The following is a 288,358-nucleotide window of genomic DNA, read 5'->3' as shown; positions in this document are numbered from 1 at the left end:
ACGAATAAATGTACGATGAATGAACTTTGTGTGCGTCGCCTCCTCTTCACAATTTGCACCCACACTCCACTCAACACTTGGGGGGGGGGGCATCTGTTCAGACAGTAATCGGGTTCTACGTACCCTATCGGGTATGTTGACACTACATCGCGAAGCAGCTGAACATTGCGCCCTCTTCGAACTGAAGTCGAGTGACAGTTTGAAATCGGGCCGAAGGCGCTCGCTCGCTCGAGCGAGCGAATGAATTAATTAAAAGGGCCGCGTTTGTGTGATAACTTATTACTTAGCCGAAAATCGTAACCGAACATCTGAAAGTTCGATGTAAGACGACCAAGCTACACCGAGTGACAAAATTATCGTTAATTTGTGATCTGCGCACTTAGTTGTGTTTTTAAAAATTATCGTTAAAATTGGACCGAACTGTCACCGTTTTCATTTTTGAATTTCAGATTTCACCGATTTTTTTTTCTCAATGGGAAAGTTGTTCGTCGTGCTCGGTTTGTTTTCTCACTTAAACGTAAATAAATTATTATTATCAGTTTATTCAACAAACACTCCCGTGTTTGTGGAAATCCAGTTAAACGAGTGGCATTTGAACGAAAATTTCACCCGAAGAAAAATATTTGCGGACCTTGGCCGACTTCCCTTGTAATAATGCTTCGTGAGCGTCCTTTGAGTTCAGAAGAAAAATAAGTGCGCAAATTATTGATTTCCGGATGCGAAATTTATAACTCTCCCTCGTATTGTGAATACGCCTAAGTTGGGTTCGATTAAAGAAAGTTTTTATTTATTTAAACTACAAAACGGCAAACAAACATGCTTTAGTGTGCATCAACTAAAATTAAATTCCACAGCTCAAAAGCAGACACTTCGAATACAAATTTCATCGGGTAAAAAATGGCAAAAGTACATAAATGAAGAAAAAAAAAAATTAAAGACTCAGGTAAGTGGTGCGGTTGGGGATTTTAGCTGCCTCTTGAAGTGTCCAGGGGTATCCAACATCTCCAAGCTTGCCGTGTTCATTGATCTTGTTACAACATATCCATAATTTGTTCTTGCGTGGGAATGGTTTCAGCAGTGGATTGTTTCTTAAACCTCTTTTCGGTGCGTTGAAGTTAATTTGGGAGACGAGGTGAGTGAGGGCAATTTATGGTACCATTTACCAGCTGGCTAAATAGGCTTTGTCTTTTCTTTCTTGCAGCGTTTCAAGGCCATACAGGATCAATGAACACGGCAAACAAATCTTGTAGAGAAAGATGAATTAGTACAATTGATTGAAGAGTCCGTTAACTCTTAAGAAATCCTAGTTTTTTGCTGGCTGCCCTCCCTCCTTCACAATGTTCGAGACGTGGGCATCAAAGGAAAGCGGTGTTTTGATGAAAATACCCAAATTTGTGGCAGAACTAACTTTTTTGATCACTTTGTTGTTGATGCAATAAAAGTTTTTTTTTTTTTTTCGTGTACATTGTCAAAACTCATCACTCACACTTATTTTTGTTGACAACCATTTATTCTCCTTCAGCCACCGAATTACTCGTTGCAGAGCTTCGTTAAGAATGGTACAGTCGTTGGTATTGCGAATGTCGTCTCCAAATATGTTCATTTGGGGGGTGTCCAAGAGTACTTGGCAGTTCGTTGAGGTAGATCAGAAATTAAAGGAAGCGGCAATAGAATTCAGGCTCGCACCCACCGTTTTGGACATTTTGCACTTCACCTCCTGCGCTTAGTCTTCCCTTCCCCCTTTCAAAATAACGGATGATTCCAGACAATGAATTCGCGCGCTGACCTACTTACTTTTCATAATGATAAAAGAAAGGCTGAAATCGAAGAAACCGGTTTTCGCTCATTTGTCAAAATATATATATCTCTAAAAGAATTAGTTTTCACATTAATAAGAATTTTCTGGATAAAGTAGAATATGATACGCTATCCCATAGATCATTGCGAGGAGGGTGATTGAGAGTCCATTAGCCCTTTTACCCATTGCATTCCTCGCAGTGATTTCCCCACCCCTCACCCTGAACTAAAGTCCAGTAATTAGCTGCCTATCAAAGCAACGCGTAGGAGGAGCTAAAAGGCGGACATTTAAGTAAAACGAAGCGAAATCACCCCTTCTATACGTGGCCGGAATTTATTCGAAATAATTTCAAGTGATATTTATTTGGACGAAATTTCCGTCCAACGAATGTTTCAGAATATCAATGAATTTTCTGTCTGCGAAACAAAAGACAACTAACCAGAGCACCAGACCCAACGCCATGAATCAGGTCCAGCACCCCAGCTGCTATGCAGAGGTAGAAACAAAGAGTGAAACTCCACGAAGACAATCCACTCACCAGGTTTGCCTCTCAAAGAAAGGCTCTGAGAACAGTTCTTGCAAAAACAGCAGCTGAAAACTCCTGAAATGAATTAAAACAGTCACGAGTTGCAAAAGTAAATGCGCTGTATCAAATGATAAGTGAGGAATATGTGCCATCAAAACTTCATACTTTTTTGCGTCCGGTCTGGTGCTCTAAAGGTTCTATTATCCATGGCGTATAGTTGGAGATTTGCTGGATAGTACCTTTAATGGTTTTCGAGGTTCCAGTGCATGTGGAACAGCAACTGAGGAAATATTCAGTTGAACTGTGATTTTTGAAGTTTATAGTTGTGCCATCCAGACTATTGAATATTATTGTTGTTTTATTTTACATATATATATATTTTTTTCTTTTCTTTTTTTTTTTCTGTGCTAGCTCCCAAGGAAGGGGCAACCCAGGGCGCGGGATTGCTGGCATTCACCGGTATTGCACTACCTCCAGTGGGTGCCGGATTTCATGCGCGAATTGCGCTACAGTAAAATCAGACTCGAGTAATTTAACATACTTTTCCAGGCCTGCTTTGTAAAGACTATATATTCCCAAGTTCTCAAGGTAGATTTGGGCTTATGCCTTGGAGCTACCCTGATTAAGAACACACACACACACACGAGAGTTTAATGTTATGTCAGATCATATAATTATATGTATATAAATCATGTATATACTTTTATGTACATAATCTTGAGACTGTATATTGTGTGTAATTAATAAATTAATGAAAAATGAATGTCTGCAAAACAGAAAATTTTTTTTGTGTCGTCCAGTGTGGATCTTGTGCAGTGAACGTGCTTCTCCTTTTTGAGATATTTAATGCGTTCATTGACAACCCCCTTATGTGTAAATATGCGTACCTAGAAGTTAAAGTTGAGTTGAGTTCATAGGTGATTTTTTGGTTGTTGGGACCGTGGGGTTGTGGAATTATTTGCGTGAGATTATATTACAAAGTGAGTAATTGATTTCATAGTCGTACATTGCATTGCATAGTGCTTATACAAATATCACGGAAATCTCCCATAGACTTTGTATGGGTGATAATGGCGACTTGAAATATTCAATTTTTTGAAGTTGCTCATGGAGACGGAAAACATTTACTAGCGCCATCTCAGTATTTTGACTTAAAACCGTATGTTCATTATTCTCCAAACAGGCCTCTGCGGTTGGGTATATCCATACTGTTTTTTTTGAGTCTTTTTCACCAACCTTGCGTAGAATTAAAACACCAGGGAAACTAAACTTTTGATAACTGATTTATAATAAGTCAAAATACCCGCATCTACAACAAATTTAACTTTATAAAAACTCTACATATAAATTATTAAAATCTGCTACATTACAATCAATAAAATGCATAAAATATACTGATTAAAACGATAAAAACCGTAGCTTTCAAAGGCTCAGCCTTCTTCTTCAGCGGTAAACCTTGCTATGCAGTACCACTTTAAATATCAGCAGGCTAACGGTACTCCTCACGTGTTTCCATTCTCGTGTGCTTCGTTCTCTCGCGTTGTGGAACTGGAAGTGGCTCGAGTGGAAGCCACACGGAATCGTTCATCCCTTTTGAGGATAGTGGTCTCAAAGATGGGATGAATCCGCGTGCCTCTATCCCTATTTATGTTAATGGTAGAACAAATCCGCAAACTCTCGAGCCACTTACGGTCCCAGAACTTATGCGCCCGATCGGTGATGATAGCATCGTCCGGGGAGATCTGGTGTTGCTTCTCCCAAAAATGCTCGGCCACGGCGGACTTGCCATATTCCGCATTTCTTATTGCCTTAGTGTGCTCCCCCAAACGATCTTTAAGACGGCGTTTTGTTTCCCCTACATAACACTCCCCACAATCCGGGCATCTAATGCTATATACGACCCCACTAGTGTTCTCTTTTTTAATGGGGTCTTTAACCTGAGACACGATTGTGCGCAGCCTCCGTCCTGGAAGCTGCACACAACGCGTCTGGTACTTTCTTAGTATTCTAGCTATATGATCAGTCAAACCCGGGTAGTAGGGAATGTATGCAGTGGCTATCGGTGTAAATGGCTCGCCTCTCCTCTGATTTCCTTTAACATATTTCTCTATAATCCTCCGGGGGTAACCACATTTTGCAAGATCCGTCGCGACCCGTTCATACTCTAATTTTCTATCATCGGAGGTACTGCAATGTGATTTTGCTCTTTCAACTAAAGCTCTTACCACACTGTTCCTATGATGGTTGGTTTGGGCTGAGCTGTAATGCGCATACTGCCCTTTACACATGGACTTCCTAAACACCCTAGTCCTCAGCTGTCGACCTTCTCTACAGACCAACACATCTAGGAACGGCAAAACTCCTCCTTCTTCCACCTCCGATGTAAATTGTATGAATGGGGAGAAGCCATTTAAGCTGTTCAACACTTGATCCTCACTCCCCTTCCGAATGATTGAAAACGTATCATCCACATACCTTTTCCAGGGGCGCATAGGGAGAACACTAGCATTAAATATTCTGGCCTCGAGCTCCTCCATAGCTAAATTAGCTATAATTGCGCTGATGGGGGAGCCCATGGCTGCACCATTAACCTGTTTATACATAGTATTATCAAATACCATAGTGGTACTTGAGAGGCATAACTCTATTCCTTTCTCAATATCCTCTAGCTTTAGCTGTGTTCTAGTACTTAGGGTGGTGTCCCTCTGTAATGCCAAGCGTGCACACCACACCCCATGATCAATCGGAATACATGTAAATAGCGATTTCACGTCGAAGGAAATCATGATCTCATTTTCTTCTATGGGTTGGCTTCTAATAAACTGCACAAAGTCTTTACTATCTTTAATACTGTATTCTGAAAGTCCCACTAGTGGGGATAACAATTTGGCTAAGAAACCAGAAAGTGCATAGGTTGGACTGCCTATAAATGAGACTATGGGTCTAAGTGGCACATCCACTTTGTGAATTTTAGGCAAGCCATAAAATCTTGGCATTTGGCTACCTGTAGCGCGCAACATCCAATACTGTTCCTTAGAAATTTTGTTGGACTTAAGCCAACCCTGTACCATACCGTTCACTTGGCGTTCCAAACTATGGGCGTGGAAAGGGCTATAAGCAAACTTCCCGAAGCTACAGCTAATGAAGTTCGAGTAAAAGTAGCAGCGATCCTGAGTCAAGCTAAGGATGCCCCCTCCAATCTTAATGTGAAGCAAAGAATTGCGCTAAGAAGCCTTAAACAGGATGATAGCATCGTAGTCCTACCCGCGGACAAGGGTAGAGCAACTGTGGTTCTTGATAAGGAAGCATATAGAAGTAAAGCGTTGTGTTTATTGGAAGATCAGATGACTTATAAAGTTATTCAGAAAAGTCCTCTTCTTAGTTTGGAACGCCAAGTGAACGGTATGGTACAGGGTTGGCTTAAGTCCAACAAAATTTCTAAGGAACAGTATTGGATGTTGCGCGCTACAGGTAGCCAAATGCCAAGATTTTATGGCTTGCCTAAAATTCACAAAGTGGATGTGCCACTTAGACCCATAGTCTCATTTATAGGCAGTCCAACCTATGCACTTTCTGGTTTCTTAGCCAAATTGTTATCCCCACTAGTGGGACTTTCAGAATACAGTATTAAAGATAGTAAAGACTTTGTGCAGTTTATTAGAAGCCAACCCATAGAAGAAAATGAGATCATGATTTCCTTCGACGTGAAATCGCTATTTACATGTATTCCGATTGATCATGGGGTGTGGTGTGCACGCTTGGCATTACAGAGGGACACCACCCTAAGTACTAGAACACAGCTAAAGCTAGAGGATATTGAGAAAGGAATAGAGTTATGCCTCTCAAGTACCACTATGGTATTTGATAATACTATGTATAAACAGGTTAATGGTGCAGCCATGGGCTCCCCCATCAGCGCAATTATAGCTAATTTAGCTATGGAGGAGCTCGAGGCCAGAATATTTAATGCTAGTGTTCTCCCTATGCGCCCCTGGAAAAGGTATGTGGATGATACGTTTTCAATCATTCGGAAGGGGAGTGAGGATCAAGTGTTGAACAGCTTAAATGGCTTCTCCCCATTCATACAATTTACATCGGAGGTGGAAGAAGGAGGAGTTTTGCCGTTCCTAGATGTGTTGGTCTGTAGAGAAGGTCGACAGCTGAGGACTAGGGTGTTTAGGAAGTCCATGTGTAAAGGGCAGTATACGCATTACAGCTCAGCCCAAACCAACCATCATAGGAACAGTGTGGTAAGAGCTTTAGTTGAAAGAGCAAAATCACATTGCAGTGCCTCCGATGATAGAAAATTAGAGTATGAACGGGTCGCGACGGATCTTGCAAAATGTGGTTACCCCCGGAGGATTATAGAGAAATATGTTAAAGGAAATCAGAGGAGAGGCGAGCCATTTACACCGATAGCCACTGCATACATTCCCTACTACCCGGGTTTGACTGATCATATTGCTAGAATACTAAGAAAGTACCAGACGCGTTGTGTGCAGCTTCCAGGACGGAGGCTGCGCACAATCGTGTCTCAGGTTAAAGACCCCATTAAAAAAGAGAACACTAGTGGGGTCGTATATAGCATTAGATGCCCGGATTGTGGGGAGTGTTATGTAGGGGAAACAAAACGCCGTCTTAAAGATCGTTTGGGGGAGCACACTAAGGCAATAAGAAATGCGGAATATGGCAAGTCCGCCGTGGCCGAGCATTTTTGGGAGAAGCAACACCAGATCTCCCCGGACGATGCTATCATCACCGATCGGGCGCATAAGTTCTGGGACCGTAAGTGGCTCGAGAGTTTGCGGATTTGTTCTACCATTAACATAAATAGGGATAGAGGCACGCGGATTCATCCCATCTTTGAGACCACTATCCTCAAAAGGGATGAACGATTCCGTGTGGCTTCCACTCGAGCCACTTCCAGTTCCACAACGCGAGAGAACGAAGCACACGAGAATGGAAACACGTGAGGAGTACCGTTAGCCTGCTGATATTTAAAGTGGTACTGCATAGCAAGGTTTACCGCTGAAGAAGAAGGCTGAGCCTTTGAAAGCTACGGTTTTTATCGTTTTAATCAGTATATTTTATGCATTTTATTGATTGTAATGTAGCAGATTTTAATAATTTATATGTAGAGTTTTTATAAAGTTAAATTTGTTGTAGATGCGGGTATTTTAACTTATTATAAATCAGTTATCAAAAGTTTAGTTTCCCTGGTGTTTTAATTCTACGCAAGGTTGGTGAAAAAGACTCAAAAAAAAAACAGTACGTATGTTCATTAGTTTACTTCAGCTTTATGTTGGATAACATTGTGGGCTTGTTTCGGCTATCATTTTTCAAACTTAAAGTTGATATTTCTCCTCATCCATTGGTCGTAGGGACCGTATTTTTGGTACGTGAGGATCTTAAGAAAATACTTAATTTCAAGAATTTTTCTGGCGCTCTCAGGCTATTAGGGACCGAGATCTAGACACTGCTTTTCGAAGATTTCAGAACTTCCCTTCCACTTTCCATCCAGCTGGAAAAGTGAGAATACATAGACATATTGACATAACTTTGTCTTTAGGGTACTAGTGAGTATTCTATTAGGATTGAGAAGACAAGTTTAGAACAAGAGGATTGACAGTTTCTTTTTTTTTTTTTTAAGTACTCCTATCTGACATGAATCCTGACATGGACCATGACCAAGTTAGGATACTGACACAAGATATTGACATTGAGAATTCTTCTGGATCAGAGTCTATGGATTCATCTAAGAAAAAGGAGGGGTGCAGGGGAGAAGAAAACTCCTAGAATTACTCAAGCTCGAGGAGATAAAAAACCTTGTGGTGGAGGAGAGTCCCTCTGTTTCGTTGGCTTCTGAGCCCCCGATGGTCATTGTCGAAAGTAACTCGGTTCCAACAGAATCATCTGAAGATCTTTCTCTAACAGAGGGATTGGATCTGGGTGAGTCTTTGAATGCTTCAATTGTATATGCTACAGTTGCCAAAATCAGGAAATCTCTGGGAGAGTTTTTATCAAAGGATTCTAGCATGTCTGCCTCTAACCCATTCATAGTCTGTGGGCGGATCTAGAGGCAGTTACCACCGCAATCTTAATTGATAATGAACGACTTAAGACCAAACATCTGAATTGGAAATCAGGGCAGATCTTTTGGACAAGTTGATAAGATCCAACGTGATCTATCTCCTCATAAGACTTTTGTGGAAGCTGTTCGTGATAGTTCAAGGCGAAATAGGCAGACTCCTGAAATAAGAGATTCCACTGCTGACTTCTTCAGTGGACGTGGCGGCTTCTTCGGGCAGATCAATTGCTGGTGGAGATGGGATGGATTCCAGAAGTCGGGTCTCTGATTCCGAAAACATACTGATACTTATATCCTCAGCAGAATACTTCCTAGCGTCTAGTCAGGATGTCAGGAAGGCAGTTACTGAAGTGATTAAAAAAGATCACAAGAACATGAAACTCAAAGGTGTACATCTTTTGTACCTTTGAGTTTATGTAAAAGGTGTACATCTTTTGTACACACCCTTGAGAAACAAGGGTGTGTTATTAGAGACAACAAATCCTGATAATGCCAAGAAGATCTCAAGTGCTTCTGCATTAAAAGGAGGATTGTCAATGGAAAAACCCAGATTGTCCGATCCTACAGGTTTGATCTACTGTGTCCCAAAGGACTACTCAAAGGAGGATATTTTGGAGGATTTCATTAATAAAAATTTAAAAGACTTTGGTGTTAGCCAGGAGGAAGTTAAGGATGAGATTACGTTCAGATTTAACTCTGGCACCAGGACCAGAGTGACCAATTGGGTTATTGGTTTGAGCCCATGCCTTATGGGATACGTGATTTAGAGAGACAAACTTTATCTAGGTTTTACGTCACATAGATTTCGAAAGTTTACAGTTGTAAGTAAATGCTTCAGATGTCTGGGATATGGGCGCAGTGCGCAGTTCTGTTCCCATAAAGCTGTATCTTGTAGCCACTGCGCAGGTGGAGGCCATGTTTTTGCTGACTGTATCCACAAGGAGGAACCACCTCAGTGCGTTAATTGTAATTGTAAATGTAAAGGTAGGGATTGTAATCACTCGGTTAGGGATAATAACTGCCCTAAGTATCTTAAAGCTGTTGAATTGACAGACCGAAGAACAAGACATGAATAATACAACGGTAATTGATTCAACAAGTGTTAACCTGCAATAAAGAGAAATAAAAATTCTTCAAATTAATGGGCAGAGATCTCGTGCTGCGGCGGACGAGATTAGGAACGCTGCTGATGATCTGGGGTTTTATATTGTATGCCTGCAAGAACCGCATTACTCTTCTCAGGTAGGGGGCTCAGCGTATAAAGTTATAGGATATCCAATTTCGGCAAGGATTACTGCCTCAAGTGACGATCGACCCAAGGCCGCCATAATTATCTTTAACAGTGAACTAGTAATAACAACTATCTCAAGTGAATGTTCTGCTACCACAGTTTGTATCCTGGTTTCCTCCAGAGACCAGTCGTTTTATCTGGTTCTCCAGTATTTTCCTCCCTCGGAAGATATTCAGCCAACCTTACACAGACTTGACATGTGTAAGGCTGGCTTGACAGGGTATATAGCAGATTTTCAGCTAACAACTTACTAATTACAGCTGATCTCAATGCTAAGTCTACACTTTGGAACAGCGGCTTTTCTGATGCTCGAGGTGAGCAGTTGGTTGAGCTGATCTTGGATCATAATCTCTGTGTAAAGAACTTACCTAATAAACTGTATACATTCTCGACGACAAATGGTGAATCTAATATAGATGCTACTTTAACCTCCATTAATCTGGTGGATAGGGTGCAAGATTGGGACGTCAACCCATATCTAATTAATAGTGACCATCGAGCAATCACTTTCACGGTTTTACCGGAGGATAGACAAGTAGATACAACAATAAGGGATTTAAGGCGCTTTCAGATGGACAGGGTGAACTGGACCAAGTTTTGTGAATATCTGAACACAATTTTTAATGGAGATGACAAAGTAATCATTAACATCTTAACAGCAAAAGAATATGTCTTTCTGGTTCAATATCATTTATATCAGGCGATGGCTTACTCGACGAAAATAAAATAGACAAAAAGAACTTCTGTCCCCTGGTGGTCTTCAGCACTAGCTGAATTGAGACAACAAACTCAACAAGCACGAAAAGCATACCAAAGGAATAGGCATCTATCGGACGCAGACAATCACGCTTTGAAAAATGATTACAGAGACTTGAGGAAGAGGTACCATAAAGCAATTGCTGATAGCAGGCAATGATTGTTGGCAATGTCTGGTGAAGGAAACAGGAAATGACCCTTGGGGTATAATCTATAAGCTTTCAAGAAATAAATTTTTGTGTGGTGAAATTTACAATACGGTAATTGGAGAGAATCAAGAAACTTCGGACTGGGAATCTACAGTAGAAGCGATAGTGAGTAGCCTCTTTCCGGAAGATTTGCTGTATATGGACAGCCCTGACCAAGCGGAAATTACACGCATTAATCGGGAATATAAGGGGAAGACTGAAATTGCCATTTTTAACATGCTTGAGCTAGGAGCTGCAGGAGCTAAACTGGACCATAAAAAATGTCCTGGCATTGACCTCATTGAGAATCAAGTGATTGAAAAATTTTATGAGTTCTTCCCTGAGACTGTATTAAACTTATTTAATAAATGCTTGCCAGAGAGGCTTTTCCATCTTGAATGGAAGCGTGCGCTCCTAAAAATCTTGCATAAACCGGGAAAGCTGAAAACAAACCCCAGAGCATACAGGCCAATCTAGGCAAATTATTTGAAAGGATGATTGCCCCAAGGATTTTAAAATTATTTACAGAACATCAACTCTCCTCTGATTGCCAATTCGGATTCAAAAAGGGACGATCTACTGAGGACGCAATCTCAACCTTGCTGACTTACATTCAGGAGACAAACAGCAAATATGTTCTTGCTGTTTTTATTGACTTTGAGGGCGCTTTTGATTCCCTCTGGTGGGAGAGTGCTCTCAAGTCACCGCAAATGGCAAAGTGTGATGACTACCTGTTCAAAGTCCTTAGATCTTACTTTAAGAACCGACAAATTAGAGTATGTGCAAAGCATTTATCATACACGACTACCGTTTCAAGAGGATGCCCTCAGGGTTCAGTCTTGAGACCTCTCTTCTGGAATGCAATGCTAGACCAGTGGCTCATGAAGGATAGCAACGAGTTCATCCAAGTTGCATATGCAGATCACTGGTGGTGGCAGTGCAGGGATGATCAAGACAAATACTCGAACAAAAAATTCAGTCAGTTTTCTGACTGAATTTACTGGCATGGGCGGGTTTAAATAAACAAAAGATTTCTGTCACCAAGACCAATTTCATGGTATTAAAACATCACTTCGATTATGGAAGGCCGCCAAAGGTAACCATATATGGCACACAAATTCAATATGTACAGAACACCAAGTCTTTGGGTTTAATTTTAGATGATCGTCTCAGGTTTCATGTACATGTCACTAAAATCAATGAAAAAATCAAAAAGTTCGTAGCTGCAGTTGTTAGAATTTCCCGCAAGGAATGGGGTTTATCCAAAAAACTCTGGTATTGTACTACAAGACGATATTTCTTCCCATTGTAGTTTATGGTGCTAGTATTTGGTTTGCGGCTGCTACCAAGGTTACAACTAAAGCCAAGCTTCTGTCCCTGCAACGTACAATGTTGCTTACAGTAATACGCGCTCCAAGGACAGTGTCGACAAATGCCTTACAGGTTATTGCAGGTACCATCCCCTTGGATTTACACATTATTTTCCGAGGTATTGTATATAACTTAAAGAAGGGAAAGGCGTTACAAATACTGAATATCACCTCTAATCCAAATAACAACATAAAGGAGGAAAAACGTAGAATTTGGGGTGAGCTTGTGAATCTCTGGCAGCAACGTTGGGATCTGAATGAGTATGGAACCATTACAAGAGGGTTCAATCCAGCCGTAAGCTTTGCAATGGACAAGAGGATGTCTTCTTGGTTTGCTCCCACCATGACCACGAGTTACTTAATCATTGGAGATGGCTTAAGGGCCAAACTATTTGAAAGAGGATTAGAACCTGACCCTACTGTGGGTGCGATGAGGTTGAATCTTGGAGGCATGTCATCCTTGAATGCGGACTGTATACTTCAGACAGGCAGGAATTATTAAAAAGGTTACCAAACCTCACGGAGAATAATTTACCTCTCTTGGTTCAGCGGTGGGACATCTTTGCTCTGCTTCAGGAATTCTCGGCCAAAGTTTTTAAAAGAAGACAGGAGTTAAGAAATCTATTGCAGGATACCAATTAAGGGAAGTGCTGCACATTTGACGACAGAACACTTCGTGTAATGTCATCTTTATAGGATGTTTCTTGTTTACAGTGCGAGATGATCTTCTGCTCCTGGATACCCAAATGTAGGCTTGCATTTGTGGATGGACTCTAAAGTGGAGATAATGTTAATCTAAGTGTTAATGTTAAGTTAATGTCATTCTAAGTGTATGTATGTATTTGCTATTTACATGTAAATAATTGTTCCTAGTTGGAATTTTTTATAATTTTTATTTATTGTTTTTTTTCGCTGGCCTCCAAGACTGGGCAGCCTTGGGGGCGGGATTGCTGACACCTACCAGTATAGCACTACATCCGATAGGTGCGGGATTTGTGCATTAACGCACACGCACAGAGAATGGTTGATCCAGGTGTTGGTTAGTCCCTGGTCGCGAAACGGCCTGACATAACACTCTTTTTTTCAGGCTTGTTTTGCAGGGGTTCTCAGCTATTACAGGAGTAATAGGTGGAGATGGGCTTATGTCTAGGATTCACCCTTCATATCAGGACACACACAAGCAAATGTACAGAAAGGCTACAGCATATATAAGAGTATGTTTATAAAATCTGTATATAAATCTTGTATATAAATTGATTAATATATCTTGAGAATGTATATACAGTTGTGTGTTAATAAATGGAAAAAAAAAATGTCTGCGAAAATTCGGTTTATCAGGTGGAGATAGACGGAAGTCTAGGTGCCACCTTAGACATAATAATAGCAATGTCCCCACCTCCAGTGATGTTTCCTCGAGGGAAAAATAAATTGATAGCAATATATGTAATTCTGCCCTCCTACCCACACCGGGTGGTGAAGATTGGAGCTCCCCCCACTTCCTTCCACAGTTCCCACGTTGTACAATACTGATTCTGTAAAGAAGTTAAAGAATTCTGTAACAATATACCTTCATCAATGATATTGATGAAGGTATATCAGGCTTAATGTCGAAGTTTGCAGATGACACAAAGGTTAGCAGGGTTGTTAATGACAGTAATGGCAGTGTGCTACTGCAACAGGATCTAGATAATTTGGGCAGATGGGCTAAGAAGTGGCAACTGAAGTTTAACCTTGACAAATGCAAAGTACTGCATATGGGTAGAAGTAACCCCAGAGAAACGTACCAACTGTGTGGTACTACACTTAAGGTGGTAGAAAATGAAAAAGACCTGGGAGTAATTGTGCAGTCAGATATGAAGTTTTCTGAGCAGTGCAGACAGGCTGCTAGGGCGGGTCATGGGGTTTTGTCAATGATATATAGGAATTTTGCTAGCAGGGAAAAGGAGGTGATTCTCCCTCTGTATAAGGCAATGGTCAGGCCATGCCTTGAGTACTGCGTACAGGTCTGGAGGCCTCATTTTAGGAAGGATGTAGATTTGCTTGAGCGTGTACAGAGAAGAGCAACACGATTGATGAGGGGAATGAAGGGATCCTCTTACCAAGAGAGGCTTAAGTTCTACAAATTTCAGTGGCTGGAGACTAGGCACCTACACAGTGATGTGATTGAGGTGTATAAGGCCTTGAATGGGTTGAGCACGCTGAAATCTGATGGGATCCTTCCACTTGTTCAGATTACGAACTTAAGGGGGCATAAATTCAAATTATGAAAGGACAGATGTAGAATAGATGTGCGGAAATTTGCCTTTAGCCAGCGGGTGGTTAATTGCTGGAACAAACTTCCATCTGTCGTTGTTGATAGGTTGATGGAAGTTGATAGGTTAAATAAATTTAAGGAGGAACTGGACAGGCATTTGGAGGGAATGGTGTGATTTTTTTTTTTTTTTTTTTTTGGCTGATGCTGCATAAGCTCATACACTTGCTTTCTTGCATCATGTGCCACTACTACTACTACTACTACTACCACTACTAAGGCTTCTGGGAAATCGTCTAAAGTTAAAAATATTAAAGCAAGTAGTGTTGTAAGTAGGGGTGCAATGAGTATAGCTAGTCTGGGACGTCTGGCAATGCTGATTCTCACATTCAGGTAGGTGGTGTGGAAAACGTAGTTAATGTTGGCTGCTCGGTTGAGAGGGGTGCAGTTTGAGGAAGATGATGTCGTAACAGATTTGTCAAATGTTAACATAACTGATTTTCCGGATGTTTCGCCTGATAATATGGTTTCTGATGGAGACAGTTTTTATTCGGAATCAGGGAGAAGTACAGGCACAAATGTGTGTGAGAGTAAAATAATTGTTGCTAACATACAGGATCAAAGGCCCTCAGGTACCCTGACGTGTCTACTATTTTTGAGCTAGATACAAAATTAAAAAAAAAAAAAATTAACTGACTACGTGACTAGTGAAAATAATAAAGTGACTAAAGCTGCAACTAATTTCTTACTTGACGTATGGATTGACACGGAAACTATACCAACTGAATTCGTCACTGACAATGAGCATCTTAAAACAAGGTTAGAGGAGATGGAGGTGCGTGCCTGTCTATTAGATGACACTGTAAGAGGGCAGCCTTTCCTATCTAATGTTGCAGAACAAAGGGGGACTTATGCGGACAAGGTTAGGGCTGGATTCAGCCAGCCTCAATTAGGTGAACAGGTAATATTAAATGATATCTGTGTGGTTGATAATAACAAGAAGCTGAGCAAAGTGGCAAGGTTAAATACTAAGGCTATTTTCAGGTCTGAGGAGTCCTCAGAACAGTATAAATCAAGTCAGGAAGTCAAAGAGGTTATTGTTAACACCTTAAAGGAAAAGTTTCGAGAAATAAAATTAGAAATCTAAGAGCTATACGAAATAGAGGAGTCTTAGTTGAGACAGATAATGATAAGGATTACGATAAACTCAGTAAGGCAGAGGTATTTTTTCAAAAGGGTATTAATCTGGATAAAGTAAAGTTGCAGAACCCTACCATCTTAGTGTATGATGTATCTAAAGAATTAACTCCGGAGTATATTATTATGGATTTATATAAGAAAAATCTTCAAGATTATGGATATGAGGAGCGAGAGGGCATTGTTTTTAGATTTAGTAACATTTCCCAGGCAAAGTTTAATAATTGGGTAATTGGGGTAGCTCCTCACATGTTGGAAAATTTGATGGGTAATGACAGGTTGTATTTCGGATATACGTCACACAAATTCAGACGTTTTACAGTTGTGTATAAGAAAACGTGTCGAGGCCACGTTATGTCAAGGATTTGAGTATATTCTTACCATGTGTACGCCATATCCAAAAATTTCATTACTTCTTACAGCATGTCCCCCCCCCCTTAATTTTTCTTACTATTGAATACACCATGCATTGTCAAGTTAATAGAGTAAGCTTATCTGCGAAAAGATCTAAACCTCCCAAGCACTTCCTAATTCATTTCACAAATATACGTGGTCTCAATTCTAATCTCAACGATGTCCATTTCCACTTGCAGTCTGCCAAATCCCATGTACTTTTTCTGACTGAATCTCAGTTATCGGTTGATTCAACTACTGCTCATCTCAGATGCCCAAATTATTCGCTGTATGATTCCTTTCGCCTCAAAGGTGGTACGTGTGCCTATGCCCGTTCTGATATTCCCTGTCAGAGACTTGGCAATTTGGAATCTCCTCTCTTTGATCTTCTCTGGCTTAAAATCTCTCTACCTCATTGTGTCAAATTCATCTGTTGTCTCTACCGTTCTCCCAACTCCACTAATCACTTGAGATCTTTGATTTTCTCTCTTTGCAACTTGACTTTCTCCAGTCCAACTTTCCTAACAGTGAGGTAATTTTTCTTGGTGATTTTAATGTTCACAACTCCAGCTGGCTTCCGTTTTCTAGTCACACCGATCCAGCTGGTCGAGATGCTGAGGCTTTTGCAATTACTAATGACCTTGCACAGATTGTTAATTTACCTACAGGAATACCGGACAACCTTAATCATACAGCCAATACGCTTGATCTTTTTCTCACAAACAACCCTTCTAAGTACACGGTCGAAGTGAGTGGTCCTTTAGGCACCTCAGATCACAACTTGGTAATTCTCTTCTCCAATGGAGCCTTTATCTCATGGCTATTCCCAACCTCGTGTTGTTTGGCATTACAAGGATGCAAAATGGGATGACCTGCGAGACTTCTTTTCTTCTTTTCCTTGGTCGGATTACTGTTTCAAAACTTCTGATGTCAACGTTTGCTCAGATCGTGTCAGCGAAATTATTCTTGTAGAAATGGAATCCTTTATCCCACACTCCCTATAAAATCTCGTGCGTTATCTAAACCTTGGGTTTCCTATAAATGTGCTAAGGCTGTTCAAGAGAAGAACGTTGCATATCGTAATTGGCTTGTTTCCAATTCTTCATTTTCTGCCTACACCAGAGCTCGCAACAATTGTAAAGCAGTTATTAATCAATCGAAACTAGATTTTGAACAGGCAAAGAGTATAAAACTTGTTTCTTGCCCTAATGGTAGCCGAGCATTTTGGTCTCTTGCCTAAGCTATTGGCCGCAACTTTTGCCCATCTTTGCTCCTACCTCTGTCCAAACCAGATGGTTCTGTTGTCACTTCAGCCAAGGATAAAGCTGATCTTCTAGCATCCCATTTTTCTTCCAATTCATGTATTAATAATCTTGGTAAAACACTTCCAACCATTCCCAACACGCTCCAGTCAATTCCCCCTGTGGTCTTCCGTCAAAAGGATGCCAGAAAGATTTTGACGAATCTTGATGTTAAGAAAGCTCCAGGACCTGATGGTATTTCTCCACTTGTTCTCAGAACTTGTTCTCCTGAACTTACTCCTGTTCTTTCTCGCCTTTTTTCACTTTTTATTCCAGAGGTGTTTTTCCTTCTGCTTGGAAATTTGCTGATATCCAGCCAGTTCCTAAAAAGTGTGACAAATCCCTCCCATCCAATTATCGTCCTATTGCAATTACTTCTACTCTTTCTAAAGTAATGGAGAAATCAATTAACCGCCAACTCTTAAACTACCTAGAACCTTCCGTCTGATCAACGAACGCCAGTATGGATTCCGTCAGTGTCGATTCACAGAATATCCACGGGTGATATTCTGGCTTATGTTATCCATTTTTGGACAAATTCAATGGAAAAGTTCGTTGAAATATAAGCAGTTGCTCTTGACATCTCAAAGGCTTTCGATCGTGTTTGGCATAAAGGTCTTCTTCTAAACAAGTTTCCATCTTATGGTTTGCCAACTGTTTTTTTGTAATTGGTTATCCAGTTTTCTCTCTGATCGCAAACTGAGGGTGATGGTAGATGGCTCTCTGTCTTCTAACTTCTCCACTAATGCCGGTGTCCCCCAAGGTTCAGTTCTTTCCCCCACTCTTTTCCTCTTGTATATCAACGACCTTCTTCCATTGACTGGAAATCCTATCCATAGTTTTGCCGATGAGAGCAGATTGCATTCCACTTTACAGTTTGAGAAAGCTCGACCTGCTCAATCAACTTCAACTTCTCGAATATCCGCTACCAATTGCTTAAATGCCGATCTCCATGTAATTTACAATGGGGGAAAACACAACTTAGTTGATTTCAATCCTTCTAAAACTCAGTCTTGTCTTATATCTCGCAAAAAGGATTCTTCTGCTCCTATGTTTATCTTTAGTGACACTCCGATTTCTAGGCAAAATGATATATCTCTTTTCGGGATTACCCTGACTTCTAATCTCTCTCTCTGCACAAGCACATTACAAATATTGCTTCCTCTGCATCTAAAAAACTTGGTTTTCTCTTTCGCTCTCGGCGTTACTTTTCTTCCAAACAGCTGTTCACTCTGTAGAAATTGCAAATCCGCCCTACCGCGGAATATTGTTCCCACGTCTGGGGTGATGACCCCAAAACCTCTCTCAGGCTTCTACATTCCATTCAGAAGAGAGCAGTGGGGTTAATTAATGATTCATCTCTAACAGAGTCTCTCCACTCGCTTTCTCATAGATGTACTGTTTCTGCTGCATGCCTCTTCTACAGATACTTCCACGGGCACTATTCTTCTGAATTGGCTTCTATAATTCCCGCTCTTTCTTTCAAAACAGTCCGAATACGTGCCGCCACCAGCCAACATCCATTTATTGTCCAACTTGAAACTCACAGAACTAACTTTTCATCTTTCTAGTTTATCCATTCAACTGCCGTTTCTCAGCACATCGGCCTAACATTTCTAGCTCCTGTTGCAGTAGCATACTGTCACTAACCACCCTAGCAACCTTTGTATCATCTGTAAGCTTGGACATTAAGCCTGATATCCTTCATCAATATCATTTATCAATATAAAAAAGAACATTGGACCCAACACCGAATTCTGGAGAACTGCACTGAAAACATTAGTCCATGAAGAGCAGTGATCATTGATTACCACACTGTGTCCTTCTACTCAATCATCCCTTTGTCGATAGCAGTAAGTTGCCTTTAATTCCACCCTGCTCCACTGTGTATAGCAATCTTTTTGTGCAACAGTATCAAAAGCCTTTCTGAGATCCAAGTATATAATATCAAAGTTATTCCCTGCATCCAGTTCTTTTGTGACTGCATCATAGTATCCAATCAAATTGGTCAGGCAAGACTTTCCCTTAACAAAACCATGCTCTGTCCGAGCTATAACTGAATTCTTGTCAAGATGATCCTGCAGTGCTTCTTTAACCAGTGCCTCCCTTAATTTTCCTGGAACAGAAGTTAAACTCACAGGTCTATAATTACTTGTGTCAGCCTTTGATCCTCCTTTGTGAATTGGAGTCACATTTGCACATCTACAGTCTGTGGGTACCTCCCCTGAGTCCAAGGAAGCTCTCATAATTATGGCTAAGGGTTTGCTTACTTCCTTTGCTGCCTCCTTTAACATAACTGGATAGATCCCATCCATCCCAGGTGCCTTTCTTGTGTTTATCTTCAACAATTTCTCCTCCACTTTATTCTCAGTTATTACAAGATTCTCTAGCTTACTGCCAGAGTTGAATACACCTTTGGCATTCCCCTTTCTGAATAACTCCTCATGTGTGAATGTAGATGCAAAATACTCGTTTAGTTTGTTAGCCACCTGAGCTGATCCTCAACTGTTGAACCATCAATATCAAGTGGACCAATCTGATTCATCCCCTTCCTTCTAGAGTTTGCATAAGTAAAGAACTCTTATGTTTTTCTTTGCATCCTTTGCCAAAGACTTCTCGTAAGCTGCCTAACCTCCTTTGTAACGTGGTTACAGACCAGCTTATATCTATCAGAGGCTTCTGTGTCACATGTTAATTTATATGTATTCCATGCATTTTTCTTCTCTGCCACGAGTCTCATTAGTTCATCTGACATCCATATGGGTTTAAACCTTGAATTTCTTAGTTGGTATGAAAAGATTAGTAGCTGTGCAGATTAATTCCTTGAATGCTTCCCATTTTGAATTTGCCATTGGTAACATCATATCATCAGTTGGTCCCACTGTACAGAATTTAAAAACTGTCTGGACCACTGTAGTCACCTTTACGAAAGCAAAAAAAAAAAGGTAATTTTACAAACGAAAACAAATTTTCGTTTTACTTTCTCTTTCCGAGGCGTTTTCCCCCAAGGAAGTTTTCGGTGTTTCCATTCTGAGCCAGGACTCGTCGGTAGCCGTGTCATCCGCCCCTCTGATACGTGGCGACTGTTCTTATATAGACGCGAAAACAAAGGCCCCTTATGACGACCTTTCTGTCGTCTTGTTTTCCACCTTTTGATGTTGCAGCAGAGGCTTTCACGTCCCTAAGTTAGGATCCGGGGTTGCTCGCTCCCTTTCATCTCTTTCATCCTTCTGTTTGCTCTGTACTGTTCACTACCAACTCGGCTATAAGGCGCTTACGTGGGAACATCTGGCCAAACAAAACCGCTATCGGTGTCATCTTTTCCTGGCACAGCGCAATTTCCTTTAAAAACGCTTACTTCTTCTCCAGCCAACGTTAAATCTAACCCTCCGTCCCCACACTTCTCCCCAAGCAGCCCGAGATGAATAGCTTTCTCATTTTCTTTAATTGTAGGGTTCCACTGATTGCTCCCTGATAAGCAATATTCTTTTTCATATCACTACAAATTCTGATCACTCTCTTGAAAAATTATATATATACGGTGTATATATACAGGGTGCCTCAAGAATACAGGGCATATTTTCAGGAACGAGTTCCTCATATGTAGACAATAAAAGTATTTTATATCAACATAGTTCCGGAAATGCTTGGTTTCTGAGTTATTAACCGGAATGTCTTATCTCCCGCAGGTGATTTCCTTCATCACGAGGTACTGACAGAATCTGATGGTTTTCCATTCCGACCATGTACTCAAATCAGGAGCAAGCGGATATGCACTTTATGCACAGTTTGGCGGACGGCAATGCTCTGGAGGCTCGTCGTTTGTACCACGAAAGGTTCCCAGAACGAAGATGTCCAGACAGGAAAACGTTTGAAGGTATCCATCGCCACCTTTGTGAACATGGGAACTTTACACCTCGTGCTGCCGACAGAGGACGACCAAGATCTACGACTCCTGAAGTAGAGGAGGAGATTTTGGATGTTGTGCTTGCCACTCTTGGAATCAGCACACGCAGAATAACAATGCAACTTGCTGTTCAACGTTCGACTATTTGGAGAGCGTTACGAGAACACCAACTGTATCCTTACCATCTGCAACGGCCTTGTCACCAGCAGATTACCCTGAGCAAGTAATGTTCTGCCAGTGGTTCTTGTAGCAGTGTGGTACAACTCCTCACTTTCCTGCCTTATATCACAGATGAACCACAGTTCACACGAGACGGAATCCAAAACTTTCACAATCAGCATGTATGGGCTAAGGAAAACCCACATGCAATTCTTCCATCACATCACCAACAGCGGTTCAGCCTAAACATCTGGGCGGGTGTTTTTGGTGATAAGTTATTTGGGCTACATGTACTTCCAAACAAACTCACAGGGCAGGCCTACAGAAACTTTCTGGAAAACAACATGCCTGATTTCTTGGACGACATGCCACTGATCATATGTCAACGAGCACACTTGATGCACATTTCAGCCACCTAGCCCCCAATTACCTGAATCGAAGGTTTCCTGGTCAGTGAATAGGTAGAGGTGGACCAACTGCCTGGCCTCCACACTCACTTGATTTAAATCCACTAGATTTCTTCTTGTGGGGCCATTTAAAGTCATTGGTGTATTCGACTCCGGTAGCTGATGTAGAAACTCTCCGCAATCGAATTGTGGCAGGTTTTGAGACAATACGAAACATGCCAGGAATTTGGCATGGTCTACGCGAGTCCATGAGACGTCGATGCGATTCCTGTATTCAGGCAGAAGGCGGACATTTTGAACAATTACTATCAGGTGATGTGAACAGTTAAGTGTCATAGTTACGTTAAGTTAAGTTAAGAACAGTTAAGTTAAGTGTCACAGACCTTCAAAACTCGGACACCAAGCATTTCCGGAACTATGTTGATATAAAATATTTTTATAGTCTACATATGAGGAACTCATTCCTGAAGTTATGCCGTGTATTTTTGAGACACCCTGTATATATATATATATACAGGGTGTTTATAAAAAACGTTTCCGTATTCAGGAGACCCTAGTGTCAAAACAGAGTTCGCGCTGTGAAAATCGGTGGGTATGTCATATAGGGTCACCATCATCATCATCAGCTGTTTTCAATCCACTTCAGGATGAACGCTTCTCCAGCAACTTTCCAGTTTCTTCTATTTTGTGCAATGGCCATCCATTTGCTAGCCACAAACTCATGAATTTCATCTTGAAATTCATGAGTTTGTGGCTAGTCGTCGTCCATCTCCGTAGTTGTCTTCCAGGTTTTCTTCTAGCTCCTCTTGGGTACCATTCTGTTATTTTCTTAGTCCATCTGTCATCATGTCTTCGAGCTATGTGTCCTGCCCAAGACCATTTTAGTTCTTTAGTTTTGATAAGAATGTCCTTTACTTGAGTTTGCTGCCTAATCCATGTGTTTCTCTTCTTATCTAACAGTCTGATTCCCAATATAATTCGTTCCATTCTTCGCTATGTAGTTCTCAGCTTCTCTTCCATTCTTTTGGTGAGTGCCTAAGTTTCACTTCCATAAGTCATGGTGGGGAGTACACAGTGGTTCATTATTTTACGTTTCAGACAAACTGGGATATTGCTCTTCAGTATGTGACTATATTTCCTGAATGCTATCCATCCAAAATTTATTCTTCTCTTGACTTCCAGCCATTTATCATTATTACAGCTAATAACTTGTCCCAGATAAGTACAGTATATGACTCCACCTTTTCAATTACTGCTCCTTCAATCATTATTTCCCTTTCCGTGGCATACTTGTTCATCATTACTTTTGTTTTAGCCATATTCATCTTTAGTCCAAAATCCTTACTAACTGTGCATAACTGATTAAGATTTTCCTCTAATTCTTTGGGATGGTGGCTTACGACCACAATGTCATCTGCAAATCGTAAATGGTTTAGGTACTCTCCATTGAGTCATTTAGGGTATGGGGAAGCGATTTGTAGAAGATAAAACATTAGTTCAAATTTCTGCCACCGGGGGAAAAAGGCGCTGCACATATTTAAAATTTGTCATTTACTGATGCTTATTCAAATGACATCCTGTTAGATAAAAGCAGAAAGGCCAACGCCACCGTCAATAATCATTATGGCTCTTACAAAAATGGAATTTTAGTAAAACTGTTCTACCAGAATAATAGAAATGCTAATGCAGCACTACGTCAATATCGGAAACTTAAAGGACCTTTGACCTAGTCAGTGGGGCTCCGAAAACTAATAAAGAAATTGGAAGCGTCCTCCTGGGGGGGTTCGGTGCAATTCCAGACAGGGGACCAGACGACCACGTATCGGAACGGAGGTAGTGGATGAAGTGGCCATTGCAATTGTCACAATACGAAACACTACCAATCAGTAGAGAACAGACACAACACTACCAATCAGCAGAGGTGTGTCAACAGACTTCAGCCTTCCTTAGTCTTCTGTACGTAAAGTGCGGCAGAAGTGTTTGTTGTTGAGATAATCGTGTTGTAGGGAGAAAATTTCCCTCTAACGGTTTTGTGTGTGCTTAATCGCATTATATTTTAACTTTTAAGTTATAATTCCCTTAACTAAGAGTATTATTTTGTGGTGCTTTTGCTCATTTTTCTGTTTATTACCAACTGATACAAAAAGCTTTGTCTACAATGCTTTGAAAACACCAAACTTTCCTCCTCTCTTCAGATCCTTTTTTTATAATAATAGAAGAAGAAGGAATAAGATATAATTTAAGAAATGAAGCGAACCTGAAGGTTCCGCTTTTCAGAAAAGCCATAGGCCAGAAAAACATAAAATACAGAGGCGCAAAAACCTGGAATAATCTTCCTAAAAACATCAAAAATGCCATTTCACTAAACAAGTTCAAGAAGCTCCTGACTGAACACATCACCAGGGATGTCTGATCTAAATCACCTTCCACTCAACTCCTGAACTTTTCACAATGCATACCAGTTTGGAAATTGTGTAAACAAGTTGAAGGAATAGTTGTCAAAAAGCTCGTAAAACTCTAGGGTTTAGGCAATTATTTCATATTTTGCTTTCATACTTCTTATTGTAAAAGTACATAGTCACAATGTAATTATAAGTACTGTTGTTAACCACGTGACATGTGTGGTTGGTTTACGAAGTCACTGTAATGGAATGTCGAAACATGTCCGATTCATGGTGTATCTGGGTTTATTGTTATCTTTTTCAAAGGGAACACCCCCCCCCCCCTAAAACGTCTCTGGCTTATGTGTTCTCCCTCCCTTCTTGCTGTTACCTCCCAACAATTGTAACACAAAATAGGGATAAATAAATTATCAGTTAACTACAGATTAATCATTGTGTTAGAGGCCTTTGATCGTCCATTTTGCTTAGGAATACTGTTGAGATTGCAATCATTGAACTGCCGCAGTTAATGAGTAGTCAGGTAACCGTGAGCTTTGGAATTTGCAGACTGATTACAGACTGCATTCGGTTTATCGAGGAGTTCATTGGATAATTGGAAGCTTCAGTCAGGAATAACTTAATAATATCAAGTATTTTGCAGAAGGTTTTTAACTTACGAAGTAATGTTAATGTGGATTATAGCTCTCACTTATACTTTAAAATACGGATAGATCGAATAGCAGAAACACAGGGAGGGAGGGAGGGGGGTTGGTGCCGTCCCCCCTTTACCCACGCGAGTTCGTAGACTGAATTCGGAGGCAACTAAGAAGATTAGTGACAGTAAGATTTTAAAAGGAAAAACGATTTACCATTTGGTCTCACCCCTATATCCAAACGAGGCAAATGAACCAGGATGTGGACAACTTTATATTTTCGATTCCCCTGAAGCAAAAACAACACGGCTTGAAAAACAATCAAACCAGGGGGTGTGTGGCTGAAGTGATGCAACAAGATGTTGCGACAAGTTAACCCATTTGCTGAGTTATACAAACAAATGCATCAAATAACCCAGGCCAATCCAACAACGAATGTGCGCGTGGCATTTATAGAAGACGATATAATGCACCTACATCCAAAACGAAGGTTGCTGCAATGTTTGTTGGAGATGACGGGGAACCACCTGCAAATAGAGATACAGAATTTGCTGTTAGTAACATTGTCAGTTGATCCCACTGTATGCGTACATCCCACAGGTGACTGCTGTGCAATTACATCGCCGCTAAACAAGAATGGTATTGAAGACTGAAGGATCTAGATTAAACTCTTTATGCCATGAGAAAGATGGCGTGTGTTACGCCGCGTACTAGTAAATATATAAAATAAATAATATTTAAGTCAAACTAAATGCAGCAAGGCATTATAAGTTCAAGAGTATAAATTATCTATATAATATCGGTGTAAATACACCGTAGATAACTCAAACGAAAAAACTACGATAGTAGTGTAAAAAGGGCATCATTTTATCTGTATCATATTGAGCTCCTCCTTCACAACGAGTTGCCATGTATTGCACTCAGTGGCGTAGGAACGCCTTGGCATTGTGGCAGGTGCCAAGAGCGCCACTGACAGGCCGCATCAGTACAGTGCCAAGCTATTTTGACACCCAAGGCTAGCTGAGGAAATGGCGCCCCCCGATGATGTCGAATGAAGATGACAGCGCAGGGAAGGTGAAAATTAATTTTCAAGCCTGCATACATCTGAGTACACTGCATAGCGTCAGATGAGAATGTAACTTTGAAGGGACTAATCAGGCGATCGCTTCATCAGCGCATGCTGGAATGCATAGTAGTTCGCAATTCACACATTGTGTGCAGACTGAATAAGTTATAGTGTTTTTGTGATTGCTATATAAAATGGTAATCGTGAATATTGCGATTTATAATTTAAATAAAACAATAAAGGCCAAATTAATTTTAGACATGCCACCAAAGAAAAAAAAAAAAAAGTAGAAAGACTGCATAAAGAGGAAATTAGAAAAAAACAATCCGCTAGTTTACAAAACTGGCTTACAATAAGCAACTCCAAACCTGAAAGTGACGAAGAAAACGAACACGATTCGAATGAAGATGAAACAAATGACGATGCCACTGAAATGGAAGTCCAAGAAAAAGCTCAAACAGTTGAAGTTATTTTAAAAGAATTAGAAAGTTCTTGTTTATACTCCGGCACGACTACCAGATCAGAGGAGTTTACAATAAATCAATCGATACAAATATTAATCGTATTTAGTAGTCACGGGCTTGAACCCCGGTCCACTCAAAGAGCGTGTGCTACGGAACTCGCGTTTGACCACTCGGCTACATCAGGCCTAAGCGTGGACAATAACCAACACCAATTGGCAGAAGAAAATGATGGCAGCGATAATATTAACACGGAACATGTAAGTCTGAATTTTAATGATCCGACCACATGGAACTTCAATACCCACAAAAACAGATTCCTTATGGTGCTACCAGCGGCGCGTTACGGCTTCATGGGGCTCCGGGCAATTTTGAATTTGGGGGCCCCATGTATAGTGTTGAATTTTTCTTCGGGGGGGAAATCCCACGCCTCCGGTATACTCTTACCCATGCAAAAAGCTAAATAATCAACCCCACTAATAATGTCATTTTAAATGCATAATATTGAAAGCTGCATAATTTTTCTTGGCCTAAAGAATTTCTAATGTAATTTTTAGTTCTTTTAAGTACATTGAAAGAACGCTCTGTCGATAGGTTAGAAACAGGTGTGGTTAAATATATTCTTAAAATTATGTCCACATTAGGAGACGTAGAAACTAGCCCTTCTTGAATCGCTTTATACATTAATAAAGGAGAATTTAAATTTTCATTTTTTGCAAAATGTACAAAGTGGGTAAGTTCTTCCTTAAAAATACTGACATCGTTTGAATACGTATTTATTAAATTTAATAAATCGTTGTCTGCCTGCCAATTGCACGTCCTCATCTCCATCCCTTAGAACAGATTTTAAAAGATTTATGGCATTGTGTAAATCAGAATTTTTATTTTGAAGACTAGTTGTATTCAATCTTTGTAGAATTGCATTCCATATGAAAAGTAAAAGTGTTGTTTCAAAGTTTTCGCATAGCTTTTTCGCTTCTAATTTTGTTACAGGTTTTTCATTACAATCTTCAAAAAATTTAAATAAAAGATTTTTTATGGCCAAAAAATTCATCTTAACAGCTAAAATTGCATCTGCTCTTGAGGACCATCTTCTAGAACAAATTTCTTTTAATGTTACATTTCCTTTTGTAGTCGCTTTCATTAAAATATCCAATCTCTTTGTGGAAGAAGAGAAAAAATACAAATAAATTTGGAATAAAATCGAAGAAATGGAGTGCTTTTGAACAACCTTCTGCAGCAGAATTTCCAACTGAATTTAGGCTATGAGCCGCACAAGGGACTTAAATGCAGTTTTACTATGGCTCTTAATCTTAGCTCTCCTTTACCACATTTACCATAAGTTTCTAAGTGGGTTTCAAAAACATATCAAAATTAGCTAAGTATTCTAAGCAACTCATAAAATTTCCTGCATTACTATGATACCCTCGAAATCCCAACCCTAATGAAGCTAACAGTTTCACAGTCGCAACAACTCTTTTTAGAACCTCACGCCAATAATTTGTTTGTTTTTATAAGCTTTTATCAACCCTAAATCAATTCTTCCTACACTTTTCAAGCGCTTTACGTACACACACACATATATTCCTAATGTTCTTTAGATTCATCGTGCCTTTTTAAAATATCAACAATATGTTTGCAATCATTACATCCAGTAACTACTGTTCCGGGTAAAATAATGGAGTCGCTGGTTAAAGATGCATTGCAGGATCATCTAGACAAGACTGCAGCAATAATTCAAACACAGCATGGGTTTGTTAAGAGAAAGTCTTGTCTGACAAATTTGATAGGATATTATGATGTGGTTACAAAGGAACTGAATGCAAAACATAATTTTGATATCATATATTTGAATTTCAGGAAAGCTTTTGACACTGTTGCGCATGGAAGACTATTGTACAAATTGGATAAAAGGATGGTTAAGTGGGAGAAGACAGAGGGTGGTAATCAATGGGTGCTGCTCTTCTTGGACTAATGTTATTAGTGGAGTCCCACAGGATTCGGTGTTGGGTCCACTGTTGTTTTGTATATTTATCAATGGTATTGATGAAGGTATATCAGGCTTAATGTAGAAGTTTGCAGATGATACAAAGGTTGGCAGGATTGTTAAGGATACTAATGACAGTACGTTGCTGCAACAGGATCTAGATTATTTGGGCAGATGGGCTAAGAAGTGGCAATTGAAGTTTAACCTTGACAAATGCAAAGTACTGCATATGGGTAGAAGTAACCCCAGAGAAACGTACCAACTGTGTAGTACTAAACTTAAGGTGGTCGAAAATAAAATGAAAAAGACCTGGGAGTAATTGTTCAGTCAGATATGAAGTTTTCTGAGCAATGCAGACAGGCTGCCAGGGCAGGTCATGGGGTTTTGTCAATGATATATAGGAATTTTGCTAGCAGGGAGGAGGAGGTGATTATCCCTCTGTATAAGGCAATGGTCAGGCCACACCTTGAGTACTGCGTACAGGTCTCGAGGCCTCATTTTAGGAAGGATGTAGATTTACTTGAGCGTGTACAGAGAAGGGCAACAAGATTGGTGACGGGAATGAAGGGATCCTCTTATCAAGAGAGGCTTAAGTTCTGCAAATTGCAGTGGCTGGAGACTAGGCACCTGCGCGGTGATCTGATTGAGGTGTATAAGGCCTTGAATGGGTTCAGCACGCTGAATTCTGATGGGATCCTTCCAGTTGTTCAGATTACCAACCTAAGGGGGCATAAATTCAAATTAAGAAAAGACAGATGTAGATTAGATGTGCTGCGGAAATTTGCCTTTAGCCAGTGGGGTGGTTAATTGCTGGAACAAACTTCCATCTGTCGTTGTGGAAGTTGATAGACTGAATAAATTTAAGGAGGAACTGGACAGGCATTTGGAGGGAATGGTGTGATTTTTTTTTTTTTTTTGGCTGATGCTGCATACGCTCATACATTTGCTTTCTTGCATCACATGCCACTACTACTATTACTACTGTAATACATTTTTTGATTTAACTGAAAACAATTTGCAAATAAAACAATACACAGATTTTGTGGTTTCTCAAAATATAAACCACTCTCTTTTTTCTGGGGTACCATTAGCTCTACTTAAATAGGAATGGGATTCGTTTAATTTTCTCGTAATGATTTTTCCATCACAATTAAAATTTCGATTTGAATTTTTAATGTTTCCAAAATTTTGCGGTTTTCCGCGAAGGCAAAACTCAATAAAATCATTTGTGATGGGGTTTGACCATAAAGCAATATCTTTAGTGTATGTTTTATGTTTGATATTATTTGTATGTATTGCTTTCGTATTTTTATCATTATTATCATTGATATTGAAAACAGTTGCGTTGTTGGTATTGTTTTCAGTTTGATCAATAATAACGCCGGCTGATACTTTAGAGTTGGACGGTTCATTTTCTATCCTATTTTCTTCTGTTTTGCTGCTGTCATCTTCTCGATTTTTTATTGCTACAAAATCCTGTAATGAGGTTTGTTTCTTTTTTAATTCCGCCTCTCTAATTTCCTGCTTCTTTCTTTTTTGAAACCCAGATTCGTACGTTCTTTTCATCGCCCTAAAATATTATTTTTATATTCGTATATTGTATAATTTATTATTTTTTTTACTTTATTCATCTAATCGTTTTTCTTAAATAAGTAAAATAATATTTGAATGTACAATGTAAAATAGAAATGCAGTATTCTACCCCAATTACAGAAAATAAAATGAAAAAAAATTTGTTTAAATTAATTGTACATTATCGCGGAAAAGAGCCCGCGCCAAATCATGTGTTAGAATTAGCATAAAATATAAAATAAACATTTAAAAAAAAAAAAAAACAAAATACTAGTATTAATACCTACCTCGAATTTTCTCTTTATTTATTAAATAAGTTGTTTATATTTCATATGTTGCCATATGCCGGCGTCGCACCTGCAATCTTGGATCCCCAGATATGGGACCGAAATTTAATTCCCGATTTTTTTTACTAGAAAAATCAGTTTATAGAATATTGATTTGGGGACTTTGGGGACCCCCGTTGATGGGGGCCCCAGGCAATTGCCTTTTCTGCCCATAGGATAACGCGCCGCTGGGTGCAACACTGTCGCGAACATAGTCTTAAATGTTCTGTCACTAATGGCCGATGTTTCAATAATTCGTTGAAATACAAAAATGGAGGTGTTGAAAAATAAAAGAGAGGAAATGGTTATTTTATTGCAAAAAGAAAGATGATTGTTTTCGTGCCTTTTATTTGTGTCTGGCACAAATAATGTTCCATTTTGCAGCTCAGATCGATTTAAGGATTGGAAACATCTAAATCCAAACGTTCTTTTTCATGAGAATTCATTACAACAACACATAAAACAATTTCACAAAATGGAAATTATTAGAAAAGGGTCTTGGACTTCAAAAAGGTGGACTAATTGACGAGGCTGCGCAAGAAGCGAAATTTCGAAGTGGCCTCATATATTGAAAATAATATTGAAATGTATATTGTTCTGCGCTAAAAATAATTTGGCATTTCGTGGAGGTGCTAGTAATATCGATACCGAATCAAAACATTGTGGCGTATTTTTAAACTTGATAAAATTTGTCAGCCAGTTTCACGTTGGTACGAAATATGTTCTGGAATCGCATATGAAACAGCACACTAATTATTTATCTCCAGAAATTCAGAATGAATTTATTAATTTGTTAGCAAAAAAAGTACGAAGTGGATACACCATAGAGAAAAAACTTAAGAAAAAACTACGATAGTAGCGTGGGAGGCATCATTTCCTCTGTATCTCATCTTGTGCTCGTCCTTACAGGAGCAGCAGTGCGTAGCACACGCTCTTGATTAAACCGGGGTTCGAGCCCGTGAGCCACCAAATATGGAGGATGCGGAAAGGTCAGGGAATGACCACCGCATATCCCCTGAGCAATATGGCCTTACTCGCTAATGCCCCTAAAAAAACAAATAACAAATGGCTCGTCCTTCAAACGAGTTGCCATGGTATTGCACTACTTCGAATAAGTAACGCTTCACTAATAGAGATGACTATTGTTACTTATACTTGGTGGACACCACCCAGGCGGCACCATTTCAAAGCTTGTTTGTATATGTATGGGATAATAACTCTACTATTCAATTGTCCCTATTAGACTTAAAAGAAAAAAGTAGAGGGAAAGTTATAGTACGAGTGGAAGAAGAAAAGAAATGGTGTAGAAGAATGAAAGGGACAGTAACTCCTTCTACTCACATCACTCAAAAACTCTTCGAATAATAGGCAACGTTTCTACAATAGAGAAGACTATTGTTACCTATTCTCGGAAACTCCGCGAATATCAGGCACCCCTCCCCCTGGTGACCGTTTTTGAAAATAGTATTGGATAAAGATGTCTGTTATCCTCAATATCCCTATTAGACTGAGCAAAGAAAAAAGAGGTAGGAAAGTGACAGAAGAGAGGGAGAGGAAAAGATGCCGTAGAAGAATGAAAGGGATTTTTTAGTTGTAATTCACCTGGACTCAAAACGCCATGTCCCGAATGGGCAATGCGTCTCCTAACGGGATTTTTGTAGTGCGCCCAGCTCCCTTCTGTCCAGTGATTGGGATTTCTCAAAAGCTGTGTTAGTCTTTTAATATCCTGCGGGTCACCTTGCAAGAGCACCGGTTTTAACCTCCAGGCGCCCTTCCCCTGTTCTACAGTTAGGCTAATGGAAAGTCCATTATAACTAATTTGTGATCTGTTATTGCGCGGGGTCCCGAAATGTTGATATGTCTTACTCGATTTATTTTGTCTGCTATCTTGCTTGGGACATAGAACCGGTCAATGAGGGTCCCTACCGTTCCCCTAGACCAGGTAGCTCCATGACATGTGGGATATTTCTTCCTCCATATATCTATCAGGTCGTGTTTTAAGCACAGACTATTTAGCTCCAAGGAGCCCCCTGTGCCTCTTGTTGGATCCCCCGTACCTGCCTTATCTTTAACTGGGTCTAACACGCAATTCCAGTCTCCTCCTAGTATAATGAATCGGGCTCCCGTCATAAAAAGATGTAAACTACTAAATATCCGCCTCCGCTCTGGAGCGGTGTTTGGTGCATATACATTCATCAGTCTTATTGTGTGCGACCCTATTCTCCAGTCAATGCAGACTATTCTCCCTTTTGTGTCCCTTTGAAGATTGCAGAAATTTCCTATAACTGGTGGTAAGACTATGATGCCTACTCCTTTGGTATTCCTTAAGCCAAAACTCCAGAAGCTTAGACATTTGTATCTGTTCTGGAATTTTCGCACTTGGACACTGTTAAAAAAGCGACTTTCTTGGATGAATAAAATCCTTACCCCTAGTAACACCATGCTTCTCCATACATGATGCTGAGCATGCCCTTGAGCAAAGCCCCTTATGTTCCAAATACCAATGATTACCATGTCGATACAATTCGTGTTCTCTTAGAAATCTGATCTATTGTGTCAGAGATATGCTAAGAGCATACAGGGTCCTGCCTAACTCTTGCCCGTGTCCTAATAACCAGGAAATTCGGGAATTGTTTAGCTGCTGCACTATTCCCAGTAACGTCTGTCCTACTAAGTTTCCAAAGAATGTCTCTCCACGTGAATTGGATGTTGTTTACTTTGCCTCCTTGAGCTGCTCTGACACTATTCTCGTCTTCTCCAGCCGCTGCTCCCATTCTTCTGATTTAACAGTTAATGTTTCCCATCCTACTGGCACGTATTGTTTTAAATGCTCCACCCCCAGTAATTTGTCACTACCCTCGCCTAATGTCCGTTCTGCTTCGGAGTCATCTGAACTTAGCTCATTCAGATCTTGTATTGTGTCCTTTCCTTTTTCTACAATTTGCCTCTTTCTGTTTCCTTCTCCCTCTAGACTTTCTTCGTCTTTGTTGTCCCCCCTCTTCATACCTCTTGCTATTTCCACCGTTTCCATTAAAGCGGGGGTGTCTTGATTTTTGTCTATAACCCCTTTTTCTTCCCCTGTTCCTGTAATTAGATTCACTGGTTCAGCTGACACTATCTTTTTATGACTCCCTGTGGCCTTACAATGTTTCCCTTTTCCGAATTTTCTTCGCCTTCTTTTCCTTCCCCTCTTTTGATGGCATCTGCATATGACCTAACTGAGCAGCGTCCCGCTTTGTGGCTTGTCTCCCCACATTTGTTGCATGCTTTGGGGCAGTCACTGCTGATATGCCCCACTTCTTCGCAATTGAAACAACGCCCTTTTGTGCAATTCGCGCCTAAATGATCCAAACTACCACATTTTAAGCACTTCTTCTCTACCCCCTCTGTAATTCAGAAGTAGTCGATTCCCCATTACATAAATGATGTTTGGAACTGGCTTTCTCATTTCCATTTGCACTGTTACTTTTCCCGTATACAACTCTGGAAAGCCCTCCCACGCGTGCATTTCTATTCTCGAGACTCTTCCATATGCTTCTAATGAAGTTTTTAGATACGTGTTCGGCATTTCAATTGGGTAACGCTCTATGGTGATATATTTCCTGATACTACCTCCCCCACCTCTAGGATTTTTCTTCTTATCCATAATTTAAACCAAATAATTGATCAACCCATTAACTCAGAAACACCAGAAATACAGTACCTATCAACAGGAAAACCTAATTACGTTTCCCGCCAAATTACGTGTCCTCCGACGACGATCGTTACCACATGGGAACCAAATTGGCTCTCAATTGAAATATCTAGGAATAATCCTGGATTCAGGACTTATATTCCTCCCACATTTCAAACACTTGCAGACGACCACGGCTCATCGATGCTCGAGGTGCACAAAGGCTCTCCGGTTGGTACGTGGCAACAGAAGGGCGACAGTGCGCCGGTAATTGGGACGCTGGTGACGGGAGTAATGTGTCACAACACACAGTACAACGAATCCTGCTGAAAATGGGACTGAGTGAGTGCCCGTGCTAACCACGGTTCGCCGGGGACAGCGCCTACAAGCGCACGCTAGCATCGAAACTGGACCTTCAGTAATTGGAAACAGGTCGTCTAGTCCGATGAATCACGTTTTCTGTTGCACCGTGTGGACGGCTGGGTATGAGTGCGTCGTTTACCTTGCCACCCTACAACAATGAGCTGACGAAAATAACCTGAAGATATCATCCACTAAGACAAGCTCGATCCTACGGGGAACCCTGACACCAGGAGACCCTCCCCCCAAATAAAAGTACAAGGAACCACCGTCAAGCTGATCACAGAAATGAAATTGGTAGTAGTAGTGGCATGTGATGCAAGAAAGCAAGCGTATGAACTTATGCAAAATCAGCCAAAAAAAAAAAAAAAAAAAAAATCGCGCAACCATTCCCTCTAAATGTTTGTCCAGTTGCTCCTTAAATTTATTTAAGCTATCAACTTCCACAACGACAGATGGAAGTTTGTTCCAGCAATTAACCACCTGCTGGCTAAGGCAAATTTCCGCACATCTCTTCTGCATCCTTCCTAAAATGAGGCCTCCAGACCTGTACGCAGTACTCAAGGCGTGGCCTGACCATTGCCTTATACAGAGGGACAATCACCTCCTTTTCCCTGCTAGCAGAATTCCTATATATCATTGACAAAACCCCATGACCTGCCCTAGCAGCCTGTCTGCATTGCTCACAAAACTTCATATCTGACTGCACAATTACTCCCAGGTCTTTTTCTACCACCTTAAGTGTAGTACCACACAGTTGGGGTTACTTCTACACATATGCAGTACTTTGCATTTGCCAAGGTTAAACTTCAGTTGCCACTTCTTAGCCCATCTGCCCAAATTATCTAGATCCTGTTGCAGTAGCACACTGCCATTACTGTCATTAACAACCCTGCCAACCTTTGTGTCATCTGCAAACTTCGACATTAAGCCCGATATATCTTCATCAATATCATTGATAAATACACAAAACAACAGTGGACCCAACACCGAACCCTGTGGGACTCCACTAATAACATTAGTCCACGAAGAGCAGCACCCATTGATTACCACTCTCTGTCTTCTCGCACTTAACCATCTTTTTATCCATTGTAGCAACTTACCCTTAATACCATTCTGTTCCAATTTGTACAACAGTCTTTCAGGCGCAACAGTGTCAAAAGCTTTCCTGAAATCCAAATATATGATATCAAAATTATTTTTTGCACCCACTTTGATTACGGAGTAGCTTATATCTGCCATATGCTTGTGAGTCGCCTGATAATTTATATGCATCCCGTGCATTTTTCTTCTCTGCAAAGAGTTTCATTAGTTCATTTGACAACCATTTAGGATTAAACTTTGAACACTATTTCTTAATAGGTATGAAACTTTTAGTAGCATCCACGATTAATTCCTTGAATGCTTCCCACTTAGAATTTGCTGTTGGTAACATCATCAGTTGGTCCCACTGTACAGAATTTAAAAACTTTCTGAGACCAATGTAGTCACCTATACGGAAGCAAAAACGCTTCCCTTTACCCCTGATGGTCCAAATACGGAAGATGCGGAAAGGTCAGGGAATGACCATCGCATATCCCGGAGCAATATCGCCTTAGTTGCTAATGCTCCTAAAAATCAAATAACAAACAATAACAAATAACCCCTGATGGTAATTGTAACTTTAAGTAAATCCCACTTCGCATACTGTGTGTGCCACCTAGGGATTGATTTATTTGCAAATTCTTAATACACGAATGATCACTACTGATAATCAGATCAAGAGTATTACTCTCTCTGTTGCCTGTCGAACATCCTACTGCAGAAAACAATCATCCAATAAATCCACAAAAGTCTTACTAGTGTGTGAGTGACCAACCCACAAGTTCCAGTCAATATCTGGGAAGTTAAAATCCCCCATTATAAGACATTCTGATTTACTGGCCCACTCTATTTCTCTGTACAATTGTTCATTGTACTCATTCGAGTCATTAGGCCTATAGCACACTCCTACTCTCAATTTTGATCTCCCAATGCTTATGTCACACCGAACTGACTGAATAGTGCACTGTTCGTCTATATTAACTGGGTGCACTTCTTTTGATTTTATGTTTTTCTTAATTAACAGCATAACACCTCTTCCCTTTCTATCCTGTCTGTACACATTGTACTCCCCATATTCCAGTTCAGCATTCCTTATATCTGTGTGACACCACGTCTCTGATGTCCCAACAATATTCGCCTTTGATATCTTGACCAACACCTCAAATTCATCAAATGTATTTACCAAACTCCTAGCATTGATATACATGCACCTGTTCCTATTCTTATTCTTAGTTACTCTAACACATCTCCTATACCCACCTATTTCACAATGACTGTCATCAGTCCCTGAAACCCCCAGCACCCCTCGCTCCAGGCTGTTGCTTATTCAAATAGAAGTAGTGCAAGAATCACCTTCACCTCTGCCTGCAGCTATATTTAACCTTTTAGTCTGTGAATTCCCCCTCCAAGCTAGCAGTTTTCCGACCCACCTAACACTGCCTCGATAGCATCAGCAAATATTCTTGCACCCTTTCTGTTTAAGTGTATCCCATCCCTGTAGAAGCAGTCTCTCCTGTTAACAAGTACAGTCCAGGCTGAAAAAAATTCTACCCCTTGAGCCTTGCACAATCTTTCCAGGGCCGAATTGATCTACAAGGCTCTGGTCATGCACTCCCTCCTATCGTGTCTGGGCAGAATTGCACACACTTTCGCATTCAACCCTAACTCACGACTTTTTTGCAACATTGACCTGTACTTGTTAAATAAATCAGCAGATCTCCTACTCTTAAAGTCATTGTTGCCAACGTGTACCACAATATCACCCTTTGTGCCCTTAAAAGATGATATATACTTCACAACATCATCAACTTTTGCCCCTGGTCCTGTTCCATCTATCCTTTTTACAAAATATATTCCCTGTCTCCCTGACAATAGTCACCAACAATAACTAGTTCCTTTGGGACCTGCGCATTCTGCCTTTGGGATTGGCGCTGTGTTGCCTGATGCCCAGGAGTGAGCTCTGGCGTTGAGTTGGGCAGCTGAGAGCTTCACGGGCCCCTCGTATTAATTTCTTCGAGGGCATCTGCCCTACACCTCAAGCTCTTATAGGCGCCCATTAGAACGTCGAGTTGACGCCTAATTTCTAGACACTCTCTGCACCTGGCACACAACGATATCCTCCTTGGCTAGATCATGTTCTGTTACAGAGAATTCGGCAAACATTTCACAAGTTGCACATATTTTTAGGCTGTGATGCGTTGGAGAATCGCCCCCCTCAGGTCTCCCCCGAGTCACAGCAGTCCTGCCACTTTGTGCCTGTTGCTTTGCTGCTCTAGTGTGAGGCATGATATTTTAAATTAATAAGATCAATAAATTTAATTAATTAGTTGTCAATACTACGCTATCTAATAGAATCCTAAATGCAATGATGCGCTCTAATAGAATCCTAAATGCAGCAAACACGGTGGCAAAATTCAACAATAGGGCAAATAACGGGAAAATTTCTCCCGACTGCCTTGGCCGTATATCCGAAATACCCCAGGATTTCTGACACGTACCTCCTAACTGGCATGGCACCATCAGATTTAAACTGATGACCTCTGGACTGAGCAACACTCCCCTCTCTCATCGTGGCTTAGTGGAAACGTTGGCGCATTTAATGCACCCCTGCAAGCTTTATGAAGCCCTCCGATGCCGACTAATTACAGAAATACATTATGTACCAGAGAATCAAGAGGAACGCTTACTGGAGGCGGAGCGCAACTACAAAGTCCTGGCAAACTTTGTACAAGATCTTTTTGACAGAAGGCATACTCTTCTGGCCCCACAGCCACAATAACGATTCCCAGGCCCACAATATATGACTTTGCAAACAACCATATAAGGTGCACGGACAGTCACCATCAAGACAATGCACAAAGGGAATGCGTTCCAGGAAGAAACAACGAACGGAACCTGTTAACTCAACAATAGGAATGGACAATCTGAATAGTAACACTGCTATAAACAGAAACCACGGATAGGAAAAACACCGGCAACTAAAAACTTCGACCCAAACATAAACTTAAGTAACACCAAACACTGGTAACCACAGACCTGACTAATGGATCTGTCCTGGTGCTAAGTGACAACTATGTACAGGATCGTACACCTGGACTTGACCAACTCGGATTCAACAAATGGACCCAGGATCTAACAACCAATGACCATGACTCCAGACAGAGACATAAGTAACCACGGACTGGACTAAATACTCACAACTACGGACCTGACTAAGGGACCTGTCCTGCTGCCAAGCGACAACCACAGACAGGAACCTACACCTAGTTTGGACACACTAGGATCCAATCAAGGACCTGATTCAAGCAGACATGCAGCTGCCAGGTCATACAGCGACCTGTGCTGGCAGAGGGGGGAGGCGACAGCCTTATTTCCCCCTGCTACCCGACATCTTTCTCTGTGGTGGGGCATGGGCATGCCCCACTGACACATTCTGAGATCGTCTACTCTATTGACCCGAATCCTTCCTAGTTATTCCTCCCACACAGCCTTCAGTCTCCTCCCCTTTCTATCTGTGCAAAATCCACACAAATTCTAGCTTCTCTAAATTATTTCGCTGGCTCCTCGACCATTAAATTCTCAAACGCAACCCCTTCAAACCGGGAAACAGGTGTGTGATCAACATGCAACGCGCAAAAATTATTTTATTTTTATTTTATTTTATTATTTTTTTTTATTATTATTATTATTTTTTAGATCTTCGGAAATGAAATCTCAGGAAAATAGGTGGCAGGACCTGCCAGAGTAAATGCAAACTACTAGGTACCTGGTCTGCCCCCACCGGGCTAAAGTGGGGCAACGTCGAGCCTCAACAGGGATCTGGCGGCTAAATGGCCAGAAGAACAACTGTACACGACACCACACATTTCAAGATCCAGATCCATATCCGTGCTGGACGCAGTAATGACAACCCCTACATACCGTTGCATTCTACACCATCCAATCTGTGCTGTCTGAAGAATTTCTTCCCAAACAACGCAGTGAACCTTTTCAATTCACTGGTCTGTGACCACTCTGTGAAATACTGTGAAGGCAAGCAGTACAGAGTGAAGAGCATCTCAGAAGCGCACTGCTTACTTCAACTACAATCTTGGCAATGAGTGAACTTGTAAACAATATTGTAAATATACGCACTTGTGTAAATATTGTAAATAATTGTATTCGTGCATTTTTGTACACTCTTCTTATATTGTAAATACTGTAAATAATTGTAATTTTTGCTTTTTGTACACCCTTCTTATATTGTATATAATTGCAATTCTTGCATTTTGTACACCCTTCTAGCCGGTCGGCTGTGTATAAGGGGTGAAAGCAAACACTCGCTATTTTTAATAAACGGATTTAATAAATAAATAAAAATATAGTTTTAAATCTGTGGCCTTTACATCGAACTGTATCACCACACAAAGGAAACTACGCGGAGATGGAGGAAACCCGTGGTGCCGTTTGACCCTAAACACACTTACACTTTACCTAAACATCATCGCTGACCAAGTACACCCTTTGATGGCAACGGTCTTCCCTTCTGGCGGTGCCATCTTTCAGCAGGATAATGCGCCAGGCCACACTGCCCGGATTGTTCGAGGCTGTTCGCGGAACACGAGGAAGACTTACAGATATTGCCCTGGCCTCCAAATTCTGCAGACATCAATCCCATCGAGCATCTGTGGTTTGTGTTGGAACAGCAACTCCGATCTGATCTGATGCGCGGCATCTTTTAAGGTCTCAACCACGGACCTTAAAGGAGTTGAATTACGTGTTGGTACCAGATATCACGAGACACATTTTTGAAATCTTGTAGCGTCTATACCTCGCCGGCACGAGCTGTTTTGGCTGCACGTGGAGGACCAACGTCACATTAGTAGGTGGTCCTAATGTTTTGGCTCATCGGTGTATATTTTTATCGCGATCGGTGAAAATCTCGCGTCTTACGGCCCAAATGGCAGCGAGAGTTTTTGTTGCGGAAGTGCTTTTGAAAGGTCGAAGCGCATTTTTAAGGTCACGATCAAATACGATTAAATAAAATGAAACAAATTGAAAACGAGGGCTTCACATTTACGGGCAAACTATCCACACCGACATTTTTAAGGTTGTAATTGGAGGGAGAATTTCAGATCGGTCACTGGGGGTCCACAACGAAACGCCATAGTGTCGGCGTGAGGTGGTTTTTGGGCGTTAAACGGCGTTCAAATTATCCTGTCATATTCCGGGTCGACACTCGTGTTTTTGTGAATGCGTCATCGAAAGTGCGGTGTAAGTCCAATTGTTCGAGAGATGCCAAAGCACATCCGAGGACCAAAATAGCGTTTGTTTGTTTCTGATGAGAGCGGCTTATCAGTGTGTGTGTGTGTGTGTGCGCGCGCGATTCACTTCGTGCCGTTTTAACATCTTTTGAAGTTCTTTTCTGCCGCAATCGACCGGTTGGCGACCTCCGCTTTAACGAGACGTGTGACCCGAATAACCTTGAAAAGCTGTTCGTGTTGTGACTACGGCGAAAGAAACACAATCTGTAGCGGAAGGGTAGGCGAAGAAACGGAACTTGCCAGCTTAAAGGTCACGCAACATCGTAAAAATTCTCCCGTAATACGCTCCACCCACACGGACCCACAAATTAGAGGCGCAACTTCGATTTCTGGGGTCCCCTCACAAAACTAAACGGCGCTCATTTCGCAGTTGTCGTAAATCGAACAGCGGTCATTGAAGGTCGGGATGGGTAGAAGACGACGAAGGCGAACGTCACTCACTCAGATTGTCGCGCTGTCCGTCTGGCGAAGCTCGCCGTGAGTCCCAAAGGGACGTTTACAGGAAACAAATTGAAATTTAGTAACGGTGCCGCAATTGCAACACAGACGCAGTTGTTTTTCATTGGCTTCGCTGCCGATCAGATCACGTGTCGTTTGTTTGTTCTCGTGATGACGGACGAACAGGAAATCACCGCCCCATTAGTTTGCGGTTTCACAGGGAACGGTGCACATTGAACAGTTTTTTTTTTGCTAAAAGTGAACCGAACACGCTTCTCATTGTTTGTGACATTCCGAAACCACGATTAATTCCGAATGTGCCCGAACGTGGTAATGTTTGGAGTTTTCTTTTATTCTTTTCCTTTTTTCCCTTTGTTTTCTTTTAACAATCGGGACGCTTTTGCTACTGTTTTTTTTTTTTTGGCGCGCACAAAACCGCCAGAATTGTAAAAGGGCCGTTCAAATGCCTTTGACAGATTCGATCGCGAAACGGTGGTACCCGCGTACGATACCACATTTCCGTCTTTTTTAACCCTCCCCGGTGAGTCATATCTGCCAAATGCGCGTGTGTTGGGGGGGGGGGGTTTCCTCGACATCGCCGATATCGTCTTCGAAGGAAGAAAATAACGAGACCCCTCGGCCACTTGTAAAGAAGGGAAACGAACGTAATTGGCATAAACCGTGAACATCGTTTGCGCGAATAGACGAGATGAACGCGAGATGTGCAGTTGTGTCCTGACAACCTTCCAATAGCGAATCACACGTTCGTGTTTGGCACCGTTCCTCAATCGCCACGTTATCGTCAACAACGGGACTTTATCTGTTGTTGGCGATGCCGTTTGGAGCCATTCACGAGTTACGTGACACAAAAAGGGGACGGGGTAAATCGTTACGAAGTGTCGTGGATGATCGAGGGGATGTTTCGTAACAGGTTTCCAAAAAAAAAAAAACTTCCCGAATCGGTGTATTTTGTTACGTAATAAGAGGACGGGGGTGGAGAATAAAGTGAGGAACAGATCGGTATCATCGTCATCAGCCATTTTCAATCCGCTGCAGGATGAAGGTCTCTCTAGCAACCTTCCCGTTTCTTCTGTTTTGTGCAATGGCCATCCATTTACTACCCACAAACTCATGAATTTCATCTATCCATCTCTACCTTTGTCTTCCAGGTTTTCTTCTAGCTCCTCTTGGGTACCATTCTGTTATTTTCTTAGTCCATCTGTCATCTTGTCTTCGAGCTATGTGTCCTGCCCAAGACCACTTTAGTTCTTTAGTTTTGATAAGAATGTCCTTATCAATATTCTAAATGTCATTTAGAATATTGTGTTGAGGTCTGGAGACGGAACCTGAAAAAGAACACAGAAGTTCTGGAGATGGTGTAAGGACCCAGCCTTACAATAATTTAATAAAGTTTGTTAAATATTGGAAGAATTAATTGTGGCGTATATAGTTAGTTTCAGTCATGTATCATTTGTTAAGAAACACTGAAATTCGAAGGTTAGTCCAAACACACCCAGTTAGTTAAATCTCGGTTGTATGGAAAAATTCCTTAAGCGAGTCAGTAAAAGCAATCATAATGGACCGAAACAAATCCCACTTAAGACAGGAGCATATACACTATAGAAAGGGCGCTGAGTGCGGAAGTGGCCCTATTAATAAATTTCACGGTTCGACCTCTAGCAGGTGTGGGCGACGTAGTAATGGGGGGTGAGGTCACAAAGAAAGCCTGAAACACTCTTAGCTGACCGGAACTTACGTTTAATTTCGAGAAATTACCAGTATTTTCCAGATTATCGGAAGTTCGGTCACACTAGGAAAAAGAAAGCACGCCCACGGAAATGAAGGGAGACGAATAGGAGCACGAATGAAAGGATGTGGAAGTCAACGATTGGCCAGGAAGAAAGCGGTGGGAAATTTGAGAGAAAGGAGAGAAGGGAAGAAAAAATTGATACTGATCATTCGGAGAGGAGTTTTTGTGGTGGAAGCAGTCCTGGGGAGATGGAAGCTGTAGTGGGAGAATTGATTATAAGAATTTACTTTGTGAAAGTCTAGAGTCGGAAGTATCGTTCCTTTGAAGAAGTAATGCAGTCTATGGAGGAAGAATGGTGAAACGCCCTAGAGGCAAATTTCTCGATTGAGCAGTTGAGTGACTAGTCGACCCGGAAGGTATCCCAGTCCTCGGACGCAACGCAGATGGAGGAAGAAAGGAGATAAGATCCGGTATTATCTTCAGCCGTGCAGTACCCGGTAGAGAAACCCAGGATAGATTACTGTGTTCCCCGGATGAGCAACCTTTCGCTTTCCAGTCCTCACCCCGAACAGATAGGAAGAGAGACCGAGCAGGGAGGAATACCAGACCATTGCGTAAGTGTTAGAATAAGTACTGAGAATATAATTTGTAAAAAAAAGGGGAACTAATTTAATAATGAAAAGGACTCTAGGAGGACGCTATAAGTTTAAGAGAGAATGTCAAAGTACTAAATATATATACATATATATTTGAACGAGTGTAATACTTAAGGAGTGATAATTTAATTTAGTATAGAGATCAGAGTAATGCAATTTAAGAGTAAGTTAATCTGTAGTAGGAAGTAAAAATTTTGTCCTTGAATTATTGTGAATGTTAAATTGCTGTGAGTATGACTTATTTGGAGAAAACTAAAAATGATTAAACAGGTAAACAATTAAATGAGCATCTAGCCCTAATTGTGAAATAGTGGATTAATTGAACGGAAAGGTAACTAAGTAAATTGGTTGGATATTGTTGACTGTTGACATGTTTGCAAGTAAGGATTCTGGAATGAATATACATGTATTTCCTAATAAGTTGGGAAACGAGCACTTATGAAATTATATTTTGTCTGTTCATTGGCTGATGGTGGTTTATTGACTTACATGGACTGTTAAGGAGCAAAGAGACAGATTGTGCATTGTGAGGGGTAATAAATGCCCGGACCTACTGAAATCTTTGTAGAGCAACATGAAGAGACACAGTGATATATATGTAGATATATATAAGTATTAGGATTTAGTAGTTCTTTTGATAACAAGGTTGACTGTAAATTACAAGATATATACACATTTAAAAATTAGTAAAATAACAAGTGTCAAACTAAATACTGTATTCTGTTAAAGGTTATTGTAATTTTCTTATATATAATATGACAATAAAAAACAAATTTGTATATTCTACATTCTTGTGTGTGTGTCTGTCATTTCTAAACTCAGCCAGTCCAGTGGAAGAATACCTTAATATATTAGGGGTCCCCGTGAGTCTGGGAATTTTCTGAAATCAATCAAGTCAGGTGTAAAAGTGGGAGGGGTAAAAATAAGGGGATATAAAAAAATATAACATAATATAATATAATTGTAGGCCTCTTTTAGGAATAGGATTTTAAGAAGTAATAAAAATAGTTTCTTACCCCGCCCCCCACAATTGGCGAGCGTAAGCCAGGATAATTCTGCACAACGGAAGGCTGAGTTCAGAACGACAGGAAAATATATATACATGTATATATATATATGTAATCCAGTTGCTGAAACTGATAGAAAAAATTCAGCTGGCGAGCCAGAAAGTGAAAAGTGAAAAAGTAAGTAGTTAAAGTGGGTACTGAAATAGAATTTCCTTGTGTTTAGAATTAGGTGAATTAAGTTATAGAATAAGAAAGGTATTGACAACAAATAACGAGTTAATTAGATTAAACCCCAACCTCGAAAGATAAGTCATGGCTACAAGGAGAGCGAACAGCAGCAGGGATAGAGAAAGGGAGGAAAATATCAACGGGCAGGAGACATCAGGAGAAACAATTGTTAGTATAGGGAATGATAATAGGGGCCCAATTAAGTTAAGCAAATTTTTAAAAGTATTTAAAGGGGAACCATCAGAAAATGTGGAACATTTTCTGAGAAAACTGAAAATGATTAAGGAAAAGGAAGAATTAACGGAACTAGAAATAGTCATGATGGCGGAATTCAAACTGGAAGGCAGGGCCCAGACTAGGTATTTAGAGGAAACCCAAGGGATGGAAATAGAAACATTAGATAATTTTGAAAAGATATTAAAGAAGTTATTTTCCCCAAAGATCACGTTTCTGGAAGGGATCGGGATATTAAATAATTACAGTCAAAATAATCGCGAAAGCATAGAGGACTATTACAAAAGATTTTTAACAGTAAAATTAAATACTGAAGTATCAGAAAAAGAAAAAAGTGCCTTTGACAAAATCCTGATGGGACAGTTTTTGATGGGGGTCAGAGATAAATATAAGCGAGAAATCCTTAGGAGAAAACCCAATTCATTAGCTGAGGCCATGAAACTAGCCACTGATGAGGAAAAGCTAGATCTCCAAGGTCGGGGGGCAACAAGAGGGGACATAAATATAGTATCAACTGGAGAAGGGACAAAACCGAAAGGTAATAAAGAAAGGGAAGGCGAAATTAAGCTAGAAGGGCTAGAGAAACAGATAGCGGGAATGGAAATAAAATTAAATAAATTATTAGAGCAATTAAACACGAAAAATAATGCACTAGATGAAAATAATAGGCAGGGGGGTGAAAGACCGCAAACGGGGCAGAGCACAAGAGGTAAGTACAACGACACAGAGGGGTGGAAAGGGGAAGTCAAAGAAGTTAGGCGAGAAAGATATGGAAAGAAATGCTATATATGCGGGCGAAGCAATCACTGGGCCAAAGACTGCTGGTATAGGGATAGATATCACGGGGACAGAAATGAACACTGCCAAGACAGGGGCACAAATCAAGGGCAGCATATAAGTATGAATGCTCTGCATCTTAGACACTGGGAAAATAATTCCTGTGAAAAAGGGAGGAATAAATCAGGCAGCACAAGGACGATGCCCCTCACACATAGAAGTAAGTTTATGAATAAAGAACCAATAGTTTTGGCCAATCGAGGACATAAATGGAATCATCAAGGTCAGGTGAAGTGTTATAGGTGCAGCAGATATGGGCATATAGCCAGATTCTGCCGGACTCAGATGGTGGATCAGGGAGTCAAGTATGGGAATACTGATCCCAGAAAGTCATGGAAGATCAAGAGAGGTCGATTTTATCCTTGGCGCTCAAGAAACCTCATATTTGGTCCAATAGAGTGCAAGGATAGGCCAGAAATGAGAGAGATGAATTATGGAAGTCCGGTAAGTGAGAGAAACGACAAGAGATCAAGCTCGGCAATTGAAAGGAAAGAAAAGAAGTGGAAAGAGACTGAAAAAATTGATGTGAAAGGGCGAAAGAAGGGACCCAGACGGCGGAATAGGACCAAAACACTACACGTGGGAACATTAGAAGTAAAGGAGAAAGATAAAGAGAAACATGAAGATAGCGAACTGTTAAATAAAGTGGAAGAAAGTGGAGGTGAAAAGAATGACAACTTGGTAAATGAATCAACAGAGCCGAAAAGAATCGAATGGCCATGGAACCACAGAACTGAAACTCCCTATGGGGAAAGGGCCCTCAAGTTGAAAGAGACAAACAGGCTACAACAAATGTATTTAGGAGCAGCATTTAATGAAAACATGGGATGGGAATAGTTTTAGTGACAGAAAAAAAAATATCCATTTAATTAATGTACATGTATAGAATTGTATATAGGAATACGAGGGATAGATTGTAGTTAATAAGTAGGCCCTGGAAGAAGGCACATCCGCCTGAGGACCTGTATAAAATTTATATATATGGGATATAAATTTTAGGGGGAGAGAGATGCAATGTAAGGACCCAGCCTTACAATAATTTAATAAAGTTTGTTAAATATTGGAAGAATTAATTGTGGCGTATATAGTTAGTTTCAGTCATGTATCATTTGTTAAGAAACACTGAAATTCGAAGGTTAGTCCAAACACACCCAGTTAGTTAAATCTCGGTTGTATGGAAAAATTCCTTAAGCGAGTCAGTAAAAGCAATCATAATGGACCGAAACAAATCCCACTTAAGACAGGAGCATATACACTATAGAAAGGGCGCTGAGTGCGGAAGTGGCCCTATTAATAAATTTCACGGTTCGACCTCTAGCAGGTGTGGGCGACGTAGTAATGGGGGGTGAGGTCACAAAGAAAGCCTGAAACACTCTTAGCTGACCGGAACTTACGTTTAATTTCGAGAAATTACCAGTATTTTCCAGATTATCGGAAGTTCGGTCACACTAGGAAAAAGAAAGCACGCCCACGGAAATGAAGGGAGACGAATAGGAGCACGAATGAAAGGATGTGGAAGTCAACGATTGGCCAGGAAGAAAGCGGTGGGAAATTTGAGAGAAAGGAGAGAAGGGAAGAAAAAATTGATACTGATCATTCGGAGAGGAGTTTTTGTGGTGGAAGCAGTCCTGGGGAGATGGAAGCTGTAGTGGGAGAATTGATTATAAGAATTTACTTTGTGAAAGTCTAGAGTCGGAAGTATCGTTCCTTTGAAGAAGTAATGCAGTCTATGGAGGAAGAATGGTGAAACGCCCTAGAGGCAAATTTCTCGATTGAGCAGTTGAGTGACTAGTCGACCCGGAAGGTATCCCAGTCCTCGGACGCAACGCAGATGGAGGAAGAAAGGAGATAAGATCCGGTATTATCTTCAGCCGTGCAGTACCCGGTAGAGAAACCCAGGATAGATTACTGTGTTCCCCGGATGAGCAACCTTTCGCTTTCCAGTCCTCACCCCGAACAGATAGGAAGAGAGACCGAGCAGGGAGGAATACCAGACCATTGCGTAAGTGTTAGAATAAGTACTGAGAATATAATTTGTAAAAAAAAGGGGAACTAATTTAATAATGAAAAGGACTCTAGGAGGACGCTATAAGTTTAAGAGAGAATGTCAAAGTACTAAATATATATACATATATATTTGAACGAGTGTAATACTTAAGGAGTGATAATTTAATTTAGTATAGAGATCAGAGTAATGCAATTTAAGAGTAAGTTAATCTGTAGTAGGAAGTAAAAATTTTGTCCTTGAATTATTGTGAATGTTAAATTGCTGTGAGTATGACTTATTTGGAGAAAACTAAAAATGATTAAACAGGTAAACAATTAAATGAGCATCTAGCCCTAATTGTGAAATAGTGGATTAATTGAACGGAAAGGTAACTAAGTAAATTGGTTGGATATTGTTGACTGTTGACATGTTTGCAAGTAAGGATTCTGGAATGAATATACATGTATTTCCTAATAAGTTGGGAAACGAGCACTTATGAAATTATATTTTGTCTGTTCATTGGCTGATGGTGGTTTATTGACTTACATGGACTGTTAAGGAGCAAAGAGACAGATTGTGCATTGTGAGGGGTAATAAATGCCCGGACCTACTGAAATCTTTGTAGAGCAACATGAAGAGACACAGTGATATATATGTAGATATATATAAGTATTAGGATTTAGTAGTTCTTTTGATAACAAGGTTGACTGTAAATTACAAGATATATACACATTTAAAAATTAGTAAAATAACAAGTGTCAAACTAAATACTGTATTCTGTTAAAGGTTATTGTAATTTTCTTATATATAATATGACAATAAAAAACAAATTTGTATATTCTACATTCTTGTGTGTGTGTCTGTCATTTCTAAACTCAGCCAGTCCAGTGGAAGAATACCTTAATATATTAGGGGTCCCCGTGAGTCTGGGAATTTTCTGAAATCAATCAAGTCAGGTGTAAAAGTGGGAGGGGTAAAAATAAGGGGATATAAAAAAATATAACATAATATAATATAATTGTAGGCCTCTTTTAGGAATAGGATTTTAAGAAGTAATAAAAATAGTTTCTTACCCCGCCCCCCACAATGGTTTACAGAAAGTAGGCGGTTTCAAAGAAAGACAACCAGATTGGTGGCGAGTGCAACTCGATGCACCTACGAAGGAGATGTAATTGAGGGGTAAGAGGCACTGAAGGGGCCGAGTAAAATGAATAGGGAAGAGCCTGTGTAAGGACCCAGCCTTACAATAAATTATAAAGTTTGTTAAATATTGGAAGAATTAATTGTGGCGTATATAGTTAGTTTCAGTCAAGTATCATTTGTTAAGAAACACTGAAATTCGAAGGTTAGTCCAAACACTCCCAGTTAGTTAAATCTCGGTTGTAAAGAATTCCTTAAGCGAGTCAGTAAAAGTAATTATAATGGACCGAAACAAATCCCACTTAAGACAGGAGCATATACTCTATAAAAAGGGAACTGAGTGCGGAAGTGGCCCTATTAATAAATTTCACGGTTCGACCTCTAGCAGGTGTGGGCGACGTAGTAATGGGGGGTGAGGTCACAAAGAAAGCCTGAAACTCTCTTAGCTGACCGGAACTTACGTTTAATTTCTAGAATGTGCCAGTAATTTCCAGACTAACGGAAGTTCAGTCACACTAGGAAAAAGAAAACACGCCCACGGAAATGATGGGAGACGAATAGGATCACGAAGGAAAGGATGGGGAAGTCAACGATTGGCCAGGAAGAAAGCAGTGGGAATTTTGAGAGAAAGGAGAGAAGGAAAGAAAAAATTGATACTGGGTTCATTCGGAGAGGAGTTTTTGTGGTGGAAGCAGTCCTGGGGAGATGGAAGCTGTAGTGGGAGAATTTATTATAAGAATTTATTTTGTGAAAGTCTAGAGTCGGAAGTATCGTTCCCTTGAAGAAGTTAATGCAGTCTATGGGGGAAGAATGGTGAAACGCCCTAGAGGCAAATTTCTCGATTGAGCAGTTGAGTGACTAGTCGACCCGGAAGGTATCCCAGTCCTCGGACGCAACGCAGATGGAGGAAGAAAGGAGATAAGATCCGGTATTATCTTCAGCCGTGCAGTACCCGGTAGAGAAACCCAGGATAGATTACTGTGTTACCCGGATGAGCAACCTTTCGCTTTCCAGTCCTCACCCCGAGCAGATAGGAAGGGAGACCGAGCAGGGAGGAATACCAGACCATTGCGTAAGTGCTAGAATAAGTACTGAGAATAAAAAAAAAAAGGGAAACTAATTTAATAATGAAAAGGACTCTAGGAGGACGCTATAAATTTTAAGAGAGAATGTCAAAGTACTAACTATATATATGTGTATTTGAACGAGTGTAATACTTAAGGAGTGATAATTCAATTTAGTATAGAGATCAGAGTAATGCAATCTAAGAGTAAGTTAATCTGTAGTAGGAAGTAAAAATTTTGTCCTTGAATTATTGTGAATGTTAAATTGCTGTGAGTATGACTTATTTGGGGTAGAAAATGATTAAACAAGTAAACAATTAAATGAGCATCTAGCCCTAATTATGAAATAGTGGATTAATTGAAAGGAAAGGTAACTAAGTAAATTGGTTGGATATTGTTGACTGTTGACATGTTTGCAAGGAAGGATTCTTGAATGAATATATATGTATTTCCTAATAAGTTGGGAAACGAGCATTTATGAAATTATAATTTTGTCTGTTCATTGGCTGATGGTGGTTTATGGACTTACATGGACTGTTAAGGAGCAAAGAGACAGATTGTGCGTTGTGAGGGGTAATAAATGGCCGGACCTACTGAAATCTTTGTGGAGCAACATGAAGAGACACAATGATATATATATATATGTAGATATATATAAGTATTAGGATTTAGTAGTTCTTTTGATAACAAGGTTGACTGTAAATTACAAGATATATACACATTTAAAAAATTAGTAAAATAACAAGTGTCAAACTAAATACTGTATTCTGTTAAAGGTTATTGTAATTATCTTATATATGATATGACAATAAAAAAAAAAAAATTTATATTCTACATTCTTGTGTGTGTGTCTGTCATTTCTAAACTCAGCCAGTCCAGTGGAAGAATACCTTAATATATTTGGGGTCCCCGTGAGTCTGGGAATTTTCTGAGATCAATCAAGTCAGGTGTCAAAGTGGGAGGGGTTAAAATAAGGGGATATAAAAAAATATAACATAATATAATATAATTGTAGGCCCCTTTCAGAATAGGACTTAAAAAAAAAAATAAAATAACACAAATCCCCCCCCCCCCCACACACACACCTGTTCTCCCTCGTAGATGAGACAAGATCCACGACACACAAAATATCGGGAATAACGGAAGACCGGATCTCGTCCAGTTCACCTGCGGGCAGCGAGTTGTCGAACACTGGTTAAGTTGTCGCTGGCCATCCAGTCCCGCTTCGAACTTAACCCATCCGGTGAGTCTGGTTACGTTCGAAGTGGGACTATTGGTTACTTGGCGTGAATGGGAATGGTTACGAACATCCTTTTATTCGAAATTTTGTTATCATTTTGGGGGACTGAGGAGGGAAAAGTTCGTTCTTTGCATCGTTGGCTTTACTAAAAAAGAAGCGGTAGAATTGTGCGCTGTCAGTACAATGAGGTTGAACGCAGGCTCTATCCCGCGAGTCAACTGAAACTACCGATTGGCCGATTACAGTATCTCGAGCAACTGCAAAGTAAAGTACGAATTAATAAACTTTTCTCGATGTTCAATGAGCTGCATCGAAAGCGTTAGAAGTTTAAACGATGTCTTATTCTTCCATTCCGTTCTGAATTTCTGAGAAATTCGTCTCTTTAGGAAATAAATGCCACAATGCGGTTGTTTGGGGGACGCTGCGCATTGGATCTTCATTTCGCACGTGATGTAGAAGAAGGGAACATCTCATTTTATTTCGCGTTTGGCTGTCGATGATATTTAGCGAAGAATTCGGTTCTTGTGAAAACGGCATCGGAACTTATTTGAACAGAGGGGTGGCCGCCATAAGGTGCGGACGGACGCCATTTAGGAACGTTCAGTGAAAAGTTTGGTTTTTCCCTCGAAATATTTGGGTAAAGGATAGGCCCACGTGCACTGCATCCGGTTTATTTCGATGTCGAAAGAGAGTCGAGACAAGAACCAGTTTAAAGCGGGTCTCCCGAATCATGCGTGGAATTCTACTGGAAAGGGTAAGCGTATTAATCCGTCATTTCACAGAATTTTAGTTTTATTTATTATTTTCTTTTTAGATTGAAATATTTTTTTGTATTAAGCCGTCGACTTCTTTGCTGTCAAAGCAAAATTTGAAAGCGACCTTGAATTGTTAGTGGAATAATAGTGCAGTTGGGGTTGACCCGATTTCGAATGTGCGTGTTAAAGATTCTCGTTTTTGTTTTATAGTTATTTTGGAGGAACTCTTTTTGATAAAATAACCAAGGAGCCTTCTGCTCCAGAGAATTCGTTATCCTGCAGATCGGCTCCAGTGCCAAAGAATGGTCGTCCAAAATTGCTCAATCCAACCTCGTATTTCACATAATAATGCTTTGTGGAAGTCCAGACGAAAACAAATCGCACTTTTAATTTGGGCAGTTCTTTAGACTTCAAATTTAACAATCTTCGCTTATGTTTCACGAACGCAATCGGCTTTTGAGAAGAAACTGTCCGAGTCTTTTGGTTACCGAAAACGGAATTGTTCATAAATAACTTGAAGGACATTGCAAAGCACTTTAATCTGCATAGCGGTCTTATTTAATGTCCACAACACTGAAGACCGAATTATGCGGTGCGATCAGAAAGATATTCTTTGAGCTTTGCCATCCGTGCTAAATAAAAGCAGTAACGAACCTGACAGAGAATTCGTAAAACGGACCCTTACTCTGTACCATAATTATTTTTCTATAATAAACACCCATTCATTTCGTCAAATTTTCCTTTATGCTAATTACGCAGCGTCAAGGGCAAACCACGCACTCAAAACTTGTTCCTTGCCATGATGACTTTCCTATTTAGCATTAGTACTAGCAAGTAAAGCAAGAAAACAAGTTTAGACATAATCATCCCCCCCCCCCAAAAAAAAACACGTTTCACCTGTCCATTCCCTTGAAATAGCTTGGATTTATTCACACCATCCACTTCTAAAATAACGGATGGAAGTGTTCCAGCAGTCAACCACACGTTGGTTAAAGCCAACATTTCTCACATCTATTCCACAAAGCATTCTTCTTCAGTTTGAATTTATGCCCCATCAGGTGCATACTCTGAGTAAGAAACCCAACAGCATTCAGCTTCATGAAGCAATTTAAAGTTTAAAACACCTCAATCAGGTCACCTCGCAGGTGTATAGTCCCCAGAAGCTGTAATTTGCAAAACTGAAGCCTTTCATGGTGAGACCACCCCTCTGTTCCCCTAACCAATCCCTTTTCCCTCTCTCTGTACTCGTTCCAGCAGTTCTACATCATTTTCTAAAATGAGGGCTCCAGACCTATACTGAAAATGTGGCCTGACCATTCCATTATACGCTCTCGTGGCTAACACAGTTGGTACCATAGCCGTTCTCCCTACGCCGGGTGCTAAAAGCCTGGGTTCGAGTCCTTCGATGAATTTGTAGGTGTCAGCCGAGGGTAACATGGTTTTTTCTCCCGGAAACTCCTGTTATCCGAAAATTTACGGATAGTATACAGAGTCGCTGATGCTCCTAAAATCCTCCTAACCTTAGTCGCTGATGCTCCTAAAATCCTACTCCAACAACGTTGCCTTACATAATGGAATAATCATTCTTATTCCTGCTAGAAAAATTCCTGTATATCATTGGCGAAACCCCATGAGCTGTCCTGGCAACCTGCCTGCAATGCTCAGGTAACTTCATATCTGATTGCGCATCCCCTTCGAGATGTTACCAGATACGATATTACGCAAAATCTCTGATACAAAAATTCCACGTGCGTTGTGGTAATTTACAAAATCTGCAGCTGAATTTAAAAGAAAGCTAACGAACGTGACTAAGACTATTTAGGTCATTTATTGAAGACAATTGCACTACCCAACATGATTTTTACCTCCAGCAAATCAATGGTTGTTTCTGGTCAAGTTTTATGCGTAGAATTTAAAATCGACCATAAAAAATTTCTTATCACGCCTCAGTTTTAAGTTATAGATAGATAACTGGATTCTGTACGAAGATATCATTACTGTTTTTGAATACAATTTTTAAACATTAAGTTTTGGTTGGTTTTGTTTATTGGGCTAAAAGTTAAGCAAGTACAACATTACTGTTCTTGCAATATTTTGATTTTGATGCACTTTTCCTGACAAGTCGGTATTTTTATTAATTTTATTACGCCATTCAACTGTTCAATATATAGTGGATGATAAACTACGCTACACGAATCCACCTTCTGTTCACATTTACCAATTGCTTTTACTGTTTTTAGGTTAATGCATCGTTAAAATGGAGAAGACAAAAGCGCAGAACTTGCGTCAATCACCCAGACAAATTCTGCTATGTTTGTGGACACTTAACCCCAAAAACTCAGAGGAAGAAAATATTCCATGTCACAAAAGTTGCATATTCATTGTACTTCGGCTGCAAGATCGGTGATTAAGAAAAAATTGGGCTTCATATATCTGTTGTATTACTTGTACGACGAACTTAAGGCTGTGGTTATATGGCAAGCTGAGAGCATTACCTTTTGCCGTCCCTATGGTGTGGCGCGAGCCCAAGGATCATTTCGACGACTGCTATTTCTGCGTGACAAAAATAAAAGGTATTTCCAAAACGAGCAAGCGCTGCATCAAATATCCAAATATCCCATCAGCAATTAGGCCAGTGCCACACAGTAAAGAACTGCCAGTACTTGTGCCACCAAAATCTTGGGATATTGGAAGTAGTGATGAAGGTACAGAAGAAATCGTTTTACCAGATATCGCGGAACCATGTACTTCACATGATTTGGACTACGAGCCAGAAAAAGAAAAGGCCCCACACTACATTAAATAAGAAGAATTAAGCGACTTGATCAGACTTGGTCTTACCCAAAGAGAAAAGGCTGAATTACTCGGATCCAGACTATAACAGTGGAACTTACTCGCCAAAGGCACAAACATTACAATATACCGTAAGCGAAATGAAGAGTTTTCAGGATATTTTGCAATGGAAAACAACATGTGTGTCTGCAAAGACGTCGTTGGTCTTATGCACGAACTGAACATTGATCACAATACCTCCTGAATGGCGTTTGTTCATTGATGCGTCAAAGCTAAGTTTGAAAGCAGTATTGCTTCATAATCGAAATACTTTACCATCAATTCCCCATGTTCATGCTGTTGGCCTGAAATAAACTTACGATAGTATGTCCCAGATTCTTGCTGCTATACGTCACAATGGCTGTGGTTGGAATATGTGTGATGATCTCAAAGTGATTGAACTGCTTGTTGGATTGCAAGGTGGTTTCACTAATTAGTATTTGGCTGTTGCACGACTATTCCACAAACACAGGCAACAACAGTATTTAGAGAGGATTCGCATATTTACTGAAAATGTTTCCAAATTTATCTCGTGAAAAGCTGAAGGAAGGAAATTTTCATAGGTCCTCAAATAAGAAAGCTGCTAAAAGATGAAGAATTTCAAAGAAACCTGAATGATGTTGAACTGGCTGCATGGAGATCTTTCAAGGATCCCTCGGAAAGAGAAAATAAGAGAACTATGAGCAACTGGTGACAAACTTGCTGAATGTTACAAGAACACAGCGTGACGAATGTCATTGAAAATGCATTTCCTTCATTCTCATCTGGATTTCTTTCCTGAAAACTTAGCAGACGTCAGTGATGAACAAGGAGAGCGCTTCCACCAGGAAGTATCTGCAATGGAAAAACAATACCAAAGTTTCTGGGACTCTGCCATAATGGGAGATTACTGTTTTAGTTCCTTAAACGGGAAAGCAATCTGGAGTGTAAAAGGAAATCATTGAGTGGGAAAATTGTCTAAAGAACATATATTGTGTGTAATAATTACAATCATTTTGAGACAAGGCATAATTCTTATGGGTTTTGGTATTTAACTATATAATATTGGTGTAAATATAAGTAGTCTTCTTTACCAGAGAAGCGTTATTCGTTTGAAGTAGTGCAATACCGGTATCACGTTGTGAAGGCAACCACAGTGTGAGATACTATTAAAACGATGTCTTCTATACTACTTATAGTTCAAATTTATGGGTTAACTATGGTGTATTTACACCAATATTATATAGTTAATTACAACCATGTACGCCGATATTGTATAAAAGCAAGGAATTTAAAAAATCCGAATATCTTTTGATGTAGACGTGACAGAAGTAAAAGATTGATATTTCATAATCAGAAGATTAATTTTGTTCAGAATAACCAACTTTCGTTCCAGAGGTATGAAAAAAAAATTGTCGGGTAGTGTAATTAAGACGCTAATTAGGTCAATAAACGGGCAAACGTTTTCAGAAAACTTATCGGTTCGCTGGAGCTCAAAATTCTTCGACTTTGCAGTTTGCGATCTCGACTAAAAACACTCCAACCTATTGCAACAAACAAAGGTGTAAGACAGGACTCCAATCCTTCTTACACCTTTGTCTTAGACACATTGAAACGATAAAATATATATATATATATATATATATATATATATATATATATACACACACACACACACACACAACTAAAGGAGCATATGTTGGCCTTGTTCAACGAGTCTAGCCGCAAAAGGTGTGCAACACTTTTTCACGAAGTGACGTGTAACAAACTGTTTTGGGGCATACAAGAACGTAGACTATTAAAATGATTAATACTTTCAATGAAGAATACATTTTTTTAATAAATTTTCCGATTCTCATATCCGAAAGCATTTCATCATTAAACGCTACTTAATAGGAGAAAATTGCGCAGTAAACGTGGAATTCATTTGAACAGAGGTGGTGGTGCGAGAGTTTTCGCTAGTGTCATTGAGGAAACTGAAAGGGTTTAGAGAAACTGTTAATTTGGAGAATGGTTAGGAGAGCCATTGGAATGACGCAGATAAGTGACACATGCAAAAGTCACACTGCCACCGTCCCCGTAAGCATTTGTGTGCGATCTGTAACTCCCCTGAAAAAAAATCAGCCGAAACTACCAGCAGCCATTACAGCCGGGAATTTCGTGTCACCATAAGGAATGCATCAGAAAAGACAAAACTTGATTAGTCTATGCAGTAAATAAATTAAACGCATTTCAGCTGCTCTTCATTAGGTCAGTCATTGCAAACGTGCTGAGACTAACGGGGGTACACGGCGCCGGCAAGAGGTAGGAAGAATTTAAGTATGGCGAGGACAGCTGTTCGCGGTGGATATGGAAGGTCATCCTTATGAAAATCTCTCTAAAAGCGATTAGCTTGCATCCACGGTCAGATCAATTTTAAGGCTGTATGGTGCAAGTGCAATAGAGGGAAGATGATAGTCAGGGCACGTTACAAGTCAAACGATTCTGAGGAATAGGACGAAAATCTCTAACGGCAACTTGAATGGATAGCCGAATGTGATTGTCTCATTACTGGAAACCAGTCAACCTCTATATATTGGAAATTAGGGACGGATTTCTGAGCAACCTGGATGATTCTACTTAGTCTAACATGTCAGAGGTAGTACAAGAATGGGGCTCTAATATCCACGAATTGGTTTTCATGAAGGATTCAAGCTGCATCCAAAACTGACAGAGCAGGAACCAATAGCGGGTAGTGAGCACAATGTCATAAAATGAGAGTATCCAAAGAGATTTCTGCGCTAAAAAGAAACGTAGAGGGCTTCAATTTCAAGAGAAGTGACTGCGATTGATTTCTTGTGATCAATAACTGGTTCTATTACGTGCGAACTTCAGAACTATATTCTGTTGGATACGAGTTCATTATGGAAGGTATTTCAAACGATTTATCCTGGAATCTGCAAGTGCATTTAATCCAGTGCAGAAGTTTCACAAAATAAGAATGCCAAAGTTTTTTTTTGCCCGTAACCAGAGAGGTTACGGGCAAAAGAAAACTTGTGGGTTAGTTACAGACCACCGCACGACACTAATTTCTTTGAATATTATAAACTTGTATGTAACAAAAACCACTGGTGCAGTAAGACTGGCGAAATTTTAGTACGATACATCACTAGCAAAGTGACCTAAAAACTGACACAGAGTTCTAGTCGTGAGAATACAAAAAAGGTAGGAAAGGAATCAGATAGACCCTGTTATTCAAGGAGGGACAGCGATACGGAGCAGAACTGCTGTTAATTAAATGATATAACGAAGTCTGAGAAGAGCCCATGGGGAGTGGGAGACTACTTAAAGTGAGCAAACATAAGGCTTCGGGAGTGGACGCTATATAAAAAACGTTGCGCGTGGTGAGTGGTTCATCCCATCGGATGCTAATGAGGTCATCAGACTACAGAACGAACCTTACTAGACTGGCGAATTTCTCCAATCCACAGAGGAGGATGTGATGGGCAACTACAGACCAGTGACTCCAGTAAGATCCTGCAGTTAAGTCTACGGTACAGGACAATCTCTTTAGGAACAGAATCCCAGAAAGATCACAGCATGGGTTTGTGAATGGGGAAAGTCTTTCATGACCAATCTAGTGAATTATTATAAAGAAGTCGTAAACTAATTGGATGAAAGAGACAACTTTGACATTGAAAGAGGTTGTTTATGCATGGGTACTGCACTTCCATCATTTCTACCACCCAGGTGGTATGAATGTATCGTTTATTCATATCTCATATTGTGATATTATTATCAATTTATTACCCAAAGAAACTATGGGCCACCCCGGGACGGCAATGTGCCAGGAAGATGCGAAGTTTACATACTAAATGCGACGAAACACACGTACAATGCACAAGAGTACATGCGTGCTCGGCCTGACATATTTAATGAGATGAACTTACAAGAGCTCGGTGAACGTCATAGATTCAATAGCTGCTGGTAACAGTTCTTCTGGTAACTCTAACAAGTTCCTTTCTGTAGAGCTGGTCCTCACATCATCATCAGGGTGGATGCCTAATTTATTGTAGATCTGAAGGCAATTGGCCGGGAACATGTCCCTAAGGGAATCGATGTTTGTAAGGTTAAGCAGCAGAGAGAGGCAGGAGTCGGGGTGTTCTCCTCTTGTCTTCTTTGGCCCAGAGATTAATGGAGATGGAGACGGAGCATCAATTCGACCTGTGATGAGCCGAGCTAGCGTGAGTGCATTTCTTTTCGTGATGAGAAGTCCCCAGGGAGTGGTGCCTAAATTAGTTTGGAGGATGGCTCTGGAGATAGTAAAAGGGTGGCCCACCACCCTGTTCATCTATCTGAACATCAGATATGAGATATGAATTGCACTGCTTTGAATAAGTAACGCTTCACCAGTGAAGAAGACTAATGTTACTTATTCTCGGGGAATATCACCACCACCCAGGCGGCACCGTTTCGAAGCTTGTTGGCTTACTCATCGGTGGGTGGGCAGGTGCCCTGTTGTTGCAATAGTGACAACCCAGTTATCAAGTATAACTTCCTAAGCGTTACTTATTCAAAGCAGTGCAATACCTCGGAAACTTGTTGTGAAGGTGATCACGATATGAGATATGAATAACGATGCATTCATACTATCAATTCATATAACGAGGCATGACCCCCTGGAAACTCACTGTTCTCAAAAAAAAAAAAAAAAAAAAATCTGTCTATTCTTGCAAAGCTGCTAACCCGCCAGATCGAATCCCCATCGATGGAAGACATTATCTCACTCCCAAAAGCGAGGAATAGAAACCACCAGAGCCGGCACACTCAACTTGGGATGAAGCTCCACTACCCTGGACTCCTTAAAAGGAATCTTCCCGTGTAACATGATCCAACACTTCAACATACTCTCCATAGATCCAAATAAGTTCAGAGAAAATGAAACTTACAGAAGCCAAATTATGGACCAAATCAGCAGAACTACTATAAAATCCGAGCTTTATTTATATAAAAACTAAGCAAATTTAATGGAAATGAGAGAAGAAATGAAATGTAGGTCGATACAACGTTAATTTAATATCAATTTTATTTTTAAGTTAATCGTTGCTTGCTATTAAATAAATAATTTTCTAATTAATGCCATTATTTTAGATATCGAAAATTGGTATAAAATTGTATGCTGTATATAAAAAAATATATATATATTTGTACACCCTCCTAGCCCACTGGCTGTTCAGGGGGTGAATCTAAGGTGAATAACAGATGATGATGATATTAATAATAATAAACAACCTCTTTCATACTCTTAGACATTTAGTCAAGATATTTAGATTAAACGACACGCACCATCAAGCATCTCGTATTTTGAAGTTATACTTCATAACTGAGTTGTCACTATTGCAACAACAGAGTTCCTGCCCACCCACCGATGAGTAAGCCAACAAGCTTCGAAACGATGCCGTTTGGGTGGTGGTGGTATCCGTCGAGAATAAATAACCCAGTGGAGACCACTGGGTGAAGCGTTACTTATTCAAAGCGATGCAATACCTCGGCCACTCGTTGTGAAGGTATTCACAATGATATATAATTAAAGGATGCCTTCATACTATTTGGGTAGTAGAAATGTGTACATGCAGTAATCACGCATAAACGAACTCTTTCATACTCTTAGGCATCTAGCCAAGAAATATTTTTAGAAATTTGATATTAACTTGAGTTCAGTAAAGCTTTGGCTACACAGTTCTCTGTGAAAGACTCATATAAACTGGAACAAGTTGGGATTTATGGAGATAGCCTTCGTTGGGTTCGCTGAGAGAGAGAGAGAGAGACAGTCACGAATGGGCCTTCCTCAAAGTGGAACAGTTGAGTCAGGAAGCAGTTGTGGGCCTCTCCTTGATGACTTTGAGCTTTGTCGAGGTTTGCTGATGATCTAAAGGAACAGTAGTGAAGACCAGAATCGGACCATTTTAATTTAAAATGACTGAGATCGGTTGCACAAATGGTCTGAAGAATGGCAACTGAAATGTTAATCTTGTAAATGTAAGGTTTTGCACCGAGGAAACAGAAATCCAGGACTTACTTGAAAGCTAGAGAGCGGTAGAATTAAAATTGGGCCAGAACGAAGAAGACTTAGTGAGGTTTCAGTTAGAAGTCGCCGACCGGGCTAGCCGGGTGGGTAAAGTGCCTGCCTGGCAACCGAAAGGTCGCAGGTTCGATTCCCGCCTCGGGCTTGGATCAAAGTACTGCAAAAACCTTGGGAGGTGCATTATGGCCACAGAAGCCTATGCGCCAACAACTACCAAAAAAAAAAAAAAAAAAGTTAGAAGTCAAATTTCAGGCAATGCAAATGGTAACGAGGAAGACGTAGGGTGTTTTGTTCACGATGCCTTCGAGAAGGATGTGATTTTCTCTTGTATGGGATGATGTTAGAGCGCATCCAGAATATTGGGTTCGGGCGTGGAGGCCTCACTCGAAGGACATGGATATTGTAGAGTGTGTTCAGAGAAGGAAATCAAGTAGGTGAGGGGTGGTAATCGGTGTCCATATAGAGAACGGCTTAGAAGAACGCTCGATTTGTGACTTTTTCTTTAGAGCAGCGTGTTGTAACCCCTTGCCTACCACTAGCAATAAAACAGATTGATAAATGTTCAAAGTCAAAATTGGTTCTCTCTCTCTCTCTCTCTCTCTCTCTCTCCCTCCGATTATTTCGATTACGCATATCAGTGACGTAAATGAAATTACTGTATACGTTAAGCTTCCAATGGGGGAAAAAATTAAAAAATATTTTTTATAAAATAAATTAATTTAACTTAACGAATAATTGTTTGTCCTTACAAAATTGATGTTACGAGGAATAGAATACGTGGAATTTGAGACTGTATGTTCCTTCATTCCTGATTTTTATGGTGCTTTAGTCTCTTCTGACATCAGCAGCAATCGCTTGGCTGTTGCTTGTACGTCATGAGCAAATGCTTTTTCGTTGTGCTAATTAATAAGGCGAATTATGAACGTGAGGCTCGCTGTGCTCCTGGGACAAGGTGACGGCTTGCACATTGTGAGATTGGGGTCCCAATTTCCTCAGAAAAATGCGCGCCCATTGGTAACTGCTGCCAATATATCGTAATTGCTTCATTCATCATCATCTGCCATTTTCAATCCATTTCCAGATGAAGGCCTCTCCAGCAACTTTCCAGTTCCTTCTGTTTTGTGCAATGGTTGTCCATTTATAGCCGACGAACTCTTGAATTTCATCTGTCCATCTCCATTGTTGTCTTTCGGGTTTTCTTTTAGCTCCTCTTGGGCACCATTGTGTTATTTTCTTAGTCCATCTGTCATCATGTCTTTGAGCTATGTGTCCTGTCCAAATCCGTTACAGAATGTAAGAATGTCCTTTACTTGAGTTTGCTGCCTAATCCATGGGTTTCTCTTCTTATCAAACAGTCTGATTCCTAATATAATTCGTTCCATTCTTCGCTGTGTAGTCCTCAGCTTCTCTTCCATTCTTTTGGTGAGTGTCCAAGTTTCACTTCCATAAGTCATGGGGTGGGGAGTATACATTGCTTAATTACAGCAAAAAAACCGCTGGTTATATCAGCTGTAATGAAGCACTTAGGATGACTCCTCTGGTTCAGCGGGGTCCTACTGGAGTACAAAAACTGCCATCCAAATCAGAACTCATTTGTCCATGCGCATTATATCCGTTAATTGCGCGTGTTTTCTGGTCTGTTTGCCTGTTTTGCTGGACTTAAAACCCGAGTTCCGGAGAGAGAACCTTTCCATCTAATCTACACTTGAGACCGGCTAACTTAGTGACTGAATGAAAAAAAAAACCACAAATTTTCCTGAAGCGATTCGAACCGGGGCCATTTCCACCCGATGCGGAGAATATGGTGTTTATAACCATCGCGCAGACCGTAATGTTCAGTTTCTTTGAATGACGACGCCATTTTATTCAAAGCAGACGCGCATTAGACAGAAACTGCACCCACGAAGCAATTTTAGTGGACGGGAAAGAGTGAAGAAAGGAGGTTGGGGTGAGCTGATGTAAACAGACTTGTTTCGCGAGTGAATAATCCGCTATCGGGAGGGAACATTGCCGGCAGTTATGCAACCGATAATACGAGCACAGATGGACGCGGACTGGAGAAAAGGGTCAACACTTGAACTGTTCGATATTATCGCGCTGATAAAGGCCGTGGGTACATTTCGTTCTCGATACAGCAGTCGTTGAATGTCACTCGAAGTTGCTTTCCCGAACGCGTGGCGGGTGTGCGAAGGCGTAGAAATTAAAGAAACCAACATCCTTTTACTGTGCAACTTCAAACTCACAGAACCAACTTCTCTTATTCTCCCTCATTTATCCCTTTGACTTCCGTTTTCTGGAACCTTCGCACCTATTTCCTGACAATTACAATGTGCGTAAGTTCGAGTCTAATGTCAACGAGTATCTTTTTGACCCGCATCCACGCATGGTACCAAGTGCTTTACTTTAAATCCTCGTACCTTTCGTGTTTGGGGTTTTCTTTAAAACAACAACAACAACAAAAAAAAAAAAAAAAAAAACGATTTTAGACAACCGGAGAGAATTATCTCACACGCTATGAACAGAGCTGGACCTCTGTCCTTCTCGCCTCTCCATATCAGTTAAGTGTTCAAACTATAAACAGAGCGACGCAAATGTCTGATTCGTGTTTAGTAATCGTGTTAAGTTTGATTCCCAAAAAATAAACACAAAAGTGGGTGTAATTTAATGGATATTTAAGAATTTCGTGACAACAACGACGCTACGATCAAGATGTAAAGTAAAAGACCGTCCAGTAAGTGGATGTTCCTCTTAATATGCAGCTGGCCAAGAAAAGGCGGTGGAAAGAATTCAAAGAAACTTTGTTCACCGATTGATTCTCGGGGTTTGCCATCGATTGAAACTTTCCGTCGTCAGAAAGACCGCCTCGTTGGATTTAAACGAAATATTTACGGAGCTGCGGTAGCACCGAAGCTGCTTCAATCGTCCAACTAGACCTTCGAGACAGCGCAAATGGAGGTTGAGCGATATTTTTTGGTGGGCCAAAATAAACAAAATATGCGGCTGCTGTTTTCGGTTTTGTGGTCCCAACTTGCGCTTCACTAGCAATGCATAACCTCAAATGTCACACAATTTTGACAGATTTCCTCTCCTAAAATAGAATTTTATTTCTAATTATTGTTTCTACCTTAACGATCTTGACATCGTTAAGGTAGAAACAATAATTATAAGGCGTATTTTCTTATATAAGTTTAGGATTTTTTCTTCTTCTTCCTTCACTTGAAACGATACCCACAAGGATTTCGAAACGTCGACAAAATTGGTCCTAAACGGTTAGATTTTTGGAAGGTTTTCAGTAAAGATTTCTTTCCAGCAAGGTTCGATAAATTTGCTAATTTCTTTGCCTTTAAAATTTAATCGGAGTGTTTAATCTCTTTCTTCTCCCTCTTCGCTGTGTCGATCAGGTAGGTAGTGTTTTCGTTCTCATCACTGAGGGTTATGTTTGGTTTGTTGGGCGGGTAGTCTTGTGCGTTCTTATGGCGCGGTACAACTTGTGAGCAGAGGCCTTTAATACAGCCCGGGGTTCATATTGTAATACTCTCCCTTTGATCAACTGGTATTTCCTCGCTAGCTTCTGATGTATTATCCTGGCGATTTGGTCGTGCCTATGAGGTCCTTCGTCCGAGTGATAACCCTGCATCCCGCGGTGATGTGCTATTTTGTTTATGGGATTAAATCGATCAAAGTGGCGTCGTCGACATGCATTATCTGTCACCCCCACCCCCCGGGGTCCTTGGCGATGTAGTTCCTGGTGTTGATTACGTGGTCTTGGATAGCAAGAATGAATCCTTCAGTCTCAGGAAAAAGCTTCCCATTAGGGGCCATACCTTGCGAATTAATTATGATGAATAATGCTAGTACGTATGATCATAGAGTAAATTATTTAAGAATTGTTCAATTGAATGGGCAAAAATCAAGAAATGTCATGGATGAAATTAAAGTTGGTATGATTGAAGGAGGTTATGATATTCTGTGTCTCCAAGAACCTTATGTAGGTACATTTGCAAACTCTTGTAAGGTCACTGGATTTCCAATAACTGCTCATGTTATACACACTACTGTAGTTAAACCTAAAACTGCTATTGTAATTTTTAATAAGAGTTTTAATATCACTGTTATATCTAGTCTTTGCTCTGAACATGCTACTTGTATTCATGTTTCAACTAATGTGATATCATTTTATTTAGTATCTCTATACTGTCCACCTTCATTTAATATTGATATTTCAGTGCAATACTTAGAAAATGTAATGAATTTTGTAGCTTCTAGTAATCTTATATTAGCAATGGATGCTAATGCAAAATCACATTTGTGGTATAGTGATATGGTTGATTATAGAGGTGTTCAATTAGAGGAATTCATTTTATGTCATAATTTAAGTGTTTTGAATGAACCTTTTAAACCATATACTTTTGATAACATTCATGGTGTTTCCAATATTGATATCACCTTAGTAAATAATCAATTAAATAGAAGTCAGTTCTTGGGATGTTGTTACAAATATGACTAACAGTGATCACAGAGCTATTGTAATAATTATAAATTTATCTGAAATTAGCAATACAGATATGTCAACAGATGATACTTTGAGATTTAATTATAAAAATATTAAGTGGGATAAATTTAAAGGTGCTGTGTTGGATAGTTTTTCAATTTATACTAGGGAAAATTTAAATTCGTTAACTGCTTCTGAATATGCATTTTTTGTTCAATCCTCTATTTTTAATGCTTTAAATTTGGCTGCTAAGAGAAGAAAACACAGAGGTCATAAAGTACCTTGGTGGTCTTTGGAGCTATCAGAATTAAGGAGGGAAGTGTTTAGAATGAGGAAGCTTTTTCAGAGGGTTAGGAGTAGAAGTAATAATGAAGCATTAAGGTATAAAGAAATGTATAAAATTAAGAGGAGAGAATACCATAAGGCAATCTCTGAACACAAATTTAATGCATGGAAAGAATTGGTTTGTACTACTGGAAATAGTGAGCCATGGGGATTGTTGTTTAAGTTAACTAGAAACAAGTTGAATGTTAATAATTTAATTAATACTGTGTATTCAAATGATACTGAGTCTACTGATTGGTATTCTACAATTGCTACTATTACTAGCACTTTATTTTTCAATGACAATTGTGGGGAAGATAGTGTACAGCAGCGACAAATTAGACAGGGGAATGAACAATACACTGGATCATCTGAGATGGAATTGTTTAATATTGATGAAGTGAAATTTGTATGTTCTAAGGTTGGGGATAATAAAACACCAGGTTTGGACTTGATTGAAAATAATTGTGTTAAAAAGTTTGTTGACTTGTGTCCAGAAATAATGGTTAATATGTATAATAAGTGTTTATTGAAAGGAGTTTTTCCAGGATTTTGGAAAATTGCTCTGTTAAAATTATTACAAAAACCTGGCAAATTGTTGACTGATCCTAGGGGTTATAGACCCATTTCTTTGTTAGCAAATTTGGGCAAAATATTGGAAAGATTGTTGTTGTTAAGGCTAGAGAAATTGTTCAACGAACAAAATCTTCATTTTAAATATCAATATGGTTTTAAGAGAAATAGTTCAACAGAGGATGCCCTACGCGATTTGATTAATTTTAGTGTAAATTCTGGTGAGAAATATGTGTTAGCATTATTTATAGATTTTGAAGGAGCATTTGATACTGTATGGTATCAAAGTGTGCTTTTTTCATTAAGAGAATTAAATTGTCCCAATTTGTTATACCAAATTATTAAAAGTTATTTAATGGATAGACAGATTATTATAAGATCCCAACATTTAACTTTTAATAGAATTATTGATCGCGGTTGTCCACAAGGATCTGTGTTGGGTCCTATTTTATGGAATCTGGTCTTAAACCAGTGGTTAAGTAGAACAGTCCCTAATTGTTATAAGGTGGCTTATGCTGATGATTTGGTTTTGTGCGTGACAGGAAGATCTAGAGCAGTATTAGAAAGTAGAATGGAGGTTATTGTTCAGGATTTGACTGATTGGGCTACATTAAATAAACTAAAAATTTCATCTTCTAAAACTGTCATGATGTTATTAAAAGGAAAATTAGACTACAACAGACCACCTCGATTATTAGTAAACAGTAAACAAATTCCTCTTGTTTCCCAGGTAAAATATTTAGGGGTTATCTTGGATGACAAGTTATTATTTTTCCAACATTTGAATTATTTAAGTAGGAAAATAAAAAAAATTACACTGCTTCTATAGTTAGGGTTACCAGAAAAGATTGGGGATTAGGTAAACGCATTTTGTATCTATATTATAAAGCTATTTTTCTTCCGATTGTGTCGTATGCTGCATCAATTTGGTATATTCGTACTGTCAATGTAAAATTTAAACAAAAACTATTATCAATCCAAAGAATAATGTTGTTAACTATTTTGCGTGTTTGTAAGACGGTTTCGACTAATGCTCTACAGGTGATTGCGGGGGTGGGGGTTGCCTTTGGATTTAACAGTCGTGTATAGAGCTTTTTGTTATTTTATAAGAAAAGGAATACAAATTACATTTCTGGGGATTACTAATGAAGTTTCTTCTGCAGTCAGCAAACAGAAGAAAGAAATTTTGGTGAAATTAATTAAATTATGGCAGGACCGTTGGGATTCCAGTAGTACTGGTAGAGTAACTTATTTATTTATACCTAGTGTTGAATTTAATTTTAATAACAAATTGCATCGCTGGTTTTATCCAAGTATGGAATGCTCATATTTGATTACGGGGGGAGGCATGGTTCCTTAAAAAGTAAGTTGCATCAGTTTAGTTTAGTGGAAGATCCTTACTGTGTTTGTGGAAGGTTGGAAACATGGGATCATATCTTATATGAATGCAATTTGTATGATGAATTTAGATTAGACTTATTTAATTTGGTACCTAATTTTATTAGGGGTTCTGAATTAATTTGGCTGTCTAATGAAAGGAATTTTGTAGAATTTCAACGGTTTTGCAGGTTGACATTTAATAAAAGGAGGAGTATACATGTTGTTACTAATACTGACTAAAGACCTGGTTTTTTTTTTTTTTTTTTTTTTTCCTTCCTCTGGATGGATAGGCATTCTGTCTTGGAGGCAGGGAAAAATTTTAATTTTTTTTTTTTTTTTTTTTTTTGGCTGGCCTTGTGGAATGACCATGAGGCGGGATTGTTGCACTCACTAGTAAGATGTATTCTCCTAGTTGGTGCATTTTTTTTTTTATTTATTTATTTTATTTTATTTTATTTTTTTTTTTTTTTGCTGGCTCTTGGGTGTGGGCACCCCAGGAGCGGGACTGCTGGCACCCACCAGTCTTGCACCCTTACTGGTGGGTGCGGGATTTAGGTGCAATATGCACAGCCAGAGTTAATAGATCCAGGCATAGCTCCTCGTGCCAGGGATGGGCACCAGGTGGTAATTCCCCAATGGACTATCACCTGGTGGCAGAGTAGCCAGTTTGACTGCCGACCGGGCTAGCCGAGTGGGTAAAGTACCTGCCCGGCAACCCAAAGGTCGCGGGTTCGATTCCCGCCTCGGGCTTGGATCAAAGTACTGCAAAAACCTTGGGAGGTGCAATATGGCCACAGAAGCCGATGCGCCAACAACTACCAAATCAAATCAAGCCAGTTTGACTTATAACACATTACACACACTTACACTAACAGGCCATTATGAGAATATGATATTATATGATAAATTGGTGGAGATGGATGTATGTCCGGGTGCCACCCTTCGACAGTTAAATACATACATACCTTGGAAGCGTCTGCGCGGGTAGCACAGTGGTATCGTCACCGTCCTCCCCACACCGGGTGGAAAAGGCCCGGGTTCGAAGAATCCCGTCGATGACGCGAGGAACTTTAGTGGGCTTTTTTCACTCCGTGGCTGAGTTAGTTGGTCTCTGGCGTAGATAGCAAGGTTTTTTCCCCTCAAAAACTGGGGTTTTTTCGTCCAGCAAAACAGGAAAATCGACCAGAGAACACACGCAATTTACAGACACGAATACGGGTTAATGTAATCATTTACGGGTAACCCTAATATAGTATACCTTGGAAGCTCTCTTATCTATGTAGTCTTGATGGTCAATGTAATGTGTGCTATGTAGTGCCTTCTTCGCCCATTTTTTTCTGTCTGTGTGAGTGGGGTCTCCTTGTTAAGATTGAGTGTTGTGTGCTGTTTGTTTATCTTTCTTATGGCTTGGTGCTGTATTTTCCTGGAAGTAATACCCCAGGTTCTTAATGGATTTCTTCTCTCATTCGATGAGGTCAGCCAATTCCCTTCTCTCCTGCTTTCTGGACCTTGTTTCTCTCGATGGCCAACTTTCAGGGCTATTGACGTCTCTTAGTCATCATTGTCCCGGTTGATCTCATAAGCTCCTCCAGCTCAGTTGGTTCACTGGTGTGGATAAACTCGGAGTCTGGGACTGCATAACTCCATGTTCATGCCATTCAGCTTTGACAGCAAGTTGAGTGCTAGAAAGAACCATAGTGGGCCCAGGGCATTGCCCTGGAAGATACCTCTCCTGACAGGAATTGGCCTGGTTGTAATTTTCACGACTTGATGGTTTATTTTGTAGTGGTTGCTTCTAGGAAGTTCGTCACTGTTCGATTGACTCGAAGGGCTTGCGGTAATCGATGTAGGCCATGTAAAGCTTGCTCTATAAGTGTGGAATCAATGGTGAATTGCTCCATACATCCTTTGCTCATCTGCTTACATCCCTTCTGCTGTTCGGCCATGAGATTCTGGCTTTCTGAGTGCTGTGATACCTTCTTAGTTAGGTATATAGTCAGGGTCTTGACATCGTTTGGAGACAGGCGATCGGCCTATATTTTGCCAGGTTTCTTGTATCTTGGTCCTTAGCCTTCAGCTATGCGATTCCTTGAGTCAGAATCTCTGGAACTGTATCTGGGTGACATCATCCTGGTGAACTGCTCTGCTAGGGGGCTTGTGTGTGTGTGTGTGTGTGTGCAAGTCAGCTTCTTGTATCAGTAGTTGTGGATGTTATCTATTCCTGGGGTTTGCCAGTTGTGGACTTCCTTATCAACTGTTGTCCTTTTTCCTCCCGAATCTCCTATTCTTTCATCTCCTGTACGTCTTTTGTCTTCTTCCGTTCTAGTTCTATCCAGAGGGAGCTCAGCTGTTGTGTCATACTCCACTGCTTTGTATATAACCCCAGGGGCTCTCATCTGGTGAGTATGGGCTTGGCACACCCAGAGTCCTGAGCTGGATATCTCTCTCTCTCTCTCTCTCTCTCTCTCTCCCTCCCTCACAGGGTAATTCAGATTTTTTTTTTTTTTTTTTTTTTTTGGCTGTTTCAGCATAAGCCTCAGGCTTCCTTGCACCATATGGCTAATAATAAAATAATAATATTGCCTCAGAACTCCTCGATCGTTTTCTGCTCAGGTTGTCCATTGCCATCTTTTCCATCTTGTCTGATACTCCTGTAGAAGGCTCTATGGTTTCATCGAAGACTGTTGTTTATTTTCCTCTGGGAGCTCTCTTTGTATCAGCATAGTCTCTTTTTGAGTGCGAGAAGGTTCTGTTTTAATGTGTCTAAGTATTCTCCTATCCTTTGATTTTTGGTTTCGTGTTTGCTGTGGACGTTCTCTCTTGATGATGCTCTTCACTTTTCCAATCAAATCCTTACTCCTATTTCCCCATTGATACTGGTCAATTGATCTTCTTTACTCTTAATTCTTCTGCTGAAGCCTTCTTTCCCAAGCGAGCGGTCCCTTGTATTTTCGTTTCTTCCGGTCTCTCGTTTCTCTTCTGTTTGATCTTAGTGGCTTTTCTGGAGGCCATTCACAGACATTTCATGTCTGTGAATGGCCTCCAGCGTTGCACCGTTGTTGTCGAGGTAATGTGGCATTATTTGTCGTCTGAGGTGGTCTGTGACTCACCACATGATTCTGTTAGGTCTGTGCTTCGGTATGGCGTGAGTCTTTGTGGGGGTCCAATCCCTCGAATTCTGTTAGGGACTTCTTCCACTCGTCTTCTATTCTCCATATCATGACCTCATCTGTTTTCACTTCAGCGGCTGTGGGTTGTTTCTTTCTGCTCTGGTTCCGTATTGTCCATATTCTTTACTCTTTGTAGGATGTGGTTGCTCACATCCTGCTTGGTTTTTTTTTTTTTTTTTTTTTTTTTCCAAGATTGCAGGAGCTATCAGGTTCTACTTGACGATTGTTCTTCTCTCATCCGCTGTTCACTGAACTGATAATATGGGAATCGTTCCAACCACTTGGTGTAGTCTCGTCCAATACGTTGTCATATCGGTTTCTAGCTTGGTTATTTCGTAGTGTGTTCGCATGATGTATGTATTCATTTTGATGCTCCACTTCATGCATTGGCATTTTCTTCCTTCCCGGGTGGTCATTATCGCAGTTGCCCAGGAACACTTCCATTTTGTTGGTCTGGATGGTCTTGTCCTTCTATTGTGGTAGCTATGCGGGGGATACCGCTGTTTGCTGTACTGTCTTCCTCGCGAGGACTGTCTCTGACTTTTCGAATGCCTGAACGTGAGTGACTTTATCTTGCACCACACTCGATGCAGTATGTTCACTACTTTTTTCTTTGATATCATCTATCTATCTGTCTATTATTATTAATATCATCGTCATCTGTTTATTCACCTTAGTTTTACCCCCTGAACAGCCTGTGGGCTAGGAGGGTGTGCAAATATATAGTTTTTTATATATATACAGCATACAATTTTATTCAAATTTTCAATATCTAAAATAATGGCATTAATTAGAAAATTATATTTATTTAATAGCGAGCAACGATTAACTTTAAAATAAAATTGATATTTAATTAAGATTGTAATTATATATGCACGCAGCTTGACCCACATCATTTCTTCTATCATTTTCATTACAATTTGCTTAGTTTCTATATAAATAAAGCTCAGATTTTATAGTAATTCTGGTGATTTGGTCCATAATTTGACTTCTATTTTCTCCGAACTTATTTGGATCTATGGAGGTGGACTTGTTGAGCTTCGGCTTGGGTCCAATGGTGGTGTTAGTTCTTCGGAGTGACGTCACTCCGAAGAACTAACACCACCACTTATGCCTCGGGCAGATAGGGTAACTTCGATCTTGAGGAGTTAAGTCCGTTGAAGCGACTATCGTTTTTTTTTTTTAATACTGTATTATTATAGTGAGTGGGCCAAGGCGGGACTCGAATCAGAGTCCATCAGGCTGCTAGCCCACTGGGCCATCGCGCCTACTATTATTATTTATAATTTTTCTTCCTGTCCCCGCATTATGCCTCGCAACATTCAGAAGAATATTTCTCACTTGGTACACGAACCATTTTAAAAATTAATTTTTATTAATTGTTTGATTGCGCGGAGCAATATCAATACCAAGAAAATAAAAATGCTCTCCAATAAATATTATATGAGTCAGTGGTTCTCAACGTGGGGTACGCAATAAAACTTTTGGGGGTACGCCGTGAGAGCTCAAAAGATCTTTAGTAACAAAGTCGCTAAGTTGGCAACACTGCTACTCATTAATTTCTGAGAACTGAGTGATGAAGCGCGGCGCTGTAGTTCGTGTCTGTACACGTTTGTCAATCTTCCCTCCCTACCTGAAAAGACTTAGAATGTCTTCTCAGACTACTACAAGACTTAGAATGGCTTCTACGGTTAGCATACTACTGTAAACCCGTGGCTTGTAGCCGTGAAGGGTATTGTGTACGCAATAAAGAGTTCTTCTTCGTATTTAGCTGACATTCTTGAAAAAGTGAATATTTGCAACTTATCATTGAAGGAGACAACGTTGATGTGTTCTATGTTGAGAAGGAAACAGAGGCCGTGGTAAAAATAAAAATTTCTCTCTGGAAAAATAGAATTAAAACGAACAGCTGTGACCAATTTCAGTAACTAGATTCATTTCTTAAAGAAAATGAGCAAACAATTGCAGACTTTGAAGACATCAGACAACAAATAATCGTTCACTTAAGCACTCTTAAATCTCTTATAAGGCAGTATTTTCCACCCCCTGATGAAACGTAAGAATGGATTCGAGACCCCTTCACATTTGATTTGGAAAAATGTAAGCTTCCATTGTCCAATAAAGAAGAGTTGATTGAAATATCTTGTGACAATAGTTTAAAAAACATTCGTTCCAAAAACCCATTGATTAGTTTTTGGTTTGGAGTGGAGAAGGAATATCCGACTTTGTCAAGAATTGCAGTCAGATATTTCTTACCTTTCGCAACAACTTATTTATATGAAACTGGTTTTTCGTCTTTAACTGCTTTAAAAAATTAAATATAGAAACAGGCTGGACGTTGAAGATGACTCGCGATCTACCCTAGCAAGATAACCCCAACCATCGATGAACCGCGCAAGCTTAAATAAGCGCAACCATCTCACTGATTACCCAGTAAAATGTTTATAATTTTATAAGATTTGTTAAATTGTTTATATTACTCTTTGTGTTTATCGGTAATGTAATTTATGAATACAAAATTGAATGTGTGTGTGTGTGTGTGTTTAATTCCCATTGTTATACTAGAACTATAGTTTTATCTATCTATCTATACAAGGGGTACGCCAGTTACATACACATTTCCAGGGGGTACGTGAAGCATGAAAGGTTGAGAACCACTGATATAGCACACGGGGCGAACAGATATTATGGCACAACTGGAAGATTCTTAATGTCGACTATCTTCTTTCATATTTTCGCCTTTCAATCCACCCAAGGTACTAAGAAGTACTATACGTTCTAATACCTTTTGCTTTGTAATAGTGAAAATTCCGCCTTCATTCATTTTACTAATCCCTCTGAGTGCCTTATAAACCTGAATGAGCCATAAAGTGCCTACATTTCAAGCGCCTTAGCTCACATAATCAGTCTTTTCTCGTACGGTCGCCGTTCTCACCATTCGGTGAGGGGAATGAAGGGATCCTCTTACGAAGAGAGGCTTAAGTTCTGCAAATTGCAGTGGCTGGAGACTAGGCACCTGCGATGGGATCTGATTGAGGTGTATAAGGCCTTGAATGAGTTGAGCACGCTGAATTCTGATAGGATCCTTCCACTTGTTCAGATTACGAACCTACGGGGACATAAGTTCAAATTAAGAAAGGACAGATGTAGAATAGATGTGTGGAAATTTGCCTTTAGCCAGAGGGTGGTTAATTGCTGGAACAAACTTCCATCTGTCGTTGTGGAAGTTGATAGGTTGAATAAATTTAAGGAGGAACTGGACAGGCATTTGGAGGGAATGGTGTGTTTTTTTTTTTTTTTTTTTTGGCTGATGCTGCATAAGCTCATACATTTGCTTTCTTGCATCACATGCCACTAATACTACTACTACTTTCAAGAAGCTCGATGTCTTCCTCAGATCCCCTCGACGTGGGCACCTGTACGTGGTGAGGGGACCTCCCAGTGACGCTGCTGGACTTCCAGACTAGCATCACTGGGATCCAACGCCCACAGCCTAGGTTCCGGGCTTACATCAATGGAATCCGGCGTGTTTGCCGTGCGCTGCGACCCGTGGAAATTCGGAAAGGGGGATCCTGGTGGTTGAGGGGCCCAGCTTCAATACACCACTTTGGCCCCTGCTTCGACAAGACGGGTGGTCCTGGAAGGCCCGGCTAGGATCAATCGGCTAGTAGGCTCGCCTGCGAGGGTCAACTGTGTCAATGCCACGCCCCTACGCTCATGGTCCGAGGGACAGGATTCAGGCTGGCGGCGGTGCGGGTATAGTGTCTGGGTAGCCCTGGCGTCCCACTCCCGAGCGCATTTATTGCATGCCGGGTAGTGGGCGTCCCTTTGGGCTCCGTGGTGGGTGGGGAGCACGGGCACTGAACCATTTAAAAACTCCCATGAATCCTGATAAACATATTCCTTCAGGGGCCCCAACCCGGTCCCTATCTAAAAACATAGACGGAGAGGCAGATAATATTATTGCGACAAAGAGGCAGCGAACTGAAACATCATCAAAAGGGCCTGTCCCAAGATTTCTCATTATGCATTCCACCAATGAAAAACCGATTGGCAAAATGTCGCCCTTTTTTATTCAAAAAGGGTTAGACGGGTTAGCAGGTTCTCCCAAATCAGTTAAGAGGCTCCGTTCTGGAGACCTCTTAATTGAAACTAAAAATGACAGGCAATCGGAACATCTACTCCGAGTAACAACAATCGGAGGTATCCCTATAACAGTGACACCACACAGAACACTCAATTCATCGAGAGGTGTCATTTCGGAGTGAGACCTTCTCGACGTAACCGAGGAGGAAATCTGCTCCTAATTAAAACCACAGGGAGTCACTGCCGTCAAGAGAATCACTGCGCGAAGGGATGGAAAAATTGTTAAAACCAGGAGCGTTATCCTAACTTTTAACTCTCCTAAACCTCCTGACGAGATACATCAACTGTTCAGTGCGTCCGTACGTTCCAAATCCTTTACGGCGTTTTAAATGCCAAAAGTACGGACATTCTCAAATGGTCTGCCGTGGAGTCCTTGCATGCGCTCGATGCGGTGCAAAGGACCACGAAACAACAGCATGTTCAGCCGCAAAACCCACCTGTATTAACTGTGAAGGCGAACACCCGGCCTATTCACGAGCATGCCAGAGGTGGAAAGAAGAAAAAGAAATTCAACGGCTGAAGGCAGAGCTAAATATATCATACCAGGAGGCAAGGAAATCGGTCAAACCCCTGAATATCAACAGACCTACCTACGCCCAGAAGGTAGCAGGGAGATGTTCAGTCGGAACTCAGACGGACATGACCATTCCTCCAAAGGAGTCTTTCACTCCCATCGCGCGTTATCTCATAAGTTCTCAAAAACCTGCACAGAAAAACCAATCAGCTGCCACTCCTATATCGGTACCTCCTAATGCTCCACAAATTACAAAGGTAGTTATGAAAGATAAGAATAAGAAAGGGGAAGTCCCCCCTATAACCCAAGAAAAGATGGATGTCGAGCAGAAGGAGGTACCCGAAGAGTCAGTCTTGGAACTCTTTGCGGAGGAGGAAATGGACACGGGACAGCGTCCTTTCTTCCCCAAAAAAGATAAATCCAAGACTGATAAAAGTAAGCCCTCAGCACCTCGGAAGCCGCCTGATGGACCCACCAAGCCAAAATAATGGCTAAATTCCTACAATGGAATTGTCGTGGATTCCGGCAAAATATGGATGACATCAAGGCCCTCCTGCAAAAGCACGAGCCAGTTTGCTTTTGCTTGCAGGAGACATATCTAAAGGCAAATGATGATCCCACCATGCACAACATCACATTTTTTCGAAAGGATAGAATTGCGGATGGCCCTGTACATGGGGGAGTGGCTATCATTGTGGGTAACCAGACCCCAGTGCAGCCTTTGCAAATTACAACCAGCATAGAGGCTGTTGCAATTCGCCTTTCAGTGGGATTTCTATTAACTGTGTGCTCCATTTATTTGCCACCTGGGACTGACATCCCCCAGGCAGACCTTGATGATCTCCTTACACAGCTGCCTCCCCCTTTCTTACTTCTCGGGGTTTTTAACGGACATAACACCCTGTGGGGTAGTGCTAACATCAACGGAAGGGGACGAGTCACTGAGCGTATGCTGAATGACAATGACCTTTCCCTTCTAAATACTGGAACAGACACCTTCTTCCACATGCCTACCCGTACCTTTTCTGCCATTGATCTCTCTATCTGCTCCCCTTCTCTACTCCCTTCACTCACTTGGGAAGTGGAGGAGAATCCATACGGAAGCGATCACTTCCCTGTGATAACCTTGTTACACAGTGGGAGACCATGTCTTCCTTTTAGGTTACCACGGTGGAAGATTGATCAGGCTGACTGGACTGCCTTCCAACAACAGGCAAATTTCGATCTTAGCACAGTCAGTCAAGAGCCGATCAATGACGCAGTAAAGTACATCACAGAAATCATCGTCCAAGCAGCTGCTAACGCTGTCCCAAAAACATCAGCCCGGTTTCCACCATTTCCCAAACCTTGGTGGAATTCACAATGCACAGCAGCAAAAAAGGCTCAAAACAAAGCGTGGGGGATATTTCGCCGATATCCTACCACGAACAACCTTATAGCCTTCAAACGTGCACGAGCCAAAGCACGCTACATCCGTCGTCAGAGTCAAAAGGAATCATGGATCCGTTTTACATCATCTATTAACCAGTCTACCAACTCTAAGGTAGTCTGGGATAAAATCCGGAAAATGAAGGGAAAATGTACCTCCCAACCTTCTGCAATCCTAGATTATAATGGATGCGCTATTGCAGATCCAACTGCAATAGCCAATGCTCTTGGGGAAACATTCTCTAACATCTCTGCAACATCTTCGTATTCCCCAGAGTTCCTGGTCCTGAAATATAAAATCGAAAAACAAGCACTTAACTTTAAAACTAAGGGCATTTATCCCTACAACGGGGATTTCACTATTCTGGAATTGAAAAGAGCCCTCGCTCTTTCCAAAGCAAGTGCCGTTGGACCAGATGGCATCCATTATGAAATGATTAAACATCTTTCACCAAAATCTATGGATTGTCTGCTCCTTCTGTATAACAGAATCTTCACTGAAGGGCAGTTTCCGGACTCCTGGCGAAAGGCAATCGTTCTTGCCTTTCCTAAGCCAGGAAAGGATCCAAAAGTCACCACCAATTATCGTCCTATTGCTCTGACTAGCTGTCTGTGCAAAATCCTGGAGAGAATGGTTAATTCTCGTTTAATTTGGTATCTCGAAACAAATGACCTTCTCTCCAACATCCAGTGCGGCTTCCGAAGGAACCGATGCACTTTGGACCATCTTATTAGACTGGAAGCATCCATCCGGGATGCTTTCCTAAAACGCGAACACTTGGTGTCGGTGTTCTTTGACATGGAGAAAGCGTATGACACAACTTGGAGATTTGGCATTTTAAAAGATTTACATAGTCTAGGCCTAAGAGGGCATCTGCCCTTTTTTATTCAAATTTTTTTAGCCAATCGATCTTTCCAAGTTCGTATGGGATCCTCACTCTCTCGCTCCTTTAGCCAAGAGGAGGGAGTACCACAAGGATCAGTATTAAGTGTCACGCTTTTTGCCATAAAAATAAATTCCATCACAGAACAACTTCCTCCAACTGTACACAGTGCCTTCTATGTTTATGACTTTAGCATTTTTTGCCAGTTGGGCAACATGAGGGTTATTGAAAGACAACTGCAGAAAGCCATTGATAGTCTGAATTCCTGGGCACTCGCTAATGGCTTCAGGTTCTCGCCGGAGAAGACCGTTTGCGTACACTTTTGTCGTAAGCGTAATCTTCATCCTGAGCCTGAATTAAGGCTCGGACAAAATGCTATTCCAGTAGCAGCGAACACAAAATTCTTGGGACTCATATTCGATAAAAAACTCACGTTTTTGGATCATATTCGTCAACTCTGCACAAAGTGCACAAGAGTCCTTATTATGCTCCGCTCGCTCTCCTCTTTATCTTGGGGTGCAGACCAATGCACCCTGCTACGGCTTTATCGTGCACTTGTGCGATCCAAATTAGATTATGGGTCCCAAATATATAGTTCAGCCAGAGACAGTGCCCTTCGATGGCTGGACCCTGTCCATCATCAGGCTCTACGTATCGCTACTGGAGCATTTCGAACATCCCCTGTCCTGAGCTTATACGTCGAAGCAAACGAACCACCGTTATCGCTTCGTCGTAAGCAGTTGTCTTTAAAGTACGCCTTAAAACTGAAATCCCTGCCAGACCATCCTACGTGGCCATTCGTTTTTGAGCCACGATGGGAAAATTTGTACAACACCCGTAAGACTGCCAATCGTCCTTTTGGTATTCGTCTCCAAGAGCTACTCAAAGAACTTAATATGAAGGTAGACAAGGTTGCCCAAACACCAAAGCAACCCTTTCCACCCTGGCATGCTCATTTCCCGGCATGTGACTTGTCCCTTAGAAACTGGGGAAAGTCGGACACTCCATCATCGGTCTACCTGCAGCTTTATTCAGCACACCGAGCTGAACATTCCGACTTCGCGCCAGTCTACACAGACGGTTCGAAGTCGGAATCATACGTGGGATCTGCTGCTGTCTTTACAGACAGCACTACATCGGAGCAGATTCCCTCTGAATGCAGTATCTTTACTGCAGAGCTGCATGCCATAGAGTTAGCCTTGGATCACATTAGTGAATGCCAACACCAACGGTTCATTTTATATTCCGACGCTCTCAGTGTGTTACAGGCTTTAATATCTGTGAGGTATAATCCCCATCCAGTCCTGTCTAGCATTCAGCAGAAGATTCACGTTCTCCATGATCGTGAATATGATATCCGCTTCTGCTGGATTCCCAGCCACATTGGGATTAGGGGAAATGATTTGGCTGACGCCGCAGCCAAATCAGCAATTCCCAATAATAACCGTTGCCTGTTAGTCCCCTATACAGACAACAGGCAAACAATACATCAAAACATACACTCCCAATGGCAGGACTCGTGGAATAGACGGACTGCGAATAAATTATATCGTATAAAGCCTGTAATTGAACCGTGGCAGTCTAGTCTGCGCAGGATTCGTAAGGAGGAAGTTGTTCTAGTTCGTCTCCGCATAGGACACAGACATCTTACACATTCTTTTCTGCTGAGGGCAGATGACTGTCCTATGTGCGAGCAATGCGACACCATTTTATCTATTCATCACATTTTAACCGTATGTCCGCGTTTTAGACACGAACGTGATTTATACTTTACCGTTTTTAGTCATCTGGCTGAGCCTTATACACTCAGTCAGATTTTATCTGACAATGACCATGTGTCTGCTGTTTTTAGCTTTTTAAAATCAATAAACATTTGTACTGCTATATAAAATTTACATTTTATTGTTTTTTTCTATTGATTTATCTTTTATACTTTTGTTATTGTTTATTTTGACATGGTGACCTAACTAGTTAGGTCACTGAAAGTTTAAATTTTTATTAATGACATGGTCTTGGCGCATTATAGCCTTAGTAGCTAATGCGCCAATAAAACCAAAACAAAACAAAAAACAATCTTCCTCAGATGAATCTCCGTACTCGGACAGAGCATTCCCGATGCGTTTTCCAGTTGTCCTTATACAGTGGGAAATTTTGTTCTTTCTATCCCTACAGGATATTGTCCAATTGGGCTTTCCTGGCCTCCCGTTTACACCGCTCACAAAACTTGACTTCACTAGTTGACTTTACAGATGATTAACGATTGTATTCGCGATTTATTGTAAATTATGAAAGATCGTCAAAGTTGTTTGTTTATTGTAGCAGTTGCCAGGTGGCGTGGAAGGTGCGATAACGGAAAGAAATCTCATTGGCAAAAGGTTATTGACGATTCGTCCGATTTAGCGAGCACACGTTTCGGCGTGCGCCGTTTGCTTCGCACGTCCAGCGATCGTCGAACGAAATTGGACTTCGATCCCGAACGCGGTTTGACCTTAATGGCTGCGTCAGCTGACTACGAGCGTTCGTTATCGTGGGCAACGCAAAACTGCCAGCGCTGGAAGAGTGCCCACCACGTGACATTCGGAGGAGCTTTATTTAATTTTCGGCGCATTCTTTCCCGGTGGCAACCGAAAACCATAGACGCGCCGTCAGTTGTGTGTTTTTTTTTTTTTTTTTTTTTATAATTGCGTCGCGTGTTTCCCGAAACAACGGCGTGGAAACCTCGCTACAAGTTATGCCGTCTTCCAAAACTGTTTCCCTTTTATTTCTTCTTCGGAAAGTGATCTCTGCAAAATTGCGCAACGTCCGCTGTTTCGGATGCGTTTACTTTAACTTCGGTACCGACCTCGTCCTCAAACTAGTCCGCGAGTGTTACTCATTTCGACCCGTCAGTCAAGTGCGGAAGTTCCCACAGTGTGTTCGGCGCACCCCTTTGGTTTTTAAAAGAAGAGCTCGTTTTCGCGAAGTACTTCTTAAACGAAATAGGGACAAACCATCCGGGTGTGAAGCGCTTTTTATTTCTTTCTATCATCGGTGTTTTATTCACGTTTCTTTAAGATTAAATGAATTGAAGTTTATAAAAGTATTCGTAACTAAATTTCATTTCAAATCTGGTTATTTGCACTCGTTCTCTAACTTGGGGGGAAACGTGAAATTTATGAATAATTTTAACGGGTTTCGAGGTATTAAAAGTTTGGGAACGTGCGGTCATCATCATCAGCCATTCTCAATCCACTGCATGATGAAGGCCTCTCCAGCAACTTTCCAGTTCCTTCGGTTTTGAGCACTGACCATCCATTTACTACTCAAAAACTCATGAATTTCATCTGTCCATCTCCGTTGTTGTCTTCCAGGTTTTCTCTTAGCTCCTCTTGGGTACCATTCTGTTATTTTCTTAGTCCATCTGTCATCATGTGTTCGAGCTATGTGTCCTGCCCAAGACCATTTTAGTTCTTTAGTTTTGATAACTAACTTTGATAAGTTTTGATAGCACGTTCCCAAACTGATAAGAATGTCCTTTACTTGAGTTTGCTGCCTAATCCATGTATTTCTTTTCTTATCTGACAGTCTGATTCCCAATATAATTCGTTTAATTCGTTTCATTCTTCGCTGTGTAGTTCTTAGCTTCTCTTCCATTCTTTTGGTGAGTGCCCAAGTTTCACTTCCCTAAGTCATGGTGGGGAGTATACATTGGTTCATTATTTTACGTTTCAGACAAACTGGGATATTGCTCTTCAGTATGTGACTATATTTCCTGAATGCTATCCATCCAAAATTTATTCTTCTCTTGACTTCCAGCCATTTATCATTATTACAGCTAATAACTTGTCCCAGATAAGTATATGACTCCACCTTTTCAATTACTGCTCCTTCAATCATTATTTCCCTTTCCGTGGCATACTTGTTCATCATTACTTTTGTTTTAGCCATATTCATCTTTAGTCCAAAATCCTTACTAACTGTGCATAAGTGATTAAGATTTTCCTCTAAATCTTTGGGATCGTGGCTTATGACCACAATGTCATCTGCAAATCGTAAATGGTTTAGGTACTCTCCGTTCACATTGACTCCTTCCTGCGACCAGTCTAATCTTCTGAAAGCTTCCTCAAGGGCAGCAGTAAACAGCTTCGGAGATATTGTGTCTCGTTGTCGAACTCCTTTCTCGATTTTAAATTTGCTACTGTCTTTGTCTAGTCTAATAAAGGAGGTAGCACTCTCGTATATTTTCTTCAAAATCATAATATATGGAGTATCTATGCCTTGTCTTTCCAGTGCCCGAAACATTGCCTTATGCTGTATGGAGTCAAATGCCTTTTCATAATCCACAAATGCCAGGCATAATGGTGTTTTATATTCATTTGTTTTCTCCATTAGCTGTGATATTACGTGAAGGTGATCCATAGTTGAGAATCCTGTCCTAAAGCCAGCTTGCTCTTTCGGTTGATTCTCATCAAGTATTCTTTCTAATCTGTTAGTAATGACCCTTGTGAACAACTTGTAGATATGGGATAACAAGCTAATTGGTCTATAATTTCCAATTTCTGATTTATCTCCTTTCTTATGCAGCAAAACTATGATTGCATTATTCCACTGCTTAGGCGTCACACCTTTTCTAATGCACTTTGTGAAGAGCCTTGCCAGTTTTTGTGTTATGTCTCTTCCTCCCAATTTTAACAACTCTACAGTAACTTCAACTTCCTCCGGGGCTTTCCGATTCTTCATTTTATTCAATGCATGTTCTACCTCATCAGGAAGAATATCGGGTATGTCGTATGTGTTGGTAATTTGCAATCCATCTTCCCCACTGCTGGTATCATTGCCTCGCTCCTTGTATAATTCTCTATAGTAGTCTTCTGCTATTTGAATTATGCCTTCTCTGCCGTTTATAAGTACACCATCGCTATTCTTCAGTTTCAGTATCATTTGTCTTTCTGTGTTACTGCTGATTTGAACGTGCGGTGTTTTGCCTAAAACAAAAACGTGCCGCGATACAACGTAGCCACGCAGCTTTTGTATTTTGACTATAGGTGGCAGGCGCGATACTTTCCATAATTGCCAATAAATTCATCTCGATGCACTTTCAAAAGTTTATTTAGGAATGTTTTATTTTAAATTATATTCTTAATTCAAAATTATATTTCAATTTATTTTAATTTTAAAATAAATCGGCGAAAATTAATCCCCCATTACCTCGGACTAAAACTCCGAGAAACGAATTAAGCCGATCAAATTTCGAAAATACTTCTGCGATGCTCACGTAGAATTCTTCTATTTCCGAAATTGTGCGTTTTGAATACCCCTTTGAGACAACCGATTATCTTTATCATTCAAACCAAAGCTAAAAATTTTTTTTTTTTTTTTTTGATAATTTCCCTCAAGGAAGCCGTACCAAAGTTCATTCTCTCTAGACCCATTCTTTTCAGCCGAATAAGAATGTAAATCGAAGTCCATTGAGGACGTTTGTGGCCCCAGTTTGAATTGAGTTCTTGTTGACTACGATTAATTATTTCCAGTTGTGGGGATGGAGTGTGTAGACTCTTTCCACGATTACTCAGACACTTCAGCAACATTTCCGATAGAATAAGGGATACTCGATGGAATTACCTGCGCTAACTCAGATTTATAATGGTTAATTAATTAGCCAGGGCTGGAAGGACACCACAGGATCATTACAAGATTAAGCGTGCAGACCTTTTTAAAATTCCTTTTGTGGAAAGGCAGTATCGAGTGAAAGCTCTTCCTTCGCAGGGTTGGCTTAACTCCAGGCGTCAACAACTTGCGAAAATGTCACCTCCGGAGGGGGAGGACTTGTCATTTCAGGTGAAGACACAATATGACCTACTCGACCCTTGTAGGTCGTGAGCAATGCAAAATGCATCCGCGTTAAACGTTGCTACCAAAATAGCCGGCAACATTTCAAATTTGTGGGCCTCGGCCATTTTGAAGACAGAACACGTTGGTATGTGACACTTAGAGATGGGTCTCTCTCTCTCTCTCTCTCTCTCTCTCTCTCTCTCTCTCTCTCTCTCTCTCTCTCTCTCTCTTTCTCTCTCACGGGGAGAGTTGCCAAAGAGATTCAGTAAAGAGAGTAGATCAACGAAGCTTAAATTTTGTTCGTTGTAGTCTGTAATTTGCAAACACGATATCGTTAATCGATCAACTTTACTCTCCAGGCGTTTGCGAATCATTTTTGTGCTTTGAGCAAACTGTTTAGAATTAGCAGGAAAAAAAAAAAAAAAAAAAGGCTTCGGCACAGTTTTTTGTTTCGGTTTTCTGTTAAAGCTACTGTATTTTCGTTAACGAAATATTGTAATTAATATATATATAAAATAAATTTTCTGTTTATACTCCGGGACGACCAAACGGTCAGAGGAGTTCACAAGATAGACAGCATACAAAAAACAGCACCGTATTTACCAGTCACGGGCTTGAACCCCGGTCACTCAAGGCACGCGTACTTATGCACCCGTGCGATTGACCACTCGGCTATGGCAGCTGTCAATAAATTAGAAAACACCTGATCGTCAAATTGCGGAGTCTTAATACCGCATCAATTGGTGTTCGTAGGCGTTAGGTGCTTGGGCTCTTCATTCCGAGCCCTCGTAATAACACCAAACATGTTAAAGTGGCCTTGTGTTCAGTTTAATATTTTGTTTTTAAATAAATTCGAAAACGTTTCTACAGACTTAGAATTGAAGTTCTTTGCGGAATAAGTAAACATCTTATTCCAGCACGCCAATGACGTTGATTTGGCTAAAATGCCGAAGAAAGAATTTATCTCAAAAATCTGCACTTAAAAATAGTTCGTAGAATAAACTATACATTTAACTCCATTTGAATTATTTTTTGTAGGCCCTAGGCACGGTGCTTAAACTGCCTAATGGGAAAAAAAAATCAAATTATTAGGTCTTCCGTAAATGATTACATATACCCGTTTAAGTCTGTAAATTGCGCGTATTCTGCGGTCGATTTGCCTGTTTTGTTGGACGAAAAACCCCAGTTTATTGGGGAAAAGCCTTGCTATCTACGCCTGAGACCGACTAACTCAGCCACGGTACAGTGACGATACCACTGTGCTACCCACGCAGACTGCCTAATGGGAAAAACTGCCCTACTTATCTCTGCTTATTAGCTTCGTACTATTTTTACTTGAGAGTTTCACGGTTTTGGGTATTAAACACACTACTACGCTGGAAACCTAAAAACTCTATGCGCATTGACGTTTGAGAATTAAAATATAAATTGTCGTCGTCTGAAGCAGGACTCGAAATGGAAGAGTGGCGTAGTGTTGAGGGTGAGGCGCCACCGGTGGTTTCCCACAACTGCGCCATCAGTACGCGTGTGAAGAAAACAGAACTGTGTGAATGCCAGAAGTGTGTGTAATGTGTGGTTTGTCTAGTATACTGCATTGTTCTTCTGGCTACTTGGACCCGAGTCAAGTAGCTAGAAGAACTGATGGCCATAAATGATGCAATACCTTTGTCATACTTGGAGCCTCCATGAGAAGCATATGCAAGTCCGTAATCTTTGTGAGTCCGGTAAGCAAGCGAAGTCATTTGGCTTGGAGAATAGCACGTGTCCGATTAGTACTTTTTACATATGACCGGTATTTGGCGCATTATAGCCTCAGTTGCTGATGTGCCAATAAAACCCAAACCAAACCAAACCAAACCAAAATCCGTTTCGTACAACGGTAGGAGAAGATTTGGTAACCATTGCATATTTTAGTTAGCATTTACGTTTCGCACGTTAGAAGGAAGATTTGCTCGTTTCTTTTGGCAAAATGTCTGAGCAAATTCAGTGAATTCACCCAAGATTATAAGGTGTTCAATGTTGCGGGGATTCTCCTGCATCTTGGTCATGAGTCTGCTTTGTTGGTCTTTGTATTCTGGGTATTAGTGCATCACGTGATCCCAGCTCTCCACTTCGCCAGCGAAGCAAAGTGGATTATTCTCTATACCAAGCGCTTTTAATTTCTGTTGGAAGGGGCCGTGTCTTGTTAACAGGATTCTTATCAGGTGCTTCATAAATTCCAGTGATTACTTTGGCTAGAAGGGTAATGTCAACAGTAACTGTCTAGTGCACACAGGCCTCAGATGAGAGTAATTACACAGCGATTCATAATACACGGAGTGATAAAATAGAAGATTACGGAACGTAAGGTAAAGAACAAAAATTTTTGGACTGCTTCAAATTTGTTAATTAATGTCTTTGTGTGACGATTTCAGATGGGTGAACAGAATTCAAGGATTGACAGAACAATAGTTTTATGAAGGATAACAGCATATCTGTAGGTGTTCCGTTTGATGAATCCCAATGTTTTGAATGCTTCACTGGTGATTTTAAGGACATGGGCATCGAATTTAGCACTGCTGTAGAAGAGAGTCCCCAAGTCGTTAACTTGATCACACCTTTCGATGATCTCCGAGTTAATTGTGTACTCCGTATTTCTTAGTTGTGGAGATCTACAGGATTTCTTTCTTTCTTTATTTATTTATATATACGTTTCTCACACACACAGGGTACACGGACCGTAAATAAAGGTGAGAACGCTAGGAGTTACAGAAAATACAAAACAGTAATAATCAATACAAAACTAGAATTAAAATACAGTACATACAAAATTCACATTAAGAAAACAGAGTAAGCAGCAAATTCTTATAGATAGATGGATTAAGAGTGAAATCAATATTGTATTTATTCATTACCTGAAGGAAACGAAACAGAGGACTACCAAGTAAGTGATGAGGACGAGGAACAGGCAATGAGAAATTAATTTTATCACGAGAATTCAAACGGGGTATAGAGAAAGGTATTTGTTCAAGAAGAGATCGAGAATCGATAAGAGTTCATGATATTGTAGACAAAAAGCGCCCCGCGGAGTTGTCGTCTAGAGTGAAGAGGAATGATTCTGAAGCGACCACGAAGAGCTCCATAATTTCAAAGGTGAAAGGCAATGTGATTTCGAGAGCGTAAGAATTTAATTTGAATTCTCTCAGGTCTGTGAGTGAGAAAATATTCCTGTTGTAGGGACCAAATAAGAATCGAAAATGGGAAGTGGAAGCTGCTTGTAGAGAAGAATTATAACTTTGTCACTCTTGAAAACAGAGGAAGAACGCTTCATTAATCCAAGAAGTTTAGAAGTGTGAGATATTACGTGATCAACGTGGGAAGAGGAATGAAGGTCAGATCGAAATAGGACATTTAAATCGTTGAACGTATCAGTACTTGCAACTAAAGAGTTTCCAATATAATAATCAGTAAGGACGGAGGGGTCTCACTGCACGATTCGAGCGAAAGCGAAATAATTTACATTTTAACGGGTTCAGAAATAAGTTATTTTTATCATTACAGCCAGGGGCTTAACAAGGTATGGGGAATATAAAAGCATGTACAGTATTACAAAAAGATAACATATATTACCAGATATATAGCTATGAGTATATACAGTTCTGAGGCAGACAGTACACCAAGGTGTGTGCAAAGCACATACAGTATATGCTTAGAAGTCAGAATGTTTCGCATGCGTGCATTAAGTTATCCGGTATACGGTTTCGCATTTTCTTGTGAAACAGTTCGTCGGTGTACCTGCGATGTGCCGTTCTGCGCCTGATAGCAGGTGGGGATATCAGTATGAGTCGCCATCAGGGGCTATACAAAAACGGAACAAGTTCGGCCAACGAACGCCTGTAATTGCGATCCGAAGCGAATTTCTGGAGGTCAACTCCGATCATTAGCAGGACTTGCTTGTTTGTAGGAAGTACTTGGCCAGGTAGGAATCCAACACTGATCTTCAGCCTGTTCCGCTGTAGCTGAAGAAGAAGAGTGGCTCTTAGGGAAGGAAGTGGAACATGCCACTGACATATATCCCAGAAGTTAGGGGAGTTGATTTTGCCAACCAGCATTTCGACCGTGGTCACAGTTCTCCTCATGCGGATTATTTGAGGCAGCGGTGGGATTTGAAGTTGGTCGGCCATGCTGGTGGTCCTCTGTTGCGGGGGAAGGCGATGTTTGCGAGTTGCCCACTTCAGTATCCAGTATTCGTTGGAGAGGATGGGCTTCATGAGAAGGTACCGCGGAGGCCCACATTTCAGAGGCATGCAGAAAGGTAGGATACACAGCGGTTTGCAGATAACTGATTGTGGTTCTTGCGTCTGTGTTGTGAAGGAGATGTTGACGGGCCATCCAGCGGATTCGGCTGATCTTGCGTAGAACACATTCGATGTGACCGTTGAACCTAAGGTTTGGGTCGAAGATTGCACCGAGATCTTTGTGTATAGTTACATTTGAAATAATTGCGCCCTCTAGTGAGGGTTGTATAATAACAGATTTTTGGGGCTTCACTTTAAGACCGAATTGGTTGAGATGGTTGGAGAGAGGTATGATCTTATTGCAGATACTGCCCATGTTAATGTGCACTTTGCCTGGTCGAGGTTATTAAGGTACTGTTTTTTCTAATATCTTTCGTGTTTGGTATTTTCATTAAAAAAAAAAAAACACGTTTTCGTGCAGTTCTTTCTTTTCTTGGCGGTGCCCCTTAACTCATGGCCCTGGTGACTCTGTATTTCTCCCCTTCCTTCTTCAATGATACCCCTTTTGAAAAAAAGTGACGCCACAGATTATAAACTGTCGGGAGAGGAAAGAACGAATTTCAAGGCGTTATTTTCGTATTGAATAACACCGCCCTAACTATTATTACCTGCACAAATCGCAAACAGTTATTTAACGTTTGTATTAAAAATATTTCCAGTCTTTATTTTATATTTAACGTTTCATTTCATTTCGTTTATTTTATTTTTATTACGCGAATTGGTCATGAAAGGGTGGTTACAAAAATTAAAAATAAAAATAAAAATTGCGCAATTTAAAGTGAGCGTTTCCCGAATGAGACAGACTCGTAAATAATTCTCTTCACGGCCGTTTCTTTCTGTGCGCAGCCTGGGAGAGGGGGGGGGAGGGGTGGATTGAAAGAAAGCTAATGTCGCCAGCAAATAGTCTTCAGCTGTAAAGAGGTCTGAAGTGGCTCGTTTTTCAAAGGAGCGCTCTCAGTGAAACACCCTTCGGATACAGAAATAGAGTATTGTGTTGATGTCTGTGCCAGAGACCTGCGGTGACGTAGCCACCTCATGTACGCACGTGGCCATCGCATCTGAGATAAGCGTCGCCACCTTTACTCCCAACGAGGACAAAAAACCGATGAATAAGAACAGAGTAACTCTGTAAGGAGGTTAAAGTTGATAACGGCGCATATAAACAATCCTGAAGACGATTAAAGCGCATTTCGGATTCAACGTCCCTCGTGTACTTCAAGGCCGGAAATGAAATGCTCTTTCTCTCTAAGGGGGGGACCGTACTCTTTAACTTCTCATTCTGCCATTCCTAAGCGAAGGTGGGGAGTGGAGAGACGTCATCAGTTAGGGGGCACCACAAAGACAAAAGAAAGAGCCACATAAAAACACGTACAAGTCCTGTTTCTTAAATGTACGAACCACCGAATTGAATTTAGAGAATGGTGGTCCACGTTCTGATATGTTCAGCCCGTTCTTTGCTTTTCCCATTTAATAATTAATATGGCAGAATTCAGTTTCCACCGATAACAAATGGGAAATGTCAAAAAAATTGGTTTTGCCGCAGTTTGTAATTTAGAATATTCGCTTCTCGCGTCTTCATTATTCCAATAGGAGGCTGTCCTTTAGTTTCGAACACAGACTCGGCCTCCAAATCTTCTCGTAAAATAAATTCGAAACATCACACGCTATGGTTGTACAATTGCGCGGTAATGAGAACATGTGACGTCACAACTTAACTAAAAGAAACGCAACCGCACTGCTCGACAAATGCGAAGTAACGGAATGAAGTAGTTACTTTAACGAGTCGTTCAACTCTCGAAAAATAAAAATCCGATTTGAAATCTAGTTATATATCCTTGTAGAGCTCTTGAAGGGCAACAATTTTGTCGCTTACTGTTTTTGTGTAACATTTATAGTTTTCAAGATATTACGAAAACAAACTTGAAAATGCTCGGATTTTTCGACTCTCTCAAATTTGCATCGCTATCACTCGGGAACCATAAGAGCCACATCAAAACTATTTAGAGATGTAAAAACTGTTTCCTCCTGAACAATTTTCTCGCTTACTCTTTATGTCTATCTATTATAGTTTAGAAGTTATTGAGAGTGAACGTAACCAAGGCGCAACGGCAAATGACCAAAATGTTAACTTTTTTAGTTTTTTCGAAAAAAATTATATTAAAATTTTAATTTTTTCTCGCATATTCGTCGGCGGCATTATATACCCGGCAAAATAAGTAGAAATTGTTTATACTATTGTCTATTAGTTTCGGAGATATAACAGCTGTTAAGACGTTTCACTTTTCGTGACAGCCTGAGCGCCGTAGGGTATCCCCAGCATAGACGTTATTCTGGTAAAAAAAAAAAGGAATATTTTAATTAAGTCACGTTTGACTGATTTACTTGTACAGCTGGGCCAACGTTTTGTGATTGGTTGGAGAAAGGACTTGTATCGTTTTTATGTTTCGATAAATTAATGAAAATATTAAAAATTGTACAAAGAGATAAATACTGTACAATCCAGCAAAAAACTGGATTATGGTTTTTCCCCGTCATCCCACGTACGAACTGACAACGAACGAATTGAGTACCTCAGTTCGTTCGTTGTCAGTGTTCATCCAGTTCACTTTAGAGTTAGAAGTGGACGGGTCCCTTCCATTCTTAAATGTCCTGGTAAAACGTGTGGACCCACACCTGGAAACCTCGGTATACAGTAGGCCAATGTGGTGCGGGCAGTTTACCAACTACATTTCGGGCCACGCCCCTAGCCATCTCGACAGCACCGCCCGCACCCTATTCGCCGTGCTTGGAGCCATTCCAGCTGAGATGAAGCTAGGCGCACCGAGATTTCCAGAGTGAGAACGGACCTGGTCAACTGTGGCTGTCCAACCCACATATTAGACAAATGTCTTCAAAAAGGCCTCCAAGGTTGGGAAAGTTCGTGTTCATAATATTAAATTGATACACCAACCGTTTAAATTAACGTAGTTTGATATTTACAAAAATAATGGATATTATAAAATAATCTATTTACAATGACTGACTTACTATACATTATAATAAAATACAATAAAATAAAAGTTTAAAATACAATAAAATATAAATACTTAAAAGCGTTAAAACTGTAGCTTTGCTTCCTTTTATTAGACAAATGCTTATTGCAAGCGCAAGAGCTCACGACCCACCCGAGACCGTCATCAAAGCATCATAATATGCTTACCGCCTACATTCCCTACTATCGGACATGTCTGGCCAGTTTTCGAAAATCCTCAGGGAATACCATATAAGGTGCGTGCAACTACCCGGTAAGAGCTCGCATTCTCTGCTTTCTAACGTGGACACTCCGGTCGCCCCTCTTTTGCGCAGCGGTGTGGTATACCGCGTAATTTGAAAAGATTGTGGCAGCTGTTATATAGGGGAGAGCTGCAGGCACCTTCGAGACCGCCTTGCAGAGCACGACAGGTCAATTCGCCTTGGTGAGACTGACCAATCCGCAATCGCGGAACACTTCTGGTCGACCTACCATGACCTAAACCCCAAGCGCGATTACGAAGTGATTGACCAATCTCCACACTTTCGCCATCGCCTCTGGCTAGAGTTCAGACTTCACTTAATTGTTAATGACACTGTGAGAACATTGCATTACATATAGATTCTCAGACACAAGAGCAATGTGGTCCTACATAACAGCCTCACAGCAATCAATATGTTCCCAGAGAACACACACACACGCGTATACACTGAGTTGTATAAATGGTTCAGGCTTCACTTGGTGGATGATGACACTGTTCGACCATTGTATTATACAGCTCCTTAGCCACAAGACCAATGTGACCCTTCATGACAGCAATAGGTCTCCCAGAGAAAACTTACATGCACTGAGTTGGATAAATGATTCGGACTTCACTTGATTGACAATGATGCTGTGGTAATGTTGCATTATATAGCTACTTAGCCACAAGAGCAATGTGATCCTACATGACAGCAACAGGGCTCCCAGCAAACACCTACATACACATGCACTGGAAGATGATGACTTTGTGATAAAAGGTTCAGACTTCACTTGGTTGACGATCAGAGGCGGACAGTTAACTTTGGGGGCCTACCCAAATTTCGGTTAGTTGTAGCGACTCATTTGCCATTTTGTCGAAAAACTTTTTTTTTTTTTTTTTACCCTTTTTTAAATAGGAAAAATTATATGCAACAGACATTGAAGAACATTTTTATTTTATTTGATGCACTTATATATACAAACTTGTATATACAGTGTTAATGAAAAAAGATTTTGTATACATAACAAACATCAAACATAAATAAAATGTATTAGATATTATTACCTTTAGTAACAAACAAAAAAACGAAACAAATTCTCAGGTCAAGAATAAAGACTGAGAAAAAAAAAAAAACAAAAATAATACTTTCTTAAAAATAAAATAAATAAAACATTCTAGGAGTGACAAAGAAAACGAACATGATTCGAAGGAAGGTGAAACAAATGATGATGCCACTGAAATGGAAGTCCAAGAAAAAGCTCACAGTTGAAGTTCTTTTAAAAGAATTAGAAAGTGTGGACAATAACCAACACCAATTGGCAGAAGAAAATGGTGGCAGCAATGATATTAACACGGAAAGTCTGAATTTTAATGATCCGACCACATGGAACTTTAATACCCACAAAAACAGATCCCTTATGGCGCAACACTGTCCCGAACATATGGTCTTAAATACGTATCCTGTCAGTAATGGCCGATGTTTCAATAATTCGTTGAAATACAAAAATGGAGGTGTTGAAAAATAAAAGAGAGGAAATGGTTATTTTATTGCAAAAAGAAAGATGATTGTTTTCGTGCCTTTTATTTGTCTCTGGCACAAATAATGTTCCATTTTGCAGCTCACATGGATTTAAGGATTGGAAACATCTAAATCCAAACGTTGTTTTTCATGAGAATTCATTACAACACATCAACAATTTCAGAAAATGGAAATTATTAGAAAAGGGTGTTCAAAAAAGGACGGACTAATTAACGACGCTGCACAAGCGGCACTAAGAAGCGAAATTTCGAAATGGCACCATATATTGAAAATAATATTTTTCTGCGCTGAAAATAATTTGGCATTTCGTGGACATTCTAGTAATATCGATACCGAAGAAAAAAATTGTGGCGTATTTTTAAACTTGAATTCAAAATGAATTTGTTAGTAACAAAAGTACGAAGTGAAATAATTTAAAATAACTAAATGCAACGAAGCATAATATGTTAAGAGTAAGTTTTTTATATCTACATAATATCGGTGGGGATACGCCAAGATAACTGTTAAGAAAAAACTACGATAGTAGTGTGGGGGGGCATCATTTCTTCTGTATCTCATATTGTGCTCGAGGATAGGCCAATAGCTTTGAAAAGGTGCCGTTTCACTTCCACGAACAACAGATTACCGCTTGTCGGGATAAAGGGAAACCACCCTCTTCTAAATCTCTAACAGAGTGCTTACAACAGAAGGTTGACCAGAGCCTAATGTCCAAATGTTTAATACACCTTGGTCTGCCCACTGGCTATGGATACACAGAAAGCAGTTGCCCAGCTCGACTTCTCGGTATGTGGGATAGGTTTTAGGAGTCCCACTGACTTGCTGATGGTAATCTCTTTATCTTTTAATTCGGGCGTAACAACAGCACTGTTGCTTGCTTGGAGGCCATGGCTGCGAACGATGTGTACCCAGTTAAGTCTCGTGATGCAGTCTTTATATGGAAAATTTTCTCGTAATGCAGTCGTTATATGGAAAAGGAAGAAATAAAAAAATTCGGTAAAGAATAAAATTCTATTTAGCGAATTCTAAAAAAATTCGGTAAAAAGAAAACATTTATCTCTAAATAGAAAAATTCGCTATAAAGAAGGTTGTTAAACAGAGGTTCGACTATTTATTACGATTTTACCAATTATCGAAAAAAGGCGCGTAGCCACGAATTTGCCAAAGGCGCCGAAAACCTTGCTACGCCTCTGGCTCCTGCTACTGGTATACAACAAATGTCTCTTCACTCTTGTTTCCCACAGATCTGGAAGACTGCACTACTCCATCTCATCGCCAAGCTCAATAAACCAATCACAGAGCCGAGATCCTTCAGACCCATAGCACTTCTGGTCAACATGGGAAAAATCCTAGAACGGTTAACAGCTCTGCGCATTACAAATCTGTTTCTTTCTCGGAATCTGATCTCGCCTGCACAACATGGATTTACCCCAGGTAGGTCCTGTGAGGAGGCCCTCTCAGACCTGGTCCTGCATCTGGAGATTTATTATTATTATAATTAGCCATACGGTGCAAGAAAGCCTGGGGCTTTTGCTGCACCAGCCAAAAAAAAAAAAAAAAAAAAAATTTGAGTTACCCACACAGAGAGAGAGAGAGAGAGAGAGAGAGAGAGAGAGAGAGAGAGAGAGAGAGAGAGAGGAAATCGCCAATTACAAGTACGAAATGGCCTTGTTCATTGATTTTGAAAGGGGCCTTCAAAAACGTATGGTGGGAAAGTGCCTGGAACTCCACAGATCGGCAGAATGCCCTCACAATCTCTATTGGCTAATCCGAAACTACTTTTCAGAGCGATCGATCATCGTAAAATCTAAATACCAACCGATCACAGGCCTGTTTACCGGGGGTCTTCACAGGGGTCGGTTCTGGGACCCCTGGTCTGCAATATGGTGCTTCAAAACTGGCTACACAAATCATTCGAACATACTAAAGTCATTGCATTTGCCAATGATTTCACTGTCATCATCTCAGGTCATTCAAGATCGGCACTTGAACTGAGAGCGCAGAAAGTCCTTGATAGTCTCACCTCCTGGGTGGCAACCAACAAACTTCAGATTAATCCCACCAAAACAAAGATGATGATTTTCAAAACCAAATTGACATAAAAAGGGCCCCCCCCCCAGGTCAAAATTAATGGTATCCAGCTACACCTGATCGTGCAGGCCAGGGTCTTGGACGTAATCATAGACCAGAGGCTATCATTCCTATCTCACTTACAACACCTTCGTGAAAAAACCAGGAAGTTTACAGCCTCCATCATTAGAATTTCAAGAAATGAGTGGAGCCTGTCCAGGAGGACCCTGCTCCTCTACTATAAAGTGGTATTCCTTCCGATAGTCTCATTAGCGGCCGGAGTTTGGTTCCACAGAGTGGTAATCGTCGAGTTGAAGCAAAAACTCAACTCAATCCAGAGGGCTATGCTACTAGCAACACATCGCATTTGCCGAACGGTGTCCCCTGCGCCAATCCAGGTTATTGCTGGGACTCTACCATTAGACCTTTATGTTATATTTAGAGGATTATGCTTCAGGCTCAAAAAAGGAATACCTACTTCCATCATGGATACAGACCTATCGCTGAATGATGACAATAAAAGGGAAAAAGCTCGATGCTTTAAAGAGCTAATAAATGTCTGGCAAACAAGGTGGGACAATTCAACTGTTGGCACTGTAACCAGAAATTTCCTACCGGATGTCTCCTTTGTGATGTAGAAGAAGGTTAGCTCATGGTTCACAATTAGTCTGGAAACATCCTATCTCATTACTGGGCATGGATCCCTTAACGAAAAACTCCACCAGCTAGGCCTGTTAAACAATAACCTCTGTTTATGTGGAGCAAAAGAAAACTGGCAACATCTTCTCCACGAATGTGTCTGCTATTAAGACATTAGAAATAAGCTGCGAAATGAAGTCCCATCCTTCAGCATAAATCAAGTTGACCAACTTGTTCTGACCCAACATCACTTGTCTGCACTCCAGGCTTTCGCAGCTGCTCCATTTGCCAGAAGGAAAGATATGCTTACAACTAATGCGGTAGCAACATAACCTCAAGCACCAATCAAAGATCAACCTATTGACCTTTTCAGGCATATTATTATTCTATTTTATTTTTTATTTATATATTTTTTTCCTTTCCTCTCTCTTTTTTTTTTGTTCTTCCTTTTCTTTTTTTCCCCTTTTTTCTTTCTTTTTCTTTTTTTTTTATTTTCCTTTCTTCTCTCAAAACCTGCACCACGGGTGAATGTTTTTTTTGCTGAAGTCCCTGTGGAATGGGTCCCCAGGGGATCCTGGCCCACCTGCTGGCAACACCAGGTGGGTCAGAGTCTCTTTGAGACGTTACGTGATATACTGGGACTGGCCCACCTTCCCTTGGTGTCCACACCACCTTCCCGTGGTGTGGACACCAAGTACCCAGTACCCAGATACTCGTCCACACCACCTTCCCTTGGTGTGGACGAGTACCCAGAAGACTCTCTGATTTACTGGCCCACTCTATTTCCCTGTACAGTTCCTTATTATACTCATCAGAGTCATTAGGCCTATAGCACACTCCTCCTCTCAATTTTGATCTCCCAATGCTTATGTCACACCAAACTGACTCGACACTGCACTGTCCAGCGATGTCCACTGGCTTCACTTCCTTGGATTTTATGTGTTATTCTTAACTAATAGCACAACCCCTCCTCCTCTCCTGTCTATCCTTTCTGTAGACGTTGTACTCCCCAAATTGCAGTTCTGCATCCCTTATATCTGTGTGACACCACGTCTCTGAAATCCCCACAATATCTGCCTTTGATGTTTTGAGCAATACCTCAGATTCATCAAATTTATTTACTAAACGCCTAGCATTGGTGTATACACAAGTATACCTGCACCTGTTCTTATTCTTAGCTGCCCTAACACAACCCATGTGTTTACTTGTTCCGCGATGACTCCCAGCAGTCTCTGAAATATCTTGCATCTTGTTTTTCAGACTTCTGCTCATTCTAATAGAAGCAGTGCAAGAATCTCTTTCATCTCTGCCAGTGGCTACTGTTAATCTATTAGTCCGTGTATCCCCCCAATCTAGCAGTTTTCCGACCCACCTAACACTCCCTCCATAGCATCAGCAAATATTCTTGCACCCTTTCTATTTAAGTGTATCCCATCCCTGTAGAAGCAATCTCTCCTGTTAACAAGTACAGTCCAGGCTGAAAAAAATTCTACCCCTTGAGCCTTGCACAATCTTTCCAGGGCCGAATTGATCGACAAGGCTCTCATCATATACTCCCTCCTATCGTGTCTGGCAGAATTTCAGACACTTTCATATAATTCAACCCTACTTCACGGGTTTTTTTTTTTCAACAGTGACCTGCACTTGTTAAGTAATTCTACCGGTCTCCTACTCTTTATATCATTAGTGCCAACGTGTAGAACTTTGGAAAGGTTCAGCAGATGGGCTGAGTGTTGGCAAATGAAGTTTAACATTGACAAATGTAAAGTACTGCACATGGGAAACAGCAACCCCAGAGCAATGTATCAACTCTGTGGTACTACACTGACAGTGGTAGAGAATGAAAGGGACCTGGGGGTGGTCGTGCAGGCAGATATGAAGTTCTCTGAGCAGTGCAGACGGGCTGCAAGAGTAGCTCATGGAGTATTGTCAATGATATACAGGAATTTTTCTAGCAGGGATAAGGAGGTGATTATTCCCTTGTATAAGGCAATGGTCAGGCCACACCTAGAGTACTGTATACAGGTCTGGAGGCCTCATTTCAAGAAGGATGTAGAGCTGCTGGAACGAGTACAGAGAAGGGCAACAAGATTAGTGAATGGAACAAAGGGGTGCTCTTACGAAGAAAGGCTTAAGTTTTGCAAATTACAGTGTCTGGAGACTAGGCACCAGCGAGGTGATCTGATAGAGGTGTATAAGGCTTTGACTGGTTTGAGCATACTCAATGCTGATGGGATTCTTCCTCTTGCTCAGAAAGCCGACCGGACTAGCCGAGTGGGTAAAGTACCTGCCCGGCAACCCAAAGGTCGCGGGTTCGATTCCCGCCTCGGGCTTGGATCAAAGTACTGTAAAAAACCTTGGGAGGTGCAATATGGCCACAGAAGCCGATGCGCCAACAACTACCAAATCAACTTGCTCAGAATAATCACGTGAGAGGGCATACATTCAAATTGAGGAAAGACAGATGTAGGATAGACGTGCGGAAATTTGCCTTTAGCCAGCGGGTGGTTGGTTGGTGGAACAGACTTCCATCCCTTGTCGTGGAATTTGATAGCCTAAATAAGTTTAAGGCTGAACTGGACAGGTATTTCGAACGAATGGAGGGGTGAATGGGAGAGGGTTTTTTTTTTTTTTTTTTGGCTGATGCTGCATAAGCTTGCTTTCTTGCATCAAATGCCTCTACTAATGCTAATGCTAAAATGCTAAACATTTTGATAAGGAATGAATCGGTCTGCGATTTTTCGGCGGTTTTGGTTGTTTCAATGTTGGAGAGGAAGGAATTATTAGTGCAAGGATTTGTTCCGTGTTTGCTTGAAAATCCTTGTCAGCGAAGTACGCGGAGGGGTTAGCGGAGCTAATCGCATTAATACTACGTTTGTGTGGTTTATTTATTGCATTAATGAGTCTGTCTCGCGATGCAACTGAGGCGTCAGTATAGTACTGCAGTAGCGTATTATCTCCTCCTCAGGTTGGTTTGCCTGTTTGCTGGATCAAAAAAAAAAAAAAACCTTCCAGAAAGTAAACAAACCATCTGTCGTCCAACAACCTTGGTACATATAACACCACAGTTAGGCGCAATATGGCCAAAGTTGCCGCTGCGCCACACTCCAATCAAACGATAACAACAAACTCAGACTAGATGGGCTGCGTTGTATAAAAGGTTTCTGCCATTCAGACGGAATTCTGGGTTTAAATCTTGTTTTGGAGGAATAAACCTTTGCCGACTTTTTTGTTTTTTTTTTTATCCAGCAAACGGGCTAACCCCAGGAGACGGTAACTTAGTCAAATCAGTCTTCGGATCTGAATCTAAGATCCCAATTGAAGAATATACGCCCTATTTAAAAAGGGCTTCGAAGTAGCCTTACCGCTGATCGGCAAGGGGCGATCAAATTAAATTAAGAAAATTCGTTAGTCTTGCCGCTAAGCCGCAGTAAAGAGAGCAAGGAGTAGAACTGTCCGAATTAGTAGGATTTTACCTTATTTCAGGTGGTAGCTGTGTGTGTAGTCTCCTCGACCCCATTGGCTCACATGTGGTGAGTATGGGCTTGGCACACCCAGGGTCCTGAGCTGGATATCATCATCATTCTTCTCTTTCTTGGTGATTCTCTCTCTCTCTCTCTCTCTCTCTCTCTCTCTCTCTCTCTCTCTCTCTCTCTCAGGATAAATCAGAAATTTGTTTTGTCTGGTGCAGCAAAAGCCTCAGGCGTCTTGCACCATATGACTGACAATGATAATAATAAGGAAAGAACACTTTTCAGGCAATCGACTGATCGGTTCGACCCCGCACTCGTAGGGACGCCGATGTTCATGTTGTTCCCACGAAATGACCCGGCTGGAATGCGTTGCGAGGGAAGAGCAACCTTAAGATGCCTCGGTTATTAATAGCGAGTCTATTTGAGGCGACCTCCACGGAGGTGTCTGAACAAGGCAACTTTCGCCGGATTCGCTCTCTTTCAAGGTTGCGTTATAATTACTTCAAGTGCGCTTCGAAAAAACCGCCCGGTTGAGAGGGAAGTCGCAGCTGTGCGCTACTGCGGGGTTAACGCAACTCGAGACAGCTACTGTAGTTTACAACTCTCGCCGATATTAAAAAACGGATGCGAATATTCAACGAATCCCGACGGAGTGCACCCATAGCGTTCGTTAAATATCTTCGTTTCATTTTGTTAAGTGGGCGCTCGACAGAATCGACGCGAGAAGAAACTTCTACAGCATTCCCCCCCCCCCCGTCGAAGAAAATTAATATCGCAAATGATACGTGCCAAGGTGCGATTCACCAACCCAGTTCCAACTTCCCCCAAATGCGCATTAATTGTCGGAATTTGTTTCGTGGTATTCCTTTCTCCGTAAGTTTGCGCTTCTTTCAATTTTAGTCGTGTGTCACGGCACGTTATCCGGTTGGAAGGACCCATTCGCAAATGGATACGCTGCATCCACGAAGGGAAGTGCCTGTGTGGCGTCCCAACGTTGCTTTGCTCCACTAGTATCGAGGGGCAGAATGTGCGTGGCATTTGTAAACCTTCCGACACGTTGTGAGATTAAACTCGTACAATACGTAAGAGCGAGGCGCCGAGGAACTCCAACAGTCAATTACTTCAGCACCCTTTAGAGTGGGGAGAGCAGATATCACCCGCCTTTCTATTACCTTTACACTCACTCTACTCTCGACCTATTTTCTCACTCCTGTCATCTCTGTTTTCAAGGGCTTGTCCACTGTCCTACCTGTGAGATAGCAGACTTGGCCTGCCTCCACATGACTCGGGTTGGGAACCACGGAACAGCTTTTTAAGCGACCAATCATACAACGCAAATAGAACCAGAATGCGATAGCGTATGCACGGCTGGCTTGGCTAAGCAGACCTTCTTCTCAGACACCACAGTGGGCGGTGTCATTGAGAAATGGTATCCAAATGTTGGTGGTGACACCACCTAACAGCTGGGTTTTTGAGAGCTGTCACTTTTTGAGAAATGCCAATAAAATTTCCTCGTGTTATTGAAGTTTCCTCGGGTCATTGAAGTTGCTCGCTATTCTACACGAACGCAGAATTCTACGTGGAATTTCTATGGGCATTTTAACTAGTGGCTGCGTTAGTCAGTCTCAGACAAAGTGTGTGGGGGGGCTTTTTCTCCTGAAAACTCGGTTTTTATAATACTTACGCCTCACAGCCTTAGTCGTTTAAAACACACATTTAATTAGAGGACCAGCGTGGTCGAGTGGTCAAGAGCGAGAATTTACGAGTACTAATGCACCCGCGTTTGGACCGTGCTTCAAACTGACTGTTAAATATGATTAACAATTGTATTCACTGTCAAAATAATTAATTGTAAACTCTTCTGGTCTACGAGTCATATTGGAGTATAAACAAGAACAGAGCTTTTTTTAATAAAAACCCGAGACCGACTCAGCCACATTTCAGTTCTTAAAATTGCAGCATTATTATTATTCGTTTATTAACCACAAGAAATTGTGGGTCACCCCGGGACGGCAGTGTGCCACTAGACACTTGCAGGGCGATCTAACTGAGAAGTTTAGGGTTTTGAAAAGATTTAGAAGCTCACTGCTGATGGGATTATCCCTATTGCTCGGACTACACACAAGAGGGGGACTCAATTCAAATTGAGTAAGGATGGTTGCAGAATAGATGTCTGAAGTTTGCCTTTAGTCAACGGGTCGTGGATTGTTGAAACAAACTTCTGTCTGATGTTGTGGAAATGTATTCTTGAATAAATGCAAGGAAGACTAGAATTATTGGAGGGGTGAAATGGTATTTTATTTTATTTTATTATTTTTATTTTATTTTATTTATTTATTTATCTGTATTGCTGTATAAGGTTGCTTTCTTGCATCATTTGCACGATTAATATTAATACTAATAGTAATTATGTTGATGCTCCATCACGGGCTATCGCAGACCTCTGGACACAATATTGGAGCCATGGTAGAGCATAACTCCTGCATCGTTCTGAGGAGTTAGTCCCGGGATTTCTGTGTGATGGGTACTGGCGGCAAGGGGAGGACATCCGCTATTAGGTAGGTTGTCATATTGTTTTCACTAGCAACATCGATGGTTGTTGTAGGGTTTTAGAAACATCAACGACTAAGGCAATATTGTTCCGTGTGTATTGTCAGTAATTTGCTTGTCTTACATAATGGATTTTTAGTTTGCTGGAAGAAAAACCAGTGTTTTCGAAACAAAAAAACATGCTACCCTCCCCTGAGACTGACTAACTCATCATTTTAAGTTGACAAATGCAGGCAATGTAGTAATAACGGAAACAGTCGTGTTCACTCAGACATAAAAGTGATGCTGAATTTAAAAAGTGGGGGGAGATAAAATGTACTTAGAAAGCAGAGACAGGAGAGGAGAGGTGGATGGGTTATGCTCTTAGTTAAGAAGCCTTATTAAATCTAAAGCATTTCATCCAGTTGATATGGGGGACCAGTGCAATGTTGAGTCAGTTTGGTGTGATGTAGGCACTAAGAAACAAAATTAAGATTAGGAACGTGTTAGCGGCCTCATCACTCTGAATATAACGAACAACTGTATAGAAAAAGTGGGCCAGTAAATCAGAATGTCTTATAATGAGGGATTTTAACATTCCAGATGCACTGCACTGCGCCTTGTGGATTGGTCATTCGCACATTAACAAGACTTTTGTAGTTTTCTGGCATGACTGTTTTTCTACAGCAGCATGTTAGAAATGCAATAAGTGAAAGCAATACTCTTGATCTGGTTATCAGCAGTGATTCTTCATGCATTAAGAATATGCAGCTAAAAGAACCACCCAGTGGTTCTTTTACCTTAATTCAAGAATAAATACTGTGAAGGGAAAAAGCAGGGGCGGGCCATCCCAAGGGTGAAAGGAGTGCTGAACCCGGGCGCCACATACCCTAGGAACGCCCCTGGGAAAAGGGAAATGCATTTGCGTTCATAAGAGTGATTGCAGCAGTCTCAGACACTTTCAATTCTGTGCAGTGGAACCAATGATGTTACCAACGGTAAATTCTGAATGGGAAGTACGAGTGAGTGGAATGAATGAGGACGAGATTATCACGGTTCTAAATGATTTTAGAACTATGGACCATTACGTGGGGAAATGTTTAGACTGGATTGCAGGAAGTTTTATTTTAGTGAGCGAATTATAAATTACTGGAATAAGTTGGAAAACTTGGTGGTAGAAGCTGACAGTTTGGGGAAGTTCAAAGGGTCAGCTGGATAGTTACCTACTGTAGGAGGTAACTCCTACAGTAGGTAACTAACTCCAATTTGGGGATCAATTTTACTACAAAATAAGGGACTCACCTCCGTAGCCGAGTGGGCAGGAGCGGGAGTGCAGTAGCACACGCTCTTTGAGTAGACCGGGGTTCAAGCCCCTGACTACTGAATACGGTCGATCTGCCAACCCGCACTGGACCAGCGTGGCAGATTATGGTCCATTTCCCTCAGCATGAATTGTTGAGGAGGCTTCCATCCTGCAGTGGGTTGATAATGGCTGCACTTTACCTTTTTTTTTTTTTTTATAACCCCAGAGTAGCTTATCAACTGTGTAGTTCTACACTACATCTCACGGAGTTTTGTCAATGATATACAGAAACTTCCAGCAGGGATAAGGAGGTGATTATCCCTTTGTGTAAGAGATAATCACAGACTTATCCCTGCTGTAAGGTTATGGCAAGGATGTATCTTGAATAGTGTACATAGGTCTTGAAGCCTCACTTTAGGAAGAATGTAGATCTGCTGGAACGGACGCAGAGCAAGGCAGGCAACCAGACTGGTGAAAGGAACAAAAGGGTGCTCTTACCTAGAGAGGCTTCAGTCTCTAAATTGCAGCAACTTGACACTAAACACCTGTGGAAAGATATAATTGAGTTTTTTAAAGCCTTGAGTGTATTGAATAAGCAGACTGTTAATGGCATTCTTCCACTTGCTGAGACTACTCGCATGAGGCATATAAATTCAAGTTTACAAAGAATATTTGTAGGATAGATGTGCGGAAGAGTGCCTTCAGCCACTGGGTGGTTCAATGTTGGACAGCCTGCTTTGTTTGTTGTGTGAAGGTGGATGGATGAATTGAATAAATTCAAGGAAGAACTAGACAAATTCTTGGAGGGTATGGATGGGTGAACTGTCTAGGTTTTTGTTTTTGGCTGATGCTATATGAGCTTGCTTTCTTACATCATTTGCCCGTACTATTATTACATTAACTCGGTGCTTTCATTAGGTCTCATATACTTCTTATTTCTTAATGAAGTGTCTGATGAGTCTAAAAGTCTACTACACAACAACAATAATCTTATGTCTGAGTGACACCATATTTCCGATATTCTTACATTCTCGTATGATGACTTAATCAGTACTTCAATTCCCTAAAATTTGATTCTTATACATACACTAATGCTATATTTCTAGCATTTGTATTTACCCGTGTGTGTGTGGCTTTGCTTTTTTTAACGCTAACGCACCCATGTATTGCTTGTCCCCATGAAAACCTCCACCTGGCTTTATAATCTCTTATACCTAGCTTTCAGTTTGTTATAGAAGCCGTGCAAGGCTCTGTTTGCGGCTGTTAATCTATTGCATATGTGTTCCCCAATTTAGTAGTTTTCTGACCCATCTAACGGTACATTGAGAGCGGCAGTAAATATTCTTCTACTCATTTGTATCCCATCCATATAAAAAAAATGTTTTCTCTTTCTCTCTCTCTCTCTCTCTCTCTTTTAAGAAGAATCTCATTACGCTCACTTGCTACAGGTGTGGCAAGAGAGATGGACGAATTCCCACACAGGGGAGATAACCAGAAAATTTAAACCTGACGTCGGTAGGGTCTACCCTAAGTTCCCAACCTGGTTTTCACCTGGACTCCATGCGGCATACCTTCTCACCGGACATGGCGCCATCAATGCCAAACTTTTCCTTTTGAGAATTCAAGAGGACCCTATCTCTGTGTTTGCTGCGGTCTGGAGAGCTGGGAACACCTAATGTATGATTGCCAGCTTTATGAAGACTTCAAACATCCTAATAACAAAGATCCTATATTGTCCTGGAGGACGGGAGCACAACATACTGGATACAAAGCAAGAGTACCTGGCTTTCTCCTGTTACGCCCAAGAGCTCTTCGCAAGAAGAAGAGTGCTCGATGCAATGGAGCACAACTGAACACTATACATGACAACCAGGAATAACAACTGAACATACTTAACAAATGACAAGAACTGTATAAACCTCCAGAACTGGACCGCACGAAGCAGACTACCACACTAACACACCTGTACTGACAACCGACAGCAGCTCTGCACCATTGTAGGCAAAACAACAACCTGCGAGGATGATATGCGTAGACACAGCCCCTGGCTGGCGAACCTGTGGACTAGCACTTCGAGTGCAAGGGAAACAGACAAATGCGATCAGAAAGAAATACCAGCCCAACAGTGACAAACCACCAGACTTGACATGATTTGACTAAACTGCAGTTGGTCTTCAATACCACTGAAGACCAACTGCAGCTTGCTGTTGGCCATCTTGGCTCTCAAACCAAACCTTGCATGGTCCTATTTTCCCCTCTCCCTCGGCAGAGGGAGGGGGACGGTCTTTACCGTCCCCTGAAATCTCAGAAAATTAGGTGGCAGGACCTGCCAGAGTAAACATCTAAATACTAGTGTACCTGGTCTGCCTCCACGAGGCATAGTGTGGACAACGTTGGGCCCCAGCAGGGGTCTAGCGGCTAAATGACCAGAAGAACAACGGTACATAACACTACACATATATAGCCCACACACTTTTAAATCTCTGGCCTTAACAGTGAACTGTCACACCCACAATGAAAGCAACACGGAGGTGGGGGAAACCCCTGGTGCCGTTGGACACGAACACACTATATGCTATGTATTCCTTCCTGTCGTGTCTGGGTAGAATTGCACACACTTTAAAATTTAATCCAAACTCGCAACTTTTTCGCAATGTTGTCAAGCATAAGTCTAATAATAATAAGTAGTAGTAGTAATGGCAAAGGATCCAAGAAAGCAATCGTATATAGCAATAGCCAAAAAAAAAACCTTGCACAGTTCACCCATCCGAGCCCTCTAATAATTTGTCTAGTTCTTTCAAGAGTTTATTCAACACATCCACAATGAATGGAATCCAGTTACAACAATCAATCACTCACTGGCTGAAGGCAAACTTCAACACATGAACCCTGCAATCATCCTTCCCCCACTTTAATTAATGCCCCCTCATGTGCGTATTCTCAGCAAGTGGAAGAATTCCATTAACATTCAGCTTACTCAATTCATTCACTACTTTAAACACCTCAATCCGATCTTTCCGCAGGAGTTTTGTCTCGAGATGTTGCAATTTGCAGAACTGAAGCCCTTCTAGGTAAGAGCATTCTTTTTTTTAACTCTTCACCAGTCTGGTTGCCCTTGTAGATCTGCACCAGCGGATCTATATTCTTCTTAAAATAAAGCCCCCACACCTGTATACAGTACTCAAGATGCGGCCTAACCATGATCCTATACAAAGGGATAATGACCTTATTTATGCTAGCAAAGTTTCTGTAAATCATTGACAAAACTCCATGAGCTGTCCTGGCAGCATGTCTCCACTGTTCAGAGAATTTCATATCTGACTGCACAATTATTCCGGTCTTCTTCATTCTTCCATGGGTGTAGTACCATACAATTGATAAGTTACTCTGTGGTTAGATCTACTCATATGCAGTACCTTGCATCTGTTAATGTTAAATTAGAACTGCCAAATTTTCCCAGTTAAATTAGAACTGATCAGACCAATTTTCTCAGATCTTGTTGCAGTAGCTCACCCTGATGACTGTTGTTAACAGCCCTGCCAATCTTTGTATCAAGTGTAAACTTAGACATTATGCCTGATATCCCTTCAGCAATATGATTGATAAGTATTGGAAACAATGGACTGAATTGAGCCCAGAATTGAACTCTGAGTAACTCGACTAATGACATTAGTCCATGGAGAGCAGTGACCATTGATAACCACTCTCTGTCGTCATCTCCTTATCCATCCCTTTATCCATAACAACAACGTACCCTCAATGCCACATTGCTCCGGTTTGTAGAGCAGTCTTTTATGTACAACACTATCAAAAGCCTTCCTGAAATCCAAGCATACGATGCCAAAATTATTTTTTGCATCCAGTTCTTTGGTCACTGCATCATGGTAACCTATCAGATTGGTTAGAGATCACCGCCCTTTAACAAACCCATGCTGTGATTGCAGTATCTGTACTTCATGCCTGTACAGATGGCCCTGCGTTACTTCTTTAACCAGTGATTCCATCATTTTCCCTGGAACAGACGTCAAGCTAACAGGTCTGTAATTGCTCATGTTGCCTTTCATCTCCCTTTCAGAACTGGGAATAGATTCGCACATCACGAGTCCAGGACCAATGCTGAACCCAAGGATGCTCTAATAATTATGGCTAAGGGTTTTCTTACCTCCTTTGCAGTCTCCCTTAATACGAGGGGGTATCAAAAAGTTCGCAACCTGAAGATAAAACATCAATAGTAAGATGCCGTTTTTAATATAAGTTTTCTACATATTGAATAACTAACATTTCCGATGAAATTTCCGATTTCACCAGAGGTGAAGTCCGGAATCTGAGGAAGGACGCTGTGGTTGACAAAGTGGAGTCTTAAGCAGTGATCAAGTACTTGCATTTGCAGGGCAAGAAAGCTCAGGAAATTGACGAAGAAATGAAACCTGTGTATGGGCAGAATTGTCCTTCACTGTAAAAAAGTGGAAACGGGAGTTCCAGTGCGGCCGTGCAAGTATCTTTGACGAGCCAAGAGAAGGAAGGTCATCCACAGACAGTGAGACGGTTGCAAAGCTTCAGCGCCTGGGGCTGAGTGACAGATGTGTGACAATTCATTTAACCGCAAATGCAGTGGGAATTAGTTATGGGTTTGCCCACAGCATTTTACGTGACCATCTGTACATGTCTAAGAACTCCGCACGATGGGTTCCAAGATTGCAGACGCCTTTGTAGAAGCAATGTAGAATGCAATGTTGTCACCAACTGTTGGATTTGTGTAATGCGGATGTTGAGAACTTTTTTGATTGATTGGTGATAAATGACGAATGCTGGGTGTACCAGTATGATCCAAAGACTAAAGACATGTCAAAGCAGTGGAAGGAATTCGGCTTAGGAAGTCTTCAATGAAGTGGAATCGGGGTTTCAGGCAAAACGTGCGAAGTTCTATGATCAAGGCATTAAACAACTGATCCATTGATGAGAGAAATTGAAAAGGATTAAAGTTCGTGTGAAGTTTCACCTTTTTAGGGCTATTATTTCTAGGTAAGGGTACGAACTTTTTGATACCCCCCTCGTATAACTGGATCGATTCCATCCACCCCAGGCGCCTTTTTTTTATTTCCATCTTCAACAATTTATCCTCTTTTCTTTCAGTTATCACAAAGTCATTGTGCTGCTCGTTACTGCTTGATAAACTTCAACATCCTCTTCCCTAAAGAATTACTCATGTATGAATGTAGATTCAAATTACCTATTCAATTTACCTGCAACCTTAGCAAGGCCATCAAAAGTTAACCTATAGAAATCAAGTGGTCCAATTTGATTCAACTCCTTCCTTCTACTGTTAATATTATCATAGAAATCTTTGCTGTTTTTTATATCTAAATAGGCTTGTGTATCACATTATCATTTTTTTTTTGGTAAACTTTCTGAGACCGCTGCAATCACTCTTATGAACGCAAATGCTTTTCTTTTCACAGTTGTTTTGTCTTTAATTAAGTTCCACATTGGTACTTAGTGATTGTTGCCACCCAGTGCTTCTTTTACCTGCAGATGCACGAAGAATCACATCACTGCTGATAACCAGATCAAGAATATTGCTGTCTCTTGTTGCCTCTCTAACATGCTGCTGTAGAAAACAGTCATGCAAGAAATCTACAAAATTTAAGTCTTGTGTGTGAGTGACCAATCCACAACTTCCAGTTAATATCTGGAAAGTAAAAATCCTCCATTCTGATTTGCCAGCCCACTCTTTTCCCTCTATAGCTGTTCATTAATTTAACCGCAAATGCAGTGGGAATTAGTTATGGGTTTGCCCATAGCATTTTACGTGACCATCTGTACATGTCTAAGATCTCCGCACGACTGTGATGAATGTACCAGAGATTGGTACATTCATCACAGTCATTAGGCATATAACACACTCTTATTTTGCATTTTGTTTTCCTAATGTTTACATCACATCAAACCAACGCATTATTATCCTCGTCACCCATAAAAATTGGATGAAACACCTTAGACGTAATACGTTCCTTAAATAAGAGCATAGCCTCCCCATCTCTCGGCGCCTCCGTAGCCAGGCGGGCAGGAGCAGCAGTGCGTAGTACATGCTTCTTGATTAGACCGGGGTTCGAGCCCGTCACCACCAAATACGGAGGATGCGGAAAGGTCAGGGAATGACCACCGCATATCCCGGAGCAATATGGCCTTAGTTGCTAATGCTCCTAAATAACAACAACAAAACTCTCCACCTTTCCTTCGTGCCTGTCCTTGCCGTGTACATTGTAGTCCCCATATTCAAATTCAGCATTGATATTGTCTAAGTGACACCATTTTCATGCTGTTCCTAGAATGTCTACATTCGATGATTTAATCAGCACCTTAAAACAAATTCATCAAATTTGTTTACACTGGTGTATATGCACTGGTCTTACTCGTAGTTACCCTAACACAGCCCATGTATTTATTTTTACATGATAACCCAATGCTGTTCTTCGGTTTCCAGACACCATGTATTCCATCTGCTGCATATATCAATGCCCTCGTGGGTAGCACAGTTGGTAGGATCGCTTTTTTCCCCACACGGAGTGGAAAAGACCAGAGTTCGAATTCCGTCGATGACGGCAAGAATTTTTATGGATATTTTTCAAAACGCGGATGAGTTTGTCGGTTTCAGCTGAGGGGGACATGATTTTTTTCACCCGGAAATTCTGGTTTTTCGTCCAGCAAGCAGAAAATCGACTTCGGAACACAAGCTATTTTCACACACAATATACACGGAACAACAGGGCTTTAGTCGTCGATGCTCCTGAAACCAGACAACAACAATAATAATAATAATAATAACAACAACATCATCATCATCATGAATGATCTTCACTAGTAGTTTTTCGTTCCACCTAACACTGCTTCGATATCATCAGCAAATATACTTGTGCCCCCTCTGTTATTTTATTAGTGTATCCCCTCCCTGCAAAAAACAGTCTCTCCTGGTAACAAGTACAACTGGATTGAATAACAATTCTTTTATATTTCTTAAGTTTTTGTTTGTTTGTTTGTTTCTTTGTTTTTTTATAATTTGTTTTTTATATTATGTGTTTGCTAAGTCAATCCTCATATCAGCTACTCTTGATATGATTAGGGCCAACTTAAAGAACAATATACCTTTTCGGCCTTCTACAACGTCAGAAACCTCAGGCAGACATTCTGTTACACCCATCCTTTTTTTACCAAACATGTTTTCTTGACAATAGTCACCAAAAATTGCTCTCTCCTGTGGAAGCAGAGATCTTTACCGTTGAGGTTGCCTTTGTGTTGCCTGTTGTCGATTGTGGGCTCTAAAGTTGTGTGGGCAATTGAGTGCATCAAAGACTCAATTGCCCAGCTCATTATTCCTTCGAAGGCATCAACCGTGTTCTTATTATTATTAGCCATATGGTGCAAGGAAGCCTGAGGATTATGCTGTACCAGCCAAAAAAAAAATTCCTGAGTTACACTGAGAGAGAGAGAGAGAGAGAGAGAGAGAGAGAGAGAGAGAGAGAGAGAGAGAGAGAGAGAGAGAGAGAGAGAGAGAGGGAATCACCAAGGAAGAGAAGAATGATGATATCCAGCTCAGGACCCTGGGTGTGCCAAGCCCATACTCACCAGATGTGAGCCCCTCCTCATGTAAACCCATCAGAATGCTGAATTCACGTGCTTAACTTCCTCATGCTCTTTAAAACGAATATCCCAAATGCATCCTATTTCGCTGTTGCTAAAATTAAATTTGCAAGGAGGCAACATGTAGAACATGTAGAACATTACAAATTCTTGATTCATAAGAGAACTGTCGGTGGTTCGCGGCCGAGCGGTGAAATTTTCACTATTATCAATGCTGCTATGGGCGATATATTCAAAGTACAACCGATTATTTATAGCCAAGTGTTTATTAATATTATTAGCCATAAGGTGCAAGGAGGCCTGAGGCTTATGCTGCACCAGCCAAAAAAAAAAAAAAAAAAAATTCAGAATTACCATTAGAGGGAAAACAAGAGTCAGAAGTAGAAGGGAATCACCAAGAAAGAGAAGAATGATGATATCCAGCTCAGTACCCTGGGTGTGCTAAGCCCATGCTCGCCAGATTATTATTATTATTATTATTATTATTATTATTAGCTTGAGGAAGCTTGAGGCTTATATACTACACCAGCCAGAAAAAAAAAAAAAAAAAAAAAATTCGAGTTACCCTGTGAGAGAGAGAGAGATAAAAGTAGAAGGGAATCACCAAGAAAGAGAAGAATGATGATATCCAGCTCAGTACCCTGGGTGTGCCAAGCCCATGCTCACCAGATTATTATTATTATTAGCAACTACATGGTACAAGGAAGCTTGAGGCTTATATACTACACCAGCCAGAAAAAAAAAAAAAAAAAAAAAAAAATTCGAGTTACCCTGTGAGAGAGAGAGAGATAAAAGAGAGATAAAAGAACCAAGAAAGAGAAGAATGATGATATCCAGCTCAGTACCCTGGGTGTGCCAAGCCCATGCTCACCAGATTATTATTATTATTATTAGCAACTACATGGTACAAGGAAGCTTGAGGCTTATATACTACACCAGCCAGAAAAAAAAAAAAAAAAAAAAAAATTCCCGAGTTACCCTGTGAGAGAGAGAGAGAGAGAGAGAGAGAGAGAGAGAGAGAGAGAGAGAGAGATAAAAGTAGAAGGGAATCGCCAAGAAAGAGAATGATGATGATATCCAGCTCAGGACCCTGGTTGTGCCAAGCCCATACTCACCAGATGTGAGCTTTTGGGTTTAATGTGAACCCCTGGGGTTAATTATTTTAATAAATTCAAATTAATAATAAATAATTACTTGAATAAATAATTAATCAGTTCATTGGCTAGTTGAGGCTAACAGCTTTGGGAAAGGTTGAAGGTTAGCTGGATCGTAATCATCATCTTCGTAAGGAGATTATAATAATAATGATAATCTTCACTTCGGAAGATTATCATTATTATTGATTGTAATGTTTTCGGATATCCTTTCCCCCACTCCAAATTTTTTTCCCTTTCTTTTTCCTTTAACTAATAGAGCAAACCCTTGCTTTGCACCATAGAGAAAATATTAATATTAACAAATGGATACCGTTAAAGCAATACTAATTCAACAACTTTTACATTCGTTTTGATTTTCTTTCAATAACGGAGTTTTCCTGGAACGACACAGCTCACTGAGGACACAGAGCACATACTACTCTGTGACACAGAGTACAGCAACTCCCCGACTTACGTAATACTCGACTTACCGAAATTCGACTTTACGGAAGTTTTTGCTGCCCGGTGCGAACTTAAAAAAAATCGTGGAAACGTATTTTGCATCCCATAGGAATAAATGGAGGTATCGTGAAAATATCGTAATGTGAACCCAATAACACATTGTTTTTTTGGTAATTCGTTCCAAGATCTCGGAAGTTGAAATTTTTGCTATACAGTATTACTAAGCTATTTATCTCTCTAAAAGGTCACTTTTATAATGGAAATTGCACTACATTTTCATCATTATCATATGTTCCGTAATAAGAATCAATTTTAAGCGCCATCGTGATATTTTTAAACACCTTTTTGGAGGTCACTACCAGAAAACAATAAAAACAATTTGCACTTTCCGGTTTATTGGGATTTTTTGTTAGCTTAATCTGTTATAAACGGGTAGCAAACTCGATTTTATTGCATTTGCGATAATACCGATAACTGGAATTGTGTGGATTTTTACGTTACGGTATTATTGTAAAATGTGTTCCCCTTCACTAAAATCTTCAATCATATAAAAGACAAATTTTCAGCAACTTCTCTTTTCATTCATATTTATGTATCACAGTGACGAAGAGAAAGCTGCCAACGGCAAGTGCAAGTGGTGGTAGTGCCAGGAAACGAAACAAAATTGATTTAGAAATGAAAATAATTAAGAAGTACGAAGCAGGACAAAGTTTGTCATCTATTGCAAGGGAATTAGGTCTCGCTGCTTCAACAGTGAATACTATTTTAAAGGACAGTGCGCGTATAAAAAAACATGTCAAAGGATCAATGCACTTAAGATCAACAGTGATCACAAAACAGTGCTCAGGTGCTATATCGAAGATGCAACAGCTGCTATTAATATGGATGGAAAATCAGATTCAGAAGTAAGTGCCGTAAGTCCAATGGTCATTCAAGCAAAAGCAAGAAGTATTTATGAAGATGTTAAGGTTAAGTACGGTGAATCCCAAGCCAAGTTCGTGGGAAGCAACGGGTGGCTTAATAGGTTCAAGCATCGCGCTGGTTTCCACAACTTTAAAGTATGCTGTGAAATCACCAGTGCCGATTCTGCTGCTGAGAGAAATTTTGTGATGTGTTGGAAAAAATTATTGATGAAGGCGGCTATTCAACGCAGCAAATTTTTAACGTTGACGAGACTGCTCTTTTTTTTTTTTTTTTATGTGAACCCCAAACACAAGAGGTATTAGAACCTATAGTACTTAGTACCGTGCTTGGGTTGAAGGTTGAGAAGACGAAAGAAGATATTCGTTGACATTGGACTTGAACTTCTGTTGATTGTCATTTTCAGGAAATACGTATGAAGGAAGGTTGTTCCAGAAAACGGCAGTGGAATGAATAAATGAGGAAGATGAAAAGTTGGTTCTGTGGATTTGAAGTTGGGCAGTAAATGGATGTCGGCTGGTGGTGGCACGTGTTCGGACTGTTTTGAAAGAGAGACCGGGAATTATAGAAGCAAATTCAGAAGAACAGTGCCCATGGAAGTATCTATAGAAGAGGCATGCAGCAGAAACAGTACGTCTATGAGAAAACGAGTGGAGAGACTCTGTTAGAGATGAATCATTAATTAACCTAACTGCCCTCTTCTGAATGGAATCAAGAAGCCTGAGAGAGGTTTTGGGGGCACCACCCCAGATGTGGGAACAATATTCCATGGCAGGGCGGATTTGCGATTTATACAGAGTGAGCAACTGTTTGGAAGAAAAGTAACGCCGAGAGCGAAAGAGAAAACCAAGTTTTTTAGATGCAGAGGAAGAAATATTTATAATGTGCTTGTGCCAAGAGAGATTAGAAGTCAGGGTAATCCCCAAAAGAGATATATCATTTTGCCTAGAAATCGGAGTGTCACTAAAGATAAGCATAGGAGCAGAAGAATCCTTTTTGCGAGATAGTTTTAGAAGGGTTGAAATCAACTAAGTTGTCTTTGCCCCACTGAAGAATTACCTGAAGATCGGCATTTAAGGAATTGGTAGCAGATTGAATAGGACAAGGTTACTCAAAATGGAAAGTGGAATGCAATGTGCTATCATCGGCAAAACTATGGATAGGATTTCCAGTCAACGGAAGAAGGTCAGTAATATACAAGAGGAAAAGAGTAGGGGAAAGAACTGAACCTTGGGGGACACCGGCATTAGTGGAGAAGTTAGTAGACAGAGAGCCATCTACCATCACCCTCAGTGAGCGATCAGAGAGAAAACTGGATAACCAATTACTAAAAACAGTTGGCAAACCATAAGATGGAAGCTTGTTTAGAAGACCTTTATGCCAAACACGATCAAAAGCCTTTGAGATGTCAAGAGTAACTACTTGTGTTTCACCGAACCTTTCCATTGAATTAGTCCATAAATGGGTAACATAAGCCAGAATATCACTAGTGGATCGACATTGACGGAATCCATACCTGCGATCGTTGATCAGACGGAAGGTTTCTAGGCAGTTTAAGAGTTGGCGGTTAATTGATTTCTCCATTACTTTAGAAAGAGTAGAAGTAATTGCAATGGGACGATAATTGGATGGGAGGGATTTGTCACCCTTTTTAGGAACTGGCTGGATATGAGCAAATTTCCAAGCAGATGGAAAAACACCTTTGGAATAAGAAAGTGAAAAAAGGCGGCAAAGAACAGGAGTAAGTTCAGGAGCACAGATTTTGAGAACAAGTGGAGAAATACCATCAGGACCTGGAGCTTTCTTAGCATCAAGATTCATCAAAATCCTTCTGATATCCTTTTGACGGAAGACCACAGGAGGCATTGAATGGACCGTGTTGGGAATGGTGGGAGGTGTTTTACCAAGTTCATTAATACATGAGCTGGAAGAAAAATGGGATGCTAGCAGGTCAGCTTTATCCTTGGCTGAAGTGACAACAGAACCATCTGGTTTGACAGAGGTAGGAGCAGAGATGGGCAAAAGTTGCGGCCAATAGCTTTGGCAAGAGACCAGAATGCTCGGCTACCATTTGGGCAAGAAGCAAGTTTTCTACTCTTAGCCTGTTCAAACTCTAGTTTGGACTGATTAATAACTGCTTTACAATTGTTGCAAGCTTTGGTGTAGGCAGAAAATGAAACTGAAAAATTAGAAACAAGCCAATTACGATATGCAACATTCTTCTATTGAACAGCCTTAGCATGGAAAACCAAGGTTTAGATAAAGAACGAGATTTTAAAGTGGAGCGTGGGATAAAGGATTCCATTCCTGCAAGAATAATTTCACTGACACGATCTGACTAAACGTTGACATCAGAAGTTTTTAAACAGTAATCCAACCAAGGAAAAAGAAGATAATAAATCTTGCAGGTCATTTTGCATTCTTGTAATGCCAAACAACACGAGTTTGGGAATAGCCATGGGATAAAGGTTCCATTGGAGAAGAGACAATCACCAAGTTGTGATCTGAAGTGCCTAAAGGAGCTCTCACTTCGACCGTGTACTTAGAAGGGTTGTTTGTAAGAAAGATCAAAAGTGTGTTGGTTGTATGATTAGGATTGGCCGGTATTCTTGTAGGTAAATGAACAATCTGTGCAAGGTCATTAGTAATTGCAAAAGCCTCAGCATCTCGACCTCTGGGTCGGTGTGACTAGAAAACGGAAGCCAGCTGGAGTTGTGAACATTAAAATCACCAAGGAAAATTACCTCACTGTTAGGAAAGTTGGACTGGAGAAAGTCAAGTTGCAAAGAGAGGAAGTCAAAGAGTTCCAAGTGATTAGTGGAGTTGGGAGAACGGTAGAGACAACAAATGAATTTGACACAATGAGGTAAAGAGATTTTAAGCCAGAGAAGATCAAAGAGAGGAGATTCCAAATTGCCAAGTCTCTGACATGGAATATCATAACGGGCATATGCACAAGTACCACATTTGAAGCGAAAGGAATCATACAGCGAATAATTTGGGCATCTGAGATGAGCAGTAGTTGAATCAACCGATAACTGAGATTCTGTCAGAAAAAGTACATGGGGTTTCGCAGACTTCAAGTGGAAATGGACATCATTGAGATTAGGATTGAGATCACGTATATTTGTGAAATGAATTAGGAAGTGCTTGGGAGGTTTAGAACTTTTCACAGATAAGCTTGCTCTCTTAGTTTGACAATTCATGATGTATTCAATAGTAAGAAAAAGTGGGTGGGACATGCTGTATGAAGTAATGAAATTTTTGGATATGGCGTACACGTGGTAAGAATATACCCAGATCCTTGACATAACGTGGCCTCGACAATGCTCCCCGCATACACACTACTCGGGCTCCCTCCAGTCACTATCTGACAGTAGCAAGATTATACACTAGTAGAGGTAGCAAGATTATACACTAGCTGATCCGAAAGCCTCCTAGAGAGTTACCAATAGGTTCGGTCCGGTATACTAACTAGCGGTCGGCCTGCGAACACCGTTTTAGAGCTGTACTCTCGAAATGTAAGGAATATTGGATCTCGCCAAGACGTTCATCATAACCTCAAAAGCCATCAATCATACTGCCTGATGGAAGAGATAGGGAAGGGTTGAGCGGAACTTAGCTCTAGAGACTAAACATGGGTTCCACCACTTCAAGCCTCCAATAAGCAAAGTGGTGGTGTTTCACCGGTTGATGAGAGTCATCTGCCACCTGTGTTAGAAAAAAATTCCGGATCGAACATACATTGACAAAGAGGAAAATACAATGCCAGGTTTTAAGGCGTCAAAAGATAGGGCCACGCTCTTGCTTGGGGCTAATGCAGTGGGAAATTACAGATTAAAACCACTGCTTGTGTACCATTCTAGAAATCCTCGTGAATTTAAGGACATTAATAAAGCGACCCTACACTTGGATTTCCGATCGAACCAGAGAGATTGGATAACAATATCTCTCTTTGAGGATTGTTTTAAATGCTGCTTCATTCCCGAGGTTGAAAATTATTGTAAAGACGACGACGTTCCTTTCAAGATTTTGCTTCTATTAGATAATGCTCCTGGATATCCTACGCATCTAGATGATTTCAATTAGGACGTGAGAGTCATATTTCTACCGCCAAACACGACTGCACTCATTGAACCTATGGACCAGGGTGTTATTTCGAATTTACAAGCATACTATTTACGCACAACTCAGGCATTGTCTGCAGTAGACGATGATAAAAATTTTACGTTAAGAGACTTGGAAATCATATAATATTTACAACGGCATCTTAAACATTAATAAGGCTGGGCGGAAATTAGTAAAAGTTGTTGAAATGGCGCATGAAAGAAAATATGCCCACGGCACGTAAAAGGCTTCGAAGGGTTTGAAAAAGACGAACCATATGAGGAGGTTACAGATAAGATTGTAAAGGTTGCAGAGCTACTTCAGTTTGAGGTTGATGCCAAAGACGTGGAGGAGTTAACAGGGGTAGAGGAGAAGGAATTATCTAACGAAAAACTTATTGACTTGCAGGCAGCGATAGTGAAAAAAGAAATGCTGCCGAAGCTCAAGATGAAGCAAATGAGTAGCCGAGACGCTTCATCACCAAAGAGATGGCAATGGCATTTCGTGCAATAGCGAGGTTTGAGAAGATGGATCTCCTGACCTCGAACAATTCTTAAAAGTTAACAGAGGGGTGAATAATATGCTTGCTTGCTTTCTGCAAAGAAATCTACGATGAAAATAAAAAAGCCACCGTCCAGTCATTCAGTAATATGTTCTTTCGTAAAGTTGAGCGGCCGACCCCTTCTAAATCTCCGCAGCGGGTACTTATCAGCTGAAGACGTCGATTCTGGCAACGATGCTCGAGAGATAAAACTTACTGACGTTATGCCCGTCTCCTCTCTTTTTTTTTTTTTTGTAATTTTATAATTTTTCAGATTTTTCCTGCGCATGTGATAAAAAATGAATAAATACAATAAACAATTCTATTTACATGTTCGTCGAACATTTCTTTTTTGATTCAATCAATTCAGCGAGCATAGTTGCAAGTATGATACAAGTTGATCTGCAACCAAGTTACAAAGGAGGTTAGGCAGGCGAAGGCAGATTACGAGAAATCCTTGGCAAGGGATGCAAAGAAAAACAGCAAAGATTTCTTTACTTATGTAAACTCTAGAAGGAAGGGGATGAATCAGATTGGTCCACTTGATATTGATGGGTCAAGTGTTGATGATCCTGCTCAGGTAGCTAACAAACTAAATGAATATTTTGCATCGACATTCACACATGAAGAGTTATTCAGCGAGGGGAATGCCAGAGGTGTATTCAACTCTAGCAGTAATCTACAGAATCTTGAAATAACTGGGAGTAAAGTGGAGGAGAAACTGTTGAAGATAAACACAAGAAAGGCACCCGGATTGGATGGGATCTATCCAGTTATATTAAAGGAGGCAGCAAAGGAAGTAAGCAAACCCTTAGCCATAATTATGAGAGCTTCCTTGGACTCAGGGGAGGTACCCATAGACTGGAAATGTGCAAATGTGACCCCAATTCACAAAGGAGGATCAAAGGCTGACACAAGTAATTATAGACCTGTGAGCTTAACTTCTGTTCCAGGAAAATTAATGGAGGCACTGGTTAAAGAAGCACTGCAGTATCATTTAGACAAGACTTCAGTTATAGCTCAGACACAGCATGGTTTTGTTAAGGGGAAGTCTTGCCTGACCAACTTGATTGGATACTATGATGCAGTCACAAAAGAACTGGATGCAGGGAATAACTTTGATATTATATACTTGGATCTTAGAAAGGCTTTTGATACTGTTGCACATGGAAGACTGCTACACAAATTGGAGCAGTGTGACATTGGAGGCAAATTGCTGCTATGGATAAAGGGGTGGTTGAGGGTGAGAAGACAGAGAGTGGTAATCAATGGACACTGCTCATCGTGGACTGATGTTATTAGTGGAGTCCCTCAGGGCTCAGTGTTGGGTCCATTATTGTTTTCTGTATTTATAAATGATATTGATGATGGTATATCGGGCTTAATGTCCAAGTTTGCAGACGATACAAAGGTTGGCAGGGTTGTCAAGGACACTACTGGCACTATGCTGCTGCAACAATATCTGGAAAGGTTGAGCAGAGAGGTGGCAAATGAAGTTTAACATTGACAAATGTAAAGTACTACACATGGGAAACAGCAACCCCAGAGCAACGTATCAACTCTGTGGTACTACACTGACAGTGGTAGAGAATGAAAGGGACTTGGGGGTGGTTGTGCAGGCAGATATGAAGTTCTCTGAGCAGTGCAAACGGGCTGCAAGAGTAGCTCATGGAGTATTGTCAATGATATACAGGAATTTTTCCAGCAGGGATAAGGAAGTGATTATTCCATTGTATAAGGCGATGGTCAGGCCACACCTAGAGTACTGTATACAGGTCTGGAGGCCTCATTTCAAGAAGGATGTAGAGCTGCTGGAACGAGTACAGAGAAGGGCAACAAGATTAGTGAATGGAACAAAGGGGTGCTCTTACGAAGAAAGGCTTAAGTTTTGCAAATTACAGTGTCTGGAGACTAGGCACCAGCGAGGTGATCTGATAGAGGTGTATAAAGCCTTGAATGGTTTAAGCATGCTCAATGCTGATGGGATTCTTCCTCTTGCTCAGAAAAATCACCTGAGAGGGCATAAATTCAAATTGAGGAAAGACAGATGTAGGATAGACGTGCGGAAATTTGCCTTTAGCCAGCGGGTGGTTGGTTGGTGGAACAGACTTCCATCCCTTGTGGTGGAGGTTGATAGCCTAAATAAGTTTAAGGCTCAGCTGGACAGGTATTTTGAACGAACAGAGGGGTGAAGTGGGTTTTTTTTTATTTATTTTACTTTAATTTTTTTGGCTGATGCTGCATAAGCTTGCTTTCTTGCATCAAATGCCTCTACTAATGCTAATGCTATTGCGCAAACATAGGGAAAATTCCGACACGCAAAATCGACTTACGTAGCGTTCTGCTGAACGCAACCTTGCGTAAGTCGGAGAGTTCCTGTACTATGTTACTTCTCTGTGACTGAGATGGCGCAGCCAGCAGTTCCTGAAGGCACAGCGTAGTAAGATAGTGGAAGTACCAAATCTTTAGAGTAGCATTGCTCTGCGGTTTAATTCTTTTTGCTATTACTTAATTACAAATATAGCTGGTCGTTTGGTGTAAGCTTTATTCGCCGTCCCAGATATAACGGACGCTGGAGTATTTTAGCCTAAACAACACCGTGAAATTGCCAATTTTGTTTCAGTAAACAGGTAACTTTGCTGAACAGAAATTTAGCTCTGCCAAAAGGGTAACCATCACCACTCACTATTACACTACTACAGAGTAATCCATGTCATTGACGCTGCTTTCCAAATATTGGTGAGTCGGTTATTCGTGCTAAACATGGAACGATTCGTTTTCAATCCGAGGATTTTTAAAATTGAGCTGTTTCAAATTGGGCACCGGGAAAAGAAGTTATCGCCCGAAAGTATAATTTCAATGGGTATTCGTTATTCTTTTTTTAATAAACAATAGTTTTTGTTTATTCAGTGAAAATGGCATGAATATTGTTTATTTTTGCGCCCGACAAGTGAGGCTATGGAGTACTAATGTTATTCTATATGTAAATAATTACACGCATTTATGATCTATTTGCCTATTCTGCTGATAAAAACCAAGAATTTGGATGAAGGCGGAGGGTTTGTGCAAGCAATCCTAAAATTTATGTAAAATCCACTTTTTTTTTTTTAATATTCGTATAAATAAATAAATAAATACATTTTCTGTTTATATTTCTGGATGACCACATGAGACCAGAAGAGTTCACTGAGTAGCGCGGTTTGAACAACGGTCATTCATATCGCGTGCACTTGTAACTTTGTGCTTGACCACTCGAATACAATGCCAAGATGGATTTATGAGAGTAGTTATTGACAGAAGTCATTAGTCTCATGAGTAACAGAAATGCAAGATGATAAAAATGCAGAATGATTATAGATAATCAGTTTCAAGTAAATTTTAGGATTGCAATCAATCCTAAAATTTACTTAAAATACAGGTTTTTTTTTTTATATTCGTTTGCTAGATGAACTTATGAAACTAGTGATATAGAAGAACCATGCATAGGATGAATGTAAATTATCAGAGGATACAGAAGCCTACAGGAATGGGTGCAGAGAAGGACAACCAGACTGGCAAAGGGAACAAAGGGTGCTGTTACCTAGAAAGGCTTCAGTTCTGCAAATTGCAGTATCTCAAGATTAGGTGCCTGCGGGGAGATCTGATTGAGGTATTTAAAGCCTTGACTGGATTGAGTAAGCTGAATGTTAATGGTAGTCTTCCACTTGCTGAGACTACACACACGAGGGTGCATAAATTCAAGTTGAGGAAGGAAGTTTGCCTTCAGCTATCAGGTGGTTGATTGTTGGAATAGGCTTGTATGCCTGTTATTGTGGATGTGTTGAATATATTCAAGGAATAACTAGACAAATTCTTGAAGGGTATAGATGGGATGAACTGTGTATGTGGTTTTTTTTTGACTGATTCTATATAAGCTTGCTTTCTTGCATCATTTGCCCTTACTACTACTACTACTTGTGTATATGCCCACTCTGACATTCCCTGGCAGAGATGTAGTAATATAGCATCTCCTCCTCTTTTCAATCTTCTGTGGCTTAAAATCTCTCTACCCCATTCTGTCAAATTCATCTGTTGCCACTCTCAATTTCCGAATTGCACTAATACAGTGAAATTCTTTGATTTATTTTCTTTGAAATTTGACTTTGTACAGTGCAGTTTTCTTAAAGTGAGCTCCTTTTGCCTGGCAGTTTTAATTTTCACTAATCCAGCTGGCTTCCATGTTTCTAGTCACACAAATCCAGCTGTTTGAGATGCTGACCCTTTTGCAATTATTATTGACCATGCACAGATTGTTAATTTACATACCAGAATGTCAGACAATCCTAATAAGACAGTCTAACACTCTTGATCTTCTCATGAACAACCCTTTCATGCACATGGTCAAAGTGGGTAGTCCACCAGGCAACTCAGATCACAACTTGGTGATGGTCTTTTCTCCATGGAGCTTTTCTCTCATGGCCATTCTCAGCTTTTTGTTGTTTGGCATTTCAAGAATGCAGAATGGGATGAAAATATGATTGTAAATCCACCCTACTATGGAATATTGTATCCACATCTGGAGCAGTACCCTCCCATAACCCCTCTAAGGCTTCTAGACTTCATTCAAAAGAGGCAAGTTAATTAATGATCCATCTCTTATAGTTTCTGCACTCTCTGTCATAGACATTCTGCTTCTGCTGCATGCCTTTTCTGTAGATACATCCATGGGCATTGTATAGGTTTAGGCATTGTCTAATAACTTTTGTTTGTTAAAAGTTTTTTTTTTTTTTTTTTATGAAAAACCCCAAACACGAAAGATATCAAAACCTATAGTACTTAGTACCGTGCATGGGTTAAAGGAGAAGTATGGGGGGATGGGGATGCCGGAAACTGCTCTAGAGACTAAACATGGGTTTCACCACTTCAAGCCTCCAATAAGCAAAGTGGTGGTATTTCACCGGTGGGGGGAAGGAGACCTGTCTTCTTTATGTCTCACTTATTTGTAAGTTTAAGCTGTTCGTCTATATTATTTTTTGAATTTGATGTTAAATTGGATTAAGTATTACTGTTTATTGCCTATTCATCTGCTTTGTTCTCAGTAGGAAAATATTGTGATCGGTTCAGTCTAAAAATGTAATCAGTGTGCTGTTGTAATGAAAAAGTGACTTTTTCTAAAGGAAAAAAAAATAATAATACAACAGTAGTGATATGAGTAGATGCAGCAGAACTGTACCCACACAGCTGATGCTGCCAAACTTGTGTACTGAACAGTGGACATCTCATGCATCCATTGTGATTCTTAGTTTTTTCTTAATAAAAAAAACTAAGTGTTTACATTCATTTCAGAAGTACACTTAATGCCATTTTTAAACTAAACTAATGAGAGAGTGAACAATGTTCCCATTAAGGGAAAAGTAGTCAATTAAGCAAAATTAATTCAGAAATCGTAAAACTGAAATTTTAATCCTTAGTCCATGTTACTGGTAATTGAATTTTTTTTTTTTTTTTTTTTATAATGGAATCTCCAAACACGAAAGGAATTAGAACCTGTAATACTTAGTACTGTGCATGGGTTGAAGGCTGAGAAGACAAAAGATACCTGTATCTTCTGCCTATAGACATGGGATTAGAAGATTTAAAACGGTAATCCAATCAACGAAAAGAAGAATAGAAATCGTGCAGATCATTGCATTCTTGTAATTCCAGACAACACTGTTTGAGAATGATCATGAGAGAGAGACTCCATTGATTGCATACTTTGAAGGTTGTTGGTGAAAAAAATATTAAGGGTGTGTGTGTGTGTGTACATTTATTTGTTTTTGCATTAGGATTGGTATTCTTGTAGGTAAATGAACATGGTGTGTGAGGACATTAGTAATTGCAAAAGCCTCAGTATCTTGACCAGCTGTGTCTTTGTAACTAGAAAACTGAAGCCACCTAGAGTTGTGAAAATTAAAATCACTGTTAGGAAAGTTAGCCTGGAGAAAGTATAGTTTCAAAGAAAGGAAGTCAAAGAGTTCCAGGTGATTAGTGAAGTTGGGACAATGAGAGAGGTAACAGATGAATTTGACAGGGGTAGAGAGATTTTAACCCAGAGGAGATCAAAATGATTAGATTCCAAATTAGGATATCTCTGACAAGGAATATCAGAGTGGTCATATGCACTGGTACCACCTTTGAAGCAAAAGGAATCAGGGCAGCTGAGATGATTGAGATTCTTTTAGAAATAACTGGGTCTTGGCAGACTAAGTGGAAATGAACATCATTGAGATTAGCATTAGTCGAGGCATATGATACAAGAAAGCAAGCTTATAGAGCATCAGCCAAAAAATAAAAAAATAATAAAAAACCTTCCCTTTTCACCAATACGGTAACTCCAAATATTTGTCTAGTTCAGCCTTAAATTTATTTAAGCTATCAACTTCCACAACAACAGATAGAAGTCTGTTTCAGCAAGCAACTCCCCGCTGGCAAAAGGCAAACTTCCGCACATCTATTCTACAACTGCCCATCCTCAATTTGAATCTATGCTCCCTCAGGTTCTTAGTCTGAGCAAGCGGAAATATCCTATCAGCATTGAGCCTGCTCAAACCATTCAAGGCCTTGTACACCTCATTCAGATCACCTTGCAGACCCCCCCCTAGTCTCCAGATGCTACAACTTACAGAATTTGAGCCTCTCCTCATGAACCACATTGTTCCTCTCACCAATCTTGTTGCCCTTCTCTGCACTCGTTCTAGCAATTCTACATCCTTCCTAAAATGAGGCCTCCAGACCTGTACGCAGTACTCAAGATGTGGTTTGACCATTGCCTTATACAAAGGTAAACTCACCTCCTTGTCTCTCCTAGCAAAATTCCTATATATCATTGACAAAACTCCATGGCTTGCTCTGGCAGCCCATCTGCACTGCTCAGAGAACTTCATATCTGACTGAACAAATTTACCTCTTGGTCTTTTTCATTCTCCACCTCCCTGAGTGTAGTACCACACAGTTGGCACTACACTCTTTGCATTTGTCAATATTAAACTTCATTTGCCACTTCTCAGCCCATCTACGTAACTTTTCTAGATCCTGTTGCAGTACCATACTGTCTTTACTATCATTAACAACCCTGCCAACCTTTGTATCATCTGCAAACTTGGACATTAAGCCTGATATACCTTCATCAATATCTTTAATAAATACTCAAAACAACGAACCCAGAACCAAACCCTGGGGGACTCCACTACTAACATTAGTCCACGTAGAGCAATGTCCATTTGTTACCACTCTGCCGTCTCCCACTCAACCATCTGTTTATCCATTGCAGTAACTTGCCCTTAATACCATACCGCTCCAATTTGTATAGCAGTCTTTCATGTGCAACAGTATCAAAAGATTTCCTGAAATCCAAGACCTTTGTGACCACATTGTAGTATCCAATCAAATTGGTCAGACAAGTCTTCCCCTTAACAAACCCATGCTGTGTCTGAACTATTACTGCAGTCTTGTCTAGGTGATCCTGCATCACTTCTTTAACCAGCGACTCCATTATTTTCCCCGAAGTTAACGTAACAGGTCTATAATTATTTTTCACCCTTTGAAACCCCTTTGTGAATTGGGGATATATTTGCACATCTGCATTCCATGGGTACATCCCCTTAATCTGAGGATGCTCTCATAATTATGGCTGACGGTTTGCTTACTTCCCTCGCTGCCTCTTTCAATATAACTGGATAGATTCCATTTGCCCCAGGTGCTTTTTTTGTTTTATTTTCAACGATTTCTCCTCCACTTTGCTCTCTAATATTATAAAATCATTTATTTCCCTGTTAGAGTTTAGTAAACTTCTGTCCTCCCCTTCCTTACAGAATTCCTCATGTGTGAATGTAGATACAAAATACTCGTTCAGTTTGTCAGCTATCTGAGCAGGACTGTCAACCGTTGAACCACCAACATCAAGTGGACCAATCTGATTTATCCCCTTCTTCTAGAGTTTACATAAGTAAAGAAGTTTTTGTTGTTTTTCTTTGCATCCTTTGCCAAGAATTTTTTGTAACTTCCTTTGTGACTTGATTACAGACTAGCTTATATCTGCCATAAGCTTCTGTGTCACTTGCTAATTTATATGCATCCCGTGCATTTTTATTCTCTGCCACAAGTCATTAGTTCATCCGACATCCTTTAGGCTTAAATCTTGAACAGTATTTCTTAGTTGGTATGAAAAGCTTAGTAGCTTCCAAGAGTAATTCCTTCAAGTCTTCCCACTTAGAATTCACTGTTTTTAACATCATCAGTTGATCCCACTGTATAGAATTTAAAAACTGCCCGAGACCACTGTAGTCACTTTTATGAAAACAAAAACCCTTCCCTTTACCCTTAATGGTAGTTACATCTTGAAGTAAATCTGACATCAGTAGACTGTGATCACTGTCACCTAGTGGTTCCTTTATCTGCAAATTCATAATACATGGGTCTTCACTGCTGATAATCAGATTAAGAGTATTACCCCCTCTGGTTGCGACTTGAACATGTTGCTGTTGAAAACAAGCCCTCCAATAAATCCACAAAAGTCTTGCTAGCATGTGAGTGACCAACCCACAAGTTCCAGTCAATATCTTGAAAGTTACAATCCCCCATTACAAGACATCTTGATTTACTGGTCCATTCTATTTCTCTGCACAATTGTTCGTTGTACTCATCAGAGTCATTAAGCCTATAACACACTCCTACTCTCATTTTCCATTTCCTAGTGTTTATGTCACACCAAACTGACTCAACATTGCACTGTCCACCCATGTCAACTGGATGCACTTCTTTAGATTTTTTGTTTCTTAACTAACAGCATAACCCCTCCTCCCTTCCTACCTTCTCTATCCTTTCTGTACACATTGTACTCCTGAAATTCCAATTCTGCTCTTCTTATATCTGTGTGGCATCATGTCTCTGATATCTCAACAATATCTGCCTTTGATGCCTTGATCAGCACTTCAAATTCATCAAATTTATTTACTATACTTCTAGCATTGGTATACATGCACCTGTCCTTACTCTTAGTTACCCTAACATAGCCCATGTATTTACTTGTTTCAGGATGACTCCCAGCAGCTGTTGAAATCTCCAGCAACTTGCTCTCTAGGCTGCTGCTCATTATAATAGAAGCAGTCCAAGAATCACTTTCGCCTCTGCCTGTGGCTACTGTTAATCTTTTAGTCTGTGAATCCCCACAAGCTAGCAGTTTTCCAACCCACCTAACAATGCCTCGATAGCATCAGCAAATATTCTTTCACCCTTTCTATTTAAGTGTATCCCATCCTTGTAGAAGCAGTCTCTTCTGTTATCACTCACAGACCACGCTGAAAAAATTTACCCTATGAGTGTTGCACAGTCTCTTCTTTAAAACTAAGAGCATGTATATATTTGAAATGAGTGGGAAGTTTTTGGGAGGTTTAGATCTTTTCACAGATTTTTTTTTATGTTAGTTTGTCTGTTCCTGGTGCAGTCAGTGGGAAAGGAAAAAATAAAGTGGGGAACATTTAATTTTTGGATATGACATACTCACAAATATATCCAGCTCTTTGACATAATGTAGCCTCGACAGTACTTCTCACGTACACACTACTCCTCCAGTCTGTAGCTAGCAGAGTAGAGGCTGTGAGATTCCACACTAGCAGATCGGATTCCTCCCTGAGAGTTGCCAATAGATCTGATATGGTGGGCTATTTAGTAACTGGAGTGTGAAAAACTGTTTTGAGCTGTACTCTTAAAATGCAAGGAATATTGGATCTTATTGGAGTATTAAGATGCCCATAATAACCTTAAAAGACATCACTCAACACAATACAGCTTGATAGAAGAGTTGAGGTTGCCAGAATGTCTATGCTGACTCAATGTGAAGTTTTATCACTTCAAATAGTAGTAGTAGTAGTAGTAGTGGCATGTGATGCAAGAAAGCAAATGTATGAGCTTATGCAGCATCAGCCAAAAAAAAAAAAAAAAAAATCACACCATTCCCTCCAAATGCCTGTCCAGTTCCTCCTTAAATTTATTCAAGCTATCAACTTCCACAACGACAGATGGAAGTTTATTCCAGCAATTAACCACCCGCTGGCTAAAGGCAAATTTCCGCACATCTATTCTACATCTGTCTTTTCTTAATTTGAATTTATGCCCCCTTAGGTTCGTAATCTGAACAAGTGGAAGGATCCCATCAGAATTCAGCGTGCTCAATCCATTCAAGGCCTTATATACCTCAATCAGATCACCGCGCAGGTGCCTAGTCTCCAGCCACTGCAATTTGCAGAACTTAAGCCTCTCTTGGTAAGAGGATCCCTTCATTCCCCTCACCAATCTTGTTGCCCTTCTCTGTACCCGCTCAAGTAAATCTACATCCTTCCTAAAATGAGGTCTCCAGACCTGTACGCAGTACTCAAGGCGTGGCCTGACCATTGCCTTATACAGAGGGATAATCACCTCCTTTTCCCTGCTAGCAAAATTCCTATATATCATTGACAAAACCCCATGACCTGCCCTGGCAGCCTGTCTGCATTGCTCAGAGAACTTCATATCTGACTGCACAATTACTCCCAGGTCTTTTTCATTTTCTACCACCTTAAGTGTAGTACCACACAGTTGGTACGTTTCTCTGGGGTTATTTCTACCCATATGCAGTACTTTGCATTTGTCAAGGTTAAACTTCAGTTGCCACTTCTTAGCCCATCTGCCCAAAATATCTAGATCCTGTTGCAGTAGCAGACTGCCATTACTGTCATTAACAACCCTGCCAACCTTTGTATCATCTGCAAACTTCGACATTAAGCCTGATATACCTTCATCAATATCATTGATAAATATACAAAACAACAGTGGACCTAACACCGAACCCTGTAGGACTCCACTAATAACATTAGTCCAAGAAGAGCAGCAAAATGATCCACTGTGATCGGTTATTGTAGAAAGCTTTGTGTGCAGTTTCTCCATTACTGTGAAGAGCTCCAAGAAATGCAAGAAAAAGGCACAGAAAAAACTTCAGATGGCAGTTGAATCAATGTAACCTGGAAGTGACTACTGAAGATGTGAATGAGTTGCTGGATTCTCATAGAGAACTCATGACCATTGAGTTATTAGTAGTAGTAACTAGCAAAACAAATGATGGAAACATCACCAAAAAAAAAGAAGCACTATTCACCTAATTGGGCCTGGCCATCCCCTCTAATAATGTGTCTAATTCTTTCATAAATTTATTTAAGCTAGTCACATTCACAACATCAAATGGTAGTTTGTTCCAACAGTCAGTTACTTTCTGCCTTAAAGTATATTTTTACACATCTGTCCTGTAGCATTCCTTTTCACTTTGTCCCCTTGTGTGTGTGCATGTGTTATCTGAGAAAGTAGAATATCATCACTGTCATTAAGTTTGCTCCATCCATTTAATGCCTCAAACACCTCAATCAGGTCTTCTTGTAAGTGTCTAATTTCCAAGTGCTGAAATTTTCAGAACTGATGTCTTTTGTAGTACAAGTACTACTTTGTGTTCTTGACTAATCTGGTTTCCCTTCTCTGTGCTCATTCTAAAAGATCTGTACAATTTTTTAAAATGAGACAGACTTGTATGCAGACCTGTATGCATTACTCAAGATGTTGCCTAACCATTGCCTTATACATTGGGAAAATTACCTCCTTGTCCCTGCTGGAAGTTTCTGTATATCATTGACAGAACTCCATGAGTTGTTCTGGAAACCTGTTCTGCACTTCTCAGAGTTTTTTTTTTTTTTTTTTTTTTTTCAGACTGTATAGTTACCCTGGGTTTCATTCTCCACCAGTTTATTGAATTGCAGGCAAAAATACAATTGAAGAAAGGAATAGTGGTGATAATCTTTAAGGAGCCTGAGCCCCATAAGTTTAAGAGAAATCATGATGAAGGTAAAAGAGGTGCCCTAGAGTATTTTGATCCCATTGTTGAAATAAGCAGTAGTGTTGTCAGCGGTCGCCTTTTGCTATAACATTCATGATGAAAAGAAGGCAATTGATCATCTTTTTTTGAATGAACTTTTCAAACATTGTTTATCCAGGGTATATGCAGTAATTGTATTTTATTAAAAAACGTAAATATTCTCAAATCTGTAGGAAAGTATTGTATTATGAACAAATTTTTACTGCATTTTTAAATTCAGTTTTGATAGTTTTTTTTTTTTTTTTTTTTTTATTTTTTTTAGAAATTTTAATCTTCAAGTAACTGCTAACTAAATGTTTTCTTTTTCTTCTTTGTAGTTTATAAAAGCATATGGAAGATAATCAAGTGTCATTTGCAAATAAAGTTGCCCAGTTGTGCTATAACCATTATAATGAACTACCAAAAACTGGCAAGCCACAACCTGGTAAAGAGTGGACATTACTGGCTGCATTTTTAGTTAGTTTTGATGGAGAAGATTCCACCGGTATGCCCTAGATAATTGGACTTTTAAAAAAAAAATCTATATTCATTCTTATGTTCTTTGTAGTTTTACTTATAAAATAAATTACAAATCTATTCTAGGTAATAATATTCAGATTTAAATTATTAAAAAAACATGGCCCCAAAAACCAGATTGATTATGCAAATTCTTTTTTTAAATTCCCTGTTTTCAGCTGCTGCAACTAAAATAAAATGACATCAACCATTTAAAACCAAAATGTTTTCTAAATAGTTTGACTGTTGAATGGGTTACTGCCTTTGCACCATGTTTTGTTCATAATGCACTGTCAAAGTCGATAATTGGCATAATTTTAATTGTATCTCATATTGTGAATATCTTCACAATGAGTGGCCGAGGTATTGCACTGCTTTGAATAAGTAATGCTTCACCAATGGAGAAGACTATTATTTATTCTCAGCAAATACCATCACCCAGACAGCACAGTTATAAAGCTGATTGGCATCTCATTGGTTTCATGCAAAACAATCACCTTAGTTTATACTATTACACACCATCAGGCTTCTCTCGTATTTTGGACTTACACTTCATAACTGGATTGTTGCTATCACAACACCAGGGTACCTGCCCACCCACCGATGAGATACCAATCAGCTTTGAAATGGTGCCATCTGGGTGGTGATATCCACTGAGGATAAGTAACACTAGTCTTCTCCACTTGTGAAACGTTATTTATTTTTAAAGCAGTACAATACCTCAGCCACTCATTGTGAAGGTATTCACAATATGAAATACAATTAAAACAATGCCAATTATTGACTTTGATAGTTCACTATGAACAAAACATGGTGCAAAGGCACTAACCTGTTCATTAGTGAATGTTAAGTGTAATTCCATGCTTAATGCTAAATAGTTTGACATAACTATTGTCAATGGTAAAAGGAAGGGCTTTTGTTCTCATAAGGGTGACCACAGTGGTCTGAGACAGCAGTGCAGTGGAAACAACTTATGGGACTATTTCTATCCACTGGGAGCAACTGATGTTACTAAAATGTTACTTAACGAAACTCGAAGATAATACTCAATACTGAAAAATATATATAGATATATAGTGTTACAACTGCGTTAGGATACAAGTTTAGGGTTATAATTTTATTGAAATTGAATGAAATCATGACTCCGACCAGACCAGAGCAGCAAAGCAAAAGGCTCAAGCTAAATGGAGTGCTGTGGCTCAGGGGAGAACTGCGGGGGAGCAGTTGCCCTCTGAATCACAGCCTTTTAAAATGCACTGCTTGCTTGATGTTTGTGGAGCAATCAGGTACGGGACAGGATATTGCCAAGGGGGATGTCTTTGTGTGTGCGCGATGTAAGGAAATCAGGCAACAACTCAGCGTTGTTATGGGCCAATATGAGAGCTTGAAGGATATGGTAGATGCCCTCGATGGATCTAAATTGAGGGTCCCATCAAGCTCTCAGCTGCCCACATCAACTCCGGAGCTTGCACTTGATCATCACGCAACACAGCAGCAACTCCAAAGGCAGAATGGGTTGGTCCCACATGAACTAGTAGTTGTTGGTGACTCTATTGTCAGGGAAACGGGGAATATGCTATGTAAAAAGGATAGGTGGAACAGGACAAGAGTATGTCTGCCAGGGGAAAAGGTTGATGAAGTAGAGCGGATATCATCTTTTAAGGGCACAAAAGGTGATATTGTTGTACACGTTGGCACTAATGATATTAAAAGTAGGAGACCAGTGGAATTACTTAACAAGTACAGGTCACTGTTGAAAAAAAGCCGTGAATTAGGGTTGAATTTGAAAATGTCTGCAAGACACGATAGGAGGGAGTATGTGATGAGAGCCTTGAGGTTAATTCGGCCCTGGAAAGATTGTGCAAGGCTCAAAGGGTAGAATTTTTTCAGCCTGGTCTGTACTTGTTAACAGGAGAGACTGCTTCTACAGGGATGGAATACACTTAAATAGAATGGGTGCAAGAATATTTGCTGATACTATTGAGGCAGTGTTAGGTGGGTCGAAAAACTGCTAGATTGGGGGGATAAAAGGACTAATAGATTAACAGTAGCCACTGGCAGAGGTGAAAGTGATTCTTGCACTGCTTCTATTGGAATGAGCAGCAGCCTGAAAAACAAGATGCAGGGTATTACAGAGACTGCTGGGAGTCATTGCAGTACAAGTAAACACATGGATTGTGTTAGGGTAGCTAAGAATAGGAACAGGTGCATGTATACTTGCATGTACACCAATGCTAGGAGTTTGGTAAATAAATTTGATGAATTTCAGGTATTGCTCAAAACATCAAAGGAAGATATTGTTTAGATATCAGATGTGGTGTCACACAGATATAAGGAATGCAGAATTGGAATTTGGGGAGTACAATATGTACAGGAAGGATAGACAGGCTAGGAAGGGAGGAGGGGTTATGCTGTTAGTTAAGAAACACATAAAATCCAAGGAAGTGAAACCAGTCGACATCACTGAACAATGCAGCGTCGAATCAGTTTGGTGTGACATAAGCATTGGGAGATCAAAATTGAGAGTAGGAGTGTGTTATAGGCCTAATGACTCTGATGAGTATAACAAGAAACTGTAAAAGGAAATAGAGTGGGCCAGTAAATCAGAGAGTCTTATAATGGAGCATTTTCATTTCCCAGATATTGACTGGAATTGGTGGGTTGGTCACTCACGCACTAGCAAGGCTTTTGTGGATTTATTGGATGATTGTTTTCTACATCAGCATGTTCCGGAAGCAACTAGAGGGAATAATACTCTGGATCTGATTATCAGTAGTGATTCTTCATGCAGTAAGAATCTGCAGATAAAGGAACCACTATGTGGTAGTGATCACAGTGTGCTGAAGTGGGATTTGCTCAAAGAGGTAACTACCAATCAGGTGTAAAGGAAAGGGATTTTGCTTTTGTAAAGGTGGCTATAGTGGTTTGAGACAGTATTTAAATTCTACATGGTGGTATCAACTGATGATGTTACCAACAGAAAATTCAAAATGCGAACCATTCAAAGAATTTATCTTGGAAGCTACTAGGCTTTACATACCAACTAAAAAATATTGTTCATGGTTTAGGCCTAAATGGATGTCAGATGAACTAATGAGACATATGGCAGAGAAGAAAAATGCATGGTATACATATAAATTAATGGGTGACATGGAAGCCTATAATAGATATAAGCTGGTCTGTAACCAAGTCACAAAGGAGATTAGGCAGGCAAAGGCAGATTATGAGAAATCTTTGGCAAAGGATGCAAAGAAAAACAACAAAGAGTTCTTTACCTATGTAAACTCTAGAAAGAAAGGGATGACTCAGATTGGTTCACTGGATGTTGATGGTTCAACTGTTGATGATCCTGCTCAGGTGGCTAACAAAATAAATGAGTATTTTGCATCTACATTCACTCATGTAGTTAATCAGGGAGGGGAATGCCAGAGGTGAGTTAAATCTGGCAGTGAGCTAGATGATTTTGTAATAACTGAGAGGAAAGTGGAGGAGAAATTGTTGAAGATAAACAAAAAAGGCACCTGGGGTGAATGGGATCTATCCAGTTATATTAAAGGAGGCAGCAAAGGAAGTAAGCAAACCCTTAGCCATAATTATGAGAGCTTTTTGGACTCAGGGGATGTACCCATGGACTGGAGATGTGCAAATATGACCCCAATTCACAAAGGAGGAACAAAGGGTGATACAAGTAAGTATATACAAGTATTTGGCCTGTGTTCCAGGAAAATTAATGGAGGCACTGGTAAAGGAAACATTGCAGGATCATCTAGACAAGACTTCAGTTATAGCTCAGACACAGCATGGTTTTGTTAAGGTGAAAGTCTTACCTGACCAATTTGATTGGATACTATGATGTGGTCACAAAGGAACTGGATTCAGGGAATAACTTTGATATCATATATTTGGATCTTAGAACGGCTTTTGATGCTGTTGCACATGGAAGACTGCTGAACAATTTGGAGCATTGTGGCATTGGAGGCAAATTGCTGCTATGGATAAAGGTATGGTTGAGTGAGAGAAGACAGAGTGGTAATCAATGGACACTGCTCATTGTGGACTAATGTTATTTGTGGAGTCCCTCAGGGTTCAGTTTTCGGTCCATTGTTTTTTTATGTATTTATAAATGATATTGATGATGGTATATCAAGCTTAATGTCCAAGTTTGCAGAAGATACGAAGGTTGGCAAGGTTGTTGAGGACTCTAATGACAGTACGCTGCTGCAACAGCATCTAGAAAAGTTGAGCAGATGGGCTGAGAGGTGGCAAATGAAGTTTAACATTGGCAAATGTAAAGTACTACATATGGGAAGCAGTAACCCCAGAGTGACGTATCAACTCTGTGGTACTAAACTGACAGTGGTAGAGAACAAAAAGGACCTGGGGGTAATTGTGCAGGCAGATATGAAGTTTTCTGAGCAGTGCAGATGGTCTGCAAGAGTAGCTCATAGTGTCTTGACAATGATATACAGGAATGTTTTTTAGCAGGGATAAGGAGGTGATTATTCCCTTGTATAAGGCAATGGTCAGGCCACACTTTGAGTACTGTACACAGGTCGGGAGGCCTCATTTAAAAAGGATGCCTCCAGAGCTGTTGGAACGAGTACAGAGAAAGGCAACTAGATTAGTGAATGGAACAAAGGGTTGCTCTTACGAAGAAAGGCTTAAGTTTTGCAAATTACAGTGTCTGGAGACTAGGCACCAGCGAGGTGATCTGATAGAGATGTATAAAGCCTTGAATGGTTTGAGCATGCTCAACGCTGATGGGATTCTTCCTCTTGCTCAGAATAATCACCTGGAAGGGCATAAATTCAAATTGAGGAAAGACAGATGTAGGATAGATGTGCAGAAGTTTGCACTTAGCCAGCAGATAGTTGATTGGTGGAACAGGCTTCCATCTTTTGTTGTGGAAGCTAATAGCCTAAATAAATTTATGCCTGAGCTGGACAGGTATTTGGAATGAACGGAGGGGTGAAATGGGAGTGGTTTTTTTTTTTTTTTTTTTTTTTTATCTGATGCTGCATAAGCTTGCTTTCTTGCATCATATGCCTCTACTAATGCTAATGTTTACTAAAGCAATAAATTTCATTTACTGCATTGCAATAGAAAATAATGTAAAATATACAACATAATGGATTGGCATAAAAACACTGAACATTAAAGATATTACTCAGGTGGCTTTCTTGAGCACCACCTCTATTGAAGAAGATAAAGTTTTTTAATGAATGTCAGTTCAATATGATGAAGCATGCTTGAGTCAACTTCAAGTCTGCTGGTTGATAGAAAAAAATTCAATAACCTCAAAAAAAGTATAGCTAATTCTTTATAATTTGTACAATTGAATCATGTAATTTCAGGGAACATAAACATGAGGACATGAGGAAGTGTCTATAGTAGTAAATATTCATGTTCTCATTAGCATTAGTAAAGGCACATGATGGAAGAAAGCAAGCTTATATAGCATCAACCAAAAAAAAAAAAAAAAAAAACAGTTTTCATTTCACTCATCCACTCACTCCAAATTTTTTTTATTTATTTTTTTTATTTTTTATTTTTGTGCTTTTGTATGGGCAGCTCCTAGAACAAAAGTTCATCTCCACTTTGTTGCTCTGTTCAGTTTTTACAGACCCTGTCAAGGTAACCCCAGTGTGTATCGTGTAAAAAAAAATTCATTCCACATAGGAATATCCCATGCTGGATGAAGATAGATGAAAAGAATGGGGAGAGAGAGAAAAAAAAGTTTTTAATTCTGCACGGGAGAAAGAAACACTGTTTATGAGCTTATGTGTGTGTTCTGTAGCGTTATGTTGTGTTTTGGCCTTTTCGCTACATGGAAGCAGTGATCACCTGAATGATTTCCTCCACGTACTTGTCCCTAGCAGAAGGAGGGCAAGGCCTCCCCTACTATCTGCATGTCCTCCTCCCTGGGGAATGAGTTTCCAGGGTGAAAAAAAAAACTTGTATAAAATGAAGAGAGGGAAGGAGTAAAGGGGAGGAGGACTATCCCGGCCCAGGGAAGTCCCAATCCAGGATGGATTGCTAGAACAACAACGCAAACAACAACAAAAAAAAAATAAATAAAAAATAATAATAATAAATAATAAAAAAAAATTAAAATAATAATAATAAATAAAATAAATAAATAAAACATATAGGGTGAGAGATGAGCTTTTTTCACGTTCTGACCAGAAAAAGTCAGAACGTGAAAATAAAAAAAAAAGTTTAAATCCCACAACCTGGTCAAGGAAAGGAATAGAGCATCAGCCAGGATGTCAGCAAGAAGAATGATGGGAAAAAAAAAAAAAAAAGAGAAAGAAAGGAAGGTTTTTTTTTTTTTTTTTTTTTTTTCTTATATCCCACACGGGATGGATAGGGAAAGGCTAGCAGGAGAGTGTTAGGGCTATTAGGTCAGGGAACAACATCTCCCACCCAGAGCAGATCACGAGAAGGAGATGAGAGAGAAAAACAAACTAATTTCTTCCCATGCGAGACGAAAGAAGTAATGAGTCGGCTTTAAGCCAAGCAGCCACTAGTTATTGATTTGCAGAAGCTGCTAGGATGATCCTCCTTCTATGCTTGAATACCTCTGCCGCAAAGTACTGTAGCGCACCTAAGTTCTTTTGGGATTGTACCAGGAGTTCTACTTGGTCAGGAGAAAATCCCGAAATTGCTGCCTGGTGTTGTCTGTGGTCCTCGTAGATAGTACATTCAAAGAATATATTTTCCTAACTCTTGACAGACCCACAGAAACAGAGGTCGGTATTTAGTAGACCTAGTTGGTGGAGTTTCTGGTTGAGGGATCCATGTCCAGTGACCAGGAAGGAGATTTCCATGCTGATTGAGAACCACTTGTTGACTGCTTTGCTGGTTGCGAATGTGACATCCGGTATAAATGTTCTCGTAACAAGATCTTTTGTGGTAGTGTCCCATCTTGTCTGCCAGAAATTGATTAGCTCGTTATAGTTATAGCAACGAGCTCTTTCCTGTTTGGTATCACTGTCAAAGTTGAGTTCAATATCCAGTATTTCAGTTGGGATTCTTTTCTTCAGGCGGTAGGCAAGTCCTCTATAGATGAGGAAGAGATCCAGGGGGATATTTCCAGATATTACTTGCAATGTGCAGTTGACACTGTTCTAAAAGTGCGATGGGTAGCAAGAATAATGCTTCTCTGGATGGAGATAAGCTTTTGTTTGATTTTGCAATTGGTTGCTTGGTGAAACCATGCACCTGCAGCATAGGTACTGATAGGAAAGAAAACAGCTTTATAGTATAACTGTAAGGTATGCTTAGAGAGACCCCAGTTGCTTATGGAGATTCTGACAATTGAGGCAGAGAATTTTCTGATTTTGGCATATAAATGTTGCAAGTGTGTTTGTCTCGTTCTGCCTTGAATCTATTTAAGCTATCGACTTCTACAATGACAGATGGAAGTTTTTTCCAGCAATCAACCAACTGCTGGCTAAAGGCAAACTTCCACACATCATCCTACAACTGTCTTTCCTCAATTTGAATTTATGCCCTCTCAGGTGATTATTCGGAGCAAGAGGAAGAATCCCATCAGGATTGAGCATTCACAAACCATTCAAGGCTTTATAGACCTTAATTTGCAAAACTTAAGCCTTTCTTCATAAGAGCAACCCTTTGTTCCATTCACTAATCTTGTTGCCATTCTCTGTACTCGTTCTGGCAGCTCTACATCCTTCTTAAAATGAGGCCTCCAGATCTGTATAAGAACTTAGGGTGTGGCCTGACCATTGCCTTATATAAGGGGATAATCACCTCCTTATCCCTGCTAGAAAAATTCCTGTATATCATTGACAAGACACGATAAGATACTCTTGCAGACTATCTGCACTGCTCAGAAAACTTCACATCTGCTTTCACAATTACCCTCAGGTCCTGTTCATTCTCTACTGTTGTCACTGTAGTACCACACAGTTGATACGTTATTCTGCAGTTACTGCATCCCAAAATGAGTACTTTATATTTGTCAATGTTAAACTTCATTTGCCACGTCTCAGCCCATCTGCTCAACCTTTCCAGATCCTGTTGCAGCAGCATAGCGTCAGTAGTGTCCTTAACAACCCTGCCAACCTTTGTATCGTCTGCAAACTTGGACATTAAGCTTGATATACCATCATCAATATTATTTATAAATACAGAAAACAATAATGGACCCAACACTGAACCCTGAGGGACTCCACGAAGAGCAGTGTCCATTGATTACCACTCTCTGTCTTCTCCCCCTCAACCACCCCTTTATCCATAGCAGCAATTTGCCTCCAATGCCACACTGCTCCAATTTGTGCAGCATTCTTCCATGTGAAACAGTATTAAAAGCCTTTCTAAGATCTAAGTATATAATATCAAAGTTATTCCCTGCATCCAGCTCTTTTGTGAATGCATCATAGTATCCAATCAAATTGGTCAGGCAAGCTTCCCCTTAACAAAACAATGCTGTGTCTGAACTATAACTGAAGTCTTGTCTAGATGATCCTGCAGTGCTTCTTTAACCAGTGCCTCCATTAAATTTCCTGGAACAGAAGTTAAACTCACAGGTCTATAATTACTTGTGTCAGCCTTTGATCCTGCTTTGTGCATTGGGGTCACATTTGCACATCTCCAACTAGAAAGAATACTGAGTATTACAGGGTCAAAAGAGCTGAAGCAAAGTCAGTATGTAGACAGAAGAAAAGAGAAATGGAAAAGAGAAGAATAGAAAAAATTCAAGAAGAACACGACAGAGGACAAATCAGGAAATTCTATAAAGGAGTAGGAAATGTAAAAAAAAGGTTTCCAGCCAAGTCTTAACCTGAATAAGAAAGTAGTAGTGGAGATCACAGAAGTTTGGAAGGAGCGTTTTAATTCCTTTCTTAATAAAGAAGAGGCATGCCTAGAAGAAATTGTAGAAGAAAAAGAAGAAACAGGTATTGTTGAAGGTATCTTGGGCCCAACAATAGAAGAGATATGGGATGCAGTCCAAAAAGCTAAAAATAACAAAGCACCCGGAGAAGATAACATCCCAGCAGAACTCATAAAGGCAGGTGGCGAGAAACTGATTCAAAATTACATCAGCTTGTATCGGACATATGGGAAAAAGAAGAATTGCCAAATGACTGGAAGACAGTGGTAATCATCCCAATCCACAAGAAGGGAGATACTAATGTGTGGAAACTACAGTGGGGTTGTCCTACTTAGTACAACATATAAGATTTTATCCTTCATCCTGACTAGAAGAATAGCAAGTCTAGCAGAAGTAATAGTTGGTGAATATCAAAGTGGGTTCCATGCAGGGAGGTCGACTGTTGACCATATTTCCACCTTCAGACAGATCTTGGAGAAGTGCTACGAATATAATGTAGATCTGCACCATCTCTTTATTGATTTCAGCATGGCATATGATAGTGTGGATAGATTGGAGTTGTTGGAACGATGGAGCCTGGGCATACCAGAAAAGCTTGTTAAGTTGACGAAGATCATGCTGGAAGGAAGCAAGTGCAAGGTTAAGGTGCAAGGAAATCTCTCTGAGTCCTTCAAAGTGAGGAGAGGGCTGAGACAGGGGGACCCTTTGTCACCTGTGCTTTTTAACTTGGTGTTGGAGAGGGTTGTGAGGAAAGTATCAGCCACCTCCAATGGGATCATATATAACAGACTCTACCAGCACTTAGCCTATGCAGAAGATGTAGTGATGACTTCCAGAAACCCACATATTCTGAGGACAGCTTTTGAGGAGTTTGAGAAAGAAGCAAAAAGGGTGGGTTGAAGGTAAATGAAAATAAAACAAAGTTTATGATTACAAGTAAGAAGGAGAGACAATATACCCAACAGATCTGGCAAACAGCGAAGCATAGTTTCAATAGAACAGAATCCTTCAAATATCTGGGAGCTATGATTCAACATGACAGTAGTAACACCCCAGAAATTCAGGCTCATCTTAATGCTGGTAATAGATGCTACTTTACCTTGCAGAAACACTTTCGATCAAAGCTGCTCTCTAGAAGAATGAAATTAGTGTTATATAAAAGTGGTACGGCCTATCGTGAGTTATGCTAGTGAAACATGGGTGCTTAATAAAAAGGACGAAAAATCTTTAAATGTGTGGGAAAGGAAGATATTAAGGAAAATCTTTGACCCTGTAAAAGTAGGGGAAGAGTGGAAAATTAGGACAAACCAAGAGCTGAAGGAACTGTATGGAGAACCAGATATAGTGGGAGTGATAAAGAGCTCAAGACTTAGATGGGTAGGCCATGTGATACGAATGGAGGAAACCAGATGGCCAAGGAAAGCAATGGAAGGGCAACTGGGAGGAAGAAGAATGAGAGGAAGACCGAGAAGGAGGTGGGTGGATGATAAACAGAACGATCTACGACAGCTTAGGGTGAGACGATGGAGAACAATGGCCAGGGAAAGAGACAACTGTAGAAAAACAGTTGAGGAGGCCATGGAGTAAGTAAGTAAAAATGTAAGTTTTTTTTTTTTTTTTTTAGTTATGTTTATGATAAAAATTTACTATGTATACGAACAATATATTTTTTTTCACACGAAGCATGTTTATTGTTAGCTAGCTGCACAGCACAATCAAAACTGCAGTGAATAGAGGTGAAATGGTATTAGCATAGCTGCTGCTTTCGGTAAATTTTTAAGGATTTGTGACTGCAGGGGCAAATAGGGACCCACTTATTGGGGATGGGGGCCCATTTATTTGGCATCATTATTATTGAGTATAGTATTACTGTTGCATCTATAATATTTCCGAGTATTACTGAGTATCACGTTTACCGTTGTATTGTCACTTCTTTTATTTTTACCAAAACACATTTTCAGGGGCCCACACTTTTGCATTTTGCATTGGGGCCCAATTTTCTAGTTTCACTGCTGGCCACTCCTTGAGTATTACATATAGATAATGATGCCCATGGGTGCAAAGAAGGACAGTGAGATTGGTGAGGGGAAACAAAAGGGTGCTCTTACAAAGACAGGCTTTAGTTCTGCAAATTGCAGCATCTGGAAACTAGGCACCTGCAAGGTTGAAGGGTTTAAGGCCTTGAATAGATTACATAAGCTCATTGATTATAGTATTTTTTCCTTTGGTTCAGACTATGCCCTTTCAAATTAAGAAAGAATAGTTGAGAGAGAGAGAGAGAGAGAGAGAGAGAGAGAGAGAGAGAGAGAGAGAGAGAGAGAGAGAGAGAGAGAGAGAGAGAGAGAGAGAGAGAGAGAGAGAGAGATGTGGAGGTCTCCCTTTAGCCAGCAGGCAATTCATTGTTGCAAATTGCATCATCTGGATATTTGGCACCTGTGAGTAGATCTTAGTGGATTGATCTACTCTTGCTCAGACTATACACAAGGGGGCATAAATTCAAATTCATGGTTGCATGATAGGTGCACAGACATTGGTATTATAAACATAAAAATGGAAACAAATTAATTAATTTTGTTTTTTATGTTTAATAATTATATGAATGCCTTTGTGTGAACAGTAAATAAATAACAAGTGCAGTGACAATTGTCTCTGCTAACTTTTTATAGATGGCTATTATTTTGTTAACATTTACCAAAACATGCTGTGCTATCGAGCTCCAGTGCCTTTGTGTTTTCTCACTGCAGAGTTCTTTTAGTGAGCCACATTTGTTTTATCATAATTATACTGTTATTACTGTTGTGTGTATTAATTATATTTCTGTATAAATAAATTAATTAATATTTAAATAATATTAATAAATTAAAATAAAGTTCATTCTAATAAAAACTTATGGTTGTAAAGAAATATATATGTAACATAAAGTAACATAGTGTTTTGCCTACCTAGATATCTTACATTTAAATTATTTTGGCAGAATATTTTCTGTTATTGCTCTAGCTTTTCCTTTCTTTTATATTTAATTAGGCCTCGAAATTTTGTCTTTATCGACAGGGTCAAAATGTATAGGAATCTCAAAGTATAGTGATAAAGGTAATGATCACCCTTTTATTGTTTTCTTGTTACATTTCATTACATTTTACATTTTCTTTTTACATTTACATTTACATTTACTTGTTAATTTTGATATATAATTTTTGTCCAATTAGGGATCATTAGGGAAATGGCCTCCGTAGCCGAGTGGACAGGAGTGGGAGTGCAGTAGCACACGCTCTTTGAGCAGACCGGGGTTCAAGCCCCTGACTGCTGAATACGGTCTATCTGCCAACCCGCACTGGACCAGCGTGGCAGATTATGGTCCATTTCCCTCAGCATGAATTATTGAGGAGGCTTCCAGGGTTGATAATGGCTGCACTTTACTTACTAGGGATGATTTTTGTTGGAAAATTTTACCATGCTTAAGATAACATCATTTATATCGAGATGTAATGATTTTAAAAGACTTCAAACAACCAGAAAGTTTATTCCAGTGGTCAACAACATATTGACCAAATAAACTTCCTGAGTTTCAGTCTGTTTGAGGCAGGGGAACTTATCCAGTTTCATTCAGATATCTGAACAAAACTTACTTAAATATATATGTTGTGCAGTTCCAAGATTAGATGGTAATTTATTCCAACACTTAATTAAACCTTTGACTAAAAGAGAATTTTCTTACATCATATCAATGACTATCCATCTTTAAGTGTCCATCTTTATATCTTTGTTTTCATCTCTATCCATCTTTAAGAAATAATGTAGCTCCATATTCAAGGTACTAAAACCTTTCAAAATCTGAAATATTGCAGTTCAGTTCTCATGCATATGTCTGGGTTTCAGACTGGATTTTATTCAGAATAACACATCCTTCCTGAATATTAAAACTTCCATTTGAGGATTCCAATATGCAAGATGTGACAACCAAGGCTGAAATATAATGGAATAATTACCTCTGTACTTACTACCACTATTCCTATACATCATAGATAAAATTTATTGGATGATTGTTTTCTACACCAGCATGTTCGGGAGGCAACTAGAGGGAGTAATACTCTTGATCTGATTATCAGTAGTGATTCTTCATGCATTAAGAATCTGCAGATAAAGGAACCACTAGGTGGCAGTGATCACAGTGTGCTGAAGTGGGATTTACTCAAGGAGGTAACTACCATCAGAGGTAAAGGGAAGGGTTTTTGCTTTCGTAAAGGCGACTAAGATGGTCTGAGACAGTATTTAAATTCTATACATTGGGACCAACTGATGACGTTACCAACAGCAAATTCAAAATGGGAAGCATTCGAGGAACTAATCTTGGAAGCTACCAGGCTTTACATACCAACCAAGAAATATTGTTCAAGGTTCAGGCCTAAATGGTTGTCAGATGAAATAATGAGACATATGGCAGAGAAGAAAAATGCATGGGATACATACAAATTAATGGGTGACTTGGAAGCCTATGACAGATATAAGTTGGTCTATAACCAAGTCACAAAGGAGATTAGGCAGGCAAAGGCAGATTATGAGAAATCCTTGGCAAAGGATGTAAAGAAAAACAGAAAAGAGTTCTTTACCTATTTAAACTCAAGAAGGAAAGGGATGAATCAGATTGGTCCACTGGACGTTGATGGTTCAACAGTTGAGGATCCTGCTCAGGTGGCTAACAATCTAAACGAGTATTTTGCATCTACATTCACACATGAGGAGTTATTCAGGAAGGGGAATGTTGTAGGTGAAGGATTATTACAAAATCATCTATTCTAGATGATTTTGTAATAACTGAGAGGAAAGTGGAGGAGAAATTGTTGAGGATAAACATAAACAAGGCACCCGGGGTGGATGGGATCTATCCAGTTATATTAAAGGAGGCAGCAAAGGAAGTAAGCAAAACCCTAGCCATAATTATGAGAGCTTCTTTGGACTCAGGGGAGGTACCCATAGACTGGAGATGTGCAAATGTAACCCCAATTCACAAAGGAGGATCAAAGGCTGACACAAGTAATTATAAACCTGTTAGTTTAACTTCAGTTCCAGGAATATTAAGGGAGGCACTGGTTAAAGAAGCACTGCAGGATCATCTAGACAAGAATTCAGTTATAGCTCAGACACAGCATGGTTTTGTTAAGGACAGGTCTTGTCTGACCAATTTGATTGGATACTATGATGTAGTCACAAAAGAACTGGATGCAAGGAATAACTTTGATATTATATATTTGGATCTTAGAAAGGCTTTTGATACTGTTGCACATGGAAGACTGCTGCACAAATTGGAGCAGTGTGGCATTGGAGGCAAATTGCTGCTTTGGATAAAGGGATGGTTGAGTGGCAGAAGACAGAGTGGTAATCAATGGACACTGCTCAACGTGGACTAATGTTATTAGTGGAGTTCCTCACGGTTCAGTGTTGGGTGCATTGTTGTTTTCTGTATTTATAAATGATATTGATGATGGTATATCAAGCTTAATGTCCAAGTTTGCAGATGATACAAAGGGTGGCAGTGTTGTTAAGGACACTACTGATGCTGTGCTGCTGCAACAGGATCTGGAAAGGTTGAACAGATGGGCTGAGAGGTGGCAAATGAAGTTTAACATTGACAAATGTAAAGTACTACATATGGGAAACAGCAACCCCAGATCAACGTATCAACTCTGTGGTACTACGCTGACAGTGGTAGAGAATGAAAAGGACCTGGGGGTAATTGTGCAGGCAGATATGAAGTTCTCTGAGCAGTGCAGACGAGCTGCAAGAGTAGCTCATGGTGTCTTGTCAATGATATACAGGAATGTTTCTAGCAGGGATAGGGATGTGATTATTCCCTTATATAAGGCATTGCTCAGGCCACACCTTGAGTACTGTATACAGGTCTCGAGGCCTCATTTCAAGAAGGATGTAGAGCTGCTGGAACGAGTACAGAGAAGGGCAACAAGATTAGTGAATGGAACAAAGGGTTGCTCTTACGAAGAAAGGCTTAAGTTTTGCAAATTACAGAGTCTGGAGACTAGGCATCGGCGAGGTGATCTGATAGAGGTGTATAAGGCTTTGAATGGCTTGAGCATGCTCAATGCCGATGGGATTCGTCCTCTTGCTCAGAATAATCACCTGAGAGGGCATAAATTCAAATTGAGGAAGGACGGATGTCGGATAGATGTGCGGAAATTTGCCTTTAGCCAGCGGGCAGTTGGTTTGTGGAATAGACTTCCATCATTTATTGTTGAAGTTGATAGCCTAAACAAATTTAAGGCTCAGCTGGACAGGTATTTCGAACGAACGGAGGGGTGAAATGGGAGTAGAGGTTGTGTTTTTTTTTTGGCTGATGCTGAATAAGCTTGCTTTCTTGCATCATATGCCTCTACTAATGCTAATGCTATGTGCTTTCCTTGTACATGGCAGCTTTATACTGTTGAGAGAACGTGTTGGATTGTATATTTCTTATTCTTAATCCTTATTCCTTGTCAAGTGCCTTAAGTTTCTTATATTCTGTGGAATATTATTATTTTATTTTTGAACCAACTAAATAATAATTTGCCTTATTGAAGCAAAGTAGATTGAAAACTTTTTTTTACCAACATTTGTGTCATCAGCAGACTTCAATATTAAACTGTTTTGTCTTCATCAGTGTCATTATCAAATATCGGAGACAATGGACCTATTACTGAACTTTGTGCAACTCCATTCAAGTCCACAATCCAATCAGAATAATAGCCACTTTTAACCCATTCATCCGACCTTTTATTCACTGTGTTACCAGAGGCTCATTAGAATTAGCATTACTGCTTTGAATTTATTTAAGCTGTCAATTTCTATTCTAGAACTGTCTTCCCTCAATTTAAATTTGGCCCTCAGGTGATTAATCTCGGCAAGAGGAAGAATCCCATCAGCATTGAGATTGCTCAAATCATTTCAAAGCTTTATTTATCTCCATCAGATCATCTAGCAGGTGCCTAGTCTCCAGACACTGTAATTTGCAGAACTTAAGCTTTTCTTCGTAAGAGCAACCCTTTGATCCATTTGCTAATTTTGTTACCCTTCTCTGTGCTCGTTCCAGCAGTTCTACATCCTTCCTAAAATGAGGCATCCAGGCCTGTATACAGTACTCAAGGTATGGCCTGACCATTGCCTTATATGAGGGGATGATCAATGGGGATTATCCCTGCTATAAAAATTCCTGTATATCATTGACAATACACCATGAGCTACTCTTGCAGACAGTCTGCGCTGCTCAAAAAATTTCATATCTGACTGCACATTTACCCCCAAGGCCTTTTCACTCTCTACCACCCAGAGTGTAGTACCACACAGCTACCCATATGCAGTACTTTATTTGTCAATGTTAACCTACTTAAGTTGCCACATCTTAGCCCATTTTCTCTACTTTTCTAGATCACAGAGACATACTGTCATTAACAACCCTGCCAACCTTTTGCAAACTTAGACTTTGAGTGTGATTTCAATATCATTAATAAATACAGAAAACAACAATGGATCCAACACTGAAGCCTGAGAGACTCCACCAATAACATCAGTCCAAGAAGAGCAGTGTCCATTGATTGCCACTCTGTCTTCTCCTATTCAACCATCTCTTTATCCATAATAGCAATTTGCCTCCAATGTTGGGGCGCCTCCTTAGCCAGGTGGGCAGGAGCAGCAGTGCATAGCACATGCTTCTTGATTAGACCGGGGTTCGAGCCCGTGAGCCACCAAATACGGAGGATGCGGAAAGGTCAGGAAATTACCACCGCATATCCCCGGAGCAATATGGCCTTAGTTGCTAATGCTCCTAAAAACCAAACAACAACAACAACAACAACAGCCTCCAGTGCCATACTGCTCTAATTTGTACAGTAGTATTCCATGTGCAACAGTATCAAAAGCTTTCCTAAGATAAAAGTATATTACATCAAAATTATTTTTTGCATCCAGTTCCTTTGTGACCACATCACAGTATCCAGTCAAATTGGTCAGAGGCTCTTCCCCTTAACAAACCCATGCTGTGTCCGAACTATATCAAAGTGTTTGCTTACTTCCTTTGCTGCCTGCTTTAATATAATTGAATAGATCCCATCCACCCCAAGTGCCTTTCTTATGTTTAACTTCAACAATTTCTCCTCCACTTTGCTCTCAGTTATTACAAAATCATTTAGCTCACTGCCTGCCAGAGTTTAATAACCTCTGGCATTCCCCTCCCTGAATAACTCATGTGTGAATGTAGATGCAAAATACTCATTGTTTGTCATCTACCTCCTTTGTGACTTGATTACAGACTAGCTTATATCTACCATAGGCTTCTGTGTCGCCTGAAAATTTATATGTATCCCATGCATTTTTCTTCTCTGCCACGTGTCTCATTAGTTCATATGACATCCATTTAGGCCTAAACCTTGAACACTATTTCTTAGTTTGCACGAAAAGCTTAGTAAGTTCCAAGATTATTTCATTGAATGCTTAAGATTTAAAATTTTCTGTTGGTAACATCATCAGTTAGTCCCACTGTATAGAATTTAAAAACTATCTCAGACCCCCCATAGTCACCTTTACAAAAGCAAAAACCCTTCCCATTACCCCTGATGGTAGTGGGTAAATCCCACATCAGTGCACTGTAATCACTGCTGTCTAGTCCGTCCTTTATGTGCAGATTCTTAATGCATGAATCTTCACATCAACATTTTACTGTGTACAGTTTATGCAAACCATTTTGTGTAATAAGCCATCATGTAGCCAGTAGACAAAGGATCTTGATTAATCCTGATTGACAACTTTCTAGCATATTAATTATGCTAAAGTCAGTCGAGTTACACCAACTGGGAATTGGTGGTTCTGAGACTGCTATGAACCTTCCATTCCCCCATTATAAGACAGTCTGATTTACTGGCCCACTCTATTTCTCGGTACAGTTGTTCATTATACTCATCAAAGTCATTAAATCTATAACCCACTCCTACTCTCAATTTTCCTTCCCATTGCTTATGTCACACCAAACTGACTCAGTATTGCACTGTTCACCCATGTCAACTGGATGCACTTCCTTAGATTTTGTGTTTCCTAACTAATAGCATAACCCCTCCTTCCTTCCAATCCTGTCAATTCTTTCTGTACACATTGTACTCCCCAAATTCCAATTCTGCATTCTTTATGTCTGTGTGACACCATGTTTCTAATATCCGAACAATATCTGCCTTTGATGTTTTGACCAACTCCTCAAAATCATCAAATTTATTCACTAAACTGTTGTGTACATGCAAAATTTTACTAAACATTGGTGTACACACAAGTATACATGCACCTGTTCTTATTCTTAGCTACCCTAACACAGCTTATTTATTTACTTATTCGCTATGACACCCAGCAGGTTCTGAAATCCCAAGCACCTTGTTTTCCAGGCTGCTGCTAATTCCAATAGAAACAGTGCAAGAATCATTTCCAACTCTACCAGCGGCCACTGTTAATCTATTAATCCACGAATCCCCCCAAGCTAGCAGTTTTCAGAACCACCTAACACTGCCTTGATAGCATCAGCAAATGTTCTTACACCCTTTCTATTTAAGTGTATACTATCCCTGTAGAAGCAGTCTCTCCTGTTAATAACACAGACCAGCACAGATCATGCTGAGAAAAATTCTACCCCACGAGCTTTGCACAATCTCTCCAGGGCCAAAATGATTGACAGGGCTCTCATCACCTTCTGTTGTGTCTGGGCAGAATTGCAGACACTTTCAAATTCAACCCTAACTCCCAGCTTTTTTTCAAGATTGACCTGTACTTGTTAAGTAATTTCGCTGTTTTCCTACTCTTAATATCATTAGTGCCAATGTGTACACCAAAAGATATCTGCTCTACAGCATCATGAACTTTTTCCCCTAGTAAGTCATACCCTGGTCCTGTTCCACCTGTCCTTTTTGCAAAATATATTCCTCTTTTCCCTGACAATAGAATCACGAACAACAACTAGTTCCTGTGGGACCAGCACATTCTGCATTAGGGACTACCTCTGTGTTGCCGCCTGATGTTCACGTGCAAGCTCTGCCGTTGATCTGGGCAGCTGAGAGCTTGGTGGGCCCTCAATTTAAATCCTTTGAGGGCATCTACCCTGTTCTTCAAGCTCTCATAAAGGCCCATAACAGTGCTGAGTTGGTGCCTAATTTCCTCACACTCCTTATATTGAGCACACACAAAGACATTCCCCTTGGCAATATCGTGTGCTGTTCCTGATAGCTTCACAAACATCAAACAAGCAGTACATTTCAAAAGGCTGTGATTCAGAGGACAAACACCCCCTCAGTTCTACCCTGAGTCACATCACTCCCACTACCTTGAGCTTTTTGCTTTGCTGCTGTGGCCTGAGGCATGATTTCAATTTACTTTCAATACAATTGAAATACTGTATAACACTAAACTTATATCCCTAGTAGTAATAACACTATATATATATTTCAGTATCAAGTTTTATCTCCTTCCAAGTTACGTTATATGAATTTTTTATCTCCTATCAAGTTTAAGTTGTATGTATTAAGTTATAACGTTATGTTTGTAAAATCTAAGTGATTATATGCATTGTTTGTAAAATCTAAGTAGTTATTATAGATAATAAATTTAATAAATCTATTGCTACCCACGTGGTTTGAACTTTTGCACTAGCTATGTATTCCAAATCACCGATTCTAAAAGCTCTACAAATATTACTGTCATATTTTATGATCTATGTGACATGTTAAATTATTAAAATACGTAAATAGTGCTATACTTTATAGTTTATAATCCTCTGCTGATACTGATTACACTGCTACAAGTTACGTAGAAACTTCCAGTATCTGCTATATCGATACGAAAACAATAGTGGCAGGTTCGAATGCAACTGTCGATAGTGTTGGCAGAAGTTGACTGTGGTTTTTTATGCAAATACAAGGCCGAGTAAAAGAAATACACCAAATTAATTAGAAAATCACAAAAACATACTATACTACTAAATTTAAATAAAAGGTTATACAAAAACAATTTCAAATCAATAAATAAAGTCCACGTAGCGGCTTTGAATACATCTGGCTCCCATTAGTCTCATCAGCAGACTACTTTATACAACAGGCATTCATGTGGGAAAGTATAGTCTAAATATGCTATGTCAGAATTATTCTTTGCATCTAGCCTTTTCTGACAACTTCATGGTAGCTTACCAGATTAGTTAGATATAGTTTCTCTTTAACAAACCCAAGTTATATTTGTTTCTTTTATGATTCTCTTTCTGTCCAGATGACATCCTAAATCATGGATTCTTTAATGTTGGTGTTGTAACAAAAACAGTATGGTAAAAGTCTTTATCAATGGTGATGTGAAAATAGTACAGTTTAAAGTATTTCTATAAATATATTGGTTGTTTACATAAGTGATTTTTCTATTATAAAAAGTAAGTCTATTAAGTTGTGTAAGTCTATTAAGTTAAGTTGTATTAAGTTGTGTATAATTTATATTTTTTGCTTGGATATGTTGCCTTAACAATTAATTTGTTCTCTGGGTTTAAAGTTGCCCCCGATTTCCTTGCATGTTTTCATGCGAAATTCTATCTGTGAGGAATATTTTCAGTTTTATTACTAATGCTATATATATATACACACCTAGTGTTCCAAGAAAGTGCATCACCTAGGAATTTCACATTTCTATCCCTTTTTCTTGATGGTATGTTACATTAATGACTAGCATCACAAATAGAAATATAAACAAAAGATATTTATTAATAGTTAAGGCAAAGCTAAGTAATATTTCACAGGTGCTCTCAAAATATTCCAAAACGAGCATTTACAACCTTAATACAACAGTTTTGGTAAACACGACAGTTATGGCTGAAATTATCAGCAGTCCTCAATTTGCTTCAGTTTATCATTTTAAATGGAAAACAAAATGAAAAGTTCACCAGGTGCAAACTAATATTTAGTTAAACCGCGTCTGGCCCTGATAACAGTAGCACACTGTGACAAGATCAATTTCTGAAGATAATCAACTGATAGTTCATGGTTCCAAACACGAAGGGTCTTTGGTTTCTTTCTGGCAACTGCAGATTCAACATAATGCAAACAGTTCTCTATAGGATTCAGCTCCAGGCTGTTTCCCCTGGCCAGCTAAGACTTGTAATGGACCATTCTTCCAACCATTTTTTCACCTGTAACAAATGTAAACACATTACTGTCGAGCTTGTAATACAGAAATGAAGTTAAAGTAACTACAGAAGTGCCTTCTTACACTTTTTGCCTGATGACAAGGAGCAGAGTTGTCCTGAAAGATGCAGTTACTTGACAGGTTGAAATGGTCTCTAATGGTTGGCTGCAATTCCATTGGCATTTACGGAACCTTTTATAAACTGCAGATGACCTACTCCGCGATACGAAATGCACTCCATATCATTTGGCTGGTGGGGAATTTCACTGTAGACGCCATACAGTCTGGATGGTATTTTTCACCCCATCTACGGCGAATCATTTGTCTCCCATCAGAGCCATGTCGGTTAAATTTTTTCTCATCCGAGAAAATAACTGACTTCTACTGCTCGGAGGTCCATTTGACATGCTCCTTACACGAAATTAATCAGGCCTTTTTCATTTTTTGTGTGAGGAGGGGATCCTGCAATGCTTCTTCTTTTAGGACGACTGGCTACAAGTCCATTTTTGAAGAGGCATCTTCTGACTGTTACTGCAGTTGTGCTACCACTCCTGTGTGTTCTTCCCATTGTCTTTTCAGCTCAGACGAAGAAGCTTTACGGTTTTTAAGGCATAAGCCCTTCAAATCCACAAAGGAGGATCAAAGGGAGACACAGATAATTACAGACCTGTTAGTTTAACTTCTGTTCCAGGGAAATTAATGGAGGCACTGGTTAAAGAAGCATTGCAGGATCATCTAGACAAGGCTTCAGTTATAGCTCGGACACAGCATGGATTTGTTAAGGGGAATTTGATTGGATACTATGATGTAGTCACAAAGGAACTGGACGCAAAGAATAACTTTGATATCATATATTTGGATCTTAGAAAACACTTTGATACTGTTGCATGGAAGACTGCTGCACAAATTGGAGCAGTGTGGCTGTTTGTTTGTTATTTGATTTTTAGGAGCATTAGCAACTAAGGCCATATTTCTCCGGGGATATGCGGTGGTCATTATCTGACCTTTCCGCATCCTCCGTATTTGGTGGTCACGGGCTTGAACCCCTGTCTAATCAAGAAGCGTGTGCTATGCACTGCTACTCCTGCCCACCTCGCTACGGAGGTGCCAACAGTGTGGCATTGGAGGAAAATTGCTGCTATGGATAAAGGGATGGTTGAGTGGGAGAAGACAGAGTGGTAATCAATGGACACTGCTCTTCGTGGACTAATGTTATTAGTGGAGTCCCTCAGGGTTCAGTGTTGGGTCCATTGTTGTTTTCTGTATTTATAAATGATATTGATGATGGTATATCAGGCTTGATATCCAAGTTTGCAGACGATACGAAGGTTGGCATGGTTGTTAATGACACTAATGACAGTACACTGCTGCAACAGGATCTGGAAAAGTTGAGCAGATGGGCTGAGAAGTGGAAAATGAAGTTTAACATTGACAAATGTAAAGTACTACTTATGGGAAGCAGTAATCCCAGAGTAACGTATCAACTCTGTGGTACCACACTGACCGTGGTAGAGAATTAAAGGACCTAGGGGTAATTGTGCAGGCAGATATGAAGTTTTCTGAGCAGTGCAGACGGTCTGCAAGAGTAGCCCATGGTGTCTTGTCAATGATATACAGGAATTTTTCTAGTAGGGATAAGTAAGGTGATTATCCCCTTGTATAAGGCAATGGTTAGGCCACATTTTGAGTACTGTATACAGGTCTGGAGGCCTCATTTTAAGAAGGATGTAGAGCTGTTGGAACAAGTACAGAGAAGGGCAACAAGATTAGTGAATGGAACAAAGGCTCTTACAAAGAAAGGCTTAAGTTTTGCAAATTACAGTGTCTGGAGACTAGGCACCTGCGAGGTGATCTGATTGAGGTGTATAAAATCTTGAATGGTTTGAGCGTGCTCAATGCTGATGGGATTCTTCCTCTTGCTCAGAATAATCACCTGAGAGGACATAAATTCAAATTGAGGAAAGACAGTTGTAGAATTGATGTGCAGAAGTTTGCCTTTAGCCAGCGGGTGGTTGTTTGGTGGAACAAACTTCCATCTGTCATTGTAGAAGTTGATAGCTTAAATAGATTCAAGCCAGAACTTGACAAACATTTGGAGCGAGTTAATGGGTGAAATAAGGGTGTTTTTTTTTTTTTGGCTGTTGCTATATAAGCTTGCTTTCTTGCATCATGTGCCTTTGCTAATGCTAAAACATGGTTCTATTTTGGCATAGAGACTCGTTTGCATCCGGTTTATTTTTTTCCTATCAGCAGAACCAGTATTCTTGAGTTTGGGAAAAAATCTACTCAGTGTCGACTGATTACAAGACTCTATAAACAATATGATGGGAAGAACATCCTTCCTCACGTAAAGCAACAATAGCACTCTTTCTTCGTGGCGTCAACTGCACGTAACTCTCCATCCTGATACAAGCAAGGAATGACTGCAACTCTTGCAGGAGTGTGCTTATATAGCTGAAAGTAACAGCTGATGCAATATTATGCCATTACCTATGCATGTCAATCTTATCTGATGCAATCTGTAAGAAACATTGCCATATACTTACGTTATTCGGATGACAATTACAATTTTAAGGGGTGTGCATTTTCTTTGAACATGTGTGTGTGTGTGTGTGTGTGTGTGTCAGTGGTGTTAAAATGCAGAGATAAGATATGAATTAAAATGTCTAAACGTATATGGATTGATTCATGAGGAATGGTCGTAGCTTCAGCAACTGATGGAAGTGGTCATTTTGAGTAAAAAGTTTTATATAAATCTGTGTTTCTGAGTGCTTACAGAGCTCTGTTAGTTTTAATTTTTAAAAATGGTTATTAAGTTTGAATTATAAAAAATAGTAAAATAAGAATGAGAATAAGTAGATATGAACATAGTAAAGTGTTTATTGATATCTATGTATTCTTATTTATTCTTTATTATTTTGTAATTTTTATTATTTTTTATCATTAGGAACTCTACAGCCATATTTTAAAACTCAAACAACCACAGTTCCATAACCATTCAGAATTGGCCCATATATATATATATATATATATATATGAAGATTTTTACTTGAAATGATCATTGACATGAGTTGAAAAGTTACGATCTTTAACCATGTACCAGGCATGGAACCAAGAGACAAAAGTATTGGTGGTAATACTACAGAGAACAATACCCCTTACAAAATGGCATTGAGATGGGGGGGGGGAGCAGTGACGTATGGTTCATAACTCCGCCCACTCACTGCATTCCCCCTCTTCTCGACAACTGTACATAGTGGATGTCATGTAAAAACAATATGTCTGAGCTGAAAAACAACAAAATTAACTGAAAAATATCAATTTGTTTGGAGTAGCAACTACATAAATGCAATTTATTCCGGGAAGACAAAATGTCATGTAACATAACAACATGTCAGAGTTAAAATTAAAAAAAATTAACACAAAAACAGTTTTTTTTTTCAAAACAAGAAACTAAAAGTAATAAGACATGCAAAAAAGACCAGTTTTTGCTGAATACCTGCCGAAGTCACGTAAAAACCTAACCATTTTTCACTAAACACAAATGAGTCATTTAAAAACATGACTCCTGTTATAATTTTTTTTTGTCCAACAACCGGTTTTTGCTCGAATCCCTCCCAAATTCGCTTTTTTTTTTTTTTTTTTTTTTAGGAGCATTAGCAACTAAGGCCATATTGCTCTTGGGATATGCGGTGGTCATTCCCTGACCTTTCTGCATCCTCCGTATTTGGTGGTCATAGGCTCGAACCCCAATCTAATCAAGAAGCCTCTGCTGTTCCTGCCCATCTGGCTACGGAGGCGCCCTGAAGTAGTGTAAAACATAACCTTTTTTCGCTAAACACAAAAAAAGTCAATTAACACGTTGTAAGAACACAGACTTATATCCATCCTTTTCCAAACCATGCAGCATTCTCTACTCACTCGCTCTATTGGGATTGAACAAAGGTCACAAAAAACACAAAGAAATAAAAAAATAAGAAAATGTGACAGCAAACACACAGCAGCAAAAAAATGAAACAGTTTACCTGCTGAATGGAACAGGATAATGACACAGAAACTTTGGACTAAACAAGCAACAACCGAACATAAACTGTAACAGGCAGCAACGAATGACCGACACAGACGAGAAACCATCATGCAAATGAAGCAATATGTGATGAATTTCGTGCTCCAGTGACGTTGTGTCACGTGATGTCCACCTGAAACGAAGAGGGGGGATGCAGTGAGTGGGTGGAGTCACAACCTATCAATCACTGCTTTCCCCACTTCTCACGTCAATTAGAAGGGTGTACCGTTAACTGGAGTTCAGCGGGATTGGTTTTCAGGAAAAAAAAATAATTAGAAACAATGTTCAAAACAGTGGGTAAAATTTTTTGTTTTTTTTTTTACTTTAAAGAACAATTCTTTTTGCCTATTCTTTATAATAATTGATCCATTCTTCTTTAACTTTCACTGGTCACATCAGTTTATTAGAAACTTTTTGTACCTGGTTAACGGTTAATCATAACCCACCATGTATAAAAAAATATTTATGTTACTATTTAAACTTTAGTATTAGCAAGGGCACATGATGCAAGAAATTTTATCGCTTTTAACCTAGTTTATTTTAATTAATTTTATTGTTTTTAACTATATTTTAACTATAATTTAATCAGTGTTTTATTTTATTTGCATCATATTTCATTGTATATTATTTCATTGTATAGTAAATTTTTAGTTTAATTCCTGGCTGGTGTCTATCATTAATTATTATAGTATGGAAATTCCCAGCCCCATTGGCCTGTTTCAAGATATAGTGAATAATTATGGCCATTTGATGCTTCGACACATCCGCGAGTACCAGAAAATTAGCATAGCTGAAGCTAAACAGAAGCAACATCTGAGATTTGCTCATAGGTGCAAAACACATGAGCTGGTTCCACATGGCTTTCGGGTGAGAATGCCTTTCAATGATGACCATCTGGGGAGAGTTACTAAGATCTATCAAAGAAAAGTTCTAAGTATTTGGATTTCTAAATTACATAATGATCTGAGAGGTATTAGAAGTCGTATTGGACTGAAGTTGGAATACATCAGTACCAATTTAACCCCAGTGCATGGTGCGTTGGTCTTGAGAGTAGTGGCAGATAAAGCAACTAGGGTTGCTGAGGTTTACAAGCGCAGGCAAATCAACAAATTTAATAGATTGTTAGAGGAATCCGTGGTGGTGCGTAACAGGGATACTGACAACTTTATTCATAATCTTAGTGGCAAACAATTTACTAGAGAACAGGAGGAAGTATTGAGCCTGGGTCCAAAGTTTGCTTTGGTTCCTGCCAGACCTCCCATTGCAGAGATAGCTATGGGAGTGGAAAAAGCCATCAACAAGTTACCTGTTACCCAAGCTGATGAGATACGGGTTAGGGTTGCGGCTATTTTGAGTCAGACCAGGACAGCACATTCTAATCTCAGTCATAAACATGAAAGAGCATTAAGACAACTCAGAAAAGATGAGGATATCATAATGTTACCTGCCGACAAAGGCAGATCCACAGTGGTACTGAATAAGGATGATTATTGTGCAAAAGCTCTGGATCTTTTACAGGACAGCAACATATATAAAGTTACCCATCGAAATCCGTTAGCTGGTTTGGAGAGACAAGTCAACAACATTATACAGGGATGGCATAAGGCTGGTAAAATAACCAAAGAAGTTTATTGGTCTCTTCATGCCTCAGGTTGTCGATTACCTCGGTTTTATGGCCTCCCAAAGACGCACAAGGTGGGCATTCCGTTGAGACCTATAGTATCATTTGTGGGTAGTCCCACTTATGCTTTAGCTGGATTTTTAGCTGGAGTCATCTCTCCTATAGTGGGACGCTCCAGTTTAGTAATCAGAAACAGCAAGGAATTTGTGAACTTTATAAGAAGCCAATCTATAGGTGAAGACGAACTCATGATTTCGTTTGATGTGGTATCCTTGTTCACATGTATCCCCATTGAACATGGGGTGCATTGTGTAAGATCGGCCTTGGAACGAGATGATTGCTTTAGTGCTAGATCTTTACTAAGCATTGATGATATTTGTAAAGGTGTGGAATTTTGCCTCGCAAGCACTACCATGGTGTTTCAAAAAGTTATGTATAAGCAGGTCCATGGCACGGCCATGGGTTCCCCCATCAGTGCCATTGTGGCCAATTTGGCAATGGAGGAACTGGAAACTAGGGTGTTTCATCAGTTGAATTTCCCCATGCGCGAGTGGAGGAGATATGTGGACGATACCTTCACTATTTTAAAAAAGGGAAAGGAAGATGAGGTGCTCAATATGCTCAACAGCTTTTCCACATTTATACAATTTACCTCGGAGGTGGAAGAAGCTGGGTCCCTCCCGTTTCTGGATGTCTTGGTGAGCAGAGATGGATCTAGATTAAAAACAACGATCTATAGAAAGCCTATGTGCCGTGGCCAATTTGTTCATTATAGCTCAGCACAGGCTTGTCATCATAAGAACAGTGTAGCCAGGGCATTGTTGAATAGGGTGGGGACCCACTGTAGTACCCCTGAAGAAAAGGAAATAGAAATTTGCAAAGTCACGGCAGACCTCAGGAAATGTGGATACCCCCAGAGGGTCTTGGACAAATATATTCATAGGGTTGAGTCCAATCGTAGGGAGTGGCCTGCCCCTGTGGCTACTGCATACATTCCTTACTATCCAGGCCTTTCAGAACGTATTGTACGGGCATTGCGGGAGTGCCAGACTCGCTGTGTGCAACTTCCGGGTCGGAGGTTGCACACAGTGATATCCCAAGTTAAAGATCCCGTAGCCCAGGACCATACTAGCAATGTGGTCTACGAGATTAAGTGCCCGGATTGTGAGGAGTGTTATGTGGGGGAAACGGGCCGACGTTTAAAGGACCGTCTGGGGGAACACACGACCGCTATCAAGACTGCTAACTATGCGAGGTCTGCTGTGGCAGAGCATTTCTGGGAAAAGCAGCATCGGATCTCCCCTGAAGACGCGGTCATTACCGACCGCGCCCATGGATTTTGGGAACGCAAGTGGCTCGAGAGCTTGCGAATCGGTTCATCCAGTCACAATACTATTAATAGGGACAGGGGGATCCGTTTACACCCCCTGTTTGAGGCAGTTGTCCTCAGAAGGGATGACCGTTTCTGTTTGACACGCTCCCGAGCCACTTCCATTTCCGATACGCGCATGGAGAATGTAGATCATGTGTCTGATGATCACGTGCATGAGTGCCATGGACCGGCTACTTAAGGATGTGTTGTAGCACTGGTAGTATGCTGAAGAAGGAGACGGCAGTTCTCCGAAAGCTCCAGATTGTATGTTTTATCGCTTTTAACCTAGTTTATTTTAATTAATTTTATTGTTTTTAACTATATTTTAACTATAATTTAATCAGTGTTTTATTTTATTTGCATCATATTTCATTGTATATTATTTCATTGTATAGTAAATTTTTAGTTTAATTCCTGGCTGGTGTCTATCATTAATTATTATAGTATGATGCAAGAAAGCAAGCTTATACAGCATCAGCCAAAAAAAAAAAAAAAAACACATGCCCCCTTCTCATTTCACCCGTCCACCTGCTTCAAATGTTTGTCTAGTTCTGCCTTGAATTTGTTTAAGCTATCCACTTCTACAACGGTAGATGGAAATTTGTTCCAGCAACCAACCACCCGCTGGCTAAAGGCAAAACAAACTTCCACACGTCTTTCCTCAATTTGAAGTTATGCCCTCTCAGGCGATTATTATTTTGAGCAAGAGGAACAATCCCATCAGATTTAACATGCTCAAACCATTCAAGGCTTTATACAGCTCAATCAGATCACCTTGCAGGTGCCAACCAGCTAGCCAGGTAGGTAAAGTGCCTGCCTAGCAACCCAAAGGTCGCGGGATAGATTCCCGCCTCGGGCTTGGATCACAGTAAAATGCAAAAACTTTGGGAGGTGCATTATGGCCATAGAAGCTGATGCACCAACAACTAACGGGGGGGGGACCTTGCAGGTGCCTGGTCTCCAGACACTGTAATTTGAAAAACTTAAGCTTTTCTTCGTAAGAGCTACCCTGTTCCATTCGCTAATCTTGTTGCCCTTCTCTGCACTCATTCCAACAGCTCTACATCCTTCTTGAAATGAGGCTTCCAGACCTGAATACAGTACTCAAAGTGTGGCCTAACCATTGCCTTAAACAAGGGGATAATCACCTCCTTATCTCTGCTAGAAAAAATTACTGTATGTCATTGACAAGACACCATGGGCTACTCTTGCAGACCGTCTGCACTGCTTCGAAAACTTCATATCTGCCTGCACAATTACCCCCATTTCCTTTTCACTCTCTACCTCTGTCAGTGTGTTACCACACAGTTCATACCTTACGCATTCAAAGAAATTATCTTGGAAGCTACTAGGCTTTACATACCAACTAAGAAATATTGTTCAAGGTTTAGGCCTAAATGGATGTCAGATGAACTAATGAGGCATATGGCAGAGAAGAAAAATGCATGGGATACATACAAATTAACACGTGACACAGAAGGCTATGATAGATACAAGTTGATCTGTAACCAAGTTACAAAGGAGGTTAGGCAGGCGAAGGCAGGTTACGAGAAATCCTTGGCAAGGGATGCGAAGTAAAACAGCAAAGAGTTCTTTACTTATGTAAACTCTAGAAGGAAGGGGATGAATCAGATTGGTCCACTTGATATCGATGGGTCAACTGTTGATGATCCTGCTCAGGTAGCTAACAAACTAAATGAATATTTTGCATCGACATTCACACATGAGGAGTTATTCAGCGAGGGGAATGCCAGAGGTGTATTTCAACTCTGGCAGTAAACTAGAGAATCTTGTAATAACCGAGAGTAAAGTGGAGGAGAAATCGTTGAAGATAAACACAAGAAAGGCACCTGGGTTGGATGGGATCTATCGAGTTATATTAAAGGAAGTAAGCAAACCCTTAGCCATTATTATGAGAGCTTCCTTGGACTCAGGGGAGGTACCCATGGACTGGAGATGTGCAAATGTGACCCCAATTCACAAAGGAGGATCAAAGGCTGACACAAGTAATTATAGACCTGTGAGTTTAACTTCTGTTCCCGGAAAATTAATGGAGGCACTGGTTAAAGAAGCACTGCAGGATCATCTAGACAAGACTTCAGTTATAGCTCGGACACAGCATGGTTTTGTTAAGGGGAAGTCTTGCCTGACCAATTTGATTGGATACTATGATGCAGTCACAAAAAAACTGGATGCAGGGAATAACTTTGATATTATATACTTGGATCTTAGAAAGGCTTTTGATACTGTTGCACATGGAAGACTGCTGCACAAATTGGAGCAGTGTGGCATTGGAGGCAAGTTGCTGCTATGGATAAAAGGGTGGTTGAGGGGGAGAAGACAGAGAGTGGTAATCAATGGACACTGCTCATCGTGGACTAATGTTATTAGTGGAGTCCCTCAGGGTTCAGTATTGGGTCCTTTATTGTTTTCTGTATTTATAAATGATATTGATGATGGTATATCAAGCTTAATTAGCATTAGCATTAGTAGAGGCATTTGATGCAAGAAAGCAAGCTTATGCAGCATCAGCCAAAAAAAAAAAAAAAAAAAAACCCACTTCCACTTCACCCCTCTGTTCGTTCAAAATACCTGTCCAGCTGAGCCTTAAACTTATTTAGGCTATCAACCTCCACCACAAGGGATGGAAGTCTGTTCCACCAACCAACCACCCGCTGGCTAAAGGCAAATTTCCGCACGTCTATCCTACATCTGTCTTTCCTCAATTTGAATTTATGCCCTCTCAGGTGATTATTCTGAGCTAGAGGAAGAATCCCATCAGCATTGAGCATGCTTAAACCATTCAAGGCTTTATACACCTCTATCAGATAACCTCGCTGGTGCCTAGTCTCCAGACACTGTAATTTGCAAAACTTAAGCCTTTCTTCGTAAGAGCACCCCTTTGTTCCATTCACTAATCTTGTTGCCCTTCTCTGTACTCGTTCCAGCAGCTCTACATCCTTCTTGAAATGAGGCCTCCAGACCTGTATACAGTACTCTAGGTGTGGCCTGACCATCGCCTTATACAATGGAATAATCACCTCCTTATCCCTGCTGGAAAAATTCTTGTATATCATTGAGAATACTCCATGAGCTACTCTTGCAGCCCATCTGCACTGCTCAGAGAACTTCATATCTGCCTGCACAACCACCCCCAAGTCCCTTTCATTCTCTACCACTGTCAGTGTTGTACCATAGAGTTGATACGTTGCTCTGGGGTTGCTGTTTCCCATGTGTAGTACTCTACATTTGTCAATGTTAAACTTCATTTGCCACCTCTCAGCCCATCTGCTCAACCTTTCCAGATCCTGTTGCAGAAGCATAGTGTCAGTAGTGTCCTTGACAACCCTGCCAACCTTTGTATCGTCTGCAAACTTGGACATTAATCCCGATATACCATCATCAATATCATTTATAAATACAGAAAACAATAATGGACCCAACACTGAGCCCTGAGGGACTCCACTAATAACATCAGTCCACGATGAGCAGTGTCCATTGATTACCACTCTCTGTCTTCTCCCCCTCAACCACCCCTTTATCCATAGCAGCAATTTGCCTCCAATGTCACACTGCTCCAATTTGTGCAACAGTATCAAAAGCCTTTCTAAGATCCAAGTATATAATATCAAAGTTATTCCCTGCATCCAGTTCTTTTGTGACTGCATCATAGTATCCAATCAAGTTGGTCAGGCAAGACTTCCCCTTAACAAAACCATGCTGTGTCTGAGCTATAACTGAAGTCTTGTCTAAATGATCCTGCAGTGCGTCTTTAACCAGTGCCTCCATTAATTTTCCTGGAACAGAAGTCAAGCTCACAGGTCTATAATTACTTGTGTCAGCCTTTGATCCTCCTTTGTGAATTGGGGTCACATTTGCACATTTACAGTCTATGGGTACCTCCCCTGAGTCCAAGGAAGCTCTCATAATTATGGCTAAGGGTTTGCTTACTTCCTTTGCTGCCTCCTTTAATATAACTGGATAGATCCCATCCACCCCGGGTGCCTTTCTTGTGTTTATCTTCAACAGTTTCTCCTCCACTTTACTCCCAGTTATTTCAAGATTCTGTAACTTACCGCTAGAGTTGAATACACCTCTGGCATTCCCCTCGCTGAATAACTCCTCATGTGTGAATGTCGATGCAAAATATTCATTTAGTTTGTTAGCCACCTGAGCAGGATCATCAACGCTTGACCCATCAATATCAAGTGGACCAATCTGATTCATCCCTTTCCTTCTAGAGTTTACATAAGTAAAGAACTCTTTGCTGTTTTTCTTTGCATCCCTTGCCAAGGATTTCTCGTAATCTGCCTTCGCCTGCCTAACCTCCTTTGTAACTTGGTTGCATATCAACTTGTATCTATCATAGGCTTCTGTGTCATGTGTTAATTTGTAAGTATCCCATGCATTTTTCTTCTCTGCCATATGCCTCATTAGTTCATCTGACATCCATTTTGGCCTAAACCTTGAACAATATTTCTTAGTTGGTATGTAAAGCCTAGTAGCTTCCAAGATAAGTTCTTTGAATGCTTCCCATTTTGAATTTGCTGTTGGTAACATCATCAGTTGGTCCCACTGTATAGAATTTAAATACTGTCTCAGTCCATCGTAGTCGCCTTTACGGAAGCAATAACCCTTCCCTTTACCCCTAATGGTAGTTACCTCTTTGATGTCCAAGTTTGCAACGATACGAAGGTTGGCAGGGTTGTCAAGGACACTACTGACACTATTCTGCTGCAACAGGATCTGGAAAGGTTGAGCAGATGGGCTTCGAGGTGGCAAATGAAGTTTAACATTGACAAATGTAAAGTACTACATATGGGAAACAGCAACCCCAGAGCAACGTATCAACTCTGTGGTACTACACTGACAGTGGTAGAGAATGAAAGGGACCTGGGGGTGGTTGTGCAGGCAGATATGAAGTTCTCTGAGCAGTGCAGATGGGCTGCAAGAGTAGCTCATGGTGTATTGTCAGTGATATATAGGTATTTTTCTAGCAGGGATAAGGAGGTGATTATTCCCTTGTATAAGGCAATGGTCAGGCCACACCTAGAGTACTGCATACAGGCCTGGAGGCCTCATTTCAAGAAGGATATAGAGCTGCTGGAATGAGTACAGAGAAGGGCAACAAGATTAGTGAATGGAACAAAGGAGTGCTCTTACGAAGAAAGGCTTACGTTTTGCGAATTACAGTGTCTGGAGACTAGGCACCAGCGAGGTGATCTGATAGAGGTGTACAAAGCCTTGAATGGTTTGAGCATGCTCAATGCTGATGGGATTCTTCCTCTTGCTCAGAATAATCACCTGAGAGGGCATAAATTCAAATTGAGAAAGGACAGATGTAGGATAGATGTGCGGAAATTTGCCTTTAGCCAGCGGGTGGTTGGTAGGTGGAACAGACTTCCATCCCTTGTTGTGGAAGTTGATAGCCTAAATAAGTTTAAGGCTCAGCTGGACAGGTATTTCGAACGAACAGAGGGGTGAAGTGGAAGTGGTTATTTTTTATCTATTTATTTTACTTTATTTTTTATTTTTGGCTGATGCTGCATAAGCTTGCTTTCTTGCATCAAATGCCTCTACTAATGCTAATGCTACTCTGGGGTTACTGCTTCTCATATGCAGTACTTTTACATTTGTCAATGTTAAACTTCAGTTGCCAACTCTCAGCCCATCTACTCAACTTTTCTAGCTCCTGTTACAGTAGCGTACTGTCATTAGTGTTATTAACAACCCTGCCGACCTTCGTATCATCTGCAAAATTGGACATTCAGCCTGATATACCATCATCAATATCCATTAATGAATACAGAAAACAATAATGGACCAAACACTGAACCCTGGGGGACTCCACTAATAACATTAATCCATGACGAGCAGTGTCCATTGATTACCACTCTGTCTTCTCCCACTCAACCATCCCTTTATTCCTAGCAGCAATTTGCCTCCAACGCCACACTGCTCCAATTTGTGCAGCAGTCTTCCATGTGCCACCATATCAAAAGCCTTTCTAAGATCCAAATATATGATATCAAAATTTTTTTTTTTTTTCTTTGCATCCAGTTACTTTGTAACTACATCATAGTATCCAATAAAATTGGTCAGACAACTTTCCCTTAACAAACCCATGCTGTGTCCAAGCTATAACAGAAGTCTGGTCTAGATGATCCTGCAATGCTTCTTTAACCAGTTCTTCCATTAATTTCCCTGGAACAGAAGTTAAACTAACAGGTCTGTAATTACCTGTGGCTCCATTTGATCCTCCTTTGTGGTTTGGCATTACATTTGCACATTTACAGTCCATGGGCACCTCCCCTGAGTCCAAGTAAGCTGTCATAATTATGGCTTTGCTTACTTCCTTTGCTGCATCCTTTAATATAACTGGATAGATTCCATCCACCCCAGGTGCCTTTCTTATGTTTATCTTCAACAATTTCTCCTCCACTTTACTCTCAGTTATTACAAGATTATCTAGCTTACTGCCAGAGTTGAATACACTTCTGGCATTCCCCTCTCTGAATAACTCCTCATGTGTAAATGTAGTTTGAAAATATTCATTTAGTTTGTTAGCTACCTGAGCAGGATCATCAACAGTTGAACCATCGATATCAAGTGGACCAATCTGATTTATCCCCTTCCTTCTAGAGTTTACATAAGTAAAGAACTCTTTGCCGTTTTTCTTTGCATCCTTTGCCAGAGATTTCTCGTAATTTGCCTTTGTCTGCCTAATGTCCATTGTGACTTGGTTACAGACCAGCTTATATCTATCATAAGCTTCTGTGTCACCTGTTAATTTATATGTATCCCATGCATTTTTCTTCTCTGCCACATGTCTAATTAGTTTATCTGACAACCATTTAGGCCTAAATCTTGAACAATAATTCTTAGTTGGTATGAAAAGCCTAGTAGCTTCCAAGATTAATTCTTTGAATGCTTTCATTTTGAATTTGCTGTTGGTAACATCATCAGTTGGTCCCACCGTATAGAATTTACATACAGTCTCAGACCACCGTAGTCACCTTTACGAAAGCAAAAACCCTTCCCTTATCCCTGATGGTAGTTACCTCTTTGAGTAAATCCCACTTCAGCACATTGTGATCACTGCAACCTAGTGGTTCCTTTATCTGCAGATTCTTAATGCATGAAGATTCACTACTGATAATCAGATCAAGAGTATTACTCCGTCTAGTTACCTCCCGAACATGCTGCTGTAGAAAACAATCATCCAATAAATCCACAAAAGCCTTGCTAGTGTGTGAGTGACCAACCCACAAATTCCAGTCAATCTCTGGAAAATTAAAATCCTCCATTATAAGACACTCTGATTTATTGGCCCACTCTATTTCTCTGCCCAATTGCTCATTATACTCATCAGATTCATTAGGCCTATAGCACACACCTACTCTAATTTTTCCTTTCCCAGTGCTTATGTCACACCACAGAGACTCAACATTGCATTGTCCACCAACATCAATTGGATGCACTTCCTTAGATTTTGTGTTTCTTAACTAACAGCATAACCATCCTCCCTTCCTATCCTTTCTGTACACATTGTACTCCCCAAATTCAAATTCTGCACTGCTTATGTCTGTGTGACACCACATCTCTGATATCCCAACAATATCTGCCTTTGATATCTTGACTAGCACTTCAAGCTCATCAAATTTATTAACTATACTCCTAGCATTGGTGTAAACACAAGTATACATACACCTGTTTCTTCTCTTAGTTACCCTAATACAGTCCATGCATTTACTTGTTCCACTATGACTCCCAGCAGTTCTGAAAATCCCCATTGCCTTGCTTTCCAGGCTGCTGCTGCTCAATTGCATTTTAATAGAAGGAGTTCAAGAATCACTTTCACCTCTGCCAGTGGCTACTGTTAATCTATTAGTCCGTGTATCTCCCAAAGCTAGCAGTTTTTCGACCTACCTAACTCTGCCTCGATAGCATCAGCAAATATTCTTGCACTCTTTCTTAACCCAACAGTTAATTACCTACCATCTGGCTGAAAGTTGATTGTTGGAACAAACTTCCATCTAGTTTTGTGAGGTGGTAGTTTGAATAAATTTAATAGAGGATTAGTCAAATTATTAACAAGATTAGTGAATGGAACAAAGGATTGCTCTTATGAAGAAAGGCTTAAGTTTTTCAAATTACAATGTCTGGAGACTAGGCACCTGCGAGGTGATCTGATTGAGGTGTATAGAGCCTTGAATGGTTTGAGCATGCTCAATGTTGATGGAATTCTTCCTCTTGCTCAGAAGAATCAACTGAGAGGGCATAAATTCAAATTGAGGAAAGACAGATGTAGGATAGATATGTGGAAGTTTCCTTTTAGCCAGTGGTTAGTTGGTTGGCAGGTATTTGGAATGAACAGAGGGGTGAAATGGGAGCGTTTTTTTTTTTTTTTTTTTTTCGGCCGAGTCTGCATAAGCTTGCTTTCTTGCATCATATGCTTCTGCTAATGCTATTAGAGAAGATGGACAGAATGATGTTTGTAGATTTTTGGCTGATTCTGTATAAGTCTGCTCCCATGCACCATTTTTTGCTACTAGTAATGCTAATATCCTAAAAAAATTCTTAGTGACTAAAAGCATGTCAAAAATAAAAAATTGATTAGTCAAAATAAAAACATTTTTACATAATTATAAGTTTTTTTTTTTTTTTTTTTTTTTTTCACTTTAGGTGATGTGGTGAATGATAGTCATGCAGAAGTATTAGCAAGAAGGTCATTTCTGAGGTTTGATTTTTTGTTATTTATTTTATATTAATATTTAGACTGTTAACAGATATGGATGATGATAATGTTTAAAATATCAGTGTTTGAAAAGAATTTTCAGAAATTCTTGAAGTTTCAAAAATTCAAAAGAATTCTGTTTTAATTTTGGTCTATACAGGGTGTCTGAAAAATACACGGCATAACTTCAGGAATGAGTTCCTCATATGTAGACAATAAAAATATTTTATATCAACATAGTTCCGGAAGTGCTTGGTTCCCGAGTTATTAACGGGAATGTCTTATCTATCGCAGGTGATTTCCTTCATCACAAGGTACTGACAGAATCTGGTTTTCCATTCCGACCATGTACTCAAATCAGGAGCAAGTGGGCCTCATGTACTTCCAAACAAACTCACAGGGCAGGTGTACAGAAGCCGATTGGGCTAGCTGGGTGGGTGAAGTGCCTGTCTGGCAACCCAAAGGTCGCGGGTTCGAATCCCGCCTCAGGCTTGGATCAGAGTACAAAATACAAAACCTTTGGAAGGTGCAATATGGCTACAGAAGCTGATGCACCAACAACTAACAAAAAAAAAAAAAAATGGCATTCAGAAACTTTCTGGAAAACAACCTGCCTGATTTCTTGGATGACATGCCACTGATCATTCGTCAACAAGCACACTTCATGCATAATAGCGCTTCTGCACATTTCAGCCACCTAGCCCGGAATTACCTGAATCGAAGGTTTCCTGGTCGGTGGATAGGTAGACCAACTGCCTGGCCTCCATGCTCACTTGATTTAAACCCACTAGATTTCTTCTTGTGGGGCCATTTAAAGTCATTGAATTCGACTCCAGTAGCTGATGTGGAAACTCTCCGCAATCGAATTGTGGCAGGTTATGAGAAAATACGAAACATGCCAGGAATTTGGCATAATCTTCGTGAGTCCATTAGATGTCGATGTGAGGCCTGTATTCCGTCAGAAGGTGGACATTTTGAATAATTACTATAAGGTGATGTGAACAGTTAAGTGTCATAGACAGACCTTCAAAACTCGGAAACCAAGCATTTCCGGAACTATGTTGATATAAAATAAAATATTTTTATTGTCTACCTATGAGGAACTCATTCCTGAAGTTATGCCATGTATTTCTGAGACGTCCTATATATGTGCTTGCTATAGCTATGCAAAAAAGTTATTAAAATAAATACAGACATGAATTTGAAAAGTCTAAGGGTATAAAACTGGATTGTTCTTTTAATATGGTAACTTTATAGTCTCTCACTTAACTTGCTGGGCATAAAAAGAAAAAGAAAAAAAGAATCTGTCCACTCGTGCTTCCATCTGTGCTTACTCTTGACATTTCACTTTTTTTGCATTTTCATGTAAAATAAAGGTTGTGCAGTAAACTTTCCTTTTCCCTATAACTCTTGTATTGATAATCTTGATAAACCTTTGATTCTCCCCCCTCCAGGGAAAAAATCAGATCTTCTTACAGAAGATTCTAAACAATATCAATTGCACGCTGTCTCTATAATCTTGTTGTGCTTCTCCACTTGCTATTGAACTTTTGCTTCAGTGTTAACTTGTGGTTAGTGTCACTTTTTTATTTCTTATAGCTTTGTATTATATATTTGTCATTTTTCTTTTGTGGAATTTGCCCGTATTAGCATTAGCATTAGTAGAGGCATTTGATGCAAGAAAGCAAGCTTATGCAGCATCAGCCAAAAAAAAAAAGTAACATAAATAAATAAAAATAACCACTTCCACTTCACCCCTCTGTTCGTTCGAAATACTTGTCCAGCTGAGCCTTAAACTTATTTAGGCTATCAACTTCCACGACAAGGGATGGAAGTCTGTTCCACCTACCAACCACCCGCTGGCTAAAGGCAAATTTCCGCCCATCTATCCTACATCTGTCTTTCCTCAATTTGAATTTATGCCCTCTCAGGTGATTATTCTGAGCAAGAGGAAGAATCCCATCAGCATTGAGCATGCTCAAACCATTCAAGGCTTTGTACACCTCTATCAGATCACCTCGCTGGTGCCTAGTTTCCAGACACTGTAATTCGCCTTTCTTCGTAAGAGCACCCCTTTGTCCCATTCACCAATCTAGTTGCCCTTCTCTGTACTCGTTCCAGCAGCTCTACATCCTTCTTGAAATGAGGCCTCCAGGCCTGTATACAGTACTCTAGGTGTGGCCTGACCATTGCCTTATACAAGGGAATAATCACCTCCTTATCCCTGCTAGAAAAATTCCTATATATCATTGACAATACACCATGAGCTACTCTTGCAGCCCGTCTGCACTGCTCAGAGAACTTCATATCTGCCTGCACAACCACCCCCAGGTCCCTTTCATTCTCTACCACTGTCAGTGTAGTACCACAGAGTTGATACGTTGCTCTGGGGTTGCTGTTTCCATATGTAGTACTTTACATTTGTCAATGTTAAACTTCATTTGCCACCTCGAAGCCCATCTGCTCAACCTTTCCAAATCCTGTTGCAGCAGCATAGTGTCAGTAGTGTCCTTGACAACCCTGCCAACCTTTGTATCATCTGCAAACTTGGACATTAAGCTTGATATACCATCATCAATATCATTTATAAATACAGAAAACAATAAAGGACCCAATACTGAACCCTGAGGGACTCCACTAATAACATTAGTCCACGATGAGCAGTGTCCATTGATTACCACTCTCTGTCTTCTCCCCCTCAACCACCCCTTTATCCATAGCAGCAATTTGCCTCCAATGCCACATTGCTCCAATTTGTGCAGCAGTCTTCCATGTGCAACAGTATCAAAAGTCTTTCTAAGATCCAAGTATATAATATCAAAGTTATTCCCTGCATCCAGTTCTTTTGTGACTGCATCATAGTATCCAATCAAATTGGTCAGGCAAGACTTACCCTTAACAAAACCATGCTGTGTCCTAGCTATAACTGAAGTCTTGTCTAGATGATCCTGCAGTGCTTCTTTAACCAGTGCCTCCATTAATTTTCCAGGAACAGAAGTTAAACTCACAGGTCTATAATTACTTGTGTCAACCTTTGATCCCCCTTTGTGAATTGGGGTCACATTTGCACATCTCCAGTCCATGGGTACCTCCCCTGAGTCCAAGGAAGCTCTCATAATTTTGGCTAAGGGTTTGCTTACTTCCTTTGCTGCCTCCTTTAATATAACTGGATAGATCCCATCCACCCCAGGTGCCTTTCTTGTGTTTATCTTCAACAATTTCTCCTCCACTTTGCTCTCAGTTATTACAAGATTCTCTAGCTTACTGCTAGAGTTGAATACACCTCTGGCATTCCCCTCTCTGAATAACTCCTCATGTGTGAATGTTGATGCAAAATATTCATTTAGTTTGTTAGCTACCTGAGCAGGGTTATCAACAGTTGACCCATCGATCTCAAGTGGACCAATCTGATTCATCCCCTTCCTTCTAGAGTTTACATAAGTAAAGAACTCTTTGCTGTTTTTCTTCGCATCCCTTGCCAAGGATTTCTCGTAATCTGCCTTCGCCTGCCTAACCTCCTTTGTAACTTGGTTACAGATCAACTTGTATCTATCATAGGCGTCTGTGTCACGTGTTAATTTGTATGTATCCCATGCATTTTTCTTTTCTGCCATATGCCTCATCAGTTCATCTGACATCCATTTAGGCCGAAACCTTGAACAATATTTCTTAGTTGGTATGTAAAGCCTAGTAGCTTCCAAGATAAGTTCTTTGAATGCTTCCCATTTTGAATTTGCTGTTGGCAATATCATCAGTTGATCCCACTGTATAGAATTTAAATACTGTCTCAGTCCATTGTAGTCGCCTTAACGAAAGCAATACCCCTTCCCTTTACCCCTAATGGTAGTTACCTCTTTGAGTAACTCCCACTTCAGCACACTGTGGTCACTGCCACCAAGTGGTTCATTTATCTGCAGATTCTTAATGCATGAAGAATCACTACTGATAATCAAATCAAGAGTATTACTCCCTCTAGTTGCCTCCCGAACATGCTGATGTAGAAAACAATCATCCAATAAATCCACAAAAGCCTTGCTACTGTGTGAGTGACCAGCCCCCAAATTCCAGTCAATATCTGGGAAATTAAAATCCCCCATTATAAGACTCTCTGATTTACTGCCCAACTCTATTTCTCCGAACAGTTTCTTATTATACTCATCAGAGTCATTAGGCCTATAGCACACTCCTACTCTCAATTTTGATCTCCCAATGCTTATGTCACACCAAACTGACTCGACACTGCACTGTCCAGCGATTTCGACTGGCTTCACTTCCTTGGATTTTATGTGTTTTTTAACTAATAGCATAACCCCTCCTCCCTTCCTATCCTGTCTATCCTTTCTGTAGACATTGTACTCCCCAAATTGCAGTTCTGCATTCCTTATATCTGTGTGACACCACGTCTCTGAAATCCCCACAATATCTGCCTTTGATGTTTTGAGCAATACCTCAAATTCATCAAATTTATTTACTAAACTCCTAGCATTGGTGTACACACAAGTATACATGCACCTGTTCTTTTTCTTAGCTACCCTAACACAACCCATCTGTTTACTTGTACCCCAATGATTCCCAGCAGTCTCTGAAATATCCTGCATCTTATTTTCCAGGCTGCGGTTCATTCCAATAGAAGCAGTGCAAGAATCACTTTCACCTCTGCCAGTGGCTACTGTTAATCTATTAGTCCTTGTATCCCCCCAATCTAGCAGTTTTCCGACCCACCTAACACTGCCTCGATAGCATCAGCAAACATTCTTGCACCCTTTCTATTTAAGTGTATCCCATCCCTGTAGAAGCAGTCTCTCCTGTTAACAAGTACAGACCAACCTGAAAAAAATTCTACCCCTTGAGCCCTGCACAATCTTTCCAGGGCCGAATTGATTGACAGGGCTCTCATCATATACTCCCTCCTATCGTGTCTGGGCAGAATTGCAGACACTTTCAATTTCAACCCTAATTCACGGCTTTTTTTCATCAGTGACCTGTACTTGTCAAGTAATTCCGCCGGTCTCCTACTCTTAATATCATTGGTGCCAACGTGTACAACTATATCACCTTTTGTGCCCTTAAAAGATGATATCCGCTCTACAACGTCATCAACTTTTGCCCCTGGCAGACATACCCTGGTCCTGTTCCATGTATCCTTTTTACAAAGCATGTTTCCCGTTTCCCTGACAATGTTTCCCTGAAGCCAGTCGAATGAGTATATTCACTCATTCTTGCATAAGCTGCAACAAAGCCTCTGAAATTAAAAAAAATAAAATAACCCTATTGCAATGACATTAATATCAATTTTATCATTCCTCAAATGTGGCTTTTACTTTCAGGCTGCATCATTAATTGTGTTATAATTGAAGAAAATGTGTTGTTATAAAAAAAATAAAATAACGGTCATAGTATAACTTTTGATGCACTTATGGAAGATATTATTATTATTTTTCACATTTAATACATCAATGTTTGTTTGTTTTTAACGTTTAACTTTTTTTTTTGATGGCATTAATACAAAAATTTACCTTTAGTGTAATCCAAAACAAAAGCTTGCATTAAGCTTTTGTTAGATAGTATTGAACCAGAGCTGTTTTGTAGCTTGGCTATACATGTATATAGCATTATAAAAACCCTTTAGACAGGCGATGCAATTTGGGATTAAGAACTACGATACACTATTTAATAACCTTAAGGATTGTAGACTTGGTGATAATGACAGTTTATTCTCACTAGATGTTACCTCATTATATATGAATGTAAACGTTGAATACACATTAGATATTATTTGGGATATGTTATATGATAACTCGATACCGATTAATTATATGACACTTCCTATTAAGGAAATTTTTCAGTTAATTAAACTGTTAGTTGAAGCCAGCTATATCACCTTTCGAGACAAAGTGTACAAACAAATTTTTGGTTTGCCAATGGGATTGAGCCTGAGCGGCTTAATATTGGAGATCAATCTCTCAACGATTGAGCATATACATTTGATGCCTTTGCGACCCCTTATCACATACTATGGGAGGTATTTAGACGATCTTCTAGTTATTACTGATAGTAGTACTATCCAAGACATTTTACATTCGTTTAATAATATTCATTCTAGGCTCAAATTTACATTGAAAAGGGAGGATATGGATACAAAGTCATTAAATTTTCTAAATTTTACGCTTACTCGGGACTTACTTGAATATAATCCAATTTAACATCTATCAAAAACCTACGAACACCGGTATGCTTCTACATTATAACAGCTATCACCCTTTCACCTACAAAAGATCGATTATCTTTAATCAATTTCTAAATGCCTACAAATATTCAATGACGGAACCTGCTTTGGGCTCAGAAATACAAATATTAACCAGCAGATTCTTAAACAGGGGTTATCCTCTTCCTACAGTAAACTGAATTAGGGTGCAGGCTAAGGATAGGATACAAAATACTACACCAACCAACAATAGTAATATCAAAAAATACTTTATTTCTGCCCCATATTTTGAACAGTGGCACAAACAACTTAACAGATTCTTTAAAGATGCCGAATTTAAAATTGTGGCCAGACCAATACAGAAATTACACACTATACTGAACAATCGCTCAGTCCTTTCCTCGTTCACAATACAAATTAATCGCCTGTTATACAACATATCTTGCGGTGAATTGCGACTTGTCTTATCAGGGTTCGATGCGTTTTCCTTTGAATATTTGTGTTAATCTACATGCGGCCTCAGTTCGTGCTTCTCGTTTAGCAGCATCAGAATTAGCCTTTCACACCGTTAACGAAAAACACTTTTTTTTATTTAACGAGGCCAAAATACTTAGTGTCCAACATAATTATACACGAGTATTAATTGCAAAAACCGTAGAAATTAAATTACATGAAAATTCTGTTAATGTTCATTGGCCATATCTCATCTCTGATTCATGGGCTTTTACATATGCGCAAAGACAAATAATCCCTATTTAAGTTTCATACTCACCCCTATTCGGTAATTTTCATTCCTGTGATCACGACATACGGTTGAAAAGCATTGTCAGCTTCAGGAAGGAAAATTGTTTTGCAATTTTTTTGTTAAATTCTTTTAATTAATTTTTCTTATTTTTTAATTGCATTAAATTGATTTTTAATTGTGTTAAATTGATTTTTAATTATTTTTTAAACTATTTGTTACTCTAATGTAAGTTTTTCGATTTTTCCATTTTAATTTCTGGAGAGTATCATATGGAAGTGTTCTACGTACTATATTGAGGTAAACTTCTCTTATTATTTTACAAATATTAAAAAAATAAGCTTTTGTTTACTGATTCTGATATTTGCTTTTGTCAATAAAATGAACTCCTTATGAGAATGTTTCTTGAGAGATTTGAAATCATGAAAACAAGAGGACTTATTTGTTACTGTCTGTTCCCAGATAATCTTTCCATATATTTTCTTCGATCTGAGTATTTAGTTTCTTTTACAAAAAAAAAAAATAAATAAATAAAAGCAAAAAAAAAAAAGTAATTACTAGTACCCAAATATGTCACCATGCATCATTTGATCTTTTTCCTTCCTTTTTTTTTTTTTTTTCATTTTAGATAAATTAGTCTCATTTGAAAATAATTCATTGTACTGAAATATTTTGTCTGAACTATTTCTTTCAAATGAGACTTGCAGTGCACTGATAATAAGAGAGTTTAGCCATTATCTTTAAATATTTTCATTATAGTGAAATTTTCATTCAAGCATATGTTATGACAAGGTTTTATTGTGCGCGCACACACACACACACACACACAACAATGTTATGCAACATATTGGTCAAATTTCAGGAGCTTATGCTAGAAGTGATTGTGCTAAAAAAAAAATAATTCTGTGAATCAGTCTTTTTCAAGTGCAGCAGGTATGTGTATACTTAGGGATACAGGGGAGAAATCTGAAGTAGGGGTATGGCATCATAACTGAAATTTATAAAAAAATTAAATTATGTTTATCAAAATTTGTAGATACAGAGGATACTTACTTTTTTTTTTTTTTTTTTTTTTTTTGAAAAATGGATTACTTTGCAGAGAAAGGTTTATAAACTGCTATTAACCATAGGTCAACACTTAGTAAGTTTTGTGCTGTTGTAAATGTGACTTTCCATCTACATATACACTGGTGTGCAAAACTTAAGGACCAGTCAGGTTTTCACCTGTAGCTTCTCATAGGAGAGGCCTGGATTTGGGAAAAGCATACCAAAGGAACCTCGTGAGGTGCAGAAATGATGAAGGAAACACTGACACAACAACGGAAACAAAATGGTACAGAGGGACTTTATTTAAAAATGGCAACATAGCACTGGCTGCCATGATACAGATGCATCATTGCTAAAAATGAAACAAAGGGAAGAGGTGATTTGCAAGCTTCTCCAATTTTCTCAAGTTCTGACGAACTGATGGAACAAAATCATGAACAAACCAATTGCAAAACATATATCTTTGTCCATCCAAGCATTCTTTTGGGCTTTATAGATCACAGGTAAGTGCACAATTCTTTTAAAGGCCCATGGGCACTGAAATTTGCCAATCGCCAAAAGTTTAACTTTATGCTGACCTGAAGCATTAGCACACATAAGAACGGTTATTCTTTCCTTATTAAGCTTGAACCCTGTTGCATTTCGTTCTTGGTTTTCAGCCAAAGTTTTTTGTGGGCAAACACTTCTAGTAAACCACTGTTTCATCAGCATTATAAATTTGATCGGCTGTAAGGTCATAGTCAGATACAATTTTTTCAAATGTTGCACTATAGTCTGTTGCTGCTTTTATATCAGCCGACTGTCTTTCTCCAGCGATATCTGTCTAATACCATGATGAGTCTTGAAATTCCTAAGCCATCCATCACTAAATGTGCACTCTGATTCAATGTTCATTTTCTCCTTAAAAGACCTTGCTTTGGCAATAAGCATCGGCCCAGAAATTGCCATACCTTCCAATCATTTTAACAAAAACCATTCATACAACACTTTATAAAGATTCTCTAATTTTGACTGATGTAAACTATTTCTCTCAGCAATTTTATTGTAAGGCTCAGACGAGGCTGTGAATTTTAGAATTGTATTCTTTGCCTTTTTTATATCATAAATTGTAGACTTTTCAACATTGTATGTTTCCATTAGAACAGCACTGCTCTCACCGCTTTCTAGTTTCTTAATTATTTAGTTTGTCACTCAGTTTCAACATGTTCTTCTTTCTCTTCACTCCATGAAGTTTATCTATTTTAGGAGCCATTATTATGTGCTTGTGAATATGTATGCTATATATGGTAAATGGAAAGAGTAGGAGAAAAATTATATCGTTGCCACAGCTTGATTGCTCATTTCAAAATGGCAACTGCGAGCTCGCTTGTTGTCGCTGGGCATTTGTGGCGCTCATGCATTGTGCACACACACACACACACACAAAAGTCCTCAAAATTTAAAAAGTTTTGAGTTTTTGAAAAGTCTGGATTCTCGGGTGGTCCGGATTTCTGGCATCCGGATTTTTGGACTTTTACTGTATTTTTATTCTATTTTTTTATGTGATTGACATGAAATGCATCTGATTGCTTTAAATCAATGCCAAAAAAAGCAGTTATTTCCATAGAAGAACATGTTATGCTGCATTTTATTCAACATGCACTCATAAAATCTTAATATATCATTGGCATTCTATCAAAACTTCATATGTTGAAAATGCATACTTTTCAGGAGAGCAAAAAAACTTTATTATTTAGAGAAATTGAAGTAATTTTTTCAAAACTTTTTTAATGAACACAAATATCGTCTGGATCAATTTATACAATTTCTAAATAGCACAAAAATCTTGTTATTTAGGGAGTTTTAAGAACATACAGTAATTTGCACCTTCTATTGAATGTTGCACCTCTACATACTAGGTTTTGACAGTATCTGATATCACTTGTTTCAAATTACACATTATTTAAAAAGTGATGACACCTACTTTGCTAGTGTAAAAAGGGTTTATTTATTTATGTAGTACAATAAAGGAGAGGATGCATTTAAGCAATGATCATGTGAACCTTACAGTATGTAGCATTACATTTGTTTTTGATACACATGAAAAGAAACAATTGAAAAATACACAGCATTAATTGAAACATTTTTGTTATTACTGCAACATAACCATTGAAAAATACAAAGCACTTTAACTTGCTTTCTGTTGCAAGCAGAATAACAATTGAAAAAGTAATGTGCAATGACACATCTGTCCAGTTCTTACATCTCGTCTTGAATGTGTGGACATTTACCTCCCTCTTCAACATATGAGTGAGGTAAGTTATCATAAAAGTACCTGTCGTCATCCAAAAGGTGAAATTTGGGTTCTTGTAGATGTTTAAACTTCTCCAAGGGAATGTCAATCCTTAAGAGGAGTATAGAGGTTTCATGGGAAAAGGAAAGTTTACAGATTTGTTTGGTCTTCTAGGCAAATGACACCATTCACCATTCATCGAAAGTTTATATTGGATTGTGTAATTTGGTTCATACAAAATTGCTTTCAGATCAGTGACAACTGGATCTCCAACACGAACTCCAGGATGAATGCTGGGATATTATAAATTGCTAGAGAAATCACTGAAATCCTGGAAAGTCATGATTTTCGTTTCGATTGGAGGTGAAGACCTTGCATTCCTACAGATTTTGACATACTGTGCAGGGACACTATTTTTTTTGCCAAACTTTCTCTCTATTAAACTGTGACATCCACTAACATCATTTGTGTATGGCCCTTTTCTAAATATTTCTGAATGATAGTGATATCTTTTTGCACTGCAAGATTCAAAAGTGCATTTGCCATTACCACATTCCGATTTTGGTATGTGCAACCATCTATCCATACAATTTTTTTTTTTTTTTTTTTTTTTTTCCACAGTTGGGTGAAAAAAAAAAAAAAAATTGCATTTGGTTAGTAGGAAGTTGTAGAGACTTGATGAAAAAAATATCAGCTGACATTCCGCCATCTGATTCGTTCCATAGATAGCATATTACCTCTTCTGTTACTTGATTGTATATTGTACAGTTGTATACTTTGAGTTTTGTTTTGTAGTACGTTGCAGATACATGAAGACGGGGAGACAGGAGTTCAGCCTGTACATGCATAGTCTAGCACCAAATACAAGGATCTAATTGTGCTTGTTTCTTATCTTTTGATTTCTCATCTTTTGCCAGCTTCTTTCTTTCTTGGTCTGCATTGTAGTCTGATTGTGGAAGGTTTCTCATACTGTATTGTGAGCAAGTGTCATACTGATCCTTTTCTGGGGCGTAGAGACTCAGATTCACAACATGAAAGACTTTGAAATGTACTCCACTGTACTACCTCTTCTTTGCTGCTGCTTGTTTTTGGTATTCTTTGAAAATATGGTGTTTGGATTCTCATATAGGTTCCAAGTACAGTTTGGTCTTATCTGCATCTATATTATAGATGTTGTATTTCAGTTTTTATTAAACATATCTTAAGTTATGGGTTCAAAAGTTATGGAAGTTATACTTCCATGGGTTCAAATTAAATTTTGGAATGCATCTGTTTAGAATACTGTATTTGAAAACGAAATGCACAAGACATAATCCTCATGGGTTTTGGTAATTAACTATATAATATCGGTGTAGATACACCATAGTTAACCCATAAATTTGAACTACGTATGTAGTGTAAAAGGCATCGTTATCTTATATTGTGGGTGCCTTCACAGCGAGATAGCTGGTATTGAACTACTTCAAATAAATAACGCTTCTCTGGTAGAGAAGACTACTGTTATTTATTTTCAGAGGATACCACCACCCAGATGATGGTTTCGAAGCTAGTGGGCTTCATCAGTGGGCAGGCCCACTGATGATGAAGCTTCACCATCAGTGGTAGGTAATAATATTGATAGGTGGAATTCCACCTATCAGTATTATCGCAGTAATTAGATCGACTTTTACTACCCGTTTATAACAGACCCCACTAGCAGGAACCCCCAACAAACAGGAAACTGCAAATTGTTTTTATTTTATGCATGTAATATGTGAGAATGGTGTTTCCGCCTTTACTGCATTGTTTATTTAGTTGCTACTTGTTCGCTGTGCGTTTATGTATATCAAGCTCGCCTCCTCATTTTTGTTCTTTTTATACTTTTGCTCTATTCTCAAAAACATGAGTAAAATACTTGAAAAAAAGTGTGAAAAGGAAGTGTTCTGGTGAAAATACTTCAGAGAGAAAAAGAAAAGCAATATCGATAGAAGAAAAATACGAAATTGTGAAATGCTTTGAGCAGAATGAAAGAACATGCGATATTGTACGTGCTACAGACCTAAATGAGGGAACGATGAAAACAATTAGAAAGAATGCAGAAAAAATAAAAACAACTTTCATAGCAGGAACAACACAAAGTGTAACAAAATCAATTAGATCAAGACACAAGGAATTGGAAGAGATGGAACATCTTTTATCTGTTTGGATAGATCAAACAAAGAAGAGATCAGGAACAAGTTTGCTTACAATAAAACCAAAGGCATTGGTAATATTTGAAGACCTCAGAAATAAAGCTGAAACCCCCTCAAGAAGGCCTCCCTTTACTGCCAGTAGTGGCTGGTTCAATAATTTCAGGAAACATCATGCTTTCCACAATGCGAAATTATCAGTTGAAGCTGCCAGTGCAGATGAAGCAGCAGCAAAAGCATTTCCGCCAATACTGAAAAAACTAATTGAAGAAGAGGGCTATACACTGGACCAAATTTTTAACTTTAATGAAACCGGACTGCATTGGAAAAAAATGCCATCACGAACATATATCTCAAGAGAGGAAGCACGAGCTCCAGGCTTCAAGGCTGCTAAGAATAGATTGACCGTTATGTTAGGAGCAAATGCAAGTGGAGACTTGAAACTGTTTGTTATTTTGGTTTTTTGGAAGCATTAGCAACTAAGGCCATATTGCTCCGGGGATATGCGGTGTTCATTCCCTGACGTTTCCGCATTCTCCATATTTGGTGGTCATGGGCTCGAACCCCGGTTTAATCAAGAAGCGTGTGCTACGCAATGCTGCTCCTGCCCACCTGGCTACAGAGGCGCAAACTTGAAACTGAAACCTGTTATTGTTTATCATTCAGCCAATCCACGAGCATTAAAGGGATTGTAAGGACTACCCTGGGTGTTTACTTTAGGAACAGCAGAAGAAGGTGGATGACAGGGCAGATCTTCACTGACCTTCTACAAGAAGTGTTTGAGGATGTGTTTCGAAGCTACTGCAAAAAGAAAAATTTGGATTTTAAGATTTTAATTATTTTGGACAATGCACCAAGTCACCCTCCAACCCTTCCTGAACTGTCACCAAACATCAAAATTCCGTTTTTACCACCTAACACATCTCTTATCCAAGGAGTAATTGACCACTTGACCAAGGAGTAATTGCTGCTTTTAAGCAGTATTACACAAGAAGCACATTTAAGATGCTCATATCAGAACCAGAAGGTGAAAATGCACCAACCAATGGTTAAAGACTCCTGGAAGCGATTCAACATAAAGAATGCAATTTACATAATTGTGGAGGCTTGGAATGAAGTGACAAAAGAATGCTTACATGGTGTTTGGCGGCCTCTTTTATCAGATTTTATTAATGATTTTAAAGGCTTTGATCCTGTAAACGAGCTTCCTAAATTAAAAGCACATTGTGTTTCCCTTGCAAAGCAGGTTGGCTTTGAGGAATTGGAGCAAGAAGATTTAGAAGAGTTGCTTCAGTCTCATGAACTTTCAACTGAAGAACTGCAACACTTGTTGCTGGAGGGCAGATGGAAGATGAGGAAGACGCGACATTGAATGCCTGAGCGCTACCATTAAACAGCTTTCTACTTCAGAGTAATCTTCAGTTTTAAATTCATTTGAGAAAAGTATGCAATGGCTAGAAGATAACGATTATAATGCAGAAAGAAGCAGAAGAGCACTTCATACTATTCAACCTGCTTCGGAGCCATATAAGCAGCTGCTTTGTGAAAGAAGGAAGATTGCCAAACAACAGAAACTAGATGTTTTTTTTTATGAAAACACCCAAGAAAGAGACAGAAAATGAACCACAGCCCTTTAGTTCTGGCGTGACTACATTTCGTCCAAAGTCCTCATTGGCTTCTTCTCCACCTCCCAATTCCTATAATGATGACAACCTGCCATCACTTTCCCCATAATTCCGCTGCTTCAACCCTTTCTCAAGCTGTCTTGATTTATTTTTAAGGTAAGAATCTAAATTTAAATGATTAAACTATTAATTTTACATTTTTCAATGTGTAAGTGTTTTATTACGATTATTATTTATTGTGTTTGGTAATGTTTTGGTTACAAATGTGTGGTCGGCATCTAACCCTATCCAATCTTGGGTGGTCGGCACCTAACCCTATTTTTCCCATAGGGCCTGTTGTTTATATTGCACGATTTTGCAGTGCACGAGGATTTCTAGGAACACAACTATCGTGCTATATGAGGACTGACTGTACTATTAAAACAATGCCTTTTACACTACATACGTAGTTCAAATTTATGGGTTAACTATGGTGTATCTACACCGATATTATATAGTTAATTACCAAAACCCATAAGTTATGCCTTGTGCATTTCATTAATTTTAAAAAATTAACATATCTGAAATATAATTCAATGCATGCATTATCTAACTTGTATGTAATATATTTTTTACTTTGTAGATATCTGTATCATCAGTTAAAGTTGGTGTATTCTGGCAAGGTATCAAAAATCCTTGAATTCGATAAGGAACTTGGTACTTGCAAACTGAAGACTGGTGTTCGTATACATTTTTTTACTAGCCATACTCCATGTAAGTGAAGACAAAGTTTTTATAGCTTTTTTTTCTTCTTTTATTGTTAATGATTTGTAGGAAATAAGTTTTATGACTAAATATTCTTTTTTAATGTACATAACTGTGGCTTTTATCATATTTTACTGCAGTTCTTTGTAGTCTGAGAACAGCCAACTTGTAGTGGTATAAAACTGCCTGGTAAAGACATCATCTAAAGCATTTATGGGAAATGACCACAGAGTACTTTTCATAATTCAAAAATATAACAACACCAGTTGTATATCATATGTAATTAATTAAGCATTTCTTTGTCTTTTATATTAGATATGTACATTATTTATTTATTGTTTTTTTTTTTTTTTTTTTGCACAAACTTTTATTGGCAAAGATCAAAGGTTGCATCTGAGAGTTAATGTCAAAGCAAAAAAAAAAAAGGCATAAATGATAAATAGCTGGATATAAAATAATAGGAATAAGTTTGAATCAATTATAAGTTTTGGTAATTTGGAAACAGAGAGTGAGGGAAAAACCTAATTGATATTGATTTCAGAAACTTGTCTAGAGCAAATGGAGATTGAAATTTTTTTTTTTTTTTTTATATGGGCACTTGGAAGGAGCAGTAGTTTAGTAGGATAAAGATGAGAATATTTTAGAATGGTGGAATACCAAAAAAAATTCAACATTGCAGAAATGAAAATATATGAAAGAGCAGATCGGTGTCAGTAATATCATTAAGGAAGCAAAGGAACACCCACGACTTAAGTTGAAATTAGTATATTAGGAAAGGGAATAAATAGAAAGGTTATGAAATTGAAAGTTTGAAAAAAATGGGTAAAAGAAAGATGAAGAACATGACAGAAGGGACTGTGAAAACAGTAATAAAGATATTTGAGAGATTATCATTGAGGGAAGTGTCAAAGTAGAGGAGCTCCTCCTCAACATAAGACCCTGTGGCATTTATATATGAAGGGAGGTTCAGAAAAAGATTTGCATTAACCCAGAAGTAGTTGACAGAAGGTTGCAACAAATATGTTCACAAAATGATACATTTTTTCCAGTGCTGGCTTAAGGCATGATTGAACAGTGCCCCCGAACATGGTGCCAAAATTTAGGGTGCGCAGAATGCCCCGAAAATTCACTGATTTGCTGTAAATTTCAAGTCAGAGAGGGGGCACCAAAAAATCATGCACAGGGCACTGATAGACCTGGGGCCGCTTCTGCATGACTCAGGAATTGCCTCATCATTAGCAGAAAACTGATTTTCACGAAGAAAGGACTTCAGGACAGGAAAGAGGAAGAAATCTGAAGGTGCAGGGTTGGTGGAATTAGCATTAGTTGAGGCATATTATGCAAGAAAGAAAGCTTATACAGCATCAGCCAAAAAAAACAAAAATACCCTTCCCATTTCACCCATCTGGTCACTCCAAGTGTTTGTCTAGTTCAACCTTAAATTTATTTAAGCTATCAACTTCCACAACAACAGATGGAAGTCTGTTCCAGCAATCAACTACCGGCTGGCTAATATCCAGTGAGTAGTTGATAATATCCACATGGTTTTATCACTGCCTTACACAAACATGGCATTCTGGCAATTAATTTTATAATAGTGTCTTGAGTAACATTATTCCAGGCAATCTGCAAGGTTTCCCATAAATTTTGTGAAGATGGACTTGATAGTGTAGTTCATCCTGTAAAAGCTCTATTGGATTTAAGTAAGGTGATTGGGGTGGCCACATCATAATTTGCAGTACCTCCTCCTGTTGTGTAGTTGCTAGAAATTCCCTACACAGCTTAGAGCTGTGTTTCAGGTCATTATTTTGTTGTAATATAAAATATCTTCCACAAATCAAAGTCCAGAGGATATTGCATTATGCTCAAGAATGTTTTTATAGCCTTCTTTTCTTAAAATTCCTTCAATTCTGATGAAGTCACCCACTTCAGAAAAACAGAAGCAACTTTCGATAATGATGGAACTATCACTGTGCTTGTCTGTAGGCACCAAACAATATGGCAGCATTTTTTATTTCAGTTGATCATTTAAAATAAACTCTACGCTTGGATTGAAAAATTTTTACTTTTCAATTATCCAATGTCGATGGGTCATTGCCCAAGCCAACTGTTTCTTTCCATTTTCTAGTTTTAATAAGGATTTTTGAACTGCTGCATGACCATGAAGTCCCACTTGTTTAAGACAAAGTTTTACAGTGGATGTAGACAAGGGAGTTTCTTTCTCTGTTCCTTTGAACTCAACTCGGATTTCAGGTACATTGGATTTCAGTCATTGATTGCATTTAGAAATCAGTTTTATGGTCTTATCTTGTGCTTCTTTTGTTACATGTAGTCATCCTGATCATGGTTTATCTTTTAAACGGCGTCTCTGAATTATTGAATGGTAGTTTTTACTCCTTTAAATGAAACATCTAGTTTTTTGCCAATACTTCTCGTTGAATAATTTTCTTTATACACGGTTATAAAATTAAGCTATTAACAGTTATAATAGCACTTCTTTTTTCAACATTTGGTTAAATTCCTTATTTCTTGACTTGTTTATCACAAAACATACAAAAACTCTTTCTGAATGATGTTCAATTTTATAAGATACAACTCTCACTTCTCAATTTATATTATTGCAAAACATTCTAGAATCATTTATGATTCTCTATAATATTGCAATGGAAATATTTACAATGTCCTACCACATTCAGAAATCTTCTACAATGTTCTGTCTCATTCAGTGGTTTTCTTCTACATCTTTCTGGAATATTCTCGCACATTCTAGAAATTTCTTAAATATTTCAGTTTTTTGATTTTTGTATATAATAGAAAATATTTAAATAAAATTTGGTAAACAATTTGATCCTGTTTTAATAAAAACTTTGAAATTAAGAAAAATGAAACATGATTCCACACTTTTTAGGTGAGAGTGTATATATAGAGAACTTGAAAGTTTATGGTTGTGGACTGCTGGATTTTTGTTCTGATTTTAATGAAATTTAGGATGGCTTGACAAACTTTCTAAAAGACCCTTATAAAATTTCATTGAAATCTGTCATTGGGTGGGAAGTTATGTTCAGCTCAACAGAGACCATGGTGAAGACAGCAGACACTGTACACATTTGCATATGCAACTACAAAAGGTAACAAGAAAATGATATGATTAAATCAGTTCTAACATTTAGCAGATCGTTCACAAAACCACAAAATATGTAGAACACCTATGAGAGTGTATGAACAAAGGAGGTTATAGTGCTAAACTATGCAAATGTGGAAATAAAAGGTTTGAGGTGTCCTAATTTTAAGCATTGGAGAAAGTAGATTAATAGCTATTATGTGTGTTTGGGACAGTTTTTAGGTTTGTCATAGGATTTTAAAATAAACCTAATTTAGTATGGATATAAATAAATCCATACTAAATTGGAAATAATTTTGATTTCAGCAACAGTGAGTTACATGGTCTTTTTGCTAGGCTGGCAATAAGCAAGAGCAATAAATTTAATACTTTATTATGTCAGCTTTTCAAGAACTAAATTATTTATTTTAATGTTAAATCTATAAGGTGAAATTCTTATTAATTTAACGAAATGAAAACATATTTAGGTGGTGATGCATCAATATTTCCTAAGCTCACTGAATATTCACTGCAGCCAGAAAATGAACTGCTTAAAAGGAAACATGATGAATTCCTGTGTCATATCCAAAAAAAGCCAAAAATGAGTGCAAAAGATTGTGATACAACTCTTTCTGAAGGAGCAAATCAAGATAATTTTACGTATAAGGATCCTTTGGAAGCTGAAAAGTTTGAAGTTCACCAAAGAAGCCTCTTTGAAGCAGGTTACTTAAATACTCTCCCTAATGTTTCAGTGGATCCAAAAATTGGAGATGTATTCAGGTAGATATATATAGTTTTCATTAAATTTATTGATTTTAAAGTTTTCACAACAAAACATAATCCTTTACAATAAACAAAGAATCAGTTTTACTCTTTTTAATTTGATACTTGTCTCTTTGACCAAAGTAGTTGATGCACCAAAAATATCCAAACAGATAACCCCTTTTAACCTGCCAAAACTTTTTTGCGGTTAAATTGTAAAAAGTTTCAGGCTGGGATTGGTGATTAGCTAGGATTAAGTTAATTACGGATTGACAAAAGTTTTGCCAATTCCTAATTTTAAACTGTTATATTGCACCCATTTTTCACTATTTCTTATTTATTATTTATTTTTTTCTCGCTGATTACCGAAACTATCTGGACTCTGAAAATGAAATACTAGCAGCTTCTTTTTTTGTTTTTTGTTTTTTTAAATAGATTCCTTAAGGAAGGTGGATTTTTTCGCCATTTTTGCACATGCACTTGAAAAGCAAATGGTGTGAAAATAAACATTTCTCATTGAATGTTTTCCTGTAAATAAGAATAGTAGTCTTTCAGAATATCTAATGTATCATTCATATCTACAATAGTTATCTTTAATAATTTAAAAAAATTTAAACTCTCTAAACAGTTATGATAGCATATCAGGATTTACCATTAATTTTCTTTCAAAAAATGAAGAAAAGATTTTTGTTAAATCTAAAATTTCGATTTTGCAGTTGCAATAGTTATTTAACTTTTAAAAAATAAGTTTAGAAGTTTTTTAAAAGTTAAAAAAAAAATTTTTTTTCCCCTGATTTATTGTAAAATCCAACTTTTTATTAATAAAATTAATCTGGCTCTCTTTGAACAGAATGTATTGTGCAGGATAATTGTATTACATAAACAAATAGAAAGAGTTTTGCTAAGTTGTTTACATATGCTCCCTCACCCCCCGTGAGATCATAAAAAGGCATTTCAAACAGTAAAATGATTGGATATCATCACCTGAAGCAATAAACATATAGATGGCTGCCTCCACAAGAGGATGGTAGTTAAATAGCCATGCCATGTTTCACAGTATCACTTATCATCACAATTGTTTTGTTGACTCTTAAAATTTGAGAAATATAAAATAATAGCTTCTTTCAAAGCTGCTAGTACTAACTAGAACAATATGTTGATTATTTTTGATTGTGCTTTGCTGCATTTTCAAGGGGAGAGAGAGAGAGAGAGAGAGAGAGAGAGAGAGAGAGAGATGATATTTTTACCAAAAAGTTATCATAATTTTACTTGAAGATAGTTAAGTTCTCATCAGGTTAGGACTATTCTTACTTTATTTTTGGAAACTCTGAAATCCTTGGGGATTGGTTTAATCCTTGGTGCCTTCTGTGGCAGATTAAATGAAATTCTCCATTTGAAGGTATGTCATTTAAATAAGACTTAAATTATTTTGGTTAGTAAAATCCCAGATAGGTGAATAAAACATTTTTTAGACAAAATATTTTAGTCATTATCAGACTAGTTTTTCCAGTGAAATGTGTGAATTTTTTTATTGGCCAGACATCACTTTGAGCCTGACGATGGAGGTCCAAGAGTTTCTGTTAATATAGTTCATTCTCATGTTGTGGATATAATTGAGCTATTATTTTATATCTGCTCCAAATAAAACGCATGCATGTAATTTAATATTTTTTTTTCTGAGAACTCCTTAAACATTCCTTCAGTGAAAGTTTTTGTTGACAATTATACTTTAATTTGCATGTATATCTTATCATAGTTGGTATATCTGTAGTAGTAGTAGTGGCACATGATGCAAGAAAGCAAGTGTAGAAGCTTATGCAGCATCAGCCAAAAAAAAAAAAAAAAAATCACACCATTCCCTCCAAATGCCTGTCCAGTTCCTCCTTAAATTTATTTAACCTATCAACTTCCACAACGACAGATGGAAGTTTGTTCCAGCAATTAACCACCCGCTGGCTAAAGGCAAATTTCCGCACATCTATTCTACATCTGTCCTTTCTTAATTTGAACTTATGTCCCCGTAGGTTGGTAATCTGAACAAGTGGAAGGATCCCATCAGAATTCAGCGTGCTCAACCCATTCAAGGCCTTATAGACCTCAATCAGATCACCGCGCAGGTGCCTAGTCTCCAGCCACTGCAATTTGCAGAACTTAAGCCTCTCTTGGTAAGAGAATCCCTTCATTCCCCTCACCAATCGTGTTGCTCTTCTCTGTACACGCTCAAGCAAATCTACATCCTTCCTAAAATGAGGCCTCCAGACCTGTACGCAGTACTCAAGGCGTGGCCTGACCATTGCCTTATACAGAGGGACAATCACCTCCTTTTCCCTGCTAGCAAAATTCCTATATATCATTGACAAAACCCCATGACCCGCCCTAGTAGCCTGTCTGCACTGCTCAGAAAACTTCATATCTGACTGCACAATTACTCCCAGGTCTTTTTCATTTTCTACCACCTTAAGTGTAGTACCACACAGTTGGTACGTTTCTCTGGGGTTACTTCTACCCATATGCAGTACTTTGCATTTGTCAAGGTTGAACTTCAGTTGCCACTTCTTAGCCCATCTGCCCAAATTATCTAGATCCTGTTGCAGTAGCACACTGCCATTACTGTCATTAACAACCCTGCCAACCTTTGTGTCATCTGCAAACTTCAACATTAAGCCTGATATACCTTCATCAATATCATTGATAAATACACAAAACAACAGTGGACCCAACACCGAACCCTGTGGGACTCCACTAATAACATTAGTCCACGAAGAGCAGCACCCATTGATTACCACCCTCTGTCTTCTCCCACTTAACCATCCTTTTATCCATTGTAGCAACTTACCCTTAATACCATTCTGCTCCAATTTGTACAGTAGTCTTCCATGTGCAACAGTGTCAAAAGCTTTCCTGAAATCCAAGTATATGATATCAAAATTATTTTTTGCATCCAGTTCCTTTGTGACCACATCATAATAACCAATCAAATTTGTCAGACAAGACTTTCCCTTAACAAACCCATGCTGTGTTTGAATTATTGCTGCAGTCTTGTCTAGATGATCCTGCAATGCATCTTTAACCAGCGACTCCATTATTTTACCCGGAACAGAAGTTAAACTAACTGGTCTGTAATTACTCGTGTCACCCTTCGATCCACCTTTGTGAATTGGGGACACATTTGCACATCTCCAGTCCGTGGGAACCTCCCCTGAGTCCAAGGATGCTCTCATAATTATGGCTAAGGGTTTGCTTAGTTGCTTTGCCGCCTCCTTTAAAATAACTGGATAAATCCCATCCACCCCAGGTGCCTTTCTTATGTTTAACTTCAACAATTTCTCCTCCACTTTGCTCTCAGTTATTACAAAATCATTAAGCACACTGCTACAATTTGATAACCTTCTTCCATTTTCAAATTGTAATAATTCCTCACGTGTGAATGTAGATGCAAAATACTCATTCAATTTGTTTGCTATCTGAGCAGGATCATCAACAGTCGAACCATCGATGTCAAGTGGACCAATCATATTCATCCCCTTCCTTTTAGAGTTTATATAAGTAAAGAAATCCTTGCTGTTTTTCTTAGCATCTTTTGCCAAAGATTTCTCGTAATCCGCCTTCGCCTGCCGAACCTCCTTTGTGACCTGATTACAGACTAGCTTATATCTGCCACAGGCTTCTGCGTCACCTGATAATTTATATGCGTCCCATGAATTTTTCTTCTCTGTAACGAGTCTCATTAGTTCATTTGATAACCATTTAGGCCTAAACCTTGAACGATATTTCTTAATCGGTATATAAAGTCTAGTAGCTTCCACGATTAATTCTTTGAATGCTTCCCACTTAGAATTTACTGTTTGTAACATCGTCAGTTGATCCCACTGTACAGAATGTACATCTCTCATATTGTGGATTTATTCTTCGCAACTGGATTGTCACATGGCAACACCAGGGTACCTGCCCGCCCACTGATGAGAAGCCAATAAACTCTGAAACGGTGCCATATGGGTAATGGTATCCGCTGAGAATAAGTAACAATAGTCTTCTCCTATGGTGAAGTGTTACTTATTCGAGGTAGTGCAATATCATGGCAACTCGTTGTGAAGGTATTCACAGTATGAGATATATACTTAATGATGCCAATTATAACTTAAGTAGTTTGCTATGTACAGAAATGAAGCATTTGCACTAACTTGTATATTGATGGTTAGTAATTATAGAGGTTGGAAGGAGCCCTTATTGGTGGTTGTTTTGGATATCTATTGGCTGAATAACTGATGGAATCAAAACGAAGTATTTATTCAACACTTTCATTTAGTTTCAAGTACGATTTGGTACATGCCATACGTACATCATAAGAAAGTAAGAGGCTTTTGTTGCACCAACCAAAAAAAAAAAAAAAAAAAAAAAAAAATCTGTCTGGCAGACTTAAATTTTCTATGGCTAAAGAATTCTGTACAATAGTCTATAATTTCTTATACATTAATTTCAATTTTTGATCTTAATACAATAAAATGTTAGCGTAATGAATACCAGAGCGATGATACAGGTTTGGAGACCTTGTTTTAGGAAGAATGTAGATCTGCTGAAATGAGTGCAGAGAAGAATGAGATGGGTGAAAGAAACTAAAGGATACACTTACTTAGAAAGGTTTCAGTTCTACAAATTGCAGCATATGGTGATCAGGCTCCTGTGAGGAGATCTGATTGAGGAGTTTAAGGCCTTGATTGAATCAATTAAGCTTAATGGCTATGGCATTCCTCTTGCTGCAACTATATACGAGAGGGCATAAAAGAAAATTGAAGAAGGATGGTTGCAAGATAAATGTGTACAAGTTTTCTTTTAGCCAGTGAGTGGTTGATTGTTAGAACAAACTTTCTTTTGTTGTGGAAGTCAGTAGTTTGAATAAATTCAAGAACTCAACAAATTTTTGGAGGGAATGGGGTGAGATGAGTAGGGTATATTTTTTTTTAACCAGTTCTCTATAAGCTTGCTTTCTTGCATCATTTGCCATTACTAATAATACTAATACTCAAAGCCAGAAATTCTCTATTATCGAGCAGAAATGTTTTTCTCCAGCATTATCGGTCTCCATAATATCAAACAATCTGTTTATTTCTGTATTGAAATAAACCAGCAGTTATTTTACAATTTTCCAAATTGATCTAACTGTGCAATGGGATTGCCATAAGTAAACAAGAGAAGTTAATTCATAATCTAGGTCTTAGCTAGTGGTAAACTTCAAAATGAGATCATTAATATTTCAAATTTTTAGATTTCTAGTTCAGTTTTTAGTTATATAACAAATTTAGATGAATAATAATTTTTTTGATAATTAATTTAGATAATTTTTAGAAGTAGAAAATAGTATATCAACAAGCAAAGAGGTGAATATACCCACTAAAATCAAAATCACTCCTGAATCCCTCCTAAATGTAAGTTCTGGTAGTGGAGCAAATGTTTGCATGACCAAAGATATTAATAGTCCCACAGGACAATAAAGATCAGGGGAACAGTTCTCTTGTGTAGCTGAAGGCAATGAGTTTCGCTGGTCCCACAGGAACTAGTAGTTGTTGGTGACTCTATTGTCAGGGAAACGGGGAACATGCTTTGTAAAAAGGATAGGTGGAACAGGACCAGGGTATGTCTGCCAGAGGCAAAGGTTGATGATGTTGTAGAGCGGATATCATCTTCTAAGGGCACAAAAGGTGATATAGCTGTACACGTTGGTACTAATGATATTAACAATAGGAGACTGGCAGAATTACTTAACAAGTACGGGTCACTGTTGAACAAAAGCCATGAATTAAGGTTGAATTTGAAAGTGTCTGCAATTCTGCCCAGACACGATAGGGGGGAGTATATGATGAGAGCCTTGTTGATCAATTCGGCCCTGGAAAGATTGTGCAAGGCTCAAGGGATAGAATTTTTTTCAGCCTGGTCCGTACTTGTTAACAGGAGAGACTGCTTCTACAGGGATGGGATACACTTAAATAGAAAGAGTACAAGAATATTTGCTGATGCTATCGAGGCAGTGTTAGGTGGGTCAGAAAACTGATAGCTTGGGGGGGGATAAAAGGACTAATAGTTTAACAGTAGCCACAGGCAGAGGTGAAGGTGATTCTTGCACAACTTCTATTAGAATAAGTAGCGACCTGGAACAAGGGGTGTTGGGGTTTTCAGGGACGGATGGCAGTCAGCGTGAAATAGGTGGGTATATGGGATGTGTTAGGGTAACTAAGAATAGGAATAGGTGCATGAATGCTTGCATGTATACCGATGCTAGAAGTATAGTAAATAAATTTGATGAATTTGAAGTGTTGGTCAAGACATCAAAGGCGGATATTGTTGGGATAGCAGAGACTGGAATTTGGGGAGTACAATGTGTACAGAAAGCATAGACAGGATAAGAAGGGAGGAGGTGTTATGCTGTTAATTAAGAAAAACATAAAATCAAAAGAAGTGCACCCAGTTTATATAAATGAACAGTGCACTGTTGAATCAGTTTGGTGTGACATAAGTACTGTGAAAGCAAAAATAACAGTAGGAGTGCATTATAGGCCTAATGACTTGAATGAGTACAGCGAACAATTGTACAGAGAAATAGAGTGGGCTAGTATATCAGAATGTCTTATAATTGGGGATTTTAACTTCCCAGATATTAGCATTAGCATTAGTAGAGGCATTTGATGCAAGAAAGCAAGCTTATGCAGCATCAGCCAAAAAAAAAAACCCCACTTCCACTTCACCCCTCTGTTCGTTCAAAATACCTGTCCAGCTGAGCCTTAAACTTATTTAGGCTATCAACCTCCACCACAAGGGATGGCAGTCTGTTCCACCAACCAACCACCCGCTGGCTAAAGGCAAATTTCCGCACGTCTATCCTACATCTGTCTTTCCTCAATTTGAATTTATGCCCTCTCAGGTGATTTTTCTGAGCTAGAGGAGGAATCCCATCAGCATTGAGCATGCTTAAACCATTCAAGGCTTTATACACCTCTATCAGATCACCTCGCTTTTGCCTAGTCTCCAGACACTGTAATTTGCAAAACTTAAGCCTTTCTTCGTAAGAGCACCCCTTTGTTCCATTCACTAATCTTGTTGCCCTTCTCTGTACTCGTTCCAGCAGCTCTACATCCTTCTTGAAATGAGGCCTCCAGACCTGTATACAGTATTCTAGGTGTGGCCTGACCATTGCCTTATACAATGGAATAATCACCGCCTTATCCCTGCTGGAAAAATTCCTGTATATCATTGACAATACTCCATTAGCTACTCTTGCAGCCCGTCTGCACTGCTCAGAGAACTTCATATCTGCCTGCACAATCACCCCCAAGTCCCTTTCATTCTCTATCACTGTCAGTGTAGTACCACAGAGTTGATACGTTGCTCTGGGGTTGCTGTTTCCCATGTGTAGTACTTTACATTTGTCAATGTTAAACTTCATTTGCCACCTCTCAGCCCATCTGCTCAACCTTTCCAGATCCTGTTGCAGCAGCATAGTGTCAGTAGTGTCCTTGACAACTCTGCCAACCTTTGTATCATCTGCAAACTTGGACATTAAGCTTGATATACCATCATCAATATCATTTATAAATACAGAAAACAATAATGGACCCAACACTGAGCCCTGAGGGACTCCACTAATAACATTAGTCCACAATGAGCAGTGTCCATTGATTACCACTCTCTGTCTTCTCCCCCTCAACCACCCCTTTATCCATAGCAGCAATTTGCCTCCAATGTCACACTGCTCCAATTTGTGTAGCAGTCTTCCATGTGCAACAGTATCAAAAGCCTTTCTGATACAGTAGTGTCCTTGACAACCCTGCCAACCTTTGTATCATCTGCAAACTTGGACATTAAGCTTGATATACCATCATCAATATCATTTATAAATACAGAAAACAATAATGGACCCAACACTGAGCCCTGAGGGACTCCACTAATAACATTAGTCCACAATGAGCAGTGTCCATTGATTACCACTCTCTGTCTTCTCCCCCTCAACCACCCCTTTATCCATAGCAGCAATTTGCCTCCAATGTCACACTGCTCCAATTTGTGTAGCAGTCTTCCATGTGCAACAGTATCAAAAGCCTTTCTAAGATCCAAGTATATAATATCAAAGTTATTCCCTGCATCCAGTTCTTTTGTGACTGCATCATAGTATCCAATCAAGTTGGTCAGGCAAGACTTCCCCTTAACAAAATCATGCTGTGTCTGAGCTATAACTGAAGTCTTGTCTAAATGATCCTGCAGTGCTTCTTTAACCAGTGCCTCCATTAATTTTCCTGGAACAGAAGTTAAGCTCACAGGTCTATAATTACTTGTGTCAGCCTTTGATCCTCCTTTGTGAATTGGGGTCACATTTGCACATTTCCAGTCTATGGGTACCTCCCCTGAGTCCAAGGAAGCTCTCATAATTATGGCTAAGGGTTTGCTTACTTCCTTTGCTGCCTCCTTTAATATAACTGGATAGATCCCATCCACCCCGGGTGCCTTTCTTGTGTTTATCTTCAACAGTTTCTCCTCCATTTTACTCCCAGTTATTTCAAGATTCTGTAGCTTACTGCTAGAGTTGAATACACCTCTGGCATTTCCCTTGCTGAATAACTCCTCATGTGTGAATGTCGATGCAAAATATTCATTTAGTTTGTTAGCTACCTGAGCAGGATCTTCAACAGTTGACCCATCAATATCAAGTGGACCAATCTGATTCATCCCCTTCCTTCTAGAGTTTACATAAGTAAAGAACTCTTTGCTGTTTTTCTTTGCATCCCTTGCCAAGGATTTCTCGTAATCTGCCTTCGCCTGCCTAACCTCCTTTGTAACTTGGTTGCATATCAACTTGTATCTATCATAGGCTTCTGTGTCATGTGTTAATTTGTAAGTATCCCATGCATTTTTCTTCTCTGCCATATGCCTCATTAGTTCATCTGACATCCATTTTGGCCTAAACCTTGAACAATATTTCTTAGTTGGTATGTAAAGCCTAGTAGCTTCCAAGATAAGTTCTTTGAATGCTTCCCATTTTGAATTTGCTGTTGGTAACATCATCAGTTGGTCCCACTGTATAGAATTTAAATACTGTCTCAGTCCATCGTAGTCGCCTTTACGGAAGCAATAACCCTTCCCTTTACCCCTAATGGTAGTTACCTCTTTCAGTAAATCCCACTTCAGCACACTGTGATCACTGCCACCTAGTGGTTCATTTATCTGCAGATTCTTAATGCATGAAGAATCACTGCTAATAATCAAATCAAGAGTATTACTCCCTCTAGTTGCCTCCCGAACATGCTGATGTAGAAAACAATCATCCAATAAATCCACAAAAGCCCTGCTAGTGTGTGAGTAACCAGCCCCCAAATTCCAGTCATTATCTGGGAAATTAAAATCTCTCATTATAAGACTCTCTGATTTACTGGCCCACTCTATTTCCCTGTACAGTTCCTTATTATACTCATCAGAGTCATTAGGCCTATAGCACACTCCTACTCTCAATTTTGATCTCCCAATGCTTATGTCACACCAAACTGACTCAGCACTGCACTGTCCAGCGATGTCGACTGGCTTCACTTCCTTGGTTTTTATGTGTTTCTTAACTAATAGCATAACCCCTCCCCCCTTCCTATCCTGTCTATACTTTCTGTAGACGTTGTACTCCCCAAATTGCAGTTCTGCATCCCTTATATCTGTGTGACACCACGTCTCTGATATCCCAACAATATCTGCCTTTGATGTTAGCATTAGCATTAGCATTAGTAGAGGCATATGATGCAAGAAAGCAAGCTTATTCAGCATCAGCCAAAAAAAAAAAAAAAACCCTCTCCCATTTCACCCCTCCGTTCGTTCGAAATACCTGTCCAGTTGAGCTTTAAATTTGTTTAGGCTATCAACTTCAACAACAAGTGATGGAAGTCGGTTCCACCAACCAACCACCCGCTGGCCAAAGGCAAATTTCCGCACATCTATCCGACATCCGTCCTTCCTCAATTTGAATTTATGCCCTCTGAGGTGATTATTCTGAGAAAGATGAAGAATCCCATTGGCATTGAGCATGCTCAAACCATTCAAAGCCTTATACACCTCTATCAGATCACCTCGCCGGTGCCTAGTCTCCAGACTCTGTAATTTGCAAAACTTAAGCCTTTCTTCGTAAGAGCAACCCTTTGTTCCATTTACTAATCTTGTTGCCCTTCTCTGTACCCGTTCCAGCAGCTCTACATCCTTCTTGAAATGAGGCCTCCAGACCTGTATACAGTACTCAGGTTTTGAGCAATACCTCATGTTTTGAGCAATACCTCAAATTCATCAAATTTATTTACTAAACTCCTAGCATTGGTGTACACGCAAGTATACCTGCACCTGTTTCTATTCTTAGCTACCCTAACACAACCCATGTGTTTACTTGTACCGCAATGGCTCCCAGCAGTCTCTGAAATACCATGCATCTTGTTTTTCAGGCTTCTGCTCATTCTAATAGAAGCAGTGCAAGAGTCTTTCACCTCTGCCAGTGGCTACTGTCAATCTATTGGGCTTTGTCTCCCCCCAAGCTAGCAGTTTTCCTACCCACCTAACACTGCCTCGATAGCATCAGCAAATATTCTTGCACCCTTTCTATTTAAGTGTATCCCATCCCTGTAGAAGCATTCTCTCCTGTTAACAAGTACAGTCCATATTGACTGGAACTTGTGGGTTGGTCACTCACACAGTAGTCAGACTTTTGTGGATTTATTGGATGATTGTTTTCTGCAGCAGCATGTTCGAGAGGCAACCAGAGAGAGTAATATTCTTGTGATCATTCGTGTATTTAGAATTTGCAGATAAAGGAACCACTAGGTGGCAGTGATCACAGTTTACTGATGTGGGATTTACTTAAAGATTTAATTACCATCACGCGTAAAGGAAAGGGTTTTTGCTTCCGTAAAGGTGAGTACAGTGGTCTCAGACAGTTTTTAAATTCTGTACAGTGGGATCAACTGACGATGTTACCAACAGTAAATTCTAAGTGGGAAGCATTCAAGGAATTAATCGTGGAATGCTACTAAAAGTTTCATACCTATTAAGAAATATTGTTCAAGGTTTAAGCCTAAATGGTTATTAAATGAACTGATGAGACTCGTAACAGAGAAGAAAAATGCATGGGATGCATATAAATTATCAAGCGACTCAGAAGCCTATGGCAGATATAAGCTAGTCTGTAATCAGATCACAAAGGAGGTTAGGCAGGCGAAAGCAGATTACGAGAAATCTTTGGCAAAAGATGCTAAGAAAAACAGCAAGGATTTCTTTACTTATATAAACTCTAAAAGGAAGGGGATGAATCTGATTGGTCCACTTAACATCGATGGTTCGACTGTTGATGATCCTGCTCAGATAGCAAACAAACTGAATGAATATTTTGCATCTACATTCACACGTGAGGAATTATTAAGGTTTGAAAATGGCAGAAGGTTATCAAATTGTAGCAGGGTACTTAATGATTTTGTAATAACTGAGAGCAAAGTGGAGGAGAAATTGTTGAAGTTAAACATAAGAAAAGCACGAGGGGTGGATGGGATCTATCCAGTTATATTAAAGGAGGTGGCAAAGCAACTAAGCAAACCCTGAGCCATAATTATGAGAGCATCCTTGGACTCAGAGGAGGTCCCTACGGACTGGAGATGTGCAAATGTATCCCCAATTCACAAAGGAGGATCGAAGGGTGACACGAGTAATTACAGACCAGTTATTTTAACTTCTGTTCCGGGTAAAATAATGGAGTCACTGGTTAAAGATGCATTGCAGGATCATCTAGACAAGACTGCAGCAATAATTCAGACACAGCATGGGTTTGTTAAGGGAAAGTCTTGTCTGACAAATTTGATTGGTTATTATGATGTGGTTACAAAGGAACTGGATGCAAAAATAATTTTGATATCATATATTTGGATTTCAGGAAAGCTTTTGACACTATTGCACATGGAAGATTATTGTACAAATTGGAGCAGAATGGTATTAAGGGTAAGTTGCTACAATGGATAAAAGGATGGTTAAGTGGGAGAAGACAGAGGGTGGTAATCAATGGGTGCTGCTCTTCATGGACTATTGTTATTAGTGGAGTCCCACAGGGTTCGTTGTTGGGTGCACTGTTGTTTTGTGTATTTATCAATGATATTGATGAAGGTATATCAGGCTTAGTGTCGAAGTTTGCAGATGATACAAAGGTTGGCAGGGTTGTTAATGACAGTAATGGCAGTGTGCTACTGCAACAGGATCTAGATAATTTGGGCAGATGTGCTGAGAAGTGGCAACTGAAGTTTAACTTTGACAAATGAAAGTACTGCATATGGGTAGAAGTAACCCGAGAGAAAAGTACCAACTGTGTGGTACTACACTTAAGGTGAAAGTGTAGCTTGAAACTACACTAAAGCTTGAAAATGAAAAAGACCTGGGAGTAAATGTGCAGTCTGTTATGAAGTTTTCTGAGCAATGCAGACAGGCTGCATGGGGTTTTGTCAATGATACATAGGAATTTTGCTAGCAGGGAAAAGAAGGTGATTGTCCCTCTGTATAAGGCAATGGTCAGGCCATGCCTTGAGTACTGTGTACAGGTCTGGAGGCCTCATTTTAGGAACGATGTCGATTTGCTTGAATGTGTACAGAGAAGGGCAACAAGATTGGTGAGGGGAATGAAGGGATCCTCTTACCAAAAGAGGCTAAAGTTCTGCAAATTGCATTGGCTGGAGACTAGGCACCAGTGCAGTGATCTGATTGAGGTGTATAAGGCCTTGAATGGGTTGAGCACGCTGAATTCTGTGGGATTCTTCCACTTGTTCAGATTATGAACCTAAGGGAGCATAAATTCAAATAAAGAAAAGACAGATGTAGAATAGATGTGCGGAAATTTGCCTTTAGACAGTGGGTGGTTAATTGCTCGAACAAACTTCCATTTGTTGTTGTGTAAGTTGATTGATTGAATAAATTTAAGGAGGAACTGGACAGGTATTTGGAGGGAATGGTGTGATTTTTTTTTTTTTTTTTTGGCTGATAGTTGTAGTGGCATGTGATGCAAGAAAGCAAGTGTATGAGCTTATGCAGCATCAGCCAAAAAAAAAAAAAAAAATCACACCATTCCCTCCAAATGCCTGTCCAGTTCCTCCTTAAATTTATTCAACCTATCAACTTCCACGACAGATGGAAGTTTGTTCCAGCAATTAACCACCCGCTGGCCAAAGGCAAATCAGATCACCGCGCAGGTGCCTAGTCTCCAGCCACTGCAATTTGCAGAACTTAAGCCTCTCTTGGTAAGAGGATCCCTTCATTCCTCTCACCAATCTTGTTGCCCTTCTTTGTACATGCTTAACCATCCTTTTATCCATTGTAGCAACTTACCCTTAATACCATTCTGCTCCAATTTGTACAATAATCTTCCATGCGCAACAGTGTCAAAAGCTTTCCTGAAATCCAAATATATGATATCAAAATTATTTTTTGCATCCAGTTCCTTTGTAACCACATAATAATAACCAATCAAATTTGTCAGACAAGACTTTCCCTTAACAAACCCATGCTGTGTCTGAATTATTGCTGCAGTCTTGTCTAGATGATCTTGCAATTCATCTTTAACCAGTGACTTCATTATTTTACCTGGAACAGAAGTTAAACTAACTGGTCTGTAATTACTCTTGTCACCCTTCGATCCCCCTTTGTGAATTGGGGATACATTTGCACATCTCCAGTCCGTGGGAACCTCCCCTGAGTCCAAGGATGCTCTCATAATTATGGCTAAGGGTTTGCTTAGTTGCTTTGCCGCCTCCTTTAATATATCTGGATAGATCCCATCCACCCCAGGTTCTTTTCTTATGTTTAACTTCAACAATTTCTCCTCCACTTTGCTCTCAGTTATTACAAAATCATTAAGAATCCTGCTACAATTTGATAACCTTCTGCCATTTTCAAACCTTAATAATTCCTCATGTGTGAATGTAGATGCAAAATACTCATTCAGTTTGTTTGCTATCTGAGCAGGATCATCAACATTCGAACCATCGATGTTAAGTGGACCAATCAGATTCATCCCCTTCCTTTTAGAGTTTATATAAGTAAAGAAATCCTTGCTGTTTTTCTTAGCATCTTTTGCCAAGGATTTCTCGTAATCTGCCTTCGCCTGCCTAACCTCCTTTGTGACCTGATTACAGATTAGCTTATATCTGCCATAGGCTTCTGAGTCGCTTGATAATTTATATGCATCCCATTCATTTTTCTTCTCTGTTATGAGTCTCATTAGTTCATTAGATAACCATTTAGGCCTAAACCTTGAACAATATTTCTTAATAGGTATGAAACTTTTAGTAGTTTCCACTGATGCTGCATAAGCTCATAACACTTACTTTCTTGCATGACATGCCACTACTACTACTGGTTGTGGAAAAACAGTGCACTGTCTAGCACATCTGGAAAGTGACAAATTAATCTAATTAATGACCAATGACAGCAATCATCTTGAACACTAAGTATTTTTATAAAACATAAAAATACTTGTGTATGCAGATATGTCCATTGAAGTAATGAGTATTGACAGCGACTGCTGACAGGAATTGATACAACATCACTTGGTAGTTGCCTGATCACAAGAAAAAAGATATTTAAATTTTAATAATCCATTAAAGGAAAAAATGCAAGAGCACACAATAGACACCAGCATTCAGTATATGCTGCTTAACCTGTCTCATGGTGTGGTGTGTTGTATATGCAATGGTCTGCCACAGGATACATACTCAGGGGAGAAATTGTAAACACCATGTTGAACATTAATGGAAATTTTCAATCCATAGCTGTGAGGACACAGTAGAGAATATACCAACTACACTTTTGTCATTCGATACTGGTCTTGAAACTGACAGGCAATATGACATCAGAACCCAAAATCAATCCTATGCTGCCACCATTTACCCACAAGGAACTGGAAAATAAAAGAAATCAAAAATGCCCCAGACACAATCTCCTGGAAGCGGAGGCCATTAAAATATTTGGGGAAATTCACTCCAAAAACTTCTCAGTGATCTGGAAATTAGCCATCCTTTGGCTCCTCCCCAAAGATGCTGATAAATCCCTGACCAGCCCAAAAGCATACTGGCAGTTTCTTCTGGTTTTGGACACAATCTTGGATCGACTCATCCACTACTGGTCAGAAACTTATTACCAAAATGCAGATCTTCCGTTAAACCTGAGGGTGCTTGAAATTTTTCACAGACATTTTCTTGGATATGACAAGCTAGGGCATGCTATCACATTCAGGTGATATTTGTGAGTAAAGTGAACCAAATTTCGATCAAGTCTGAGCCTTCTGCAACAACTAAGTTTTCTGCTTGCACCTTCCCATTGATGGGACTTTTACTGATCTTGGGTATCTTCCCATGTGTAAATCCTGAAAGACTGCACCTGATATATTGGAGGCAACTGTTCTGGTGTGAATCATTGAGGCCACTATAGACACTTCGTGGGCAGCCTGGCTCCTCCGTAGCCAGGTGGGCAGGAGCAGCAGTGTGTAGCACATGCTTCTTTATTAGACCGGGGTTCGAGCCTGTGACCACCAAATACGGAGGATGCGGAAAGGTCAGGGAATGACCACCGCATATCCCGGAGCAATATGGCCTTAGTTGCTAATGCTCCAAATAACAAACAAACAAACAATTGTGGCCAGCCCTAATAATTATAAATAACACCCTAACAGTACCCAAGATCAGCAGTTTATGCATTTCCACAGCAGCCTGTGCTCAGAACACCTTCCCTTTGGGAATTTTCATATCATATTACTCTATTTCAGACCAGGTGAGGACATAGGTCCTTATTTACAATATTTACAAACAGCATTAACATTCCTATCTGAAGGCAAAATCCTGGTGTCCCTGGATGCCAGCTGCAGGTCACCACCATAGTACAGTCACTACATTGAAAGAACTACACCAAACAGGATGTAGATCTTCCAGACAGAGTGGGCACTCAAAATGGGCAGGACCTGGAGGAATTTATAGCCACAACACAAATTAGTCTTAAATCAGCCACACAATCTTGCAACATACAGTAGTACGTTGCATGAGAGTACAATTGACATAACCCTGGCCACATTGCCATGGCAAACAAAATAATAAATTGAAAGAATGCAGGAGGCCTAGACTGTCTGACCACCATGTAATAACTTTCCAACTGATATGCCAGCTGGAGGCCTCCCACTCAGTATATGATGTGTGGTCCCCTGAGCTAGAGACCCTCCAGTAAAGGGTGCATCAGGCAAGAAAGCACTTTCTTCAAAGGTCTAGATCCAGGTTTCCCCCCACCCCCAGTGGAGGTAGAAGCCTGGAATGAGGTTTACTCTTCCCTTTGAAATAGATATACTAAACTGATGAGAGATTTTTTTTTTTTTTTCTTTATTGTACTCTGCAGTCTCAGCCAGCTTTCCCAACAACCCCTGCAATCTATTTACAATGCTGTTCCACTAGCAATGTTGATGTACAGTTATCTCAGATTCCTTTGTAGAAGGATCTATTCATTCTCAGTGTAATGTCCATATCACAATGCAATACCATGAAGGTATCTGACACTATAAAGTTCCAACATAAGGTTTTGATGATCTCTGAGGATCCAATTGACACTTGTAGGTCTGCTATGAAGATTCAAAATGAAAAGTCCAATCTGGGAAGTAGATGTATAAACCAGCAATGAAGAAGTCAACTTTCCCTCAAACCTGAACAGTCCCAGCAGTACAAAAAGGAGTTGTGGAGGGCTTGTTGGTACCTCCATTAATGCAGACCTTTGGGGTGTTGTGTACCACATAGTAACTAACAAGGTACTCAAAGGTGATGTAGTTCACACCACTGATGATACCATGACATGACTGCCAGTTTACACCTGGGATGAGGGGGCTGTCAATAATATATTTGACACTGTTTGCAAATAAAATTATGACGATGCTCTCACTTCTGATCAAGCCAGCATATGCAATGAGAATGAAGCATACTTTTCTTCTAACATAGAATCTCCATTTACAACAGCAGAATTTAATAATGCAGTCAGCAAGACCAAAGAAAGAAATGCCGTGGTCAGGATCTTCTAGAACCTGAAATGGTAAATGTTACTGTTAAAAACCAACCACAGTATATCCTCCAACTGTTGAAACAGAGGCATATTTCCTATACAGTAAACCCTCGATTTAATGGACTAATAGGGGAAAAGGGATGTCCATTAAATCGAATGTAACCTTGGGGGGCATTTTTTATTGTTCTTAATGTATGAAAAAGCTTTAATACAGTACTATACAATACAAAATTATTAAATTATAATGAAGAATATGTAATATTCTGTTGTAAATATAAAATGTTGCAATTTGGCCTTTGATTTACGGATATCAGAAACAGTTTATTTTTTTACGCTGTAAATTTCACAAACACGTGCTACTGAGACTTCTTGTTCTAATTTCTCAATTAGCTCTAATTTTTGTGCCACATTTAAGTTCACATGCTTTCTTTTAACTCCTCTATCACTTGATGCCATTTTAAATTGTAAAATTATTTAGTACAGCAGGCCCCCGCTATAACGCGGTTCGCTTTATGCTGATTCGCTATAACGCTGTTCTTATATTACAACCCGTATCTGACTATAACGCTGTCACAGATCACTATAACGCTCTTTTACAGATTGCATTTTTGCATATTTAACAAAATCGTTTCATTTGATGGAGTCGATAGCTTGAAAATGAATAGCAAAACAGCATTAAAATGTTTCCCACTCTCAGTGAAATTTTCTCGCACGCTAATTTAATTGCAGTACAGTGACTTGTTACGTAGTTCCGAGATCAACATTTTAAAAAATGATCAAGTATATTGCTGGTAATATTGCTGGTTATCCGAAGTCTAGTCATCACTCAGTACAGTATTAGACATCGTGCTAACGGACAGTTTACTTGTACATTGTATCATAATTAATGCAAACAATGCAGTTACATTTTTGATGAGTTAATAATGGCTGATAAGAATGAAAGAGCAACAATGTCTGGGCACAATACAAAGACTATAAATGTAAGAAAAAGACTGAATTTGAAAATTAAATTAGACATTTTGAAGCGAATCGATTCTGGTCAACGACAAGCGGATGTGTGCCATAATTTAGGACTTGCAAGTTTAACTGTAAGAACAATTATAAAAAAATAAAGAATTAATTTTAGCATCAGGAAAGATAGCTGTTCCACTGCAAGCAACTAGGGCTAGGCCGACTATTAGGATTGAAATGGAAAGACAACTAATTTTATTGAAGATAATATCCAATGCAGAATTCAGTTAAGTTAAATATTACAAAAAAAAAAAGAGAGAGAGAGAGAGAGAGAGAGAGAGAGAGAGAGAGAGAGAGAGATTAGTCAATATGATGATCTGAAGAAAACTCACCTAAAAAAAAAAAAAATGTGGAACCATTTAAAACTGGTAAGGGCTAGTTGAATAGATTTAAAATGTAGGGAGAAGCCGCAAGTGCAGATCAAGGAACCGAAACTTTCAAAAAAGAACTTGTTAAAATTATTGAAGAGGGGTATTGTGTGTTATACTTCTCAACAAGTTTATAACATAGATGAAGCAGGACTTTTGTGGAAACGAATGTCTAAAAGGAGTTTCATATTGAAAGAAGAAAAAAAACATGCCAGGTTTCAAAGTGGCAAAGGATCGGGTGACTATTGTTGGGTGGTAACGCTGCGGGGGGATTTAAAATTAATACCCCTTTTAGTTTATTTAGAAGAGGGCTAACCCAAAATCGACACATTTTTCATGATTAAATTCATCAATTAAATTAAACCAATTTAGATCAATTAAATTCATGATTTTAATTAGAATTTTAAGTTTAATTTTGAAACGTAAGTAGTTACCACATAATTATATATGTATGTAATGCAGAATATTTTATATGTATAAATATTTGAATATTAAATATTCTGACCGACATTTGTGCATCTTTTCACTACCGTTTATTATTGATTAGGAAACATCCTATGGCACCGACCGCAACTTACAAATACATACGTTACCTTATGGGAATGCGGCGCTCGCTTAGTGCGATTCACTTAGTGCTCTGTTTTTCCAGAACAAATTATCAGCGTTAAGCAGGGGTCACCTGTACATAAAGTCACAATTCAGAAATTACAGAAAAACACTTTGTATACAACCTGACCACACGATAGCTTGAGGCAGACTGAGACCGAAACAAAGCGAGTCGGTAGACCTGCAGTTTAGTGTCCCGAATCATGTTCAGCTCGCAAGTCACCACCTGCTGTTGTCTGTAATCTGGGAAAACAGCTATTTGAGCGCATTTTCAGAAAGACTAAAAAAACAATTTCCTGAATTTGATTCTAGAAATAAAAGTAGGTAATTATCAAAACAATAATGGAAATAGGTAATTATTATTAATTTTTAATTAATAATAACACTGAAGTTTTGTATAACCTAAAAAAAATAATATGGTCGTGATTAATATATACATTACTGTATTATTATTTGTCTGGTCAGTTAAATCTGAAATCCGTTATGTCAGGGTCTGTTAAATTGAGGGTTTACTGTACTAAAGAATCCGGAATAAAGAACCTCCAAATTAACCAAAGTTGTACAGACCAATAACCTTGTTACCAATACTGGCCAAGAATTTGGAAAGGTTAATACTGTACCGCCTGAAAACACGCTACCTGAATGCAGACCAACAGTTGATTAACTTTGCTGGTGCCTTTGCTACTTTATGGTGGATGTAGATTTGCTTGAGTGTGAACAGAGGAGGCAATAAGATTGGTGAGGGGAATGAAGGTATCCTCTTACCAAGAGAGGCTTAAGTTCTACAAATTGCAGTGGCTGGAGACTAGGCACCTGCAAGGTGATCTGATTGAGGTGTATAAGGCCTTGAATGGGTTGAGCATGCGGAATTATGATGGGATTCTTCCACTTGTTCAGATTACGAACCTAAGAGGGCATAAATTCAAATTGAGGAAAGATAGCTGTAGAATAGATGTGCAGAACAAACTTCCATCTGTCGTTGTAGTTGATAGATTAAATAAATTTAAGGAGGAACTGGACAAACATTTAGAGGGAATGGTTGTGTGAATTTTTTTTTTTTGGCTTATGTTACATAAGCTCATACGCTTGTTTTCTTGCATCACATGCCACGATTACTATTCAGTGTATACTGAGAAATGTGGATGCTCCCAGAATTCATTGCTGGGACCCCTGTTTCTGGAACGTGGTGCTAAACGATTTCCTGGAGGTGGACAAGGTTGCATTTCCAGATGACCTTGTTCTCGTTGTAAAGGGTAACTCCAGAAGGGTCCTCATGGAAAAAGCAAACCATGCCCTGAACCATTTGCAGGGCTGGGTGGGAACCCATAAACTGGTTATATTTAATATTAAAACCAAATTAATTCTACTTAAATGAAAACTAACCTAAGAAGACCCAGTAACAAATTACGAAGCTTTAAAAATAGGAATGAAGAGAAGATTCTGAAAATTATGTTTTTTTATATGATTGAAGATTCCATAGAAGTGTAAACACATTTTACCATAATTACCCACAGAATTCCAGCTATCAGTATTATCGCAAATTCAGTGAGGTCGAGTTTACTATACATTTATGATATTTTGAATTAAAAGAAAAGCCCAATAAACAGGTGACTGCTAATTGTTTTTATTGTTTTATGGTTGTGACCTCCAGAAATCTGACCGAACTACGTGGTACGGTCGGAGACAACCGTAGGGTAATCTTCAGTGCTGCGGTCTCCTGTCCCGATTAAACGGCATTTTGTCCCAATTAAGCGAAGTAAACCCTGGCTATTTTCTCGATTGGTTTCTGGTTTTTAAGATTTGTCCCAAATAAACGGCTGCCCCGATTAACCGGTGGCCCAAATAACCGGAATCCACTGTACTTCTAAAAGGCAATTTGGTCATAAGAAGGCTTTCACAAATCAAAATTAACACAACCAGTATAAAAATGTTAGCAGAACTAAAATATCTTGGTCTTTGATTCAAAAATTAACTTTTTACCCCCATTTTGATCTACTTGGCGAAGAAAGTGAGAAATTATGCAGGTATGATTGCCAGGATCAGTCGTGCAGACTGGGGACTCAAAAGAAAGACCCTGGCAATCATATACCGTGTAATGTTCCCACCTGTTATCACCTATGGAGCCAATGCGTGGTTCACCCGCTAGGCCATAGTAAGAAATAGGAATAAATTAGAATCATTAGCATTAGCAAAGGCACATGATGCAAGAAAGCAAGCTTATATAGCATCGCAAAAAAAAAAAAAAAAAAAAACACCTTATTTCACCCATCCACTTGCTCAAAATGTTCGTCAAGTTCTGCCTTGAATCTATTTAAGCTATCAACTTCTACAACGACAGAAGTTTGTTCCACCAATCAACCACCTGCTGGCTAAAGGCAAACTTCTGCACATCTATCCTACATCTGTCTTTCCTCAATTTGAATTTATACCCTCTCAGGTGATTATTCTGAGCAAGAGGAAGAATTCCATCAACATTGAGCATGCTCAAACCATTCAAGGCTTTATACACCTCAATCAGATCACCTCGCTGGTGCCTAGTCTCCAGACACTGTAATTTGCAAAATTTAAGCCTTTCTTCGTAAGAGCAACCCTTTGTTCCATTCACTAATTTTGTTGCCCTTCTCTGTACTCATTCCAACAGCTCTACATCCTTTTTACAATGAGGCCTCCAGACCTGGATACAGTACACAGTACTCAAGTTGTGGCCTGACCATTGCCTTATACAAGGGGATAATCACCTCCTTATCCCTGCTAGAAAAATTCCTGTATATCATTGACAAGACACCATGAGCTACTCTTGCAAACTGTCTGCACTGCTCAGAAAACTTCATATTTGACTGCACAATTATCCCCAGGTCCTTTTCATTCTAGGCGCCTCCGTAGCCAGGTGGGAAGGAGCAGCAGCAGTGCATAGCACACGCTTCTTGATTAGACCGGGGTTCGAGCCCATCACCACCAAATACGGAGGATGCGGAAAGGTCAGGGAATAACCACCGCATATCCCGGAGCAATATGGCCTTAGTTGCTAATGCTCCTAAAAACCAAAAAAACAACAACCCTTTCATTCTCTACCACTGTCAGTGTGGTGCCACAGAATTGATATGTTGATCTGGGATTACTGCTTCCCATATGTAGTACTTTACATTTGTCAATGATAAACTTCATTTGCCACCTTTCAGCGCTTCCGTAGACAGGTGGAAAGGAGCAGCAGTGCATAACACACGCTTCTTGATTAGACCGAGGTTTGAGCCCGTCACCACGAAATACGGAAGATGCGGAAAGGTCAGGGAATGACCACCGCATATCCCGGAGCAATATGGCCTTAGTTGCTAATGCTCCTAAAAACCAAAATAACAGCCACCTCTCAGCCCATCTGCTCAACTTTTCTGGATCCTGTCATTAACAATCCTGCCAACCTTCGTATCATCTGCAAACTTGGACATTAAGCCTGATATACCATCATCAATATCATTTATAAATACAGAAAACAACAATGGACCCAACACCGAACCCTGAGGGACTGCGCTAATAACATTAGTCCACGAAGAGCAGTGTCCATTGATCACCACTCTCTGTCTTCTCCCACTCAACCATCCCTTTATCCATAGCAGCAATTTGCCACCAATGCCACACTGCTCCAATTTGTGCAGCAGTCTTCCATGTGCAACAGTATCAAAGGCTTTTCTAAGATCCAAATATATGATATCAAAGTTATTCTTGCATCCAGTTCCTTTGTGACTACATCATAGTATCCAATCAAATTAGTCAGACAAGACTTCCCCTTAACAAACCCATGCTGTGTCCGAGCTATAACTGAAACCTTGTCTAGATGATCCTGCAATGCTTCTTTAACCAGTGCCTCCATTAATATCCCTGGAACAGGAGTCAAACTAACAGGTCTGTAATTACCTATCTCCCTTTGATCCTCCTTTGTGGATTGGTGTTACATTTGCACATCTCCCATCCATGGGTACCTCCCCTGAGTCCAGGGAAGCTCTCATAATTATGCCGCCTCCTTTAATATAACTAGATAGATTCCATCCACCCCAGGTGCCTTTCTTGTGTTTATCTTCAGCAATTTCTCCTTCACTTTACTCTCAGTTATTACAAGATTATCTAGGTTACTGCCAGAGTTTAATACACCTCTGGCATTCCCCTCCCTGAATAACTCCTAATGTGTGAATGTAGATGCAAAATATTCATTTAGTTTCATAGCTACCTGAGCAGGATCATCAACAGTTAAACCATCGATATCAAGTGGACCAATCTGATTCATCCCCCTTCCTTGTACAGTTTACATAAGTAAAGAACTCTTTGCTGTTTTTCTTTGCATCCTTTGCCATAGATTTCTCGTAACCTGCCTAACCTCCTTTGTGACTTGGTTACAGACCATTTTATATCTATCATATGTTTCTGTGTCACCTGTTAATTTATATATATTACATACATTTTTCTTCTCTCACATCTGGTGAGTTTGGGCTTGGCACATCGAGGGTCCTGAGCTGGATATAATCATTCTTCTCTTTCTTGGTGATTCCTTTCTCTCTCTCACTCAGAGTAACTTGGGAATTTTTTTTTTTTTGGCTGGTGCAACATAAGCTTCAAGCTTCCTTGCACCATGTGGCTAATAATAATAATAATGTCTAATTAGTTCACCTGACATCCACGTAGGCCTAAATCTTGAAGAATATTTCTTACTTATGAAAAGTCTTGACGCGTCCACAATTAATTCTTTGAATGCTTCCCATTTTGAATTTGTTGGTAACATCAGTTTATCCCACCGTATAGAATTTAAATACTGTCTCAGACCACCGTAGTCACCTTTACGAAAGCAAAAACCCTTCCCTTTACCCCTGATGGTAGTTACCTCTTTGAATAAATCCCACTTGAGCACACAAGGATCACTGCCACCTAGTGGTTCCTTTATCTGCAGATTCTTAATTCATGAAGAATCACTACTGATAATCAGATCAAGAGTTTTGCTCCTTCTAGTTGCCTCCCGAATATACTGCTGTAGAAAACAATCATCCAATAAATCCACAAAATCCTTGCTAGTGTGTGTGATCAACCCATAAATTCCAGTCAATCTCTGGGAAATTAAAATATCCCATTATAAGACACTCTGATTTACTGCCCCACTCACCTACTCTCACACTACTACACACACCTATTCTCATTTTTACTTTCCCAGTGCTTATGTCACACCAAACAGACTCAACATTGCATCGTACACCAACATCAATTGGATGCACTTCCTTAGATTTTGTGTTTCTTAACTAACAGCATAACTCCTCTTCCTTTCGTGTCCTGTCTATCCTTTCTGTACACATTGTACTCCCCAAATTCCAATTCTGCACTGGTTGTGTCTGTGTGATACCCAGTCTCTGATATCCCAACAATATCTGACTTTGAAGTCTTGACTAGCACTTCAAGCTCATCAAATTTATTAGCTCTACTTCTAGCATTGATGTACGTGCAAGTATACATGCACCTGTTTCTACTCATAGTTACGCTAACACAGCCCATGTATTTACTTATTCCACTATGACTCCCAGCAGTCCTGGAAATCCCCATTGCCTTACTTTTCAGGCTGCTGCTCAATTGCATTTCAATAGAAGCAGTGCAAGAATCACTTTCACCTCTGCTAGTGGCTACTGTTAATCTACTAGTTTGTGTTTCCCCCCAAGCTAGCAGTTTTCTGATCCACCTAACACTGCCTCAGTGCACCCTTTCTATTTAAGTGTGTCCCATCCCTGTAGAAGCAGTCCCTCCTGTTAACAAGCACAGACCAGGCTGAGAAAAATTCTATCCCTTGAGCCTTGCACAATCTCTCCAGGGCCGAATTCATCGAGAAGGCTCTCATCATATACTCCCTCCTATTGTGTCTGGGAAGAATTGCAGACACTCAAATTCAACCCTCCAACTCACGGCTTTTTTTCAACGTTGACCTGTACTTGTTAAGTAATTCTGCCGGTCTCCCACTGTTAGTATCATTAGTGCCAGTGTGTAAAACAATATTACCCTTTGTACAACCCCGTGTACAGCAATATCACCCTTTGACTTGTTTAAGACTCTGAGAGGCATAAGTAAAATGAATGAGGATGAAATTTTCAGTTATAAATGATTCTAGAACTAGTAGCCATGATTTCAAGATGTTTAGACTGGATTGCAGGGAGTTTTATTTTAGTCAGCAAGTGGCAGAGGCTCACAGTTTGGGAAAATTCAGAGGTTAGCTGGATAATTACCTACAGGAGGAGGGAAATGCATAGGTTGTCTATTTCCTTTTCTCTTATTATTTATTTATTTTATTTTTATTTCTGTATTTTATTTTATTATTTTATTTCCTTTTTTTGGCTGGTGCAGCATAAGCCATAGGCTTCCTTGCACCATGTGGCTATTACTAATACTAATAAAGGGAAATAATACAGTTAAAGGAATAAAGGGCCACCCCTATTTGCTTGGGAATGCCCCATTATTCCTTTAACTGGACTACATATTTGGATAGTCTTCCTATCATCCATCCTACCCTTCTTGCTCTGCTCCCTCTTCCTCCACTGTCACTTCCTTTCACGTCTTCCCCCTTCTAGAGTGATTTTTTTTTTTTTAATGCTGGGGTCCCTCCCTGGCTAACTCAGGCACAGTCCAAGGTTCACCCTTGCTAGAATCTTTCTCCTGCTGTACCTGGCTGCCTCCTTGAATTGGTGGATGAAAACATGGGATCCCACTAGATGGTTATCCTCCTAGTGGGATTCCATGTTTTTGTCCACCTGGCGGCTAAATGCCAGAGGAAAGACAGACCAACATAACGCTACATTGCCCAAACTAACACAAATACTTATGCCATCACTGGCATTTACAGTTTGTACTGCATCAGAAAGCATAGTTTGCAGTTTGTAGGGGAAAGCCCTGGTGCTGCTAGACAAGAAATACTATACACTATGTCCTGGTGTGAACCAGTTGGCATCCATGCCATACAGTGAATGTCACCCCTCCCCTCTGTGTCACCAACCACATAAGCTGGCGCAATACCACCAATTTGCTTAGTGGAAGATTGAACTAGTAAAATCCATATTTAGTCTCAAGAGAAGCCCTGGCAATCCCTGTCTCTTCCATCATCCCTATGATTGATAACTAAAACAGGTTCGGATGCTGGCTGCTAGATAGCCTACTGGACCAAACATATTGGGTAATTCTCAAGAAGGAATCTTGACCTTTGTGCTAAATCTGTTTAAAATAAGAATGTTGCAGTTTGCTTGCATCTAAATCTCCAGCTTCATCTTAGTATTTTGTACTAGCCAAATAGTGCAAGGACGCCACAGGCTTTTATCTCTACAGGGGTAAAGTATGTTGGTGTCAAGTGGCACCAGAGGTTCCTCCATCTCCACGTTGCTTTCATTATGGGTGTACCAGTTTTCTGGAAATGCCAGAGATTTAAAAGTGTATGGGAATTGTGTTTGTGTGGTGTCGTGTACCGTTGTTCATCTGGACCCCTGTTGAGGCCCAACGTTGCCCCAATTTTATCACGTGGATGCAGACCAGGAATCCAGTAGACATAAATTACTCTGGCAGGTCCTGCCACTTAATTTCCTGAGATTTCGACAGCAAGGACCTAAAAAAAAAAAAAAAGTTTTAATCATAACAGTTGTAATTAGTTTGCATACGGCACATAGTGTATATGCATCCATACAGCAGAAGAGTTAGGTATTACGTGGGATGGATAGGCCGAAACTGGGTGAAACTATTATTTTCGGATGAAGTTAGATTTAGTGTGTAGGGTGTTTGCATTATGTATAGATATAGTGGGGGGGACAGAAGGCTGGGGGGTAAAGGTAGAAGTATGGGGATGAAAGAGATGCCCCCAAATGGTCAGTGAGGTATGCCCATACCTCACCAGAAAGAAAAGAAGGGTCAGTGGGGGAAGGGGAACAGTCTACCCCCACCAGGGTTGGGTTTTAAAAGGAATCAAGTCAGGTGCTCAATTCTGATTGCCATTAAGGCTTGGTGACAGTGAGCTGCATAGTCCAGGTCTGTGTGTTCCCTTGTCAGGTGCAGGGATAAGGTCATTTCTCCACAAGGATAGGGAGATTAGTATCAAACAGTATGCTATCTCTACAGGATGCTGTTACATAAATCATTGATAGAATACAATGGGCTTTCCTAGCCACCTGTTTACACTACTCTGAATATTTTATATTCAGAGCAGTGTAAACTCCTTTTTAGGCCTTCTTTTTAGATTGTGACAAGATTCAATAAATCTTGCATACTTTTCAGATCAGTAGACATAGTGGTAATCATCTGAATCATTACAGTTTTTTACTATTGTTTTATCATTACAATAATTGATGCTTTTAATGGATAATGTGTGAAGCAATTTAATTATTATATCTGCTATATTTATATAGTCATATAAATTAACTTTTTTATGGAATTTGATAGTACAGTATTCTTCATATATATTGCCGAAATACTATTATAACTTAATTTGAAACTGATGATATCTTCTGTTAAATGTTTTTAGTGGGTATTATTATTATCGAGCACCTTGCATAACTTATCCACCGCTTTGAGCATACTATTCCTAATACCAAGTGGGGTGTTATACATGCATTTAACATCTGTTATCTCACTATCCCATTTTTTAATAAGTTGGTCTAATTTGTTTGGTGTTGTGTAATGCAGTGCTGTTATTTGACCAGGACGGTCAGTTATGTTATTTTTTTTTAAGTCCCATACCTTTTTTGCAATCTGAAATATGGAATATATTTATTGCTTAGCTGTATGGTATGGTACATTCTTTCTGTTAAAGATGTTATTTAGTTCATAAAAGTATAGTGATTTATTGCATAATACATGGATTGTCCATTTATCACTCTTTTAGGTGTCTATTTCAACAGCTAATTTAGGTATAAATATATTGATGAAATTTTTTGCTCTTGGAACTTAATTAGTGACCTATTTATTAATCTATGGTCTATGTAGGTTGCATCTGGTATATAGTTCTAAGTTAGTATGTCCCACATATTGCATTCTGCATTCCTTGCACATTAACTTGATTGATTACATATAAGGGGGCCCCGAGTGCCAAGCGATAGTGACAAGCGATTTTCTTCCAGTGATTATAGAGTGATCTCCAAAGTGATATAGTTTCTTTATTTTCTAGTGCGGCTGTTATTTTATTTACTTGAAGTGGTTCTGTGCTTTAAAAGTCAAAAGTAAGAACCCAGAAAGGCAATCCACCTTTCTTTTCTTATTCTTTATATATATCACTAACCAAATCCACTAACTCAGATGCTTTAAAAACCGCTTGGTCACTGGTGGCACCGCTCCTGCCTCCACGTGGCGGGGCCGGTAACCTGGGGGAAAAACCAACCCTCGGGGCGAAAAGGAGCAAAGATGGAAATAAGTGAATTTCCACGTTTAGAGCCGAAGTGCTCTCAACATGAACACGACAATGACACCGACAATGACTTCTCTCTTTCAAAGAGACAAAAAAAGGACACTAGGAAACAGGAATCTCCAGCTTTCCTCATAATACACTCCTTGTCATCTGAACCTGTGAGCAAGCTCTCACCTTTCATCATCCAGAGATGCCTAGAAAACGCTGCAGGTTCACCAAAAATGGTTAAACGTCTCCAATCAGGAGATCTACTAGTAGAGACATCGTACTCAAGACATTCTGAATTACTACTGCAACTTACTTCTTTAAGCGGAATACCAATTCAGGTTACACCACACAACACACTAAATTCTTCCAAAGGAGTCATCTCCGAATGGGATCTGTTATATGTTTCTGAGGAAGAAATTGTCCAGGAGCTAAAAGATCAAAATGTGTCTCATGCGAAACGTATCATGATCAGAAAAGACGGCAACTTAACTCCCACGCGAAACATAATCTTGACTTTCAGTACTCCAAATCTACCGGGTTCTGTCAAAGCAGGTTACTTGAATTGCCGCATTAGGCCATATATCCCAAATCCGCTCAGATGCTTTAAATGTCAAAAGTTCGGCCATTCTCAGACAGCATGCCGTGGAGATGCTATATGTCCAAACTGCAGCTGCAAGAATCACACGCAAGCAGAATGCAAAGCTCCAACACCACAGTGTCCTAATTGTAGTGGCAAACATCCAGCCTACTCCAAAGACTGTGAACAATGGAAGATAGGGAAAAAAATACAAAAATATAAAATTGAAAATAAAGTCTCTTACCAAGAAGCGAAAAAACAGATCAATTTAAGTATGCCAAAACGCACTTATGCTTCTACCACTCTCAGGCACGAATCAGTGGCATGTCAGTCGGAAGTATCCATCTCTCCAAAAATATCAATATCAGACTGGGCACGATCAGTACTCTTGATCCAGCATCCATCAAAACCAAATTCAATAGACCAAAGCAATAACACGCCACTCACAATTCCAACTCAGAGACTTCCACATCGTCAGGCAGCAGAAAATTTGCAAAGATCTTATTCTGCTGAGACGAAAGTATCAGGTCTAACAAGAATGGATACAGATGATTCTATCGGTCAAGAAGAACTGCTTGAAATACACGCAGAAGATGATATGGACGATAGCAATGAATCGGGACGTCCCACTTTTCCCCGAAAAGAAAAACCAAAACCGGACCGTCATAAACAATCAACTTATAAAAAGCAGTCAGATACATCTTCCACGAACAAAACCAAATAATGGAACAAATCATTCAGTGGAATTGTAGAGGTTTTCGCAGCAACATCGATGATATCAATGAACTAATTCACTGCTTCAATCCTGTAGCTATGTGCCTACAGGAAACCAACTTGACACCCCAAGTTTCCACTACAGTCAAAAATTACACTATCTACAGACAAGATAGATCTGACACTAATAGTGCTCATGGAGGAGTAGCCATCCTGTTGGACTCAAGAGTTCCTTCTAGATGCATTCCATTGAAAACCTCTTTAGAAGCTGTTGCCGCACGCGTAGTAATTGGAATCACAGTTACATTGGTCTCAATTTATCTTCCACCTAATCATCCATATTCTATTCAGGAAATCGAAGGTCTCTTGTTGCAACTACCAGTTCCCTTCTGTCTACTAGGTGACTTTAATGCTCACCACCCATTATGGGGTTCTTCCAGCTTAGACAGGCGTGGAAAACTTGTTGAAACGTTAATAGAGAGACAGGATCTAACGTTGTTAAATACTGGCTCTCCCACCTATGTTCATTTTCCTACCGGATCAACCTCTGCAATAGACCTTTCCATTTGCTCTCCAGTGCTCTATCCAAGTATCCAGTGGGTAACACTTAACGACCCTCACAACAGCGATCATTTCCCAATAATATGCAAAGTTCAAACTTCCTGTTCATTACCAACAGACAATCCAGTAAAATGGAAATTTCCAAAGGCTGACTGGATAAAATATAGCACGCTTGTCTCGTTCGACAACCATATCATACAGTGCTCTTCTATCAACCATGTTACTGAACATATAACAAACCAAATTCTAACAGCTGCAACAGCTGCAATTCCACAATACCAAGTCAGGAAAAGGCGAAAATTAAATTATTGGTGGAACGAAGAGTGCAACAATGCAAAAAAAGAGAAAAACAAAGCTTGGAATCAATTCCACAAACATCCAACCACTTCCAATCTTATTAATTATAAGCGACTTAGAGCAAGAGCCCGTTATATCAGACGGAAAGCAAAAAAAGAATCTTCGATTAAATTTGCTTCTTCAGTTAATAAAAATACAGACATCAGACTTATCTGGAATAAGATAAAATTGTTAAATGGCAAAATTCCTCCAACATCTACTCCACTAATTAACTGGAATGGACAGGAACTCTCTACTCCTGCAGAAATCGCAAATGCACTAGGATTTGTATTTTCCCAGTTGTCCTCCTCAACTTCTTATGACCAGTCGTTTCAAAAAATTAAAGGTGTAACTGAAAAATCCAAACTGAATTTCACTGACAGATGTGCACTAAAATATAATCAACCATTTACCATGGTTGAACTTCAACATGCTCTTACCAACACAAGGAATAGCGCTGCTGGCCCTGATGGGATATTTTATATAATGCTTAAAAATTTAAATACAAAGTCACAGTCATCCCTGCTGTTCTTCCTCAATCGAATATTCACTGAACATACATACCCAAGCTCCTGGCGTCATTCCTACGTTCTGGCAATCCCAAAACCTGGTAAAGACTATTCTGTTCCTCAAAACTACAGACCAATTTCACTTACCAGCTGTCTGAGCAAAACCCTCGAAAAAATGATTCACAGCCGCCTGACTTGGTATCTTGAGTCCCAAAAGTTAATCAATAACAACCAATTTGGATTCAGAAAAAATCTATCATCATTGGACCTTATGATTAAAGCCGAAGCAAATATCAGAAATGCATTCATCAAAAAGGAGCATCTCGTTATGGTCTGTCTGGATATTGAGAAAGCTTTTGACACCACATGGCGTTTTGGCATTTTAAAGGATCTACATTCTCTTGGCCTGAGAGGAAATTTGCCATATTTCATCCAAAATTTTTTAGAACAAAGATTCTTTCAAGTTCGTTACCGGGGAACTCTCTCTAAAAAGTTTGTTCAGGAAGAAGGAATCCCTCAAGGGTCCGTTCTGAGCGCCACTCTATTCGCAATTAGAATTAATCACTTAACTGAAATTATTCCGAAAACAGTGGACTCATATCTTTATGCCGATGACCTAACAATCTCCTGCCACTCTCAAAACATGAACTACATTGAGAGACAATTGCAAATATCAATAAATCAGATCCAGATTTGGATGACACAAAACGGTTACAGACTATCCAGCCAGAAATCTACTGCCATTCATTTCTGCACCATGCGTAAAATGCATCCTGATCCTGAACTCCGATTAGATAACCATCTTATTCCAATTGCGAATAGTATTCATCTCCTTGGCTTAATTTTTGACAGTAAGTTAAACTATCATAAACACATTGAACATCTCCGGACAGCTTGCCAAAAGAAAATGAACATACTCAGAGCCTTATCAGCAACAACCTGGGGAGCAGATCGTTGCACCTTGCTTCACTTATATAGATCCATAATTAGATCTCATCTGGACTATGGCGCACCTGTCTTTGATTCTGCTAGGGAAAGTGTCCTATCTCGTCTCAACCCTATTCAACATTCAGCTCTAAGAATAGCTCTAGGTGCGTTCAGAACATCTCCAGTGCAAAGTCTATGTAGAAGCCTACGAAGCTCCTCTAAACATCAGAAGAAAGATGTTACTATTGAACTACACAACCAAGATTCAAAGTCAGTCGACCCATCCTAATTGGTCAATATTTAATGATCCGCCACTCACGATGTTTTATAGAAACAAACCACAAGCAACTAGGCCTGCAGGTATTAGGTTAATGGAACTAGCAGAAAACTGGAATATACGACTCAATCAAGTCCAGCAAGAACCTACAGATCACGTTCCTCCATGGTCTGTCATCATGCCGTGTTGTGACTATTATTTCCACCAATGGGGGAAACACTCTTTAACGGGTATTAACATCCAGCAGCTCCACACTGCACATTTACAAAGTTATCCTGACTTTGCGAAAATATATACCGACGGCTCAAAGTCTGAGAATGGATCAGGTGCAGCAGTGGTATTCCATGACACTATCACTTCCGTGTCACTTCCGACAGAATGCAGCAGTTACACCACTGAATTATATGCCATAAAACTTGCTCTGGAAAACATTTCCCATCTCTCAATCAAAAAGAGTATAATCTACACAGACTCGCAAAGTGCCCTATTAGCAATGCAAAAGATTTCCCCATCTCTCATCCGCTACTACAGCCAATCAGATCAGAATTGATTCGTCTCCGAGATAATCGGCAAAATGTTGTCTTCTGCTGGATCCCAGGCCATACTGGAATACCGGGAAACGAAATTGCAGATGATGCTGCCAAGCATCCATCCAGCACATCCCCAATGAATTTTCTGGTCCCGTTCAGGGATTACAAAGTACATATACGAAATATATGTAAGGAACGATGGAAACTACAGTGGCAAACGCACATTCACAACAAACTCCTTGAAATTAAACCTATACCGCAATTATGGGCCTCCAATTTTCGCACAAACAGACAAGAAGAGGTTGTCCTGGCCAGAGCCCGAATAGGCCACACCCATTTGACCCATCTATTCCTGTTATCAGGTAATGACCCTCCACAGTGTTCACATTGCCACAAGCCACTCACAGTAAAACACATACTCCTGGAATGCATCTTGTATAACAACTCCCGTCTAATTTCATTCACTTCTCTCTCAAACTTACAGGAATTGTCACTTAACCATATCATAGGCGAAAATTCAAACCTTACAGAATTCTTTTTCTTTCTGAAACGAATCGGTTTATATAACCGTTTCTAACTGCTTCCATAGAAGCCAAAAAAAAAAATTAACACTAACTACTATGATAGGTGCAATATGGCCTAAGTAGCCTTTGCACCAGAAAAATCCAAGCACAACAACAACAATACATATAAGGGCTAGTTAAACAAAGTTTGCCATTGCAACTATTTTATTTTAGAAATGGCTGTTTTTTTTAAACATTTATAAAATTGGTTTTATTTAGGAGATGGTATGATTTCATATTTCTTTATCATGCTGCATGTGAAATGTACCATGCTCTCCTGTAGTGCAATTAATCTGTATATTTAGTAGTTTAAAGCCTAAGTTGTTCAATTAATTAATCTTAATTGAGCAACTTAGGAAATGACAGTTACATCTAGATAGATATTTTAGGGAAATATAGAGATAAAGGTAAACCTAATAATAACAATAGTAAAAAAGATAAACTTAACAATAATGGCAAAGTCTGCTATGAGAATTTTGTGCAAGCCGTGCCATCTTAATTGCAAACACAATATAATTGTAGTGGTTTGCTCTGCATAAGTAATTTAATTAAGTGATATTATTATGTTATATTCTTGGATTTATAATTGTTACATTAGTATATCTTTAATGATTACATTTTTAATATCAAAACAGTAACACCAGTGTTTCTTTCCCTTTTCTTTCCTCTGCCTTTGGGTTTTAGGACAGGAGCAAAATGTGTGCCTGGGGGACCACAAGATCCAAAGGGTGTTGGGGCAAAATATCACATATTGGGGGTGTTACGAACTAAGCCTGGTAGGGGAAGTAACTCCCTTTCCATGTCTTGTAGTGATAAACTTGCCAAATGGAATGTATGTGGAATACAAGGTGCTCTTTTGTCTCATTTTCTTACTGACCCTTTGTATTTGTCGTCAATTATAATTGGTAGGTAAGTTTAAGAGCTAACATTGATAAAGATGTTATTTGCGTCTTTAATTTTACTATTTAAAAATATTTTATTCTTTAACTGCTTAGATATTTTAAATTCTTCTGGGTCTAAGATTTATTTTATTTTAAAGTTTAATTTTTTCACCTGAGTTTCTTGGTATGTAGGATGTTTCAAAATTCACATAACCGAGATATCAATAATTAAAATTTTATTGATTCTTTAACTGTTATATTATGCAGTTCAGGTAATTATAACTGCAATGATAATAATTATAATGAATATTGAAATTTTCCACTCTGAATACATGCATGGGCTCTTTTCATCATATTCAACAATACCCTTTTATTTGGGTTATGTGAATGTTGAATCACCCTACAGCAGAGGTGAAAGTGATTCTTAAACTGCTCCTATTGAGACATGCAGCAGCCTGGAAATCAAGGTAGACTGCTGGGGGCCCTCATGAGACAAGCAAATACATGAGCTGTATTTGGGGTTACTGAGAGAAAAACAGATGTATATATACTTGATTTGTAGTAGTAAATTAATAAGAGGAGTTTACCTCAATATAGTACGTGGAACACTTCCGTATGATACCCTCCAGAAATTAAAATGGAAAAAATGAAAAAATCGACAACTTACCGGTACATTAAAGTAAAATATAAATAATTAAATAATCAATTTAACACAATTCAAAATCAATTCAAAACAATTAAAATTCAAATTAACGCAATTAAAAGAATCTACGAAAATATTCAAAACGATTTTCCTTCCTGAAGCTGACAATGCTTTTCGACCGACTGTCGTGATCACAGGAATGAAAATTACCGAATCAGGCTAAACCTGCAACTTAAATAGTGATTATGTGTCTTCGCGCATGCGCGTAAAGGTCCACGCATCGGAGATCAAATATGGCCGCCGAACATTAACAGAATTCTCATGTAATTTAATTTCAACGGTTTCTGCAATTAATAGTCGCGTATAATTACGTTGAACGTTAAGTATTTTGGCCTCGTTAAATAAAAAATGTTTTTCGTTAATGGCATGAAAGGCTAATTCTGACGCTGCTGAACGAGAAGCACGAACTGAGGCTTCGTGTTGATTTACACGGATATTAAGAGAAAACCGCGTCGAACCCTGATAAGACGAGTCGCAATCACCGCAAGAAATGTTGTATACTAGATCATTAATTTGTGTTGCGAACGCCGAAAGAACCGAGCGATTGTTCAGTATAGTGTGTAACTTCCGTATAGGCCTAGCTATAATTTTAAATTCGGTATCTTTAAAGAATCTGTTAAGCTGTTTGTGCCACTGTTCAACATATGGGACAGAAATAAAGTATTTTTTGATATTACTATTGTTGATTGGTGCAGTATTTTGTATCCTATCGTTAGCTTGTACCCTAATTCGATTTATTGTGTTAATGGGATAACCCCTGTTCAAGAATCTGCTAGTTAATATTTGTATTTCTGAGTCTAAAGCAGAATCCGTCGTTGAATATTTATAGGCATTTAGAAATTGATTAAAGATAATCGATCTTTTGTAGGTGAACGGGTGGTAGCTATTATAATGTAGAAGCATACCGGTGTTTGTGGGTTTTCGATAGATGCTAAATTGTATTTTGTTCGAGTCCCGGGTAAGCGTGAAATTTAGAAAGTTTAATGACTTAGTATCCGTATCTTCCCTTTCCAATGTAAATTTGAGTCTAGAATGAATATTATTAAACGAATGTAAAATATCTTGGATAGTACTACTATCGGTAATAACTAGAACATCGTCTAAATACCTCCCATAGTATGTGATACGGGGACGAAAAGGTGTCAAATGTATCTGCTCAATCGTTGAGAGATAGATCTCTGACATTAAGCCACTCAGGCTCAAACCCATTGGTAATCCAAAAATTTGTTTGTACACCTTGTCTCGAAAGGTGATGTAGTTAGCCTCAACTAATAGTTTAATTAAGTGAAAAATCTCCTTTATAGGCAGCTTCGTATAGTTAATCGGTGTTGAGTTTTTATTTAACATATCCCAAATAATATCTAATGTGTATTCAACGTTTACATTCGTATATAATGATGTAACATCTAATGAGAATAAATTGTCATTGTCGCCGAGTCTACAGTCTTTAAGATTATTAAATAATGTATCGTAATTCTTAATCCCAAATTGTATAACCTGTCTAAAAGGTTTTATAATGTTATATACATGTGTGGCTAAGGCTGAAAATGCCGAGTTCCTGTAGGAAACAATAGGTCGAATCGGAAATCCAGGCTTGTGTAATTTTACCTGACCAAAAAGTGCAGGAATATTGTATGTTCTGGACTTCAATTCCTTCAACTGAACCATAGTAATGTAGTCGTTTTTTCGATATGTGGTTAACGTTTTATTGTATTGATTTACCAAATTGGTAAACAGTGTCGGGTCCACTTCACAATAAGTGGAGCTATCAGATACAACTGAATCTAACTTATTAATATAATCACGTTTATCTAGTATTACCCCACTGTATAGCCGACCGGGCTAGCCGAGTGGGTAAAGTACCTGCCCGGCAACCCAAAGGTCGCGGGTTCGATTCCCGCCTCGGGCTTGGATCAAAGTACTGCAAAAACCTTGGGAGGTGCAATATGGCCACAGAAGCCGATGCGCCAACAACTACCAAATCAAAAAAAAAAAAAAAAAAAAACCCCACTGTATCTCCTTTATCTGCCCTCTGTATAATAATGTCCTTATTTTCTCGAAGTTCTCGTAAAGCTGAACTGTCATGTGTATTCAATTTAGGAAGTCGCGTTTCTTTTATGTTATTCACTACTTGGTTAACTTGCTGAATAAATACATCTTTTTGTGAAAGACTACGAAGTCCAAATTCAATATCAATTACGCATTGTTTTTTTGGCAGCTTTCGAGGTGGTAAATTATAATTTAATCCTTTGGATAAAAGTGAAATCTGGTCCTGCGATAGTGTACACGAGGAAAGATTTGTAACCTGTTGATATGTCGGTTCGGTGGATACTGGGTGAGGGGGTGTTCGTGAACTAGCCGACATATTCTGTGGTAGTGCATAATGTGTCTGTGGGGGGGATGTCACCCAACTCGTGTGAACTTGGTCGCAAGCTCGCGACAATGTGTTAGAATTCGCATGAACGTGTCTTGAACTATTCGATAATGTTTGCAACTTATTAACGTGTCTGTTTTTTATTTCTGAGGCTTGTGCTTCCCGTCGCAAATCTATGGAGGTCTTCAATACAGACCAATCGTTCGGATGTAGATAATTTTTTAATTTATCGCGAAGCTTCCTAACCTGGGAAAGGTATTTTTGTTTATCCGAATATCGAGATTTTAAGGCAAGCTTAACAATATTACGTGATGTCGCCAGTGATAGTTGTTTTATGCCTGAAATTTTTTGATTTAAATTCACCCTGGCAAACTTCGGAACGATGTTGTTTTGAAGGCAATATTTTAGGAAAGAAATATGGTAACTTTGGGCCGAGTACCTTAGTGTAGATTTAATGTAATTTTGTACCAAGCCATTCAAAAAATCTCCCATAATTGTGTGTATCGATTGTATACTACTGGAGAGACAGGAAGTGAATGAAATAGTCAATAAGAGTTTGAAAATTAATTAGATAGTATGAATCAGAGCTGTAATACTCAATATGTTCTACGTTGATAATAATATTAGTAAATTAATAAGAGGAGTTTACCTCAATATAGTACGTGGAACACTTCCGTACGATACCCTCCAGAAATTAAAACGGAAAAAACGAAAAAATCACGACAGTCGGTCGAAAAGCATTGTCAGCTTCAGGAAGGAAAATCGTTTTGAATATTTTCGTTAGATTCTTTTAATTGCGTTAATTTGAATTTTAATTGTTTTGAATTGATTTTGAATTGTGTTAAATTGATTATTTAATTATTTATATTTTACTTTAATTATTTATATTTTACTTTAATGTACCGGTAAGTTGTCGATTTTTTCGTTTTTTCCGTTTTAATTTCTAATACACATTAGATATTATTTGGGATATGTTAAATAAAAACTCGACACCGATTAACTATACGAAGCTGCCTATAAAGGAGATTTTTCACTTAATTAAACTATTAGTTGAGGCTAACTACATCACCTTTCGAGACAAGGTGTACAAACAAATTTTTGGATTACCAATGGGTTTGAGCCTGAGTGGCTTAATGTCAGAGATCTATCTCTCAACGATTGAGCAGATACATTTGACACCTTTTCGTCCCCGTATCACATACTATGGGAGGTATTTAGACGATGTTCTAGTTATTACCGATAGTAGTACTATCCAAGATATTTTACATTCGTTTAATAATATTCATTCTAGACTCAAATTTACATTGGAAAGGGAAGATACGGATACTAAGTCATTAAACTTTCTAAATTTCACGCTTACCCGGGACTCGAACAAAATACAATTTAGCATCTATCGAAAACCCACAAACACCGGTATGCTTCTATATTATAATAGCTACCACCCGTTCACCTACAAAAGATCGATTATCTTTAATCAATTTCTAAATGCCTATAAATATTCAACGACGGATTCTGCTTTAGACTCAGAAATACAAATATTAACTAGCAGATTCTTGAACATGGGTTATCCCATTAACACAATAAATCGAATTAGGGTACAAGCTAACGATAGGATACAAAATACTCACCAATCAACAATAGTAATATCAAAAAATACTTTATTTCTGTCCCATATGTTGAACAGTGGCACAAACAGCTTAACAGATTCTTTAAAGATACCGAATTTAAAATTATAGCTAGGCCTATACGGAAGTTACACACTATACTGAACAATCGCTCGGTTCTTTCGGCGTTCGCAACACAAATTAATGATCTAGTATACAACATTTCTTGCGGTGATTGCGACTCGTCTTATCAGGGTTCGACGCGGTTTTCTCTTAATATCCGTGTAAATCAACACGAAGCCTCAGTTCGTGCTTCTCGTTCAGCAGCGTCAGAATTAGCCTTTCATGCCATTAACGGAAAACATACTTTTTTATTTAACGAGGCCAAAATACTTAACGTTCAACGTAATTATACGCGACTATTAATTGCAGAAACCGTTGAAATTAAATTACACGAGAATTCTGTTAATGTTCGGCGGCCATATTTGATCTCCGATGCGTGGACCTTTACGCGCATGCGCGAAGACACATAATCACTATTTAAGTTGCAGGTTTAGCCTGATTCGGTAATTTTCATTCCTGTGATCACGACAGTCGGTCGAAAAGCATTGTCAGCTTCAGGAAGGAAAATCGTTTTGAATATTTTCGTTAGATTCTTTTAATTGCGTTAATTTGAATTTTAATTGTTTTGAATTGATTTTGAATTGTGTTAAATTGATTATTTAATTATTTATATTTTACTTTAATTATTTATATTTTACTTTAATGTACCGGTAAGTTGTCGATTTTTTCGTTTTTTCCGTTTTAATTTCTGGAGGGTATCATACGGAAGTGTTCCACGTACTATATTGAGGTAAACTCCTCTTATTAATATACTAATATTATTATCAACGTAGAACATATTGAGTATTACAGCTCTGATTCATACTATCTAATATACTTGATTTGTATATGAATGGTAGTAAATAAATTTGATAAATTTGAAGTACTGATTAAGTCATTAAATTCTACATTCATTATATTGGAAATATTGTGGTTTTGAGTAAAATGAATGAGGGAGGGAGGTCTATTCTCTCTCGTTGAGAAACAAATGAGGGACTGCACAATCCCTGGAGTGCTTTATACACCTCAATTAGATCTCCTCCAGACCTGAATGCAATATTCCCCATGTGGTCTAACCATCGGCTTGTAAAGAAGTATATGACGTTCTTCTCCTTAAGAGCTAAGCCCCTGTGAGTCATAGACAGGACACCACCATGTACTTTCCTAGTGGCATGTTTTTCATTGCGTGGAAAGTTTTATGTGAGATTGAATCATAACGCTCTTTTAGCCCAGCCGACCGGGCTAGCCGAGTGGGTAAAGTACCTGCCCGGCAACCCAAAGGTCGCGGGTTCGATTCCCGCCTCGGGCTTGGATCAAAGTACTGCAAAAACCTTGGGAGGTGCAATATGGCCACAGAAGCCGATGCGCCAACAACTACCAAATCAAAAAAAAAAAAAAAAAAAAAAAAATCTTTTAGCCCCCACAACTTATATGTGACTCCAGGATTTCTGTTCCCCCAATTGTACAGTAAACTATGAAGTTCTGTGAGCATTTCAAACAGGCTTCTAGGAAAGCCTATGGAATTTTTCCATCAGGGATAAAGAAGTGATTATCCTGCTATATAAGACAATGGTTAGGCTACATCTTGAATAATATGTGCAGGTGTGGAAGCTTCATTTTAAGAAGGATGCAGATAACTTGGAATGGATGCATAGAAGAGCAACCAGATTAGTCAAGGACACAAAAGGATACTCTTACCTTAAAAGACCAGTTCTGCAAATCGCTGTGCTTGGAAACTAGGCACCTATGAGGAGATCTGATTAAAGTGTTTAAGGCTTTAAATGGATTGAGTAAATTAAATGCTGTTAACATTCTTCTTTTTCTCAGACAGTGCATATGATGGGACATAAATTGAAAAAGAAAGGATACTGAATAGATATGTGAAAGTTTGCTTTCAGCCAAGAGTGATTTATTGTTGGAACAGGCTTCCAACTAGCATGCATGTGGGTAGTTTAAATAAATTTAAGGAAGAATTAGTGGGTGCTGTAGGTAGTTTTTTTTATGTGAAAACAACTTTGGTGGCACCTACTAAATTTCAGACTGAAGTAAAACCAGTTTGCATTAGCATTAGCATTAGCAGAGGCATTTGATGCAAGAAAGCAAGCTTATGCAGCATCAGCCAAAAAAAAAAAAAAAAAAACCTACTTCCACTTCACCCCTCTGTTCATTCAAAATACCTGTCCAGCTGAGCCTTAAACTAATTTAGGCTATCAACCTCCACGACAAGGGATGGAAGTCTGTTCCACCAACCAACCACCCGCTGGCTAAAGGCAAATTTCCGCACATCTATCCTACATCTGTCTTTCCTCAATTTGAATTTATGCCCTCTCAGGTGATTATTCTGAGCTAGAGGAAGAATCCCATCAGCATTGAGCATGCTCGAACCATTCAAGGCTTTATACACCTCTATCAGATCACCTCGCCGATGCCTAGTCTCCAGACACTGTAATTTGCAAAACTTAAGCCTTTCTTCGTAAGAGCACCCCTTTGTTCCATTCACTAATCTTGTTGCCCTTCTCTGTACTCGTTCCAGCAGCTCTACATCCTTCTTGAAATGAGGCCTCCAGACCTGTATACAGTACTCTAGGTGTGGCCTAACCATTGCCTTATACAAGGGAATAATCACCTCCTTATCCCTGCTGGAAAAATTCCTGTATATCATTGACAATACTCCATGAGCTACTCTTGCAGCCCGTCTGCACTGCTCAGAGAACTTCATATCTGCCTGCACAACCACCCCCAAGTCCCTTTCATTCTCTACCACTGTCAGTGTAGTTCCACAGAGTTGATATGTTGCTCTGGGGTTACTGTTTCCCATGTGTAGTACTTTACATTTGTCAATGTTAAACTTCATTTGCCACCTCTCAGCCCATCTGCTCAACCTTTCCAGATCCTGTTGCAGCAGCATAGTGTCAGTAGTGTCCTTGACAACCCTGCCAACCTTTGTATCGTCTGCAAACTTGGACATTAAGCTTGCTATACCATCATCAATATCATTTATAAATACAGAAAACAATAATGAACCCAACACTGAGCCCTGAGGGACTCCACTAATAACATTAGTCCACGATGAGCAGTGTCCATTGATTACCACTGTCTGTCTTCTCCCCCTCAACCACCCCTTTATCCATAGCAGCAATTTGCCTCCAATGTCACACTGCTCCAATTTGTGTAGCAGTCTTCCATGTGCAACAGTATCAAAAGCCTTTCTAAGATCCAAGTATATAATATCAAAGCTATTCCTTGCATCCAGTTCTTTTGTGACTGCATCATAGTATCCAATCAAATTGGTCAGGCAAGACTTCCCCTTAACAAAACCATGCTGTGTCCGAGCTATAACTGAAGTGTTGTCTAAATGATCCTGTCACGATTTTGCCACACGAAAATGATGTGTCGCAAAATGGGAACAGGATACTGAATTCCAAGAGGACAAAATGGGTGTTAGTCAGAGGTGTCGGTGACAGAAATGGCGGCATTCAACATAATTTCCTGTTTGGCTCTCAAATCACCAGACCAAAAATCACAATTTTGTTGATTTGAAGCACTACCATTCATGCGACAAGGCATGAATGATGCTTCAAATCAACATGTCTGTCATTTAACAGGTGTTATTTTCTTGTAACATGAATGTATGTTTGAGTTTGAAGCTTGATATTCCATGAAGCCTTGCTAGCAGAGACACACTAACTTGTTGATCATTGTGATGGTGTCGTCTTTGTTCTTGCCCAAAAGATCTTTGGGTGTGTTATTTAGCCAAAGCAAAATGTGCACGTGTGGGCTACCACGATGTTGAAATTCTATGCACTTGAAAAAGTTGGACCGCATAAAATTGACCAAAAGGACTATACCATTTCTACTGCAGTATGTTCGTAATTACATCCACAATCTTCTTGAAGTATATTGTACAAGTTACAGCATCTTTGTTCACTAGCATTGCCTTCTGCACGAAGTCAAAGTTGCTCACATTGTCCTCACTGATATTGCACCCTTATTCTGTAGCTTCTACAATAGCTGAAGCAAGTGCGACCAACCGATTTAGGAAGGCCAAATTGTGTTCGATACAGCTGTTAATGTATTCTTTGGATTGAACTTACTCTCAGGTCAGGTTTGTATCTTTACCTATGTATTTGAAAGCCACAGTCAATCTCAATCTCATTACCTTCATTGCTATGTAAAGGAGATGGTATGGAGTAATGCTGTGTCGGTCAGATCGTCTGAGCTCACTTGTTGCCATCATGAACAGAGTCACACGTAAATTCTCTCTGAACTTTCTGAATTGTCCAAGATAAATGCTGGGAAAGGACAGTTCCTCTGCATACTTATCAAACAGTAAGCTTTGTAGTACGTTGGCTTCTCCTGGGGCGATAAGATATTTATCATCGTTTATTTATTGATACATAGCGATGAGACTTTCTTCGATTGGAACTGCTTCTCTTATGTCATCTTTAGTCAATTTAATTTCCATGTGACTGTCATCAAAGAATGACTGATTGATTGTGATTTGATACAATCGATAGAGAGGCGTGTTGACCAAATATTGAAGCCATGCTTTAACCACTCACTTTCTTACTAACCTGATCAAATAGCTGGACTTGTATACTTTTTTGCATTTTATATGCACAAAAATTAGGCGACTGAGACACGGCATTCTGGGCCAAGTGATCAATGTGCCTGATTCAGCCAATCTCCCTTGGCAAGCGATGGACCATTGTGTTGACCGAAACAGGCACATAATCACTTGGCCCAGAATAACATATTGTTCATATGCGTGTCTCAGGCATCTTATTTGCATGAATGGTAAGCGAGGAGAAATAAGCCTCTGTCATAAATTCCAACTTTGGTAAATTCAATGGAATTTCTGGGTAGACAAAGCTGTTTGTCTTAGTGCTGGAATAGTGTTCTTAAGTGATCCTCTACAGCTATTACACACATGGATCCCATTGACCTTAACATTGGGAAATGCAGTGCATATCAGTGAATGGTGCACTATGGCCATAGTTGCTGTTGCACCTAATAAATCTCTAACCCAACCAACCAACCAACCAATGGTTCATCTTTAGCAGGTGGTTTCTTTGAAGTTTTTTTGAACCATAGCTGATCGCAAATGTAGCATACAGAACAGAAATCATTTTTCGTAAATATCCTTTCAAACTCTTGATGCATGTTCTTTTGTAAATAGTAGTTGGAGAAATGTTCCATTGGACATACTTAATACTCACTTGGGGTACATTATTGTTAGATGGAGCAGTGGCATTGCTAAATCCAAAGCTTGATTTTTTTTGTTTGTCTTTTATGCAATCTTGATAGCCTTTGTCGTTTTTCTCGCTCATTGCTACCTCCATCTTTATTTTGTTAGGTTGGCTTGATACTCTCAACAGTGCTCTGCATTTGACTTAGGCATCATTGAACACAAAGACTATAGCATTGTGGCATTCAGTCCCTTTCACTGCTCCAAAAATTATTAATGTGAAAACATCTATAGTGGCACTTAACACTGGAATGTAATGAAAATGCAGATTGCAGCAATACAAATACTTGTATTGTTGCAATCATACTATTCAACAAATGACTACAATCGAATACAATTCAAGCTATATTGGCTTGGATTTTGCTAACCTCTTCCAAATGTTGATTCTGTAGAGTAAATAGTGGACATGTGCATAAAACATTACATCGTTCATACTAAATATTTTGGACTGAAGTAAGATGCCAATGTTACTAATGTTGATTCGGTAGAGTAAGTAGTGGGCATGAGCATAAAACTTTACATCATTCATAATTTTGGTTCTAGCTGTTCGATTTTAAAACAGTTCTGATTTTCGTTAAAGATGTTTTCACATAAAACATTTTTCATGTGTATAGGATACACATGGCGTTTTTGTTTATTTTGCTGATAGGATACACATGGCGTTTTTGTTTATTTTGCTGCTAAGATTGCTTTGTTGCTTCAATTGTCATTACTAATGTTTGAGTGTCCATGTTCACAATTTCTTTCTGTGTATTACTTTTTCGTTCCTGTAATGTATAGAGATTTTTTTTTTTTTTTTTATGCACTTTGCCTCTTGACAAGCCCCACCCACAAATAGTAACCATGTTGTTAAGTCGCAATTACTGTTCAGGGAACACATTTTTAGATATCATATGGTCATTGAAAAGGTCTCTTAGCATTTTCATTGTTTCGTTGGATGAAACAAGTTGTCCTATATTGCTCAAACCATTAATAATGTTTGTCATTGTCAAGCAGCACAAAAATCCTGGTATGCATTTCCTTCAGCTGCATTCTTGAAAAAGAGAAGTTCTGTCACTCAGCAAAATAAAATGCCATACCATGCCTCAATTTTTGGAGAATGCAAGGACTCTTCATGAAAACATCAGGATTTTTATTACTCATAATCTGCTGTTTTGACTATTGATGTAAGTAATCTGTTTGCTTTATGAAGTTCATGCATTATACAAATAAAATTATGATCTGTTTAATTGCCCCTTGGTCATACCTGTATGGGATTCCAATTTTTTGGGTAGCAGTAATAAATGTTGATTAACATGTAAAATTTTTCAAGTTTTTCTTCATTTAGCAATGAAGGGTGCTTAGTTCTATTCCCCCCATTTTAATCCTTTTTTGTTGTTTCATGAAAATTAATTACTAATTGCGAAATTGTTGCTTTATTTTGATACTGATGAATTAGGATATTTTTATCAAATTCAGCTGTGATATTCACATAACTTTGAATGAAAGCATTATTCTACTATAAATACATGTTCGAGGAATATGTCATAATTGCTTTGTCATGAACAAACTGGTATGAATGAGTTTGTGTAAATGTAGCCTAACTATTCTGTTAGGCTACATTTATGTTATTTGTAGCCTAACCACTATTCTGCATGCAGAGATTGTCATTGATGTGAAGATTTTGAAGAATTGCACATGGTTACCAAAATGAAAGAAATTACATCTCACTTTTTGGTTGCATTAATTTTTACATGCTGTATGGTGAACTATACACCACATTATGCAGTTAATGAAGCACTTTTTCAGTGTAGGCCAGTTTACTGTGCTAAGTATTTGATGATGACAGTAATCAGTGTTCTCCCTAGACCTATTGAATGGAAGCACCACCTGGTGAATTTAACTGACCGCCCAGCTAAAATTTAACCAGTTCTTATGGTATCGTATGCTATTGATCTCGAACAATATTAATTCGAACATACTATGCGATTGAGGTGAATGTGACAGGAGCAGGCATCAATCCAGCTGGAATTGTGATTGGACGCTGAAAGATCTGTATATAATTCAGCTTTTCAGTACATAATCTACCTACGCAGTTATAAGATCTCCCACTATTCGACCATCGCACTGACTTCATGCGGCCATTGCGTAGTTCGATGCTAATCCATATTACCGAAAATATTGTTGTGTGTTTTATGTAGTAGTAGTAGTGGCATGTGATGCAAGAAAGCAAGTGTATGAGCTTATACAGCATCAGCCAAAAAAAAAAAAAAATTCACACAACCATTCCTACTAAATGTTTGACCAGTTCCTCCTTAAATTTATTTAACCTATTAACTTCCACAATGACAGATGGAAGTTTGTTCCAGCAATTAACCACCTGCTGGCTAAAGGCAAATTTCTTCACATCTATTCTACATCTGTCTTTCCTTAATTTGAATTTATGTCCCCTTAGGTTCGTAATCTGAACAAGTGGAAGAATCCCATCAGAATTCAGCATGCAAGGGGAATGCCAGAGGTGTATTCAACTCTAGCAGTAAGCTACAGAATCTTGAAATAACTGGGAGTAAAGTGGAGGAGAAACTGTTGAAGATAAACACAAGAAAGGCACCCGGGGTGGATGGGATCTATCCAGTTATATTAAAGGAGGCAGCAAGGGAAGTAAGCAAACCCTTAGCCATAATTATGAGAGCTTCCTTGGACTCAGGGGAGGTACCCATAGACTGGAAATGTGCAAATGTGACCCCAATTCACAAAGGAGGATCAAAGGCTGACACAAGTAACTATAGACCTGTGAGCTTAACTTCTGTTCCAGGAAAATTAATGGAGGCACTGGTTAAAGAAGCACTGCAGGATCATTTAGACAAGACTTCAGTTATAGCTCAGACACAGCATGGTTTTGTTAAGGGGAAGTCTTGCCTGACCAACTTGATTGGATACTATGATGCAGTCACAAAAGAACTGGATGCAGGGAATAACTTTGATATTATATACTTGGATCTTAGAAAGGCTTTTGATACTGTTGCACATGGAAGACTGCTACACAAATTGGAGCAGTGTGACATTGGAGGCAAATTGCTGCTATGGATAAAGGGGTGGTTGAGTGGGAGAAGACAGAGTGGTAATCAATGGACACTGCTCATCGTGGACTAATGTTATTAGTGGAGTCCCTCAGGGCTCAGTGTTGGGTCCATTATTGTTTTCTGTATTTATAAATGATATTGATGATGGTATATCAAGCTTAATGTCCAAGTTTGCAGATGATACAAAGGTTGGCAGGGTTGTCAAGGACACTACTGACACTACACTGCTGCAACAGGATCTGGAAAGGTTGAGCAGATGGGCTGAGAGGTGGCAAATGAAGTTTAACATTGACAAATGTAAAGTACTACACATGGGAAACAGCAACCCCAGAGCAACGTATCAACTCTGTGGTACTACACTGACAGTGGTAGAGAATGAAAGGGACTTGGGGGTGATTGTGCAGGCAGATATGAAGTTCTCTGGACAGTGCAGACGGGCTGCAAGAGTAGCTCATGGAGTATTGTCAATGATATACAGGAATTTTTCCAGCAGGGATAAGGAGGTGATTATTCCATTGTACAAGGCAATGGTCAGACCACACCTAGAGTACTGTATACAGGTCTGGAGGCCTCATTTCAAGAAGGATGTAGAGCTGCTGGAACGAGTACAGAGAAGGGCAACAAGATTAGTGAATGGAACAAAGGGGTGCTCTTACGAAGAAAGGCTTAAGTTTTGCAAATTACAGTGTCTGGAGACTAGGCACCAGCGAGGTGATCTGATAGAGGTGTATAAAGCCTTGAATGGTTTAAGCATGCTCAATGCTGATGGGATTCTTCCTCTAGCTCAGAAAAATCACCTGAGAGGGCATAAATTCAAATTGAGGAAAGACAGATGTAGGATAGACGTGCGGAAATTTGCCTTTAGCCGGCGGGTGGTTGGTTGGTGGAACAGACTGCCATCCCTTGTGGTGGAGGTTGATAGCCTAAATAAGTTTAAGGCTCAGCTGGACAGGTATTTTGAACGAACAGAGGGGTGAAGTGGAAGTGGGTTTTTTTTTTTTTTTTTTTTTGGCTGATGCTGCATAAGCTTGCTTTCTTGCATCAAATGCCTCTGCTAATGCTAATGCTAATGCTCAACCCATTCAAGGCCTTATACACCTCAATCAGATCACCGTGCAGGTGTCTAGTCTCCAGCCATTGCAATTTGCAGAACTTAAGCCTCTCTTAGTAAGAGGATCCCTTCATTCCCCTCACAAATCTTGTTGCCCTTCTCTGTACACGCTCACGCAAATCTACATCCTTCCTAAAATGAGGCCTCCAGACCTGTACGCAGTATTCAAGGCATGGCCTGACCATTTCCTTATACAGAGGGACAATCGCCTCCTTCTCCCTGCCAACAAAATTCCTATATATCATTGACAAAACCCCATGTCCTGCTCTGGCAGCCTGTCTGCACTGCTCAGAAAACTTCATATCTGACTGCACAATTACTCCCAGGTCTTTTTCATTTTCTACCACCGTAAGTGTAGTACCACACAGTTGGTTACTTCTACCCATATGCTGTACTTTGCATTTGCCAAGGTTAAACTTCAGTTGCCACTTCTTAGCCCATCTGCCCAAATTATTTATATCCTGTTGCAGTAGCACACTGCCATTACTGACATTAACAACCCTGCCAACCTTTGTATCATCTGCAAACTTCGACACTAAGCCTGATATACCTTCATCAATATCATTGATAAATATACAAAACAACAGCGGACCCAACACCGAACCCTGTGGGACTCCACTAATAACATTAGTCCACAAAGAGCAGCACCCATTGATTAGCACCCTCTGTCTTCTCCCACTCAACAATCCTTTTATCCATTGTAGCAACTTACTCTTAATACCATTCTGCTCCAATTTGTACAATAGTCTTCCATGTGCAACAGTGTCAAAAGCTTTCCTGAAATTCAAATATATGATATCAAAATTATTTTTTGCATCCAGTTCCTTTGTAACCACATCATAATATCCTATCAAATTTGAAGACAAGACTCCCTTAACAAACCCATGCTGTGTCTGAATTATTGCTGCAGTGTTGTCTAGATGATCCTGCAATGCATCTTTAACCAGTGACTCCATTATTTTACCCGGAACAGAAGTTAAAATAACTGGTCTGTAATTACTCGTGTCACCCTTCGATCCCCCTTTGTGAATTGGGGCATACATTTGCACATCTCCAATCATTTGATAACCATGTGCATGGGGAGTCCAATATTGACCTCACCTTAACCTCACCCCTAGTTCTAATCACATTGCAGCGTGGGACGTTCTTACAGACATTTCTAACAGTGACCACCGTGCCATCTCCTTCATTATCACAGCTGCAGCACCAAAGAACAATGGCAACAATCTGGGGGACCTTAGAAGATTCTCAATCCAAAACATGAATTGGGCTAAATTTAGAGCATCTCTGAACCTGAACCCTTTTTCAAGAAAAGGGTGAACAGAAAGTGGACATGGAAGAGTCCAAATGGATTAACAACTAATGAAATTGACTTCATCCTCACTAACAGAAGATATATTGTGAAGGATTTAACCGTCCTGAATAAGGTAAATGTTGGAAGTGATCACAGAATGGTAAGATGCACACTTGATATAGACGTAGGACAGGAAAGGAAAGGAAAAAACTGACTCGAGTAAATAATACAAAGGTCTTTCAGATAACAGAGGAGGAGAAAAAGCAGTATGTACTGGAACTTAAGAACAAGTTTGAGCTTCTGCAGACTGCTCAGGACCAAGATATTGACGAGGAATATTATAATTTTCTGGAAGTTATAAAGCCCAAGAAACCTATAGGGAAAAAGAAATCCAAAGAAGAAAAAATTAGTCAAGAAACAGTTGTCATGATGAACTGAAGACGACAAATGAAGAGCAAGAAAAACACTGACAGGGAGAAAATTGAGTATACTGAGTTATGCAAAGCCATTAGAAAGAGACTCAAAGAGGACATAAGAAGATTTAACACAAGAAAAGTAGAACAAACATTGAGGGAAAACAAAGGATTTAAATCAGCAGCCATGAGCAGTAATACAGAAAGACAAATGATACTGATACTGAAGAATAGCGATGGTGTACTTATGAACAGCAGAGAAGGCATAATTCAAATAGCAGAAGACTACTATAGAGAATTATACAAGGAGCAGGGGAATGATGCCAACAGTGGGGAAGATAGATTGCAAAGTAGCAACACATACGACATACCCGATATTCTTCCTGATGAGGTAGAACATGCATTGAAGAAAATGAAGAATCAGAAAGCCCCGGGAAGATGAAGTTACTGTAGTGTTGTTAAAATTGGGAGGAAGAGACATAACACAAAAACTTGCAAGGCTCTTCACAAAGTGCATTACAAAAGGTGTGATGCCTAAGCAGTGGAATCATAGTTTCATAATGCAATCATAGTTTTGCTGCATAAGAAAGGAGATAAATCAGAAATTGGAAATTATAGACCAATTAGCTTGTTATCCCACATCTACAAGTTGTTCACAAGGGTCATTACTAACAGATTAGAAAGAATACTTGATGAGAATCAACCGAAAGAGCAAGCTGGCTTTAGGACAGGATTCTCAACTATGGATCACCTTCACGTAATATCACAGCTAATGGAGAAAGCAAATGAATATAAAACACCATTATGCTTGGCATTTGTGGATTATGAAAAGGCATTTGACTCCATACAGCATAAGGCAATGTTTCGGGCACTGGAAAGACAAGGCATAGATACCCCATATATTATGATTTTGAAGAAAATATATGAGAGTGCTACCTCCTTCATTAGACTAGACAAAGACAGTAGGAAATTTAAAATTGAGAAAGGAGTTCGACGAGGAGACACAATATCTCCGAAGCTGTTTACTGCTGCCCTTGAGGAAGCTTTCAGAAGATTAGACTGGTTGCAGAAAGGAGTGAATATGAACGGAGAGTACCTAAACCATTTATGATTTGCAGATGACATTGTGGTCATAAGCCATGATCCCAAAGAATTAGAGGAAAATCTTAATCAGTTATGCACAGTTAGTAAGGATTTTGAATTAAAGATGAATATGGCTAAAACAAAAGTAATGATGAACAAGTATGCCACAGAAAGGGAAATAATGATTGAAGGAGCAGTAATTGAAAAGGTGGAGTCATATACTTATCTGGGACAAGTTATTAGCTGTAATAATGATAAATGGCTGGAAGTCAAGAGAAGAATAAATTTTGGATGGATAGCATTCAGGAAATATAGTCAAATACTGAAGAGCAATATCCCAGTTTGTCTGAAACGTAAAATAATGAACCAATGTATACTCCCCACCATGACTTATGGAAGTGAAACTTGGGCACTCACCAAAAGAATGGAAGAGAAGCTGAAAACTACACAGCGAAGAATGGAACGAATTATATTGAGAATCAGACTGTTAGATAAGAAGAGAAACGCATGGATTAGGCAGCAAACTCAAGTAAAGGACATTCTTATCAAAACTAAAGAATTAAAATGGTCCTGGGCAGGACACAGCTCGAAGACATGATGACAGATGGACTAAGAAAATAATAGATGGATAGATGAAATTCATGAGTTTGTGGGTAGTAAATGGATGGGCAGTGCTCAAAACAGAAGGAACTGGAAAGTTGCTGGAGAGGCCTTCATCCTGCAGTGGATTGAAAATGGCTGATGATGAACCTTGACTTCAAAGCGACAGCTCCAGTCCCTCTTCAGAGACACTGAAAATGCTGCCAAATGAAAGAAAGTGCACACTCCTCATACTCCTTGGTGGACACAGGAATTTACCAATCTCGGAAAACATGTAGCACAGAGAGCCTTTCAATGACACAGGCATTGGCCTGATCCTGAAGTTCTTGCTCTCAAGCAAGAGTAAAAGGAGAAGCGAAAAATCTACCATAAAGCCATCGTGGAGAACAAATTAAGGTGTTGGAGACAATTGGTTTCCCCAGCAGGGAACACTGGCCCATGGGGACATCATATACAAGATGTAGGAACAAAATTATCCCCGAATATATACAAAACAGCGCAATATCAAAACTGTGAAATATATGATTGGCACTCAACAGTTGAGAAAATCATTGAACACATCTTTCCCAAAGATGATCCCAATCTTGACAATATGCATCAAATTGAGATTCGAGTAGACAGTGCCGCTTATGAAGGTTAGATCTGGACTTTGATCACCCTAGACTTTGATCTTTTCACTGCTGTTGAACTTGCTACTGCGGTGGCCAAGTTGAATGATGTTTAGATAGGTGTTAGACGTTAGAGTGCCCGGCACATGGATGACTGGATCTAGGGTATCCCAGCAGAACATGGCCCAAAACATGACACGTCTTCCACCGGCTTGTTTTCATCCCATGGGGCATCCAGGCGCCATCACTTCCCCAGGTAAACGATGCACACGTACCCGGCCGTTCACATGGTGCAACAGGAAACATGATTCATCGCATCAGATGACCTTCCAATCACTCAAGGTCCAGTTTTGATGCTCGCATGCCCATTATAGGTGCTGTCGCCGGTGGTTAGCATGAGCAATCTGAGCAGCCTGCAGCTACGCAGCCCCATTTTCAGCAGGGTTCAATGTACTGTGTGTTGTGACATATTACTCCTGTCACCAGGATTCCAATTACCGGCGAGTTGTGCCACAGTCTCCCTTCTGTTGCTACATACCATCCAGGAGAGCCTTTGCTCACCTCGAGCATCGACGAGCTGAGGTCGACGAACACCTCGCCAGTGGTTTGTGGGTTTCCCCTCCTCGGACCACTTTCGGTACGTACTAACCACAGCCGACAATGAGCCCCCACCAGCCATGCTGTTTTGGATATGCTCTGACCCAGTCATCTGGCCATTACAGTTTGGCCTTTGTCAAACTTCCTTAAGTCTACTACCTTACCCATCTGAAGAACAAGAGTAACAGTGATTAATGGAGCTCAGTATCAGGTGTTTTTTATACAGTGTCGCGACCTGCGCACGTGCAGTAGTTCACCTGCAGTTCCTTCAATTTGCATAACGACTCACTGGTCATAATGTTTTGGCTCATCAGTGTAATTAATAACTGATTTACACACATTTATCTGTGTAATCATCTTAATCATTCTGTGTAAGAATGATTTTGAATATATGAGCTACAAAACTTGGATTACGATGCCTTAAAGGAAACCCGATTGATATCTATAAATGATACTGGAACTAGGGGATCATAAATTCAAATTATTATATGAAATTTTGTTGCAGCCAGCGAATTGTAAGTTTGTGAGTGGTTGGTTTGTGAGTGGTTGGAGGGCGACAGCTTAGAGAAAATTCAAGATGCGATTGTTTTTTACTGGTTCAACAAAAGTCGGCCTAAATAGCTAATGAGATGCAAGGAAGAAACTTTTTTACCTCTTCATATGTTTAACTAAGAATAGTGCATTGTTTTTTTTTTTTATGCATGTATTTCTAGCAGAATCTACATGCAAATGGTGTGTGCTTTTACACACACACACACCCACAACATGAAAAGTCTTATAGCAAAAATGTCAAATGCAGAGACCAAAGTATCTGTTTGAGAGGCCCATTTATTTGTAATCTGATGTTACTAGACTAACGTCATTTTCATGGTTATTGCTATCTCCTTAGAGAGCATTCATTCCACTATAGTGTCTTGTCAATGATATACAGGAATTTTTCTAGCAGGGATAAGGAGGTTATTATCCCCTTGTATAAGGCAATGGTCAGGCCAGTTAAGCGGATGGGCTAAGAGGTGGCAAATGAAGTTTAACATTGACAAATGTAAAGTACTGCATATGGGAAGCAGTAACCCCAGAGTAACGTATCAACTTTGTGGTACTACACTGACAATGGTAGAGAATGAAAAGGACCTGGGGGTAATTGTGCAGGCAGATATGAAGTTTTCTGAGCAGTGCAGACAGTCTGTAAGAGTAGCTCACGGTGTCTTGTCAATGATATACAGGAATTTTTATAGCAGGGATAAGGAGGTGATTATCCCTTTGTATAAGGCAATGGTCAGGCCAGTACTGTATACAGGTCTGGAGGCCTCATTTTAAGAAGTATAACAGAGAAGGGCAACAAGATTAGTGAATGGAACAAAGGGTTTCTCTTACGAAGAAAGGCTTAAATTTTGCAAATTACACTGTCTGGAGACTAGGCACCTGCGAGGTCATCTGATTGAAGTGTATAAAGCCTTGAATGGATTGAGCATGTTCAATGTTGAATGGATTGAGTATGTTCAATGCTGATTGGATTGTTCCTCTTGCTCAGAATAATCACCTGAGAGGTCATAAATTCAAATTGAGGAAAGACAGATGTAGGATAGATGTGCAGAAGTTTGCCTTTAGCCAGCGGGTAGTTGGTTGGTGGAATAGACTTCCATCCCTTGTTGTGGAAGTTGATAGCCTAAATAAATTTAAGGCTGAGCTGGACAGGTATTTCGAATGAACGGAGGGGTGAAATGGGAGCGGGTTTTTTTTTTTTTTTTGGCTGATGCTGCATAAGCATGCTTTCTTGCATCATATGCCTCTACTAATGCTATATATGAAAACCCAATGATGCTTTAAAGTTTTTAAGATTGGGCATGTCAAGTGATATTAAAATCTCAGTTAAAAATTGATAATAGTTTTAATATGTTTGTAAATAATAGTGATTGCATTATATAACATAGAAATATTTTTACACTTATTGTTTATCAGAATTGTAACTTGGTATCTAGCAAATGGACAAAAGCCCATTTACCCTCCCCGTCTCATTTTCCAAACTTTCTTACTATTTAATTAGATGTAATATTGTTTTCAGCTGTCCATTCAATTATGCAGCTTTCTATCGGGCTGTAATTGATAGAGTTGCAAACATAACTGAATTTCCTGTGGGTTATTGTTGTTCAGTTCCTGTATTAATACAGTCACATCTGAAATTTGAACACTGCCAAGAAAGTCTAAAGGAGGGAACTCCCATAGCTGTGCCTTGTGGTTCTGGTAAGTTGATTTATTATTGTTCATTATTATCTATGCCTAGATTTAAAATTTTTTATATTTAAAGATTCCTGGTTGAGAATTTTTTTTTTTTTTTTAGTTGGATGTACGATTTATAAATAAATCTTTATTGTGAAGTAGAGTTACAGCACAATATCCCATCACAGCAACGAGCGCCAGGGGTTTACATATAGCAGTTAGAGAAAAGATAAGTACGGCGTACAAATACAAAAGGCTACGAAATACAGCGAACACATACAAAAGGCTACAAAATACAGCGAACACATACAAAAGGCTACAAAATACCGATCACAAATGCAAAATAAATACAAATACAGCATAACAACACAGAGCTAGACACAAATAAAGAAAACAAATACAACTTGACAATATATCAGGGTTCAAGGGCTTTGATAAAGTTGTGTCTGTCCTTCTTGTTACTTATTATGCTATCGATGTCGGCGTCCACACGGTTGAGGGTGGCAAGCATCTGCTTGGGAAGAAATCTCTCAGTGAGTACAAGTCTGTTGTGGTGAGCCACAAGTGCTGGTACCGACCTTAGACTTGGCTGTGGAATCTTCCAAGAGCAAGCGTTCCAAATATTTGGAGATGATATCTGGCTGTGAATAGTTTGGCTGTGAAGACCAGCCTGTTTTCCACAATCAGGAACTCCATCCTCGGGATGTAAAGTGCTTGTGCCATCATGGTGATTGTGTTAGCGGGAGGTAGCCGAAGCTTGTTATTGGCCCATTTCAGTAACCAGTATTCAGCGGTATACACCCGCTTGAGGTTTGTAGGTGCAGCAGAGGCCCATATTTCTGCACCATACAGAATGGTGGGGTAGACGGTGGAGGTGATGAACCTTTTAACAGTGAGAGGATTTTGGACGTGTAGCAGCTGCTGCTTTGAGATCCACCGTAGACGAGAAAATTTGGTACTGATTTTGTCGAGCTGGTTGACAAAGGACATCTTTTGGTCAAACAGAACGCCAAAATAAAAATAAACCAACAGGGAGGGGGGGGGAAGTAAATTATATATATAATTTAGTATTAAATAATTATATAAATATTTATAATTATAGAAATTATATGTATAATATAGTAATTATATATATAATTAATATAAATAAATTATATTAAATTATATATATAATTACTTCCCCCTCCCTGTTGATTTATTTTTATGTTAACTTTTGCTCTACAAGGGGGAAGTAAATTATATATATAATTTAGTATTAAATACTTTTAATATTAAATAATTTAGTATTAAATATTTATATAATTATATAAATTATATATATAATTACTTCCCCCTCCCTGTTGATTTATTTTTATGTTAACTTTTGCTCTACAGTTTTTTACCATACTACTGGCTTATGTTTTAATTTTATATTAATTATCAGTTGTATCTGGGCATCATGTGGAGGATGTGCATTTTGCTAACCTCTAATGATAGCTTAATATTTATTTATTTATTTTCTTATTTTATGTTATTACATTCTAACTTTTAAGCCATTATTTATATATATATATATATATATATATATATAATAAAGGAAAGAAGAAAACCCATCTGATTTACCAGAGAGAAATATATCGTCATCTAAGTAGAAATCATGAAACAAATGGGATGAAATGCATTCAACACATGAAATTAGAATAATTATAAGAACTTTTGCACAGAACTCCCTTGAGAGTAAATTATGTAGTTTAATATTATTTTACATAAAAAATGTACACTAAATATTTCATAGTAAAAGACTTTGATTCTCAGTGTATAACTCTGGGAAAATGATTAAAAACCATATCAAGTTGAAGATAAAAATCACAGATTTTTAACCTCAACCAACAGCTTGTTATTTTCAAGTTACATCTCACAGATATAACACTATCACCATTGGTTGTTGCTCTTCCACTGATGGGAAATCCTATCCATAATTTTGCCCATGATAGCATGCTATTTCTGCCTTCAGTTTGAGAAACCTTGCCCTACAAAACAGCTTCAACTTTTTTGACCATCCACCATCAATTCCTTAAATGCCAAACTTCAGGGTAATTTTCTAGTGGGGTATACATAATTGAGTTAACTTGAATCCTGCTAAAGCTCAATCCTAGGATGGTATTTCTTAAACTTCTAGACCCCATTCAAAAGGGTGCATAAGGTTAATTAATGACCCATCTCTTACAAAGTCTTTCCATTGTCTGTCTCATAGATGTTCAGTTTCTGCTGCTTGCCTTTTCTTATACATACTCCAATGGAAAATGGATGGATCCAGTCAGCATCAATTCACTGTTCAACTCCAAACTTACAGAACCAGGTTTTTCCTCTTACGCAGTTATTTCTTCTATTTCTGTTTTCTGGAACAACCTTCCTATATATGTATTTCCTGAAAATTATAGTCTAGAGAAATTAGAGTCTAATATCAACAAGTATGTTAATAAGCAAACTATGGCTATGCTATAGTTTGCTTATTGACAGGTTTTGCAGCTCCTGCGAACGAAAAGTTTTTAATTATACTTAACCACTTTATTGACTTAATTGTTAGATTAAATTATATAAGTAGCTTATAGACCTAGTCAAGCTCCGTGTTTATTTTGAATTTAGATAGCGCGATTTGGAAAGTAAATAATACCTTGTGTCCTTAGATTAGCCATTCGTAACTTGCCGCCATTGTTATACGATGCATGTACACCAAACCAAGGAAAACTGGACAACGTAAGTTTAACGGAAAACTGGACAACGTAAGTTTAACGGAAAACTAGACAGCGTAAGGTTTAACGGAAAACTAGATAGCGAGTATAGTAGTATAAATTAATCAGTAAAATTTATTAATCGTATTAGATTTCATTGTCAATTGAATTGTACTTTAACTAAATGAATATAGCGACCTAGTTTTTACAAACGTAACATCATAAATTAATACATAAGTTTACAGGGGATAAGAAAGTCATGTAACTTAATTTGGAGATAACATTCGATACAGAAATACATATATATATATAGTGTTATAACTGCATTGAGATATAAGTTTAGGGTTATATTTTGTATTGGAATTTTATTGAACTTGAATAGAAATCATGACTCAGACCAGAGCAGCAAAGCAAAAGGCTCAAACTAATGGAAGTGCTGTGGCTCAGGGAAGAACTGAGGGGGGGAGAAGTTGTCCTCTGAATCACAGTCTGTTGAAATGCACTGCCTGTTTGATGTTTGTGGAGCAATCAGGAATGGGACGTGATATTGCCAAGGGGAATGTCTTTGTGTGTGTGCCCGATGTAGGGAGTGCAAGGAAATCACGCGCCAGCTCAGCATTGTTAGGGACTCATATGAGAGCTTGAAGGACAGGGTGGATGCCCTCAAAGGATTTAAATTGAGGGGGCCCATCAAGCTCTCAGCTGCCCACATCAATGCCAGAGCTTGCACTTGAACATCAAGCAACACAGCGGCAAACCCCAAGGCAGAATGCGCTGGTCCCAAAGGAACTAGTTGTTGTAGGTGACTCTATTGTCAGGGAAACAGGGAACATATTGTGCAAAAAGGATAGATGGAACAGGACAAGGGTATGTCTGCCAGGGGCAAAGGTTGATGACGTTGTAGAGTAGATATCAACTTTTAAGGGCACAAAGGATGATATTGTTGTACACATTGGCAATAATGATATTAAGAGTAGGAGACCAGCGGAATTACTTAACAAGTACAAGTCAATGCTGAAAAAAAAGCCGTGAGTTAGGGTTGAATTTGAAAGTGTCTGCAATTCTGCCCAGACAAGCTAGCAGGGAGTATATGATGAGAGCCTTGTTGATCAATTCGGCACTGGAGAGATTGTGCAAGGCTCAAGGGGTAGAATTTTTCTCAGCCTGGTCTGTGCTTGTTAACAGGAGAGAGTGCCTCTACAGAGATGGGATACACTTAAATAGGAAGAGTGCAAGAATATTTGCTGATGCTATCAAGGCAGAGTTAGATGGGTCGGAAAACTGCTAGCTTGTGGTGGGGATACACTGACTAATAGATTAACAGTAGCCACTGGCAGAGGTAAAAGTGATTCTTGCGCTACTACTATTGAAATGCAATTGAGCAGCAGCCTGGAAAGCAAGGCAGTGGGGATTTCCAGGACTGCTGGGAGTTGTAGTGGAGCAAGTAAATACATGGGCTGTGTTAGGGTAACTAAGAGTAAAAACAGATGCATGTATACTTGCATGTACACCAATGCTAGAAGTATAGTTAATAAATTTGATGAGCTTGAAGTGCTAGTCAAGACATCAAAGGTAGATATTGTTGGGATATCAGAGACATGGTGTCACACAGACATAAGCACTGCAGAACTGGAATTTGGGGAGTACAATGTGTACAGAAACGATAGACAGGACAGAAAGGGTGGAGATGTTATGCTGTTAGTTAAGAAACATATAAAATCTAAAGAAGTATCCAATTGATGTTGGTGGACAATGCAATGTTGAGTCTGTTTAGTGTGACATAAGCACTGGGAAAGGAAAAATGAGAGTAGGTGTGCGCTATAGGCCAAAGAATCTGATGAGTATAATGAGTAATTGTGCAGAGAAATACTGGGCCAGTAAATCAGAGTGTCTTATAATGGGGGATTTTAATTTCTAGTGACTGGAATTTGTGGGTTGGTCACTCACCCACTAGCAAGGCTTTTGTGGATTTATTGGATGATTATTTTCTACAGCAGCATGTTCGGGAGGCAACTAGAGGGAATAATACTCTTGATCTGATTATCAGTAGTGATTCTACATGCATCAAGAATCGGCAGATAAGGGAACCACTAGGTGGCAGTGATCACAGTGTGCTGAAGTGGGATTTATTCACAGAAGTAACTACCATCAAGGTAGTTACTTCTGGGTAAAGGGAAGAGTTTTTGTTTTCATAAAGGTGACTATGGTGGTTTGAGACGGTATTTAAATTCTATATTGTGGGACCAACTGATGATATTACAAACAACAAATTCAAAATGGGAAGCATTTAAAGAATTAATCTTGGAAGCTACTAGGCTTTTGATACCAACAAAGAAATATTGTTCATGATTTAGACCTAAATGGATGTCAGATGAACTAATTAGATGTGCGACAGAGAAGAAAAATGCATGGGATACATATAAATTAACAGGTGACACAGAAGCCTATGATAGATATAAGTTAATCTGTAACCAAGTCACAAAGGAGGCTAGGCAGGTTACGAGAAATCTTTGGCAAAGGATGCAAAGAAAAACAGCAAAGAGTTCTTTACTTATGTAAACTCTAGAAGGAAGGGGATGAATCAGATTGGTCCACTTGATATCGATGGTTCAACTGTTGATGATCCTGCTCAAGTAGCTAACAAACTAGATGAATATTTTGCATTTACTTTCACACATGAGGAGTTATTCAGGGAGGGGAATGCCAGAGGTGTATTCAACTCTGGCAGTAAGCTAGATAATCTTGTAATAACTGAGAATAAAGTGCAGGAGAAATTGTTGAAGATAAACATAAGAAAGGTACCTGAGGTAGATGGAATCTCTCCAGTTACATTAAAGGAGGCAGCAGAGAAAGTAAGCAAACCCTCAGCCATAATTATGACAGCTTCCCTTGACTCAGGGGAGGTACCCATGGACTGGAGATATGCAAATGCAACCCCAATCCACAAAGGAGCATCAAAGGGTGATTACAGACCTGTTAGTTTAACTTCTGTTCCAGAGAAACTAATGGAGGCACTGGTTAAAGAAGCATTGCAGGATCATCTAGACAAGACTTCAGTTATAGCTTGAACACAGCATGGGTTTGTTAAGGGGAAGTCTTGTCTGACTAATTTGATTGGATACTATGATGTAGTCACAAAGTAACTGAATGCAAAGAATAACTTTGATATCATATATTTCGATCTTAGAAAGGCCTTTGATACTGTTGCACATGGAAGACTGTTGCACAAATTGGAGCAGTGTGACATTGGAGGCAGATTGCTGCTATGGGTAAAGGGATTTTTGAGTGGGAGAAGACAGAGTAGTAATCAGTGGACAATGCTCTTCGTGGACTAAAGTTATTAGTGGAGTCCCTGAGATTTCAGTGTTGGGTCCATTGTTGGTTTCTGTATTTATAAATGATATTGATGATGGTATATCAGGCTTAATGTCCAAGTTTGCAGATGATATGAAGATTGGCAGTGTTATTAATGACACTAATGACAGTACACTGCTGCAACAGGATCTAGAAAGGTTGAGCAGATGGGCTGAGAGGTGGCAACTGAAGTTTAACATTGACAAATGTAAATTACTCATTTTGGGATGCAGTAACTGCAGAGTAACGTACCAACTGGGTGGTACTACAGTGACATTGTTAGAGAATGAAAAGGACATGGGGCTATTTATGCAGGCAGATATGAAGTTTTCTGAGCAGTGCAGACGGTCTGCAAGAGTAGCTCATGGTGTCTTGTCAATGATATACAGGAATTTTTCTAGCAGGGATAAGGAGGTGATTATCCCCTTGTATAAGGGAATGGTCAGGCTGCACCTTGAGTACTGTATACAGGTCTGCAGGCCTTATTTAAGAAGGATGTAGAGCTGTTGGAATGAGTACAGAGAAGGGCAACAAGATTAGTGAATGGAACAAAGGGTTGCTCTTACGAAGAAAGGCTTAAGTTTTGCAAATTACAGTGTCTGGAGATTGGGCACCTGCAAGGTGATCTGATTGAGGTGTATAAAGCCTTGAATGGTTTGAGTGGGAAGAATCCCATCATGCTCAATGCTGATGAGATTCTTCCTCTTGCTCAGAATATTCACTTGAGAAGCCATAGATTCAAATTGAGGAAAGACAGTTGTAGGATAGATGTGCAGGAGTTTGCCTTTATCCAGCGGGTGGTTGATTGTTGCAACAAACTTTCATCTGTCGTAGAAGTGGATAGCTTAAATAGATTCAAGGCAGAACTTGATAAACATTTGGTGGGAAGGGATGGGCGAAATAAAGGATTTTTTTTTTTTTTTTGGTTGATTCTATATAAGCTTGCTTTCTTGCTTCATGTGCCCTTGCTAATCGTAGTATCTTGTGTCTTCTCTTTCAATCCATGCATGATACTAAGTACTATAGGTTTTAATACCATTCTGTTTTTTCATTTAAAAGAAAAGTTCATTAAAATCACAATTTTGGTTGAAGGTATGAAGAGCTCTTTTGTTTTTCATAATTACCAAGGCAATTGAGTATAGCTTTTGTTTTGATGATAGGAGTGATATTTAATGTATGAAAAGATTTGATTTGATATTTGTGTTTTCACATCCTTACCATTTTTTGTTATTTATTCATGACACTACATTTAGCTATCATCTGGTGTAATGTTCCTGAAAAGCCTTTACAAGTTGGTGTTAATGGATTTAAACAGGGTACTACAGCAAGAAACTTGCATAGTGATATTTCTAGGTAAAATATAAACTCATAAAATTTGTTATTCCTTTAATAAGATCTAGTTGTTAGTTAACTATAGTTTTATATATTTTGTCCACCAGGAATGGCTCTAGATGTGCTGGCACATAATCAATTTCTGCTTGTTAGAAATTGTCTAAAAATTGAAGTGTGTGTGGATGTAGTTCTTAATTCATTGCTGAGGGTGGACTTTCCTTGGTCTTTTTGCTGTCTAGGTTCAGCGCCATACTTATTAACAGGCACATTAGGTACTAGCCTCAGACCTTACAGTAGAAGGGGCCTTGCATGGCCTCTGTAATCTCAAATTTTTAAAGCAATTAATTTTTTGAACTCCCTGATCAAAACTAGGGCCTACTTGTAGCTACCATGCAAACAGAGACAGGTGAAATTTACTGAAAGTGTGGATGACTCATTTCTGCGAAAGAACAGATTAATACAGACAGGTATTTTGAACGAACAGAGGGGTGAAGTGGAAGTGGGTTTTTTTTTTTTTTTTTTTTTTGGCTGATGCTGCATAAGCTTGCTTTCTTCCATCAAATGCCTCTACTAATGCTAATGCTAATTTCCAGAATAAAGGAAAATCACTCTTTCCTAATTTTCTAATAGGGTGTAACAGTAGAACACAGGTTGACCACCCACAGAATGTTATCTGCATCAGGAATATGCCTTAATCTTTTCCACTGGCTAGCAATACAAGAAAGCAGTTGACTAGCACAACGGCGCCTCCGTAGCCAGGTGGGAAGGAGCAGCAGTGCGTAGCACACGCTTCTTGATTAGACCGGGGTTCGAGCCCGTCACCACCAAATACGGAGGATACGGAAAGGTCAGGGAATGACCACCGCATATCCCGGAGCAATATGGCCTTAGTTGCTAATGCTCCTAAAAACCAAATAACTAACTAACTAACTGACTAGCACAACTTCTCAGTGCATTAGTAGAAGCATATGATGCAAGAAAGCAAACTTATGTAGCATCAGCCAAAAAAAAAAAAAAAAAAAAAAAAAACAATTTCACATTTCACACAACTATTCCCTCTAGCTAAAAGTTTGTCCGGTTCCTCCTCGAATTTATTTAAGCTATCAACTTCCATAACAACAGATGGATTTGGGTTTGTTCCAGCAATCAACAACCTGGCTAAAGGCAAATTTCCGCACATCTATAACTGTCTTTTCTCAATTTCAATTTATGCCCCCTCAGGTTTGTAATCTGACCAAGAGGAAGAATCCCATCAGAATTGAGCCTGCTCAACCCATTCAAGGCATTACAAACCTCAGTCAGATCACACGGCAGGTGCCTAGCCTCCAGACGCTGCAATTTGCAGAACTTAAGCTTTTCTTGGTAAGACCACCCCTTTGTTCCCCTCACCAGTCTTATTGCCCTTCTCTGTACTCGCTCAAGCAACTCTACATCCTTCTTAAAATGAGACCTCCAGACCTGCATGCAGTACTCAAGGCATGGCCTCACCATTGTCTTATACAAAGGGATACTTGCCTCATTTTCCTTACTTGCAAAATTCCTGTATATCATTGACAATACCCCATGACCTGCTCTGGCAGCCTGTCTGCATTGCTCAGAAAACTTCACATCTGACTGCCCAATTACTCCTGTTCCTTTTCATTTTCTACCATCCTAAGTTAGTACCACACAGTTGGTACATTTCTCTGGGGTTACTTCTACCCGTATGCAGTACTTTGCATTTGTCAATGTTAAACTTTAGTTGCCGCTTCTCAGTCCATCTGCCCAAATTTTCTAGATCCCGTTGCAGTAGTCCACTGTCATTAACAACCCTGCCAATCTTGGTATCATCTGCAAACTTTGACATTAAGTCTGATATACCTTCATCAATAAGTGTACAACAGCTGCAAGTTTATCTGTAATAGTACCACGGAAAAGGTTAGGGTGGCCAAGGCTAGTATAAGAAAGCACTGGATAAGAGAGCGAAGAATGAGGACAAGGAGTTGTTCATGTATGTGAATAAGCGGAGAAGAAAATGAATCAAATAAGGCCCTTGTTTAAAATAGGTGTGGGAATGTCTTAGATAACCCAGCTGTTGCTGTTGATGAATTTAATAGGCCAGGAGTGGTGAACCTATGGCATGCATGCCCAAAGTGGCACGCGGAATTCAGAGCATCCCAGAAAAATTTCAAACTTCGAAACAACATCACTTCAGGAATCCACCTTAAGTCATGACCTGAGCATGCCTGTTTTCTCTGCCAGGCATGTTGTGACATCACACCATTCAGTAAATAGCTGTATTCATGCAGTGATTGTTTTAAATTGGAGTGGTAAGACATTGATGAAATTGTGATTAAATGTCTTGAATATCGACTTCTGAGGGGCATGCGAAAAATTCCGACTGGCAAGCGGGGGTAGTGTTTTAAAAGATTGTCAATTTTGGCATGCACCCTTAAAAAGGTTTACCATTCCTGGAATAGGCCTTTGCATTGATCTTTACTGACTAAAGACCCCTAGATTGCCTCATGGTGAGATGAGGCTGAATTGTATAAAATAAGCCATTTCAAAATTTCAGTTGGCTGTTTATTAGAAAAACTCCAAATAAGTCTCCTGGAGTTGAGCATTATATACCCAGTTGAGCTGTATATCCCATAATTTTGAGAAGGCAGCCAGAGGGTGCATCAAACCATTGAAGTTAATTATGAGGGTATCATTGGACTCAGGAGAGATTCCTTTGGATTGGAGAAGTGCCAGTGCATTGGCAGTACATAAAGGTTGTTCTAAGAGTGAGGCTGATAACTACAGACCATTTAGTCTGACTTTAGGTAAGGGTGCAATCCAGGGACATTTAGATAGAAATGGCATTCTGAAGGGCACATAGCATGCTTTTGTTAAGGAAAAATCATGTTTAACTAATCTGGTTAGCTATTCTTACCCATGAGCTGGAATAGGGATAATTTCAACATAGTTTATTTGGATTTTAGCATGTCATTTGCTCACTCCCTCTTGAGAGATTATTGTATAAGCTGGAACATGTTAGGATTACTGAAAAGATAATAAAATGAATTGCAGGACTGCAGAGCAGAAGGCAGAGGATTGTGATTAATGGATATTCTTCATATTGATGTAATATCAGAAGTCGTGCCTCCCAAGAATTAGTTTTTGGGCTTCTGCTGTTTCTGATTTTCACAAACAACATCGACAAGGATTTAGATGTGATGTCAAAATTTGCAGATGATTTAAATATTATAGAGTTGTTAATGATCAGTGCCAAGTAATGCTCCTTCAGAATGACTTTAAAAGGCTTCAATAATGGTCAGGAAATGTGGCAGCTATGCATTTAATGCAGAAAATGCATGGCATGGTCTTACACTTGATGAGTAGCAATCCCAAAATAACTTACACACTTGGTGGGTTTGAATTAAAAACAGCAGGAAGAATCTCGTCAGCATCAAGCTTGCTCAAACCATTCAAGGCCTTATACACCTCAATAAGATCACCTCGCAGGTGATCTTATTGAGATGTATGACTTGGCTGACATTCATGGAGTATTCTTCACCTGTATACTTAATCCTTGGGAAACTTCTTCAGATTGACATCTAGATCCTGGATTACCAAATGTATTTGGTAATCCAGGCCACCGTAGCCTAGTGGTCAGGGGCGCGGGTGCATAAGTACACTTGCCTTGAGTGACCGGGGTTCAAACCCGTGACTGCTGAATACGGTGCTGTTTCTTGTATTCTGTCTATCTTGTTAACTCCTCTGACTGTTTGGTCGTCCCGGAGTATAAACAGAAAATTTATTTTTTTTTTTATTTGCTATGGGAGAAATCAATTGGGTAGGTAAAGATGTGCATGTTGAGGTAATATCTGTGGAGTTGGCTGAAGATGAGATACTGAGATCCTCCAGGCACAGCTATCCCGGAAGGAGATGAGAGCTGGCCAGAAGTTGAACTGTTATTAGAAGTCTCCTCTCTTTAATAAGAAACAAGAACCTTGGAATATTGATAATTTTAGCCATGGCTGTGGTCCAGAACTGGGGCAGTAACTTGAGCCTGTGGAAAGCCCATTTGCATCACTAATACTCAGAAATATACACTGGTTTATGATGGAGGGGGGGTTGCTGATATCCACATTGCATACAATAAAAGTAAAGTGTAGTGTTATAAAATGGCACCAGTTGTCCCCCCCCATCTCTGCGTAGCTTTCATTGTGGGTGTACCAGTTCACTGGGAAGGCCAGAGATTTAAAAGTGTGTGGATAATGTATATGTGTAATGTTATGTATCATTGTTCTTCTGGCCATTTAGCTGCTGGACCCCTGCTAAGGCAACTTAGCCCCCAGGCAACTCCAGGGGGCTAAGTTGCCTGCACTTAGCCCCCTGGAGGCAGACCAGTGGTTTAAAATTTACTCTGGCAGGCCCTACCACCTTGTTTCCTAAGATTTCAGTGGCTAGGGCCTAAAAAAAATTCAGTGGGAGGTTATGCATTGAAGTTGAAAGGCCAAAGAGGTTATTGTGAGCATGATTAAATTTAGACATTAGATTTTGCAATTTGTAGGGTGTGCAGTTGTGTGTTAGGTAGAGTGGGGGGGACTGAAGGCCGGGGGGGAAAATACAGAAGTATGGGGACGATAGGGAAGGTGACCCCAGGTGATCAGTGGAGCAGGCCCATGCCCCCACCAAGCAAAGAGTGCCTCCGTGGGCAGGAGCAGCAGTGCATAGCACACGCTTCTTGATTAGACCGGGGTTTGAGCCCGTGACCACCAAATACGGAGGATGCAGAAAGGTTTAAGAGCTATATGGCCTTAGTTGCTAATGCTCCTAAAAAAACCAAATGACAACAATACCAACCAAGTGAAGAGAGGGTGGTGGGGAGGGGTAGAAAACATGTTCTCCCCAGCTGCCGGGAAAAAAAGAGGAAGAATAGAACCACATAAGGGAGCATGGTTTGGAGAGCCAAAATGGCAAGCTGCAATTGGTCATCAATCCTGTTTGGAGTTTCCATTTGGATTGTCACTTATGGAATCAGGTTCCATCCTAGGTAGTTAGTCCGTTGTGTGGGGTTTTTAGTCGTCTTCAATCCTGATGTATTGCGTGTAATGTTCAGATTGCAAAGTGTAATGTGTTTAGGGTAAAAGTGTAGTGTGTTTAGGGTCAAATGGCACGAGGGATTTCCCCCATCTCAGCCTAGTATACATTGTCTTGCAATTCAGAATACTGTAATGGCCAGAGATTTAAAAGTATATGGGTATTGTTTGCGTGTACCGTTGTTCCTCTGGCCATTTAGCCACCAGACATTTGCTGAGGCCTGACGTTGCCCGCACGCTTTGCCCTGTGGAGTCAGAGGAGGTACACTGGTAGTTTGAAGTAGTTACTCTGGCAGGTCCTGCCACCTAGTTTCCTGAGATTTCAGTGGCTAGGACCTAAAAAAAAAAGTTTTTGATGGGAGTGATCACAGTAGGGTAGCACTGGAATTTGAGAGGCCACAAATTATTTGTGGGCGAAGTAATTTGGGTGTAGTTAAATTTGGATTTGTAGGGCATTCGCTTGCACACAGAGTGGGGGGAAGACTGAAGGCTAGGGGGAGAGATAGGAATATGGGGATGATAGAGAAGGTGACCCCAGAGAGTCAGTGAGGCAGGCCCATGCCTCACCAGGCAAAAATGGTCGGTTGTGGGGAGGAAACTTGGCCTATTTCCTCCCCCACCAGGGGAAGGAGAGTTGAAAGGGAACCAGACAAAGGGAGTCCAGTTCAGATCACCAATAGTGGCGTTGGGCAGCAAGGCTGCAATGTTATTCAGAGTCCAGTCCAGGATTTTATCATGCTTGAAATGCAGGTCTTAGATGGGGGGTGGTTGTTTTCTAGTCTAGTTCTCTTGTTCTTCATGTAGGTGTGTTCTTTTTTCAATTCATGTTCGCTGGTGGATGATGTGGTCACTTTGGTCCTGCACATTGCACTTGTTTGGTGATTTTTGGCAGTGACATAGTCTTGTTTGGCCAGAGGCCAGTCAATCCGTGATGCAGTTGCATTGTGTTGGCTTTTATGTTAGCTATTGCAGTTATTTTGGTTGGGATGGTCCAATGTCTCGCGAAGAGATTTTGGGCATGATCTTGTTTAAACACCAGAGTAGAAACACTAAAGAATACAAAAAAAAAAAAAAAAAGAAATTATTTTTGACCATTCATACAGTAGCGGGAGTTGACAATGATTTGAATGTACCTGAACATGACAGATCTCTCAGTTACATGCTAAAAGTGCTGTTTACACACCTGCTTAGTCAGGCAATGCTTGTAACCATGGCTACATGTGAGTGAAACAAAATTTTGGATCGAACACAATAATAAAAGTTGTTTTTTTTTTAAAACAATAGTTATAAAAAAATATAACTTTTTGAATGGCCAAACTTTTTATTTAAAAAATAAAACATTACATTGTATTTAAATACATTAGACAAGGGCCAATCATTGATATGCTTGAACAAAATTAAAGAACCAGAAATGCTTTTCAGAAAAAAAAAAATTGCAGTCAAGTAGAATAGGCACTAGCATTTTTGTTACTATTGGGATGCCACTACTAACAAAGACTGATATTTAGAGTTATTTGAAGCAGCTTATAAAGGTTTTAGAAAAAATGCTAGTATAATATACAGTTAATATCTGTTTGGTATCATTTTTGGATTCTTATTTTTTAAAAAAAATTTTTTAATTGAATGTGAAAGTTAGACTCAGTGAAAATCCTACTTCCTCCACTTAACCTAGAAGTAATGGTGCCTCCTGGAATATCGATCTGTTTCCAAGTGTGGCTTCTCATTGATAAGGTATCAATTAGCTATTACTATTCCCACACATCCATTTTGGTGGATGTGTGGGAATAGTAATATTTTTCATAATTGGAAGATAGTAATCCTTTAAAATAGTCAAGATAACTTTTGGTGTTCCTTATGTTTGTCTGTTTTGTATGCAGATGCTTATGCCTAAGCTGGACTTTGAAATAGTTCTAAATGATAGTATTATTTATCTTTGTTTTTTTTTTTTTTTTTTAATTTAATTAAATTTTTTTTTTATCAAAACCTCAAACACGAGAGGTATTACAACCAGAGGTATTAGTACTGTGCATGGGTTGGAGGTTGAGACGACAAAAGAAGATATTTGTTGATAATTAGACTTGAATTTCTGTAGATTGTAATTTTCAGGAAAGACATACGAAGGAAAGTTGTTCCAGAAAACGGCAGTTGAATGAATAAACGAGGAAGATGAAAAGTTGGTCTGTGAGTTTGAAGTTGAACAGTAAATGGATGTTGGCTGGTGGCGGCACATGTTCGGACTGCTTTGAAAGAGAGAGCGCAAATTATAGAAGCCAATTCAGAAGAACAGCACCCATGGAAATATCTGTAGAAAAGGCATGTAGCAGAAACAGTGCGTCTATGAGACAGGAGTGGAAAGACTCTGTTAGAGAGAAGTCATTAATTAACCTAACTGCCCTCTTCTGAATGGGATCTAGAAGCCCTAGAGAGGTTTTGGGGGCACCGCCCAAGATGTGGGAACAAGATTCGATGGTAGGGCGAATTTGCAGTTTGTGCAGAGTGAACAGCTGTTTGGAAGAAAAGTAATGCCGAGAGTGAAAGAGAAAACCAAGTTTTTTAGATGCAGAAGAAGCAATATTTGTAGTGCTTGTGCCAAGAGAGATTAGAAGTCACGGTAATCCCTAAAAGAGATATATCAACTTGCCTAGAAATCGGAGCGTCACCAAAGATAAGCATAGGCGCAGAAGAATCCTTTTTGTGAGATATAAGACAAGACTAAGTTTTAGAAGGATTGAAATCAACTAAGTTTTCTTTACCCCACTGGAAAATTACCTGGAGATTGGCATTTAAGGAATTAGTAATGGATATTCGAGAAGTTGAAGCTGATTGAGCAGGGCAAGGTTTCTCAAAATGGAAGTGGAATGCAATGTGCTATCATCGGCAAACTATGGATAAGATTTCCAGTCAATGGAAGAAGGTCATTAATATACAAGATGAAAAGAGTGGGAGAAAGAACTGAACCTTGGGGGAAAGTAGCATTAGTGGAAACGTTAGAGGGCAGAGAGCCATCTACCATCACCCTCAGTGAGCAATCAGAGAGAAAACTGGATAACCAATTACTAAAAACAGTTGGCAAACCATAAGATGGAAGCTTGTTTAGAAGACCTTTATGCCAAACACGATCAAAAGCCTTTGAGATGTCAAGAGCAACTACTTGTGTTTCACCGAACCTTTCCATTGAATTAGTCCATAAATGGGTAACATAAGCCAGAATATCACCAGTGGATTGACACTGACGGAATCCATATTGGCGATCGTTGTTCAGATGGAAGGTTTCTAGGTAGTTTAAGAGTTGGTGGTTAATTGATTTTTCCATCACTTTAGAAAGAGTAGAAGCAATCGCAATGGGCGATAATTGGAAGGGAGGGATTTGTCACCCTTTTTAGGAACTGGTTGAATATGAACAAATTTCTAGGCAGAAGAAAAAACACCTTTGGAATAAGAAAGAGAAAAAAGGCACCAAAGAACAGGAGTAAGTTCAACCGCACAGGTTTTGAGAACAAGTGGAGAAATACCATCAGGTCCTGGAGTTTTCTTAGCATCAAGATTTGTCAAAATTCTTCTGACATCCTTTTGACGGAAGACCACAGGAGGCATTGAATGGAGCATGTTGGGAATGGTGGGAGGTGTTTTACCAAGATCATTAATACATGAGTTGGAAGAAAAATGGAATGCTAGCAGGTCAGCTTTATCCTTGGCTGAAGTGACAACAGAATCATCTGGTTTTGATAGAGGTGGGAGCAGAGAAGGTGCAAAAGTTGCAGCCAATAGCTTTGGCAAGAGACCAGAATGCTCAGCTAAAATTAGGGCAAGAAGCAAGTTTTCTACTCTTAGCCTGTTCAAAATCTAGTTTGGACTGATTAATAACTGCTTTACAATTGTTGTGAGCTTTGGTGTAGGCAGAAAATGAAACTGAAGAATTGGAAACAAGCCATTTACAATATACAATGTTCTTCTCTTGAACAGCCTTAGCACATTTATTGGAAAACCAAGGTTTAGATAAAGGACGAGATTTTGAAGTGGAGTGGGGAATAAAGGATTCCATTTCTACAAGAATAATTTCACTGACACGATCTGAGGAAACGTTGACATCAGAAGTTTTAAAACAGTAATCCGACCAAGGAAAAGAAGAAAAGAAATCTCGCAGGTCATCCCATTTTGCATTCTTGGCATTAGCATTAGTAGAGGCATATGATGCAAGAAAGCAAGCTTATGCAGCATCAGCCAAAAAAAAAAAAAAAACCTTCCACTTCACCCCTCCGTTCATTCGAAATACCTGTCCAGCTGAGCCTTAAATTTATTTAGGCTATCAACCTCTACAACAAGGAATGGAAGTCTGTTCCACCAACCAACTATTCGCTGGCTAAAGGCAAATTTCCGCACATCTATCCTACATCTGTCTTTCCTCAATTTGAATTATGCCCTCTCAGGTGATTATTCTGAGCAAGAGGCAGTATCCCATCAGCATTGAGCATGCTCAAACCATTCAAGGCTTTGTACACCTCTATCAGATCACCTCGCTGGTGACTAGTCTCCAGACACTGTAATTTGCAAAACTTAAGTCTTTCTTCGTAAGAGCAACCCTTCGTTCCGTTCACTAACCTTGTTGCCCTTCTCTGTACTCGTTCCAGCAGCTCTACATCCTTCTTGAAATGAGGCCTCCAGACCTGTATACAGTACTCAAGGTGCGGCCTGACCATTACCTTATACAAGGGAATAATCACCTCCCTATCCCTGCTAGAAAAATTCCTGTATATCAATGATAAGACACCATGAGCTACTCTTTCAACCCGTCTGCACTGCTCAGAGAACGTCATATTTGCCTGCACAATTACCCCCAGGTCCTTTTCATTCTCTACCACTGTCAGTTTAGTACCACAGAGTTGATACGTTGCTCTGGGGTTGCTGTTTCCCATATGTAGTACTTTACATTTGTCAATGTTAAACTTCATTTGCCACCTCTCAGCCCACCTGCTCAACCTTTCCAGATCCTGTTGCAGCAGCATAGCGTCAGTAGCGTCCTTAAGAACAATGCCAACCTTTATATCGTCTGCCAACTTGGACATTAAGCTTGAAATACCATCATCAATGTTATTTATAAATACAGAAAACAACAATGGACCCAACACTGAACCCTGAGGGACTCCACTAATAACATTAGTCCACGATGAGCAATGTCCATTAATTATCACTCTCTGTCTTCTGCCACTCAACCATCCCTTTATCCATAGCAACAATTTGCCACCAATGCCACACTGCTCCAATTTGTGCAGCAGTTTTCCATGTGCAACAGTATCAAAAGCCTTTCTCAGATCCAAATATATAATATAAAAGTTATTCCCTGCATCCAATTCTTTTGTGACTACATCATAGTATCCTATCAAATTGGTCAGGCAAGACCTTCCCTTAACAAAACCATGCTGTGTCTGAGCTATAACTGAATTCTTGTCAAGATGATCCTGCAGTGCTTCTTTAACCAGTGCTTCCATTAATTTTCCTGGAACAGAAGTTCAACTCACAGGTCTATAATTACTTGTGTCAGCCTTTGATCCTCCTTTGTGAATTGGGGTTACATTTGCACATCTCCAGTCTGTGGGTACCTCCCCTGAGTCCAAGGAAGCTCTCATAATTATGGCTAAGGGTTTGCTTACTTCCTTTGCTGCCTCCTTTAATATAACTGGGTAGATCCCATCCACCCCAGGTGCCTTTCTTGTATTTATCTTCAACAATTTCTCCTCCACTTTACTCTCACTTATTACAAGATCATCTAGCTCACTGCTAGTGTGTACTTCATCTATGGCATTCCCCTTCCTGAATAAATCCTCATGTGTGAATGTAGATGCAAAATATTGATTTAGTTTGTTAGCTACCTGAGCAGGATCATGAACAGTTGAACCATCGATATCAAGTGGACCAATCTGATTCATCCCCTTCCTTCTAGAGTTTACATAAGTAAAGAACTCTTTGCAGTTTTTCTTTGCATCCCTTGCCAAAGATTTCTCGTAATCTGCCTTCGCCTGCCTAACCTCCTTTGTAACTTGGTTACAGATTAACTTATATCTATCATAGGCTTCTGTGTCACATGTTAATTTATATGTATCCCATGCATTCTTCTTCTCTGCCATATGTCTCATTAGTTCATTTGACATCCATTTAGGCCTAAACCTTGAACAATATTTCTTAGTTGGTATGTAAAGCCTAGTAGCTTCCAAGATAAGTTTTTTGAATGCTTCCCATTTTGAGTTTGCTGCTGGTAATATCATCAGTTGGTCCCACTGTATAGAATTTAAATACTGTCTCAGACTATCGTAGTTGCCTTTACGAAAGCAATAACCCTACCCTTTACCCCTGATGGTAGTTACCTTCTTGAGTAAATTCCACTTCAGCACTGTGATCACTGCCACCTAGTGGTTTCTGTATCTGCAGATTCTTAATGCATGAAGAATCACTACTGATAATCAAATCAAGAGTGTTGCTCCCGCTATTTGCCTCCCGAACATGCTGATTTAGAAAACAATCATCCAATAAATCCACAAAAGTCTTGCTAGTGTGTGAGTGACGAACCTACAAATTCCAGTCAATATCGGAGAAATTAAAATCCCCCATTATAAGACTAAGTAATGGATTTATTGGCCCACTCTATTTCCCTGTACAGTTTCTTATTATACTCCCCAAAGTCATTAAGCCTATAGCACACTCCTACTCTCAATTTTGATCTCCCAATGCTTATGTCACACCAAACTGACTTGACACTGCACTGTCCAGCGATGTTGACTGGCTTCACTTCCCTGGATTTTATGTGTTTCTTAACTAATAGCATAACCCCTCCTCCCTTCCTATCCTGTCTATCCTTTCTGTAGACGTTGTACTCCCGAAATTCCAGTTCTGCATTACTTATATCTGTGTGACACCACGTCTCTGATATCCCAAACAATACAAGGTTGGAAATAGCCATGAGATAAAGGCTCCATTGGAGAAGAGACAATCACCAAGTTGTGGTCTGAGGTGCCTAAAGGACCACTCACTTCGACTGAGTACTTTAGCATTAGTATTAGTAGAGGCATATGATTCAAGAAAGCAAGCTTATGCAGCATCAGCCAAAAAAAAAAAAAAAAAAAAAAAAACCACTCCCATTTCACCCCTCCGTTCGTTCAAAATACCTGTCCAGCTGAGCCTTAAATTTATTTAGGCAATCAACTTCCACAACAAAGGATGGATGCCTGTTCCACCAACCAACTACCTGCTGGCTAAAAGCAAATTTCTGCACATCTACAAAGTCTCTGACCGGGAATATCAGAATGGACATATGCACAAATACCACCTTTGAGGTGAAAGGAATCATACAGCGAATAATTTGGGCAAATGAGATGAGCAATAGTTGAATCAACTGATAACTGAGATTCTGTCAGAAATGTACATGGGGTTTTGGCAGACTGCAAGTGGAAATGGACAACGTTGAGATCAGAATTGAGACCACGTATGTTTGTGAAATGAACTAGGAAGTGTTTAGGAGGTTTAGATCTTTTCGCAGATAAGCTTACTCTATTATTTTGACAATTCATGGTGTATTCAATAGTAAGAGAAAGTGTGGAGGACATGCTGTGTGAAGTAATGAAATTTTTGGATATGGCGTATACAAGGTAAGAATATACCCAGATCCTTAACATAACATGGGCTTGAAAATGCCTCCCCCCCCCTGGCCGACCGGGCTAGCCAGGTGGGTAAAGTGCCTGCCTGGCAACCCAGAGGTCACGGGTTTGAATCCCGCTTGGATCAGAGTAACTTTGGGAGGTGCATTATGGCCAGAGAAGCCAATGCGGCAACAACTAACAAAAGAAATGCCCCCCCCCATACATACTACTTGGACTCTTTCCAGTCACTATCTGGCAGAGTAGAGGTAGCAAGATTATACACTAGCTGATCCGGAAGGCTCCTAAAGAGTTACCAGTAGGTTTGGTCTGGTGTACTAACTAATGGCAGGCCTGCAAACACCGTTTTAGAGCTGTATTCTCAAAATGTAAGGAAGATTGGATCTCACCATGGTGTCCATCATAACCTCAAAAGTCATCAGTCATACTGCATGATGGAAGAGATGTGAAAAGGTTGACCGGAACTTAGTTCTGGAGACTAAACATGGAATCCACCATTTCAATCCTCCAATAAGCAAAGTGGTGGATTGCACTGGTTTATGAGAGTCATCTATCTCCTAGTATTGCCTGGTAACACAGAGGGGCGGCATTCCTCCATGTGGAATTTAAGCAGGGGTCGACATGTGGGTACCACATGTCGACCCCTGCCTAAATTTGTTGACACTTGGGTGGTCACTCACAGTGTGCTTGTGCATGGGGATTATACCCAGGATTACTAATAGTCCCATTATCGTGAAGGTGCAAGCAGAGGATTTGGCTGTCTCAGACTGTCCGGACTTTGCTGAAATTTGGTCCACTTGACTTGAGTGTCACCCGAATATGAGTTTGATCAGCATTTTAGACTCCCAAGTGAAGCAAGTACAGTTTGTCTGGCATATCTGAGAGAATGTCTGTAAAAATCTCAAGGACCAGTAGGTATCTCATAATTTCTGTCCACTCAGTGTATACTACTAATGGATATACAAGGGGTCCCTGGTATCCAAGGCCCTGCAGTTATGAGGATTTGAAAATTAAAGAATTAAAGCATTTTCCCTTGAGAAAATTGACCAAGCACTTGAATATTTTGTAAGAATGATGTTCTTCATGATCTTGCAACAAAAGTTAATTTAATTTCAAAATATATGAGCAGTAAAGCTCAGTTCTTCCTACTTTGATGCAATTTGAAAAATATAAGAGATTTAACACATACCTTTTTTATAGGAAGTTTTTCAGCCTGACACTCACATTAAATTAATACATTATATGGGACTAAATTTATGCCACAATATTATGATTTAAAATTGTTATTATATACGGGTTTCTTAAAAATAATCCTGTATTCAATTTCCAAATAATGTTATTTACACATGCACCTAAAGGTCCACGAGTCAGAAATCGTGTATGGTCTATGTACATTTATAGCGTTAGGGTTTAACTTCATTTCAAGTGTTTCCCCACACACAGTGTTATAGACTATGTTGGTACGTTCCATATTTACAGCGCCTCCGTAGCCAGGTGGGAAGGAGCAGCAGTGCATAGCACACGCTTCTTGATTAGACCGGGGTTTGAGCCCGTCACCACCAAATATGGAGGATGCTGAAAGGTCATGGAATGACCACCAAATATTCCTGGAGCAATATGGCCTTAGTTGCTAATGCTCCTAAAATTGCGCACCAATTTTAAATTCTGTGTTTTTAAAAATAGTTATGAATTGTTTATACCATTGTTGTACACGAGGAACTTTAATAAAATATTTTTGTATAATGTTTTTATTATTAAGTGAAACCGATTTCTAATTTTTGTTTTGCCTGTCATTGAATATTCTGTATTGCACCTAATATATATCCCCTGTTCAAAAATTTTGTAGAGAGTTCCTTAAGTTCATTATTAATAGATTCCTGTGTAGAACTGTATTTATAAGCATTTTAGAATTGGTTAAAAATGATACTTTTATAAGTAAAAGGGTGATAACTTGAATGATGTAAAAATTTTCCTGTTTGTTGGTTTGCGGTATATTTTAAATTGTATGTTATCATTGACCATAGTTCATGCAAAATTAAGAAAATTTATAGATTTCTCTCCCGGTTTTTCATCTTTTAAAGTGAACTTAAGTCTCGTATGAATTTTGATAAACGAATCCATGAGATTAATTACAATATCTTTATGAGAAATGACCAGGATATCCCCTGTTATTTTACGATAACGGGTACCTTGACGATATACCAGGATATCGTCAAGGTACCTACCATAAAATGTTAAGCTTGGAATAAACAGATTTAAATGTTAGAATTGGTTAAAAATGATACTTTTATAAGTAAAAGGGTGATAATCTCGTTCAATGTTGTTAAGGTAAATTTCCACGACAAGGCCACTCAAACTTAATCCCATCAGGAGTCCAAAAATTTGTCTATAAATATTCGATTGAAAATCAATGTAATTAGCTTGAATGAGAAATGTGATTAAATAAAATATTTCAGTTTTTGGTAACTCGGTTTTATTCATTATTATGGAATCACCGTTGATCAAATTCCATAATGTATCAAGTGAGTAATTAACATCTACATTAGTGTAGACAATGTCTAGGGAAAACAATTTATCATCATTATCTAACTTTTTGTCTTTTAATTTATTAAAAAGTGACTGAATTTTTTATACTGAATGGATTTGTTTAACAAAATTCATACGAGACTTAAGTTCACTTTAGAAGATGAAAAACCGGGAGAGAAATCTATGAATTATCTTAATTTTGCATTAACTAGGGTCAACGATAACATACAATTTAAAATATACCACAAACCAACAAACACAGGAAAATTTTTACATTATTCAAGTTATCACCCTTTTACTTATAAAAGTATCATTTTTAACCAATTCTAAAATGCTTATAAATACAGTTCTACACAGGAATCTCTTAATAATGAACTTAAGGAACTCTCTACAAGATTTTTGAACAGGGGATATACATTAGGTGCAATACAGAATATTCAACGACAGGCGAAACAAAAATTAGAATCGGTTTCACTTAATAATAAAAACATTACACAAAAATATTTTATTAAAGTTCGTCATGTACAACAATGGTATAAACAATTCATAACTATTTTTAAAAACACGGAATTTAAAATTGTTGCGCAACCCATAAGTAAACTCCACACAGTATTTGAAGATGAGGAAGAAAACTACAGTTGTAAATATAGAACGTACCAACATAGTCTATAACATTGTGTCAGGAATGCAACTCTTTTTATATTGTTTCTACCCAAAATTAACCAGGCATCTGTAAGGGCAAAAAGAACAGGTGCATCTCAACTTTCCTTTCATGCCATCCATGAGAACCATATGTTTCTTTTTAATGAGGCTAAAGTAATTAATACACAATATGAATATACAAAACTCCTAATAGCCGAAACACTTGAAATGAAGTTAAACCCTAATGCTATAAATGAACGTAGACCATACATGATTTTGGACTCGTGGAATTTTACCCGCATGTGTAAATAACATTATTTACATTCTTTAATAAAAATAATTTTGTCACAGTACACTAAATTGAATCTTATTATTGTTAAGTGTCACTTTACTTCTTGTGAGCACGGACCATCCCGAAATAACTTTGTCCCTTATTAAGAAGTTTAGTCTAAAACATTTTAGTAAATTTGACAATTGTCTTTAATTTCCTGTCCGTTATTGCTGAGTGGTTTAGTTTGTGGTGGGTTGATGTGCATAGACTTCGCTTTGCTCTTCCTTTTGGCAGTGAGTAGATTATGGAAATTGAATACAGGATTATTTTTAACAAACCCGTATATATTAACAATTTTAAATCATAATATCGTGTCATAAATTTAGTCTTATATAATGTATTAATTGGATTAATTTTATGTGAGCATCAGGCCGAAGAACTTCCTATAAAAAGGTATGGGTTAAATCTCTTATATTTTTCAAACAAAAGTTAAGCGTGAAGTTAAAGGCATAAATGTATTGTACTAAATGCTACGACTCAATTTTATCTGAAAAAATATGGCCAAAAAAAAAAAAACGCGAACAACTCTGGATTCATTCTTTATTCATACAACTGAAAAATAGTTGTTGTTATTTGGTTTTTAGAAGCATTAGCAACTAAGGCCATATTCCTCCGAGTATATGCGGGGGTCATTCCCTGACCTTTCTACATCCTCCGTATTTGGTAGTCACGGGGTCGAACCCCTGTCTAATCAAGAAGCATGTACTACGCACTGCTGCTCCTGCCCACCTGGCTACGGAGGTGCCTGAAAAATAGTGTAACTTCAATAAACTTTACTTAACCTTACATTGTGCAACATATTATAATAAAAAATGTCTAATAAAATAATTTTCTCATTTTTCAGTTCATCCATTTTTTACTATGTACAAGTACATAATTAACATTACTATATAATATCAGTGTAAATACACCATAGACAACTCTTAAAGAAAAACTATGGTAGTAGTGTGAAAGGCATCATTACTTCTGTATCTCATATTGTGCTCATCCTTCACAACCTGTTGCCCATGTATTGTACTACCTCGAATAAGTAACGAGTCACTAATAGAGAAGACTATTGTTACTTATTCTTGGTGGGCGCCACCACCCAGATGACACCATTTCAAAGCTAGTTGGCTTTTCATCGGTGGGTGGTCAGGTACCCTGGTATTGCAAGTGAAGCGTTACTTATTTGAGGTAGTGAGGTAATACATAGGCAACTTGTTGTGAAGGATGAGCACAATATGAGATACAGATGAAATGATGCCTTTCACACTACTACCGTAGTTTTTCTTTAAGACTTGTCTATGGTGTATCTACACCAATATTATGTAGATATAGAATCTTAAAATATTATGCCTAGTTGCATTTAGTTTTATTTAAATAAATATTATTAAAATTTGGTCCCCATTTTAAGTGGAATTTTCTGGAACTAATTATCCTCGGATAACAAGTTTCCTCTGTACTATTAATGTAATTCTAATGGATATTTTAATAAAAAAATTCTGCTAATTAGCTAACAGACCAATTGAAAATGGTAAGAATAGGATTGGATTATGTTGTCTTAATATTTGTATAATTTGTTAATATGATTTGTATTTCCATATGACTTTAACAGATTTTATACTTCTTTTAGATTAAGTGTCTGCAAATTAGAGTTATTCCATCAGTTTATGGAAGTGCTGAAGCAAATTCCAGAAGGACATCAGTTGAAATCTGTTAGGTAACGAAGAATTTTAATGAATATGTGATAGGGCATAATTTTTGCAGAAATTATGTTTAACTACAAATCCACATAGCATTCTTATAAAAATTCACACTTTATTGTATGTCACTGTATCATTGTATCTAATATTGAATCTAACAATCTGTATAGAAACTTCTGCTTTTCACTGAGACAGTGTTACAGGAATTATTATTATTACTAGCCACATAGTGCAAGGAAGCCTGATGCTTATGCTGTACCAGCCAAAGAAAATTTCTGATTTACCCTGAGAGAGAGAGAGACAGACAGTCAGAAGTAGAAGGGAATCGCTAAGAAAGAGAAGAATGATGATATCCAGCTCAGCACCTTGGGTGTGCCAAGCCCATACCCACTGGATGTGAGCCATTGGAATTGACTATGTGTATACAGGGTGTTTCAGAAGTATGCATTAAAAAAAGTTCTGGTATGTATTTTAGAGTCTGAAATAAAAAAAAAAATTCTATGAACATACATCTGATCCTGAACAGCTACAGAACTATGGATGATTGAATTTTAAAAGACTATGCAGTTTAGAATGGTAAAAAATAATAAAAATAGTGAAATACAAAAATAATTACCTCTTACAGTAAAAAGTTTATTCATGCTAGTTTATTTTTATGATTATTAATAATAATAATAATAATAATCATTATTTTTCAGCATTCAGAATTCCATAACAGTTTTTTAAAATACAAATAGCCCTAGTTCCATAACCATTCCAAATCAGACATACGATTACATGATTTTTTTTTTTTTTTTTTCTTATTTTGGATCCTAGAATACACACCAGAATTTTTCACGTACTTTTAGCATTAGCAAATGATGCAAGAAACTAAGCTTATACAGCATCGGCAAAAAAACACCACCTCCCATTTCACCTATTCATTTCCTCCATAGTTTTAGTTCTGCCTTGAATTTATTTACTGTCAACTTACACAACAACAGATGGAGTTTGTTCCAGCAGTTAACCACAAAAGTTAATCACAGGCTAAAGACAAAGTTCCACACATTTGTTCGGCAACCGTCCTTTTTCAATTTGAATTTGTGCCCCCTTGTGTGTGGTCTGAGCAAAAGGAAGAATCCCATTAGCATTGAGCTTGCTCAATCCATTCAAAGCCTTACACTCCTCAATCAGCTCACCTTGCAGGTGCCTAATCTCCAGATGCTGAAATGAGCACCCAGTTTGTTCCATTCACCAATCTCATTGCCCTTCTCTGTACTCATTCCAGCAGCTCCACATCCTTCCTAAAATGAGACCTCTGAACTTGTATACAGTATGTACTCTAGATGTGGCCTGACTATTGCCTTATACAATGGGATAATCACCTCCTTATCCCTGCTAGCCAAATTCCTCTATATCATTGACAAGATCCCATGAGCTGCTCTGGCTGCCAGTCTGCACTGCTCTGAGAACTACATATCTGACTGCACAATTACCCCCCAGGTCTTTTTCATTCTCCACCTCCCTGAGTGTAGTACCACACAGTTGGTACATTACTCTGGGATTACTGCTACCCATACGCAGTACTTTGCATTTGTCAATGTTAAACTTCAGTTGCCTCTTCTCACCCCATCTGTCCAATCCTTCTATATCGAAGATGGAAAAGTTATTAATAATATGGATGGAAAATCAGATTCAGAAGCAAGTGCCCCTGAATCTAACTGCCATTCAAGCAAGAAGTATTTATGAAGATAACGATAAGTACGGCAAACCCCAAGCCAAGTTCATGGCAAGCAACGGGTGGTTTAATAGGTTCAAGCATCATTGGTTTCCAAAACATTATAGTATGTGGTGAAGTCAGGTTAGGTTAGGTTCCGATTCTGCAGCTGCAGAGAAATTTTTTGTGATGTGTTGGGAAAAAAAACCTCTTCTAAATCTGCACAGCCCTCAACTTCCGTAACGGTGTGCTTATCAGCTGGAGAGTTATTTCGGGCGACAATGCTTGAAAGTTAATACTTGCTGATGTTATGTTTGTCTCCTCTCTCTTTTTGTAATTTTATAATTTTGAAATTTTTGTAATTTTGTACACTTTTGTAATTTTTCCTACGCACAAGATAAAAAAAAATTGAATAAATAATTCTATTTACACGTTCATCTAACATTTCTCTGAGCAGTGCAGACGAGCTGCAAGAGTAGCTCATGGTGTCTTGTCAATGATATACAGGAATTTTTCTAGCAGGGATAGGGATGTGATTATTCCCTTGTATAAGGCATTGGTCAGGCCACACCTTGAGCACTGTATACAGGTCTGGAGACCTCATTTCCAGAAGGATGTAGAGCTGCAGAACGAGTACAGAGAAGGGCAACTAGATTAGTGAATGGAACAAAGGGTTGCTCTTACGAAGAAAGGCTTAAGTTTTGCAAATTACAGAGTCTGGAGACTAGGCATCGGCGAGGTGATCTGATAGAGGTGTATAAGGCTTTGAATGGCTTGAGCATGCTCAGTGCCGATGGGATTCTTCCTCTTGCTCAGAATAATCACCTGAGAGGGCATAAATTCAAATTGAGGAAGGACGGTTGTCGGATAGATGTGCGGACGTTTGCCTTTGGCCAGCGGGTGGTTGGTTGGTGGAACCGACTTCCATCACTTGTTGTTGAGGTTGATAGCCTAAACAAATTTAAGGCTCAACTGGACAGGTATTTCGAATGAACAGAGGGGTGAAATGGGAGTGGTGCGTTTTTTTTTTTTTGTTTTTTTTTTTTTGGCTGATGCTGAATAAGCTTGCTTTCTTGCATCATATGCCTATGCTAATGCTAATTTCTTTTTTGCTTCTATCAAATTCAGCATGCATAGTTGCTAGTGCAGAATTTCACTAAATGCTTGTTTAGAGAAATTCCGACTTATGTAAAATTCGACTTTCGTAGACTTGACGCAACCTTACGTTAATCAGGGTGCGGCTGTATAGGATATCAAAATTATTTTTTGCATCCAATGCCTTTTGTAACCACATCATAGAATCCAGTCAAGTTTGTCAGACAAGACTTTCCCTTAACAAACCCATGCTGTGTTTGAATTATTGCTGCAGTTTTGTCTAGATGATCCTGCAATGCATCTTTAACTAGTGACTCCATTATTTTACCCAGAACAGAAGTTAAACTAACTGTTCTGTAATTACTCGTGTGTCACCCTTTGATCCTCCTTTGTGAACTGGGGATACATTTGCACATCTCCAGTCTGTGGGGACCTCCCCTGAGTCCAAGGATGCTCTTATAATTATGGCTAAGGGTTTGCTTAGTTGCTTGCCGCCTCCTTTAATATAACTGGATAGATTCCATCCACCCCAGGTGCTTTTCTTATGTTTAACTTCGACTATTTCTGCTCCACTTTGCTCTCAGTTATTACAAAATCATTAAGTATCCTGCTAAAATTTGATAACCTTCTGCCATTTTCAGACCTTAATAATTCCTCATCTGTGAATGTAGATGCAAAATACTCATTCAATTTGTTTGCTCTCTGAGCAGGATCATCAACAGTCGAGCCATCAATGTCAAGTGGACCAATCAGATTCATCCCCTTCCTTTTAGAGTTTATACAAGTAAAGAAATCCTTGCCGTTTTTCTTAGCATCTTTTGCCAAGGATTTCTCGTAATCTGCCTTCGCCTGCCTAACCTCCTTTGTGACCTGAATACAGACTAGCTTATATCTTCCATAGGCTTCTGAGTCGCTTGATAGTTTATATGCATCCCATGCATTTTTCTTTTCTGTTACGAGCCTCATTAGTTCATTTGATAACCATTTACGCCTAAACTTGAACAATATTTCTTAATAGGTATGAAACTTTTAGTAGCATCCACGATTAATTCCTTGAGTGCTTCCCACTTAGAATTTACTGTTGGTAACATCGTCAGTTGATCCCACTGTACAGAATTTAAAAACTTTCTGAGATCACTGTACTTGCATTTACAGAAACAAAAACCCTTAACTTTACCCCTGATGTTAATTAAATCTTTAAGTAAATCCCACATCAGTACACTGTGATCACTGCCACTTAGTGGTTCCTTTATCTGCAAATTCTTAATACACGAATGATCACTGCTGATAACCAGATCAAGAGTATTACTCTCTCTGGTTGCCTCTCGAACATGCTGCTGCAGAAAACAATCATCCAATAAATCCACAAAAGTTTTACTAGTGTGTGAGCGACCACCCCACAAGTTCCAGTCAATATCTGGGAAGTTGTTAAAATCCTCCATTATAAGACATTCCGATTTACTAGCCCAACTCTATTTCTCTGTACAATTGTTCATTGTACTCATTCAAGTCATTAGGCTTATAACGCTTATAACAATTACTGGAATAAGTTGCCTTCATGGGTGGTAGAGGCCGAGAGTTTGGGGAAATTCAAAGGTCATCTGGATAGTACTTTCGGGTAAGGGAAGCACATAGGATGATAGGTTTAATTTCCTTTTTATTTATTTTTTATTTTATTAATTATTATTATTTAGTTATTTATTTTTATTTTTTTGTTTTTATCATTGTTTTGTTCGGATTTATTTTTTTTTATTTATTTTTTATTTTATTTTATTTTTTTTTGGCTGGTGCAGCATAAGCCATAGGCTTTCTTGCACCATGCGGCCGTTACTAATACTAATACTAATACTAATACTAACACACTCCTACTCTTATTTTTGCTTTCGCAGTGCTTATGTCACACCAAACTGACTCAACAGTGCACTGTTCATCTATATCAACTGGGTGCACTTAATTTGATTTTGTTTTTCTTAATTAACAGCATAACATCTCCTCCCTTCCTATCCTGTATCCTTCCTGTACATATTGTACTCCCCAAATTCCAGTTCTGCATTCCTTATATCTGTGTGACACCACGTCTCTGATATCTCAACAATATCTGTCTTTGATATTTTGAGCAATAACTCAAATTCATCAAATTTATTTACCAAACTCCTAGCATTGGTGTATATGCAAGTGTAGTATTCGTATTAGTAATGGCCGCATGGTGCAAGAAAGCCAACGGTTTATGCTGCACCAGCCAAAAAAAAAAAAAAAAAAAAAACGAACAAAACAATGATAAAAATAAATAAATAATAATGATTAATAAAAAAATGAAATTAAACCTATCATCCTATGTGCTTCCCTCACCTGAAGGTACTATCCAGATGACCTTTGAATTTCCCCAAACTGTCAGCCTCTACCACCCATCTAGGCAACTTATTCCAGTAATTTATAACTCGCTGGCTAAAATAAAACTTCCTGCAGTCCAATCTAAACATTTCTCCCCGTAACTTGAATTTATGTCCCCTAGTTCTAGCATCATTTATAATCTTGAAAATTTCGTCCTCATTCATTTTACTGATGCCTCTCAGAGCCTTAAACACCTCAATCAAATCTCCTCTAAGGTGTCTAGTTTCCACATATTCGAAGTCTTTCTTCATAAGGACGCCCTTTTGCCGATCTCACCAGGCGAGTTACCCGTCTTTGCACCCTTTCAAGAAGCTGGATGTCTTTCTTTAGGTGTGGTCTCCATACTTGAACACAGTATTTCAAGTGTGGTCTAACAAAAGCCTTATATAATGGGATTATCACGTCCCTATCTTTACTGCAAAAGTTCGATACATCATCGATAGGACACCATGGGCCTTCCTTGCCACCTGTTTACAATGCTCAGAGAATTTCATGTCTGACCGTATCGTTACACCCAAGTCCCTTTCCTCCCGTACTAGGTTTATTTGAACACCACCAAGTGAATAAGTTATTTTGGGATTACTGTTTCCCAGGTGTAATACCTTACACTTTGTTGGATTAAAGCATAGCTGCCATTTTTCTGACCATTCCTGAAGTCTATCTAGGTCTCTCTGAAGAAGCTCAGCTTGACAGTGATCATTAACCACTCTACCAATTTTAACATCATCTGCAAATTTAGACATCACGCCCTCTATCCCTTCATCGATGTCGTTTATGAAAATTAAAAACAACAGTGGTCCTAATACTGATCCTTGGGGAACCCCACTTCTTACATCAACCCAATCTGAGGAATAGCCATTTATCACAACCCTCTGCCTCCTGCCCTGAAGCCATCCTTCTATCCATCTAAGGATTTTCCCAGTGATTCCAACCTGTTCCAACTTATAAAGCAATCGCTCATGTGGGACTGAGTCAAAAGCTTTGCTGAAATCTAAATAAACAATGTCGAAATCATTCCCTAAATCCAGCTCTTGAGTGACACTTTCGAAATAACGAACCAGATTTGTTAAACATGATTTTCCCTTTACAAAGCCATGCTGAGTATCCTTGAGAATTTCAATTCGATCCAAATGATCCTGAATTCCGCCTTCGATCATTGCCTCCATGATTTTCCCAACTACTGAAGTCAGACTGACAGGTCGATAATTTCCAACTTCACTTTTAGAGCCACCATTTTGTATGGGAGATACATTGGCACTTTTCCAATCCAAGGGAATCTCCCCAGAGTCTAATGATGCTCGCATAATTAGCCTCAGTGGTTCAATGCACTCACTTGCCGCCTCCCTTAAGATTATAGGGCATATTCCATCAACTCCAGGAGCCTTACTGGTCTGTAGGCTTGAAAGTTTTTTCATTAAATAATCTTGCGAAATTTCAATATCATTAATTACATTTTTTTCAACTTTGCTCCCACAATTTGCCATTGCCACAAAAGGTTTTTCATTTGTAAATATCGACGCAAAATAACTGTTGAGTTCATCTGCAATGGCAGCTGGTGTATTTAATACTATCCCCTTTCCCTTACGTAAAGGTCCGATCTGGTTTGTCCTGCTCTTCTTGGCATTTATATATGTGAAGAATTCCTTATCCCCCCCTCTTTGCTCTGTTTGCTAGTGATTTCTCATAAACTGCCTTTGCCTCTCGAACCTTTTCTGTGGCTCTATTACAGATCATCTTGTAGCTGTTATAGGCTTCGGTACTTTTTATTGCTCTGTAACCTTTCCATGCCAACTTTTTCTGCTCAAGTATTGTGGTAACTTCCCTATTCGTCCAACTTGGAACCCTCCTCGTGGAGTATTTTTTAATGGTATATACGCATTCAAGGCATCTGTGATTAATGTTTTAAAAGCATACCACAGTTCAAATGTATTCATTCTCTGCGCGATATGTACCCAGTTAATACAAGCCATGTAGTACCTTAAGGCATCGTAATTTCCTTTTTTGAAATTAAAACCCATTCCTTTGCCTTTTACTGCTGCTACCTCTCTCATCACCCACCGTAGAACTCCGTGATCACTTCCTGCCACTGGTTCCTCTGCTGTCAGCCCTGTTATGTCATCTGATTCATAATGATGATGAGGTCTAGGATATTCTTTTCTCTAGTACTTTTCCTGACATGTTGATACAAATAACAGTCATCTAGTTGATTTAAAAATTTTGTTCCCATGTTGAGTTTCCTTCCCATTTACTCCAATCAATTAGAGGCAAATTGAAATCACCCATAATAAGACATTGACGCTTACTTGCCCATTCCATTTGCATGTAGAGGCTTTCGTCATAATCTTCAAAATCACCTGGTCTGTAGATTACTCCTACTCGCATTATACCTTTGATTCCAACTATCTCACACCATACAGACTCTATACTAGCATGTGAAATGTCTGAATCCGGGAAAGCTATCATCGCACTCAGGCTGCTTCTGATAAGAAGCATCTCTGATATCCCAACAATATCTGCCTTGATGTCTTGATCAACACTTCGAATTAATCAATTTTATTTACTATACTTCTAGCATTACTGTACATGCAAGTATACATTCACTTGTTCTTACTCTTAGTTACCCTAACACACCCCATGTATTTACTTGTTCCATGATGACTCCCAGCAGCTCTCTAGTCTACTACTCATTACAATAAAAGCAGTGCAAGAATCACTTTCACCTCTCCCTGCGACTACCTTTAATCTTTTAGTCTGGGAATCCCTCCAATCTAGCAGTTTTCCGACCCATCTAACACTGCCTCGATAGCATCAGCAAATATCCGTGCACCAATTCTATTTAAGTGCATCCCATCCCTGTAGACACAGTCTCTCCTGTTAGCAAGCACAGACCCCACGCTGAAAAAAATTCTACCCTTTGAGCCTTGCACAATCTCTCCAGGGCTGAATTGATTGAAAAGGCTCTTATTTTGTTATTTATTTATTTGGTTATTTGGTTTTTTTTTTTGTAGGAGCATTAGCAACTAAGGCCATATTTCTCCGGGGATATGCGGTGGTCATTCCCTGACCTTTCCACATCCTCCGTATTTGGTGGTCATGGGCTCGAACCCCGGTCTAATCAAGAAACGTGTGCTACGCACTGCTGCTCCTGCCCACCCGGCTACGGAGGCACCTGCTCTTATCATACACTCCCTCCTATTATGTCCGGGCAGAATTGCAGACCCTTTCAAATTTAACCCTAACTCTCGACTTTTTTCCAGCATTGACCTGTACTTGTTAAGTAAATCTTCAGATCTGTTACTCTTATGGTCATTAGTGCCTACTTGTAGAACAATATCACCTTTTGTGCCAGGTGCCTCAGTAGCCAGGTGGGAAGGAGCAGCAGTGCGTAGCACACGCTTCTTGATTAGACCGGGGTTCGAGCCCGTCACCACCAAATACGGAGGATGCGGAAAGGTCAGGGAATGACCACCGCATATCCCGGAGCAATATGGCCTTAGTTGCTAATGCTCCTAAAAAACAAAACAAACAACAAACAAACCTTTTGTGCCCTTGAAAGATGATATCTGCTCTACAACATCATCAACTTTTGCCCCTGGCAGACATACCCCCGGTCCTGTTCCACCTATTCTTTTTGCATAATATATTCCCAGTCTCCCTGACAATAGTCACTGACAATGACTAGTTCCTGTTGGAGATCGCGACAGCCATCACAAGTTGATCACTGTCGATCCGTTTTGGAGTGCTTAGTGAATTGTGAGTGGAGGGATTATTTGAGGACCGGTAACAATAGTTTTTCTAGCAATTTAAACAGGCTTGATGAGTTTAAGATTGCCCCCTAATGGTTCAAAGTGTTTGGGGTACAGCCGTTTCATTTTCGCCTGATAGTATATTCCCTCTGTTGGTGCAGGAACTAATATTTTGAGAGCAGAGGCAGGCTGTCCATGAGACTTAGGGAGGAAACCCTGGCGGGTTGGAGGCCAATGTGATTTTGTCCAAAAACACTAGCAAGAAACCACTACAAGTTTTTCCCGGTAACAATTTTTGACCTAGTTTGCCTCTGTTTGAGAGTACTGAGTTAAAAATGTGTACTAGAGCCTGTAAGTTTTATGGACTCTTGCTCTTAATAAATTGTGAGATTCCATCAGGTCCTCCTGTTAAAGTTTCTATCATCAAGTTTATTGTAGTAATCATCTGTTCTCTTGATATTGCTATGGTTGTCAATGAATCAAGGTTGGCATCTTAAAGATTGGTGGGCATGGCTGTTCTATATAGTCAGAAGTTTTGAAAACCTGTTGTAATCAAATCAGCATTGTGGTCAAGCTGTATTGGAGGAAACCTTAAAGGGTCTTTATATTAGATTTTCCTGATGTGTATGGTCCTCTCAAAGTAAGATTTAATTGCCTTCAGTTAAATCCACTTCAATTATAGCATGAGCTGTCAAACAATCTATTCTGTTTGCAACGTCCCAAGACTGCCTCCTCCAAGGTAAAAGCTGATTCTTCCTCACGTCATGATTTCACCATGCCTTAGAATGAGTTGTGATGGTGAATTTTTTCTTTTTTTCTTTTTTTTGCTTCACAGCTCCTCACACAAGCAGTTCAGTTGGTTTAAAGGGTAATGGCCCTTTTATGGTTAGAGTTTAGCATCGTCTCAGGGGGTGGGGGGATTAGTATGGAAGTTAGAATCAGGCCAAGTTGATTGGATCTGTGGGTGGGTGATTTTGCTCAACCACACATAAAAGAAAAGAATAAATAAAACACAAAAGCATAGTGTACATGTATAGATACATGCCCCATAATCGCAAAAACTGATATATGGATGAATGCGGGTTAATTTGTGTATATGGTATGATTACAGGATAATCATACAAAACTATTTTTTTTAAGGTGTATTTGTGTGGTTTGAAACATTTTTATTTGAATATATGCAGTATAGTTTTCACACAGTTCTAAAAATTACTTTAAAAGTAATTTTAAAAATTACTTTTGAAAATATTTCTAAGAATACAAATTTGAGAGATACCTGCATGCATTCAAACTTTAATGAATAGTTTATTTTGATTAAAAGCATTGTTTACTCCCATTAGTGGTGAATTCCTGAGGACATATAATGACTTCAAGAAAGCCTCTTCAAGATATCAGATTTCCAAAAAATGCTTGTTACAAAATTTCAGCACATGGATTGTTAAACCACCTGGACTGGAAAATTTTTCATTAAAAGAGGAGAGACTAAGTGATTACAAGTGATGGCAATAAAATACTTTTTGGTTGCAATTCTCTTATTTCCTCAACTAGCAATATTTCACAATACACAGATCTATAGAATAAGTATGTTTTAAGCTTTTGAGACAAGAAGACAAACTCATCATTAAATCTAAATAGCATAAAACTTGCAAATTTTACTGTGTGGCAAGGTGCCGAGTACTGTTGAAATATGCAGTTTTGGATGTCTGTGTACTCCCCAATAACAGGTTTCAGGCACTCCTCAAAGATAGCAGTGTAGGTTTCTACATTCACCATTCCGTTAATAAACTTAATTCATCGCTTTGCTTGTTATGCATCCCCAGCCCATCTGACCGGCGGGGAACTTTATATTCGATGTTATGCAGTCAGGATAGTATGCCTCCGATTTTTGTCTTCTGACGTGTTGCTTTCCATTCGAGCCCTGCATGTTGAATTTCGATTTATGAGAAAACATGACGGTCCTATTGCTCTTTTGTCCATGAAACATGCGTTTTAGCCCAAACTCTGCCTCATTTGTTGGGTCAACAAAGACTTCTTCTTGGGCCGATAGGCATGCAGTCCACATTCCAAAAGCAGGCTTTGGATTGTTCGTGACCTTGTTTAAACACCAGAGGCCATCTCAAAGTTCAGTTTTAGATCAGGAGCACTAGCACGGTGATTATGAAGGAATAGCCGTTTCAAATATCAATCTTGGGAAGGCGTAGTCACTCTCTTACGGCCTAATCCAGGTCTTCTCTTCACATCACGCTTTAATTTTAGCATCCGGATACTGTTGACTGGTGGCAACCTATTTTATCAGCGATAGCACATGTAGAAAGCCCTTCCTGGGACAGCAACACTACACTTTTTTCCCTTGGTGTCAACTGAACATAGGAAGCCATGCTTACACCTCTGCAAAACAGGATATTAATGAGCATGTATAGCCTTCCAATGCCATTATAGAAACAGCTGATGAAACACCTTGCAATTACTGTCTGATGCAATAGAAGCATTATCTGGTGCAATACTTTTGCTTTGCAACAAAAATGACTAATCAAACAATATCTTATACGTTTCACTACAAATGTTACTTTTTTAAGGTGATGCAGTCTTTCTGTCTGCCTCTGTTATTGGAAAGTAGTACAGCTTCTACTTTTTTGGCTGTTTCTGCTCCTTAAACAGTTTTTCACCACTATTATTGCTGCAGACACATCTGGTAAGCATGAGCTTGGCACACCCAGGGTCCTGAGTTGGATATCATTCTTCTCTTCCTTGATGATTACCTTCATATATCTCTGTTAGGGTAGCTCAGAATTTTTTTTTTTTTTTGTTAATGCAGCAAAAGCCTCAGGCTTCTTTGCACCATATGGCTAACGATAATAAACAGGCTTTGTGCATCTAGCAATATGCCATGCTACTTCAAAGGAGGAAGTTTTCTCCATTGAAAAGGCTGAACTCGATGGGCATTGATCTGTCTTTATTTTACTCGTTTTTATCTTTCCAAAAGCTGAATGTTTTTTTTTTTTTTATGAAAACCCCAAACACGAGAGGTATGATAACCTATAGTACTTAGCACCGTGCTTGGGTTGAAGGTTGAGAAGACAGAAGATATTTGTTGACATTAGACTTGAACTTCTGTAAACTAATTTTCAGGAAAGACATACAAAGGAAGGTCATTCTAGAAAATGGCAGTTGAATAAACAAGGAAGTTGAAAAGTTGGTTCTGTGAGTTTGAAGTTGGACAGTAAATGGATGTTGGCTGATGGCAGCATGTGTTCAGACTTTTGAAAGAGCGAGAATTATAGAAGCCAATTCAGAAGAACAGTGCCCATGGAAACATCTAGAAAAGGCCTGAAGCAGAAACAGTATGTCTATGAGACATACTGTTGGAGAGAGACTCAGAGTGGAGAGACTCAGATATGAGTCATTAATTAGCCTAACTGCCCTCTTCTGAATGGAATCTAGAAGCCTGAGAAAGGTTTGGGGGCACGCCCCAGATGTGAGAACAATATTCCACGTTAGGGCAGATTTGCCATTTCTACAGAGTGAACAGCTGTTTGGAAGAAAAGTAACGCCAAGAGCGAAAGAGAAAACCAAGTTTTTTTAGATACAGAGGAAGCAATATTTGTAATGTGCTTGTGCTAAGAGAGATCAGAAGTCAGGGTAATCCCCAAAAGAGATATCAACTTGCCTAGAAATCGGAGTTTCACCAAAGATAAGCATAGGAGCAGAAGAATCCTTTTTGCGAGCTATCAGGCAAGGCTGAGTTTTAGAATGATTGAAATCAACTGAGTTCTCTTTGCCCCACCGGAGATCGGCATTTAAGGAATTGGTAGCGGATATTCGAGAAGTTGATGCTGATTGAACAGGGCAAAGTTTCTCAAAATGGAAAGTGGAAAGCAGTGTGCTGTCATGGCCAAAACTATGGATAGCATTTCCAGTCAATGGAAGAAGGTCATTAATATACAAGAGGGAAAGAACTGAATCTTGGGGAACACCAGCATTAGTGGAGAAGTTTGAAGACAAAGCCATAACCATCATCCTCAGTGAGCGATCAGGGAGAAAACTGGATAACCAATTACAAAAAACAGTTGGTAAACTGTAAGATGGAAATTTGTTTAGAAGACCTTTATGCCAAAAACGATCGAGAGCTTTTCAGATGTCAACAGCAACTGCTTGTGTTTCACTGAACTTTTCTATTGAATTTGTCCATAAATGAGTAACAAGCTAGAATATCACCAGTGGATCGACACTGACCGAATCCATACTGGTGACTATTGATGAGATGGAAGGTATCTAGGTAGTATAAGAGTTGGTGGTTAATTGATTTCTCCATTACTTTAGAAAGAGTAGAAGTAATTGCAATAGGACGATAATTGGATGGGAGGGATTTGTCACCCTTTTTAGGAACTGGCTGGATACGAGCAAATTTCCAAGCAGAAGGAAAAACACCTTTAGAATAAGAAAGTGAAGAAAGTGGCAAAGAAAAGCAGTAAGTTCAGGAGCACAAGTTTTGAAAAGTGGAGAAATATTATTATTAGCCATATAGTGCAAGGAAGCCTGAGGCTTATGCAGCAACAGACGAAAAAAAAAAAAAAATCTGAATTACCCCAAAGAGAGGGAATAGGGAGAGCAGAATTGGTGATTTCCAATAGAAGGAAATCACCAAGGAAGAGAAGAATGATGATATCCAGCTCAGGACTGGGTGTGCCAAGCTTATAGTCACCAGATGTGAGCCCCTCGGGTTAAATATATCATTAGGAGCTGGAGCTTTCTTAGCATCAAGATTTGGCAAAATCCTGACATCCTTTTGACGGAAGACCACAGGAGGCATTGAATGGAGCGTGTTGGAAATGGTGGGAGGTGTTTTACCAAGATCATTAATACATGAGTTGGAAGAAAATTGGGATGCTAGCAGGTCAGTTTTATCCTTGGCTGAAGTGGCAACAGAACCATCTCATTTTGACAGAGGCGGGAGCAGAGATGGGTAAAAGTTGTTGGTAATAACTTTGGCAAGAGACCAGAATGCTTGGCTACCATTAGGGCAATATGTAAGTTTTCTACTCTTAGACTGTTCAAGATCTGGTTTGACTGATTAATAACTGCTTTACAATTGTTGTGAGTGTAGGCAGAAAATGAAATTGAAGAATTGGTAACAATCGAATTACGATATGCAACATTCTTCTCTTGAGCGGCTTTAGCACATTTAATGGGAAAACCAATGTTTTGATAACACACGAGATTTTAAAGGGAGTGTGGGATAAAGGATTCTATTCATACAAGAATAATTTCACTGACACGATCTGGAACAAACGTTGACATCAGAAGTTTTGAAACAGTAGTCCAACCAAGGATAAGAAGAAAAGAAATCTCGCAGGTCATCCTATTTTGCATTCTTGTAATGCCAACCAATACGAGGTTGGGAATAGCCATGAGATAAAGGCTCCATTGGAGAAGAGACAGTCACCAAGTTGATCTCAGGTGCCTAAAGGACCACTCACATCGACCGTGTACTGAGAAGGGTTGTATGTGAGAAAAAGATCAATCGTGTTGGCTGTATAGTTAGCATTGTCCGGGATTCTTGTAGGTAAATGAACATTCTGTGCAAGGTCATAAGTAATTCAAAACCCTCAGCAACTCGACCAGCTGGGTCGGATTGACTAGAAAACGGAAGCCAGCTGAAGTTTTGAACATTAAAAGCACGATGGAAAATTGCCTCACTGTTTGGAAAGTTGGACTGGAGAAAGCCTAGTTGCAAAGAGAGGAAGTGGAAAAGTTCCAAGTGATTAGTGGAATTGGGAGAACGGTAGAGAAAACAGATGAATTTGACAGAATGAGGTAGAGAGAGATTTAAAGCAGAGAAGGTCGAAAAGAGGAGATTCCAAATTACCAAGTGTCTGACAGGGAATATCGGAACGGACATATGCACAAGTACTACCCTTGAGGTGAAAGGGTCATAGAACGAATAATTTGGGCAACTGAGATGAGAAGTATTTGAATCAACCGATAACTGAGATTCTGTCAGAAAAAGTACATGGGGTCTGGCAGACTGCAACCGGAAATGGACATCATTGATATTAGAATTGAGACCAAGTATATTTGTGAAATGAACTAGGAAGTGTTTGGTACGTTTAGATCTTTTTTCGCAGATAAGCTTACTCTATTCGTTTGACCTTTCATGGTGTATTCAATATTAAGAAAAAGTGAGGGGGACATGTTATACGAAGTAATGAAATTTTTGGATATGGCGTACACATGATAAGTACATACGCAGATCCTTCACATAACGTGGCCACGACAAAGTCCCCCGCATACACACTACTCGGACTCCCTGCAGTCACTACTGGAAGAGAAGAGCATTGGCAAGGGCACATAATGCAAGAAAGCAAGCTTATATTACATCAGCCAAAAAAAAAAAAAAAAAAAACCAGCACCCTTCTCATTTCACTCAACCATCTGCTCCAAATGTTTGTGTAATTCTGCCTTGAATCTGTTTAAGCTATTCTATAACGATAGACGGAAGTTTTTTTGAGCAATCAACCACCAACTGGCTAAAGGCAAATTGTCCTACAACTCATCAATTGGAATTTATGCCCTCTCAGGTGATTATTCTGAGCAAGAGGAAGAATCCCATCAGCATTGAGCATGTTCACACCATTCAAGCCTTTATCCACCACAATCAGATCACCTCCCAGTGCCTAGTCTCTAGACACTGAAATTTTCAAAACTTAAGCCTTTCTTCGTGAGAGCAACCCTTTGTTCCGTTCACTGATCTTGTTGCCCTTCTCTGTATTCGTTCCAACAGCTCTACATCCTTCTTAAAATGAGACCTCCAGACCTGTATACAGTACTCAAGGCGTGGCCTGACCATTGCCGTAAGGGGATAATCGTCTCCTTATCCCTGCTAAAAACAATTCCTGTATATCATTGACAAAACATCATTGGCTACTCTTGCAGACCGTGTGCACTGTTCAGAAAACTTCGTATCTGCCTGCACAGTTATCTCCAGGTCCTTTTCACACTAACTCTGTCAGTGTAGTACCACACAGTTGATACATTACTCCGGTACTACTTCCCATATGCAGTACTTTACATTGGCAATGTTAAACTTCAGTTGCCCTTTTACTCAACTTTTCTAGAGCCTACTTCAGCCATCTACTCAACTTTTCTAAATCCGTTTCAGCAGCATACTGTTATTAGTATCATTAACAACCCTGCTGACCTTAGTATCGTCTGAAACCTTGGACATTAAGGCTGATATACCATCGTCAATATCATTAACGAATACAGAAAATAACAATGGACCCAACACTGAACTCGTGTGGGACTCTACTAATAACATTAATCCACGAAGAGCAGTGTCCATTGATTACCACTCCTGTCTTCATCCACTCAACCATCCCTGTATCCATAGCAGCAATATGCCTCCAATGTCACAATGCTCCAATTTGTGCAGCAGTCTTCCATGTACAACAGTATAAAAAGCCTTACTAAGATCAAAATATATGATATCAAAATTATTCGTCGCATCCAGTTCCTTTGTGACTACATCATAGTATCGAATCAAATTGGTCAGACAAGGCTTTTGGCAAACCAATGCTGTGTCGGAGAGGTAGCAAGATTATACCCTATTTGATCCGGAAGCCTCGTAAAGAGTTACTAATAGATTCGGTCCGGTGTACTAACTAGCGGCCGGCCTGTATCCTGGAAATGTCAGGAAGATTGGATCTCGCCATGATGTCCATCATAACCTCAAAAGCATCTGTCCTACTTCATTATGTAAGATATGGGAAAACGTTGACCAGAACCATCTTAATCTTGTTGATAGGCAGGTAAATCTGAAGCGGTTGACCGGCTTATCAACCAGATTAATATTAAAGAAAGAAAAATGACGGTTCAGTTTTTTTTCTTTGTTCATCCTTAGCATTAGAAGAGGCATATGGTGCAAGAAATCAAACTTATGCAGCATCAGCAAAAAAAAAAAAAAAAAAAAAACGCTCCCATTTCACCCCTCCATTCGTTAAAAATACGTGTCCAGCTCAGCATTAAATTTATTGAGGCTATCAACTTCCACAACAAAGGATGGAAGTCTGTTCCAACAACTTGGACATTAAGCCTGAAATACCATCGTCAATATCATTAATAAATACAGAAAATAACAATGGACCCAACACTGAACCATGGGGGAAATCTCTACTAATAACATTAATCCACGAAGAGCAGTGTATATTGATTTTCACTCCTGTCTTTTTCCATTCAACAATCCCTGTATCCATAGCAGCAATATGCCTCCAATGCCACAATGCTCCAATTTGTGCAGATAAAGGCAAACTTCCACATCTATCCTACAACTGTCTTTCCTCAATTTTTTGAATTTATGCTCTCTCAAGCGATTATTCTGAGCAAGAGGAAGAGCCCAATCAGCATTGAACATACTCAAACCATTCAAGACTTTATACACCTCAATCAGATCACCTCGCAGGTGCGTAGTCTGCAGACACTAATTTACAAAATTTAAGCTTTCCTTCGTAAGAGCAATCCTTTGTTCCATTCACTTATCTTGTTGCCCTTCTCTGTATTCATTCCAGCAGGCTTATATCCATCTTGAAATGAGGCCTCCAGACCTGTATACAGTACTCAAAGTGTGGCCTGTCCATTGCCTTATACACAGGGACTATCACCTCCTTATTCCTGTAAAATCATTGAGAAGACACGATGAGCTCCTCTTGCAGACCGTCTGTACTTCTCAGAAAACTTCAGTTCTAACTGCACAAGTACCTCAGGTCCTTTTCATTCTCTACCACTGTCAGTTCAGTACCAGGGAGTCGATACGTTACTCTGGGGTTACTGCTTCCTATATGTAGTACTTTACATTTGCCACCTCTCAGCCCATCTGCTCAACTTTTCTAGATTCTGTTGAAGCAGCGTACTGTTATTAGTATCTCTAACAAACCTACCAACTTTCGTATCGTCTGCAAACTTGTATATTAAGTTTGATATACCATCATCAATATAATTTATAAATACAGAAAACAACAATGCACCCAACACTGAACCGTGAGGGATTCCACTAACAACATTAGTCCACGATGAGCAATGTCCATGGATTACCACTCTTTCTTCTCCTACTGAACAATCCCTTTATTGGCCGACTGTATCTTATGTGCCATTAAACACCCATAACATACACACATACACACACCATCCCTTTATCCCTAGCATCAATTTGCCTCCAATGACACACTGCTATTTTTTCAGGAGTTTTCCAGGTGCAACAGTACCAAAAGCCTTCCTAAGATCCAAATTTATGATATCAAAGTTATTCCCTGCATCCAGTTCCTTTATGACCACATCATAGTATCAAATTCGTTACGCAAGACTTTCCATTAACAAAACCATGCTGTGTCCGAGCTATAACTGAAGCCTTTTCTAGATGATCCTGCAGTGCTTCTTTAACCAGTGCCTCCATTAATTTTCCTGAAATAGAAGTTAAACTAAGAGGTCAATAATTGTCACCCTTTGATCCTTCTTTGTGAATCGGGGTACATTTGCACATCTCCAGTCCATGGGTACCTCCTCTGAGTGCAAAGAAGCTCTCATAATTATGGCTAAGGGTTTGCTGACTTCCTTTTCTGCCTCCTTTAATATAACTGAATAGATCCCATCCACTCCGAGTGCCTTTTTTATGTTTACCGTTAACAATTTTTCATCTACTTTCCTCTCAGTTATTATTAAAAAATCATGTAGCTCACTGCCAGACTTTAATTCACCTTTGGCATTCCCCTCCCTGAATAATCCTCATGTGTGAATGTAGATGCAAAATACTCATTTAGTTTGTTAGCCATCTGAGCAGGATCAACAGTTGAACCATCAATATCCAGTGGATCAATGTGATTCATCCCTTTCCTTCTAGATTTTACATAGGTAAAGAACTCTTTCCTATTTTTCTTCGCATTGTTTGTCAAAGATTTTTCATAATCTGCCTTTGTCTGCCTAATCTTCTTTGTGACTTGGTTACAGACCAGCTTATATCTATCATAGACTTCCATGTCACCCATTAATTTATATGTATCCCATGCATTTTACTTAGAAATTAGCATTAGTAGAGGCATTTGATGCAAGAAAGCAAGCTTATGCAGCATCAGCCAAAAAAAAAAAAAAAAAAAAGGAACCCCACTTCCACTTCACCCCTCTGTTCGTTCAAAATACCTGTCCAGCTGAGCCTTAAACTTATTTAAACTATCAACCTCCACTACAAGGGATGGAAGTCTGTTCCACCAACCAACCACCCGCTGGCTAAAGGCAAATTTCCGCACGTCTATCCTACATCTGTCTTTTCTCAATTTGAATTTATGCCCTCTCAGGTGATTATTCTGAGCTAGAGGAAGAATCCCATCAGCATTGAGCATGCTCAAACCATTCAAGGCTTTATACACCTCTATCAGATCACCTCGCTGGTGCCTAGTCTCCAGACACTGTAATTTGCAAAACTTAAGCCTTTCTTCGTAAGAGCACCCCTTTGTTCCATTCACTAATCTTGTTGCCCTTCTCTGTACTCGTTCCAGCAGCTCTACATCCTTCTTGAAATGAGGCCTCCAGACCTGTATACAGTACAGTACTCTAGGTGTGGCCCGACCATTGCCTTATACAAGGGAATAATCACCTCCTTATCCCTGCTGGAAAAATTCCTGTATATCATTGACAATACTCCATGAGCTACTCTTGCAGCCCGTCTGCACTGCTCAGAGAACTTCATATCTGCCTGCACAACCACCCCCAAGTCCCTTTCATTCTCTGTCAGTGTAGTACCACAGAGTTGATACGTTGCTCTGGGGTTGCTGTTTCCCATGTGTAGTACTTTACATTTGTCAATGTTAAATTTCATTTGCCATCTGCTCAACCTTTCCAGATCCTGTTGCAGCAGCATAGTGTCAGTAGTGTCCTTGACAACCCTGCCAACCTTTGTATCGTCTGCAAACTTGGACATTAAACTTGATATACCATCATCAATATCATTTATAAATACAGAAAACAATAATGGACCCAACACTGAGCCCTGAGGGACTCCACTAATAACATTAGTCCACGATGAGCAGTGTCCATTGATTACCACTCTCTGTCTTCTCCCCCTCAACCACCCCTTTATCCATAGCAGCAATTTGCCTCCAATGTCACACTGCTCCAATTTGTGTAGCAGTCTTCCATGTGCAACAGTATCAAAAGCCTTTCTAAGATCCAAGTATATAATATCAAAGCTATTCCCTGCATCCAGTTCTTTTGTGACTGCATCATAATATCCAATCAAATTGGTCAGGCAAGACTTCCCCTTAACGAAACCATGCTGTGTCCGAGCTATAACTGAAGTCTTGTCTAAATGATCCTGCAGTGCTTCTTTAACCAGTGCCTCCATTAATTTTCCTGGAACAGAAGTTAAGCTCACAGGTCTATAATTACTTGTGTCAGCCTTTGATCCTCCTTTGTGAATTGGGGTCACATTTGCACATATCCAGTCTATGGGTACTTCCCCTGAGTCTAAGGAAGCTCTCATAATTATGGCTAAGGGTTTGCTTACTTCCTTTGCTGCCTCCTTGAATATAACTTGATAGATCCCATCCACCCCGGGTGCCTTTCTTGTGTTTATCTTCAACAGTTTCTCCTCCACATTTCTCCCAGTGATTTCAAGATTCTGTAGCTTACTTCTAGAGTTGAATACACATCTGGCATTCCCCTCACTGAATAACTCCTAATGTGTGAATGACGATGCAAAATATTCATTTAGTTTGTTAGCTACCTGAGCAGGCTCATCAACAGTTGACCCATCAATATCAAGTGGACCAATCTGATTCTTCCCCTTCCTTCTAGAGTTTACATAAGTAAAGAACTCTTTGCTGTTTTTCTTTGCATCCCTTGCCAAGAATTTCTCGTAATCTGCCTTCGCCTGCCTAACCTCCTTTGTAACTTGGTTGCATATCAACTTGTATCTATCATATGCTTCTGCGTCATGTGTTAATTTGTAAGTATCCCATGCATTTTTCTTCTCTGCCATATGCCTCATTAGTTCATCAGACATCCATTTAGGCCTAACCCTTGAACAATATTTCTTAGTTGGTATGTAAAGCCTAGTAGCTTCCAAGATTAATTCTTTGAATGCTTCCCATTTTGAATTTGCTGTTGGTAACATCGTGAGTTGGTCCCACTGTATAGAATTTAAATACTGTCTCAGACCATCGTAGTCGCCTTTACGGAAGCAATAACCCTTCCCTTTACCCCTAATGGTAGTTACCTCTTTGAGTAAATCCCACTTCAGCACACTGTGATAACTGCCACCTAATGGTTCATTTATCTGCAGATTCTTAATGCATGAAGAATCACTGCTGATAATCAAATCAAGAGTATTACTCCCTCTAGTTGCCTCCCGAACATGCTGATGTAGAAAACAATCATCCAATAAATCCACAAAAGCCCTGCCAGTGTGTGAGTGACCAGCCCCCAAATTCCAGTCAATATCTGGGAAATTAAAATCTTCCATTATAAGACTCTCTGATTTACTGGCCCACTCTATTTCCCTTTACAGTTTCTTATTATACTCATCAGAGTCATTAGGCCTATAGCACACTCCTACGCTCAATTTTGATCTCCCAATACTTATGTCACACCAAACTGACTCAACACTGCACTGTCCAGCGATGTCGACTGGCTTCACGTCCTTGGTTTTTATGTGTTTCTTAACTAATAGCATAACCTCTCCCCCCTTCCTATCCTGTCTATCCTTTCTGTAGATGTTGTACTCCCCAAATTCCAGTTCTGCATCCCTTATATCTGTGTGACACCACGTCTCTGATATCCCAACAATATCTGCCTTTGATGTTTTGAGCAATACCTCAAATTCATCAAATTTATTTACTAAACACCTATCATTGGTGTACACGCAAGTATACCTGCCCCTGTTTCTATTCTTAGCTACCCTAACACAACCCATGTGTTTACTTATACCGCAATGGCTCCCAGCAGTTTCTGAAATATCATGCATCTTGTTTTTCAGGCTTCTGCTCATTCTAATAGAAGCAGTGCAAGAATCTCTTTCACCTCTGCCAGTGGCTACTGTCAATCTATTGGTCTTTGTCTCCCCCCCAACTAGCAGTTTTCCGACCCACCTAACACTGCCTCGACAGCATCAGCAAAAATTCTTGCACCCTTTCTATTTAAGTGTATCCCATCCCTGTAGAAGCAATCTCTCCTGTTAACAAGTACAGTCCAGGCTGAAACAAATTCTACCCCTTGAGCCTTGCACAATCTTTCCAGGGCCGAATTGATCGACAAGGCTCTCATCATATACTCCCTCCTATCGTGTCTGGGCAGAATTGCAGACACTTTCTAATTCAACCCTAATTCTCAGCTTTTGTTCAACAGTGACCTGTACTTGTTAAGTAATTCTGCCGGTCTCCTTCTCTTAATATCATTAGTGCCAACGTGTACAACTATATCACCTTTTGTGCCCTTAAAAGATGATATTCGCTCTACAACGTCAGATGATATTCGCTCTACAACTTCTCTGCCATATGTCTCATTAGTTCATCTGACATCCATTTAGGCCTAAACCTTGAACAATATTTCT

At 39.4% G+C, this 288,358-nt stretch overlaps 2 protein-coding genes across 2 annotated transcripts in view; both read left to right on the top strand.

Annotated features, from left to right (window-relative positions):
- Window positions 1-24, top strand: part of LOC150078611 (glycogen-binding subunit 76A-like) — a 2,152-nt gene extending 2,128 nt beyond the window's left edge. Inside the window, exon 1 of the mRNA XM_090383507.1 lies at window positions 1-24. This exon is cut by the window's left edge and continues 2,128 nt beyond it. The gene's annotated coding sequence lies outside the window, so the exon portion shown is untranslated.
- Window positions 25-51,764: 51,740 nt separating this feature from the next.
- On the top strand, window positions 51,765-276,267 carry Adat1 (Adenosine deaminase, tRNA-specific 1). Its single transcript, XM_090384069.1, has 11 exons — window positions 51,765-51,832; window positions 129,546-129,712; window positions 141,608-141,673; window positions 166,502-166,556; window positions 181,235-181,365; window positions 184,945-185,236; window positions 219,334-219,558; window positions 240,392-240,570; window positions 247,865-247,964; window positions 265,770-265,856; window positions 276,108-276,267. Exons 2-11 carry the CDS (start codon window positions 129,559-129,561, stop codon window positions 276,265-276,267), a joined length of 1,449 nt encoding a protein of 482 aa, XP_090240195.1. The 5' UTR covers window positions 51,765-51,832; window positions 129,546-129,558.
- Window positions 276,268-288,358: the final 12,091 nt, after the last annotated feature.

This window comes from Mastigoproctus giganteus, chromosome 10 (assembly GCF_048544385.1).
Source record: "Mastigoproctus giganteus isolate SK-2022 chromosome 10, ASM4854438v1, whole genome shotgun sequence".
In the NCBI taxonomy this organism is placed as follows: Eukaryota; Metazoa; Arthropoda; class Arachnida; order Uropygi; family Thelyphonidae; genus Mastigoproctus; species Mastigoproctus giganteus.
This window is presented reverse-complemented; position numbering and strand designations above follow the sequence as displayed.

What these genes read in the sequence shown, in the direction of transcription:
- Adat1 (XM_090384069.1), top strand. Translation starts at nt 129,559, where the DNA reads ATGGAAGATAATCAAGTGTCATTTGCAAATAAAGTTGCCCAGTTGTGC. An exon ending in AAAATTGGAGATGTATTCAG is followed by an intron (nt 185,237 to 219,333) that starts GTAGATATATAT and finishes TTTGGGTTTTAG; the next exon opens with GACAGGAGCAAAATGTGTGC. An exon ending in TTGCATAGTGATATTTCTAG is followed by an intron (nt 247,965 to 265,769) that starts GTAAAATATAAA and finishes TACTTCTTTTAG; the next exon opens with ATTAAGTGTCTGCAAATTAG.